At 38.9% G+C, this 259930-nt stretch overlaps 20 protein-coding genes and 1 long non-coding RNA gene across 36 annotated transcripts; 8 read left to right on the plus strand and 13 right to left on the minus strand.

The window, feature by feature from the left end:
• The first annotated feature begins 356 nt into the window (after window positions 1-356).
• Window positions 357-7942, plus strand: LOC121952586 (spermine synthase-like). Its single transcript, XM_042499354.1, has 11 exons — window positions 357-403; window positions 3015-3135; window positions 3829-3916; window positions 4440-4504; window positions 4613-4788; window positions 4966-5120; window positions 5249-5338; window positions 5577-5691; window positions 5808-5887; window positions 6526-6641; window positions 7453-7942. The coding sequence occupies exons 1-11, from the start codon at window positions 358-360 to the stop codon at window positions 7481-7483; spliced, it is 1083 nt and encodes a 360-aa protein (XP_042355288.1). The 5' UTR covers window position 357; the 3' UTR covers window positions 7484-7942.
• A 2344-nt stretch (window positions 7943-10286) lies between these two features.
• On the minus strand, window positions 10287-27633 carry LOC121952091 (adhesion G-protein coupled receptor G2). Of its 3 annotated transcripts, XM_042498570.1 has the most exons (31): window positions 27468-27633; window positions 27294-27386; window positions 25746-25819; window positions 24932-25000; window positions 24249-24316; window positions 23371-24161; window positions 22610-22646; window positions 22487-22524; window positions 22279-22409; window positions 22116-22194; window positions 21890-21948; window positions 21298-21342; window positions 21160-21218; window positions 20996-21036; window positions 20856-20895; window positions 20331-20365; window positions 20104-20231; window positions 19883-20003; window positions 19422-19756; window positions 19131-19332; window positions 17597-17753; window positions 15366-15530; window positions 15002-15124; window positions 14100-14145; window positions 13911-14014; window positions 13681-13805; window positions 12996-13367; window positions 12575-12858; window positions 11486-11587; window positions 11153-11305; window positions 10287-10708 (listed from the first exon to the last, which is right to left on the minus strand). In XM_042498570.1, exons 2-31 carry the CDS (start codon window positions 27365-27367, stop codon window positions 10605-10607), a joined length of 4161 nt encoding a protein of 1386 aa, XP_042354504.1. In that variant the 5' UTR covers window positions 27368-27386; window positions 27468-27633; the 3' UTR covers window positions 10287-10604. The 3 variants fall into 3 exon arrangements, with proteins under 3 accessions (XP_042354504.1, XP_042354503.1, XP_042354505.1); XM_042498569.1 differs by having other exon boundaries at window positions 27294-27633; XM_042498571.1 differs by lacking the exons at window positions 20331-20365; window positions 20856-20895; window positions 20996-21036; window positions 21160-21218; window positions 21298-21342 and having other exon boundaries at window positions 20104-20205; window positions 27294-27632.
• Window positions 27634-30745: 3112 nt separating this feature from the next.
• Window positions 30746-42186, minus strand: gabrr3a (gamma-aminobutyric acid type A receptor subunit rho3a). Its single transcript, XM_042499618.1, has 9 exons — window positions 42050-42186; window positions 41017-41129; window positions 38283-38350; window positions 37962-38185; window positions 36404-36486; window positions 35559-35696; window positions 33165-33317; window positions 31180-31373; window positions 30746-31048 (listed from the first exon to the last, which is right to left on the minus strand). Exons 1-9 carry the CDS (start codon window positions 42184-42186, stop codon window positions 30746-30748), a joined length of 1413 nt encoding a protein of 470 aa, XP_042355552.1.
• Window positions 42187-55225: 13039 nt separating this feature from the next.
• On the plus strand, window positions 55226-76396 carry phldb2a (pleckstrin homology-like domain, family B, member 2a). 2 transcript variants are annotated; one of them, XM_042499802.1, is made up of 17 exons: window positions 55226-55333; window positions 57876-58000; window positions 60359-61305; window positions 61398-61730; window positions 65328-65462; window positions 65730-65867; window positions 68314-68463; window positions 69013-69123; window positions 69201-69290; window positions 69457-69597; window positions 70725-70824; window positions 72194-72392; window positions 73025-73115; window positions 73687-73833; window positions 73939-74158; window positions 74317-74402; window positions 74609-76396. In XM_042499802.1, the coding sequence occupies exons 2-17, from the start codon at window positions 57946-57948 to the stop codon at window positions 74747-74749; spliced, it is 3084 nt and encodes a 1027-aa protein (XP_042355736.1). In that variant the 5' UTR covers window positions 55226-55333; window positions 57876-57945; the 3' UTR covers window positions 74750-76396. The 2 variants fall into 2 exon arrangements, with proteins under 2 accessions (XP_042355736.1, XP_042355737.1); XM_042499803.1 differs by having other exon boundaries at window positions 72197-72392.
• Window positions 76397-79157: 2761 nt separating this feature from the next.
• On the minus strand, window positions 79158-84715 carry si:ch211-244c8.4 (APC membrane recruitment protein 2). 2 transcript variants are annotated; one of them, XM_042499784.1, is made up of 2 exons: window positions 80988-84715; window positions 79158-80825 (listed from the first exon to the last, which is right to left on the minus strand). In XM_042499784.1, exons 1-2 carry the CDS (start codon window positions 83296-83298, stop codon window positions 80113-80115), a joined length of 3024 nt encoding a protein of 1007 aa, XP_042355718.1. In that variant the 5' UTR covers window positions 83299-84715; the 3' UTR covers window positions 79158-80112. The 2 variants fall into 2 exon arrangements, with proteins under 2 accessions (XP_042355718.1, XP_042355717.1); XM_042499783.1 differs by having other exon boundaries at window positions 79162-84712.
• Window positions 84716-93410: 8695 nt separating this feature from the next.
• Window positions 93411-99934, minus strand: LOC121952864 (organic solute transporter subunit alpha-like). Its single transcript, XM_042499720.1, has 8 exons — window positions 99012-99934; window positions 97914-98065; window positions 97698-97771; window positions 96799-96957; window positions 96518-96629; window positions 96298-96444; window positions 94157-94262; window positions 93411-94052 (listed from the first exon to the last, which is right to left on the minus strand). The coding sequence occupies exons 1-8, from the start codon at window positions 99085-99087 to the stop codon at window positions 93892-93894; spliced, it is 987 nt and encodes a 328-aa protein (XP_042355654.1). The 5' UTR covers window positions 99088-99934; the 3' UTR covers window positions 93411-93891.
• A 687-nt stretch (window positions 99935-100621) lies between these two features.
• On the minus strand, window positions 100622-111196 carry LOC121952871 (palmitoyltransferase ZDHHC20-A-like). Its single transcript, XM_042499728.1, has 13 exons — window positions 111043-111196; window positions 109235-109261; window positions 109042-109136; window positions 108789-108909; window positions 107061-107130; window positions 106599-106631; window positions 106330-106450; window positions 105588-105720; window positions 105370-105496; window positions 103168-103254; window positions 102987-103066; window positions 102805-102851; window positions 100622-102718 (listed from the first exon to the last, which is right to left on the minus strand). Exons 1-12 carry the CDS (start codon window positions 111158-111160, stop codon window positions 102808-102810), a joined length of 1056 nt encoding a protein of 351 aa, XP_042355662.1. The 5' UTR covers window positions 111161-111196; the 3' UTR covers window positions 100622-102718; window positions 102805-102807.
• Window positions 111197-112064: 868 nt separating this feature from the next.
• pcyt1bb (phosphate cytidylyltransferase 1B, choline b) lies at window positions 112065-117942 on the minus strand. Its single transcript, XM_042499317.1, has 8 exons — window positions 117591-117942; window positions 116019-116118; window positions 114448-114564; window positions 114152-114303; window positions 113976-114054; window positions 113751-113893; window positions 113439-113627; window positions 112065-112546 (listed from the first exon to the last, which is right to left on the minus strand). Exons 1-8 carry the CDS (start codon window positions 117669-117671, stop codon window positions 112298-112300), a joined length of 1110 nt encoding a protein of 369 aa, XP_042355251.1. The 5' UTR covers window positions 117672-117942; the 3' UTR covers window positions 112065-112297.
• A 1512-nt stretch (window positions 117943-119454) lies between these two features.
• On the plus strand, window positions 119455-128059 carry LOC121952749 (lipase member H-like). 2 transcript variants are annotated; one of them, XM_042499566.1, is made up of 11 exons: window positions 119455-119571; window positions 120112-120195; window positions 121524-121894; window positions 121992-122100; window positions 124494-124595; window positions 124693-124782; window positions 124928-125095; window positions 125246-125335; window positions 126751-126859; window positions 126971-127144; window positions 127236-128059. In XM_042499566.1, exons 2-11 carry the CDS (start codon window positions 120138-120140, stop codon window positions 127318-127320), a joined length of 1356 nt encoding a protein of 451 aa, XP_042355500.1. In that variant the 5' UTR covers window positions 119455-119571; window positions 120112-120137; the 3' UTR covers window positions 127321-128059. The 2 variants fall into 2 exon arrangements, with proteins under 2 accessions (XP_042355500.1, XP_042355501.1); XM_042499567.1 differs by lacking the exon at window positions 124494-124595 and having other exon boundaries at window positions 119456-119571.
• Window positions 127723-131600, minus strand: si:dkey-71d15.2 (SH3 domain-containing kinase-binding protein 1). Of its 3 annotated transcripts, none has more exons than XM_042499570.1 (7): window positions 131359-131600; window positions 130900-130922; window positions 130664-130716; window positions 130113-130223; window positions 129474-129673; window positions 129220-129283; window positions 127723-128780 (listed from the first exon to the last, which is right to left on the minus strand). In XM_042499570.1, the coding sequence occupies exons 1-7, from the start codon at window positions 131418-131420 to the stop codon at window positions 128742-128744; spliced, it is 552 nt and encodes a 183-aa protein (XP_042355504.1). In that variant the 5' UTR covers window positions 131421-131600; the 3' UTR covers window positions 127723-128741. The 3 variants fall into 3 exon arrangements, with proteins under 3 accessions (XP_042355504.1, XP_042355503.1, XP_042355505.1); XM_042499569.1 differs by having other exon boundaries at window positions 130616-130716; XM_042499571.1 differs by having other exon boundaries at window positions 130616-130716; window positions 130900-130999; window positions 131359-131448.
• Window positions 131601-132318: 718 nt separating this feature from the next.
• si:ch211-114c12.2 (uncharacterized protein LOC336578 homolog) lies at window positions 132319-141180 on the minus strand. 3 transcript variants are annotated; one of them, XM_042498949.1, is made up of 10 exons: window positions 141096-141180; window positions 139198-139259; window positions 138400-139086; window positions 137409-138047; window positions 134391-134506; window positions 134150-134261; window positions 133946-134018; window positions 133376-133447; window positions 133096-133246; window positions 132319-132869 (listed from the first exon to the last, which is right to left on the minus strand). In XM_042498949.1, exons 2-9 carry the CDS (start codon window positions 139236-139238, stop codon window positions 133106-133108), a joined length of 1881 nt encoding a protein of 626 aa, XP_042354883.1. In that variant the 5' UTR covers window positions 139239-139259; window positions 141096-141180; the 3' UTR covers window positions 132319-132869; window positions 133096-133105. The 3 variants fall into 3 exon arrangements, with proteins under 3 accessions (XP_042354883.1, XP_042354881.1, XP_042354880.1); XM_042498947.1 differs by having other exon boundaries at window positions 132319-132864; window positions 138370-139086; XM_042498946.1 differs by having other exon boundaries at window positions 138370-139086.
• A 1708-nt stretch (window positions 141181-142888) lies between these two features.
• Window positions 142889-159351, minus strand: map7d2a (MAP7 domain containing 2a). 3 transcript variants are annotated; one of them, XM_042499884.1, is made up of 17 exons: window positions 158922-159351; window positions 156508-156600; window positions 155948-156028; window positions 155769-155846; window positions 154961-155124; window positions 154364-154460; window positions 153235-153324; window positions 150589-150695; window positions 149896-150011; window positions 149371-149753; window positions 149127-149271; window positions 148859-149033; window positions 148649-148753; window positions 148462-148512; window positions 148209-148260; window positions 145816-146491; window positions 142889-144490 (listed from the first exon to the last, which is right to left on the minus strand). In XM_042499884.1, exons 1-17 carry the CDS (start codon window positions 158956-158958, stop codon window positions 144235-144237), a joined length of 2706 nt encoding a protein of 901 aa, XP_042355818.1. In that variant the 5' UTR covers window positions 158959-159351; the 3' UTR covers window positions 142889-144234. The 3 variants fall into 3 exon arrangements, with proteins under 3 accessions (XP_042355818.1, XP_042355817.1, XP_042355819.1); XM_042499883.1 differs by having other exon boundaries at window positions 155939-156028; XM_042499885.1 differs by lacking the exon at window positions 153235-153324 and having other exon boundaries at window positions 155939-156028.
• A 1883-nt stretch (window positions 159352-161234) lies between these two features.
• Window positions 161235-169454, plus strand: pdha1a (pyruvate dehydrogenase E1 subunit alpha 1a). Its single transcript, XM_042499886.1, has 11 exons — window positions 161235-161345; window positions 162612-162680; window positions 162773-162946; window positions 163264-163390; window positions 163469-163560; window positions 164053-164145; window positions 164917-165072; window positions 165458-165529; window positions 165616-165683; window positions 166372-166480; window positions 167412-169454. The coding sequence occupies exons 1-11, from the start codon at window positions 161298-161300 to the stop codon at window positions 167574-167576; spliced, it is 1173 nt and encodes a 390-aa protein (XP_042355820.1). The 5' UTR covers window positions 161235-161297; the 3' UTR covers window positions 167577-169454.
• Window positions 169455-171100: 1646 nt separating this feature from the next.
• On the plus strand, window positions 171101-175884 carry prdx4 (peroxiredoxin 4). Its single transcript, XM_042499888.1, has 7 exons — window positions 171101-171381; window positions 173561-173678; window positions 173771-173887; window positions 174603-174725; window positions 175019-175149; window positions 175262-175296; window positions 175763-175884. The coding sequence occupies exons 1-7, from the start codon at window positions 171171-171173 to the stop codon at window positions 175811-175813; spliced, it is 786 nt and encodes a 261-aa protein (XP_042355822.1). The 5' UTR covers window positions 171101-171170; the 3' UTR covers window positions 175814-175884.
• Window positions 175885-177412: 1528 nt separating this feature from the next.
• Window positions 177413-179279, plus strand: LOC121952372 (diamine acetyltransferase 1-like). Its single transcript, XM_042499004.1, has 6 exons — window positions 177413-177653; window positions 177801-177852; window positions 178131-178211; window positions 178338-178439; window positions 178571-178611; window positions 178715-179279. The coding sequence occupies exons 1-6, from the start codon at window positions 177588-177590 to the stop codon at window positions 178880-178882; spliced, it is 510 nt and encodes a 169-aa protein (XP_042354938.1). The 5' UTR covers window positions 177413-177587; the 3' UTR covers window positions 178883-179279.
• Window positions 179280-180569: 1290 nt separating this feature from the next.
• Window positions 180570-191034, plus strand: LOC121952430 (zinc finger Y-chromosomal protein 1). Of its 3 annotated transcripts, XM_042499104.1 has the most exons (8): window positions 180570-181052; window positions 183324-183420; window positions 183880-184194; window positions 185306-185455; window positions 186323-186451; window positions 186544-186678; window positions 186821-186964; window positions 188075-191034. In XM_042499104.1, the coding sequence occupies exons 2-8, from the start codon at window positions 183354-183356 to the stop codon at window positions 189373-189375; spliced, it is 2241 nt and encodes a 746-aa protein (XP_042355038.1). In that variant the 5' UTR covers window positions 180570-181052; window positions 183324-183353; the 3' UTR covers window positions 189376-191034. The 3 variants fall into 3 exon arrangements, with proteins under 3 accessions (XP_042355038.1, XP_042355040.1, XP_042355039.1); XM_042499106.1 differs by lacking the exon at window positions 186544-186678 and having other exon boundaries at window positions 180572-181052; window positions 186323-186442; XM_042499105.1 differs by lacking the exon at window positions 186544-186678 and having other exon boundaries at window positions 180573-181052.
• Window positions 191035-191859: 825 nt separating this feature from the next.
• On the minus strand, window positions 191860-194719 carry LOC121952434 (lipocalin-like). The gene is made up of 6 exons (XM_042499113.1): window positions 194602-194719; window positions 192826-192965; window positions 192664-192743; window positions 192431-192544; window positions 192243-192344; window positions 191860-192144 (listed from the first exon to the last, which is right to left on the minus strand). Exons 1-6 carry the CDS (start codon window positions 194692-194694, stop codon window positions 192125-192127), a joined length of 549 nt encoding a protein of 182 aa, XP_042355047.1. The 5' UTR covers window positions 194695-194719; the 3' UTR covers window positions 191860-192124.
• A 5547-nt stretch (window positions 194720-200266) lies between these two features.
• Window positions 200267-207496, minus strand: LOC121952433 (palmitoyltransferase ZDHHC23-A-like). 2 transcript variants are annotated; one of them, XM_042499112.1, is made up of 4 exons: window positions 207016-207496; window positions 204452-205084; window positions 201318-201485; window positions 200267-200715 (listed from the first exon to the last, which is right to left on the minus strand). In XM_042499112.1, the coding sequence occupies exons 1-4, from the start codon at window positions 207045-207047 to the stop codon at window positions 200442-200444; spliced, it is 1107 nt and encodes a 368-aa protein (XP_042355046.1). In that variant the 5' UTR covers window positions 207048-207496; the 3' UTR covers window positions 200267-200441. The 2 variants fall into 2 exon arrangements, with proteins under 2 accessions (XP_042355046.1, XP_042355045.1); XM_042499111.1 differs by lacking the exon at window positions 207016-207496 and adding an exon at window positions 205944-206062.
• Window positions 207497-210386: 2890 nt separating this feature from the next.
• On the minus strand, window positions 210387-217105 carry LOC121952431 (V-type proton ATPase catalytic subunit A-like). Its single transcript, XM_042499107.1, has 15 exons — window positions 216955-217105; window positions 216257-216354; window positions 214807-214935; window positions 214471-214685; window positions 214254-214391; window positions 214024-214175; window positions 213712-213874; window positions 213399-213507; window positions 212856-212978; window positions 212657-212771; window positions 212410-212473; window positions 212080-212283; window positions 211850-211944; window positions 211228-211399; window positions 210387-211121 (listed from the first exon to the last, which is right to left on the minus strand). Exons 2-15 carry the CDS (start codon window positions 216336-216338, stop codon window positions 211029-211031), a joined length of 1854 nt encoding a protein of 617 aa, XP_042355041.1. The 5' UTR covers window positions 216339-216354; window positions 216955-217105; the 3' UTR covers window positions 210387-211028.
• Window positions 211914-220803, plus strand: LOC121952435. The gene is made up of 4 exons (XR_006106446.1): window positions 211914-211996; window positions 212701-212751; window positions 215335-215438; window positions 220728-220803. It is a non-coding gene; the product is annotated as an uncharacterized LOC121952435 (long non-coding RNA).
• LOC121952432 (wiskott-Aldrich syndrome protein family member 3-like) lies at window positions 218074-226715 on the minus strand. 2 transcript variants are annotated; one of them, XM_042499109.1, is made up of 9 exons: window positions 226547-226715; window positions 223933-224097; window positions 221491-221625; window positions 221222-221375; window positions 221025-221142; window positions 220743-220927; window positions 219459-219680; window positions 219060-219364; window positions 218074-218924 (listed from the first exon to the last, which is right to left on the minus strand). In XM_042499109.1, the coding sequence occupies exons 2-9, from the start codon at window positions 224063-224065 to the stop codon at window positions 218767-218769; spliced, it is 1410 nt and encodes a 469-aa protein (XP_042355043.1). In that variant the 5' UTR covers window positions 224066-224097; window positions 226547-226715; the 3' UTR covers window positions 218074-218766. The 2 variants fall into 2 exon arrangements, with proteins under 2 accessions (XP_042355043.1, XP_042355042.1); XM_042499108.1 differs by lacking the exon at window positions 226547-226715 and having other exon boundaries at window positions 223933-224220.
• Window positions 226716-259930: the final 33215 nt, after the last annotated feature.

The following is a 259930-nucleotide window of genomic DNA, read 5'->3' on the forward strand; positions in this document are numbered from 1 at the left end:
ATCATTTGAGACAATAAAGCAAATACAGGGGATTTTGGATCAAAATGTTTACATTTCTGCCTCTTCATTACAAAATGAGAAACAATATATCCAATTGTATTTACAGTGATGATACTGTTACTGAACATTTTCCACTGATATTGGATCTAGTTTCCCAATTTAAGATGAATATTGAAAAAATGAAAATAGATGCTCATTTAATTTAATTCTTAAAATCAACAACCACGCCTGTTTGGTGTAGTGGGCAGATCTAGCAGCAGAATCAGGGCCCTCCCTCTGTCTCTGCAGATAAATACTCGCAGCCTGCCTATTCCCAGACATGGATCATCCTTGCTCAGGACTCACACAGACTCAGACATGGCACTGCTGCATTACACTCTCGACTTCAAGCTCTCTGCCGCAGGTAAGACAGTGAATGTTATGTTATTTGAACTCCTAAACTCATCCCTTTTATTTTTTTTTACTTTACCTGTCTATGTACTCAGTTGTTTGGAGCTCAGTGTGTGTTTTTATTTATACTCTCGTTATGCGTAGACATTTTAATACATTCCTGTTGATGTGATGTCTGTTTATTGCAACCACTGACTTTATAGACCTATCACTTTATTTTGAATTTTATTTATTAGTGTGGAGCCTGTTCAAAGCATACCTGTGGTTTTCCCAAGAAACACTGAAACAAGCGACTCCATAGTCAACACTGCTCCTTCCCGAGTCTAATTTGTACAGCAAAGTAATTCACAAAAAGCCTCAAAAGCATGCAACTCAACTCATCACTGTGGCTGACTACATTTACCTGACAAAGACAAGTTACCTTGCAAAGTCAGATTATAGCTCACAAAAAATTATGTAAAAATAAAAATAATATTTTTAATCACACTACATTACATTCTTATTAAAAAACGTCTGTAATCTCAGGCCTCAATAATATGTTCCGAATGTTGCTTTGAAATCGTTCTTCTTTTGCTCTCATGTAACATTGTGGGGACATTTTATAAAAGAACATTCAATGATCTGCCATCTCTCAACATCACCAAAACATCCTCAGAATGTTGCAGTTAAAATGTTATGTCTTAGTCAGCATTTAACCTTATTATTTAAATTGATAAACATCCTTAAAATGTTCTTTGAACATTAGATTAAAATTTTTTCTTCATTGGAACTTGTAGGTAATGTTAGCTAATGTTGTGGTAATGCTCCCTGATAGCTCTACTAAATATTCTGATTTTAATTGTATATGTCTTTTTTTTAAAGTGTGAACAAAAAGCAATAACATTCACGATCAGCCTAATTTAATAGAGCAAGTGACAAGCGTACTAACTGTATAAGAAATGAACACTTCACCTTAAATGGAGGTCAAGTAAATTTAAGTAGGCATTGAGCTGATAAAGCCTCTCTTTTACTTTTCATTTTAAATAAATAAAAAAAATAATAGGGAACTTTTACTGTAAGGTGTTAATAGATTTACTATTTATGGTTAACAGTTAATAGTTTAACTTTCAGAAAAAAAGCTTTGAATTTTGTTTTCTGCAACTGGAAAGCCAACATTCCCAGTTAGAGTGAAAAGTAAAGTAAGACAGAATGTGCTTGGGGCCCCCAAATCGCTACATCCGCCCCTGAAAAGCTCACCATGAAGTGATATGAAGTGGTTCATGGATTTAAATAGTGTAGGTGTCGTTTGTGTTTTGGGGCAATGCAGACATGCTTGACTCTGTCAGCGGTTGTAAAGTAGAGTAGAGTGGTTAAATGACCGATATTTTGCAAACAGAAACACCACATGTTTTTTTGCATCTGTGGCTCCCAGCAGCAGGGGATCTCTCGACGCCCCTCTGCTCTCACGCTGTTTGCCCGCAGGCAGGTGACAGTTTGCCTAATAAAGACCTTATCTGTCCAGCTTAGAGGACAGGGCGTTTTGATGAAATGTAGCTTGTTTCTCAGTTGGAAAGAAGTATTGTTTGTATTTTAACAAAGTTTCTCTTGTAAGTTATTGATGTGTGAAGTTCCGTGGTTAACTTGTCAACTCATCCAGACGCTGTCCCCCGCTCAGTCTGCTCTGTAGCCCCGCCCCCTCCTCTGAACAGAGGCAGAGCTTGCTTTTGTTGTTGTTTATATATATATATATATATATATGTATATATATATATATATATATATATATATATATATATATATATATATATATATATATATATATATATATATATATATATATATATATATATATATATATATATATATATATATATATATATATATATATATATATATAGGCCTGCTTAAATTGCACTGAGGGAGTCTGAGACCCACGTTTTTCAGTGGCAATGATTGCTTTTGTAAATGTACATTCGAAGATAAATGACCTTCAACTTTGTTATTATTATGTGTATTAATATATATATGTGTATTATTATTATTATTATTATTATTATTAGCAATAGTAGTAGTAGGCATATGTATAATAATTTTCTATTTTAAAATTATGAAATTATAAATAATAGACATAAGTAAAAGTAAAAAAAAAAATAAATAAAAAAATACAGTCTACAATTTACAGATATTTAGAGTCTTTAAGGCTTTGTGCTTTATAGAGTGCTGTTAAAATAAGTATTAATAATGAGTAATGATTCTTTAAATAAGAGGGTAAAAAAAAGGTTTTTTATTTTAATATTGTGAATGGGAAAAACCCAATTACTTTTTTTGTTTTGAATTGCAAGGGGGGACTGTTACTATAAATATATTTGGCAAAATCTTTCCAAAAAATAAACAGCCTAAGGACAACACCAAAACAAGAAAGGTTTTATATACTATTAAGTCTACAAAAAGACAGATTTGAATATTATTTCACATTTATTTATTTGTTTTTTAAATGTTACCAACCACAACACTAAAGTACTGCAGAATTTTTACATTTTTACTTTGCTACTTTTCCAAATAATCTGGACACTTCTTTCACAACTGATGCAGGAAATATATAATTGCTGTTAGTTTCTCATCGTCCTCTCTCTCTCTTTTCCCAGTTGACTCTGCATCGGCAGTTCCTGCTCTACTGTCCATATTTCATGAGCAGGAAATGAAAGAGACTGTTCATGAAACAAATGGGCACGGATACCTTGCTACTTTTGTAGGAAAAAAAGGCTGGTAAGCACAAAAACTTTTTGCTTGCCATAATATTTCTTGACAAAAAGCTTTGTTTAGAGCCCTGCAATGTTTCCCTTTGCTTGGTAGTTTGTAGTGTGTCACAAACAGTGACATTTTGCTGCCAGTGCTGTAAAGGGGACCTCACACATTTTACACTTGAGGTCCTAAGATGAAAAAAGGGGTGGGGTTGATTTTATTACAATGATATGCAATAAATATATCCTGAGGGAAATTTGTTAGAAATTTGAGGAAAAAATTTAGGGACAGACTCACATGCCTTTTTTAGGAGTTCTCCTGACTCTACCACTTTCTTCCTTAGGATGTTTTGTGAATTCTGCTCCAGATTGCAGAGACAGAGAACATGTGACTAAATTTAGTTGAAAGCACTTAACCTCTATCCCATATTAGTTTTAACTATCATACAAAGCAACATTTATTGAAAGCAGCAATTTGGGTCAGTTTTGATTCCACAGAAACATGTTACATCACTCTTGCAGTTTGTGGTTTGTCTGAATGCTCAGTATGTTTCAAACAGCTAAATAAAAAATATATTTATGTTTTCCACTGTGAAAACCTTTCACCATTTAAACAGGAAACAACAAACCTTTAAGGGAAACAAGTAAAAAAATAGATTCTGGAATGAGTTTATTGCTTTTATTGCCATCTCATTACCTTTACCTCTTCATTTCTCAGGTTTGCTATTCTGTGTGTGCACGCCCATGGGTTGATCACTGTTGATCTTCGGTGTTATGAAGATGATGACACTGCACAAGTAGACAAGGTAAGTGGTTTTTGAAATATACACTATAGTGACTGTTTCAACCTACCAACCTACCTTCCTAGGCTACTTGTTACTTTCCTCAAGCTCAACATTATCATATCCTCTTTTGTCATGCGCACCATAGCTGTAGTGAATAACTTAGCCTGCATTCTAACAGAAATAATATAATAAGTAATGTAAATATACAATAACTTTAACATAGTATTCTACTATACACTATTCAAAATATACAGAAACTGTTGTAAAAATTAAAATAATATCAAAACCTATATATGTCATATACCAACATTAACATTTTTACTTAGTATAAAATATGAGATTAAATAGCTCTTACATACATATTACTTTGTCTGAACATGACAAAAAAAAAGACAGGAAGACCCATAGTGCAGCATGTCATATGATGTTTACCACCCTTGTGTTACACTGTTCATGTTGCACGATAAAATATCCCATCAGCTGACAAAAACTGTTGTGCATCTCAACATCTGTGATGTTTCAGACTCAATTTGTTTCTCCGCAGCTTTTAAATGTGCTGGAAAAGAAGCTAAAAGAGATCTTAAATGGCAAAATTACAAGGGTTAAGAGGTACGTATCTCGAGGTTCATGACTTTCATGTCGTTGAAAATGATATTTTATGCACCTTGCATGTTGCAGTAGTATTAATTAATTGTGTTGTTCATCATTCACCCCAAGGCTCCCAGCCCTCATAAGAGGAGCCGAAGTTGACAGATACTGGCCCACAACTGATGGCAGAATCGTTGAGTATGATATGGACAAGGTGTTGTACGAAGACGATTCTCCATACCAAAACATAAAGATGCTGCACTCACATCAGTATGGAACTGTCCTAATTCTGGATGATGACTTAAGTAAGTATATACAAGGATACAACACATGTGTGTCTCACCCGAACACTAGATACAGTCATTGATTGTAAATAAATAGTGTTTCCTTAAGTATACTTTCATCATGCAATAATGATTATTGTGTACATTTGTATTATTTATTATAATTTGACAATCATTAATGATACATGTACCTTTCAGACCTGTCCGAGAGTGATTTGGCGTACACCCAAGCCATCATGGGTAACGGAAGAGAGAATTTTGAGGGAAAAGAGGTGCTGATCTTAGGAGGAGGTGATGGAGGCATCCTCTCTGTGATGGTCAAACAAAAGCCAAAGATGATCACCATGGTCGATATATCCTTTCCTGTATTGTGAATTTGTTTTTCCCCCTTAAGACAATGTAGTTTTCTCTCACAGTATTTTACTGATATGAATAATTGTACATCTGCAGCTGATTGATGTTTCCTTAACAAAGTGTGCACATTGACCAGAAGGTGATAGATGCGTGCAAAAAGCACATGAGAGGAACTTGCGGCGACGTGCTCGACAACCTGAAGGGAGACTGTTACCAAGTGAGTGCTGACATGAATATTCAGGTTATATGTCACTGTTATGTAACAGTGCACCTGAATAACCAGTATCATGAAGCTGGTTTTCAACTGGCTCTGTTACCATGCCCTGTGGGGTTTAATATATGGAATCTAATTAATGTGTTGAGTGCAATTCTTTCTTCATAAAACATTTATTATTATTATTATTATGAAAATTGACACTAAATTGTGTGGATTCTTTGTGTCTCCTGCATTACAGGTACTAGTTGAAGACTGTGTCCCTGTGCTGAAGAAATATGTCGAGGAAGGAAAGATGTTTGATTACATAATTAATGACCTGACTGCAATCCCAATTTCCATGGAGCCAGAGCATGGTCTGTGTATTTCTTTTTTTTAATATAGTAAAGCATATTTTATATACCCTGTGGTGTTGTATGAAGATAAGTCATTGTTCATCTTGTGTCTGAATCTGTCAATCTGCTTCTTGTAGAGTCAACATGGGAGTTCCTGCGTCTCATCTTAGATCTGTCAATGAAAATCCTGCATCCCTCTGGAAAATATTTAACACAGGTGAGTTGTTTTTAGTAACTGCAGAGTATATTTAGGGCAAACTGCCAGTGTACTTGGGATGCTCCAGTTTTTCCTCACCAGTTTTTACTGAAAAAACTTGTGCCTGCCTGAGACCAAACTTTAAAACCTCAGGGAAACAGGAGTATTTTGCTGCCTTTATTTCGTGTATGTCCTGTTAAAACAGGATATACAGACAGGATATATTACCAGTTAAACCAGTCAGGCAGAGAATGACAGCTTTACTTGATGGAAGGGATGAAATAATTCTTAGATCTTAACTTTATGGTCCATATATTAATTTGAATGTAGTTTCAAATTGTCAAACAGGTATATTATATATATATTTAACAATCGGTAGAAGTAATTTAACATTTTATTGTGGCTACTGTGGCATCCTAACTTTTACTTAAAGATGTTTCAGACTTGACAAAACATTGTAAATGGGTCCTTTTTTATTTCCTGTTTGAATATTTTGCAGTTGTAATCAGCTCACAGGATGTAAACATGGGTCCATACTGTTGCCTTGCAATGCAGTTCTGTTGTAATAGACTATAATACTTGTTGTAGCTGTAAAAAAAAAAAAAAAAAATTAGCTACAGTATATGTGTCCTGACATTTTCCCTGCTGCTGGTCACCAGGGTAACGCCGAGACTATGACAGAGGCACTGCGCCTGTACGAGGAACAGCTGAGGAAGCTCTCATGTCCCGTGGAGTTTACCAAAGAGGTGGCGTGTGTGCCCTCCTACTTGGAGCAGTATCCTTTCATCAGTTCTAAGGCTTTTGATATGTTATGTTGTAATGTTACCTGACTGGCTCTGTTATTTACCCTTACACTGGTGTGAGTAGTTACAATGGGCCACAGTGCACACGGCAGTCCTTAGTTCATGCTAGTTAATAGTTATACACCTAAAAAAGCTCCCTTTAATTTTTATGGTCTCATCACATGATAAAATAGAGACTTGACACTGGATAACAGCAACATGTTAACTAGAAATCATCAGTGCATGTATGACAAAAATTACCATAGAACATAAGGAATTATTCATTTAAAATAATAGTTTATTAATTGAATTTAATTTAAAAGCTTATTTATTGTTAATGGAAACCATGATGGAGATGGGTTTGCCTTTTCAATTTTTTTCCTAAACACAGGCATAACCTACTTCTAAGGTGGCAATTTTAAGTACTCACGAGGACCTATTTTATGCACAACACATTGTTGCTTTCAATTGGCCCCCACACCCCATAGGGGTAACCACCCTGTCTACACTTTATATATTTATGCCCCTGTTCCGGTTCATAAATGTGTTTTTCACATCTCACTGACTATTTTGATGTGCATAAAATCAAAACGTAACAAGTTAGATCTAAATGTCATGGTTCTAATCACCAAGTTAATTGTTGTGGTTGGTTTTATCATGACTTTCAAATCTACAAAAGTTAGTTAATGAACTAGGATTATCTGTTGTGATCAATACATTCCTGAATACGCACAAAGTCATACTGTGCATTTTTTGCATGCTGTCATATTTTGTTGTGTACAGTCCTTAATTCTGTTGTCTCAGATGGGTTTTCTACTCCGTATGGAAGAAGTAAACACGTCCAGATTGTGTTTGCGTGAATCCCCAGCAGCTGCAATGTGACTGCTCCTCCCATTTCTGCACGCCAGACTGACCATGGCACGAAGATTAGAGGCTCCACAACATTTGGCTATATGAATTATGTAGTCCTTAAAGTAAAATAATAGCTAACTTCAAACTAACTAATTGAAGTTCCACACACTCATTTCTCACACACAGTTGTTTTAGAGCTCCAGCTGATTCACAACAGCTAACATCTGGACAGCAACTGGCTGTTTTTGGTTAATAAGAATGGAGTACAAACACTCCACTGGTTAAGTTTGTGGTGAAAAACAAAATGAAAACTGACTTTGCATTCAGTCTGAGCACATCTCAGTTAATTTTATTTATTTATTGTAATTTTACCAAACGCTGTTCTGTTCCACTTGATATTATTTATGTGAACTCTATAATTAAAATTGTTTTTTGGGGAAAATGTTTGACTTATTCTTTTTTTTTTAACAAAGAAACAAAATTAAGAAAATACAATGTAGATACAGGAATACAATGTAGATACAGCATGAGACATTTATAAAGGTTTGCACAGTTGTGTTAGTGTGCTAGTTGTTCTAATAAGTCAGGCTGAAAGTGGGTGTTATTCCTTTTTGTTCACACTTTGAAAAAAGTAATATACTTTCTTATGGGTCACTTCAGAACACGATGCTGGTATGATGCACGCTGGCTCGCTGTCACACTCTCATGACTTACTCAGATACTTTGATAGAGTACAGCTCTTGTTAAAGTTATTAATAACGTGTAGGGTTGTTCAGAGCCTTTTAACTATTTAATGTTCATGATCTTAGTGTGTTTCTTTGGGGGGACTGCTGCTGGGAGTCTTTAAGAGGTATTTATCAAACAGGAGCGCTCTTTCCACCAATATAACAAACTGTCTCCTGAACAGAGTGTTTTATAATCTATCTTAAAAAAACAATGAGAAGAATTGCAGGATAACTCAAATAGCCTCAGCTTTGTTTGGGTTTTTTACTTCATAGACTAAAAACCTCTCAAATAACCCACGTGAGCCAGCTAAAGTAGACTGTGTTTTCCTGGTTTTTGGGCTTCAGTTAGTGTTTTTTTTTTTGTTCTTGTACTACCTTTCCCTCGTTTACCCAGCTGCACACCTGTCCTTCACCAGCCTCGTTATTCCCTCCCTGCTCCTGAGTTTCTCCCAGCCAATCAGCTCCCTGCCTGCTCTCCTGCCTCATCACCTAATTCCCCTCACCTGAGCTTCTCCGCCTTTTTCACCACCTGCACTTCACCTCCTCGTCAGGCTGGTTTGTATTTAAGTTTGGGTTTTCAGTTCAGTCTTTGTTGGATCCTTCTTTTGTGTATGTGGTCTTTTGTTTGCTGTTTCCCTGCTCTGACCTGGAATAAAGACGTGCTTGAGTTCAAGTTGAGGACCTGCTGTTTCCTGCGTTTGGGTCCACGTGCTCTCAGGGATAGTGCATCCATATAGACAAACTAGGCATTTGCCTCAGGCAGTGCTGGTACTCTAGCAAAGGCAATGAAATGTTTTCCAGCTATTCAGAAGTAAAGTAACCAATAGGAATTACTGCAAACACTTACCACACTAGGCTACACTTGTTGAGATGTGTCAGTCACGCTGCACCTCCCAGCTTTCACAAGTTAATGACAGCCTGGCCGACTGACACAAAGTGTGTCTTTGAAAAAAAAAAACCAACAACAACCCCCCCCCCAATAGCTTACACATGAATGCAAGGATAAGGGAGCAGGTAAACACTGACTTATTGACTGAGAGTTTTGTGTCATAGTTGGATGTTAACAAGAGTCTACAGAGGCCTAGACTCATTTATTCAGCAAGCAAGATGTAATGTTTTGCCTCTGTTGTAAATTTTTTTTAGAAGTGAGAGAAAGTAAGCTCTTGCAAAAGACAGTGTTGAAGACTGCAAAACATGTCAAGAGTCTTTGGCGCCGATAAAAAATCTGCTGAGCGAAGTTTTCATGAATGAAAAGAGTTGGACATGAGCTTGGCCTCATGTGTACTCTTCTGAAAAGTTGAGCTTTATTTGCTTTTTAGTTGTTAAGTTGCAGTCTATGAGTCATAAGTGTTTGATGCACAATTACACAGTTGCACAAATGCATGCCCAGGCGATGCCAGCTTTCCATCTCATGACAGAAGGCCATTTGTTTTGTGGATATTTGATCATGAGCTAAAGTATTGGATTGAATGTCTGTACAAAATCTAATCTTAATCCATCCATTAGTTGTTAAGATATTTCCGTCTGGGCCAAAGCAGGGCGATTAACTGACAGACGGACAACGCCTTTCCTGGAACTCTTGCTTGCACGACTACAATGTAAGTGCAGCGTGGACAGTTATGCAGATTCTATTTAGAGTTTTAGTATCCATGAATGTGAAAGCAATGTATTCATCACATTTCATGCAACGTGCTACCTGACCCTACTGCCCTTTCCCTGGGTGTAAATCAAGTTTTTAGCCATGCTTGCATCCTTCTAGTGGTGTAAATTTAGTTAATGTGAAGTAAAGCACTATATGATTGGATTGATTTTAGGTGGTATCAAAGTCTTCACATTTCCACCACCTAACATCTGGTGGAATACCCCTAGAACTAAGTACTTAATTTGAATAAATTTAAATACTTTAATTTATAATTATTAATTTCAACCTCAGACAAGAGTAATGGTACCACTATAACTTGTTGCTGTAGTAAAATTCTAGTCCATACAAACATAATTTTGTTTAATTTACAATTCCAAAAGTTATTGACAGTCAAAACTGGCTCCAGTCTGGAGGCTTGAGTTGATACTGATTTGTAGACCATGGGTCAATGTTAGTGATGTACCATTGGTATATGACTACTTCTATAAATAACAAGACATGAATACGAGTTGTTCAGATGCCTTGTGCAAAAACAATCAACAAAAAGTATGAATATAAAAAAGTGTGAAAAAAAATCAAATTCAATGTAAAATGTAGGATTTCCATTACACATTACAAGTGATGTGATACACATGACATGCAAATGGTTGGTGCATAAATTACTCTGTGCTAACTTACATTATATACAAGTATTTCAAAATAAGAGCCAGTAGACAGTCTGCTCTGTCCCTTCTGGATCAGTGCACTTGTTGGTTTCTGAACTGCCTGTTGATCTCGTTGAGGACCACGTCGTTACTGGGGTCTTCATCTGCAGTGATTATTCTGTCTTCAAATGGGCTACCTGTAATGCAACAGTACAGCATTATTTCTATTTTTGTACAAGCATTATTACATTTACATCAATCTGAAAACATGTTTAGGGCTCCTTCTGTCCTTTTAGCACAAAATGTGTTTAAACACACATTTAACTTCACTTCTTTAATATATTTTCTGTGTTTTAATATCCCATTTTTAATAAAAACATTTTGTCTATGGTAATCTATTAATACATGAATATTATATCATGATATGATAATATTGCAGGCCACTGTTTGCCTTGTTCGCAATTTTAATCCAGTTGCAGCTCTTCACACATCAGACTGAATGCAATGTAATTAAGGTAAACACTAATATATTCAAAGAGCAGCAACCAGTACAACCGTCAACATTTGTTATGTCTGACTAAGCATTTCACAGTCTTGCAGCTTTCGTCCCACAATCACAATGGCAGATAGCTGTCACTTACCAATACCATTAATGTGCTCTGAAGAGTCGCTGACGAGGAAAGAGGAGGAACTAGAGGAGTTGTTGGACTGGGAGGACCTTGAGGAATGAAATGAAGTTAGTTTGGTCATTGATGACTTCTTCACAGTCTTCTGTGTCATAGTGCGGCTCCATTCTGTGAAAAGAAATCACACAAGACAAAAGGTGAAATGTAAAATAATCACTGATGTGTAATTAATTAGCATGGTGAATCTATTTTAGGGAATCAGAAACCAAAAAGAGGAGTTTATGAGTGTGAAACGTGTTGAGGTTTCCAGCCGGGCTGGTAGCTAAATGTAAAGTAAACTTCTCTGACCTGAGTTCTCTGCTAGTCTCATTTTGCCGCAGCACAGGTACGTCCTCCACTGCCTTCTCACATTTTCTTTCAGTGCACAGTAGAACAGGAATATAAAGAAACCTAAAAAACAGAAACAGCAGTTATATTTAAATTTCATGCATACTTCAAACACTGTCTAAGTTTATGCTGTTAAATACCACATGTTTGGTCTATTTTTCATCACATTTTGTGCGAAAGATGTGCAGTGCAATACTGAAACCTGATTTAAGGAGAATTCAGGTTTATTACAACTTTGGTGTCATAATTGTCGACTTAGTCATTGCCAGGTGTAGGCCTTGAGGGGAGCATGCATTTGTGTGTGTGTGTGTGTGTGTGTGTGTGTGTGTGTGTGTGTGTGTATCTGTCCACCTGCAACTGATAAAGCAAACTACTGGACCAATCAGCCTCACATTTTGTGTACACATGTTTGACTGTATGCTCAGGAGGGACCTCTTGAGGTTGCGGTGAATCACAGTCCTTGAAAAACCTTTTACCACATCAGGAACCTAACAGGAGTGGAGCATTTTGCCTGCCCACTTTTATTGATATTTGTGCTTCGACCCTAAGTAAGTAAGAAAGCAGATACATGGTTTCTTTGTCTATTTTAATTGTGTTTGCTGTTGTTATTAACTCCTTAGTTGTTCTACAACAGAGACAAATTGTTATCATTGTAAGTCCAATAATAAATTGATCAAACAATTGAAGACCAAAGATTTGTGGCTGTGCTTTACATATTAAAAATACATCCATTCTCATTTTTACATAAAGTGCCTGTTAGTAGAAGAAATTGATTTCTTCTATGCAATGTGCTCTAACACCATCAAAAATAAACGAGGCATGCGTTTTTTTAAGCCTCTGGGATGCTTCTAAAATGCGCTGAAGGGTGTCTGCTGGAACAGAATTGTCTAGAATGACTTTTCTAGTTACCCAGTGATTTTTAGTGTATACAAATAAAATACCCAAGTTCTAATACAATGAAATGTTTATATAAACCCTCATAATTGAAAAAAAAAGTTTTCAATGCACCCACTATAATGGGAACAGCCAGACCCAAATGAGCTAGCTCACCTTGCAAGGAGTTAAAGATGGCAAAGAGGTACATGAATGCGAGGTTAACAGGCCCCCAGGCGAAAAAAGCAAAGCCCCAGGTGAGGCCCAGGAGGACAGTTATTCCCGCCACACTGCGCATGTCCTGCAGCGTGGTGCGGTGCTGTGAATTGTGAGGGTTCTGCCTCTTTATCCGACACAGCTGGACCATCACCACCACGAACATGGCGACGTTGAAGAGAAAAATTACGCAGAAATATGCCACCACTGCCACATAGAAGGCAATGTCATTTTTCAGCCAGCAGCTGTGGGAGAGCACATGGATGGAAAGTTATTTTTTTGTTTTGTGCAGGTTTCATTCCATATATATATTCATATTTGTGGAACATTTTTTAGTGTTTGTAGAATGATATTCATGCAAAGCATCTGTCAGTAGACTCACAACTCATCACTAGTGCCATCTGAAAACCTTCCATAGGAGACAAGACCGTAGTTGTCCTTGTCGACCGCAATGACAATAATGACTACAATCATCGGGACACCCCAGCCGACAGCTGAGAACTTCAGCATGAAACGTGATATGTGGCTATTGAAGACTTTCACGAGGGCTTGGTACATGTGAACAGCCTCAAGTCCCATCCAGGTGAAGGTAACCAGCAAGAAGTAATGAAGAAACCAGGCTGTGGAGATGCAGAGGCCCACAGCATCTGGGTAGAGCGCCAGCCACGCATCCACCAGGAAGACCAGGTTCAGCAGCAGCAGAGCCAGGCACAGCTGGATTAGGATTTTGGATGGAATGTCCTTCCGCAACTTCCTGCAGTTTTCAAATGGGTTATAAAACATTAGGCATCTCAGTGGACTCTCCTCTGTGAACAATGCATCTACCATAAAAAATTTGCATAATGATGCCCAAAGAACACTGACGCTTTAAGGCACTTAAAGTCATAAATGAGTAAAAAAAAAGCAAAAACAAACAAAAAAAAAACAAACAGTAATTTTATAATAACAGTTTCCACAACATTTCAACTTTTTAAACTCCTAGTGATAGAATTTTAAAAAAGACACAGTGGCAGACAACAATGCATGCTTCTGCAATGGCAATAATATGTGAGGTTTTCAATACTCGCCCAAAAGACAAGTAGGTGAGGAGGGTGACAGACAGGAAGATGGCAGAGATTCCACAGCCAATATATGTGATAAAGGTAAGGATGGTGGCCTGTACACGGCTGGTCAAAGGCTCTCTGGCGAGGTCCTGTAAAATGAAAAGAAGAAAACATGGAAGTTACAACAGAGTTGAAAACAATTTACCAAACAAAAGAATGCAGGAAATGTAAAAAAAAAAAGATCATCTTCTGACCAGCAGTATGGCAAAACTAGTTAAATGGTTGCAGCCACAAATGGTCTCATTGTCTGTGCTGTTTCGGACAGAACAGCCTCTTGGATTCCAACCACCTGATCCGTCTGCAAGTAGAAAACACAGATGATCCTTTTTTTGCATCTTTTTTTGTATTTACTTATTTTTTCCAGACACAGTTGGAAAACTTACCATTTCGTGTGAAGTCCCAGAAAACACATGTAGCCACAAAATTAGCCTGGAGTTTGGGAAAAGACACAAGAGCTTATATCAGTTTACAATCTTAAACTACACTTCCTGTATTTAAGCTGCAGCTGGTAAAGCATAAAAATGTTTCCTTTGTCTTTTATATGCTTTCTGACATTTTTTAGAAAGAGGGATGTTTAAGATTTAAAACTTAAACTTAACGTCTTGTGTCAATATATAGAGCAACATGAAATAATCTTCTACTAACTTACAGACTACTTGAACAGTTATTAAAATACTTTTAACTTTGAGCAGATACAGGTGTCTGCCAACAATGTATCAAGTTTTTTAGAGATCAAATCCAAAGGTGAAAAGCACAGTTTAATATAATGTATGGAATATGGAAATGGACTGTCTTCTGAGTCCTAATTTCAGTGAAAGCTATTAGCTTAGTGTGGTTATTATTATTATTATTATTATTATTAATTATTATTATTATTATTTATTATTATTATTATTATTTTATGTGTATTGTGCTGTAATTATTGTATGTATTAATAAAAAGAGAGAGAGCTAATGAGAATCAACACAAATAAACTTAACAGATAACTAATTGTTATAAATAACACATTTTATTTTCCTCTTGATTTTGCACTTTGCCCCAGATGGCTTTTGCCTTTTCATTTTCCCTTCCTCTAATGCTCTCTGCAGACTTTCCACTCAACCATTTTCCTTTTGTTGGACCCCTCCCCTCCTGATGGTGCCCCAGGCAGCTGCCTGTATCACCTGCTGCTGGTGCTGGTTTACCTTTGTGTAGTTTAGTGTATTTAAGAATGAAAAGTCAATATATGTATGAAAAATTCAAACAGTCAAGCAAACATCCCATTTTCCTTTTCAAACCAACTTACTGGGATAGGCTCTGTGTTCCTCAGGTGAATTACAACGTCGTCCTGTAGTTCTTTGATTGACAGGTTGGCAACACTCGCTCCCAGGATCCCACTATTGAGTTTGCGTTCTCCCAAAGATCTGTCCTGCATGATAATTTAGAGACAACACAAGCTGTCAGTTTTTTTTAAAGATATTGTTACAACATGCAATTTCAAATGTAGCCCATCAGTTTCCTTAAGAACATCAAATAAGGGATATAAATGTACATACAAAGACAATAAAATAACAAATTTCTGTTTTGTAGTCAAAAACTAAAAAACTCAGAGTTGTCTTTTTTCCTCTGCATTTCACTCTTTGAATGGAACGTTTGTTAAATGTAAAGACCTGGTATACTGTGCTCTCCTGGTAGAAATTGAACTGGACTCTGGAGACCTGCTGCTGTTGCTCGGAGGTCAGGCTCTGTGTGAGAGTAGGGGGCAGCCGGATGGAGCCCTGAGGGACGGTGGAGTCTGTTCTCACACTTCTTTTAAGCCTGGGATCCCCACGCACCTGCAACATACAAATCATGATCATCGTAGACTTTTAATAACATTCTTTTCTCCTTTTTTTATTTGGGACGACTCACATCAATCTGTCAGAGATCACTGTCTGTGATAGCTGAGCTGTAATAGCTCAACCCATTTCTTCTTGTTTGCCACGTGAACAAAAACAAGTGTAATCCGGGGATGTACCCTCAGAAATCATATTAAAAAAGTCGTGTCATTGTGATGAAAGGAAGCAAGCTGACCTAGTTCACCTAATTGAATGTTTCCATGCAGAAACAGGAACAGCTTTGACATTTCTGGAATATACTGAATGTAGAAAACATCCACAGTATGTATTATTGCAAGTACTTTCTCTAGATGAAGGATAATTTTGAGGAATTGTTTAAAATGAAATAGATTAAAATAATTGTTTGCAATGAATTCATTGCAGAGATGATATTGGAAAACTATTTCTATCATTGCAAATGCAGCTGAGTGTTCTGAAACATTTGGGCAGTGGACAATTTTATTAATTTTTCTCTTAGCAGGTCACAGCAGGAACACATGAAAATAACAAGTACGTGCCAGGAATAAATACCAAGGTGCTGGAGCTGGAACACATCAGTGAACAGCAGTTATAAACCACCATTCATACTCTTAATTACATACATGCTTTTCACACTTTGACGTGTTGCAAGTGTGCAAATGTCTCTTTGCTGTGAAACTGCCTTTAGATGCCCGTGGGACTTTTCTTCTACAGTCAAGATTAGACATGTCTTTTCCTCTTTCTTCAATGAATTAACCTCTTTCTGTTTTGTGTCTCCCTCCTTGTTTGCGTGCTGCCTGCTGCTGCCAACTACCCTGCACACCTGCAGCTCATCCACTGATGAAGACTCAGCAGTATATATACCTGCTTCCTAACTCCAGTCTGTTATTTCACCTATGTGGCAACCTTCAGACAAGCCTGTGCTCGCTCAGTGTATTTTTCTAGCTGAATTTTTGATTATCTGCATAATCCTTACTTTCCTGTGCGTCAGGGCCACTATTCATCTGCAGTCCTCATCAGCCTACTTTAACCAGTCTCTTGCCAGCCAGCCTCCTTGCCTGACAATCTTCTGTCTTTGTCATTAAGATCCATTTTACAATTAAACTAAACCTTGATCATGTAGTTTATGTTCTGCTTTTTGGGACCACTACACAACAACTACAAAATTGCTTAAATAAATTACTTTACTTAGTCTTGAGTTGGTCCAGATTTTTTGGCTCTTTACTAACATGGCTGCAGGTGCATACATGTTAGTGAAGGTGTGGTGGAAGAAGAATGCAGATCCTTACAAATGTAACAGTCTAAAAACTCAAGATTTTCAAATTCAAAATCTGCAAAGTGTGCTTAAAATATGAAAATTAACCCCTATGGCTTTTATATTCTCAAATCACATTAGGTTGGTGCTATGAGTTTCTGTTCTGCAGCCCTGCACCCCCTGGTTTCATGCTCATTCATGTTTAGGCTGTATCCTGTTTTATTTTGTTATTTGTTCACTCCTCATGTGTATTATCTGGTTTTACTTTCTGTATTTTTGTGTTTTCTTGCCTCAGTAATTGTGAATCGTGACAATAAGATTGTTAATGCATTAATGTATGGGCAACATTTACCAGTTGAGGAGGAACTGCTTCATTTATAATGAACAATTTGGTCAAGTGTCACTAAATGCATCTGAGTGGTCATGATGATTGATTAAAGAGAGGAAAGAAAAAAGACAGAAGTTCTGTTGCAAAAGGCAATATTCATGTTTTGGTATTTGCCTTCTGAAAAGTTTAGGGAAATGTCTCTGTGGTGAAACTGATAAAACCTCAGAAATTTGAAACATGTGACAAACTAGACACTGCTTTTGTGGAATTTGAAAACCACTGATTTTATCTAATCTAATGAAATGCAGCAGAGTTGTTCAGACTGAAATCTCTACAGTCTAAAGCACCATCTGCTTTAAAATAACATGGTTCCCAAAGGATCACATTTACTTAACAGAATCACAGATATATGCCCATACAGTATTTTATAGTGATAAAAAAACTGGACTGTTCAAGTCATACCTCTACATTACTGGGGTCTGAAATGGTGAAAAATGTTTCCTGAAAGTTGCTGCCATCTGCTGGTTTGACAGACAGAGCCACAGCTGGGGACAAGAGGGTCTGAGGCTCATCACCAATGATCAGCTTCAATCCCACTGTATCAACAATCCCTATAATCCTGGTGGAAAAAAAAAGAAATGAATTGGTACTGTGCAAAATATGAATAATTATATTATTAGTGACAATTCAGTTACTCCACTGGTTCCCAACTCCTGGGTCATGGACCAGAACTAGGCCTTGGGACATTTGCTAGTGGGCCACAGAAGAGATATGATTAGGTGATAAAAGTAGAGTCCTTTATGTCAACATTTTGGCAATAAATAGAACATAAAATATGATCTCATAAAGAGTCTAATAAAGCGGGTCGAACTCAAGCAGTCACCTCTGGAGCTAAAAAATGGAGCCAATGCTGAAGTGCCTTAAACTGCAGTTCCTCTAAAGGTCACATGAGGCTGACTCCAAGACAGAGTAAATCCCCATTAACCCTCTTGTTAAAACTTTACAACAAAAATAAAGATGTTTACAGCATGGTACAAAAAACAAACAAACAAACAAACAAAAAAAAAAAAACAGTTTTGGTTTCTAGCCTATAACTAATTTCTCCATTCATGACAACTGCGCGGGGGGTTGGATTTTCACATAACTCACCTGTTTAAATGTTATTAAGGCTAAAATATATACATAAATAAGGGTGTGGCCTCTCCTAGTGACAAGAGAGCCCCAGGAAAAATGCCCCTTGGAACCAATTGTTCCCAGCAGCCACTTGCGGTATTGCAGTAAAAAAAAATAAAAATAAAAAATCCCTGTGGCTCAAAAAGCATTTTGTCTTTAGGCCAACAGTGTTAAAGACATGTCTGTTAAAATGTTAACAGGACACCTCCAATTGCAAAAAAAAAAGGGTCATTTATGATTTTTCTCACTTTTCCATTTTTGATCCATGGTGGTTTTTATATTTGTAAAACTTTCCTGAAGCTGAGAAAAGTGATTTAAAAATCTGTGACGTTGTAACAATGTAAAGTCTATGAGGCAAGTGAGAACTCATGGGCGGGGCCAGCCAGAGGAACATTACTGCGAATATGCATTGTTTTGCATACTGCGGGAGTAAACCCAGAAGCTAGAAAACTTTCTCAGTATATGTGCCAGGCAAGTTACTCCATTGGAAAGACTAGCCTCTGTCTTGGGTCCGGTATCTGGGTATTGTTAAAATCTATAGTGACACTTTGGTTAGGGATCCTAACCATGAACCCAGATTAATGTTAGCCATAACTGTCATTATTTCAGCGTATTTTAATTTTGTTACAGTTAACTGTAACATTTTTGTTGCTGAGAAAAAGTCTTTTTCAGTTTTTGGTTGTACTAAATAACCCTCTAAGGAGTCGTATGTTTAGTCTTCCTGGTAGATAAAAAAAAAAAAAAGGTCCAGGACCCCTGAGTTATACCTCTTAATTTCTTAAACAGTACATTACAGAGAATGACAGATAGAAAAATCTGTAACCTGTTGGAGGAGTCGGACAACACCTCAGGAGAGGCACCCAGCAGATTACTGACAATGTTAACAGAGGTGTTCCCCAGCGCCAGGCTGACGGTCGGGCCCGCCAAAAGATTTTCCAGCTGGGACACCAGCTGATTCACCTGGCTGGAGTTCAGACTGGACACGTCTCTGGTTAGGTCAAGCAGTGCATTGGCTTGGCCTTCAGCTGTAGTCAACAAAATGTACAGGAAAAACTATGATGATGTTATAATGATGTAGGTGTTACAACAGAGTTGTACACAGTGCAGAACAAACCTGACTCTGTGACGTTAGCAGCCGTGGTGGTGATGGTGGTTGTGGTCAGGGCTGTAGCAGTTGTGTTCGGCAAGGATGAAGTTACATTTACAGAAGGGGTGGTGGTGTCTGGTTGTGTGGTTGCAGTTGTGTTCGGCGAGGATGAAGTTACATTTACAGAAGGGGTGGTGGTGTCTGGTTGTGTGGTTGCAGTTGTGTTCAGTGGGGATGAAGTTACATTTACAGATGGGGTGGTGGTGTTTGGTTGTGCCGTTGTGACATGTGGACTGGGCGTGGTAAGCAACCCCTGATCACACTGCTCATCCATCTGCACAAGCATATTTTTTCCATTTTGACTATAAGAAAAAAGAAAAGTTAAGCTCTCAGGTAAAGGTATGTTCGTCGTCATGACTTACATGTTGATCAATTACAATACAAACAACCCGTTGCTGAAGATAGGGTGGTAAGAAAATCATACAAACCATGTGAGGATGTAAGATTCTTCAAATTCCGGACAAAATGAAGCAGGCTTTAGGTTAACCCTAAACCACGCAAACTTGGATTTTAGTGGGTTGTCGCTGACTTCTGAATCTCCACAAATTGCTGTTTGACATAGAAGACAAAACACAAATGTGGAGTTTTACAGGATTCATCTGCAATTATTTTCTTGACTGCCTTGTTTCGCTGCAGTTATTATACGCACCAGCTCGGATCACTTGTCCATTGTAAATGATTTCCTTTTCAGACTGAAACACATTCATCACGGCCTCTGACACGTTACAGATAGGAACCTCGTGGGAAAAGCCTAAAATCACTTGGCAGCTTAGAAGCCTAGAATTAGAAAAATCACATGTGAACAGATTTCACTCTCAAATATATCAGATATATTTAGAACTGAAAATGGTACTTCAGTGCTTTATGATTACTCACCTTGATTCTGTTAGTCTACATTCCACATTGGCACCCTGAGAAGAAATTTTCAATTTAGTCAAATTATTTCAAAATAAAAAAAAAATACTTCTGTGCATTAAAGATAACAAGGGTCCCCCAAAATGCTGTCTGAGCATGGAATATTATATATACATATAAAGTGTCAATTAAATCCTAAATGCTGTATTCAGGCAGTGCCACAAAGAGAGAAAATGCTAACATGTGCCACACTTCATCTCACCACACTTCATGTATTCACGTATTTCAATAAGAAAATATTTCACTATAAATTTCATTTTCTCTTGTAAATAGCTGGCTCAATTAAAATATAATTAAATCAAATAATTAAAAATTAAAACAAACATTTCAAAACAGCATATTTAACCCTTGTTATTTTTTTAAATGTTGTGGCAAAATGGTTTGAATACACTGCTTAGTTTTGCGTGAGCAAATATTGAAAATAGACAAAGTAAAAAATGTGAAAGTTCAGGCAATATGTAGGATTACCCATTGGTGACAGATTACCTTGTATAGAGCTGCAATTGTGGCCAATGGACATGGAACTCTGCAAAGGATAATTACAAAAATGTATTTTTAATTCGATGAAAGGGTATTTATTTACATTAAACTTTATTTTTATTTGCTTGAAGAATGGTAAAACTCACTCTGCACTTGAAGGGCAGTTTGGTTGTTTTAGTTTAGAAATCTGTCAAGATTCAAGAGAATATAGAGTTTGATGCTTCAATAAATAAGTGATGGAAAATTGTCAATGAAGGACAAATATTACACCATAAACTTGCATGTGCACACATGGAACATGTAAACTCACCAAGGACGTAAGGTTTATGTTGGAATCTTGTATAAAAATATCAAAAGTGTAGTATGCATCTGAAAACAAAGAAACAGCATTGATTTACATCTGTTTAGATTATAATGTGGTGGCTTTGTGAGGTGACCAAACACTCACCAGTCCCACTGCAGTAAGCAGAGCAGCTGCAGGTGTTGTTCTTATCTGAAACAAAGTCAAAGCATTTTGTGTTACTGTATTCAAGCATCAGTGTGAACAGCACCTCAGCAGTTTTTAGCTTCCTCATGCCATATTCTTCCTTGGATAACTTTAGCACGTTTTTGGCAACTGTACCACAATTTCCAACTTAAAATTTAACACAAAGAAATTGAGAAATTATGACAAATTAAGATTTTGCCACTAATCTACACATGAATTTACATGTTTCTAAAAACAAACAAGTAAACAAAAAACAAGGCAAATTGTCTGATTATTTTAATGGCCTGATTTTATATGCCCTCGTGCAATCATTTAGGTACTGAGCTGCTAACTTTGCTCTTGGATGATATTTATGTTATTGTAGGGGACACTGTTTCTTTATTTTTCTTAAAATTGCCTGATTTTGCTAAAAACCCTGTTTTAAATCTTGGATCAACATTGTGAAGCACTGTATAACATAAATAATAACGGTATAAATAAAATTGAGTGTGACAAGTAGTTGATTACTTCCTTTACTTTCAAAGTGTTTAAGGGAAGTTCTCACTTAGCTCACCCGTACTGCAGTGAGTTGAGTTGCTTTGAGGAACCATATATGCAGCCCCAGACTCTTCACTGTTGAATGATAGTTGAAAAATTAGAGCCAGTGTTTCATCCAACAAGCTCATAAAATGTGACAAAAATACAAAGGCAATCCATGACAAACTCAAATCTTAACATATATAATATGTTAGATGTTTTAATATTGTAAAAACATTGTTTAAAAAACCCAAACATCTTACCATAATGTACCTGCTTGTCCAGTATAAATGCATCTGTTTTCCTTTTGTATATTGCTGTTGCACTCATTTTGTAGCGGATCTGTAACAATAACATACAGAATTTATTGTATTATGGGAACTTTTTAGGTAGGTCATTATGTAAGTCTGAGTCTGCAACACTCACTGATTCTATCTGCTGATTTTCCCACCACGTGGATGTCAGAGGAAGCTTTACTGGCCGCACAGAGCGTACGGAGGATACAACACGAGGAGATGCTGCGTCTCAGGTGCAGCGTCACGGAACAGTTGGTTTTTCTAAAGTATGAGGTCGATGTTAACATACAGATAAATTCATTACAATTGTTTAAGTCATTTACATTTTTTTCACTTACCTTATTGCAGTCTTTGCAGCACATAAAACTTCTATTTCCTGTTAGGACATGAATTAATCTTGATTCAGATGATCCCTCTATTTACACACTATAACCCATAGGTACATTCAAATATTAACTTACTTGAAACAGGCCAGTTGGGTTGTCATTGGTGATAGCGCTGAAAAAGAAATTGAGAAAACATTAATGAAAAACAAGGTTGATTTACAGCTTTTTGACATGTTAAAAGATGAAATGTCACATTTTCTCTCTTACAAAGGATAAATAAATTTGTTTGCTGTGATGACATTCTGAAGTCTCATTTGGCAACACGCAAAAGCATCCAAATATACAGTTTGTGTATTTCCTGACATATGTTATGTCGTAGAACAAAAATGTCTTAGAATGTCTTAAGCTTGTGGTAACCAAAAATCTATTCAAATGACCTGCAGAGGGAAACGTCAATGCTAAAATGCTAACTCATTTCTGGGTTTTAGGACTCATTCTTGCAGCACTCTATTTATCTGTGCTATTTATCTGTACTTGCTGTCATTGTGCTGCTCCAACAACAAAAATTCCCAGTTCAGCATCAATAAAAGTTGATTTCCCTTTATCACACAGTACCGTATAGTCTGGTTCCATTGTATTGTATCGTATCGTATCGTATCGTATCGTATCACATCTTATGTCATTGAATTGTATTGAATATTGTGTCATTGTGTTATATTGTACTGTATCTTGTTTCATGGTATCGTATAACATTGCATCACACTGTACCATAATGTACCATAGTTGTGTTTTTAGGGGGGATAATTCTTCTCCCATCCAGAGAAAAGGGATCTTTGTACTAAACTAGATCTCATTCATTCATTCATTCATTTTATAAGAAATCGGTGCAGTGATACCTGTTTTGTGTCACACTGTCTCTAACTTCACGAGCCACACGGCCCTTGTTTGCCTGATCGGGTAATGGTTTCCTTGTCGGTATGTTCTCTCCTTCATTATCAAATGTCTGTGTGATCACAACGGGGACAGGTGACGTAGTTTTCTTGATGCTTTTTAATGCTGTTGTTTTAGGTGCTGTTCTTGTTGCAGGTGAAGTTGTGGTTTTTGTTACTGTTGTTGCTGCAAGTGAAGTTGTCGTGGTGGTTTTTGATGCTTTTGTTGTTGCAGGTGAAGTTGTTGTGGTGGTTTTTGATGCTTTTGTTGCAGGTGAAGTTGTTGTGGTGGTTTTTGATGCTTTTGTTGTTGCAGGTGAAGTTGTTGTGGTGGTTTTTGATGCTTTTGTTGTTGCAGGTGAAGTTGTTGTGGTGGTTTTTGATGCTGTTGTTGTTGCAGGTGAAGTTGTGGTGGTTTTTGATGCTGTTGTTGTCGCAGGTGAAGTTGTGCTGGTGGTTTTTAACACTGTTGTTTCCAGTGTAGCTGTGATGGAGTTTTTTAACCCTGTCGATGTTGCAGCTGTCGTTGTGTGGTTTCTTTTTAATGTTGTTGCTGCAGCTGTAGTTGTGTTGTAGCTCTGTAAGGTTGTGGTTGCTGTAGTTGCAAAGCTTTGCAATGTTGTTGTTGCTGTCGTCATGAGTGTCGTCTCATATGTAGTGCTTGCAGATGAAGTTTGTGGATCGGTAGGTGTGGCAGTTGTTTCTTCATGATTCAAAGATGTGCAGCTCTGTAGGTCATTTCGGAACACCTCTTCAAGCTGAGAAAGGCAACAAGATACTCATTACATTTAATCACATATTATATTAATATTAACAACTAGACCATAACCAGTTCCCCTGCATACCCATGTAATGATTTCTGATTCATCCTTTTCTCCACTGACGTCGACAGTGACGACAACATGATAGGAAACTGTTGTAAGAAGGAAAGACAGAACATTTTTTAGAAGTCAAATTTTAGAGATGGTTAAAATCAGTCTAGCAGAGACGGAGATCTCCTGACAAAATCCAGATAATATCACCCACAGGACCACAGAGGACATTATACAGCTGTTTTCACAGGCTGGGTTGTCTTTCCATAATTACTAAACTGATCTTAAAGGACAATTTCACTTTTTTTCAAGCCTCATGTTAGCTTCAGCTGAACTTCCCAATGCAGTTTGTACATAGACCAGGACTTGTCTCTTACTTTGAAAATGCCCATATGTAAGGACAGGTCCATATGGGCATGTAAGTAAAGGAGTTTCTTATAAATGTTAAAAGTGACACTGTTCCACAATACTATATTCCATTTCAGCCCATAGATGACCCTACAATCCTACAAACTAAACCTCAAAGTTAAATTTTAGTTTGATTTTAGCTTTCAGTAATTTCATTTTAGGCTGCTTTAAACTTAATTAAACAGCTAGTTAGTTACTTTGAGATTAAAACTTGACATCAGAAACATATGATCACCTTAAAGAATATGATAAATCATTACACAATAGATTATTACCCAGCAGTGTTTAAAGTAGTTAAAAATTTTTACCTGAAGTCTGTTCATTTGTTGAAGGAATGGAAAGAGGGGAAGCAGTGGTCTCAGTACAGAGAGCCTGACCTTTTGGGGGTAAAGAAATAATTATTATTTTCAGTCTGAACGGAATGAATAACAGAGGGATAATAATAAAGAAATCAAGCATATAAAATGTACCAAATAATTTAGAAAACGAATAAATACCAATAAAATGTAGGATCATTTCTACATTGGAACTGCAACTTATAATTATTTATATTTATTATTTCTTTTCAATTAAGTTTCTGTAGATCGACTGATCAATTAATAGACTAACTGTTGCAGCTCAGTTCTATTGCGTATTCTTTTTTTGGTCTTGATCTATTCTCTTGCACATGACTATGGTTTGTCAAACTTTGTTCCCTAAAAGCAAAACTTTGTGAAGAAGCTCAGTTATACATGGCAATCGGCCAGTGATGTGTTATGCTCTGATTTTCTCAGTTTCCTCATATTTTTCGCCTTCTCCTAAAAAGAAGTTACAGAATTGTTAAGGAAACAGACCACAGAGTAGAATAACAGGCTACAGTATAGTTTGAAAGGAAATTTAACACATTCCTCTCTCTCTCTCTCTCTCTCTCTCTCTCTGTGTGTGTGTGTGTGTGTGTGTGTGTGTGAGAGAGAGAGAGACTCGACGAATGCTGAATGTCTAGCATGTCAGACTTCTCAGACATTGAGGTTTAAAAATAGAGGTGCAGAGTTGTCAGTCCAGATAGGACTACCAGATGACAGACACTGCCGCTCTATTGTCTGCAAACAATACTAACTTGTCATAGCTGATGTCATACCGTACCTGACAATAGAACAACCAGGAGAGGTATGTGCAACCAGTGTAGATGTTTGATGTGTGAGCCTTGCTTCTTCACTCTGTAACAACAAACACAATCATTTAAATGCTTTTTCAAAAGTTTATATGGAACGAAAACATCTGGTTTAAGCTTCAATGTGGTGCCACTTGTTCCCTCTTGATACCTACTGTTAAACAGCAGTTCAAAAGGGTGAAAACAGTGACTCATACAAAAACCTCTTCCCATCACACCCATGTCAATGAATGCTGAAAGCCTTTCCTGTGAATATGCCTAAAATGTTTTCTCCTCTGCTCTGATAATTCAGTCAATTAGCAATATCTCGCAATGTCCTGAAGATAATAATAACAAATTAAACACTCAAACACAATTATGTTCAGACACACCTTGGAGTGTAATCAGAGTACAGAACAACAGAGCAAACACATTACCTTTTTCACTGCTCTGGGAAAGTGCAAACAGCAAAGAGAATAGTATGCTTTGCACTGTATAGAAAGACGTTTGTTTCCATGAACAAATGCTGGATGTTTGCTTGGGAGAAAGCTTTTCAGACGTGTTTACATGTATTATGAAGCTGTGCTGTTAGCATGCAATGATTTAGAAGTTCTTTGGTAGCAGACGAAGAAGCCCAAAATATGACAGAATGTAATATATGCAATGTAATGAGATGCAGTGACACATATAAGCGGTATAAGTACAGTATAGGTATTCCTAGGCTACATGAGTACCTGCAAGCATATTGTGGTTGTTTTAGTATCAAAGAAAGACCATTCGATCCTTCCTACAGTGAGTTTCACACGCTGTTATCAATATTTTCCCACAAGTGCATCAACAAACATAAGCTTCCAAAAAAATGAAAGATGAGTGGGAGGAGGAGAATGGTGCGACTTTAGGAAGAATAGATTAGATGAGAATAAATCAATTCCTGATAGGCAAGAACAAGATGTGTAAGAACAGTTAATGTGTGGTATCCAAAACTGAGGGAGAGAACAACATTGCCTTCTCAAAAAAAAAAAAAAGATGTGTCGTGTCAGGTTATAGACAATAAAGTTAGATTTCTGCATCAGCACCAAAAATCACAGACACATCTTGCTGAGAAAGTTTTTTTTCAGTCCCTTATATATTCTGAGCATCACTGTACCATCAAGGTGTCACTGGTGTGTAACACATGCATCCTGTTTGTGTTCTTAGAAATAATACCAGTAATTTCACTTAATACTTTAGATTAAAAAGTATGTTCACAAACAAAGCTGAAAAGTTACAGATATGAAAACAAAATCAGATAATATGACAAAAAAGAAACACATAAAATATTTATAAAAAGTGATATAAAAAAGCCCCGTGACCCTTACGAGGACAAGCGATTACAGAAAATGACTGACTGACTGATATAAAAAAGGAGTTCTCTGAATTGACGAGTTTAATAAAATACACCAGATTTAAATCAGAGCCAGCTGTGATTTCAGAGATGAGCTGTAATTTAATTAAGGAGAAGACAAGGAGAAGACACACCACCACGTCCACCACCACTTTACCTGACAAAGGCGATCTGAAGGCATGAAGATCCATTAAAACAAATGCTGGGAGCTTTCATGATTTTTGACTTCATCTTCTTGGAACATAACTTCCTGTGGGCAAAGTCCAATCTTGAATTAAAAGCCAAACCACAAACATCAGATGTGCTTTTTCTTCTCTTAACCGACATTTACTTTCTATGGTTGTTGACAAGCTGCTGCTGTGTGAGTTCACTGGGACTTCTTCGTGTAGGACCAATTGGTGACACATGTGGCACGCCCTTGAAACGTCAAGCTGAACAGGTGAATTACTCCAAGCCAGTGTCGCTCAACAATTGCCCTGAGCAGGGAAGTTTAAAAAAATGTTTTTAATCACATCAGAAAAGGTCCACTGTGCTGCTCTATCATCTAAAATGATTGCTGTGCACCACTAACGTCCCTGTAGGTTTTCTTGAGGAAAGAGATTGATCTTTTTACTATTTTTGTTTGGCAGCAATGGTGCGCCTCAGGGTGTGTCCTAATGCTACAGAGCTAAAAGAACACTGGCGTCGACACATGTACTGTTGCGTCACAAGAAGTCACGCACCAGCATTATTCGTCTGTCATGTTATGCACTTTCTTTTCAGGGAGGGACTTTTCTGTCACTGCAGTGCACCATTAACACACACACACACACCCTGAGGAGTGCATGCACACTTACCTGGGAGATATGTCGTATCTAAGGAACACCAAGAACATGATGATGTTCTAATAACTGTTATAAAAAGCGACAGGTCGAACCTGTTTTAGGTGAAGTACGAAAAAAGATTTTTGTTATAAAAACAGGTCAGAGGTCATAGTGTCAGAGGGAAGGTTCATTAACTAAATAAAATTATAAAGAAAGGATAAAATGACAAACTTTGCTGGCAAAGTTAAATGTTTATTGACACTGAAATAGTAATTAGGAATGGCCCTGATAAAACAGTGTTGATGAACAGATTTTGTGCTTGAAATTCCTGTAAATAAGATAAGCTTAGAGACAGAAAAAATAAAAGGTGTATTTCTCTATCTGTACACAAGGGGGGGCATAAAGATAACCACAAGCAAGGTTTTCATGTCTGTTAGAGGGAAACTCAGTGCGGTCAAAGTACATCCAAATAATGACTGTTTTTGAGTGTCTTATTTTTTGTGTGTTTGAAATGAAATGTAAAAGGCTGTAATAGCTTTACCTGTTTGATGCCTGCTGCTGATCATTGGGATGTTTTGGTGACATGCAGCATTTAGCAGCCGCACCAGAGGACACACTAACACCCTCTACATCATGAGTTGTTTCGATCTAAAATAGTCTGTTATTGTTATGACTTGAATGACAGACTTTTGTACATGTAGACCAGTAGTTCTCAACCTTTTTGAGTCCTGACCCCATAAAATAATTGGTTTGGTGTTTAGGCTCCATTGCTCCATAGCACAGGTTGGAATCTGTGGCTGAGTCTCTCCAGCTGTCCTGAAACAAACAGGAGGGACACTCCCATGAAGGCAGCTGATGACTCAGAAATACACTCAGTATAATCTCTTCTCAGGCACACTGTACCACTGGTACAGGTGATGTAATGTAAAAACATTTCCTGCTGCAAAAATGTTACTTTATTTCTAATGTTATTTTATTTTTTCTCCACAATCATCTCTTAAGCCCTGGAAATGATCTCCTGACAACCTTGAGGGTCAGGACCACTATTTACTGTTACTGGAGCTTTGGCACCACACAGCGGAGGTTGTTTGTAACTTTTAACAGTAGGTATTTTACTACATTTTGTGCAGTTTGGTAGACAATCACATATGAGCCTTAGGTCTGGTTGGTACCCATCTTCTCCTCTAACTCTTGGCAAGGGAGCAAGTCAGTGTATTTCTTTTAAAATATTTTACTTTTCCTGTAAAAACCCTTAAATTTAGGAGAAAATGTAAATGTATTAATGCTTCTGTAAAGAGTAAAACAAACCAGAACACACCTATAATAAACTCAGTCAGCGGTTATGCCTGGAACATAGCAAAGTTAAAGTCTGTTTGATTTAATACCTAATGGTCACTTTTAGCCATATTTTCTTAACCTATGATGCCCCCCATTGAGCCTTGTAAATACATTTCATCACATTATCCATCAATCAGCTTTGATTACTCTGACGTCCTGCTGGCTTTGTTTACCATCGCTCAGTATTATGCAACCACAGTATAACTGACTTTATGGCATGTAATCCCCTCTCTTTATATTCTCTCCTTCTCTCCAATACTCTAATTTCTATTTGACATGTATTAGCATAAAAATTGTCTCTTTTTGTTATTGTTATATAGATCATATGATGTATATAATATGTTATGGCATGTAATCATGCAAGGTTTTAATAATTTTATACATATATTAATATTAATAAAACTGTGTTATACATTTTGCTCTATAAGGGATGTTAGTTTTTCAGCTGTCACACAGACATTTAAAGAAATTTCTTTACTGCATTATAGACCCCAAATGTAGGGTTAAAATGCTGCAACACCAGCAAAAGAAAGCTAGCAACCTGATTTATATGCAGATTCTGTATGATGTGTAATATCACCTACTTGTGTGTCTGCTGTAACTGTTTGATGTCATTGCGTGTGCATAATGTGTCCTCTAGTCTCATCTGCTCTGCTCCTGTGATTGTCCAGGGCTTGCATGTGTCTGTTCCATATACAGCAATAACAAGTTGTAAGTCACTGGCACCACAAGGTCTTGTTCTCTTATTACATGGTCATCACAAGCAGATGGAGGTATGGCTTTGATTCTTTGGTATTTAAATTGTTTCTCATCTGCTGTTTCCAATGTCAATAATGAACTTTAAATCCTTTTTTTAAGCCAACGTGGACGTCGAGTCCTACATATGACTACTTGAATGTGCTAGAAGTTGCTTATATCAGCATCTTCCTGCTCATTGTTTTGGTTTCAATGCTACACATTTACTGCCTTGGTTCACTCTCAGCCGCAGCAGCAAATCATAGATAAAGATAAGCCTTGTAGCTTAATCTTGCACATTTACATCATAAGAACATGTGTAGCATGACACACATTGTTAAGACCCTCCATTTATTTTATAAGACAATGTACAGTAATTATACAGTTTAATGTTTTGTGTCTAATCAAGAAATAAAATATATTTGTTTGAATAAATCTTTTTCTCTTATAAAACAGGCATGCACAAGCAAACATTCATAAACATCCACAAACATCGTAGCCATTCAATGCAACAGCCGATCTCGGAGTTTCTCCAAGTTACAACTGCACACTCCTTGAGTAGAAGACATCGTGGGAGATATCTATGCCCATCAGCAGACATTGTGCAAACTTGAGGTCACAGCTGAATATTGAGTATTGAACATTAGCTTGTTGTAGCCTGTTGGTGTTAAACTGTATAATGGTGAAAACAGTCAAAGAGAAATACTGTTCATTCTACTGCATAGTTGATGCACTATGCATACAAACTCCAGTAGATGATGTTGAAGAGCAGGTAAGCCAGGGGGAATATGACTCTGGAGTAAGAGTCGATCATGTAGCTGTTGCTCATAATGAAGCTGAGGTTTTGTTTTAAAGGGTGCTTGCGGCGTAGCCTGGTGCCCTCTGTGGGTCCAGAGACAGTAGAGTTTCGAGACTGGGTGTTCCTCTCTGTATTTGGGGTGCTGGAGACCTCTGGCAATGAAGCTAGGTCAATCTCATTGTCATGGAAACAGCCATCGAACGCCATAGCCTGGGTGGCGTTGTAGGAGCTGGGGATCTGCAGCGACAGAGGCAGAAGAGGAGAGTTAGGCTGTCCAGATGGTAGAAAATGATTTCCTGCGGGGTCAAACATGTCACATGATGATTTGGGAAGATATTCTAGGCCATGAAAAACTGAATATGAATGACCTTTGCCCTCTTGAGCTTCTTCATTTCCTCCACTGTGGTGAAATAGTTGACAGCAGCGTACTCAATGACGGACAGGAAGACAAATAGGAAGCTTGCCCACAAGTAGATGTCTACGGCTTTGACGTAAGACACCTGTGGCATAGAGGCTGAGACACCAGTGATGATGGTGGACATCGTCAGAACCGTGGTGATGCCTACATATAGAAAACACCAGTACAACACATTATGAGATTTAAAAACACAACCTCACAAATAGCATCCAGTGTTTGAAGGGATTATACTATGTACTACAGTAGTGAATGTAGGAAAGAAAACACCGCCACAGTACTAACCAATTAGGCATCATTAAATACCCAAGTTGCAAGGTATTTCCACATAAGTGCTATGTTTAATGTATTAACAACTTTCAAGTATTTCTATTACTACAGCGATTTAACCTTACTTTAGCCACCTACAGGCTTAAAGGAATAATTTGACATTTTGGGGAAAAAAGTGCTCATTCGCTTTCTTGCTGAGACTTTCATATATAAGAAGCTTGATATCACATTTATGGCTGTGGTATAGTTCTTAATACTGCCTAATTTTCCAAATTCTTAAAGTATTTGATTAAATAAAACAGAAAAACAAAACATTGATAATTTTCAACCCAGTTCATCAAATACCGACACTTTGTCATGCCCTATCATCCCGATTACACCTGGTATCAACATCTCAGGTGACCTGATCAAAACTGAATAGCATTAAATACAGGTGTAAATGGCCACCGAGATGAATTTCTGATCCGATCACTCAAACCACTTGCTGAGGTGGTCTGGGACACATTTGACCACATACGTTTTTAAGTATAAATGCTATCGCCGTCCTGATGCATCTACTACAAGGACTGCGTCATCAGTGTAGGACGCGGTGGTTGTTTTGGCTGACAGTGTGCTAATGCTCTGCATCACACCCATTTTTTTGGAGTTGGATGTAGTGTTGCATGAAAAGAAGACCTGTTGCATTCTGATCTATTTGTACTGACACAACCACTAACATGACTAGCAATCTTAACACAATGGTTCAGCTGTGTCTTGGCTGTCCACTTTCTTTCAAATCACCAAAATGCATGCTAATACCAGGTTTTAACAGGCTCAAAGTCTCACAGTGAGGCAAAGGACACCCTTTAAAGTATCTATGTGATACTATGTGTATGTTTGTTATGATGCTATGTGTCATATGACTGATGTCACTGCACAATGATTGCAGGTAAATTGTGTGATGGCCCTCTGCAGGGTTCCTTTGCTACTGCTGATTGTCAGTCCAGGGCAGCAGTGTTGATGAGCCCAATTAAGTGTCATTGGACACACCTGGTCCCTGTGTGCCCCATGCACATAAGAGCAGCAGCCAGCCTTTGGCTGGCAGACCTCCTCACCACATCTTTGCTCCTGTGTTTTTGCAGCACAACAATCCTACAGCACATTTTCACCCATCCACTCCTCACACTACTGACTCCAAAGATCTCTCTTACCTCATTATCCAAGTTATTTGACTTTTTTTTACTTACTTTAAGTTAATCAATCCTTTTATTGGTTACTTGTACCAGCACGTCTCCCTCTTTTGTACAACCTAAGAGTTGAGTTGTGACAACAGTGTAACTTTTTACTAAAACTTCAGTGACTTTTGGTCTCACACGAGACACAAACTCCACAATAAGAGTCCAGCTTTTGTTTGACCAATCCTCCTTCCCTCTTTCACACCCTGTGCAGACTTTCTGCTTCAAATGTAAAAAAGTATTGCTGTGACAGGCTGAAATTGGATATCAGTAAATGCTCTGTATATCTCATATAGACACCTAAAGGCTGCCTTTGGCATTAATATCACATGTCAGGGGTCATGACAAAGCATCAGAACAGGCTGTATTTTTGGATGGATTTTGGATAAAAATATAAAGGTTTTTTTTGTAATAAATCTGTAAACATGTAAAAGGCTATATTGATATGTGGTACCCAGAGAAACACGGGCAGGTACAGCTCTTCTGTCTATCCAGAAAGATACCCAGGACAGCATCACCATCAGCATGGTGGGGAAGTACGTCTGAAGCATGAAGAAGAAGATATGCCTCCTGAGAATGAAGTTTATGTAGAGCCGATTGTACCAACCTGAAACAGAGATAGGTGGACAGAAAGTGGAGCAGGCAGGGTGGGGAGCAGAGCATACTAACAGTCAGGGGCAGCACAAAACATGACAAGCACTGCAGAAAAAAACATCTGCACAAGATTGAGTAAGTTTTGAATCTAAGAAAGTACAAGATGGACCAACAGGGAGAACCTAGAGCTCAGATTAGGAAGTGATTATACTCTGGGCCAGATCTGTCTAGAGCTGCAGTTATATAACAACCTCTTAGAGCAGATAGGTCCCTACAAGATTATTTCACACTGACAAGAAAATCTCCCTTGCCCCCTTTCTGTCTTTCTTTCTCATACAGCAAAATGTAACAGTAGAAGCAGGCAGGGTTTCAAAAAGTGGGTTTAGCAGTTAGTCATACAACTCTAAAATGCTTAAATAATAAAGCATCTCACAGAGGCAATATTACATAACATTTTATAATACTCTTGATGAAAGGGTACATGATGATATCTTACATGTGATCTTGAAATGGAGAAAACTGTAGCCATATAAATTAAAACAGAGCTTTAAAGGCTGGAACTCTACAAATTGTATTGTTCTAAAAATAGGAAGCTTAGTTTAGCTTGGCACACAGAGTGGAAACAGGGGAAACAACTAGCTTGGCTACATGGGTGTGGGAATGTGGGTGCTGACAGTGCTGCAGCAGCCCTTATTGACATAAGGTAGCAACACAATGTGTCAGTAGTTGGCTATTTCAACAAAATAAATATGCTATCTGAATATTTGTTTGAAAAAAATTGAACAGCATAAGGCACCTGTAAAAAAACAAACAAACAAAAAAACATGAAAAAAAGATCTTTAAAATGTGCAAATCAATTCCTTCAATCTGACGTGACAACGTCATCAGATTATGTCAGAGTGCAAGGGTCGGATAAGCTTGGGAAGAGATTTGCACATTGGTGGGAGCTAATTAATGCTGCAGACAAGCTGAACAGGCTGAAAAAGGTTGCCAGAACAATTCTGGAGCTGCTTTTAAGATCCATAAAATTCACTGGACTCGATGGACTTCCACTGTCTAGGCCTGTGCACATATACACTTACGCAAACCTATTTATACTGTGTAGCACCCCTCAGCAAAAAATAACTTCCCTTGTGCATGTTTTGTCCAATGGTTACAAAATAACATGTTTATTAATTACCATCAAAAGCCTTTCCTTGATTTGATTGCGGCGGGCTAGCTGTTCTCCCCTGCTTCCACTCGTTATGTTAAGCTGAGCTAACCAGCTGCAGACTGTAGTTTCCTTTTGAAAGACATGAGTGTCAGGCAAAAAAGACAGATGAAGAAGTTTAGGCCTACAGTTATACTGGTACTTTATTGGAGAATAGTCAATCAAAGTTGAGTCACTCAGGCGGACACCCGTCACCCATAAACATGTTGGTATTGTATGTTTCTGCAAACCATAGATATGTTTCATTTGAACGGTATTGTGTAGCAGATATGTTACTGTAGTTAATACGGAGTTGTGTTTGGAAAAGATCAATTTTTCAATTATAATGCTGTTTTAGGGGCACAATCTATGCGAGAAAAACAGGAATTTCCAAAAAGTAATAAAAAGCAGTAAAAAATGACCACTTTCAATGCCAATATCCTGGCAGCAAACATAGCAATGTCAATTTAAAAAACCAAATGGTTATTGTGGAACTATCCCAGCCGACAGGTTGCAACAAAACACTCTGGAGCCTAAAAAGTCGATGGAAACTCAGAAATTACTCGCTAAAACAGAACAGGTTCTGCTGGGCTCACACAGTGGTCCGCAGTGGCCTGTAGTTTGGAAGGCGTTGTGCCTCTGTGACACACAATCCACTAAAATCCCCACTTCAAAGTCAGCTCATATACTACAACAGATTAGAAACATTGTTATGAATCGTATGGCACATGCAAATGTAACATATTGGTTGTTTGCAGAACAGACAAATCCAACTCTATTTTTTTTCTGGTGACTGTGCTAGATGTGGAAAAGCTCTGAGGTCTAGTTTTATATATTTATGTTTTTGCACGCATGAATCTACATAAACTACCTCACTTCAACACACTGTTCTCAAAATATAACACAATAGAAAGGTATGAACATTTGAGACAATCATTTTTTTTAGAAGAAGAACAGTAGGGTTTTTTGTTGCATACACAGTATTTATTTAAAATAAGGAGCTCTCTGATTGTTCCCAAACTGGGTCCAACTCAGAGGGGCCCTCATGGCTCTAACCTCACATACCAGTACTGCTGTAGAAGGCAAGCCCAAAGGAAGGCTGGAAGTCTTCAATAAAAAACTGAGAGAGGACGATCTCATCAGTCCTTAATGAATCGTTCCCGTTCTTCCAGTAGAGCATTAGGTCGTTCTCATTGTACGCATCTTCAAGAGAGGAGAGAGGGAGGGAGAGGAGTGGGGGTTGATACTCCTTCACATGTTGTTGCCTCTCTTAGAAGAGTCATGGATGTTTTTCTCAGAGGAGAGGAGAGAGCACACACAAATGGGGCTCCTGACTCTCCTCTGAGATCAGATCCATGCCTTATCAATGTAATAATTCAAGACAGATAAAGAGAGAGATAAAGAGGTCAGAAAGACAAAAGATTCCCCACGTAGCAAATAATCCCACTCTATCGTCAGAAATGACCAAATTTATGTTCAGAGCAGCAGAACAGAATGAAAGAGAGAATCCCTTGCAAATCCTACATCAGAAAAGCAGACATTTATAATGGACAGAGATTGACCTGACTGAGGATTATGACATATTTAGTCTGTGCAAATAGAACATGGCTGTGGTTACTGTGTGTTTATGAAGTATGGTAATGCACTGTGGGCTGTGCAGTGTGTCTGTCCCATTAGCTCAAAGACATCCAATAGTGTTTTTAACTGGCAATAGGGAAACTGTTAAATAATTCAGTGAGCTCAGCAGTATCAGCAGCCAGCAAAACACGTCAAGCAAGCACATTATGTAAAGTAGATTCTGATGAAAATTTCATATAACAAAATAAACACAAATCCTTTGAAAACCAGCTCTGGATGTCCTGTCAGGTATTTGCAAAGAGAAATAATCTTAACTGTGGTTTGATACTCACAGCTCTCCAGCTCCAGAGAGCAATTCTGTGTGTCCAGAGGGAAACTACTGAAGTCCATTGAGCACAGTGCAGTCACAGTGATCCTAAAACACAGCTTACAGTTAAAGAAACACTCACATAAATCAAGCAATTCAGCAGCAGTAAATGTGTTCACAGAAAATGGTGAATTTAGCTGCATGCATTAATGTCAGCCAACCAGCTTAATAAGATATCAAAAGGGTGTAAAATGAAACTATACGACTGATTTTTAACTGCTGAGATGGTGGATGGTGACATGAACTAATCGTTCACTGACTGTGTCTGTGCCTAACAGGCTCTGTGACCGCAGCAAGCTGTTGTGGATGACGCCACATTGTCGACATCTGTGGCTGAAATAGATATGATGACCATCATCTGAAAGCTTCTCATATTCCTGCCGGCTAAACCCCTTATTAATAATCCAGTGGGGTTGTTTTATGTCTTGATTGACATCCTTTTCAAAATGAATATATAAATCATGACTAATTAATTTAGATTTATAAGCACATGTAAGGTTAAAGTGAGACTATATAACTTTTGACAGTAGAAATAACACAACAATATTTTGGTATGACAGGTAGCTTTTGGTGGTGAATGTTTGTGAGTGTCAGCAAACTGTGTGACTGACATTCATGCCTAAATTCACTGATTTTATTGCTCTTCTCTGCTTTTTCTCCTGTTACTCAGCATTGTAAAATGTCAGGGATAAACATGATGTCTTCAAAACAGCTTACTAAACAAAAGATAACATTAGATAAATATTAAGGCAAAGACGCTAAAAACTTGGTATTTCTCACTAATGGGCGTGGTTTTGTGGGATGCAACAGTGCATGCTTCAACAGTCTCCATTATTGTCTCAGCCCTCCGTGATTTGTAAAGTCATAGTAAGCTTGACCTTTCTCCTTTAACCACTCAAATCTAATTAATTCATCTTTGAGTCCAAGTGGATGTTTATGCCAAATTTGAGTGAATTCCCTCAAAGCCTGCTTGAGATATCGTGTTCATGAAAAAGAGACGGTCACAAGGTCACAGTAACCTTAGAAAACCAAAATGTAATCAGTTCATCACTGAGGCCAATTGAACAATAGTGCTAAATCTGAAGAAAGGCTTTCTTGAGATATTGAGTTTACGAGAATGGAAGGTATGGACAACCTGACCACACAATGTCTCCGGCCATGAATAGTGCCAGCACAGAGGCATAGAAATCATCTGTTTGAAATTACAATTAGACGTGAAGTCTCCTGTAGGTTTAGTTTTGGTTCATATTTTTTTTTTTAGGTTATGCTTTGCTATTTTATCCATGAAGTGAGAAGAAGATCCAATGTGAGCCAACGAAAATGCACATAAGGCACACAACACAATATGCAGGGCGTAAGGCACCACCCCAGGGGAAATACAAAGTTTTCAGGGAGTGCTGGAAAGGCAAATTCAGTGTGCCATCATCCTGCTGTTACCTTTTGTGGCCAAAGTGGGCACTGTTTCTGTTCAGCAATTGATGATAATGTCTTAATGTGCAATGTTTAAAAAACAAATCTTTTACCTGACACTGTAGAGGATGTTGCCATCAGGAAAAACCCTCAGCATGATGTTCTCCATGGTTGTATCATGGATAAAAGAACGCTTAGAGTGGACAAAGAACACGTCAGGAACCCAAATCTTCTTCACGAGACGTGCATCAAAGGTACGACTCTTATTGCTGCTAGAGGGGAAGGCCAGACGGTCGTCCTGCCAGTAATGCCTCAAGTATAAAGTCATGGTGAAGTCCTGAAAATGAGAAAGAACAACACTGGTGTTCAAGCCCAGCAGAGAAAAGGAGACACTGTATACTGGTTAGATCTACAAGAATCCAAGAGGAATGTACCATGTTAACTTCAGATATGCTGTCAATACTCTCCACCTGGACGTCAATGCCAACAGGAATAGCCGATCCTGCAGAAGGTCAGATGTTGTAATGGATCAGTGTGAAGCAACAGTTGGATCACATCCTCCATAAATCATCTGTCTGCACATCTGCCAGAGATTATTTATGTGTAAATCCGACTGCTGAGCTACACAACGTAAGCTACATCTTACACACTAAGGACACAAAGGTTGGATGTAAATTATGCCTCCGACATCATGCTGGTTCTGAGCATGACTCAGCTGACAGCTGCATTCATATCATCTTTTAATACCAACTGATAGCTGCAACATCACTTCATCAGTTACACACAACTGACAGATAATGGTTCATACATAACACCTTGGGTGAAGCAGTAATCCTCATCCTAATAGTGAGCTGTCACTCAGGAAGCACAAACAAGATGTTACAAAATACTTCAAGGGTTGACTGATATCTCACAGTTGTAATCAGCTTATCTTTTTCCGGATGAGCCATAAGTAACCAAACAGTATTATGAAATATTTGAATAGGCACAGTAAGTGATTCTATACAAACTCTATGTTTAAAAAGATTATTTCTTTAAATCTACGACTACAGTTGCAATTAAAGCCGCTTAGATGATTATGGCATGGTTTTAAATAGTGTGAACTCTACTCCAGTACAGTATAACATAGTATAAATAGGTTTTAAGATCAGTTATGCTGTTTACGCCAAATTTATACCTTACCTGTGTTATGTAACTTAAAAATAGTAACATCAGACATGTTTTGCCTCTTTTTAGGTGGCAGGAGTGAAAATTTGCACAGGACATGCAAGCGCATGGCAGCACAGCAGTATGCAAACCCAAATGTTTGCTTAAGAGACTAAAATGTTATGATGCTATGTTAAATATCAACATACTGTACTACTGCAAAAATATCCTACGTTGTGCATATTTGGGCCTTATGTCATTCTCTAGTGCCAAAGTATGCCAACCGTATTATGTGAACTGTAAACACTGTGTTCTCTCTGTGCCATTATCTAATGAAGGTAAGCACTCAAAAACATCAGTCTGCAATTAAAGTAGTCAAGTGTGGGGGGGATTATTTTGGGCAGGAGCAGCAGTGTAGTTGAGGGTATACACAGGTATATGTGGCATAGCCACCTCTTTTTTGGCTGTTTACAGGATACTGACCTATCAGACAAAAAGCAGTTGGAATATATAGGAGAGTATACCCACTTCCTCCATAGTCACCTTCCCATGCACGTTGTAATACAGTCACCCCGTCAACAACCACTACACCACTGGGTATGTAGGGTGTTGGAGATAAAGGCCTGCTCATTTTGTGAAATGTTAGGTCACTGAGGTTCTTGAGGTATGGCTGTGGAACTCTCCAAAAAGGAGCAACTACAGTTAAAGGTCAAAGGTACAAGACTGTATATGCACACTTGAGGGACTACAATGGGCAAGACGGTACGACACAATACAACACTTTTTTTCCACTGGTGCTGGAATAATATTCATGATGGATAGAACTGACTCAAAGAGAGTCAGTTAATTGGTTAAGTTAAGTTTTCATTAAGAATCAGAGAAGTCTCACTAGCTAAGAGTTTTTTAAAATCTGTGGAAGTAAGTGTCGGAAATTACTGTCTGAGGTCAACATTTAAAAAAAAAAGTCTGATGTTTGACAAGTGGATTGAAAGGCATTCACCAAGTGAATTACTGACAGCAGATTTATTTACTGATGTGCATCTAAAGCTAGAATGAGAGAAACTTTTAGAGTTCATGACTGCAAAAAGAAAACCATACTGTACACACGCCAGTGCACAAGAAATAAAGGCTTTTTAAAAACAACTCAATCAAACCACCCACACTTTTGCTGATTTTGTAAGACCTTATTGTTTGCAAAGAAAACATAATGACACAAGAGTTGACACAGTGACACCGCCAAACAGGAAGTCTGTTACAGTCCACTTGTCACAGGACAAAAACCATCACAATGTATGTCTGTTTTTGTATGAGAAAGCATATTTGCTTAGGTTTTTTTTTTTCTTTCTTCAATCTGGTCATATGATACATCTGTACAACTGCTCTGACCAACATGTAACTAAATGGCAAGTAAGAGTCACAACTTTGTGAAGGTTTGTACCAAGAAAGGACTTTAATTTGGAGCGTCTGCTGCAGTCACAGTTTGCAGTGTTTTATAAGAATGGTGTAACCTCTGAGAATTAATCTCAAATCTATAGCAAAGACAAAAGAATCCAGACCTGTGCTTTGAGGCACAAAAAAATACAAAGCTTGTTGTATGCATTTGTTTAAGATATTCTACAGTCTCGGATATGGTAATAAAATGGAAACATTTTAGTTTTAGTCTTTTGAACATCCTCTGACAGGACAAAAACCATCACAATGTATGTCTGTTTTTGTATGAGAAAGCATATTTGCTTAGGTTTTTTTTTTTCTTTCTTCAATCTGGTCATATGATACACCCCCCCCCCCCCCACCACCACACACACACAGAATTAGGTACACAGTTCAGATTATCTTCTCTGTACTACTGTCTGCTGCCATTGTCTCACACGGCAGACAATCTAGGTCACTAAGGGTTTTTTTGGGCGTAATACCAAAGACAGCACAGTAACCTACATTAACCTTACTAAGTTGCCAGGAAAGCACATGGTTATTAAACATGATAAAAAATATGCATGGATAGATTGGGGTTTTTTGTCTTACCCCCAAAGCCAGGCCGCATGGCAAAGTCATGGTCTTCAATCCGAAGCAGCTGCTCAGATTTGATTAGCAGAGACTTGGTGCTGTCCAGCTTTTTCATCTTAAGATCCACGCGGCTGAGAACCAAAGAGAGCACATAGCTGCTTAAACTCTTTCTCTGTCTCTCTTTCGAACACAGACGCACACTTTAAGCAGGGCAGACATCTGGTCGAGGGAGTTAGTGATGGTTAATTGGACTTTAACACTCTGATTACAACCATCGGCTTGGTGAAGAGGAAATGAAAGTTCTTTAAGTGATCTAACACAGTTGTAACTGGGTCAAACATATTGTTGGGCTTTTGTGTCTGTGTCATGAATTGACCTTGTACCTGAACTATTTTTTTGGCTTTAAGAGGCCCATCTGTCTATACTAGGGTTAAGGTTAGAGGTATTCATCATGAAGATATTGACCCTTTGAAACCTGGATCAACATTACTTTACTTTTACTGCACTCACACGTCCTTAAAGTATTTAAACATTTGAAACCCTGAATTAATTGTTTGATTTCATTTTCTAAACATTATGAAAAAAACAATCAGCAACTTGCAAGAATTTTGATTAAAAAAAAAGCTAGAAAAAAACGTCCAGATAACTATATTCATTCCTTCATGGTCCATAATCACTTGTCCTGTTAAGGGTTGCGGTGGGGCTGAAGCCTATCCCAGCTGTCATTGAGCTCTGAAGTTCCTAATATGCCCAGGTATCAAAAGTTTAATGTGTACCAAAAATTGGCTTACTCTTGTATTTTCCAATTACTAAAGAGTTTGTAGTTAATTATATGTTAAATAAATTGGAATATTATTTGTCAATTTTATATAATGGGAAGATCTTAGTTCTAGGCCTAATTCTATATTCATAACCTCATTTGTGTTTATATTGTTAAGCATACAAAAAAGACCACATTAAAACCCCCCAAAAAGGTGTCAAGTCAGTAGAAACAGCTTCACAAGTAATAAAGCAAGGAGTATACAGTATGAGAAATCTCTCCCTGGCTCACCCTCCATGCTTCTGTTTGGTGCTCTCTCCGTACTGCTCCTTGTGTCTCCTCTTGTTTGGAAAGTGGCTGCTGTTGTAGGTGAGGGGCCACAACCAGGCCAAGCACATCAGTCTAAAGGCCAGGAGGGCCACTCTCATGGTTAAGCTGGGGCTGGAAAGACGAGAGGAACCCAAACGTTCCTCCCACTGCGTCAGTGTCTCGCCCAGGGAATGCCACAGCGGTCCCCGTCCTCTACTTGCATGTCCATGTCCCAGCAACGCTCATTCTGCCCCGCCACGCACACACCCAGCTACTTCTGCATTATCCTGCTGTTTCATCTTCTCGAACATGGTGAACATCAGTCAGACATCCAGCGTTTAGCTCCAATACACAGGCATCCCCCTGGTTGAGCTTGCTCGCCTCAGTGCCATCCCTCTGCTTACGTCTCCTGACACAACATGTTGCTCTGACTCCTCCACTGTCCCCACCCTCTGATTTAAAACCAAATATCAATTTATTCCTATAATGACAAAGGAATACCATTAATTCCTCTCTAATCTTCTTATCTGTGGTTGGTGAAATCTTTCTGTAACCTACAAACTGGAGGCAGCAGAGGGCGGGCAGAGGGATAATACAACCAGCAGTTTCATCATCATTCTGACCAGATAAAAATAAAAAGCCTGTAGCCTACTTTTATACATTGCAGGATTTTCCCTCGAGTTGCACTCTACTGTGGTGGTGGGAAAAAGGATCCAATCCAGAGGGGACAGATGCAGGCATATGTCTCTGGGACACAACTGCAAACGTTGAACTTATGACTTCATTCACAGGATTCTTTTATTGAGGCTGAGAACTGTTTTTCCTTCATCTAAATATTAAAGAAAAGAAGAAATGCAGCAGTTGTCAGCAAAAATGTTACTGTGATCCCATGTAACACAACATCATCCACAACATGAAGGCAGATCATAAACATAGAGAGATGTCAGGTTAAGGTATTTCAAAAAGTATGTAGACATGTTAGTGAACAAGCACAAATAGTTGCGACCACATGGGCACATGCATCCATTCGTTGCCCTTTTTTTGCCAGTTGGCACAAACGATTAATCAGTTGTCTTTTGGCTCATGAGCAATCTTCCCACAAAATCTTGGGAAAGTCTGAATCCATTTGGAAGTTAAGTGCCTTTTTGTGACAGGCCACTCCCATTGGCCAATCCTCTCTCTCTCTTCACACACACACACACACACACACACACACACACACACATACACAAAACCTCCTTGCCAAATTAAAGCCTCCGAAGGCAAACATTTTGGGTGCCAAACAGAGTGGAAATGTTTGTGGACCAACCGACTGACAGAGTGACCAAAAAAGCTAAATTTCACAAAATTTAAACCTCCTTTGTAATTCAGCGGAGTGGTTCAGATTTTGTTTAAAGCGCACAGGATCCTCTGCATTGTGGATGTAAGTAAAAGTAACACTTTATAACAAATTGCAATTCATTTCAACCACGATTAATCAAAATTATAATCTGGATAAAAATACAGATGAATATGAAAAAGTTATATTCTTAAAAGAAGCATTTGTTACAGAGTTATTTTAATGGGTAATTGTAATGCTTTTTAATGATACTATGTTTATTTGTCATTTATTTATTCACTTGGTTTGTTTGTGCAAAGATTGTCCTTGTGCCCTCTGCCATAGCCTTCCAGCATTTTATATCTGCTTCATGATTTTTGATCTAGATTTCGTCTGCATGAATTCGCCTCATTTCTGCCCTTGTTATTGTGTTAATTACCTGCTTCATTTTGTACCCTTGTATTTTTTTTTATCACTAAAGACTCCTTGCTTAGTTTATCTGCCTTTTGAGTCATGATATTTTTGTTTTCTTTATAAATCTGTGAGCTGTGACAGATAATAGTATTTCTAATTTTTGCCCGTCCTTGAATGTGATGTCCATGTACATTCTTGTCACAGAGGTTTATAATTGTGCTTTTTTTAAAAAACCTTATTCTATATGTCACTTCATCACCTGCCATGAGGCTCATCCAGTCAAACATGGCTGACTATTCTCTACCAATGGACACTGGGCAGCTTCTTATCCGCAGGTGAGAAAGATGAAAGCTTTTCCAGGCTGGGGAATCCAAACCAGTGAACTCCTGATTACAAGTCATTTCTGAAAAGTTTAGCGGCTGCCCTCATACCCATCACACCACAATGACCTATGCAGACTGATGTTTCTTGAAAGACTATATTTGAACAATTTCAGAAATTGAAGTGAAACAAATGTTGATCCCTGTTTCTTTTCCTGACATGTTGGAAGTTGAACTCAATTTCCTGTCTGTAAAGACTGACTAAGATTTTTGCATTGTTATTTTTATATCATGAATATTTTATTTGCACATTAAAGTCACTTTCAAAACTTTTCAATATTTTAAGTTATTTATATTATACAAGCAAAATGGGTTTTATTTTGAAACACTCAAAACATGAGATTTTTTTTTTGTAGGCATTGTCCCAAATGCTGACAAAAGAATGCATGTAACTGCAATTAAACTAGCATGCTGTCCATATATACAATAGATCTGCAGCATGTTGGATATTTGTATGCATTCAATATGACGTATTATTAATGTGCTTGTGGCCATGTGACATATTGCACAATCGACATACAATGAATGAAGGATAAATTAAGTATTACGGGCATGGGTGGAAACTCTTAATAATTAAGTTTCAACAAAAAATTCTAATATTAAAACTTTAGAGAAAAAAAGCATGTTTAATGACACTGCATTAAATCAAGGGAAGAATGAGAACCTGTAACAGGAAAAGAGAAACTTCAGAACTGACGATGAAATCAAAACACAGACGGCTTGACTCCGCTGTGGTGGCATAGTCCCTTTAATCTGGGATTAAAGTTGATTGAGGGCAGACATGAGCAATGCCATCTTAAAGAATCATGCACGTGGACCTTGGCTCCCTTGTACATGTGACCCCACAGCTGCTGGACAGCAGGAGGCCATTCACATGTGGAGGTGACATCTCATCTGTGCTCTCTAGAGGTCATCATCTGTCAAAACATGTTTAGAGATATACAGTGGATTTTTATTCATGAACATATGAATGTATGTAGATGTGCTTATATAAAAAATAACAACATTGTTGAATAGACATATATAAACATTTGTAACTTCAGAATGACACAAGATTTACCATACGCATTACTGAAATTGAAAACACTAATACCATCACATCCATCCACTTTCTATACTCTGTGATGCCTTTCTAGGGTCACGTGGGACTGAAGTCTCATCCAGCTGGCGTTGGGCGAAAAGGAAACATCCATGTATAAAATAAGGTGGGATTCATTCCTGTTTGAGGTTGTTTTAGGATGTTAAACATTAAGATTTTGCATCGGTTTAATAGAATAATTAAAGACTTTTGAAACAGTGTGATATCATTCTAAGAAATATGTGTACGTTTTCACAAAAAACCCTGGTAAAGCCCTGGTATCCTGAAGAAATGCACATATTTGCCATTCATCAGGATACTCAGGATCGTCACATTATTTTAAGTACAAAAGACCGGCCTCATCTATAGATAAAAATGTTGTGTTGTCTTCTTCAACTCTGTGTTCCCCTCTGTGTAGCAAATCCTTATATTTTCTATCAAAATAAAGATATGTGATTTATAGGAGCCTCCCCTTTCAAAATAAAATTACATAACATCTTTATTAGCCCATAGAGATGATATGAATGTGAATAGAAAACAGATCACAGAAGGTGTTACATGTGTATCTGTGAACTATTTCAGTAGAGGTGCTGTGTAGTGAAGCATACACAAGCAGGCTGGTTAAATTTTTACCTGCCTGGTTAATTAGTCAGTGTTTCATTAGTGTTAGGAAGGATGTAAAGTGGAATCACACAGAAACAGTTGAGTGCACACTGATGTGCTTTCACACACATGTGTGCCAAATACTGTTACAAGGACCAACAGCTCAATGCAGGTCGCCTGACATGGCAGAGACACATGGACTCATGATTGTGCTGCTTATATTCTTGGAGAAATCATTACTGACAGCTTCAAAAGGTATTGTAATACTCAATGCTTGTTCCTACTGTTCACAGATAAGAGATTAATTCTCATAAACAGGGAATTAAATAGAAAAGGTGCTTCTGCTGTGCATAGTCTTTATACAGTAGTGAGAAATTGTATACTTTTGGGGTTAATTGCCTGAGTTGTGATTAAGTTTGGTATTGTTATCTGTTCAGATAATGTTAACTTTACAAGAATATAATTGTCATGCAAGGAAACGTTTCCTCACACCTTGTGCAAATACGGCCAATCTTTGCAACACCCTGATGGTGAATAAGGTTTTGTTCCAATGAAAACGCATTTTTTAGGGTAAATAATGGCGGCTATTTTTGCAGACAGTGTACATGTTACCTGATAAGATGATGTTTTTCACTGCAGTAAGCACAAAGCTATAATACCAACCATATACTGATGATTTCACTTTATTCATTTTGCCAGGCAGGCCACAAAAAGAGCACTGTATGGACATACAGTAAATTTAATTAATGTGTAAAAAAAAAAAAAGCCCACAGCTTTTTACAGCTCAGTAGTTCATGCAGTGTAATGTCAGCTGAGTATGCTGAAGAATGACAGAGGTTCAAAAAAAATCCAGCTGTACGGATAACATAAGTTTGTGTTGATATTTCCTCAGCAGCAGTAAACAAAGCTGCACTGTGTCCTCACCACAGCAGTGTTACCCAGCTGTGACAGCTGCACACATCTGGGGGCTAAGCACTCATTTGGGGTGAAGTGTGACTTAGATTTAAAACAAAAACAAAATAATAAAAAAACTCCATTCTAGTTAAACAGCTCAGATGTTTATTAGACAATAAAGTCACAGAGGACAGGAGCTCTTTTGTGCAAATTTTTGCATTTCTCCTCAGCTCAGTTTCATGCTGTTGTGAAATAAGAAAGAAACAATCACATCAGTGAGATCGTGCAGAAGTCGAGAATTCTGATACACTGCAATGTAACTGTAACACAAAATAATGTAGTTTATTGCATTGCATCCGGATAGTAGCCTATGTATTTGCAGAGTTCCAAGTTAATTGTTGTTCTAAACTGATTGTGAAGTCTGTTGACTACAAACTTTTGAAAACCCCAAACATAACACACCACAGATGTGGCTACAAAAGCCTACAAAAATGCCTGCAAGAATGTGAAATTATGACTTAAAATTTGTGAAAAAGTGATTGTTAAAGCTGATATATGTCTTGAAATACAGTAATTACTCACCAAAGATATAAAGAAAATGACATGTTTTACTCTTTTAATCCAGATATTCATAATTTAATTTAACATAAAAATGAATCAAATAATGTACATTACAGGAAAATGACAAACCTTTGACAGACAGTTATAGCAGTACTTTTATTTTGATCATTACGACGAATGAAAAATGTCTAAAACAATGCAGTGTTCTTGACAGTAGCTTTACCATCTTAAAGTCTTACCAGATGCCAACGTCACCTGCATCATCCCCGACGACTGCATCCTGCCCTGCAGCTTCAGACCCACTGGCACTGTGGTGATCCACTGGTACAAGCAGCAAATACCAGTCCACAGCTACTACTACAACAAGGATCAGTTCGGACTCCAGAACAAGCACTTCAGTGGGAGGACTTGCTTATTCAACTCCCACATCCCTCACGGCAATGCCTCCCTGCTCCTCAGGAGGGTCAAAGTTCAAGACAAGGGCAGGTACAAATGTTACACAAGCACACGGAAGGGCAACCAGGAGCTCTTTGTCAACCTGGAGGTGAAAGGTCAGTACAAATTTGACAGCATTACATTCAAAGTGTCACAAGTTTTGCCCATTTTACTCCCCCTATGTTGTTTTTGGCTTTTTCCTCTTTGGTTGAAAAAATGATGAATTTAGCAGTGATGAAGCTTTGAGTGGTTAAGTGTCTACTACCCCTAAGGACGTGACAATGAGGTGGAACATTTTGCACTCTTTTTTTTCCACTACTGCTCTGCGGTAAGGCTCCTGGCTGTGAAGCAGTTTGAAAGCAGACAGCAGCTCTTAATGGTTGATTGTCATGTTATCGTATTGAAGTCTGTCATACACTCATTTTCAGTGGTCAAAACAGTGTTAGAGAGATGGTGAGTAAATGTTATTTTTATTTTGGAGAATGTAATCTGTGGTGCTGATAAATTACAACTTAATGCATGTACATTTTGCTCACTATTTGAATTTTCTGGCACAACAGAGAGAATTGGAAAAGTGCAATTAATGCATTGAAGAAGAGATTTTGAATGAGTTTTTTTTTAGGACTAAAGGGACAGTTGGGTGTTTACATCTCGCACTTTCACATAAAAACGGTGTATAAAAGAGTTTACTTTGTGACCTGGAATCCAGTCTAACAGCCCGGTTTTCATTGTCAAAGTTTATGTCTTGGTCTATTTTGTTTGCTAATAACAAGTGTCTGGATTCAGTCTGCTCTAGCTTATGTCATGTTAGCTTTTTGCCCTACTAACAAGTGGACGGGGAAACACAGCAGAAAAGCACCATCTGCAGGTGATTTGTGTGAAGGAGCAGTTAAAGGCCAGCACTGTAAATGGACTGTGTGTGAGTGAGAGAACAACGTGTACAAATCCTGTTCTACCCAGCTGTTTCTGCCCTGCACACTTCAAAACATGAGAATATGAGTGTCACACAAGCAATGTTGTTCGTGTTTTTTCTGGTTGCCAGCACCACAAAATACTCAAACTGGTGTCTTTTCTGTTTTTCTTGTAGCACTCATCCAGTCAGTGATCATGGAGATGACAGATGAGACGGTCACCTGCTCCTCTCACAACATCTACCCTGTACCTCAGGTGACATGGGCCACAGACCCGCCCTCTGCCCCGGAAGCTCTAGAAAATTCAACCATCAAAACCACAGACCACAGAGGTCTGTTCACTGTGGAAAGCACACTGAGGATTCTGGGTAATCCCTCCAACTATACCTACTTCTGCTCTTTCATAGCGGCTGACAAGACCCAGGTGTGGACTGCCTCACGCAAAAACCAAGGTATGTTTTGGTTACACAGTGATCTAGTTTTCATGAGTCTGGTTTATGACAAATAAAAGCAAGAGCAGATGTGATCCTCAAAAATTTTTAAAGATAGATTTAGAGAAAATGCACATAATTATGGCAACTTTTTAGTTAAATGTGTTGATATTTTTACTCCAGAAGGAAAACACTGTATTATATAAACTTTAAGTTGTTTAGAGACACAGGTTATCTTAAGGATGACATAATTTTTTAAAATTGTATTACATTTGTTTGGTATATATATATAGGAACCAATATAGAATAACAAATACACCCAGTCTGTCTGGGTCTTTTATTTTAATTTAATTTTTTTTTAAGTTTTATGTCAAAAATCATTACTAATTTTTTATTTTTATATGTACTTTTAATGTACCTGCTATTCTGGAGTGGCTCCTACATGTATGTCTGACATCTTTCAGAGGATATAACACAGGAGGAAGGTCATGCACTGTCCATCCCATGCATCGCTCCACACAGTCTCCAGAATTTCTCCCTCACTTGGACTTTCACCTCGTCCACTGAGCCCACAGTTATCTTGAGATGTGACACAAAAACCAGACACATTTTCAACCTGTGGGAGGGTCAAGCTGAACTTGATCAGGACCTGGTTCTACTGGGAGACGGGTCTCTTCTGCTTCACAAGCCAGACATCGAAGAGCACTCTGGGACGTATACCTGTACCCTGTCAGGCCTGCAAAGCAGACACGTCGTTCAAACCCAAGTAAACATCACTGTTGCATCAATAAGTGAGTATCAGAGGGTTCTGTGGGCTTTATAAATCAAGGATGAAAAATAAAAACATTTCACTTAAAGAAATGTTTGCTCTGCAGGTGAGGATGAGCAGTGTGTGCAGAGGTCCTGGTGGAGCACTGCAGCTTCTGCAGCTTTTTTCTTGTTCACAATCACTGTGGCCCTCGTTCAGTGTGTAAGGAAAAAAGGTATGCAAGAGATTTACTCTGGTATTCAAACTTCTGTGATGAAAAGTAAGTGCATGCATCAACTGTAGTTGAGACATAATTCTATTTGGACTCAGCAACACAATAACACTTAACACTGTAACACTGTTACTGCCGAAGCTGCACTAAAATCATGTTTAGCATGTTTAATGGGAGAAAAGTTGTTTAGAAGTTAACAAACTGGATCTGGATCCAATTCCTCATCAAAAAAAAACAAAAACACTGACAGTCATAACAGTCAGTTTAATGAGAGTCAAACTCATGACCATTCAAGCGGATCGTGTTGCTGTATCAGCATTTTTTTTTGGCAGAATAATATCTAATTTTGCAGGGCAGCTAATAATTAGATTTTATTTGCAATTACATAATTACAATGTGCTGCTAAAACACCCCAATCACCAGAACAGATATTGGCACTGTACCCTTCTGCAGACAACAGATATGTTAAATTTATATGTGTCATATGTTGACAACTAAGATTAAGATTTCACTTTACTGTGACAAAAAAAAATCTTAAACATGCTTTACATCCCAGGACATCAACTGTGTGATACTTTAAGTTTCTATCTGTTTCAATTCTCATTTTTTTTGTTGACAACACTGCAGTTTCTGTGTTGTTAGGGTTTTGGCACAAAAACCACTTGGTTATGGTTAGGAAAAGATCGTGTTTTGGCTTAAAATACCAGGTTAGGTAGCCACAAACACAGCTTGAAATGTCCCGATGTCTCATTTTTAATGTTTGTTGGTCTCGAGAAGTGGTCTGCTGCTGTCTGCTGCTTTTACACTGTCTCGCCAAGGTGTCACACCATCCAGCATCCCCTCCTCCTCCTGATGAGAAACTTAGCTCGTATACAAGTAGTGTTAACTTTGTCAGTTAAGAAATGTTAATATAATATGTATGAAACATACATATGTAACATTTCAGTAGTTTGCAGAAATGTATAATGCCAACATTTTATTCTGGCAAATACGCCGTGAAAAGAGTGAAGGTGAAAGTGTAAAAATACACTGTGGGAGAAAATTTATTTAATTTTAAATGGATGTCGCTTACATATTTTGACATATTTTGAAAAGTGTTAGGATCCAGGAAAAAAGATTGTTGCTTTTACGTCTAACCGTGCAGTTAGGAGTAAAAAGGTTATATGTTTTATAAATGCCCATATGGTGACACTGACTGCACTGTCTTGTTTGTTTTCCAAGCTCGTGGTCAAACTATTTCCCAAAAATAAAAAAAAAACTAAGGCAGTATTGAGATGTCCTGCTAATTCACAAATAAACAAATGGGGCCACGCTGGCTGATGCAATGATATTTCAAATTCAGCAGCACAACTTGTATTCAAGAAGTTCAATAACTGAAAAATCAATAAAATTAAGGCCTAATATCATATGCAATATCTTGGTATCTTTCTTCTTTTTGGATTTTCTCTAACTGTTGCAGCAATTGTGACCAGAAGTGCCTCATACAGCTATAACGGAAAAGGTTTTGTCGAAGGTGGGCTTCACAAAGGTGCAAACACCTCAGCTTTATTCGTCATTGGAAATCACGGAGACGAATGCAGCGGAGTACAACTACAGTTTGAAGCACAGGATGAAGTTGCTGGCAGCGAGCCAAACACAGCGGAGGACTGTACTGTGGCTTTACCACCAGGTACTGAAATAGAACAAGAAGAAAAACCAGTAGGACCCCCTGTGGAGGGAAATGATGGGTCGCAGTCCAGTGGTGTAGAGCTAGATGGATTTGGAAACACTGAGCCTGGACTTCATATATCATGAACTTACAATAAATCATCTGCCCATAAAGAAGCAAAACACAGTGGAGGATAATACCTTCAACAAAGAGACCCATTCAGACCAAACACTGGAGTCTGTAAAATTAAATAAGAGCATATGTCTTCATCATCAGTATACAGCCTCATGTACTTTGAAAAATTATTATTAACCCTTTCAAATCTGAGCAAATTGGTTTGATTTCTTTCAAAAACATGGGGAGGAGGCAACAAGGAACTTAACTCGACATGACCCAAGAACTAGCAAAAAAACAAAAAGGTAAAAAAAACAAAACAAAACAATAAGAAAATTGCCGGGAGAATAATGTAAATAGATAAACAAATGAATAAATAAAGAAAAAATTCCATAAAGAACATATAAGAAAATGTTCTAAAAATCCCTTGAAAATATGTTTATTTTTTATATTTTATTATATTTTTTTCTGTAACATAATTTTTAAATATAAATTTGTCAGTATTATAAATGTCTTTTATAATACTTCTGGAACACTCTTCAAATAATCCTCCCCTCTTTTTTTAAAAAGTGATTTTTAGGTAATGTGTTTGTCACCTTTTACTAATTTTTGCAATTTGTGAGACATTTCTTGCCAAATTTGTTATTGCCTTTTTCCCATGATTTCAAAAGAAACCAAAGTATTTTTGTCAGTTTTAAAGTGTCAAATAGCTTGTGAAAGATGTCTGAACTCAGCACAAAGAGAACTGATGTTAATTAAAGATGCCAAAGGTTAACAATGAGTGCATGTTTATTTTCCTGCCTTTAAAATAAAAAGACAGTCACTGCAAGATTTATTTTGTGCTCACATTGCCAATTTATTACACTTCCTTTGTTGTTGCATTATTTATTTATTTCATTTTTTTGCAGAAGCTACAGACTGACTTTCCGCTGTATCACATCTTAATCATTCAAGGTTGAGCTGCTTTATTTCAGAGTGCACAAACATGTCTCTGAGGAGTTCCTCCCACTTCAGCTGTTATCTCCTCCTGGAGGATGAGTGAGGAGGATCCTGTATGAAGACACTCAGCTCTGTGTTGGAATTCATCATAACATAATGAGCAGCAGCGTACAGAAAAGATGCAGCTTACCAGTTCAAGTTCTACACTGCTGCTGCTGATGCACTCTTCATAGTGACTGTTTTGCAAAGACTGAAGCAGCAGCTGGAGGAATTTTCTCGCTGTATGACCCACAAGGAAAACACTAAAGGTCTGTGTGAAGGTCTCACATGATCAAATCATCTGAACAAACACGACACTGTCAAAAGATGTCAGTACCACTGCCTACATTACACTACAGCCATTCAATTACAGGCTTAGTGGCATTCAAACACTCAAACATCTTGTTTTGTGGTTTCAAGTGGCCCTGACGCCAATTTTTCCATTAAACTGGTCATCTAGATAAACCCTGCACATGGCTGTGATGTGGGTTATATTCAATTTAGGAAAACATCCTGCCAATTAAGTAGATGAACTTCTGGGTGACTTTGAGAAATAGCTTTGGGGGTAATTTCCTGATTACTGGTCACAGGAACAGCAAGTCATTCAAATCCAGGTGTGTAAAGGTTGAGGTAAAGGTTAAACTTTTGTATCCAGGTGCAGGTAAGAAACGTGGTGAGGTTAGACTGGACAAAACAAAGTGAAAGACAAACTGACAAGACCAAAGTCCAATTAGAAGAAAACAAACATAACTGATCCACAATCAACAACAAAAAACATTGCCTATTGACTTTGGCCTCTTGTGATTGGGTGAGACACTTGAGTCTTTTCACGCTGTGACTCAGACCTTCCAACATTTACCGAACTTGATCGTACACCCACTCCCACAATCTGACACCAATTTTTTCTTCCATCTTTTTTTTTTCTTCCCTCCTCCCGTTTTTCCACGGTTTGCTGTGACTTACTAGATTCAGTCTACACATGGTTTCAGTCTATAGTTTTTAAAAAATGCACACACACGCTACAGCTTGTAGCAAATAGTGGTGTGGTTGCTTTAAAATCTTTTTTTTTTTTTTTTTAAAGCTTCTTTGGACAGGAAGTGGAGTAACATTCCAGCGCTCTATGACAATTAAATCTTTGTGCTGGCAATAAATTTAAAGTGTCCAACTTTTCATATGAGACCCACCTGGGATTTATATGTGTCACTTTATTTTCCTGAAATTGTAAAGAATGATGGAAAGAGAGAGAGAAAAGCAGACAGACTTGTGAATGTGTGTGTGTGTGTGTGTGTGTGTGTGTGTGTGTGTGTGCGCGCGCGCGCGCACGCACATGTGTGTGTTTTTATGACAAAGACCCCGGCTCTGTGTCTGGAAGTAATCATCTCGTCCAGGCTGCACTCTGCAGCCCCCTCCCTATGATGTAATTGGAGTTTTTTTTTTTTCTCATTTTTTTTGCATGATGGTTTAAGATTTTCTGTGGGATTCAGGGGACTTTTCCAAAGTAACTTTTCATTCATTCGACTCTCCGAACTGTCTTTATCCTCCGCTTTATTCACTTGTTATGCTGTTTGATTAGTTTTGATTAGAAAAAGCTAGATCAAATAAAAGTAAGGGTATTAGATTTACTCAGTGTTGCAGTGTGGTCTAACAACCTCTAACTGTAAGGGGTTTTGACTCTCTGCCTTCACAGTTAAGAGGGGGAGTGAGGTTGGCTGTGTTTCAAACACAGCGATGGGGCCTCCTCCCGCCTCCACATACTGCTGAAACAACAATCTGACAATCTTTTTTTTTTTTTTTTACAACTTTCAGCACTAATGCCCACTTTTGCTTTTTCTCATAAAGAAAACACACATTGTGGGAATACTCCTCTGTGTGAGAACTGTTTAGGTTTTGTTTCTTTTCGTGGCCAAACAGCAAGAAAACTATTTCCATTGTAAATATAATGTGGACTGTAGAGAGCACAGTCTTCTTAAATATTTAAGGAAGAAGTTAGAAATTGGAGATTAGACACTGTCACATGATGAGTTCAGATAACTCAAACACAGTGGCTCCATGCTGGAATATTGATACTGCAATTTATTGATCATTGTGAGGTCAGAGGTCAGAATTAGCTACAGACAGAGAAAAAAAATCGGCACTTTGGGAGATTAAACACTCTGATTTATCTGAAGACTTATAATAATAAGATAACAGGATGATAATGCTTTCTGTGTGTCTTCCTTCTTGCCTTTTTTTTCCTTCTAAACATATAAGCAACCCCCAATCTTACCAGAGAGGGGCAGCAGCGCCTGATGCTGAAAAGTAAACACACATTTTCTCACCCCCTCCTCCCCTTTCCCCCTCTCTCCTGGGTAGGAGCTAAAAGTTGAGGTGGGAGGGGAGAGGGTCTCCTGTCTGATCCTTTGTCATAGGAAGACTTTACTCCGCCGTTTCATACAGAGGAAGAGAGACTGAGAGGACTTCAGCAACTACAGACACGCTGAGAAACTCCGGCGCAACTATGTGATTGGGACAGAAATCAAAGGTTAGTCGCTTTAGTTTTTTACGCACAAGTCGATTCAATCAAATTTCCCGGTCGGTACAAACAGTGATGTATCGTGCGGCTGCATTTTGTCTGATTTCCACCGCTGCGTCGTTTATCTCAGACTGCATGCACAGTTTGTTGACAGCTCTAGTGCTGCGAACATGTGCATCACATTATAAATGAATTAAGCTGTTTTTTTGTAACTCAGGCCCCTTTAAAGTAGTCAAACTGTTATAAAAAAAGAAATGTGCAGTTAGTCATTTGGAGCTGTCACAGTTGTCTGTCTTTGTTGAGAGGCTAAAGGGTGGTGTGGTTAACACTTGATGTTTATGACTAAACAGTTCTTGAAAATGACAACCAATTCAATCAAAAGCGGGTGACAGCCAACAGTGGTTATTAGTAAGTGCTTAAACTGTTGACTGCATCCATGAAGCAAACACTGTGTGTTTGTTTGATGGCTTATTTTGAAAGCATTTAATTGAGTTTAGGGCAGGGTATTGTAAAGTGAGAATTAAGGTTTTCTGATGGCTGGGCTCTCTTAAAGCTCAGACAAATTGGAGCAGGTATTTATTATTTATTATGATAATGATAATCAAGGAAATATCAGAAGACTGGCCTGATTAAGTTAAAAGCTTTTTTCCCCCAAAAAATTCTTTTGCAAGCCTTTGAGATTTCCAACCAGTTTATTATTATTTATTGTATTTATATATTTATTTCAAATTACATTTTGACTTTACATGGTAATAATCATTGTGTTTGTCTGGGAAATGAGTGGCAAAGCAACAGCTTGAGCCTTTTGCAATGTGAAAGTATCCTCACAGTGGTACCACACGCAAGATGAAACACATCTTATCGCGGCCCTTCTTCAAACTGTTTACATCTCTGTGTTTATGATCCGCATCACCCTGATGGCCTCTGGTGGGTGATGCAGTAAAAGCTCCTGAAGTGAGGCTGGGGTTTTTTCCCCCCTCTTTTTTCAGGAGGTCTGGAGAATGAACTCATGCTGATTGATTGTGGGACTGTAAAAGGATACCTTACTTCCTGTAGGCCCTCTCTCCAGACAGCAGGAGCAGAGAGTCTTGGATCAGCCATCTCTGTCTTTCTCTGCGGTGTGTGTGTGTGTGTGTGTGTGTGTGTGTGTGTGTGTGTGTGTGTGTGTGTGTGTGCGTGTGCGCGCTGTCTGTGGATTCAGGAAACAGTCATGTCTGAGTTTTAAAATCCCTCTGTTGTATCATTGAAACCAATGATATCCTCACTCAATCTGATTTTCCTGAGTTATGGCATGAAGTTTTGGGACCTGAAGATGCATTTCTTAGTTTTAATTTATTTCTTCTTTTAGAGGAGAGAGTACGACTTTCTCTTTGCACTGTTGGCTGCTTGTCATCTTCACTGGAATAACTGGGGGTTGGAGGCTGTATTTGGGGCTGTTTTGACCATAATCCTATCCTTTTATTATGTTTATGATGCCCGATTAATCGTTTATTCCCTCAAATGTCAAAAACCTTATCTAAAGTCACCAAAAGCCTAAGATAAAAACATTTAAATGCATTTTTGCTGAGTATGTATCGACATTTTATTTTTGATGATTGCAGATAAAATTTATTGATAAAAAGTGCAAAGAAAATGTCAGCATCGGAGGAACTTACTTTGTAAAACCGCAAGGAGCTATTTTTATTTTAATTTTCACTTTATTCAAAAATTAAAAAAAATGCATATCAGTTCCAAATATCTGTTATTGGTCTCATTAACTACTAGTAATCAGTATTAGCCATGGCGCTGAAAAAACAATACCGGTCGACGTCTAGTGAAAAGGAAGTTACAGTTGAAGCTGTTGAAATAACCTGCAAATATTTAGTATTTTGACTCAATTCATGAGATAAATGTTTAGTTTAGGAAAAAAGTAAAAGCATTTAAAGGTATTCCCAGTCCAGATTGACCCAGGCTGAACCTCTGACTGTTGCTGCTCTCTTAATGAGTCTGAGGCTCAGAGGGAATACTTTCAAGGACAAGTCATGAGCTTTTGGGCAAACAGACAGATGAAGGTACAGAGTGCTGCTTTTCAGACAGACTTTTTATTGGTGACACTGCGCCAGGCATAAAAACTTTCCTCTGGATCTGCTTTCCTACTTAGTCTTTAGGAACTTTTTTTTCCCCTTCCGTTTAAATATGCACATCTGAAATATCTGCTTGAATCGAGGTATTGTTGTGGGGTTGTTAGAGGATACGATTAGAGACCGCAAGGAATGGATTCAACTTCCTGTGATATTCTTTAAATTTTTTATCTATATATAAAATGCTGCTGTATGATGCTGCAAGAATACTAGTGTGTTTTGAGGGAGAGTTGAACTGAAACAATTGATATGTGCAGTATTTATTTGTATTGCAGTACGGAAAAGAAGGATGAATCATTTATAAGAGGGATATCTCTTTGTTGGCAATATTAAGAATACAGGAAGTTACTGTATTGGCTGTGATTTTTTAGGTCTTTTCATGTTGTGTGAGTTTTATATTGATTCTTTCCCTTTTCCTCCTCTCTTCTCAGGGAACAAAGCACGTGGGGCCCAGCTGAATCCTGCATCCTCGGACTGAATCACAGAAAGGAGGTCAGTGTGATGAACAGCATGCTTCCTCAGAGGAGCACTGTCGCCACACTGGGCTACGGCTCAGGTAAGACTGCATTCAAGATACGTTTTTGTTTTTCTTGTTCTATTTTCCTGATACTAATCACAGTGGGTCAAATTGGTAATTGGGTCAAATCATCTTTGAATCTCATAGCAATCTACAGTTATTCATATTACATTTCACATCTAGTATTTGATTGTGTGTCATGTAAGCTTACACTAAATTTGTCCATCACCTGTGCACAAGGAGCAGAGCTAACATCATGTTGTTGCATGCATCTGTAATAGTTGAATGCTCAATGAAGTAGTTATCTCTGGATAACTTTCCAAAAAGGAGTATGTCAATTTCAAAATCCATGTTTTTCTTATGGTCTAAGAGTCCAAAAATATTTGTAAACATGAAAAATTAGGGTTAAAAAAATTTCTAAAACTCAAGTTGGTGATGCCATTGGGTTGAAAGTCTGGAGCGGCTCCACAGACAATAAACTGGGAAAGATGTTTTAGATGATAGTGAGTGCACCCAATGTAATGTTCTTGGTAAATGGGTTCTTTTTCAGCACTGAGAAGACTACAATAGAAAAAAAGCTCATTTGGTTATAAAAAAAGTAAACAAACATAATGTGGGTCCACAAAATCAGGCTCCCATTCATTGTCATTTGAGCTACTCCAAGCTTTATACTTAATGACATCACAGGTTTGAGACTTACTTCTCTGGTTTCTGGCTTTGAGAGAGAGAGAGGGTAGCTCTTGTTCACAAATATTGATAAAACTTTCCTCAGCCATGGAAATAACATATTGAAATTATTAATTTAGGTGGCGTTACCCTTTAAAGTGGAACCTGGAAAGGCTCTGTTTGCATCAGTCCAAGACCTGAAAGGTTCTTTATGAGACATTCAGAGTGTTACTATAACAGCAAATCACTATTTGCTACGTTAAGATGATGTGGAGTAATGGTGCCCTAAGCAGTTAATAAAGTCACGCTCCCTTGTGTGTGTTGTAATCGGAACCTCTCTGTGGTTGATGGTGGCAAGCTGGTCTGGCCACGCATGCATGTCAGCGCTTCGTGTATTCCACTGAATAGCTCATCCCGGCTTTGCACTGCACTCATGCTAGTGTTACTGCTCAGGGCAGCATCGTTGCGGAAGTGTAGCGCCCAACCTGCGATTCCCCTGAGGTTAACACTGTTAGCTCTGTCAGAACTGTTGCTGCTGTTTAGTGCTGTATATGGAGTTAGCACCGTTAGCTTCTAGCCAGAGATAGTCTGACGTGTATGCATGTTAGTGCATGTAAATCCTTGGAAGTCCATGTGTGCATATTCCATTGGATAACTAATTGCCAGGGTTTACACAGCCATGGAAAACCTGGAAAAAAGTCATGGAATTTCACAATCACATTTTCAGGCCATTAAATCATGAATTTGACAAAAAAATTAAATGTTTTGGGAAAGTCATTGAATTTTGTTGAGTGTGATATAATGCACAATAACAACACATTTATTTTCTGTGGCTGTGGATGCAACAAAGCTTTAATATGTGTTGATGTGTGACGTTTGTTTACCATCACGTACATTTCTTCAGTTTCACCCTACGTTCAGTCTCTCCCTTCATATCTGCCAGCTAGCTGTAATTACAATTATGGGCAAGTAGCACAAGGAAAAAAAAGTCATGGAAAAGTTTTGAAATTTTGTCCATGAAAATGTGTGGGAAACCCTGAATTGGGGACGGTCTGCACTGCGCTCATATGGCGGTTGCGGCTAAAAAAGCAGAAACGAATCACGCTGTCATTGTGGAAGAACACAGCTCCTTAAAGTCATGCAAAAGCTATTTTTATGAGCAAAGATAGATACTAGATTTATTTCTTCATGATCTCGGAAAAGAAGTTAAATCAGTTTCACTAATTTAAATGACAGTCAAATTAATAATTTAAGTTTCATTTGAGCAGCAAACCAGAATCACTTCAAAAAACCCAAATGTATGAAGGAGTTTTTGTGACAATGGAGTACAGGAGGAAGTGGACTTTCTTTAAAATCACAACTCTGTAATGACTCAGCGTCCAGCCACCCATGACTAAGGGCAACGTCCTCACTTTGCCTGCGAAGATATTTGGGCTGGGGTGATTTCTCTTGCAGTCCAGACTATGATGCATTCTGGCTTGTCTTGGTCCACCAGCAGCCTTCCATTTTTAGAAGAAGCTTAACCACTGATTGAGCCAGTGTTTGTATTGGGCTCAGAACTGTATGAGTGTACATTCTTCACTGGTTTCCCCCCCCTTACTCAGCACATGTGTGATAGCGCTTCTCTTGGCTGAGCTGGTGCTTATTAAGTGGTTACATTAAACCTGACTCTATTACATAGTCCAAAAAGGGACAGGATTTCATGCTCTGTCAACTCTCTCTTTTCTACAGACTGTGTGAAGATAGATCACAGCAGCAGTGGCTCAGTGGGTGGGACGATGCTGAGGGGCTCTCGCTCTAAGGCAGAGCTGCAGGACCTGATGGAGACACTGCAGCGCAGGAAGAGCGCTCTGGAGGCCAGCTTGAGGGCAGCCGAGTGCAGCCGCAAGTACCTCAGCGTGTCCCCACCTGTTGGATCCCAGTCCAGCAGGCCGCTGTCAATCCTCAGCAACACTGATCGGCCTCCGTCTGCCTCCAGGACTTTTTCCTACATGACCAGCAGCAGCGTGCCTCCATCACCTCGCCAAGGTGAACGCCAGCTGAGCTCTAACGGCTTGCTCCGTCATTCACACTCTCGCCATCAGTCACAAGACAGTCTGCTCCTCTCTAACGCAGCAGAGGGAAGCTCTCTCCTCTCCTCTTATGTACCTCGTTCTCCCAGGGTGAAAAGTGGAGCAGCCAGTGTGCCGTCCAGCCCTCGCATGGGCCGCAGGCTCTACTCTCAGGGCAAAACTGGAGGAGACTCCCGGCAGAGGAAATACTCCACTGGCTCTCTCAACAGCCTGGGGATGCACAGCCGCTCTCTGCCGCGGCTTCACAACGCAGCAGACCCCCCCGCTCTGTCGCTACCGTTGCGACACCCGGTGGGTTCCCACAGAGGAGCGGGATCAGCAGGGCAGCGGCGCAGTCTCTCCTCCCTGGAGCAGCCGCCAGATGTGACAGTACCAGCCAGCATGCCCAGCACTCCCAGAAGGGCCAGCCTGGCCTCTTTAAGCTCTCTGGGTGTAGAGATGGACGATCTAGGGTTCGGAGAAAGAAGATTGTCCTTTGGGAAAGGCGGTCTGAGTCCAGGACAAAGGGTGGGCAGCATCAGTTCTCTGAATGGTAAAGAGGAGCTGAGAGACTATCACCAGCACCAAAGAGATGAACGACTCAGGGAGCAGAAAGTGCAAAGATTGGTGAGTTTGACCGTGTTTGAAAACATAAAATTTTCCCAAAAAATATATCAAATTTTGTCAAAAATAATTAAGCATGGATCACCTGTCCACAGGAGTGCCAGCGTCTAGAGACCATCCTAAACCTGTGCACTGAGTTTGGCCATGTGGAGAGAGAGCCGGCAGGCTCGGCTGTTTCTGACCTGCAGAAGATCAATAAAGAGTTGGAGAAGCTGCAGGTGTCAGACGATGAGTCGGTGTTCTCCGACTCTCCCAGCAGCACTGCTCAGGAGAGCTGCTTCGGTGCCAAAGCCAGAGACTTTCAGCTCGCTGAGGAGCAGCAGGTCAGCCAGCGTCAGCAGAGCAGCTACAGAGAGGCCAGATCCCACTCACCTGCTATCAGCCTGAACAGCAGTGCCCCCTCACCCTCCACCCACCACAGAGTCAAAGTAAGTTTTACCAAATGAATGCCTACTGAAAGGTCCTCATAAATAAATCAGGTCAGGAGTTTGATATAAATGGGTCATTATCTCATGAGAGAAACAAGTCAAGGTGGGTAAATTATATCCATATATTGGCAAGCACAATTTTCCCCTAAAGGAAAAACGACACCATCAACAACAAGTCCCTCCCCATCTTGTCATCCTATTTGTCTCAAATCTTTTTTTTTGCCCTCTTCCAGTTACAATAAGAGTTAAAGGATAGTTTGTTTGAAGTTGGGTTTTATGAGGTAATTATCCAAAGTCAGTGTGTTTTTTACAGTAGATGGTCGACAGTGTGCTCCTAGTTTAGAGAAGCAGGCGGGAGTGTAAACATGTAAGTTCAGCAATGATCGAGGCAGCAGCAAAATGTAAAAAGGCCCACCTAAAAAATCAATAAAAGTTTAAATACATGCTGTATTTAGAATATTTTCAATGCTTTACCTGGCCATCGGACAGCCCTTTCCACCTGGAAACTGAAGCTGTTATATCACACTCTTCAAAGCCACCAGGCTGTGACTTGGTAAATCTGAACAAATTCACACAGTATCGCAAAAACTAACTAACTGATGGAGGCAGGAGCAGACCAGGAGCTGCGTGTTCTGGAAGGTAAAACTACTGTTTTTGTTAGTGGAGTCTGAGAGCATAGATAAGTGTCACTTCCATTTTAGTTTAGTGTTGAAAAGGACTGATTGAGAGCAAGGTAAAGCAGTGAAAATATTCCAAATATAGCGTAGCAAGTGACACTGATGTTTTGTAGGTGGCTAAAATTTGTTTTGCTGTGACCCCTGTTCACAGCAGTACATCGCTTAGTAATACTTACCAACTTTAAGACCACAAAAACTTGGTGGAAAAATTTGAACTTCAGAGACGTTGTGTCATGCATTCTGTTGAGTTTTAGAAAATGAAAAAAAAAAAAAGCCAAAAAATAAAACAACAAGGACATTGCAACATTATTCCTATGCCAGATACTTTTAATTCTCAGGACAGAATAATTCACTCTTCTAGCCTGATCTTGTGTGAGTTATAAGAAATCTGAAATTTGCCCAAATATTTATTTCACTTATTACTCTCCATTTCCCCCTCCATCTGTTACTCACTGGCGAGGACGAGGCTTTAGCAGCTGTACTCTGCATCACATGCATGCCAGGGAACAATATTTTGTGTAGCTTTATTGTTGTCTGGGTGGAAACTGTGGACTTTTGGATGTTAAGGGCTTATGCATGATGTATGGTGCTAGAAGCAGGTTGTGCTAATGAAAAGGAAAACAAGGTGTACATTTTTCATAAATCAGTGGAAATATGGAAGAATTATGACCCAAGAAGAAACAGGAGAGGGATTGAAATATACCTGGGAAAATAGAGAGGGCAAGTATACACTTAGCCTGCGTGCCTGCTTCTTCACTCTGAGGGCGTGCTGATGGTCATCTCCTGAACACTAAGTATGGATAAGTAGCTCATACAACCCCACTTCAGAAGATCTGAAGTATCCTTTTAAGGTGATTGAGGAGAAGACTAAGCAGTAATAAAGACTAACGAGACGCAACCCTCCTGTGGAATGCAGTTTATGTGAGTGCTGATATCTTTTTGATCCTTGTTTGTTTACCTCTTGTAATATTGCAGTAAATGCTTTCCATTTCCTTTTGCGTATTTCCACAGAACATCATTTCAAAATCTAGAGTACATTACAAAGTTTCCATAATTGTATCCATGTTAACTGTGTAGAAAAATGTGTATGTTCAAGACATATACAATCTTTACACTTATATACTAGTTCTACCATTTTATCCATTCATGAAACAACCAGCAGGAAAAAAACAATCAAATCAACATGATTCACAGTGTGACAAATTTGCCTTTATAATTGGTTCAAACAGGATTTATCTGGATGAAAAGTGCAAACATGTGTAGTGTGACGCTGTGGTGCAGGCTCTGAGTCATACGTTGACAGCACATCCACAGCGGTTGAATTTTAAATTGCATCTTTCACAGCATTATTCAACACATAAACTTCTCTTGGTCGACACAGATTCCTCCAAATCATTGAGCTTTCAGTAAGAAGTTGTGTGCAGTCTGCAGTTTGTACATTTCCTGTTTATGTGGGTAGTTCAGACACATAAACATGGAAATCACAGTTAGGCAAGACCTCCTCACAGCTTTGATGTTGCTTCGACTTGACCTTGTCTTTTCTCTCAGCGTTTTTTGAACATTTCACAATGGGAAGCCTCGTTGCACATACTGAGAAACGAGCGAACATGTTTTATTTGCATATATAAATATATCGAAAGTATCACATACCGTGTTTTTAGTTCCCAAAGAGGCCCCCTCCTCCACCATCCCAGTCCTGGTGCCGCTGACTTACTGTCTCTGTTAAGGCAGCCTAATGGTGTGTCTGGTTTTAATGAAGAAGTCCTCGTTTTGTTTCAGCACTCGGCCATTGAAACTCAGGGGGAACAGGAAATGACTTTATCCCACAGAGAATTAGTGTGCCCGTGTGTGTGTGCGCGCATGCACAACTGTGTGCCGCTGGAAGAATGCTAGCGTATAAGTATGGAAAAGTCATGCATTTTTCCAGATGTTTTGAACTGTACTGATGCTGAATAGATGGAAGATCTTGTAAAAATCAGAACACATCCACACAGGTAATTGTGAAGAAGAAGAACTTTATGTGTCATCAGATGAACAAGCATACAACAAAACTTCAACCCCCCCTCCCCCCGTGGTGCAGATTATACATTAATAAATGATTTTTTTTTTTTTAAAGTCACTAAGTAAAGACAAGGCATTAATGGTTAAATAGGCACAATAATAATAAATATTGCAATAATAAGATGGGCAGTGTGGTAGGCAGATTTTTTTTCTTTTTATGTGAAGGACACAACTTTTAAACACACCTGGAGTTTACAGAAACTAGAGACCAGTTTCTGTGGCATGCCAGTTGTGATAGAAGTTTACAGACTCCAAATACCCTCTCCTCCACCATCTGCATTCCTCACAGCAGTTTGTGCAGGAAGAAAGAGCGCTCACAACCAGCCTGGGAAACTATAAATCCTAGAGCTGCTGGCCACATGAGGTTGTGACCAAAAAAACAGATCTCCTGACTCCTAAAAAGAAGAATATCTGATATATAGGATCTTTAAAATGTGCCCACGTATGCATATGAATGAACACTTGTGGGACGTTGGCAGGCAATGAAATGTGTGGGAGTACTTTGGCGTGACTGGCAGTGGAGCGCACTGATAGAGATTTCCATTACAGCAAGTAGAGAAGAATCCTGCCCATACTGTCAGTGATCCAACTTTGGATGAGTTAAAACAGCAGCTGCTGTCGTCTTGATTCTACTGGCTGGCAAATAACATTAACATTGTATTCTATGCGTGGAAAAAATGAGTTTCTCATGGTGCAAAACCTTTCTGCACTGATTATACAATCAAGAGAAGCTACCAGCAGTAAACTTTACAGTAGGGATTTTTATGCACGCTACTATAATGTACAGTATGTATTGGTCAGAGAAGATGAAGTATCCTGTACAGCCAAGTATTTAAATTGTTTCCTGATGTCATTACAGGCCTTGGAGAGCGTGCAGCTGAAACAGGAAGTAACGCACATAGAAGAAGAGAGGATTCAAGTTCTGAACAACATAGAGGAGCTGGAGCAGAAGGTCAAAGACCTGGACAACCAGATGGAGGAGTCTGTCCGAGAGGTAGACAGCACAGCACAGCACAGCACAGTATATGAACTGACCTAAACAGCTTGATAGTTTTTGTTCTTATCTTATGTGAGAAGACGTATTGATGACTTCAGAGCATTGTGCAATAGTTTATCACTTAGGCTTGTCACAAAAAAGTTGATGAAGTGAGTTGCAGAAATCATACATTGTTTAACTTATTCTGTCTTATTATCATTTTTAATTAAGTTGACAATACATTTCTAAGGCAGCTCTTTTACTGTGTACTGCTGTCTTCTGCAGATGGAGGTGGAGTGCGCTCTGCTGGAAGGAGAACAGGAGTCGGAGGTGGCCCAGCTGCAGAGGGAAAAGGAGCTTCTGGAACAACTTAAAGAAAAGATTCATAGTATTGAGAAGACGAGCCACACTGAGAAGTCACAGGTAAAATTTGAAGAGTGCACTCAGTAAAATGCAGATCTCCACCAGGCATCCGTCTCCTGGTAAACACAGCCACTTTAAACACTGCTTGTAATTTTAGCAGAAGCACTGTAGCATGTTAAAGAAGCTAATAAAACTAAATGCCCCATTTAGTTTTGATGCAGCCATGGCGCGTTGCAAAGAGCAAACTGAGTTTTCCAACTGAAAGACACTGTAGGTGAAATACAGATACAATACAATCATGAGGGTGAATGTATTTTAACGACTAAAACACAGCCAAAAATCTTTGACCCAATTCATTCATAACTGGACTTTTAACAATATAAACTACATCTGTGGGTTACAATACAGCTACACTACACACGATTAAAACAGACAAAAAGGGGAAAAAATGAACTCTGTAACCTACTTACTTACTTAGGTTACAAGCACAAATATCAAGGAAAAATGACCAAATCAACAAAGTCTGTAAAATCAGGCAAGCCAAACGCCCCACCTCTGAAATGCTCCTGGTGTAGCATAACACTGTGCTGAGGATGGAAAAAAGCTGTGTTCGAAACGCCCCCTCATTTACTCACTCACTACTCACTATGTAGTGTGTATTAAATAGTGCGCTATATAACCAAACAAGATCTCGAACACTACATTGGAATTTTTTTTCCCCGGAAATACATGTGTGCATTGCATTTTGGTAGATGGGAGTTGAATGTAGTGTATATCGTATGAACACTCAAATTTGCTGTGCATTGTGGGCATTTTATAGTGCACTATATAGTGGATGAAATTAACAGCAGAGAATTCGGATAGTGATAGTGATCCGATAGTGATAGGGGACGATTTCGGACACAGCTAAAAACTTGTTGCAGCTGTGCCAAGTGGAATTGTCCCTCCCGGCTCCCTTACATTTAGGATATTGGTGAAGATTCCAAAAAATGGGGACTAATGTGTCTTTAAACATGCATAACTTTAGTGGATCATAAGATATCGGGTTTAAAATTAATCTGCAGATGCTGTGGCTCAAAATGAGACCAAACTTTTTTTATCGATGTCACTTTTTAAGCCATGACAAAGGCCAAAATGTGGCATGCAACAGACAGTAAGGCATGTTGTTTTTGGCTGAGCTGACTTCTGAAGAACTTGCTGCCCCAACCAGCAAGTTGTAACCAACAGGAGTGAGGAGTCAGCATTTAACGATGGTGTTAAACAGAGAGTACAGCGTGTATTTACATTATAAATCACCTCAACCACAAAAGATCCTGAAGCATACAGTCATTGATGAGCACACAAAATATTAGGCTAATCTTTCCAGTTGTTTTGCAAGATTCTGTGGAGAAACAGATACACAACACTCACACCCGCAAACACACGACCAAATGCATGATCCCCTCCAGGCGATAAATACATTAAATGATCAAACCTTGGTAGATTTTTGGAAGACATAGTGTGTGGACACGGGTTCTTTGACGCTAAAGCCACAGCTCAGGCAGACTCACAGGGATCATTTCAGTTCAACCACAGCTTCCTCTGACACGGATTCAATTACATTTCCTTTTTAAAACCAAACAAACAAATTATGTTTCCAAAAGGAAATGCTTACAACACCAGGTCAAAGAGGTTCATCATAAATGGGATCTGCAAAGCAGCTTGAAAAGTCTTCTGAAAGATCCTCACCTAGAGCTGTCCAAATGTGCAACAGAGAATAAAGAGCTGAAATGTAAAGGCATCCCAGAAACAAAGTTTTATAAAGAAAAGATGTGTTTCTGCATGTCTGACAGTCTCTGCTGCAGTCTTTTTTTGGTAATCCACCAGACAATACATGGCAGTTTTTCCTGCATTCTCCAGAGTTAGCTCACTTTAGCACTGTGCGCCAAAACTCACAGAATAACCAAATACCTCAGTTCTCATTTTTTGCTGTTTTTTTCTCCCTTCTTCTCCATTTGTTTCTCTTTGCAACATATTATCTCTCTTGACCTTGCTCTGTTCAATCCTGGATCCCCTACTTTACTTCCGGTCTCACATTCACAACTTGTGTACTTGCCGTGGTATCTCTTACACCCACATTTGTGAAGGGGCCCAAATAGTTACCATGTGTAAAAAGAAACTGTTAGCACATCTGACTCCAATTAGGTTAAAAACTAAAATCACCTGAAACCTGACATCACTTGCAAGGACATGAAATTTAACACTTATTACATTGTCCAAAATAGCACCCATTATATATCGCCCTGAAGCAGATGTTCCGTTAAATACTTGATCGCAGCACTGCTAAAAACCCAAACTGTCTCCATTCATGAGTTCCCAAAGAGGCATTAACAATCTATCTAAAGTTATTTCTTTCCTTGTACTCCTTGTGCCCAAAGTAGATCCATTTCTTAAAGTTCTTAGCTATTCTGCATTTTTACCTTATAATTGGGGTGTTTTGTGTGCATTTGTCTGTGCTTCTCTTCAGCACGAGGTTGAGGAGCAGACAAAAAGTTTGGAGGATTTGGAGTTTCAGAAGCTGGAGAGAGAAATTAATCAGGATGAGGAAAAAGAGAGTCAGAGCCAGGAGCTGCTGCGAGAGATCGCCGAGTGTCAGCGTCTAACAGTCACACGCAAGGTACAGCGAGTGACAATTTGTGAGTGTGCATGTATTGCATGTTTAACATCACATGAAAAGTAGATCTTCAGTAATAGTTTGGATGTTTATGTGCATGTTCATACTAACACACTCCATTTAGATAGTGTCAGACGTTCTGGCTCTTTTTCTTTCTTTCAGGTTTCAGTAACAGGCTTTTTTCAGTTACTGTTGTCATTAATCTTACCACAGGTTGTGCATGAAAATAAAGCTGCAAAATTGTGACATTTGCAGCACAAAGCATGAACTGAATGAGTGAAATTACAAGAAACAGAAATACCAGCAATGGTAAGCATGAAACACCATTTACATGGTAATAAACACAAAGAGAATTCATAGAATTAAGGCCACAGAGAGAGGGTGCAGACAGGATAGGATACTAAATTGTTTTCAGTCAATGTTATTTCATGGTAACAAAAATCTCTCACCTCAAACGTTTGCTGCTTTATAGTAAAATGCATCTGCTAATGTGGCAGCTTTATGTAGAATTGCAGGATATTGTGTGGTGATATTCTGTGTTTTTTGGTGTAGGAAAGAATCATGACCTTGAAGAAGCAGTCCTCACAGATTACCTTACAGGCTCAGCAAGACAGAGAGAATTTCCAGAGAGAGAAAAACAATTTGCTCATCATGCTTCAAAAGGTAAGAAAATTCTTTACATGCTGATACAGTAAATATTTGATTTCATTTACTTGAAGATCTTATCCTGATGCCTGCAGGAGAGAGAGAAACTGGCGTCTTTGGAGGGAAAGTATGCAGAGTTATCTGAAGGGCAGACCTTCACTAACAACCCTGTAGCCATTAAAGAGGTAGGTATGAATTACAGCTACGATAGCACGGAAGATTTTCACCAGCAGAGTGCTACTCTGTCTTTGTCACACAGTGAAAGTTTCAGTGTTTTTGATGAGAAGTCCTGTTATTTTTTATCTTTCCTTATCCACTGTAATTTCTCTGATGTTTTTGTGATCACTGCAGCACTTGCACTCTCTTAAGGAAAGGAGAAGAAGTGGTGGTAAAGAAAACTCCTCCCACCCAAGTGACAGCCTACCTCATAAGAGAAGCCAGCAGCTCCTCACTTCTTACGGCAGATCGCTGGGACGCACACTTCCTCCCAAGGTCATTAACTTTATGTCATACATATTCTTAGCAGACATTAAACATCCAGTGTGTAGAATGTAGGAATATATATTAGCAGAAGTGGAGTATAATATAAAAAGTATGTGATAATCACCTGAAAATAAATACTCTTGTGATTTTGTTACCTTGGAATGAGCCATTTGTTTCTAAATAAGGAGTGGGTCTTAGTCTGTAAAGATCTCTATATTGCATCACCATTGTTCTACAGTAGCCCAGAACAGACAAACACAACATTGGCTCTAGATAGGGCAATTTGCATTTTCACGTCATCCCCCTGTCGTTCGGAGCCCCTCCACAACAAGGGTGTTGGAAAACAGATATTTTTTTACCTGAAACTGCTTAATGCAGTGTTATTCTCAGATTAAATCACTGGGTCTATTTATTTTGGAGATGAAGAGACCTCTGCAGATTATTTGGCTCTTAGTAAAAACCTCCTGAATGTCTGGATCTTAAGTTACCAAAGAAAAGAGAAGACACATTAACAGGTGGGATAGCGGCTTGTCTGTGACATGCCAAACAGCATAAGGAAAACAAGAATTTGTAATGTGAAACTGCTTTATTCAGTGTATTGAGCTGTTGTAATCTCCTGGTATGTTTGTTTTGGAGAAGAAGAGACCTCTGCGGATAATTCGGCTCCTGGTAAAAACCTCCTGAACAATGAACAATGAGGAAATCCTAACCAGTGGAAGTTTCAGCTGGCTGCAGTCCTCACAGCTACAGTAGATATCACTAAATCCTCCTAAATCTTACACACTGGACCTTCCAATTGTGTGTTTCAAATTTGAAAGAAATCAGTATTTCTGTTAATTAAAGCAACTGTATTCTACAGCTAGAATAACCCAGATTGAAAACTGCTAAAAAATGATGGTGCTCGCTCTGATTCTGGACTGCAGAGGAGGGGATTTCACTGCCCCCATTACTTGTATCCAGAAAGATTTGAACTTCCCTAGAGAATGATCCACCCAAACAGGAATTCACAGTTTCAGTCTGGCTTGCAACACCCATCCAGCTCATGAAGTACTTTGGGAATGAGAAAAGATTTGTAGTTTTGTGAAGGTTTTAGATGGTGATCTTAAACAGCATGCGTGCTGCTGTTTCTTCCTCAGGCCCACTTGCCTCTGTCCCAAAGCTCCAGCTGTGGCAGTGTGATCCCACAAGGCTTCAGCTTCTCCCCCCGGGACCTGAGCACGCGCCGCCTGCCCAAAAGTGAGTCAGTGTACTCGGCTGTCGTATCTTGTCTGCATCAAATCTATACAGTGTGACCAGTTTAAACCTCAGGCGTTAGATATGTAGGGCAGGAAATGCTGAACTGATGTAGTAATCTGTGGCATGGCACAGAGAGAGACACATTTGGTCCAAATCTGATACCAAAGACTACATGGTTGTCTAAACAGAAGTATTATACATTAGACCAGACAGGAATTTTTGATTTTGAGGCAAATTATGCCTTTTCACAGCTCTCTCAAAACAAGTAACACATACAAAGTGTTTTAATTGGTAATGGCAGTATGTGTAAACTGTATTTAATTCAGTAGATACATGTAGGTTTTGAGAATTTATCATTCAAGAAAATCATGATTTTAAGTTCTGTCACATAATAGCCATACAATTCTTTGCACGATTTGGAAGACCGAGAGTGTTTTAATTATATACAGCAATTTATACAACACCTTTTTCACCATGGTGGCTCTATTTAAAGGGACAGTTCACCCCAAAATCAAAATGCATATTTTTTATTCATTAGTCTTGGTCAGTCTAGATGGTCTTGGTGTGAGTTGTTCAGTGAAATTTTGACCGTAGAGATGTCTGCAGTTTCTCAAATATAATTAACTAGAGAGTACTTGACTTGTGGTGCTCAAAGTAGCAAAGTAATATATTTGGAAAATTCAACAGCAAAGTCTCTTACCAGAAATCATGACCTGGTTACTCAAGATAAACCACAGACCTTGTTTCTACATAACTTCACCCGCCAACTGAATCACGGCACAGAAGGAAGTGTGCATTTACTCATGGACGTGTGGCTCATGCTCTTGACAGCCTGAGATGTAAACATTAATTACATCCTCCTCTGCTGGACTCTAACATCAGCTAGCTCAGTGGTGCACAGTGAGCTAGCAGTAGATGCATGCTTCCTCCTGCACGGGCATATGGTTGGTGGGCAGAAAGAAAATAGTTTGTATATGAAACTTCTCACATCAAGTTCTGTGGATTATCTTCAGTAACCACTTCAAGATTTCTGGAAAGAGACATTGCTGTTGAGTTTTAAAACTTGTATTTTTTTAACACTTTGAGCCTAGATTGATAAATAGCACTACTGGTAACTGGAAAAATGTGTATTTTTAATTTTGGGGTGAGTCCCTTTAACAACCTTTCTATTTCTCCTTCTAGTTACATCATTGTTATTTGGCTTGGTTACTGCTGCCAGATTTTTATGAAATTATGATCACAAGATGTGATGCCACAGGGCCAACTAGTTAATGAACAGCAACCCTGTTGTCATAATTTGTGGCTTTAACATTAGATCATGCGCATTCAGACTATTTCCACTTTCTACTGTAATGTTTTCTTCTGTCAGCAGGCAACAGCCATGCACACATGAATGAAGACAGACAGAGAAGGAGTGATTTTTGTAGCAGGATGGTGTCAGAGCCCAGCGTGTTCCTGGACTCCTTCTCCTACCCAGACAACAGCCAGGCCTCAGATACAGTCAGCGTGGACAGTTCTGACAGCCTGGAGACCAGCTTCTCCGCCTGCTCCCCAGACAACATCTCCAGGTTAGAGAAAACGCATGACGGCGTACAGATGAAAGGTTACTTTGAAGAGTTTAGACAGAGCAGATTTGTGTGAATCAGAAGAAACTGAGTGGTATTTTTAGAAAAGTCGGAGCATGAAGGCTTTAGGAAATGATCAGGAGAGATATTAAGGAGAGCAAACAGATGGAGGAAATGCTTATGGTTTTGGAAGAGGCTGTAATGTTCTGTGTTTGTGCCCGATGAGAGACAAGCATATTTATGATATCTAGTTGTCCTTGCACTGCAGCAAATTAGACATGCAAATTCAGTCACAGCCTGTGTAAATGTGTTCATCCCACATTTATATGTTTAAGGAGGAACTCCCTATTACAAGTTGGTTATCAGGGAAGTCCTGCACCATGGTGTTATTAATACCCCCTTTTATTGCAAATTTAAATAAAAACCTGGAAAGTTAGGTATTTTGTACAGTTGAGTTTAGTTTGTGTGTGTGGCTTCATTTTTTTCTTTGTTTGTTACATTATATTTTATAATACAGATTTGTTTCATTGTTTATCTCATGATAAATGTTCCACAAACAGGAGCATCTTTTCACCTTATCAGAGAAATGTGGTTCATCTTGTGTTTGTTGACTCGTGTTTTCCATTTTCCATCAGTGCCAGTACGTCTAATATGGCGAAGATCGAGGAGATGGAGCGTTTACTCCGAGAGGCCCAGGCTGAGAAGCACAGGCTTCTGGAGCATCGGGTAATGTGCCAAACCTAACCAAAACCAACTGTGTCATATGGATGTGTGCATGGACAGATTATGAGACAATGGGCCCCTGGGCACAGACGTGCAAAAGGCCCCACCGCCTCTCCTTCACAGGGGCAAAATACAAAGACTTTGTCATTGTCATGCATCTTTTTTGTGGTCATTTTGTGTAAGTTTGTGTTTGTTTTGTACCTCTTTGAATTAATTTTGTGTCACCTTATGTTTGTTTTATGTCTCTTTCAGGCAATTTTGTGTCTTTTTGGTTTGATTTGTGTCACTTTGAGTTATTTTTTTTGGCTTTTTTGGATGTTTTTTGTCTCTTTGTAGTCATTTTGTGTCTCCTTGTGGTTTTGTGTCTCTTTTAGTTACCTTTGTGTCTTTTTTGGTTGTTTTTGAGTCTCTTCCTTGTCAGTACATGCTAACTTGAGTGACATTTTGCACGTGAAGGCCAGGGGGGGGGCCCTGAAAGTCGGGTCCCCTGAGCCTGTGCCCAGTAGGCCCCTTCAGTAATCCATCCATGGATGCAGTTTATGTATGTGAAATAATTTTTATGTGGCATGTGCAGGAGCGTGAGATGGAGATGCGCAGGCAAGCTCTGGAAGAGGAGCGAAGAAGAAGAGAGGAACTGGAGAAACGACTGCAGGAGGAGACGAGCAGGAGACAGAAACTTGTAGAGCGAGAGGTGAAGCTCAGGGAGAAACAAAGATCACAGGTATTCAGAGCTGTGGTTGAAATGTGTTGGGGTTTTTTTCAACATAAGCTTCATGCAAATACTTTTTGAGCAATCTAATGTTAAATTTCAACACGTTTCCCACAGTCCCGGCTGTTGACTCGCTACCTCCCTGTAAGGAAAGATGACTTTGATCTTCACGGTCATATTGAGGCAGCTGGACACAACCCAGATGCTTGCTTCCATCTGGCCATCACTGATAAAACCTGTCGAGGCTTTCTGGTCAAAATGGGCGGCAAGATCAAGACCTGGAAGAAACGCTGGTTTGTCTTTGACCAGAATCGCAGGACACTCACCTACTATGCAGGTGAGTCACTCTTTGCTTTCAGTCCTCTGATAATGTGCAGTTTAAGATGTGAGACAAAATTACTGCAACAGTGATGTCACTTTTTAAGCTATGCCAGGATACCTGAGGCGGAGCTTTGATCACTGTGCTGTCGGTTGTGTTTATATTCTCCACTGCAGACAAACATGAGACCAAGATGAAAGGAGTCATTTACTTCCAAGCCATAGAGGAGGTGTACTATGACCATTTAAAGAACGCACACAAAGTAAGTCAGTTTGTTTGAAATGTGTGTGTGAGTGTGTGTGTGTTGTTTTCAGTTTTTTCTTTGAATAATACAGGCATTTCCTTATTCTCTGCTTCTCTCCCTTCATTTGTCTTTCTCTTCCACACATGCATCACCTCACCCCTCTCCACTACATTCTCACTCCACTCTTTCTTTTTATCAACACTACACCTACTTCCGCACCCAAGAGCCCCAACCCGTCGCTGACGTTCAGTTTGAAGACGCACGATCGCGTGTACTACATGGTGGCTCCGTCGCCTGAGGCAATGCGTATCTGGATGGATGTTATGGTCACAGGTGCCGAAGGACATATGCATTTCATGGTGTAACTGATCCCATCAGATCAGGGTCCACACCGTAAGGTTTTATTGGTAAACTCTGTGTCACGTGGGAATGTTTGTGTTACTCTGCTTGTATCAGCGTAACAGCAAACACGTCCTGTGCAGCGTAGAGATCGATGTTCATCAGGTCAACAAAAAAACTTGTGTTTACACTTGTATTAATTGTAGCCTATAACTCTTGCTCAGAAGCACACGTTATAATTTAATCATGTATAACAGAGCAAAAGAATTGATATACAGGTTTCATAATTAAGCTATTTAGTTATTTTTTGGTTGTTTATATGCCATGTCACTAAGTCTTGCACAACCTCAGTTACAGTTTCAAACTTTTTCCTTCCTTAAACAAAATCTTTGTTTATCTCATTCTCTCATTGTTATGTATGGCTTTTTTCATCCAAAACTAGATCAGGGAATATTCTTCACCACCAGATATGCAACAACTGCTACTCTTCTAAACTGTGGTACATACTGATGCTGCTTATTTATAACATGCATATCTGCTAAACAGCTAAACTAGTTCAGGGGTCAGCAATCTTTACTATCAAAAGAGCCATTTTTGGCCAAAAAAAGCTACAAAACATTTTTTATACTGCTATTGTGGTTAAGTAAAATTTAAAGGAAAAGATGCCATGCTGTAGATGTCTGACACACATTTTAGTAGACAAAATGTCAATGCATTTCTGTATTTGGTATATAGACTACACATTTTTACAGTTGGGGAATGTAAGAATACAGTAGAAATTAAAAAATTTATTGTTAAAAAAATAATTCATTAATTCCCATATAATTGTTGTTAGAGCCACATGGAGCCACTGTCGAAGGGCTAGAGTGCAATCTGCGGCTCAGCCTTTAGTAATGTACAGATCCAAAATGTTGCAACGGAAGTTTAAGTTAAGTATGTCGTCCTCTGTTACTTTACCGCCTTCTTCTTCCCTCCTCTACTTCTGGTTGGACATCTGGCTGTGACAGTGAGTCATAACGTCTTTGCAATCCCTTTTAACATCATGCAGTCTCTCTTTGTGTTTGCAAGAATGCACATTTTTTTATTTTAACTCAGATTTATTGTTTCTTTATATTATCACTAATATTCAGATGTAAGTAGTGTGTGTATTCACATTTTAAACTCAAGCATTTTATTGCTGCTGCCAGACTACAAGCATAAGCTGGTCTTGTCTGCTTCTTTAAAGCAGGGCTGAATGTTGGCCATTAGTATTACTTTATACCACATACATGTTTCTTTGCATCACTTTCATTCCAATGAAGAAGAGATGATTTCAGGCACTTTTTAGGTTTACTTTTTTTTATAATTAGTAGTAATTGTTGGTTTATATTCCACTCATAAGAGTAGTTAATCTGCCCAAATCACAATGGTACTGTGTCATGCTGACCACTGAGCAGCTAGTTGCCTCTATCAGGCCTCAGGCCTGATGTGTTGAAGCCATGCTGTGCAGCAGTGATGCTGTATGCACTGCGTCACCCGCATGTTACTCTAAAGCATTCTGTTTTTTCACCAGCAGAGGTCCTCGGTGCAGAGTTATTGTGCTGAAATGACGTAATGCCAAATGCCAGCAGGTCCAATCATACATATTTTTTAAAGGCTTATATATCAAATATTTGCATTTATAAGCACATGCATATTACACTAAAGATTTTTTTGAAGCAAAGATTTTTTTTTGAAGCAAAAAGAAATCATAATGTTCAGGATATTGAACACAAAATGATTTTTAAAAATAATATTGTTTTGAATGTTTTTTAAAATCCATATGTTTGAGCTGTGTATTCTTTAACTATTTGCAACAGTCTGAATGATAATCAGATATCTCTTAACAGCTGTTTGTTTAAAGACAGAGTGCAGATGAGGCTGCAGAGCCAACAGTGTTGCAGATGAGTTGTTGCCTTTCCCATATGCTTCTCAGTGAACTGAGGTATCTGTCATGTTGACACCTCATCTGCAAACTGTTGTCCACTATAAGAGACATGGGCCTCGAAACCAAACAAATTACTGCATTTATATATATTCTTGATAAAAAATTTTATTTTGTATGTGAACAATTGTCATTTTAGACTCTACATTTTTTATGATTGGCATTTGTTTCAGTATGAAAAAGAATAAATCATTTTTATTATTAATCATATTTGTGAAATGTTATGGTTACTCTGCCTGTTAAACATGAACTTTATGTTTCATGGGCTGATCATGGTAAACAGTGGGGGTTATGTATGTTAAAATCCCCAGGTGGCAAGATGATGTGTTTTCCCATGGATACTGAGCACCATAGCTTTATTTTTACACTGTTATGTAATGTATCATCATGGGAATCAATTATATAGGGCTGCACAATGCCTCTGGATTGAAGCTTATCTAGAGCTTTAAACCTCTTAAAGGAGTTGACCTTTTATTTATCTTTTAATATAAGATAAGAGCAGATAGCATCATTGCTGTGGCATTTTGTGCTAATTTATCAGCTCCCAGTATATCTCAAAAAACTCAAACATGATTTTCTGGGAGTGTAATATAATCTACAGTGTGGCTCAGATTTTTTTAGAAGAAGCAAAAAACTGTAAATCTCCACATTTTAGGGCTGTGTGACAGCATATTTGTAAGTGTGAAGGATGAGTGTCTCCAGTTTCACTGTATCCACTGAGAAAAATCCAGCATTGTTTGGGTATTTCTCTGCGTAGCTGGTTCAGCTCAGGTCAATGCAAAAACAGTTTGGAAGCAAGCTGATAAAATATGTTTCAAAATGAGAGTGAAGCAGTATTATGATGTTCTGAATTATTATAATCCAATGATTTAATTTAAAATAGTGTGCTGACTTAACTGGTCTTATTAGCATGTATAGTGCAGATATGCTCATTAAGGCACTCATGTTTTTAAACTCCTCCTCTAGACTCTCACAGCCTTTCATTGGTTGACCTAGTGGGGTTGGCATGGAAACACAGAATGAAGCATGCTAAATTAGGTTCTAAAGAGGCACGTCGTCTCTCCAGAGGCAGAAGCAGACACAAACACATGCAGTCCATAGAAAGCCACGGTGACCTCAGTGCATTATGGGTGCTCTAATTTGTGTAACATATTTGGGATGACGGGGCTGGCCTTAAAGATGCACAAACAACCCATAAACAGAGAGATTTTATGCAATATTGCTCAAAAGTTTATCCATGTTCTCCCTGACTTCACTCACGGCAGTTGTTATTTTCACTCATTAGTGTGAAAAAGGCATTGCTGCAAAATCATGTGAATAGATGTTGACAAAAGGCAGCATTCACTGAAATGCCTGTTTCATATTAGTCTTTAAAACTTAAGGATACAGCGGTTTCTTGTGATGGAGAGCATGATATAACTTATCATGCTGTGTCATAATCTGAGCTCTCAAAACCTTATTTCTGCTCTAATAGGCATTATTGTGAATCTACATGCTGTTAAAGACCTTTTTTAAAAATGTTTTAGTCCCACAATCGCAGGTGTGTTACCATGAGGCAACCTGGTGTTGCACCAGAGCCTCAGGGGGAAACTGTTCTTTTCTCAGGCAGGCAGTTTTACCCTCAATATCGACACCTGATGTGGTGAAATCCTCGTGTCTTTCTCAGGCGAAGTGATGAACCTCTTTTCACAGCTTGCAGCCTTTGGCTTCCTCAAGTGCACAGAGGTCTTTTTGTGTCACCACCGCACTGCTTTTTTCTTGTAAGAAATTCACCCTTTGTCCTTTACGCTTTATTCCTAACATCAGACTCCTCTTAACATTACCCCATGACTCAGATCAGCAGCTCATCTTTAACCTGGGGTTTTCTTCTCACCACTTGAGTTGCCCTTCAACATGTTTTTCCACATTTTCAGCCTTTGCGTAACATCAAAACAATCTTTTTTTTTTGTTCACCTCTCAAGTAACTATCTGCATTTTTTCCCTTGCTGCACTGATATCAAACTGATACTAAGCCTCCAAATCAAATAACCCACTCAGGCATTATACAGCACACATTGAGTGCATTTCACACTAAGAATAGCAATGACACACATTCCCTAACCCTTTTCCTGATAATAAGGTATGCATGTTAAGCGTTTTCCCTCGCAGCCGATTGGCCGGGCTGTGCTGACATTCATTTGCTCGCTTTTCAGGTCAGTGAGCTTTGAGTGTGGATGATGTTGGAATGATGTTCCTACAGTATGAGGACACTCTGAGCCCAAGCTTTAGTAAGACGGTGAGTCACTGTGGGGATTTGTCAATGAAAATATGAAATGTTTGTCATATCGCTTTACTGCTGTCCTTAACTATTCCTTTATGCAATTTCTTTCTGCTTAAAGTTCTCTCAAGAGATTATGCATTCAGAGCCAGGAAATAATTTTGCCCACATTTCTACCACGATTCTGAAAACATGCAAGATATAATCACAACTTCAACAGATCTCATCTTGCAAAGTACTTATATTGTTTATTGATTAAATAGGAAACAGAACAACATAGATGAGACTATACACAGATATTGTTCTCATCTGAGTATAAGTGGGTAAGGATAAGGACGTGCCAGTGTGCGAGAGATCTCATCTCAGCATCCTCTCTGTCTTGCTCAAATGTCCACAGTGCCATTCATAATGGCTGCCATCCGTTAGACTGGAAGCAATTATTTCCACTGCTCCCTCAAAACCAGTCTTTCCCATAGTTCACAGTGAGATCTGATCATGTTACATATGAGCAGGCGGACACATAGGCGCTGTACAGTTCAACATCTTGTGCAAAAAAATTAATGGCACGTTTTCTGCTACATACATCCAGAGATAGGTGTGGAATGTAAATTTGGTTGCTGCATTAATTTATAGAGCTCCTGCTGTTTTTCTCCAGACATAAATAAAGGGACTGGTTATTATCAAAGAGACTCGCTGGAAAGAAAGACAAAAAAGAGTTGACGGTTCCTACAAAAATTGGGAGTAACAAAAGTTAAAAGTACTGTAGAAAAGATTAATTCTGAGAGTCTGTTGGAAAAAGCACCCTTCAAAAGGCACTCGCCCGTCTTGTGTGTGTGTGTGAGACTGTGTTCTCAGAAGACCATTTATCTCGCTTATCCTTAGTTACCAATGCTGCTGTGTGTTCAGGTGTGACCCCGAACCTTTCCTGAGTACATGTCCAGTAGGCTCAGCACCAAAAAGCCGGGCTTGTTGCTTCGACTCCTTGTGGAGATGTTTGTGCTTGAGTGCTGTCAGCCTCCTTGACTCTGTTTCTGTAGCTTATGGTGTCGTGAAGCCAAGAATTACAGTATAGAAATGTTAATTAAAAAAGGGTGGTCATGTAGTTATATTGGAGAAAAAGTTGCAGTCAAAGCCATAATCTGTATTGGTGGTTGATTCAGTCCATTGTTTTATTTTCTTATCGGGGTGCTGCCGCCTGCAGCTGCAGGTTTATTACCAACTCTGCGGACAGGAACCTTGGACACGGGAATCTTGGTGCGAGAGGGTTCTTTAGCTTGAGGGATCTGGGAGCCAGTGTGAGACTGTGCGCCATGCTTCACAGGGATCTTTGAGTCACGCGGTAAACTGGTGAGGACTTTCGGCTGTGGAAGCTGCTGACTCTCCTCCTGGGCATGTTTTGAGGTGGGCACATTAGCATCAACATTGCTGATTTTATCTTTGCTCCCCGTGTCATGTGAGTTGAAATGGGGCCGCTCATCTTCTAGCACAGGAGTGGGTGGCTCCCGGCTTGCTTCATCATCATGTTGACTGTCCCGGACAGGTAGCTTGCCTGCTCTGCCCCCTCCAACTACAGGTATTTTGCTAAGTCCTGATGCCTTTACTTGTGGTATCCTACTTTCTTTAGAGGGACCTTGAGTGCTCGCTCGTGACTCATTTTGCAGATCTTCTCTTTTGGATGGCACAGTCTGGGCCCCCTGGGCACCTGTGCTACTTGGACTAGTCAGTTGCCCATCGACTGATGTTTGTCCACTTGCAAATGCTGGGGCCTCACTTGGCAAAGGTACAGGAGGAGAGGAAGGAGAAGGGACAGGGCAAGGGGCAGAAGTTGGTGCAGAAGGGGCTTTCGATTGGGGAATTGGGATCTGAGCAGGAGGGTCTTTAGATACAGAAACAGGGATCTGGGCGGGAGCAGGAGGGGCTCTAGATTGAGAAACTTGAATATGAGCAGGAGCAGGTGGATCCTTAGGTGCAGAAATTGGGATCTGAGCAGGAGCAGGTGGATCTTTAGGTACAGAAAATGGGATCTGAGCAGGAGGGTCTTTAGATACAGAAACAGGGATCTGGGCGGGAGCAGGAGGGGCTCTAGATTGAGAAACTTGAATATGAGCAGGAGCAGGTGGATCCTTAGGTGCAGAAAATGGGATCTGAGCAGGAGGGGCTTTAGTTTGAGGGACTGAGATGGGAACAGAAGCAGGTGGATCTTTCGGTACAGAGATTGGTATCTGGGCAGGAACTGGAGGGGGTTTAGATACAGAAATTGGGATCTGAACAGGAGCAGGAGGAGTTTTAGCTTGAGAAAGTTGCATTTGAGAAGGAGCGGGTGGGTCTTTAGGTACAGAGACTGGCATCTGACCCAAAACAGGAGGTGCAGAAGATGCTGCAGAAATAACAGCATGAGTGGTTGTGGTCGGTATGGGAGCAGGGGGCATCTTATCTATAGAGACTGGTGCAGGACTGGGTTTAGTCATGGGAGGAGTCTTATCTATAGAAGTTGAGGATGGAGTTGGGACAGGTGCAGAGCTGGGTTGGGGTCTAGTTGATGCGGTAGAGGAAGAAACATCTGGAACACTTACAAGAGAAGTAGGGGGCTTACTTAAGTCCATTGGACTAGAGGTAAGTGTTGGTTTGGAGAGGGCCACAGATACCGAGCCTGAGGTCATAGTTAATGTGTTTACTGGTGTCATCTTATAGGGTGGAGGATCCGAGGGGTTCGTTGTAAAAGCACCGGGTGTTACTTGGGCTTTAGATTCACCTGCAGCTGAACTTAGAGCAGGTTTGTAGGAAGTCTGCAGGTTCAAACTAGCTGAATCCAGTTTAGCAGGTGGAAGCTGGGTAAAAGCAGCAGTTGTGGGAGGGCTATGGGTTACTGGTGGAGGTTTAGTTGATGCAGGAGTTGGAGTAGCTACAGGGATAGGTTTACTTACTAGAGCAACAGTTTGAGGAGGTGATGCGATTTCTGAAGCCAGTTTGCTAGCTGTACTGCTAAGAGTTGGACTAGCTGAGGGAGCCTTGATTACAGTGGCTGGGGTGTTAGGAGGAGCTGTTGTAGAAGAAGAGGTGGTGCTCAGTGAGGATTTAATGGTCATTGAAGAGGAAGCCGTTACTGGAGCCAAAAAGCTTGTTAACGTTACAGGTGTAGTTGAGGGTTTTGTTGAAGAAGGCGTAGGAGTCGATTTAATTTTGTCGCTAGCAGAAGGTTCAGAGGCTGGTGTAGACTGAGAGCTCAATTTGACTGAGTTAGTAGTCAATGTGGAAGATTTGGTCAATGTTGTGATGATGGAGCTTGGCTTGGCAATGGGAGATGAGGTTGCAGTTGTCCTTGTCAGAGGAGAAGAGGATGTGGTGGAGGCTGTTGTGGGGACAGCTACAGTAGAGGGTTTTGCCGTAGTAGTTGAGGTCGACGGAGATGAGATGGTGGGTTTGGAGACGGGAGATGAAGGCATGATTTCCGTGACCACAGCACTGACAGGACTGCTGGCTTTCCCCCACTCTGCCTCCACATCAGCCATGATGTCTCCACCTCCTGTGATCGAGTCAAAGGTCAGGAGCGAGGAGATATCTGCCAGCAAGCAGCTCAGGCTGGTGTCTCCGGGTACCAAGGGGGGTTCAGAGGTGGGTAAAGGCGGCACACTCTCATCAGTTCTACTCACATTGCCTGCCCTCATCTGGTGAGTCTCTGATGGGGACGTGGTGGCACTGTCTTGTGTTGCTAAGTTCTTGTCGGGGTCATAGCTCTCAGTCTCTGGGCTGTCCAGAGAGCGAGGATGGGATTTGGGGGTGAGAGGCAGGTCCTCTTTGATAATTTCCACACTGTTGGCGCGAGACGACATGAGAAGTGGGCTCGGAGGGGCTTCCTCCTTCTCCTCTTTATCTTTCGATCGGAACTTAACATTGCCAAAGAGACCTTTCAGCCCACGACGTTGCCGACCAACTGGCTGGGACACGGTGTGGACTCTGCGGTCCCCCACTCCTCTCCGGCCACCCCTGAGCAACGACAGGAAGCTGAGGGACTTGGCTGAGCTGGCTGAAGAAATGGAGGCGCGTGCAGGGGCAGCAGCCAGAACGCCATCTTCACCAAGCGGCTCCTCCTCTGCCTGCTCCCTCTCTCCTTGACCCACCTCCTGTGCCTTTTCCTTCTCTGTCTCCTGCTCTGAATCTGGTGCAGCAGTCTCAGATAATCCATCAATTGTTTTGCTCCTGATAACAGGTGACTTGTTGTTTCCGTCCCCTTTGCCTCGAATAGAAAAGATATTACCTGGCTTGCGTTTGCCAAACAGCTTGAATCCTTTTCTGATTTTTCCACTCGACTGGGATTCACAAGGCGGGGGGTCCGTGTTCTCCGTTTGTACATCCATCTTCTCTCTGCCTCCCCGATCTCTGTATCCTCCAGTCACTTGCTGCAGTTATTATTCCCCAGCTGGTGGAGTGAGCATTTATATCCAGACCTTATCTCTGTCTCCGTCTGTAGCCTTGCTTTACCTCTGTTGCTCTGACTGTGTTTCTTTATCGGATGTCTGTATCCCTCCCTCTGTCTATCTTTCCCATCCAGCCCTTTCTCCTCTATTTCTCCCTTGAAAGCCCCTCCCCTTTGCCTCGTTTTTGTCTGGCTGCTCTCCACGGTTGCCATAGCAACTGAGGAGCTAAGCAGCTTTCGTCAGCAATGCAGAGCCAGGGGCCGTCGTCAGCCCACCCTGAACACAGCTTTCCCTTCCTCTCTGTCTGATGACTCTGTTTACATAACAGCAAAGACAAATACTCCATTAATAGGGCCAAATTTTAAATTCCAAATGATCTGGCTTTATATAAACATCTCATCTGGATTAATTCAAGGTACCTCCATATGCAGCCTTTTAATGTTTTAATGGAGCAGATTTGCTCTTAGTCAAAATAAACTGGTTTTATTTATATGTGTCACAACAGCCTTCAGAAAATCATCGCAGTCTGTTAAAAATGTTAGAAAATCTAATTTTATGGGTAGTTATTGCTGTAAAGTGCAAAAATGTACTGTGTTCAAGATCATAGATAATTAGCATATTGACCTATATGCCTATATGTGCAATATCTGCCTTTTTCAATCTACCATCTATGCTGCGTATACCTCTCAAACCCAAAGTTAAATATCTATTAGAGAACATGTTAAAAAAAAACCCAATTGCAAAGATTCCTTTGAAGTGTAACTGCTGACATTCCTAATTTAAAATCTGATTAAAATTGATCAGTCTTGTCAGAGGGCATGACTTTTAAATAGCCTTAAGAGAGTCAACAGCACTCCTAAAGACAATCAAGGCATTGAGAACAGTTACATAATTAAATATAAAAGGATTCAGAAAAATAATATCTCTCAGGGAAAAGGAAACACTTCCATATTAAGTAAAGAGGCGTTAATATGATCTTTCTTATGATTGGTGTGTTCCTGTGCAGATTTTGGGCTGAGACATGACGACGTGAGGCGACATAGCAGGGGACTTTTGTCACCACTAGATCACCACTACTCAGTTTTTTGAATCTAGGCCTTTAAGTGCAACTACATGACCTGACAACTACATGTGACTTGTAAAGCAATGAAATACCCCCACCTCCAACTCAAATGATGTGTTCTGTATCATTAGCTTTTGCAGTTACAGAGGATAACCTTGTTATCTGTTAGGGGCAGAGTAAAGGCTGACTTGGGGATGGGGTAAACATGACCTGAAACGTTTAATGTTTTAAGCCAGTTCAATGAATAATTCTCTTTGCTTGGCACAAGCATTTATAAATGACTTTAATCATCCCCTTTTAAATTTAGTAACTGTAAAACTTTGTTCAACTTCGCTGTTGTTTTAAAATGTAACGCTTTTGTTCTGGTTAATCTGAAAAAGAATAATAAATATAATTAAAGCCACAAGTGGCATTTATTGGGGTCCAAGCACATTGCAAGTACATGAATGTTTGTTTCTTTTTTAATTGACAAGAATCAAAACTCCTGATGTTCTTTGAATTGAATATTTATTTCCGCTAGATCTGTAATGCATCCCATGTCTATTAATATATATACAAATAATGCTACTCTGTGAAAAGTGTCAAAAGGTATATATTAAAAGGTTAGAATATGCAAAGATTCAAACTACCTGCAGGATGGCATGAGCCATGAGCATGAAAAAAATGCTTTACAAAAAATGCTTTACAAATCAGCTGATAATTGTAGGTCATCACAGCAGAAATCTTCCCAGTCATAGTGTAGCATGTTGAAAGAAAAAGTCGTAGTATACCATGCCGAAAAATCAGAAAAAAGTCATACTTAGTATGTAAAAAACATTAAAAAAAAAAAATATAATATATATATATATATATATATATATATATATTATAGAATGCCTAACAAAATCGAAAAAAAAAGTCAAGTATAGTAAGTGGAAAACAGCTGAAAATAAATGTCATATTATATCTTGTTAAAAAAAAAGTAATTGCATTTAAATGCAACATAGTATAGTAGTTGAAAAACAAGACGTTGTATAGCATGAAAAAAGTTATTATAGTTTGTAAAAAAAAAAAAAAAAAAAAAAAAATTCATAGTATAGTTAGTAGTCAATAAAACACACAATCGGGATCCCAGCAGATTGCAAGAAACTTGCATTTCTTGATGTTTTTTTAAAACTATATGGTGGTCACCACCATATCTGATGCTATGACATGATTACATTTGTATTGCATACCATGTCTTAATTTATACACAAATCATGCTACTATGCGAAAATTTATTGTGGAAAGATTCAGACCACCTACATGATGGCACAAGCAGGATTCAAACTCTTAACCTTTGTATTGAAAGGCAACCACCTTACTATGCGACATGAGACGACAACATGTGACATCTAGTATCCAAACAATTTCTGTGTCTATTTTGGTAGCATTTGAATGAAAACTTGTGGATATATAGATGTTGATTAATTTTGCATATTCTAAAAATATATAAATGAAAGACTTCTGAATTGACCATACATTGCAGAGAGCAAACTTTTGTAAATATTTAGTGGAAGTGCTGCAAAGATTTCAGCTCTGTATGATGTACTAGTGATTTATTTTGAGTTTTAAAAATTTGGTATGCAAAATGTCTACAAATGTAGATTTATTTTAATAGGTCACAACTACTTTATGCCATCATTCCGAAATGTAATGCATCAAATAACTTATGACCTTAGATGATGCAAACAAAGTTTTATACAAATCCTGCCCTCTAGTGAAAATATCCCAAGCTTACCAAAGCAACTGCACATGAGCACCAGGTTTGGTTATAATTGCTTATGTCATTTTTCATTTGTGAAGATTTATGTAAAATTAAACTAAAATGTCTGGAAATGCGTAGCTTTAAAACAGATTTACATAACACACACACACACACACACACACACACATAAATAACGATAGTTTGTGTAGATGATCCCGCCAAATTTTGCGGATGATTGGCCCAACAGTCCCCACTCCCACACACACACACACACACACACAACACACACACACACAAAAGCTAACAACAACACATCAGCAAACTGCAACACAATTAATAATCATATGTGGCCTGACACATACAGTTAGGCCACCCCTCAGGAAGTGAAGTGTCAGAACAGGAAGTTTCAGCAGCACACTGACCCTCCACCTGAACCTCACAGTGGTGTCTTTGCTTAGCACCCCCTCTCCACTGATCCTGATGCCCTGCGATGACCTGATGTTCCTGACCTTCAAATGCATTGGGTACAAGGCCCTGCCACTGGCCTGGCAAAACTGTCCGAAACAAGGAGTGTTAAAGGACAGCAGCCCCCTCTCGTTGTGCCACCCTCCATTTTTTGCTAATACCTGCAGAGCAGCGAACTCCAACACCTCCTCCCCCTGTGGCACCAAAATGGCACAAAAACATCATAGTATAGTATCTTCCAAAATGGCACAAGAATGTCATACTATAGTATGTTGTCCAAAATGGCATGAAAATGTCACAGTAAAGTATGCTGTCCAAAATGGCATGAAAACTTCACAGTATAGTATGTTGTCCAAAATGGCATGTATATCATCATGTATATCAGTCAAAATTCATTAAAAATGTCACTGTATAGCATGTCGTTTAAAATTCATCAAAAACATTGTCGTGTAGCATTTTGCTCAAAAATAATCAAAAACGTCATAGTTTAGCATGTCGCTTATTAATCATCAAAAAACGTCATAGGACAGAATGTCTATCAAACATCATCAAAGACGTCATAGTAAAGCATGCTGCTCAAAAATCATCAAAACGTCATAGTAAAGCATGTTGGTCGAAAATCATCTAAACATCATGGGACAGAATGTCTTTCAAACATCAATAACGTCATAATATGGCATGCTGCTCAAAAATCATCAAAAACGTCATAGTATAACATGTCGCTCAAAATTCATTAAAAACGTTAAAGCATGTCGCTCGAAAATCATTAAAATTGTCATAGTATAGCATGTTAGTCAAAAATCATCAAAAACTTCAATGTATAGCATGCCAGTTGTAAATCATCAAAAACAACAATAATGTTTTTTTTTATAATGCACTTGGCATTTGAAACAAATCTCAAAGTGCTTCATGATGAACTCATATAAACAACCAAAATACTAGATTAAAAAAACAATCAAAAATCAAAATAAAAGCATATTTAATAGTAATAAATAGGAATATAAATGCAAAAAGAGCAACAGCAAGAAGTCAGTTAAAGGGAAAAAGGTCCGCTAAAAAGGAACGTTTTGAGTACACCGTGTCAGTCGAAAATCATCAAAAACATCATAGTATAGCACGTTGCTCAAAAATCATCAAATATTAGACATGCTACTTTATGGTGTTTTTGGCTGTTTTTGCAACATCCTATCCTATCCTAGAATATTTCATGTGATTTTCCGCTGTTCTTTTGCCATTTTATATTTTGACATTTTGGCCATACTATAGTATGGCATTTTCGGTTGTTGTTCGGACAAGGTGTATTATGGTGTTTTTTGCCTTTTTTGTAACAGTCTGTTCTATGGCTTGTATCGGCATGCTATTTTATGTGGTTTTCAGCTATTTTTTTTTAATATTCTGCCATTTTTTGTCATACCATAGTATTGCCTTTTCGGTCGTTTTTTGGACATGCTATTTTATGTTGTTTTTGGCCAGTTTTGCAACATCCTATTCTATGACGTGTCTTGGCATGGTATTTTATGTGGTTTTCAGTTGTTTTTTGGGCATCATATTTTGACATTTTTCGCCATTTTTTCAGATGGCATTTTTGGTCTTTTTTTCCGACTTGCTATATTATGGTGGCACACCCGCCATGGTGTGCATGCCTCGGCCAAGTGTGCACTCCTCGGCCACGTGTAACTTATATATGGTGTTTTTGGCCGTTTTTTTTTGTGACATCCTATGCTATGCCATGTCTTGGCATGCTATTTTTGTGGTTTTCATCTGGTTTTTGTTTTTGGACATTTTTCAGCATGCTATTTAGTGGTGTTTTTGGCCCTTGTTGCAACATACTATGCTATACCGTGTAGCGGCATTTTATATGATCGTCTTTTGACATTTTTGCCATGCTATAACCTTTCATTTTTGGTCATTTTTTCCACATGCCAAATTATGGTGTTTTTGGCCTTTTTGCAACTTTCTATGCTGTGGTGTTTCTTTGAAGGCTGTTTTATGTGATTTTACCTGGTTTTCAGTTGTTTTTGGGACATGTCATATTTTGACATTTTTGCCATACTACAGCCCTGCGCTTTCTGTCATTTTTTCCACATGCCAAATTATGGTCTTTTGGGCCCTTTTGCAACTTTCTATGCTATGGCGTGTCTCTCGGAAGGCTCCAAGGCTATTTAATGTGGTTAAGTGTGGTTTTCAACTGCTTTTTGTACATGTCATGTTTTGTCATTTTTTGCCATACTATAGCCTTGCATTTTCGGTCATTTTTTCCGCATGCTGTGTTATGTGTTTTTGGCCCTTTTTGCAAATTTCTGTGCCATGGCGTTACTCGGCAGGTAATTTTATGGGATTTAATGTGTTATCAGCTGTTTTTTGAACTTGTCATATTTTGACACTTTTGCCGTACTATAATCTTGCTTTTGGGGTCATTTTTTCAACATGCATTATTATAAGATTGTTGGCTGTTTTTGCAACACTCTTTGCTATAACATGTATTGGCACGCTATTTTATGCTTTTTTGAGATTTTTTCAGCCTTGCATACTATAGCCTTGCCTTTTTGATCATATTTTCCACATGGCATATTATGGTGTTTCCTGCCCTTTTTGCAACTTTCTGTGCAACAGCGTGTGTTGGATGAGTATTCTATGCAGTTTAATCTGGTTTTCAACAGCTTTTGGGACATGTCATATTTTGACATTTTTGCCTTGCTTTTTGGGTCATTTTTTCAACATGGATTATTATGATGTTTATGGCTGTTTTTGCAACTTTCTTTGCTATGGCATGTCTTGGCAAATTATTCTATGCTGTTTTTAGGTGTTTTCAGCTGTTTTTGGGACATGTCACATTTTGACATTTTTGCCTTACTATAGCCTTGCTTTTTCGCTCATTTTTTCAACATGCCTCTTGATGGTGTTTTTGACCGTTTTTTTTTTAAAACTTTCTATGCTATGGCATGTCTTGGCATGCTATTTTATGCTGTTTTGAAGTGTTTTCAGCTGCTTTTGGGACATGTCATATTTAGATATTTTTGCCTTACTATAGCCTTGCTTTTTGTGTCAGTTTTTCAACATGCATTATTATGGTGTTTTTGGCTGTTTTTGCAATAGTCTTTGCTTTGACATGTCTTGGCACTGTATTTTATGCTGTTTTGAGGTGTTTTCAGCGTTTTTTGGGACATGTCATATTTTAACATTTTTGCTTTACTATAGCCTTGCTTTTTCGCTCATTTTTTCAACATGCAATATTATGCCGTTTTTGACTGTTTTTGAAACTTTGTATGGAATGGCATGTCTTGGCATGCTATTTTATGCTGTTTTGAAGTATTTTCAGCTGCTTTTGGGACATGTCGTATTTAGATATTTTTGCCTTACTATAGCCTTGCTTTTTGGGTGATTTTTTTCAACATGCATTATGATGGTGTTTATGGCTGTTTTTGCAACTTTTCTTTGCTATGGCATGTCTTGGCAAATTATTCTATGCTGTTTTTAGGTGTTTTCAGCTGTTTTTGGGACATGTCACATTTTGACATTTTTTGCCTTACTATAGCCTTGCCTTTTGGGTGATTTTTTCAGCATGCCTCTTGATAGTGTTTTTGACGGTTTTTCAAACTTTCTATGCTATGGCATGTCTTGGCATTGTATTTAATGCTGTTTTGAGGTGTTTTCAGCGTTTTTTGGGACATGTCATATTTTAACATTTTTGCCTTACTATAGCCTTGCTTTTTCGCTCATTTTTTCAACATGCAATATTATGCCGTTTTTTACTGTTTTTGAAACTTTGTATGCTATGGCATGTCTTGGCACGCTATTTTATGCTGTTTTGAGGTGTTTTCAGCTGTTTTTTGAGGTATGTCATATTTTGACATTTTTGCCTTGCCTTTTGGGTCAATTTTTTCAACATGCATTATTATGGTGTTTTTGGCTGTTTTTGCATCATTCTATGCTATGTCGTATCTTGGCACACTATTTTATGCTGTTTTGAGGTCTTTTCAACCATTTTTGGATGTCATGTCATATCATGTTTTGACATTTTTGCCTTACTATGGCCTTGCTTTTTGGGCCACTTTTTCAACATGCATTCTGATAGTGTTTTTGGCCGTTTTTGTAATTTTCTATGCTATGGCGTGTCTTGGCACGCTATTTTATGCTGTTTTGAGGAGTTTTCAGCTGTTTTTGGACAAGTCATATTTTGACAATTTTGCCTTACTATAGCCTTGCTTTTTGAGTCACTTTTTCAGTATGCATTATTATGGGGTTTTTAACCGTTTTTGCAACTTTCTTTGTTATAGCATGTCTTGGCACGCTATATTATGCTGTTTTGAGGTGCTTTCAGCTGTTTTTGGGACAAGTCATATTTTGACATTTTTGCCTTACTATAGCCTTGCTTTTTGGGTCATTTTTTCAACATGCATTCTTATGGTGTTTTTGGAACCGTTTTTCTAATTTTCTATGCGATGGCGTGTCTTGGCACGCTATTTTATGCTGTTTTGAGGTCTTTTCAGCTGTTTTTGAGACATGTCATATTGTGACGATTTTACCTTACTATAGCCTTGCTTTTTGGGTCACTTTTTCAACATGCATTCTGATGGTGTTTTAACCGTTTTTGCAACTTTCTTTGTTATAGCATGTCTTGGCACGCTATTTTATGCTGTTTTGAGGTGCTTTCAGCTGTTTTTGGGACAAGTCATATTTTGACAATTTTGCCTTACTATAGCCTTGCTTTTTGGGTAATTTTTTCAACATGCATTCTTATGGTGTTTTTGGCTGTTTTTGCAACATTCTATGCTATGGCATGTCTTGGTATGCTATTTTATTCTGTTTTGAGTTGTGTTCAGCTGTTTTTTGGACATGTCATATTTTGACATTTTTGCCTTACTATAGCCTTGCTTTTTGAGTCAGTTTTTCAACATCCATTCTGATAGTGTTTTTAACCATTTTTCTAATTTTCTATGCTATGGCGTGTCTTGGCACACTATTTTATGCTGTTTTGAGGTCTAAATGAGAAGAAGAAGAAATAAGAAAAGTGTGAGGAAAAAGCTTAGGGCTCCAGCTGCATGTGATGCTGCTTGAACCCCTAATTAATTATTGTGAGGTAAGGAGAGATGACATGCTTTGGGATGGAAAAGCACAGCCTCTAGTGTTAGATGACGAAACAACATGTGGCACAATTTGGCTGCAGATGGCTGTTAAGTGCACACACTGAGTCTGAAAATAAAGCTGCTGTCTCATCCGCATGTATTCCCTGTTCCAAATAAGTCTAAGTAAGTGGGTCAGCAATCTTTGAACAAATCTGGCTGTTTTTGTGGGCAGTGTTGAGAAAAAACAGTAGGAGACTTAATGGTAGAGTCATACTGGTACACAGTTGTGGAGGACAAAGACTTAGAATCAAGTTTCCTAATAAAATGTTTCTTTCGTTATTTGTCTCTTCACAGGGGAATAAATTATTGCAGAAGAGATGGACTGTCATGAGACTGAAAGCTTATATTGAATTTAAGTTAAAATGTTACAAAGACTTCCCTATGCACGCTGCTCAGTGAACAACAGTGCTTAGATTCGCAGTAGGACTATAGTGCAACGTGGGCACTGTAATGAGTATATTTGTAACCAAATAAGTACTGTTTAAGCATTACCTGAGTACAAAAACACATTAGATGCACATTGACACTCATTAACACAAATAAATAGGTGTTTTTATTTACTGTTGTTGAGGAAAATGTAAAGATAATGCTCTTATTCAAACAAATATTCATAAACAAACATAATCCAACCCCAAAAGACCACTTTCCCAATTTTCAGCCTTTCGTCCTCTCTGTGATTTATTTCAGTATGACACGTATAAATACACTGTAAAGTATGTTGTCACACTTTTCAGCATTCAGTATTATGTAAAAAAAAGGCACTGCTTCTCTCCTCCAGATGCCAGTTACAGAGACAGACGAACTGTTTTCTCTGTCCCGTCTCTATGCCAAGCTAAGCTCACTGGTAGTAGCTTCATATTTTCTGTACAGACCCGAGATTGGTGTCAACCAAACAGAATAAGCACATCATAAAATGTCAAGTTATTCCTTTAACCCTTTGGTTTCTTTCAAACACATTTGAAGAGGGCGACAAGCAACTTAACAAGAAATGGACCAAAAAAAGTAGTAATTAGTAAAAGGTCAGTAATTAGTAGAAAAGTTAAGTGTTTAAAGAAAAAAGTTTAAAGAAAATAACCTGAAAATTAGCAACAAAAAAGAGAAATTCAAAACAAAAAAATGACTTAAAGAAATCTATCCATCTATCTATCTATCTGTCTGTCTATCTATCTATCTATCTATGTAATTCAAATTCAAATCAGCTTTACTGGCATGAATGTTTTTGTTACATTGTTGCCAAAGCAAAATAATAGATAATTAAATGAATAAATACATTACAGAAATATATTTTAAACACATATTATATATCTACTGTTTTAGTTACATAGAAACATTTAGATCTATCTATCTATCCATTCAATCTGAGAATTATAAATATTGTTTTCAGGACATTTTCCCCCCCATTTATTGATAATATCTTTTGATTGTCTCCAGTTAACTATCACGTTTTACAGTTTTGTGCAGTTTGTAGTACATTTCTTGCCAAGTTGCTCATCATGTTTTTTTCCATTTTTTTCCAAAAGAAATTCAACACATTTTCTCAGGTTTCAGAACTTTAAATGCTCATGAAAGGTGTCTGAATGCAGCATAAGAAAATTGATGCTGATCAAGGTGTTAAAGGGTTAAAGGGTAAGTTCACATAAATCAAAAAAAAAGTAAGAAAAGAAATCCTCCCTATTCTCTACCTACAATTTATCAAACAGTATTGGCTTGTTTTTCAGGTTTTAAGATATCCATTTCTGCCTCCAATCCAGTACAATCAAGGTGTATAAAATACAATTTGGGTGCTCAAAACATTGAAAACACATAAACAATTGACCAGCCAGCATCTCTTCTCATAACCAATGTCCTGGTCACTGTGGATAACCCACACACCTCACTTTGGATACTTTTTTAAAGTGACTACTTCTCACACTGAACAAAGTAATTCAGCAAACCAGCCCTTTCAGTTTTGTCAAGTACAGAATATAAATGAATGTCAGTAAGTGCCGTGTATGGGAAAAGTCAGAAGAAAATAGGGATGAAAGTCACCATAGCAGTGCTGTTTTCTCCCCTTAAATTCCAGTGACAGAATGAGGTAAAATGTTTATAAAATGAAAACCTTTCATCAAACATTTGCAGTGTTGGCTCCCATTCTTCCATCACTGTCTCCTTTTTTAGACGTCATGCTCCACGAGAGCAGCCTGCAGGGTGGCTTTAGCGTTCTGGTCGTTGTCATGTGCCTCAGAGGGAAGTGGGTCATATGTTCGACGGTAGAAATTCCGAGTGACCAGCGTGATAATGAACATCTCCATGATCATCATCTGCTGACTTAGCACTGCAGGACAGGAAGAGAGAGACAGAGAGAACAAATCAGGGTTTCAGATGCATAATTTTACCTAAGTAATATGTGAGCAGCGGACATTCAGAGATGTTTCTTACTGGAGGCACGAGCTTGGGAAGAAAAGGGAGGGGAGCAGGCGATGGTTCCATCCAAGGCCAGGATGTTAATGATTGATGTCTGCAGCTGACTCAGTACAAGTACGAGCTAAAGAGAGAATTAACACTCATCAGTTACACAGTGTACACACAGTGTACATGCAGTTAACATTGCACTGTAAATATCAATATTTTTCAGGGCTTTTAAGGGTCCTGCCCTGAACATATCTGTATGACAATATTCACTAGTCATAATAGCACCACCTTGTGGCAAGAGGAAAAAAAAAATATTTTTATACTTTCACAAACTTGTCCTACACAATGAATCGCATCCAGTTGAAATTCTATCTATATGATCTTAAGACCTTCCTGATTGAAAGTTATCAAAGGTCCGTGCAAAACCTTTACCACTTGTCAGTGGCTTAGCATTGAACGCCAATGTTTCGCTGCGGAGGGGGGGAATATATTATAACTTTACTGCACATGCTTGTATGTCCTCCAAACTTGGCATAGTGGACAACAGTCCAGCCCTGAGTAGGTCCATATGCTAATTTTCTGTCTGTGTGCTAACATGCCTCAGTGGCACCCCCTACAATATTTCAACAAGGTAGCCCTCTCACTGCGTTTCACCTGCATGTATGAAATCTGGTACACGTGTCTATCATGTCAAGACATCACTAGAAATACTGAGCTAACCTATTTGCAGTCAAAAACTTACAAAATTTACCCACTGAGCCAAACCTCCTGACATTATGCATGATTTTGACATTCTGTTGAACATAAACTTGCATTCTCATGGTTTATGAGTAAGTTTATATAACAGACCAAGCCACTTGACACTTCAACTGTGCTTTACCTTGAATATGGCTCTTTGCTTTGGACAACTGAATTCACCTGTCCTGTACTGGGTGAGGTTCGAACTAATGATCTCATAGTCTGCAGGCAAGCCCTCCAACCAACTGAGCTAAACCTTCTGACATTTCAACTGTTTTAAGTTGTGCTTCAGACTCTTCTCTGGGAAGCAGCCTGTAAAACTTACCTGCCCTGGATAAGGTTAAAACTCAACATTCCAAATAGTTTTTTTGTTTAAAATGATAATTAATTAATTAATTAATTTACATGAAATTTTCATGGTTTGGTCTACAAATGATGTACACCAAGATGTGGAATTTATGTGCCCTCCAGTGCCATCTAGTGGGCGCTGGAGGGCACATAAATCTACATCATGTGAAATATTTCATTCCAGGGTCCAAACTCTCTGCATGCATTGTCTGACTTTCACAGAAATGAATGGCTAGATAGATAGATTTAGCTGGATTTCACCAGTACCCCAACATATGCGGTGGTTTGAGGGCCCCTTCATCGCTGCTTGCAGCTTTAATTATATATTGTATTGTATTGCATTACATTATATTACATATTAAAACACATTATATTATATTATTTCTGCTAATATATCCCACTAAATCCTACACACTGGACCTTTATAGGAATACTTCACCCACAAACTAATCATTTGTTAATCAATTTCTTAACCTGTGTTCAATCAAATTTGTGATGAATACTTAGCTTTTCTCCCATGCTACCATGATGAAGATTTCAGTATGTCAAAACAATCATTTACACACTCACACAACTCATGCAGTATAATCAAAGTCTCATTTATCCAGTCGTTTGCTTGTACTTCACAAACAAATCTGTTAACTAAAACGTTACTATTTAAAACACCTTCATATAAACAGTCTCACATCGATGAGCAGTGTGCCTCCACAAGCCTGTGCGCATGAACTCTGCTCAATGGAATGTACGGGTATTAAGAATTTTCTTTGTTTTTGGATCCTTCACTCACCGTGGAGGCGTGCAAAAAACACAAATATTTTTTCACAAATTCAAGGTAACATGGCATGAGTTACTGATAAATATTTTATCATTTTGTGGATGAAGTATTCTATTATAATTCCATGTCACCAGTGGTTATTTGTAGTGCTTGCTTCCCTGAACACTTAACACACAAGCTTTTTTCACCAGACTTTTTTTGCTTTCTTTTTTAATCTGCCATTGTAAGAAACTTGAGAAAAGAGAGAAAAAAAATGCAGCTGATACTGTGACATACATATATTGTATTGGCTGTGCTGATGACTCACCTGGTACATGGCATACTTGGGTACAATTTTGAGGCTGCGTAAAAAGCTGTTAGTGTTCATGAAGATGATGGCAACAGGCCAAAGTGAGGTGAGAGTGAGAACACCGATGAATGGGCCAATCCAAATGGCTGTACCAGTGATCTCTAGCTGAAAAAGAAGCAAAGGTATATAAATTTAATTTTGTCAATCAGATATGTACACAAGCATTTCAAATACTTACATCAGCGGGATCGAAGTTGCCATTTGTCCACAATATTATGGAGAGAACAGAGAGCACCGTCTTTAGGATTGCATACTGAAGAGCACCTATCTTCAGGATGAATAACATTCGCCTGAATGATCCCAGAAAGAGATCCACATTAGAAATGTACAAAATTAGAAGACAATAATCCTGCTCTTATTTATATTTAATAACTGACTGCACATATTACCATAAAAACCTCAATGTATGAACAGTAGACTCAGAACAGTAACACACAGACTGTATAAACAGGTAAATACCGTGACATGGGCACACGGGGTAAACAGATGCAGCAGCAGCAGCAGGGTCCTGTGCGGATCATAAAGGGTTTACCAGAAAACCGCTTCAGAAAAGCAGTGCTGCCCCCAAACTCCTCGACCAACAGAACCAAGACTTTGTACACCACAACTGCAAAATAACTTGAGAAGAAAAAGAAGGGATTCAGGCCTATTTATAGACAGCAGGTATGGAATAATTCCCAAAAATCACTCTGAACCACTGAGCTTTGGTTTCACTATAAGAGGTGCTACATTTATGTTTTTTCATCAAGGGAGCCATACGACAATTTTTTTTTTTTTTTTATTTCTTTATTTCTTTATTTCTAAAATAAAAACCCGCCTTATCTTGGCATTTGAGAACAAATCACTAAAATCCCTTGTTAATGGATTTTGACCCAGCTGTTAAACGTGCTGTAGTAGACATAAATCCCATAAATCACAAAGCACATAAAATGCATCACTGGAGGCGGCAACAGCCTATAAAGATTTCCTGTGTTTTATTGAAGTTGAGTACATGCTGGTTGGAGATGGTTTTTGTGTCCTTTCGTTAATCTGTACAAGAGATCATTTGTCCTGTAAGTCATCATGCCTAATTGATCCACTTGGCACACTTTTCAATCTCCGGTGCAATTCCCTGGCATATAAGGATATTCTGACCATCAGCAAATTAAAGGTTAAAGTCATAACTGACCATTGCACAACCTAAAAATGTTGTTTGTTTCCACTTTAAAGGAAGGAAATGAAGCATGTGCAGATAGGAGAGAACTTCTGAAAATACAGATTCATATCCATTTCAAAATCATATTTCAGCCTTTTGACTGCTACGTGAGAAAATACTTTGTTCTTACCACTAATTTAGCTGGAGTTTAGAGAAAACTCACCAGTTTGATGTCATGTCTGTGAACATGACTGCCCTCGGGATCCACATCCCAAAACAAGACATGACAGAAATGACCTGAAAGAGAGAAATACAAGAATGTGCATACATTGAGATTTCATGTTGTATTCAAAGGGTCTTGTACCCAAGCTCATAACACTCACTTCACAAATAAAGTGGTTTTAAATTTGTTATTGTTATATTATAACATCATGCTTACTGGTGCTGCACCATTTATCCATATTAGGGTTGTCTTCTTGGGGTAGGGCAGGTTCTTATAAATATAGACACACTGCTCCAGGTACAACAGCAGGGAGATGCAGGACATGAGGGTGAGCATGGAGTGCAGGCACCATCCAGATGTATCTAGCTCTGACATAAAACAGAGAGGGAGAGAGAGAGAGGATTGGATTATTTCATAATACAGAACATGAACTATAGGCTTCGTACAGTATGAAACACTTAAAAATCACATGCAAACAGCACAAAACTGATTTTGCTTGTTTTAAAGATGTGTGGGACATTGGATTTTTGAAACAGAGACAAAAAAAAGAAAGTAGAGATACACCACACTAGTCATGATAAAGAGAATATGGATCAGGGCATAAATGGTGGTGGTGGGTTGTTTTGTATTTTAAGATTTTTTTTTTTTTTTTGCCTTTTTGCCTTTATTTACAGATTAAATGTCAAAAGGATAGAGAGGGGATGAAATGCAGCAAAGCCACACAGGCTGGAGTTGAACCCATGGCTGCTGCAGCGAGGACTTAGCCTTTGTAACATAGGGTGCCTGCTCTACCATGTGAGCTACTGGGTACTCCCAGGTGACGTATTTTTGATGCACTGAGCATCTGCCATTGAATAAAGAGCGAAAAAGTCTGAATAGGGCATGCAAAAGGAGAAGTTGATAGGTCAAACAAAGTCCAGACTTTCATCCAGGAGACTCCTGTATGTGTCCTGGGTAAAACTAAAATCCATGTAATTTCAAGACTGTGCTAGTATGAAAAGCACAATACACTAGTAATCTGTCCACATACAGAAAGACAAAAAAACACCTGGCAACCATAACTGCTCCTGTGGTAATTCCCGCCACAACAGGTGCCTCCATGATGACACACACACACACACACACTCATAAGCTGAAAGCAATACCAGCCCGGCTGTCACAGCTGGAAATCAATATCAGATGGTGCATTAAATACTTATAGACACACACAGTGGCGTGTGTGACACAGCTGAGTGCACTGTAATCAAATTAGCTCAGACTGGTTGATAATGAAACATTATCAGCGAGCAGAGTGTGGACATGTAGGTCACTTACGTTTTATCACGTCGATAGCCAGCGGGGGCTCCTGTAAACAAGCTGGATCGATGGTGCTGTTGAGGGCTTCCTCCATGGTGTCCAGAAATTCCTGCTGAGAAATTCACTAAGAAGAGATCGCCTAGACAAATTAGACTTTTCTCCTTGTTGAAATGACTTCAGTGAGACCGGATCGGCAGTAAAATATCAGGGTCTGCTTCAATAATCTCCCTTCACATCAGAGTGTCTGCCGGTGGATTCTGGTAGCAGATTTAACAGCGAGTGTACTTTACCCTTAAGGTGACTTCTAAGGAGTGAAGTTGAGATGACAGCTTAAAAGTTAATGAGAACACCTCAGCAGGTGATATTCATTCACAGACTTAAGTCACAGTAATTAAAAAAACACAAAGTTCAGAGGTGGTGACACAACATAGTGACGGTGAAGGGCCAGATGAACTTTGACAAGGTGTGTTGCTTTCTACTTAGATATACAAGGATATAAAAAGATAAAGGAATTTCCTTCAAATATGAGGAATGTGCATGTTTTATTATTCAGTTTCAGCGCCTTAAGTACACATACAGCATTTCTACACCCAAATCTTCAGAGTGTGACTACTGAATTATGCAGAGTTATTACTAAAACAAATAGGGTATTTGGGGCTTTATGCAGGCTGAGGTTGATATTGTCAGAAAATATGCATGGGTGGTGGGACATAAGAATGTTATATTCAGGTTCAAACAAAAGGAAAATGGAAACCTGTTTATATCAACAAGTGTCCCACTAGTGTTATTTTGCCTTCTCCAGAGAAGGCAAAATGACACTAGTGGGACACTGAATAAATTGATACAAATTTAAAATAAAATGAGATTGATAATTAGGAAACCTAGGACAATCTTTCATGACACTGTAATAGGTTCAAAGGATTTACTCGCTCCAAAGTAAATCTGAGACTCTTACACCTTCACAACTGTTGCACTGTTATTGTGAGGTGAACGGCACTGAGGTTATTCACCTTTTCTCGGTGAGCCGGCCAATCTTGTTCCCCACGCAGTATTATCCCGTGTCGGAAAAAAGTAAATAAGTGACAAACGCCTGCCTGAACATGTCAGCACTGTCTGACTTTAATGTGCGTTCTCATGCTATAACTATCTGTGTCATCATGTCTTCATAAGTATGGTTACACGTGTTTCTCATTTAGTGTCTTTTTTCTTTTTAGAAAATCCACCACTGGATTATTGTTACCACAGCATATATCATTGTTGGCCAAACAGACTGAGGCTCTAGTGACCTTCAAAATTAAGAGGAATTAAGGGTCTACAGCCATGTTAACAGCTCTATTAGACATTACTTGGACACAGCGGTGGTAAATGGACTTGCAATTATATAACGCTTTTCTACTCATTTGACAACTCAAAGCTTTTTCATTACTACAAAATTAGCAATACAAAAAGGCAAGTTATTTTAAACACATCTTGACATAAATGTAGTTTAAGCTGGTTATGACAACCATCTGCAGAGGGCTGACTGTAATCAGGGAGAGTCACAGTCAAACTCTGCAATTATTTGACAGTAAATTCTAAATTCGTCTAATTTCTTACTAGTTTGAAATAAGAAAAATCACACCCTATAGTTTCTTACATGACATTTATTTCTACACAACAATGAGGGTCAACCTGCGTGAATCATTTAGTCTCAATGAAACAGTAGCTACTGGGTGGTGCACTAAGCAGAAATCAGTCTGTGAAGTTAGTTATTAAACTACTGTGAGATAGTGTGAGCACCTGCACATGGGCTGGCACTCACTCAGCAATATATACACGCTATTGTCTGTTGATCATTCAGGAAAACCCCACACTGCTATGCATCAAATACACTACAATTAATGTAATACAATGAAGCAGCTGCCAGAAGCACAGACAGATTTCATGATGCATGACGCTAACCCTCTTTTTCATTACCCGTATATAAAGTCTACCTTATCTATCCTGGTTGAGGATCAAGGACAAAGTGGATCAAACATACCTGACATCTGACAGTGATTTTTAACTGTTTTTGCGGTTTCATTTTGTGCTCTTGCTTTCCAACTCTCAAATAAATCATTAAACTAAAAAAGCAATTAAGACATGTTTATTCACTGGCATTAAAAGGTAACTGGTATCTTCAACTTATTTTCCCACATTTCTGTGTCTAAGTGACAAATGGGAACAACAGTTTTTGAAATTGGTCCAGTAATAAGGGAGCGGTCTGCAACTGGCAGCCACGAAACCAGCTGCTGGGTATTCACTCTGGACATATGCATCTTCACTTTACATCCTCTAAAAGTGCTTGTTTTTTCCACTGACAGGCTCAGATTGTTATTTTAAGTTTCTAACAAAATTATGGAAAGGATGCCTACAGAGATAGACTTTTTAGTTAGAGTCATCCTTTTTGTTTTACTAGAATCAGCCCTGAAATTGCTGTCGCCGAACCTACCAGACTCCATTTGAATTAATAGTAATATTTTCTAAAGTTGATAGAAATACCGTTTTGGTTCGTCTTTCCACTGTTCCACTGTTCATAAACCCACAATTCGCCTAGTTAGATGTGAAAATAACAGGAGAAGAGCAAGAGGTAGGTTGAACATTAGAGAAGCAGCGGGGGAAACGGCGCATACAGCTGACATATTTTCACATCTAACCGGGTGAATAGGATGCGGGTTGAAAAATACCGGTTACCCTTTAAACACTCAAGACTGACTTATAAAAGTGATAATATTCCTGGGTAGAGGACAATGTGCATATAAAAAAAATTAATAATTTATATAAATAAAAACAAAAAAATCCATAAAATCAATTGACAATAACGACGATGCAATTAATTTATAAAAGCTTGAAAACAAAAAAAATCTTTAAAAACTTACAGTGCAACAAAACTATAATCTAATAGAAAATTACACTGATCTATTGGTTACGCTTTATTTGAAATTAAATTAGATTAAATTAAATTATTATAACTCAAGGTGAACTAGATTTGGTCCTCACATTTTAAGCTTTCATCACCTCTGTGTGTGATCATAATAAGAAAATCTGAAATGTAAAAACATAAATATGTGTGTAAAAAGTGTAAACAGAAAGACCTTGAAATATTTTCAGTCATGTAAACTGTGAGCTAAATTAGACCAGCAGATACTGAATACCAGTCTGAATAATTGCACTGTGCTTGATCATTTTTACACTGTTGACAGTGTTGAAATGTCTCACCATTTTGTGACTTATACACATCTTGCTTTAGTGGCTCCTGCTGCTTTATCTTAGTTATTAATTCTTGATTAATACTGATAACAGATGATTCTCTATTAGGAATGTATAATGTGATTAATCCATGTAGCTAAACACAGACACTGCGGACATACAAGGGGGAAAAAGCAGTCCCAGAGTTTTTCAGATGCATAATTACAAAACATTAATTGAATGTCTTTGGCTAAAAACAAAGACGAAACCTGTGAATCACCTCTTGCTTCAGACTGGTGCAGTCTACGAGGTCACTGTACAGTCCCTGTTGACATGATAGCAGTATTGTTGTGGTGCTGGTTTAAAGCACGTTGGATGAAATGTGGTCCATTGAATGTACATACAGAATATGTGGCTTGAGGCTGCACTGTCCACTCAAAACAAGGTTGAGGACGGCTCCTGTGGAGGCGCTGATGCTCCCGCTTTAAGGCATCATAGTTTACTGACGTGCCTGCAACCTGCAGCAACAGCCAACAAAGTAAAAATAAACACAGGGAAAGGATCACACCTACAAAACTACAACATTGACGTTATGCTCATATACCTGCTACGGCTCACTCTCCATTGTAACAGAGACTGTCTGGGCTCCATCTGAAAGGACAACATCAAGGACAAAAAATATGTTCCAGAAACTGTTAAAGGGTCGATTTTTAAGCAGGAAAGTTAATTACACACTTCACATATTAGTCAGAATGCAACAAAATGAAATTGCGAGAAACAACAAACCCATTTTCTCCTTGCTGTCATCAACTGTGTGTTGTATATTGTTACCAAGCACAGAAGGGTTGGTGTCCCCATCAGCAAGGCTGTGGTTAAAGTGGCATTAGAGATTAACAATCAGCTAACAAAACTGAAGGGAAACACATTCAATATTTGTGGGGAACACACGTAAACAAACAATACTAACCTTTTGCCATTCTGCTGGAGGACACTGTTTGCCATCTCAGGATCTATGTGTACCAATCTGGTAACAAAGGAATGACCATCCCCCAGACTGATAAAATAAAGATAAAGACAGCATTAGTAAACATGTTAGCATTGGATGTTATCTGTACTATACTATAGTATAATAGCTTCAATACTTGATGATAGAAATGAAGTTTAAAAGTCAGGTCAAAAGTTTCAAATAATGAGGCAAGCTTATATAAAAGTAATCCCTTTAAGCAAAAACCTCAGACCATTCTGAATACTGTTTCCAGTTTTTTTCTGTACTTTGAAGACATGCGGTCATCAGATCATGATAAATTTCTGTATATGGTCATATGCTCCAGGCACACTGCTGCTCCAAGTGTTTACATTATACTACACTGTTACATGTAGCTACATGCTAACATCAGGAAAATATGTAATCTTGGTTGCTGATTGCTGTTAATTTCTTCCCAGTTTCAGATCAAATTTATTCTGGAACATGTCCAGTTGTAAAGATTTTCATTTAGAAGCTTGCATTGGTAATTTTTCACTGCAGAAAATACCACTATAATCTGTCACGGTCATTCTCCAGAAATGCAGAGATATGGAAGACCGAGAGATGCTGACCACTCAGAGCACGGGCTTTTATAGAGGGGGGTCTTAAAGAGACGGCGGCTAAAGCCTCCTGAAGACTGTGAGAGTTTTGGAATCTTATAATTAGTGCAGCTACACTCTGCAACATGGTTCTCAATAAAGTTGGGTGAGACATCAAGTTTGATGTATGCAAACTGCTACGCACAGTAAACGCCAGACATAGATAGTAGCAGCAGTCATAAAGTGAGATTCTCATCCCAAATTTCTGACACTGTCAGAATTTTATCCCAGTCTGTCTCTGATCGCACAACCATGACGACAGCCATACTTGATCGTCTCTCACTGTGTGACATAAGACCACCATTTCAGAGCCACGACTAAATATATCGCCACGTTTCATGCATGATGGTCATCTATCGTCCGGGACAGCCCAAAAACGCACAGTGTGTACAGGGCTTAAAACAGAGTGTCTCAGAGTGAATGCAGGTGTTCCAGCGCAGACAGTATGGCGAAAATAGTGTTAGTGTGTTTAAATAGTTGTTAAACAGTTTTTGCACATTAAATGTTAACTAGAAATCCAAACTTCCCTGATTGACAGAAGTGTCAACTTGTTACACTAAGTGTCCGTCTGCAGTCTGGCGTTGTGCGATTTTTGAGGGAAAGGGTCGATTCATTCAGTAGCCAATCACTGCCATCACTTCTAAAAACATATTCACATGAATCTAACATCATTTTAAGTCCACACTGATATGCCGTCATGCCTTCATAGCCGTTTTGCCTGGGTTTTAAGAGTGGTGAAATGTAAAACAAACTACAATGACGGGCAATATTCAGAAGACATGTTGATTTAGAGCAGCCTCGACAGCAGCATCTATTCTGTCTGAAGCGCTCGTCATGGTTGTTATTATTCCTCTTGGTTCTGGTTCATCACTTGACAACAGCTTTAGTCCTGCCCATGGTGCTGATTAGCTACTTGAGTCCCACTGTGGCACACATTGGTTATTTTCTTATTTTAACCAAGAAATCGCGTTTTCTTGCCATAATGTGTTATGCTGCTGTATTGTACATAAAACATAAGAAAAACCTGTCCTTTTTCTTTTTGCACCCACCACACTCTACACATGTGGATATGTCTATATGTCCATAACATATGTTTCTATGCAGGTATGTCTATACACCATGTTTATATTTTCTTTCTTTCTATTGCCCGATTATTTAATTTATGTACATATAGTATATTTTTAGCTTTTTTTCTCTTCGTTTTTCTATTCTCTTTTTCTCCTTTTATTATTTGCACCGTGAGCATGGAGAGAAACGCAATTTCAATTCCTGTATCTCTAACAAACCTGTCAGAATTTACAATAAAGATGACTTTGACTTTTTATGACTTTGACAAAGCCAGGTGAATAAGTCAACTTGAACTTATGGGGTGGATGGATTTATGGATACAGGCATACCCAAAATACAAGTAGGCTATAAACCTGAAAATAAGCTTAATAACTCCCCCTTCAAGCACAGCGTAGACACGTTGCTAGCAACAAATTTGCATCATTGTGATGCTAAGGCAACCAATAGCTACAGTTACATCAGGTCAGAGTAGACTCACCTTGAGAAAACAGGAAACAACCAGTACTTTCCTTGGTCTCCAAACACCTCTGCTGCATTTCGGCTAAAGCCCAGAGAAAACCCGTTTTTGTCTGGACCGTTTGTGAAGACAGGAGCCCTAAAAGCCTCTGAGAGCAGATGCAAAAATATAGTCAGTCAGCGATTATTTTTTAAATGAAATAATCAGAAATGGAATTAATTATACAAATTTATAGCTACCTATAGTGGTCCTGTTTTTTCCCACAAGCCACAGATGGTAGCTGAGAAGTGACAGGATGCTGATAAAGAACAGGGCAGCCACGAAAAACAGAAACAAGATGTGGAATTTGGCATGCGTGTCAGGCAGCTGTTTCTTTAGAAGGGAACAAAAAAAGCAAAAGTGTTAGTCTTATCTGTCTGCAAAATATTTCCTGTTCTTGTATCACGTACTCTTGACCCAACGACTAAATGCAGCAAAGTGGAAAATGGAACATTTAATTGTTACTTTGTTGCCTCATTACTTCTCACACAGGACAGTATTGCTGTATTTTTGGCTATAATACAATACACTCCTTCACTGTCGGACCAGAGACAGGGGCCATTGTCTCCTGGTAAGCAGTATGCTGAAGAGGATCTCCTGATAAGTGATCACATGACTCACTTCTGCACCACAGTGACACATTTTTAAACCAATTGGTCAATATCTCACACTACAATCATCCCATGGCTTACCACAGCCTGACTGCACAATTTAATCATTAATAATGTTGTCCATCAGAAGGTGCAACTTATTTTTGTTTTAGTTTTCTTAAGTTTCAAAGAAGATTAATGTTTTTAACCCAAGGCTACTAAATGCAAATCTTATGAGTAAAATGAGACTTAAAAGATCTGATTATCACTTTTGACAAACCACAGCGAGCATTCACAGGCAAGAGCATGCCAATTTTGTTTTATTAAAGTAAGAGGAAGTTACTGTACTCACGGTCCAGAATTTGATGAAATACTGGATGACTGTAGCACAGATGACTGCACAGTAAAGTGAGGCATAGGCCAGGAACAAGACAAAGTACTTGTAGTTTGAGAATCCAACACAGTTATTCACCCTGAAGAGAAAAAAAAGGAAAGTGATGCTTATCTCATGCACTTAAAAAAAACAGATAACTTGCTGACAACAGTGCAACACGCAAACTTCATCGTGATCATGATGGAATAAAAAAATGTTAAACGTATGATTAAATGAGAAAAGCCTACCAGGGGCAATGATGATCCATTTTCAACACACACCTTGAAGAATGAGATGAGGAAAACAAACATCCTATAAGTACAATATAGTGGCTTTTGCTGAAACCCAGAAGCACTGAAAGTGCATAAAAAATAGTGCTCAAAACAAAAATAAAAAGATGTTTTATCTAAAACAAAAGGTTGACAGTTTGGTTTAAAACCAGCTAACATATGCATTCTGTTTTTCTTTTATTTCTTTATTTATTCTTATTATTTCTCAACAGCAACACATTTGCATTTTCTACTCACTTCCTGTTAGCAGAAGCTGCACTTAATGTTTACTTGAAGCCAGAAATAACAACCAATATGTATGTAAACATTAAAATTGTTTGAAAAGTTTAAACATACAGTATCTGCTCCTTCTGGGAAAACAGTATAAAAATGAAAATGGAGAACCTTAATATACAGTGTGTACACTGAGAAAACACTCACATCTCACAGGTGGAGCAGTGATGGCAGCGGTCAGGTTTGATTACCTGGCAGTGGTCACAATAACGGATGGCTATTTAAAGAAAATGAGAGCAGAGTTAGTGCTGTACCACTATTACTCTTACATATAAAACCCTTACATTTAAACAAGATAAGCATCTTAGGGATGTTTTAATGCTTTCACTTCACCTTTGTTTATACATGTCCTGCTCTCTTTAATGTCTAAACCACAAATTGACCATCTCTTATTAATTCTTTTAGTTTAATAAAGGCTGAATATAAATATGAAGCGTCTTTTCTGATGTCCCTGTGAAACAGTATAGGTGAGATCATGACTGTTGACGAGCAGAGGAGGCAGGTGTGGCCTTAGAGATAACAAGGTGTACCTGTTTCCAGTTAATCCTCCTGATACATGCAGCTCCCTAAACACAACAGCGACGAGCCTGACATGCTTTAGCAGGGAGACGTCATAAAGGACTTCCTCTCAGAAAGATAAATAGTGTTGCATTTTTATCTAAAAGGGAAGACACAATGTAGCAACACACTTACGCAATTTGATCTGTGAGGCAATAGTGACAACAATAAAAACTTATTTCAAGGGATACTTTGTCTATTTTCAACTAGCTTTGTGTCATGATGAAGGTAGTATGTGTAAATGAAGTTTGGTAAAATTCCCTTCATTTTGCCAGAGTCCAGGTCTCCTTGCTTGTTTTTCAGCAAAAACCTGCAGTGGACTTTGCTGATTCTTGTCTCTGATTCTTGGCCTGTTGCTAAAACTGCAGATTGTACTTCCTCGATTTTGTCAAGGTCATTGGAGCTTTGTGGTTCGACACGTGCACAGTGTAACTGGAGCTGTGACTTTAGAGAGTTACAGCAGACAGTGCCGAAATAAAGAAACAGTGTCCACTCAGGTGCTCTTTTCAGCCTCTCTGGGGGCTCTCGGCCAGTTTTTGGGTACGTTTAGATGAATTGCAGTCGATTTACAATGGAAAGTTTTCATATAAAAAGAATTTGTTTATTGTCCATTTTTACTCTTATCTTCATTTTGGTGGGAAACAGAATGCGAAGAATACGAGGGGGAGAATCAAAAAGACAAATTCAATATTTCCACGAATATCTTAATCATACTGACCAGTTGTCTTTGTATACTATTTTACATAACGTAAAATACATATATTGTATATTACATACATACAAATAAATGAATCATCCCTTTTTCTATGATAGTGCACCAGCTACTCAGCCTCTAGATCAGATTCAACTGTTCATGTGTTGTACCCCAAGGACATAAAACAATATGACGACATGACTCCTCCTCTGTTTAACCTCCTTGATTTTTATTGCCAACCAGCACCGAAGACACAAAGAGTACAGAAGTGGATCAGAGAGCTGCCTTTCACCCTCTTTTCCAGTTCTGGACACACAAGCTTGCATCACCCACCCGCAGGATTGTTTGGTCCAGTGTGGCACAGTGCACTCTGGTAGTTGTTAGTCATCTACAACTTGGGCAAAAATGAATGCCACAGCCCTTTTTCTCTGTTTTCTCTGGTCATGTAGCACAAATTTTAAAAGTTTTTGTGTCTTTCTACTCCATACACATCCCAGTTTTATCTTTCCAGCAGAGGAAAACTTCTTTAACAGAGATTTCCCTGCTGGTCTGCTAAAGTAGCCATAGGGCATTAAACAGGAAGCAAACCACAGTTAGTTTTGCTCTTGCTGTGAAAGCCTCACCTCCTCCAGCCGTGCGTGTATACACGGGTAAATTCTTCGCCACCTTCTTCAGAATCTCTTGTTGCGTTTCGGCTCGCTCCTCTCTCTCATACAGTTCCTTCTCTGCTCTGGGCAGAGCAAACTGACAAGAGGAGAAGCGACTGGAGTCAGTCACAGTCCAACAAATAACATCTTTAGGACAGTTTTCTATGTATGTGTACACATAAACAATTATATGAAGTGTTCATGGGAATTTTTTTTTTTCCTGGCTTACCGCTTTTGAGGGGCTGGCTGGTTTGGACCCGATAGTTTTCCAATAGGACCATATAAACATGGTGAGGACAATGTGAAATACAACCAAATAACTGACTGTTGAGAGAAGGAAAAAAGTTTGTAGTTACATTATATCTCTGACATAATCTTTGCTATGAATCATTAACATGAGAGGACTTGTACGTATCACTTACTTCGTTCTGCATTACTTGGGATTGTATCTACATAAGGCAGAGAAAAAATATATTAGTGAGCAGTAATGAAAATCCTAAGAATGCATGACTACACATCCCCCACCACACACACACACACACACACACACACACACCACCCCTTTCTCGCACCATGTGGCAGCCGCCTGGCACCGACAGCAGTGACCCACCCATGACAGAGAGCTTTGTTTAAGCAGCAGGGATGTCCCTGTCCTGACCGCTGAGTTACAGACATAACTACAGTACAACGACATACTGATAATGGTATCATCAGTTCCAGGCTGACACGACAGAAAACCTTCTGTGAGTGCAGGGGAGTTGCGTGTCGGGACACGCACAACTGATCAATATCCGTCTGTTCAAACATACCATCAGTTCTCATGTAAGATGAATTGCTGTCAGACCTGCTTGTTTAAGCTCGGATGATCACTTGCTGAATGAGTGTGCTCAGTTGTAAATCTTGTGATGTTATTTCTAATCCCTTCATCAGAAACAATTTGTCCCTTTGATTTGGCTGCACTTACTTCAATTAAAAAAATAAGAGCCACAGCAACGTTTGTTTATTGCAAATGTTTAGGTGTAGGTGGTTTAGTAGTTTGCTCTTAAAGAGTTGAACAGAAGTCCTTTATAACATCTTCCATAGAAAATTAATAACTTTCAATGCATCATGAGCTTCAATTATAGCCATCCCTCTTTACGGTTAAAGTACTAATGCTACCAAGGTTTATCCATTATTGCTCATAACACTCAGCAAACAAAGGTGAAAGACACCAAGCTAAACTTTTGGGAAAGAAAAACAAACTTTTGCCGTTTTGCTGAAGGACACTGTTTGCTTGCTCAGGATCTGTGTACCAACTTGTAATCGCTTAAATAACAAATTCAAAGAAAAAAACAAAAGTACTATCATTGTCATTTGTAAAATGTCAACTTCTCGTCTGAGATTTCTGAGATAAAAGAAGAAGAAGAAGAAGAAGAGGAAGAAGAGGAAGAAGAAGTAAATTCGAGATACATAATTGCAATGTGTCAGAAATAAGAATGCACATTTACAGAAGCATAGAAAACAACAACAGAAATCAACTTGGACCTATTTATAATATACCTACATTTTTAAATCTATTAAAACTATGTGTATGCTTTAAAGAAGCTATTAAATTAGAGAACAACATTGACAATTTATCTACGTCAGGCCACAAATGCATATTTAAACAGTAAAAAAAAAAAAAATCTGATAAAGAACTAAGGATGCATATACAGAAACACAAAAAACAACAACATAAATAAACTCGAACCCCTTTATAATTTACCAACATTTTTAAAAACCATAAAACCAATGTTTAACTGAGCTATTGAATTATAGAGATTAGTTTGCCATTTTTTTATATATAGCGCATATTTAAATAAGAAAAAGAAATCTTTTGCCTCCGTTTGCACCTTCATTTCAGTTAACTGACTGTGATATCAAATGTTACCCGGTGCATTGCAACTATCACGATGAAGTTATCGAGTCTCTCCTCTCCCAATCTTACTGAAAAAGTTGCCTGATTAAATTAGTGTCAGAAAATCCTGACACGAAGAACAACATGCACGCCAATTGTTAAACAATCTGAAACAAACAAATATAATGCAATATCGTCCCGAGGTTGAAACGCTTGTTTACAGTGTGCAGCCTGGGGGTGAATTTAAATCTCACTCCAACTAGCTTATCAAAGTTGGCAGCCCTGAAACTGTCAACACAAGCAGATATCCGCCCCACGACAGCGATGAATACTTCTAAAAGTAAGTGTACTTACAGACACAAAGCTCCACAACATAAGCGTAATAAGACCAACCGACGACGAGGTTTATAAACAGGACAGGTACCCAGTTTAGAGCCCGTTTACAGCACCTCAGTGCATGAGAGGGCGCCATCTTTAATCCAAGTGGGACATTAGGTGGCGGTGACGTCATTTCCATGTTTTTAAATGCCCGGGAGCCAAAGATGATAAAACACCAAGATGGTTAACTGACACCCAGGCGCTCAGGAACACGCGCAGGTGGTTGAGTTGTGGTTCTCCTTCGTCCCGCATTGAATTTTTATCTAACTTCAGCGCTCATTTGACACACTGCACTCATGAGTCTGGTTTATCTTGAGTGAAACCCTGTCATAAGTAATCAACTTAAAACGTACCAACCGATTATTAAAGGACACACAAGTCAGTATCTTGCATCGCGCATCTTTGTTTGCGTTGCAAATAAATTATTTATTTAATCAAAGCCCATTTTATAATTTTATTTTTATTAACTTTTAGTTTTTCAGATAGACATACACACAAACGAGAAGATGGGGCTCTGTTTTCAGTTCACAACTTTTGATAAATTTATTTCAGACCAGCTGACTGAACAACACCTCCTTTCTCTTATAGTCGTACCATTTATCCCAGTGCAGTGCATGTGTCCCTGCTTTAGTCCATAGGTGAAAGGTCATGTTTTCCATCGAGTTTAGTTCTTCTATAATATCAGTTCACTGTCCTGGACTTGGAGGGCTGTGTTTCAGCCAGCTCCTAGTAATGGCCTTTAACATGCCAGTTTAAGGATTTTGAACAAATAAATGTCCTTCTTACTAATGATGTCCTCAGATATAAATCCCAATGAGGCTACATTTCTATAGGGTTTTTATGTTAGGATTAAGAACATAATTGAAGAGCTTAAACAATACAATCTATAATAAGCTTAAAGAAAATGGAGGCTTATTATAAAATCTAAAGTCTAAAGTCTAAAGAATTAAATTTCAGGTTCCCATAAAAGGCTCTGAATGTGTGTGTTCTGTATTTAACTACTAGACATATCAAAGAGTAACACATGACAAAAGACATTCAAGCTAAATTTTAATGCTCCTTTTCAGTTGAGAGATATTATTTACATTATGATATATTGCACTTGAATAAACCAGTAATAAAGTAGGCTACTCGATTTTTATTGGTTAAACCTGATTAAGTGCCTCATTTACCAGATTAATGTCCAATAGCCTGTAAGCAGACCCACGAAAATGACAAAATCATGATGGGTTCATTGTACATGTTTACTGTATGTTGAGGCAGCTTTGAGAGAGGAGCGTGAGGTCTTTTTAGGAGAGGAGGGGGAAGAAGGAGGGGAGAGAGAGGAGGGGGACGCAGAGGCAGAGGCTGATGTGGAGGCAGGGGAGGAGTTGGGAGAAACGGAGCGTCTTCTGGTGGGACTGCTGCTGGGGGAGCCGCGGGGAGAAGAGTAAGGTGACAGGGCCTGGAGCATGCGGCCACTGCGCTCCTGAATTGCATGCTAAACAAGGAGAGAGACAGAAAAAACGTTTTACTGTGTTATAATGTTGTGTTTAGTTGTTGACATGTAATGCTCATTTTTATGGCTTGGGCTGTATCAAGACACAATGGTATACCAGAATATTTAGAAATCTGGACAGTATGATTTTCAATACAATTAAAAAACAGACGCTCATCTCTCTATCAAAATAATATGGAGATGCAGTGCACAACATGTGCCACTAGAGGTCAGTCTCTTCTGGTTGAACCCTGGCTGAGCTGAGAGAGATGGCAACTTAAAGATGTCAGGAGAACGCATGGATGTATTGGGAAAACGTTACAGGACTAGAAACAGCCAGCCAGCCACAGAGATAGTCAGTAGGAAATTATGGTGGCAGAGCCAGCATATTTCTACATCTAACTGGATGTAGAGACAGCTTAAACTCAAATTTATGGTACTAAAGAAAGCGTGTGCGCATGATTATAATGAAATAGGATCTGAAATTGTTAGAGGTCTTTTTGTTTCTATGATTTTAAAATAAATTTATGGGTATATATATCCATGATAGCACTGTCCTGGTACAGTCTAACTTCAGCTGATTTCAGGAGTGTGTTCATCCTGTCCGAGTTCTGATTTGACTGATCTGAATTATGATGCTGATATGAGGCTTTACATGGGAAGTTCCAAGCTATTTTTTTTACACCTTTCTCATGTTGCCCCAAAAAAACGTTGCCTCAGGCAATTATCTATGTTGCCTATGTAAGTGTAAAATTGACTTTATGGAATCTCCAGTAGTTGTCTGGCAACCACACGACAATGACAAGAAACCAAATTATGTCACTTCTATACAATGCTCCATCAAACAACAAAGGTAATGTAATGTTAATGTAGATTAATAAAAAAGTGAACATGCCCAGGCTCCATCAGGTCCAAAAAGCTCCAGGAAGTTGCCAATGAATTCTCGTGACTTCTCCTCCCACTTGAGGATGAGGTCTTGGCTCTTCTCTTCCACTCTGTAGACAAAGTGTTTGGACTTTTCTTCCACCGTACGAACCGTCTCTTTCATCTTGTCCACCTGCTCCTGGAGCCGGTATTTCTTTTCCTGTCAGTAAAAGACATAGGAAGTGACCAACAATTCATATTGATTTTCTTTCTGTATCGTTCCTTTGAGAAATGTCAATATTCTTTGTTTTTTTTAAAATCAATCGAACATAATTTCACAAACTTTAATGAATCCAACATTCAGTTCTCGGGCTGTGTAGCCTCTCTGCAGGTTGCGTCGAACATAAATGTCATAGTCCCGGACTATACGAGTGATCAGATCAGATGTGGAAATGCCTTCTGTCCTCTCAGTGGCCACGAACATCCCTGGCATCAAATCAGAAATTGTTGTCAGTGATGTGAAAGATGACGAAAGCTGAATTCATGATATGAATATTCATGTCTTCACCTGCTTCCTTGATGTGTTTATAAACATCCTGTGATCCGGCAGAGGTGTAAGGGATGTCGTCATGGGCTACAAAGTCGATCTGTGAGAGTAACATTACAGTGTTTAGACTGACTGAACACCAGACATCTTGGTTGTTGTCACTGAGTGACATTGTGAGAAGCTGTGTGACCTTTGACCTTATGTTTTTTGAGGAACTCTGTGGAGAGGGTCCAGGGAGCGTCTCGCACCACCTCGTCAACATAACGGCAGTGCCTCAGGGCTTCATAGCGTTCATCCTCTGTCATCACCGTATAGCCCTTAAACTTGTGGGTGAGCTCGTCACTGCAGACTAGGGACACAGAGACAGAGACTTACGCTTAGTTTTGCAGAAAGCCAAAAGCTTTTGGTCCTTTAGGACCAATTTTGATCAAAGGATTTATATTCAGCTACTTAAGGCCGATTTCGTTCACACACCATCAGATCCATACTTTACCTCCTACTATCAGATATGTGTTGGGAAACACATTTTTGGCCTGCATCAGAGCTCGAGCATGTCCCGAATGGAAAAGATCAAAGATCCCATCAGCGTAGACTCGCACCGGACGATGAGCTACAACATAAGAGACATGGTAAATGCATCTTTAAATACCATCATGACATTACAAAACCTCACTTAATTTGTTCTTTTATTTAAAGGAATTTACTGATGTGGTATTTGGGAGCTGATGTCAACTAAATTAAGTATTCCATTGTTATTTCCATGGCCTAGGAAAGTTCAATCAATATTTGTTAACAGGAGTTACTCTCTGCGAAAGCCAGAGACGAGAGAAGTGAGTCTCAAACTTGTGATGTCATCAAGTATTTATGCAGCGTTTAATTCATAGGTCGGAATTTCCCAATTGAAATTTCTGACTTCCGACTTCCAAGCATTCCAGGTGCACAACAGAAAAAGTAAAGAAAAAACATGACAGACAGTGATGAACTGTTGTTTCTGTGGCTAATCCACTGATGATTGCACCATCAGCAGGGTCGCCTCCTTTTTTAAGTAATATATTAATATTTGATAATAATATTATTATAAATAAATGTTAGTATTATAATACTAAATATTAACATTTTCACATTGATTTACATGTAGAACAGGTGTTACTATATGATAGTGCATGTATTATTTTAATACATGCAAATATACTTCACGTTGCCTTTTAGTTGATTTCTTACCATTTACAATGTACGCCTCGGTGGCCTCCATTGATGCTGCCATTGTTGTGTGAAGTCAGACTTATGAAGTCAGGGTACATGGATTTGCTCTGACTTCACAAGTAGGAACTCCAACTTTGAGTGGCGTTTCATTGTACTTTTTCCTGGTAGGAGGTCAGAATATCTGGACCTCCAACTTTGAATGAAACACAGCAAAAGTCTGGAGCTTCTCCATAAACAATGAACAGGAGACTGATTCTGTGGACCCATCATTTGTTTGTTTCCTGTTTTATACCCAAATGAGCTTTATTGTATCGTTCAAACTTCTGGGACACAGATACGTACCAATATACTTAGACCATTAGCCTGGGTGATCTCAGTGTCATCTATTACATCTTTCACCATTCACTGTCTGTAGAGCACTTCTAGACTTTATACTCCATGACATCACATATTTGAGTTTTAGCACTCTATATTTTGGATTAGAAAGAGAGTTGTTCATGTTTACTAATATTTTTGCAATGTATTACACCCTAGGAATAATGTAGGAATTTTGAAAATGGGCTGAGTTCCCCTTTAATACTTTCAATCTCTTGCTTGGTTGAATGGCGTGACACATTCCTGAAGAAACAGATCATAATAATAACAGCTCTACAATCAGCCAAATGACTAGCAGTAAAACAATATTGTACTGATATTTAAATCCCTTTTTACAGCTGATATCAGCTGATACCAACACACTGAAGCCTCTGGAGTTGGTTATTACCTTATTCCTTGCTGTCACTGACTGGGACTAACAAGGGGTCACTCTACATTGCATGACATTAATTAGCAATGGAAACAGAAACTAAAGAGAAATGTGACCTGGCGTGCCCCTCCGTGCTTGGGCAATGGTGAGCTTTTCATGTGGGACTTCTGATTCACAGCCTGTGGACTTGGCAAAAGCAGCTGGCTCCCGCAAAGCCTGAATACAGAGAAAGCAGAGGAAAACAAAAAGCACATGTTAAATTCAATCTGGTGCTGTAGTTTTCCAATCATCCATCCCCTCAACCACATATCCTTTTCACATGTTTATTTTTTCATTTATAATTTATTTGAACCAAGGGGTTTGCGGGTAAATTCTGAGCATGAAACGCTTTCATGTTTCTATTAGGGGGGACAAATGAACATGTTCTAAATATTGAGGATATGTCCCCTGTACCCCCCCAAAATCTATGACTACCTTAATAGTGATGTCATGTGTATATTTTGAAAAAAAAAAAAAAAAACAACTTTTCAGCATTTTCTCACTTAGATTTTTTTTTTACAGGTATAATTGTAGGCGCTGCTGTTGCTTTCTATTTTTCTTCAATTAGCACAGTTTTACTCTGGTCATTCAGCTGTTGTTACTGTGAAAAACCTACATTGATAGTCTTTAGTAACTTAGGAGTAGTGACTGGTAGCTACCAAGAAAGTCTTTATCATCTTCCTTTTTTGGTTGTACGTTGGTTGACGCACTTCTTTTGTGACGTAATTTGAGGTTCTTTTTCTGGGAGATTGCAGACAGTGTATTCCATTGTGTAATCAACATTTACTTCAGTATGATAAATTGATGCATGAAATTTGTCTATTTCCAGCTTAATAAAACATGACCTATTGTCAATCTCTCTAGAGCTGACGTAGAAAAAGAATATTCTCAAATTCTGTTAAACCATGACAATATCTTGAAGAAAACACACCATATGTCATGGACTTTGTGTTGTGTGCAGATGCATATACACAGCTTTATCTGCTGTGATGTAAGCTATACTTTGAACTCTGATTCTGCCCAAATGTTTAGTGCTTTTTTGTGCTCTAACATATGTTAGTTTACCTGCCTGAATCTTATTTTGAAATGATCAGCGCTTTGTGAATGCTAATGATTTTGGCCATTCATGCCTCTTGTACATAAATATTTTAGCAAAGATTTGGCCACTTTACACCTTTAGGTAAGAGGTCAATATACATACACAATGGAGACACAAATGTCAGATCTTAATGTGAATGTGTATACTTTATGATTCAATTATTTGATACATATACAGCACTGAAAACTAATCACTTATCACTTGAGAATAATCATGTACTGCTGCACTATACTGACGAAATAAACGTGAGTCATGGCTACATCGTACCACCCATATAACAATTATAACTCTCCACTCCCTGATACAAGTCCTTTAACCACAGCGCAATAGTTTACTTCTGTTTTATTCAAAGCCTGTCACATAAAAACATAAGTCTGACTGACACATGCACCTGTACCTGTGTTCTCATTTCCAGTGTCCTCACAAGTAATGTCCAAAATAAACATTAAAACAACCAGAATCTTCTCTTTGAGACTTCAAGTTCAGATTATTATTTGAATGTAAGAATAAACATGGTGGCCACGTTTCATCCTGACAGATCAAGACTCACCCTGCGAGGGCCTCCTCTTTGGTTCCGTGGGGCCTGTTGTTGCTGGACGTCTCTGCCTCGGCCTCGTCTCTTTCCAGCCATCCTGGATGTTCTGCTCTCTTGTCTTCCAACAACGCCACTGCACCCACCTGCTGCTCCTCTCAGCTGGCCTCACCAGTGTGTACGCGGGGAAATTTCTAAGCCTGTGTGTGTTTGTAAGTATACATCCCATTGGCCTGCCTGACCCTGATGACGGGAGAATGTAGTGGCCAAAGTTCAAGCCACTCTGGTAGTAAAAGTAGCCTATTACAGAAATGAAGATTACACTTATCAATACTCGTGAGAACTGTCTATTCCTTCATTTGGTAACACAAAGGCTTGTAGCAATTGATGGTTTACGCAATGTTACACTATAAACTGTATGTAACAGTCACAGCTAGAAGTGAATGTTAAGAATGCTCATGTTTTGAAACATTTCTCACATTTCCTTCCAGGCTGTGACAAGTGGAGAATAGAGGCTGCTAACAGTGTGACATTTCGTGCAGAGGGAAGCTAGATAAGAGTAATTATAAAGGGTGAGTTTGTGCCCAGAGCTTTTTCACCGGCAGCCTTTGGAACCAAACACAGAGGGACAGCATGTCCCAACATTTCACAAAGCTGTCACAAGTTGCCCATAGTGCATTTTATATCATTTCTGTTTTGAATACAGTTTTAGTCACTGGAAATCAATGACATGCTGCTCCGCCTACTTGTAATAGTACATTAATATAGCAAAAAACAAAACAAACTACATGACCATCGCCCTTTTTCTGAAACATGCATAGCTACAGTTGCATTCTGTTTAAGGCCTACATGACACACTCATACAAACCACGTCCACCACTAGTACAGTACAAGACATATTTACCAACACAACAGTTATTTGAACTCTGCTACAATGTGATGATATAGTGAATAAATATGAGGCCAAACGTAGCAATAATCCACCACAATCATTTACTTTATTCACTATACACAAAGATGGGCTTTACCCTAAAGAGACAAGGTATAACCTTTACCATAACCTTAACTTCCTCCCTTTTTACCTTACACTTCATAGCTACCTAAGCACTAATATAGCATTGTCTTCAGAGCTTCACCTCCATACCAAAGAGAAAAAAGGGGACTGACCATGTTGGTATGGTGGGAGAGTCAAGTAGCCCTTGGGCAGGTCACAGAGCTGCTTCAGCAGTAGTTACACCTACCTGTGTTTTGTAGTAGTCACAGAGACACAAAGAATAATGAAAGAAAGAGGGGTTTTACCCTAAAATGAAGGTCATTGGTCACCATCCAACACCTAAAACTATCTTTTTTCAATTAGTTTTTGCACATAAATGCAATTATAAAACATAGAATGCCTAATTAAAGACAGTCATATATATACAGACACACTTTTACCTACATAAGGAAAGATAGGCTAGAAAAAGCTTTCCATCCCATTGTGCAATGTCACTGTAAACTATACTAGAATTTGTTGTGCAACTTCATGAAAAAAGTCAGGGGAGTTTTTACTGACTCCGTGTGCGGAGGGCCTGACTGAATGGTAACTTTGGGGTGAGATTTTCTGCAAAAGTAACAATTCTTAAGAAATGCCTGCATGTTTCACTTTCACTCTGATTTCTTGCACATGAATAACAAAGGGTTCAACAAACAGAGACTGGGCTGTTTTTACAGATTCAAATCAAGTTCAATGGAGACACAAGAAACGTTCTCATAACCGGTTTGAGTACGCGAGAACCAGGAGTGACTTCACTGGAATGTTTCACCTGTGAACACAATGACCTGGGGCAAGGGGTGTGGCTATCCCTGTGAGAGCGTACAGGGCGGGAGTACAGCTGTGTTCCTCCTCTCACTTCCTGAAGTGAACACTGCCCAAATATGTGGAGGCACAAGCAGAGGATGGCATGTAATCTACTGGACCTTTGACACACACCAGACCAGGAAATATTATCCCACGGCGAAGGTAAGATTCTGATAAGGCTGACATGTTATGTTTTCTGATTGCCGGCAACTCTGTTGGAGTCAAAACAAAAGGAGACACTGAACACTCAGTAAACATGAGGCGTCTACTGTAGCTGAAGAACTTAGTCGCAGAAGGATTTCTGTAGATTTCAGTTTCGCTTGTAATCACAGTTTCATTGGTTGAAGTTGATCAAAGTGGGTGGGGCAAGAAAAACAGATTTTTCAACCTGCAAAATACCTAAATGGCAACAATGTAAATGATTTTTTTCACTTATCATGACATTGGACAGTGAGTTGATAAGAAACTGAACTCCTTGCTTCGCTTCGGTCTTGCGAAATTTGCATCCAGAGCAAAAATGGCTAAGAAACACAAAACTAAAGTCTGTGGGGTAAAGTACAAAGTGTCAGAGAAACACTTTAAGAGTTATGTCAATATTATCATTGTGTTGCTTCGCCTTGTTGTGTTAAGATATTCAGTTCTGTTAAGTGCCAATTACAGTCTGACAGGTGTATTTTTATGTAATGGTCTGATTGTCTACAGATTACTTGCACATGCTGATGTGAAGCATGTTCCTGTGGCAATACCTGGCACTGCTCCTGCCAATAACTGTTCAAGTATGCAAAGGTAAAGCTCAAAACATAACACTCTGAAATGTACTCAAACACACACACAGTCAAGTGTATAGCAGCTCTACTCCTGGGAGGACAAAAAAGGACCGTCAATCAACTTTTAAGGAACTGAAATTTCTTGGGAAAACCAGCACACATGAGTAAATGGCGTTTACTGTGGTTTGACCACTGGCACTGTTCATAGGGCTCTCAGCTGATACATATGTAACTATGATTTACCTATATGGAAAGCCACATATTGCATAACAGTTACTGAGAACAAGTCATTTCTTATACATGAAGCTCCTTTTCTATTTCAGCAGAACGTCACATACTGGTTCTTTTGTGTGACATTTTTATGAGGAAATGAAAATTGTGCCTGTGGTACATTTTTACACAATATCAGGTTGATAGTGAGACAAAAATAACTCTAGATTTCACTTTAAGTTCACAAAAAAATCATCTTGCTGTAAACACACCTAAATTGCCAAGCAGACTGTTGGTAAAAACAGGTTCTTTTCTGTCTTAATTGTTATGTTTATGTCTTAATTTCAATTGTTTTATCCAATTATTATGCAGTCTGGTAGGCGGCATTAACAAAATCTTGCTGGATTATCAACTTGTTAAATTCTACTGAATGAAGCAGCACACACCTAACTCCTTATGTACCACTATTTTTTTTCCTCAGAGCTGCTAAATTGTTTGCTTTCCCAGTCAAACATGTTCATGACGTGTTTGTCTGGTGGGCGAAGCTGTGTGTGAAAACACTTTCAACCTAGTGTTACATTGAATACTCTCACACTGACTCATATATGGGACTATGTCACTGATGATGACAGAAACTTTGAATCATAAGTCACCACAGGGTTTCTTGGTAAATGCTTGTTGAAGGGACAGTTCACCCAAAAATCAAAAACACATTTTTTCCACAAGAAAACAGTTTAGCATAAAACTGCTCCAAACAACGTCTGTGGATTAGCTTGAGTAACTGGGTTATCATTTCTGGAATTTCTTATGGGTTTTTTTGGGTTTTTTTTTTTTTTTTGTTATTGCTGTTTTGGTGCTTTGAGCACCACAAGCCGAGTGCTATCTAGTTCTATTATATCGGAGAGATGGCAGAAATCCTTATGGACAATATTTAACACTCTGCAACTCACACCAGAACAATTTAGATTGATAAATAGCACTACAGGTAAGATGAATAATGGGTTGGGGTTTTTTTGCGTTGAACTGTCCCTTTAAGTTCAAAACGCTCACATTGGTCTCATTTTATTTATTTATTTTTTGACATCACCCCCTTCCTAAGTACACCTTTCTGTGTCTACTTTTTTTTTATTCTCCCAGCTCAGAGATGTGAAGACTTTACCGATCTAGATCTCAGCCACGCAATCATTGGAACCAGCCTCAAAATTAGGTTGCTGCTGTACACCAGGGAAAATGATACCTGTGGCACACTCATATCCCACACCAACTTGTCCGCCCATCCCGAGTTTAACTTTTCCACACCAACCACCTTCATCATTCATGGCTATCGGCCTACTGGATCTCCACCGGTGTGGGTGCACACGATCACAGAGATGCTGCTTGAGCGGGAAGACATGAATGTCATAGTGGTGGACTGGAACCACGGAGCTGCTAATGTGAATTATTTCAAAGCAGTGGAAAACACGCACAAGGCAGCTGACAACCTCACCGCTTTCATTAAAATGATGCAGGTACGAGATGTATCTGATGCTACCTGATCATTTCTGTTGTGTCTAAATTAGTAGACTGTGTCATGTGATACAAGACTAATGAGCAATTTTTTTCCAGGAACATGGCGCCTCTCTGAGCTCCATCCACATGATCGGAGTCAGTCTTGGGGCTCACATATCTGGCTTTGTGGGTGCTAACCTGAACGGGTCAATTGGATGGATTACAGGTAAGAGATTTATCTCTCAGACCTATGATTCAAATTATAATCCTCAAAAGAAAAAAACCTCAGATATAGAACAGGAATGTACATACTCATGAGGGGTATGCAATATGGCCAAAGTCTTGTAACAGACTATTTGTAATTTTATATTACAGTCATCACACAGTAATTGTCCTGTCTGGCTGAACTCATAATAATGCCACACTAAGGCAAAAAACGCCCAAGATTGTTTGTATTTCTTTAAACCAATCACAATTTAGTGAGGGTGCCCCTGCAAAATTGTTTTGGGATATAGTGGAAGGAGATGAAATTTTTGTCTGAAATAGGCAGCCAATGGCAGGCTTTTAAGCACAGTGTACTGTACATCCAGTTAGCATGGATAATAACTTCCATATAAACAAAAAATACCTGCCTCATGTTAAACAACACTTGACGAGAATAAAAGAAGAAGAAAAATTCTTTGGAAGAATGGAAACTTAAAGGTTCCTGTGTTAGTGTCACAGGTCTAGTGTGATTTTAAAATTTGATCACATCTGGTAAAGAATATTAGGGGGTTGTGCTGACCGAGAACAGCATGTAGACGGCAGGTATGGTTCACAGAAAATCGATTAATTGACAACAAAAATAGTTTAAGGGAAAAGTTAGAACATTAATATGAGTCCAGTTACTCCGACCACATGAAATGTCCAGCGTTCTCTCAGCAGAGAGCAGTCCTATCAGCCTCTTAGCTGTAGCAGACAGGTGGTTCTCTGTCCCTTGCAGGCACATGGCCTTGTTGCAAATACAGAGTAAAACCCAAATCAGCTGACTCATCTGTCTCTGCCTCCTCTTTACATCAAGAGTTCATCGAGCATGAGGTGTTATAGATTCAACTTTAACTAATAAAGGTGAACCAAAATAATTAAACAAAATTAAAAACAAAACAAATAGGCCTACCCACACCAATAAATCAAATATAATAAAGGGAAATAATTCAGCAGAATGAATCAATTGGGCAAACAAAAACAATCTGGCAGCTGAACACACTGCTACCAAACATATATTGCCATGCCGGTAAATCAATACCAAGTTATCAAGTTAAAGTGAATAAACAAGATGCACCAAAAAGGCTCTTCCCTTATTTAGCAAGTTATATAGTTGTTAACAATCTGTCTGATGCAGCCAGTGTTACTGTCAGGACTCTGGGCCAACTCCCCACATTTAAGCAGTGGACAATTTCAAAATATAAAAAAGAGGGACTTAACTGGAGGAAAGGTGAAGTGTGTCCCTCTCCTTGCAGCATCTTGTTGTTTTCTCCTCCCAGTTTCGTGTGTACAAAGTCTGTGTTGCTCCGCTCTCCCACTATCCTGTGCTCCCTCTCAGCGCACGCACACTGCACACACCTGTGCTGCATCCTCAATAGCTGCACCAATCAGCGCCGGCTGCACCCAGGTGTTCTTCCGGTAACGTGATAAACGCCACTGAAGCACAGAAGTCCCCAAAACCAGACAGCGCCGCCACCAGGACTAAAACACACGCATATCGCTCATGCACACAAATACCCCATCACCTTGTAACATATGTGACAGGATGAGCTGCTGTGAGCTGCTGTGGTATAATAGCTTAAAACAAATAATAATGATAATCATTCAAACTTTAGCTAAAACAATTAAACTGAAATCTTTACAGAACTGTATTTGTGTGAGTAAAAGAAATCCCATCACCAAAAATTATTAACCTTACATAAATTATTTACCTTACATAACCTTTACATAACCTTTGGGCATTCATCATCTGTATCAGGCAATAAACCTTAGCACCGATGCTTATCGAGGACATTTCATTATAACTGTGACACTGCAGTGAACTTTAATTATTAGACTGTTAACATTACAGGCACATAAGAGCTCAGAGTGGCAAAGTCCTTGCTGATAATGAAAGTGTCAGATGTTGCAGATGCAGGATTTTTGTCATGATGAAAAAAATGCCACAGTTTTGATGTTTACCTGAAATCTCTGTGGAGAGATTATCTCCCCCGCAGTGCCTTCTGTGTCAGTGAAGTGCAGAACAGATATCCAGGTCAGCAATGCTGCAAAGGACAATCAGGTATAAAAATGAATTAGAATTGGTGTAGGTATCTGGAGTTCAGCCATATAAAACAGATACATGATGGTGTGTTAGAAAAATAATAAAATTTATTTGGAAAACAGCAATACTGGTTTGTCAGATAGGTCAAAGGTTGGTTCAACAGCCTAAAGCAGCAGTGGATGGAAAAGGAAAAGACAGAAAGATCGAACAGTAAAGGGACTAAATCATTATAATAAGGTGAAAATCTGTCTTGTGCTATTTGTGGATCCCATCAGTTAATGTTGGGTTGGATATTATCTTCAAGCTTTACTGAGATCTCCTGGTGTTTGCAGGTCTGGATCCTGCTGGGCCTCAGTTCACTGGGTATCCTCCAAAGGACCGACTGGACCCCACAGATGCCCAGTTTGTGGACGTCCTGCACACAGACATAGATTGTCAGTTTAACTGAATATCATATATTCTCAATCATTCTCAGTTGTTTCATATGTGTTATACAAGTAAATATGATTATGACTGTCATGTCATCCACAGCTTTGGGCTTCAGAGAACCTCTGGGTCACATTGATTTCTATGCTAATGGTGGAACAGACCAACCCGGCTGCCCGAGGACCATCTTCTCTGGTAAGATCTTCAAATAGTGAAGAAAAGAAAAACACCCTCAAGTTAATGATTGAATGTAAAAAATGTAGGATGTTGGATGATCAGTATTATGAGAAGTGGTGCGACGCAGTGTGGAAACAATCCCCTTTCCTGTTTACCCCTGCAGGAGGAGCCTATTTTAAATGCGACCACCAGAGATCAGTGTTGCTCTATCTTGATTCTGTGAATCGGACCTGTGTCAGCACGGCCTTCCCCTGCAACTCCTACAAAGACTTTCTGGATGGTAACTGCTTGAACTGTGACCGCTTTGGTGCTGCTGGATGTCCTGTGTTTGGTTGGTACTTTTAATATCTCTTAGTAATAAAGAATAAACATTTACACACATTTTTTGTGTGCAAGATAAATGGGTTTCGAGGAGAAAAAAAAACATGAATGGTCTTTTAAAATTGATGTGAGCTGACACAGCTGCTTCTCTCAAATCCAGGTTATGACATCAGAGAGTGGAAAGATGTCCTGCTGAGGCTGCGCGAAACCAAAACTTACTTCACCACAAATGCAGTCACTCCATTCTGCAGTAAGTAACAGAAATCTAATAATCATAATGACCAGACTGAAACACCAGCATGACTCTTTTTGTGAATAATTACTTGACTTCATGTGGTATATCGACATAAAATATTTTAAGTGAGTGTCTTGCCAAACAATGGTTGAAGTTCTGGATGTTGAAGACTTAAGGCCAGGTCAGTAGATATAAAAGAAAAGAAAAAGAAAACTTGCAGCCTAGTTGGCCTTGCGACACAACTCCAAAGGCTTTTGCAGTCTGCTAAAGGAATTGGTCTCTTCCTGGCTTGTACGACATGGGTAAAAGATTAAACCAACAAACTATTCCTGTGCTCACGTAAGTACTGGACTACTGTTTGAAGACGGACTTGAAAAAATGTGAACCTGTCCTTTAAGATGTTGATTCAGCTGGTTTGGCTGTTACCAGGCCATTAAATGCCAGTTATCAGTGGTTATAAGAATCATGGATATGGGTAAGAAGGGGCCTGTCACACTTACTAATAGCTTCAGAAGGCCATTATTGGGCATGAAACGTCCTTTGACGTTTATTGTTGGGCAGTGACCTCTCATGACCGTAATAATTATGATGGAGGAAAAAAGAGGAAGTCAGGACAAACACAGGCCTTTCCCCCAGGAGAAATCAAAAGTCATAGTGACTAATTTTTATGACATATTTTTGTGTGAACCCAATCACATCGTTTTTTCATATAAACCCAAGGAAAGTACATCCTGATGAAATGGTGACTGTTTCACAACCATCTAAATGCAATTGGCCATTTAACGAGCCAGTAACAACATTTAACCCTAAAAGTAGATGTGGCAGGCCCTTTCTAAGGGTAAAGAACGCAAATAATGACCAATTAATGGGCTGATAACATCTGCATTGGATGCATTTTCATTAGAAAGAGTTCATTTCTTAAACATTTATCCCATGTTATACCCACCACTCATACTGCAGGTTGCATTTTCAGTCATCCATCTTACCCCCACTGGAAATGCAGATGTGCCTTGCCATTAGTTCAGAGAAAATATAAATTATTGACTATATCAAAATATTCTGAAAATATCTGAAAAAAATCAGTTGGTTGCAGATCGACACATATAGCATATTCTTTTTTTATTTTCACTGAATGCATCTTTTTCCCACAGTAATGGCATTAAACTATATTTTGAAAGCTGCAGGGCAGTACAATAATGGGATGGACGACTGTAAAAAAAACAAACAAAAAAAGAAACACCTGCATTTGACTGAAATTCTATTTCATCTGGCAATATTTCACTCACAATGATGATTTGAAAAAAGGTCATAACTGGTCTGTTCGTAGACTGTACTTTCATGAGGGATATAAGTACTTAAATTAAACATCATTTAATGTCAAAATGCTGGATGTTTTATTTTTGAATAACAAATCAAATGTCTTGTTTAAGGAACAAACTACAGGATGGAAGTGATGGTGTGGAACAAGGATGTACGCTGGGGCTACATCACTGTTAAACTTCACGGTGATGGTGAAGAAGCAGTTGCAACCATTGATCAGTAAGTCCTCACTTCATTTATCATGAGTTCTGAAGCACATATTCCACCATGACCTCTCTTTGTCACCCCTGTTAATGCTTTCCTTGAGACGTGTCTTTTTTTCCATAACAGTAAAGCATCAGAGTTCAAGAAGTACACAGAAACCAAGTTGTTGGCCCAGTTTGACAAAGACATTCATTCAGTGAGAAAGGTGTCCCTCAAGTTCTCCACTGGGAATGTTTTTAAGCCTAAACATAAGCTTCGTGTTCTCCGAATACGTCTCTCACATCTGGAACGCAAGGAGAGGTATGTCATGTATTGATTTAGAAAATCTGCTGGATTCAACATATCATTTTAGCTGTTTTCACCACAGTCATAATGACTTTGTCTTTCTCAGGCCCCTCTGTCGATATGACTTCCTTCTCGAGGAGAACAAAGAGTTCAGCTTCAAGCCAATTCCCTGTGAAGACTCCAACTTTTGAGACAAAATCCAACACCACATCAAATATTTCAAACATATGCTCGAAGAGATTCAGCCGACTCTTAATTCCCTCCAGGACTGTACAGGAAAACAATAAGGACTGCAAAGATAGCATATCAAAACTGAAAGAAATGTAATATATGATGTATATGTGTTTTTACTGTAAATATACATGTTTGTTTTTCTTGACATATCACCCAAAAAGCATTTCATTTGTAGAGTGAATTAGACTTTTCCTTAACTGTTTAAGAATCAATTCGTCTCAAATGACTTATGACAAGTTATCTCAGTCATTGACTTTGTGACTGAAATAACAAAATCAAGGCTGGTTTTCAAAGTACAGAGATTTTTTTTTTGTCTGCTCTCAGTCCCCAGATTGTCTCTTAAAATCACTCAATGTCAATTTTGTTAAGCTTGTGGTTTATTGAGACTGAGCGAGACAGTTAAACTGATGATTATCAAACATATTCCTGACCAAAACTTATTATTTTGTAGAATCACACATTTCCCATTAAGACTGAAAAAGCAAAAGTATTAACAATTTACCAATTACTGTCATGAAATGAAAAATTTGATCCCTGATTTTTTTTCCCCACACACAAAGTACTGGCCTTATCGTCTAGAAGATATTTCCTTAATTAAATACAGATATTTTGTAACATATGACATCACTTGTAACTATATATATTTATTTGTGTATAAGGATGTATCTGTAATTATTAATAAAAAGTCAATAATGAGCAACATTTTTAATGAATTCAAAATTCTCCTACACATCAACAATTCACTGACAGCTTGGTCAGTCATTTTTTTGAACAATTAAAAGGCAAATTTTTAGCTTTTTTTTTTTTTTTTTTAATTTTGCATATTTGCATATTCATGTTTGTGCCTCAGCATCACATTATTACAAACTTATGAGAGCGGAGGCCACATGCCTGCAGATAAACTGTTGGCTCTCAGTTAATGTCTTCCTCTCAGTTTCACTGTTAAATGTTTTCTACAAGGATGGCTAAAAGAAAGATGATTTTTTTTTTAAAAAAAAATTCAAAAGTGATGATCTTCAACACACTTAAAGACACAAAACATTTCCCCAACACAGGATGCAAAAGTCATTAAGAGTCCGACACTAGAACAAAAACAAACTGAATGTGTAACAGGGATATCTCCTGCTCATTTCTAAATACGAATGGTCAACCAGATGTCTGCTCCCACTGTGCCTCACCTCTGGACTTTTAGCAACTACTTAGTAAAAGCATTCACTTTTGGCCGGCTCACTCACCATTCCAATGAAAAAAGTGTTTTAAAAAACACATTTTTTCATCAAAAAGGAGCAAGGATGATTTTTAAAACTTAGAAAAATATTACTTATCAGGTAAGTGTACAACATGACAACAAGTTTTTGATGATGGTTAAGTTCTCCGTTCATTTAGACATGTGCTTCTTCATACGTTGAATCTCCATCTGAAACAAAACACACACAAAATCAGTTGCAAGAAAAAAAGTCAAATGTTGTCAACATACAGTTATTTTCCATTATTAAAAAGAGCAAACAATGACAAAATAAAATTCCAGGGACCAGTTAATAAATAAACTAAATAAAGAATATTTATGAGGTCAGATGAATAAAAGACTAATCAGGTCGTTGTAGCCCATGCTGATCAGGTGCAGGGGCATTTCTAGGATTTGAGGACATTCGGGGCTTAGGACCCCTTGACAGAGGCCCTCTGGCACCTTATTTATATTAAATATACGAAAAAAATTCCGGCATGCATCAGTTTATTTCGATTGTGAATAAGAAAATCGTCCCTAGGATACCTGGCACACAGTCTTGCTTAAATTGGGTATCACTGCTTTAGCATGTTCTAGCAGCTACACTGTCGGAATTCATTTGTTTCTTCACCTGTAAAGTCAAGCGAATCCTTTTCTCCTCATCAAGCTCGCTCATCAGCAGTTTAATTTCTTTGCTGGAACACAAGATAATGTCGGATTAATGTCGGAAAAAAAAAACTTGAACATAACACTAAAATATGCACAAAACTTTAAACAAACAAAAGGCCCTGGTTCTGATAACAAAGGCAGTGATGTAAATGTTAGACACCAACCAGGGTGAGGTTGGGCAGTAAAAAAAAAAACAAAAATAAAGTATACACATACTTGTGCTGACTCTTCATCAGTTCAAACTGGCCCCTCAGGTCTCTCAGCTCTGTCTGCAGTTGTTCCAGGTTAGCTGGATGTCTGCTCGGCTGGGAGTCAGAGTTAGGGCCTGGGGCCAGTTTCGACTGTAGTACAGCTGAGAGAGCCTTTGGTAACAGGGAGGTGAAAGACTCTTTGGGCACACTTTTGGGTGCTGCTGCCTGTGGAGAATAACCCAAAATTACTTCATGACAATACAACAAATTACCTGGAATATTAAAGGAGCTGTATGCGACATCCACAGCATAAATATAGCAGCAAAATACTATTTGCTCTGTGAAGATACAGTGGAGTAATGGCATCTTAAGCAAAGACTGAAGTCACATGTGTGGCAATCTGAGCTTCTCTGTTCTCATAACGGCGTCCCGACCCAAGGTGGTGTAATGGCGTCATCACAGAAGTAACACCAAACCCCCCATGTCAGCACCTTTAGCTCTGTCAGCACTGTTACCTGCTATCCGCCGACTCAGCCACCTCCATGTTGAGAGCCATGCGCAGACAACCCTGGCTTAAACTTTGAATCATAGATATTCTCTAAATGTTGCATACAGCTCAATACATTTGAATTTAAGTGCATGAAGAATTGACTGTTTTTCTTACAGGGAGAGCAGACCCATTTTGGTTTGTTTCCTGAGAGTTTTCTTGAAGTGTTGAAGAATCCAGCTCTTCACTCTGGTTTTCTTTTCTTTCCTCCTCCATCATAAGTGTTACCTGTAAGTTAAATCTAGTGTGAGACATCTGATAAGTAAAAGACTTTCATCCTAAGAATGAAAGAAAATCAATGAATCAAAGTAAAATTTACATTATTTATATATATATATATATATATATATATATATATATATATATATATATAATATATATAGTTCACATAAATACATAAATAAATACAAGGCAAGTTTCTTTCAACCTTGTTTTGAGTAAAGGAGTTTACTGTAGGTGGCTGTGTGTGTATGAGGCAGCTCAGGAAAGTTAAATTTATCCCAAGGACAGATGGGACATAAACACACCAGAGCACACTATTTTCACACAGTGAGCCATGTTATAACTGTAGTTTTTAAGTCAGTATGACTTCTAAATGATTATCAAAAGTGTATACTTCCCAGAGTCTGAAGCTCAGACTGTAACCTCTCATCTGCAGCATGAGCTACCTGCTCATTCAGCTTCTCCGCCATCGACACAACTGAATCAAACTCTTCAGTGTCTTTGCGAGAAACGGAGAATAAATGTTAAAACACACCTTGCAGAACCCACAAACTAATTCACAATGCAGGGAATTTTCAAATGATGAACCTAAATTCAGCCTGTTTAACGTGCAGCATTCAAGCATGGTAGTGTTTAAAAGTATGTTGCAACAGATAGTAACAATAATAGTTGCGAGGCTTACCAGGAATGAGGGCTGAGCTATAGCTGCCCATCGTGACAGAGAGGAATACAAGTGGAGAGAGTGAAAGACAGAAAAACCTGTAGAGTCTTTAAGTCTACATCTACAAACAACAGATTGGAGCAGAAACCAACAGTCAGTTCAGTGCAGTCACACATCATGCTTTAAGAAAACAAAGTAATTGAGAAATAGTCATTGTATCTGTTTAATAATATGTCCTGCTCGAGACATGAAAGCAACTTTAGTTTGTATATTAAACTGAGATCATTCTTTATCAAAGTCAGGGAAACTAAATTTGGTAAAAGCAGCTGTTTGTCATGCCACAGCAGGGAACAAATGTGCCACACATGCCTGAACAAAGTATGACAGTGACAGATTACACAGTACAATCATTAGTAAACATAGGAAACTAATCACCAGATTATTGTCAGTTACAGTTAAGGATCTGGGCCACACACTCACCTTGTTTGGCCGGCGACACTGGTGAGATACAGCAGCATCTGTGGTAACAGGACACCGTCCATTGTAACCCACCGTGGTCTACACAGTATGTTGTGATGAGGAGTGGTACCGTCAGAGCTATGTTTAGCTCCACTCTGCTGCTCACAAATATCACCAGGGCAGAGCGAAGGGCGTCACGGGGTGAAGGGCGAGGGGTGTGTTCGAAGGAACAAACTGGAACGCAGTTATACAAGAAGTGATGTTCAAACTGGGGAGGAGAGACAAAACAGAAAGGGTGATGATTTGCAGCGACTTTAAAACCTCAGCAAGTGTTTTGATTGGCTTTTCTTAATGCCTCCTTAATTTAAAGGGACAGTCCACTGATTTTACACATGAAGTCCAGCTTTCTCATCACAAGGAGAGAGATTCAGCTGGTGAAAAAAAAAAGGTAAAATGTCTTCTGTGGCTCTGAAGGGAGATGAAGTTTTTCAAGAAATGGTTATTTCAGAGGGAGATGATGAAATTATTTACTAAATTGTATTATGGGAAATGTAGCAACCAGCAACTTTGAGTCCCACACTATTTAAATGTATAGCTTCCTACATTTAGTATATCTGAGCACCTAGTGCTTTATTTTGAACATTCATGTTCCACCTCTGTCCCTTCTGAGTCTCTCATCATAATGGACATGCAAACATAAATTGCTAGAATACAACTTCAAGTATTTTGAAAGGAAATTCTGCAATATCCCAAAATCACGTGCCACAAATCATTTGGAAAGCATGAAGACACATTTTCCTTGAATCAAGGAATAAAGCCGTTTGACCAATTACTTCCAGAAAACAGATCATAAATAAATGACCATATTTAAGATTTTACTACTCAGAGAAGGTTAAGAAACCTGGCATATAGGTTTATCATTGATGAGGTGATTCTGTCCTATGTCTAAATCTGCAAGCAAAAAATAAAAATTCAAAAAGATTTTGTTAAATCGGATTTTATTGCAATTCTTGAACAATAAACTAAACATATGATTATACAACTTTTACAAGCAGTAGCTAAATTTTGTTAGACAAGCTGCTATGTCTTATCAAAACACCCATGACGAATCAAACAGAACATTTCATGTGATAAATCTTTTGAGACAGTCAAGGTAAGATATTAAAGTAAACTCTTCTTGGACTTCACAAACCTGAAACGGATTCTTGCTGGTAAACTAAGAAAATGCTAAAACTATCTTGGTAAAATGAAGACAAGATTACAGGCAGCAACTCCCAACTAAAAATTCACAAAAAAAATAGGTGTATAATGTAATGACATATTTTACAAATACCCTAAAACGGAAGTACTGAAGTACTTCAAAGGTGCAACTGAAACACTTGTACCAAAAAGACAAGCGACACTTCCACAACATAGAGGCAGGTTGGGATTGTAGTAAGAGAGAGGGGGTTTGTGCAGTCCATTTATGGAGATGTCTTGTTGGGATTTTTCTGCCTTTTCCAGTATCTGGTCTGCAGACTTTGGAACCTGTGCTGAGATCAAGAAAAATATAATTTCAGTACAGCGGAATTTATACATTGTTCTGCTGTGATAAATAAAGATTTCTTTACAGTAAAAAAACGACATGCAGCTACACAGATGACCCAAATGAAGTATCAAATAGACCTACTAATGGCCTGCAGATGGGAAATACTACACTGTGTGAGGACACTACATGGTGAATTGAAATTGCTTACACCCACACATAAAAAAACTTACCAGAGGTTTATCACCAGCGCTGTTGGCTGGGCCCTCTGTTGTAAGGAACTCGCTGGCGCATCACTCTCATGGTGCGATATTTGGACATGATGTTTTGACTTTTTCTGAACACTGGCCTCTGATTTGGGAAGGGACGTGGTACAAGGCTCTCCTTATTAAAAAAAAAAAAAAAAAAAAAAAGGAATGAAAAAATATTAGTTATTAGAAAAGCAGATTCTTGAATGAGCCATGTCAACATTTCCCAAAAGAACCAGGTGATCTCTGAAGACGGTCTGCATACCATGAGTGGTCTTCTAAAATTTCCAGACAGTTCAGGGCCCGTCCTCCTTGGACCACCTGTGAACTTTGGTCTCTGTAAAACAAAACAATGAAGTCTGAATACATACAGAATTACCCTCATTTATTCGTTTAACATCTAAAATTTAAGAAATACAGTGCAGATGTAAATGTGTGGCCAAAAAACAAAACCGTGGTTTTATATCTGCGATTATTCACAATGAAAACATCATCTTTAATTTTACAGATTTAATATTTTGGGGCCTATACACATCCAGGAGGCTGAAGAAGCTATTTACAATAACTGAGTCGATCATGTGCCTCCATAGGCTTCATTTTAAAAATCCCATGATTTAGCTGCAAACCTTTATTGACAGCTCACTCTTTCATTTAGTCATATTTGCTTTTCTTTAAGACTTGAATACAATGAAACATTTTTAAAAAAAATGCAATAGAGCACTCAGTTTTAATGTATGTTTTGCTTGTGAGTACATTTACTGCTGTTTTTTTTGTGTGAATTCTCAGAAACAGCAGCACAAGCTCTCAACAGTCTTCAGCAATTAATGTCACTCACCTGCATGGGTCCAGGTCCAGGCCTCCTGAAGGGCCTCCCAAGTCTGTGGCTGTCCTGCATCATATTAAATGGCCTGCAAAGACAAAGGGGAACATCAGAAACACTGAATAACACTTACATTTCACATACAGGAAAATACGGCACAACCTAATGAATCAGAGCTTTATTTGAAACACGTAGATAAGTGGGTACTATGAAACGTACCTAAACACCCTCTTATCCACATAGCCACGTCTTCGGTCTTCAGGTGAAGATCTGGCATCATTTGTCTTTGAGAGTCGGCTGTTTGGTGTGACATCGCGATCTGAACTGCGTTCTACAAAAAAAGTAAAAATAATAAACCCTGTAGGTGTATCTTTAACCAAAATAGTCTTAAACCCTCTGAATTACAAACAAATGTAAAGTGATATGATATCAAAACAGAGAGCGAAAAGAACAAACTTACCACTCTTTGGCTTTGGGCTGCGATCTTTCGTGGGCGAGTCGTCCTTAGAGGAGGAGCTCGGCCCAGGAGGCCAGTGGGACAAAACAACAAGGTCACGTTTCTCTATGGGAGAAGATCTGGGGAGAGATCAGCGGAGGCACATTAATGACATCAGCAGTATGACGTTTATGTCAGTGTACGATCATATTAAATGTGGCCTGGGAACATTAGCATCATGTCACTCGAGTTATCAGTGTTTATAAGGAAAAAAAGTAAAAATTAAATGACCCTGTGAACTCTTGAAAGTAATCAATTATTAACCAGTAATGAACAGCACTGTTTTTGCAGGCAGACAAATGATTATAAAGCCACGCATCACATGGGTACTTACAAAAACCATGGACTGTCCATGCTTCTTTACTCCTATCTTTGTACCCTGAATCAATCTGAGCTCTCTTCATTTACTCAGTGATCATTAGAGCTGGCAATTCTTGGAGACAACTTTTAGATACTGGTTTAGATCAGATCATCATATCTTCTATCGTCCCTCTCTCAGAAGCGCAGGCTTGTTTTCAGCATCAGACTGAACTTCAGAGGGTTTTGACATCAGGGCATTACTAGTTTTTCCTTTGGTTGACTTCAATCACCGTTATCCAAAAGGTTTCACATGTCGTCAGCCTTGGAGACGTCTGTAGTTCTCAAGTGAATGGCTGATCATAATCCAGGCTGATGATTATGTCGGATTAACAGCTTCTTCTCCAGTGCTGTGCAGTGGTGTTAAGAGATGGCCTGGTGTTTGTTTGCTCATGGACAAGTTCTGGTTTCAAGGCAACTGACATAAGGCTTTGCAGAGCCCACAATGAAGAGTCCTGTTCCTCTTGATCTCCACCTCTTCTTATCATCAGGGGCGTTGGGTATGATTCAGACTTAATAAAGATGATGGTGATTCTGAAGTAAGTACAGTCAAGGAGCAAGCACTGCCCTCTTCATGTAGCAGTGCTCTGTTCCAGCGGGAAAAAGTCCAGAGAACTGACTGAGCTTTTGTCCATCACACGAGGCAACGACTTCGCAGGTTGTCATATGCAGGTTTGGGTTAGTGGACTTTGGCGGCATTAGTCTTCTAAAACATCGACTGAATATTATGATTCCCCCCAGGCTGATGATGCCCACCTCTGATTATTACATTTATGTCACATGTCAGATTAGACTTAGGATCTGACCACAGCACATGCTGACCTGTGGGTCCAGCCAAAATGTATGAACATTAAGAATACAACAAGGTGGTATCAAATTGATCTTGCTTCTGTCCCCATGCAGTATCAACTTCTGGACACTCTTTTCATCTTGTTCTCATCAATTTTGAATCCAAGTCTGTCCTGTTTGACCATTTGTGTCTTGTCAGTTTGATGAACAGTCTTCTTATACGTTCTACGCCACTTCATGTATCTTTTTCCGAATGTTTAAAATGACACATCAAGGCCTGTTTCACTGCAGGTGTGTTGATATCAGAACAGAGAAGGCAAAACAGTTGCTTTAAGGTCGCAAACTTCTGCAGAAGTCGCTGGTACATTTCATCATAATATTTCAAGATGTTTCTCCAGCCTTGACCTGGTTAATGCTTGATAGACGTCTGAATGGATTCTTCATGTTCTTACAACTGCAGATAAGCAGAAAATTCAAGTACATGGATGCACTTTTTGAAGGGCAAGCAGCGGTTCAGCTCCTCTTCCTTCTGCTGAATGGGAATAATGGCGGTCCACATTTTAGACTTCAGGTGGAGCAGAATTGTGAATTCTGATGAGTCAGTCCTTTTTGAATTAATCTACTTTGCACACTGCAAGAATAAGATTTCCTCTTCCAAATTTCAGTTCCGTGCAACACACAAATTGAGCATTACTCTGGTCTTTCGTGTATACACACACACACACTCACACGAAGGTACGCATCTGATGAAAGTGTGAAGATAGAAACTCCGGAGTATAGGGATTGACGTACTGTATTAGTCAAAAGATCAACTGTGTGCTGAAATCTTTGTCTTGGCTTTTGACTATTTAAAATGTTGTTTAATGTCTATTGTAACCATTTCGGGAATTTATAAAAAGACATTTTGTAATTGGTTATTTGATGTACACTGGAGTCAGAAATATCAATCACTGTATACGAGTTATGTATTAGGTAACTTATCACTTTAAAAAGGAATGTCAGCGACTCTGATGGTGGTTAGTTGTATCCTTCAATGAAAATTCCTCTTCATGTTCTCTTGCTTTTGTTGTCTCTGTTGTAATCAACAATCAGCGTCATCCATCTTGCCATTGTGATGATATTCAAAGTAAAACAAAGCATCACAGCTCAGACTAGCTCTGTTTTTGGAAATTCCACAATCAAACATGCCACTTGACTTGCAACTTTGCTGTCTCATCATTTAGCGTCGGTCACCGTTATGCTTGACATTTGATTCATCTCTTTTCCCCTGTTCCTTGATGTAAAAAGGTTGCCAATAATTTCAAAGGGGCAGCACAGCAAGTTTCATTTAGGTTCTTGACAGGTGCAGTCTTCTTAATGCAATCATTTTCCATACACAGATATACTGTTTTACACTACGTAAGGGGTTGGTTTTGTTCTCTAATGAGGAGAAACAGGTCTTCACGACATGCTGAAGAGCACTTCTTTCTGAATGTCGACAGACTGAGGAATCCTTTCAGCAGCACAGATCAGCTACATTTCCCACACTCCTCATCAGTGGCATTAAAACATTTGTCAGGTTTTAAACAGGTTGGCTTTATCAATATGGTGCTTAACTTAGCACTTTCTCTTCAGCCCACTTCACAGGAAGATATTTGAAACACAGGCAGCACGCAGACTGGGAGGCATTGCAAAACCTTTGCAGCTTTTCATGAACTGACTCAGTGTTGCACATTTAGCTCATCACGATATCTCCATTTTCCACAGCTGGCACCCCCTTCACACAGAGACATTCTTTCTTGACCTCTTAATCATCATCAAGCCCCTGCGAACAGTGCTAGAAGGAAAATACCGTACCTGTGTGTGTTCATGGACCGGCGAGACTCCACCTGTTCTTTGCCTGTATCAGAGTCTCTTGAAGACTTGCTGGCATTGCTTTCTTCTCTGGGGGGTGACTGTGGTGGTTTTCCCCTCCGCGGTTCCAGCTTTTTCAGGGGAACTGCATTTGACTGGAATCGTTTCTTCCTCATAGCAAGAACAGAGCTGATGTTTCCCCGTGAGGCAGAGTCGCCCAGGCGAGGCCTGGGTTTCACAGATGGAGGTATTCTGAGCCTCATGAGAGACTCTGCTCTGACTTGTTGGCTCTTAACCAGGTAACTTTTATCCCTAAGCGACAAAGGTCGACCTCCGAATGGCCTGGGAATACTAAGCAGCTGAGGCCTTTCTCTCCTGGGTTGTTTTGGATTGCCATGTTCCAGTGCGGGGTCTGAGGAGGGCATGCTGATATCTGATATCCTCCTCTTGCGGGGTCCTGCCATTTGCCTCTCCTGAGGGCTCCTGTGGTAGGAGGAGGATGGTGGTGGACCTCCTTTCCATGAGGGGCATCTGAAAGGGGGCGGGTGAGAAACTTCCTGTGCCCTCTCCCTACTGTGGGATCTGCTGCCCTGCCTCTCCACCGGACCACGCTGCCGCCTGGAGTCTTGCTCAGATGACCACCTGCATATCCATCAAACAATAGAGAAATCATTACAATGATAGATCCACTGCCATGTTAAGTGGAAGGCGGAACTTTTAACTTTTATCTCAATGCAGCCCCTTCATAATGCCATGACAGAATGAAACAGGTAGGTGAAGAATATTTTCAAAGGGCAATTACAGATGCAACCCTCCTCTCAATGGCAGGTGAAACCACATTTACATCAGACCCCCATTATTCCCCTCTAATTATTATGAGTTGGGGCAGAGTAGAGGTAATCATTACGATCCCAATGAGTGGGAGGACTGGGCCAGCTTCAGGCCTCCTCTTTAATAATTTTACCCAGCTGGGGTTGTTGCTTCACTCCTGTACCTCTCTGGACATGAGCCTCTCCCATGCATCTCTCTGGGGCTCCTCTGTGACCCAGAGGGCCCGTGTTCTCCATTGTGTGGATGAGAGAACGCTCCAGCCTCGTTCCAGCGCTTCATGCCATGACCTGCATGCTCATAGGGCCTTTCTCTAGGACTGTAATTCCCACGAGGGTCTCGACTCCTCTGCTCATGATGTTGAAAACCTGACTGCCTTTTAGGGCCCCTGAAAGAGCTCTGGTAGGCTGGTGAAGAGCCGGGCCTCCTGTCGGGTGGGTGGTTGCGAAAATGTCTTGGAGAGGGTGACCTGTGACCTGAGGGGTGGCCATGAAAAGGCGGGCCCCTCTGACTCGGGGATCCTTGTGCAGGACTGCGAGAAGACTGATGCTGGACATTGGGGGACCGGTTTGGCCTAGATGGAGAAGGCCTCCTCTGGCTGTGGTGGGGCTCCATTTTGGGAGGGTATGATTGAAAGGAATCCTGATTCTGGGACCTCCAGTTATTGAAACGTGGTTCCCTTTGCTCTCCCATCAGGGGGACTCTTCTGACAACTGGGGGACGTCCTCTACCTCTGGAATCTCTCCAGTGAAAAGGGGCCTTTGACTGGTAGCCCTGGTCATCTCTTCGACCTTTGGAGTTGGGGCTGTAATGCCCTTCACTAGGTCCAATACCATGACCATCTCCATAGGGTCTGATAGGACACAAGACAAACAGAAATATCTTTACTGTAACACATAATGCCACATTTAAACATAACTCCAAAGTATCTTAGTGCAACTTTAAGAAATTACTATCAAAATACCTGGACTTCAGACGTGGTGGTCCAAAATGTGGTCGAACCATCTTTGGAAGTGAGTGAATAATCTATGAAAAAAAAGAAACAGTGTTCATTTTGGACAGCTTTTTCAGAAAAAAATCACAATCTTTGACCTGCCAAGACTCCATAGTTGAAACAAGCGACACATAGTCTAGAGTTGAGTTAGCTGACCAAGTGTTAATTTCAATTATGTTTCTTTAACTCACCTTCTATTTCTTCATCTCTTTATCTCACTCATATTTTATACCAGCCGGGTAGTCAGTGAGTAGAAGTTTCTCAAACATTTATAATATTGAACAGAATTTCTATGGTTGTAGAAATCTAGTCTAAGAATTACAAAATCTATCATACACTTTGAAAATAATCAACATTTGCACAAACTACATGTGACTTAATTTAAAATAGACTGAAACATGCCTCAAAAAGCCTCATTTAAATCACTATTTGAAAATACTACTAGTTTACAACATGATGTTAAAATGCTATGAAAATTTTGTAAAATTAAAATTTATGTACAATTAATTTCCAATGATTAGTATATAATATGCAATATAGCATCAAGATTTTAAATGGATAATAATATCTAAGATGCATTATAAAACGTGACTAGGCTTAATCAAATGAAAAACACGTAAACAATCCCACCAAAAAAGGTCCAAAGAGCATATTTCTTTAACAGTGAAGGTTTGAAATTACTAAAGCCAACTTGGAGCAATATGTTAACTATTCATCAGAGATAAAAAAAAAAAAAAAAAACAACTCTTGTCTCTTCACTTACTCAACAGCCTTCTTTCACAGATAAAAAACAGATTATACTGTATTTCAGCTGCCTTCCTACTGAGTGAAACTCTTTCACCCTAATGGTTTTCAATAAAACATTAACATATAAAGATATGGACATAAACACTTATAAAGTAGATGTTTAAATAAAAGGTAGATGTTCATGTGTAACCTAAGAAGGCCTCGAATTCTGTTTAGGCCAAACAAGCGCCTTATCACGGACCGTTTCTGTCCTCGGTGTTGGGCAATTCCTACCTAAAAGCTGACACATTAAAAGAACAGATACTACTATATGCTGCAGAACATGTTGTTAGTCTTCTCCTAAATCACCTAATTTTCCAAATAACATGTAACAGCGAAAGGGTGAGCTAAGCACATTTAGCATGAAATATACCCAAAGGGTAAAAACATTTCTAGATTTTGAAGCACCGTGGTCAACTTCTCGTGGTGTATGTGGAGATAAGTCTGTCTCTTAAATGTTTAAACTGTACTCAGATGGGCCTGACGTAACAGTTCACTATCGATCCATCGTTATCGGACGCAAGATCACATACCTGTGGAAACAGCACTACTTCTTCTAATCGTTCACTTTTGTTTAAACGTATCATTTAACATTTCAAACAAGACGACAGAATCCAAATTGTAACCACATAGGACTGCTGTTTTGGGGTGCTTCAGCTTAGGTTAAGAATGGTCGCTGTGGGTCCAGTGTCAGTCCTGATCCCGGTGAGGGAATTGGGCTGTTGGTGCTTCCATTTTTGGACTGGCGACTGGCAGCTGGCTGGAAAATAACACGACGACTCAGACAGCCATTATGTTATTTCTATTGGTGAAAAAACCCACACTGAAGCGGCGAGCACAGCACACGCTAGTAAAGGCTTAAATTTAGCAACAAACGGAGATGCAGGTCGAGTCAACAACCGTATCTCTGCTAAGGCCAGTGAGCTAACGCTAGCCTGGGTGTTCCGCTGGCAGCTCCCGGGAAACGCCATTCACAGTATGAGTCATTTGGACATTTTAGCGACAAGTAAGACAAAAATAAATTACCAAACGTTAACTTAAACTACATATACGTGTTATTCATTACTTTTGCAAACTCTTACCGAAGAAAAACCGTCAAATTGAAGAAGGCTTCGTGCGACACAGTTCAGCTGCTCGTCTTGTTCTTCTTGTGCTTGTTCTTATTCTTCTTCGCCGCACCGCCCTCTGTTTTCACCCACTGCGTGAAACAGCCAAACTGAAGCGTCACCTGCTGCCCTGGAGGGGGCCCTACATGTCTATAGGCACTGCGGAAAGGCCAGCATTGTCTTTTCAGTCCACAAACAAATGATTTTGTCCTGGGCATTAATTTATTAACACCCACAAGTCAGTGTATTTGTTATAATGATTATATATTCTCTCAGAATTCGTCCCTGTCTTTCAGAGCTGGTTTGAAAATAGCATCTTATTAATTAGTTAGCTATTCACACCGAGGGTTTAGAAATTTCTCAGGAAATTTTGTCTTCCCATTATTCCTGATAATCCACATTTTAGGGAGCTAATTGCTCTGGAAGAGCAATGCTTTTGAGATGTGTTTCTCCAATGCTGGTTTCCAACTGACAAACCAATAATGTGTCACAAAAATGTGTTATTCTGTACTTGTACTTTTTAGAAAAGCTCTAAAAAAATATAGGCCAGGCCTATGTGTATGTACTTTAGTGTTTTATGTAACTCATGCCTCTTGATTTATTGTCTCATAGCTTTCTTATATGTGCAACTTCCATGTGCTGTGGCTCTATGTTGGTGTTTACTTAAATGATTGAGCACTTGTATGTTCATGTTCTGGATCACAAATCAAGTCTCTTTAATTTAAACTCAACTCACCCAGTTTAGGTATACCTCGTATATTAGGTACAGTCCTGCATTTAACAATAAAGGTTTTAATGTTCAGTTACTGTTGAATCTGCCTTGGGTCTTCTAACAGTTCAACAGAAACCCTATAAGGGTACTAAAGGATTTATATTCGTATGTATATCAGACAGCACTGGCTTGAGCTAGTTATGTGTGTGTGTTTTACAACAATCTGTGCAATTTCTTTCTTTGTACGTCTCATTCTCTGTCTCTGAAGTCTTCCATCTCTCTCTTCATCTCACTCCATGATATGATCAGCTCCCCCCTGTTAACTGCTTCCTAATAAAAAAAAACACACAAATAAAAACACAGAATTTCCCAGTTTTACATTTTATTGTTTCAGATAACATTGTTATGACCATGCTAACCATGCACAGTGTCTACAGTAAATACATAACTCAGTGTTGAGCTGACTGTGAAAGACCGTTTTGAAATATGGATATGAGCAAACTTGAGTACTATTCAAATTGGTTGAATATACTGTATCATTTCGTACTCATATGCTTTCCCTTGAAATCATCCCCTTTGCAAAAGAAAGTGTGATTTTAGTCAACGTAAAACAGCAGTGTTTGAATATGTAAAATGTACAGCAAATCCTAACTTTTGAATACTGTGTGTAACATCCATATGTGGTAACTTCACTTCAGACAATTTAAGACTGATCAGGCTATGTATTGTTTAAGAAACACAAATCTAAACGTCACTTTATAAGTGGCATAATAATATGTATAAGCTATTGGTTGGCATTATTGTTTTTGCAGCATGGAGGAGATGAAGCATTTCAAACTAAGGTTCAAGTATAACAGGTCACACAGAACAGTCTCAGTGGCTAAACAGAAAGGATAAACACACACAGCCAGGAGACTGCAAAAATGGTTTGCACAGTATTCCAGCAACTAATCAGTTCCTCATAAGGCATCTATACTGTAATACATGTAGACATGACCAAAAAAATGCAATTACTACTAATTTTATGAACGGTTCAATAAGTTAAAGGAGCCAACTAGATTTCCTACAGAACCACACAGTATTGAAGGAGAAGAAACTGTAACAGCATCTTTATAGCTACATGTCGATTGTTGAGTAAACTCTTGCCCCAGTGAACTTCAGTCTAACACATCAACAGCCAGATATCTATTGACTGGAATCTACTGTACGTTACGATGTGTCTAATAGACTAATGCATCCATTTTGCCTTGGAAACCCTTTAAATAGGAAGGTACACCTGCAGAAAACTGTTTAAATGGCACGAGGCGGCTCAGCTTACAATGTTATCATCACTGAAAAGCCATTTATCAACGCAGCCTCTGTAAAAATGGCCACCTTGCCAGTTAAATAAGCTTTTATGAACGCAATACTGTATATTTGCAATAGAATCAAAGTTAGTGATTCACTTTAGTCTGCAACAGACATGTAGTATACTGTATGTATGTATGTGTCATCATTTGTGTTGAAGCCTTGATTTTCTCAGTGTGCGATAACATTCAATTTTACAGCTTTGGAATCATCCTCCTCACTCACGTGCAGTTAGAAAGTCCCAGTTAAATATTTAAAAAAAAGGATAAAGGGAATCGTCTCATTGCCATGACATTAAAAATGTGAACAATCCCATGATCAGATCTTGCAGGGTTAAGAAGAGTGAACGAGTCCTGCTGGAGTTTAGTTTGCTAGATAAATCCATTAAATTCCAGTCCAATCAAACATCAACACATGCATGGATAACATTACCTGGGAAGCACTCTCTTTTTTAAGTATTAAAAAGTAGGCTATTATTAAAATGATATTATCACCATGCCTTTCTCAGCAACACACTGAATTAAGTTTGAAGGCTTTATAGGGCTCGTGGAAAGGCATAGGTATAAATGCAGCCGTCGATGCTCTGAGCAGGCTTGTTACTCCTGTACTGGGACCCAGTGAGGAATCTGTGCAGGGAAAACTAACTCACCATACATTTGCAATTGTGTGTTTTCTAAATTTCTATAGTAGTCAAAACCCTGATATTTGTCTTTTTTTTCGTAATAACTTCATACATCCAGACACACTTTCTCTCCCTGACTCTCTTTCACATGTGCTCATCTTGCACACACACACACACACACACACACGTCCTCAGATCAAACAAAATCTGTGACACAAACTTCAATGGTCAGTTGCTATGTGATTAGAATATAGAATAAATGTTTTTTATATTGCAAGTTTACAGATTTTTTTAAAAGTCAATCTCTATGGCTCTATTCCCATAAACGTAGTGACACGTGGGCACGCACTTCACATGTGACAACATGCGAGTGTTTGTGACAGAGGGATAGAAGACAAGCGAAAAAGGGAGAAAGGGAGAGAGAGATTAATGAACTACTGGATGCTAAGTTTATTTGAGGATGGAGGAGTCACAATGAGCTTCGAGTCTGACATGGGACTAACAACACCCTCAATTAGGTTCTTGTTGCAGTCGCCTATGTTGCCTTCAGAGGACAGTTTGGGGTGGCTGATGCCGCCTGTCAGGTCCATCAGGTCTTCAAGAGCACGGGTGTTGCTCACATTGCTGGGCTGGATTTCGTTAACTGGTGAAAACTCTGGGATTGAAATCAGCTCCTCCTTTGAAACTGGGCTGGAATATAATAGTTTAATAAGCATTATTTTAAATATTGGTGGCCTTAAAGACCAAATGTGTAATGTGGTGAGAACTACCAGAGGTGGGACCACATTACTGTATTGCAAGTATAACAAGTAGTCTCAAGTCTTTGCACATGCCGAGTTAAGACTGTAAAGACCAAAGTCAAGACTGAAAAGTCCCTAGCCCCAATTTTGAGTTTCAAGTCCCAGACAAGTCATATGTTGTTCACCAAATGTAAGTTGTTATGCTTCTGTTTGTAAATTTTGAGCTGCGTCTTTTGCAATTCCTTTTTTGTTGACTACTACTTATTTTTTGTACGCAAATGAAATCATTTTTGCTATCATTTTTCCAACTGGTTTGGTAACATGATCGTTAGTTCTTCATCGTTCTCTCCTGATTCTTTGATTGGATGCTTTGGATTGGTTCAATCCATAGACTGTATAAAATAATAGATGTAGCTACTCTGACATCACTGATTGTGGGCTCGTGATTTGAAGGCTTGAATTTGGCATTTTGTCTGCCGCTGTCTTGGTGGGCTTTTTAACCACAATTGACCATAATTGAACAAGAGGGTGGAGCTGTGGAGGAGCGAAGAGTAGATCTAAACCACAGATAGTAGCAATGCTCCACAAACAGCCTGTCAGTTACGTGGCAACAACCTAAAATATGCATAACTTTTGGCTTAATAAAATTAAAATGGGTGAATAATATAAAACTGCACCTACATGCAATTGCCATGAATCATGAAATTAGCTATAGAGACCCAAACTGTTTGGGGGTTTTGTACTGGGCTGTAAACATGTTTTTTTCTGCTGTGAAGTTAGGCATTTGAACATGGGGGTCTATGGAGACTGACTGTTTTAGAGCCTCACTTAAATGGCCCTTAGAGGAACTGCAGTTTTTGCAACTTCTGCATTGCCTTCACTTTTCAGCCTCCAAGGCTGATGATTGGTTGAAAGAAAGTAGAGCATGTAGGGTATTATGTGCTGGGAATGAACAGCATTACTGTTAGTTGACTCAAGAAATGAAGACAAACTAATTGATCTGTGGCACACTTTTTACATAACGTACTTTTTCACCATTGGACTTGGGGGAAGCGATCAAATATTTTCACGTCAACAGAATAAATGTTAAGTGAAGTCCTGAGTTATTGGTGTGAAAGTCCAAAAATAAATTGGAAGTCCTATTTTAAAATTTTATCAAGTCAAGTCTAGAGTTATCAAATTTGGGACTAAAGTCTTACTCAAGTCCAAGTCAAGTGACTCAAGTCAACACCTCAAAGAGCTATTGTAATAATGCAGGGTTACCTGATGACTCACCTGACCTCCATAGACTGCACCTCATCAGAAGACGCTGTACCCTTCACGTCTAGTGGCTGCAGCTTGATGACTGGTGGTGACAGGTGTACCACTGGCAGTGGTTCCACTGAGGATCTAATGACCTCCATCTGGGAGCCTCCTTTAGCAGCTGTCGACACACTCAGGCTTTGCTGTTTGCTCACTTCAGCAGTCTGATGGCTTCTCATCAAGGCACTTCCTTCACCCTTCACCGCTCCATTCATCATACCGCCCTCCATTTGGTTGACTTTGGCATCTGCTGACTTTGTCGCCTCTTTATTTATTTGGTCTGCGGCTTTAACATGTGCTCTGTGCGGCTTGTTTACATTGGTTTCCACCTCTTTTCCCTGTTGCTTGACAACACAGGCTTTGCCCCCCCTGTTAAGTTGGCCAGCGTGCTCTTCACTGGTTTGTTTGATGTCCGGTCTCTTGTCAGGAACACTTTTTGTTGGTGTCACTTGATGAGTCTTGTTTTTAACTTCCAAATTCTTATGATTGTCCATTTGTACTGCTGCTGCTGCTGCTTCTTTCTTCACCAGGGTACATTCCTTCGTGTTGACCTTGTCTGTGACCTGCTCTTTAACCTGAAACTCAACCTTTTTGATTGCTTGCTCGTTGACCTGAGCATTAGTTTGAACAGTCTTTACTTGTTCTTCACCTGTGGAGAATGAAAAACATCACGGTGGGATACAAACTTAGACTGTCCAGCTAACAACTGAATTTCATTTGAATCGACTTGAGTCCCGTGAACAGTAACCATTGGTGGGATGTCACAAAGGTTACGATATTGTAACCCTACTTCTATTAGCACAGGCGCAACCTTCTATTGGACTCTATTGATAACACTCTCCTTTAATCATGAGCACACAATTGTGTACTAAAATTTGCATAAACATAGCTGGCCAATCAGGGTGTGCCTACACAAATATGCTCGGACACCGTAAGGCAGTAGACAAAGCTGTCTGCTTTCCTGCACCCCCATCAGTGAATGCCATAGAAGCCAGGGCTCCAGCTGTGCTAATATAACTCAGTTAGAATACTGTTACCTTTGTTTAATCTCACACAAGTTCCACCCTCTACTTGACTCTATAGGCACAATGGGTGGAACCAGATGAATAAACGCCCTGTTGCAACATAACATCCACCCAGCCACACTGATCCTGACCAATGGGCAAATCACTGTTCCTGAAGAGAACATGAAGGCTTGGAAGGCAGTCTGTGGTGCTGCCTTATATAAGGTGGGGTCCACACATATTTGGCTTGGCCCATCCTGATTGTGGGCGAATGCATGCTCGTGATTAGTGCATAGCAAAGTCCAACTGAAGGTGGGGCCTGTGTTAAGATAGAAGTATGTACATTTATTTATGTACTTTACTTAAGTGAGAATGTGAGGTTCTTTACTTGAGTATTTTAATCCCATACCATTTTCTGTTTCAACAGTAAAACATTTTGGATGGAAATATTGTAGGCTACTTTTTAACTTGATTTAAAAGTGTCTGCATACTTTTACTTTTAATACTTTAAGTAAATTCTTCTGATTATACTTACATACTTTTACTTAAATAAAATTGTAAATGCTGGTAATACTACCTTTACTTGAATAGAATAGAATAGAATAGAAGAGAAGAGAAGAGAAGAGAAGAGAAGAGAAGAGAAGAGAAGAGAAGAGAAGAGAAGAGAAGAGAAGAGAATACATCGTTGTTGTCCACAAGGTTGGAAATTTGAAGATCTGAACACTCTTCACCACTGGCAGTAACAGGATGTCACATATAACCAGGATTACTGCTGATACTAAATACTGACATTAGCTCAACTGTAAAACTCAAATAAGTTGAGAATTAACACTCACTCTAAATAAAGTTTGAGCTCACACTGCGCAGAGCCAGAGAACTCCCTGAGTACATTTTCCAAGGGCATTTTCAAGAGCAGCTAATTATACAGTCAGCTCCCATGGTACTTCTCTACAGTAAAACCTGCCCTATCAGCACCAAGAGGAGAGTCCTTGGCTGCTGCTCCATATTCCAGAAAATACTGTATAATCTCCACCAAATGGTTTTAAATGCAATTGATAGACAAGGATCATAGCTGTTCATTCTTCTAAACAGCCGTAGCATCAGAATTCCTGTATAACAAGAAATAACAAGAATGCTGGAAAAATATTGGTGCATGTCCCCTATAGAAATTCCACACAAGCCAACTCATAAAAAAGTAGATTACTGCTGCGCATGCTCAAAATAAGCTAATAACTGAATGAAATCATTGACCATGCATGCCCTGTTTGCATTTTTACAGCTGCAAGGCATACAGAGAGAGGGAGGAAGCACGGGCGGCAAGCAAACTGAAGTATTTGCAGGGCGACTGAATAATGTACTAACCTGGTAGTGAGACGGGCTCCGTCTCCACCTGCTCCTCCTTCTGATTCAATGCCTAACAGAGATGATCACGTCAACGTTTGTGGCAATCAGGACACAAAACCAACCAAGTATCACCAACAATAGAATTTAATAAAGATAACAACAACAGAAAAGTCAGAGTTTTAATAAATTAAAGTTGAAAAATCCCATAATGAGCAGGTGCTAAAAGGCAGCGGGACTACTGTACGAGAACGGGGGGCGCCTCTTACAGTACCTTCAAGTCAGCTTCACCCTTCCTCGTTCTCTTCATGATCTCCTCAATTCTCTGCAAAAATATGTCAGCACTTAATCACTGTGTGAACTTCACAGAATTCAGAGTTTAAAACATTTAAAGTGCAACATGCAGTCAGCATGCAATGGATGCTTGAACTGTCGTCGAGGCATTTTGTATTTACAATGACCTTTTTTCTTAGTTGCCTCTCCTCCTCCTCTTGTTGTGTCTGCAGCTCTCTGTCTTGCCGCTGACGCTCGGCATTCTCCTGAGCCTGGACTTTGGCCTTTTCTTTCTGTTAAGACAGAGCGTAGTTTATACAATGTGCCAAAGATTCTCCTGAAATTTACAAAACTCTAACGCAAGAACAACTCCCTGGCACATTTTAATGATCTCTCACCTCTTTGTCCATCTGTAGCTCCTTCTGCTGCTCCTCCTTCTTTTGTTTGCCTTCTTCCTCTTTGAGTCTGTGAAGCTCTTCCTCCTTTTTCTCCTTTTCTTTCACTTGTTGAGTCGTTGCCTCCTGCTGTCGCTGCTCTTGTGCGAGCTGTTTGGTCAGCTGCTCCTCCCGTAGTCTGATTGACATGTGCATACAGTTGTTAAACACATTTAAAGCCTCATGGATTATTCAATACTGTCTTTTATCATGATTTTTTCAATGAACTCACCGTTGTTCTTCCTCCTGTTCCCGTTTTTTCTCTTCCAATTCTTTCTGAGCTCGAGCCTGACGCCTTCGCTCTGCCAGCAACCTGGTAGCCTCCTCTGCATTTGTTGTGCCAGCTGCCACCTTCCCTGTGTTGCACGGTGCTGATTCTGTCAAAGAAAGACTGGTGTAAGATCATCCAAGTGTACTACTTGACTCAATTTAGCATAAAGCTACAAATCCTCGATTGTTCTTTGTATAAAATCCACCTTTTTTCTTGTCTCCATCCTGAGTGTTGCTCTGTGTCTTCTTTTCCAAGGAATCCACTTTGGGAGACATGTGGTCCTTTCTGTCAGGGGACTGATTTTTTTCAGATGTGTCACCTTTGAGATGCTTTTCTAAGACGTCACCTTTAGAGGATCTGGCTTTAGCAATTTCAGCGTTGATGACATTCTTCTCATCTTGTGTAGATGGATTCGTGCTGCTGATGTCTGTATTCTTCTTCACTGCTTTGGATTGTTCGCTGTGTTTCTCCACCTTCTTCTCTTCCACTCTCCTATCATCAGGTGACAGATTTGCACGTTGTCTTGTAGGAGAGTAATGGTACTGATGTGCATTGCTTGGAGACTGGGCTCGCATCTTAGATGCCAGCCTGCACACAGATGGAGATGTTTGGTTTAAGAATTAAGTGTTTAATAACAAGAGAGATATTTTAAAATTGTACTGTCAAAATTAGGTAATGGTCTCTACTGACAGCCATGTTTGTCCACCTTTGACTTAACAAATCATCTTACTTGGAGGTAGTAGGGGAGGCCAAGTGTCTTGTGACACTAGCAGGGGATTCTGATCTTCTCAAAGGGGATCCACAACCTGGGGATTCAGTTCTTCTTTCTCTGCGCAGTCGCTCTTTCTGTAAGCAGAGTGATTTAAGACATAAGATCTTGCAGCTTGCAGGGCTGAACAATACGGAGAAAATCAAATATCCCAAATTTTTTTCACCAAATAACTCAATATCAATATTGCGATCATATTTTAATGTTGACTACTGTTGCCTTTTGTTGGCACAAAGTAGTTACACAATGATGGATATGATGGTGGATATGATGATATGATGACTATGTGGATAAAGGCAATTAATCAAACAGCTAGAAAAGTCTGGGGAGTTCAGAAAATTACATGACTTTACTGTAATGCAGCCTTTAAAACCAGAAAAGTTTATAAAAAAAAATAAAAAACTTGAAAAAAGCTTACAATATTACAACATCCAAAATCTAAGATGATATCCAATCTCATATCACTTTATCAAAATAATATGCAATATAGTGCCCAGCCATAATTCTTACAAAAGTTATGAAAGTATGTCAAAGTACAGCACATCAGTAGATTAGATTGGATTCATTTATTGCCATTTGCATAAGTACAGAACATCAACAGTCAATTTTGGGGGAAAAAAAGGCAATTAAAGGGGCATTAAAGTAAGTTCTGACCTTGGGGGTATTGGGAGTGGACTGTGAGCCTCCCTGAAGTCCAGCTCTGTTGTGATCTGCAGGGTTAAGCGAGCTGCGGAAAGGTGACCTGTGAGGGCTGCAGGGCGCTGCATGATGACAAACACCATGTTCATCAAATCAAATGATGGTAAATCACAAGTGACAGAGGGATGTTAATACAGTAGCCAGGGGAAGGCTTGACTGGACAGTGTGTGCTGCACTCAGCTGAAGCTGACAGACTCATATTTGTATTTTAAAGCCACAAACTTAAAGGGCAACTCTACCTAAATTTAAAATTCAGATATATTATTATTCCCACAGCCTGGGGAAGTTCAATCAATATTTGTGAACATGAGCTACTCTCTCGGAAAGCCAGAAACCAGAGAAGTATGTCTCAAACCTGTGATGTCATCAAGTATAGAGTCTGAAAAAGAAAATGTTCACATACCTGTATACTCAGAACAATGCCCTGGCTGCTCTCAGTGTCATCTAGAAGGTCTTTTTCTTTTTCATTGTCAGTGGACCATTTCCACACTTTATACCCTATGACATCACAAATCTGAGCTTTAGCACTCTAGCTTTAGGATTTTGGAGAGAGTCGTCCCATTTTACCAATATTTTTGGACTGTAGACCATGGGAGTAACGTATGAATTTTGAACATAGGCATAGCTCCCCTTTAAGTTACAAATTATCTTCTTGAAGTTGTGGTTAGTTGTGGTAGTCAGCTTTTGATTTAGGTAGAAAAACTGCATACATACATCTCAAATGTACATTTTTTTCTTAGCATCAGATGCAGGATCAACTTTGTCCAGATCAACTCAAAGTAAGCATGTTTGCCTTATTGAACAAACATGGAGAGAGACATTCTTGATCTGACTATGCCTGGAAAAAGAGGTCATTGATTTCCCAGAATTAAATTAGCCCCAACTGAGGGTAGGACATCGAACACATCGTGTGCCTTTTAACTGCCAGTATGACTGATTCAACCAACAGTCAGACATAATGGGGTGTTAATGCCTCTGTTAGTCATCTTTAGGAATTAATCCTGAGTATGTATGCTCCTGTGCAGTGATGCATGCACACACGTGCCAGCATGGTGGCTGTGAACAATAATACACGGACCTAGTGTGAACACACAACCACAAAAGCAAAGGCCCAACAAGCATCAAACAGCAGAAGCGGTCTTCTTGCCATCTCTTGTAACTTCTCATCCATCTGTCACCATCTGTGAAGAGTAATCTCTAAAGAGTGCAGCACTCTCAGTGGGATGACGTATCTATTTTATTTCTATTCTAGGTCATATGCAGTTAATCTCCAAAACCTTCTGCTCCAGGGAGTCAGCACCACTTAGCTGCTTTCATTTTTAAAAGCCAGGTTATAAAAAAACAAAATGAAACAAATACTTCTAACTCATCTACAAACTGTGACAATAATACCCCTGGTGTTTGAGATCATTAAGGTTTACAAGTCACTCTGATCCAGTGTCCTTTAGCCTGTTTGTGATTACTGAGGTTACTAATCTGGGGAAACTAATCCCAATGTGACTTCTGGGGAAAGTTGAAAGAATTATACATACTGATCATGTGTTTCTACTTAACCCTTCAGAAACCTAGAGTGACATCAATTTTCTTGTGCTGCTGTCAGACGCCTTTCACAAGTATTTAAACCATTGAACACTCAGCAAATTGGTGCGTTTCCTTTCGAAAACATACGAAAAAAGGCAGTAAGCAACTTGGTAAGAAATTTTCCACAAATTGCAAGACATTAGAAGATTTAGAAAATTATCTTTAAAAAGCTGGGGAGAAATGTTTAGGGAAAAAAATAGATTTATAATTATCATAACTGGGTATTTTAAAGTTATGTTACAGAATTATTATATTTTTAAAGCACTAAAGCCCTTTTTTCTTTCTTTTATTTCTTTTTCATTTTTGTTTTTTTAACTAATAGGTAATTTTCTTGTTGGTTTTTTTTTTTACTTTCTTGTTCATTTTTGTCTCTGTTGGCTCATATCCGTCTTTCCGTGTTTCTAAAAGACATCAAGGCATTTTGCACAGGTTTCAAAGGGTTACACCAACATGTTCCATAGGGATACCAGGCTGAAGGTGATGAAGTAACTGAGAAGAACATGTTTGTGCTGTTAAGATTTAGCCTATAAAATAGCAGATGCAGGTGCATTTTCTTATTGTCCTCTTTGTCCTGCATGGTGTCAGGTTGCAGTCATAGAGGAAAACACCAGAGTCCGTCCAGAACATTATAGGAAGGTTGGAAATGTTTCAGCTTGATTCTGCCTAAAAATTAGGTTAGATCATAATAAGACTAAATGCTCCGGCACCGTTTACTTGTCTCCACAGTGCTGCACTTCCACACTGACTTTTGTGGCGTTAACTCAAAGATAGAAGCCACTGCTGCAAAGCACAAACACAGCAAACACACCAAAGCCCAGAAAACACAGATTACTTTGCAGAAGTACATGAAATCTCATTTGCACAAATGTTCCACAACAGAGCAGCGTGCATCACAGGAAGACAACGTTTGCATTTGGTCTAAGTTGCTCGCCAAAGAGGCAAACAAACACACACAAGGTAACTGTTGGATGAACAGGAGGGGTGATACATTTGGGAGGGCAAGGGGGCGCTTAACTTTACCAGATTCGCTGACAGCAGGAAGGGGGGAGGCAATGCCATGGGAAAAGGCGGAGGCAGCAGAGAATGGGAGTGGGGCATTCTCACTGTCACCTATAGGCAGCGGGCGGAGCAGAGCAGACAGAGCGTTATGAACAATTTATCTGAGCAATTCCTCATCCAGCTGTACAGACCTGGATTGGAGTTCACATACCAACAGGGATGTTGTGATGTAATGTCACAGAAACAGCTTTTTTGTTGGTTGTTTCACAGGTTGTGAAAATTTCTGTGATCAGGGGTGGATAATCAGATAATGGGCCCCTGAGCACAGATATGCAAGAGGCCCCCTACTTATCCGACATAGGAGCAAGATGCACAGACTTTATAGTTGTTTCACCTCATTCTGTATCATTGCTTTGCATTTTTTGTGGTCGGAATTTGTATCTTTTTGTGGTTTTCTCTCTTTGAGGTCATTTTGTGTCATTTCTTGGTCATATTGACTCTCTTTGTGATTGATTTGCCACTTATTGTAATCATATGGCATCTCTTTGCAGTTCCTTTGCAGTATCTCTTTGCAGTTCATTTTGAATCTCTTCCTGGTCAGTATGTGTTAATTTTGCAAGTGAGGGTCACGGGACTCCTTTTAACCACTTTGTCCTGTGTCCACAAGGCCTGTTCAGTAATACAAAATGTCATTGTGGTAGAGAGTCCATGGCAGAGAGAGATGTTTGCAGATGATTTATGTGTTATTTTCACATGTATTTCAATCATCCACAGAGTTTAAATGATATAGTTTAGCGCTACATAGACACCAGTGCAGATATGTAACTCCATCCGGTCTCTGTGGGAAACTAGAAAAACATTTCCGCTCATGCGCACTTCAGCAGCCAGGCTGTCAGCAAAATGAATCAGGCCAAGAGGAAGGCTCTCTCTTACACACACACACACACACACACACACACACACACACACACACACACACACATACACACACACACACTGGTGTCTCGCAGAAATACAGCAAAATGCAATCCCTCTGGAAAAAGCAAAACTTTTCTTCCATATCTTGCTTCTTAGTTATATATCATTCACGCTTTGCATCAATGCTTCTTGTATCCAAAAATCTGATTGCAGCTTTAAGATTTGCTCTTACCCGCTCCTGCAGGGCAGCCTCTGCTCCAGCGTTTGGTCCGCTGCTCCAGCTGAAGGCTTCGCTCCAGAGAACGTTTCATTAGGGCCTCCAGTCGCTCCTGAACACAGCATAACAAAGCACAACCTTATCTGAACAATGTCACCACACTATTGACTTTTTTTTTTTTTGTTGTTGTTGTTGTTATTTTTAAAGGCTGACTGGATATTTTATGTATCTTGGATACACACAACCAGGGTTTTGCTTTAACACTGGGGGTAAGCATATGAAACAAGGGGTTTGGCAGTCCTCCACTAGAAATTAAGCACTCCTTGCTTAATTTCCTATATTCTAATGAATTTTACGCTCCACCTTATCTCTTTTCTGCAACAATTAATTGTGTAAATGTATTTAATTTAGTGAAAATAAGTGTCCTTTGCTATTTTCAGGTTTCTATCAGAAATGCACTAAATGTTCTAAATACTGAGGGGGACATGTCTGCTGTATGTTCCCCTGATATCTTCACCTATGCGCACAACCACAAATTAGATATAGGCAATAGTGCATTCTTAGATCAGACAGATCTTGATTATATATATATTTTTTGTTATATCAGCTGACCCGCTCCTCCTCGAGCTGCTGCCTCCTCTTCTCCTCCACTGCAGCTCTGCGGAGCTCCTCTTTCTGCCTCTGCTCCTCCAGCCGCCTCCAGCGTTCCTCCACTGTGCGTTCGTACTGCAGCCGAGCTCTGCGCTCCTTCTCCCGTATCAGCTGCTCCCTGGCCGCTGAAAGAGACAAGACAAATTTGGCTCCAGGTTCCATGGACAAAAAAAACAGAGTTAATGGACCAGAGTTGTTGCCGGTGGCTTTTTTTAATATTTTGCTGGTTGTGCAGAGTTCAGAATATCATCCACAGAAGAGATATGTGGGTTTGTTTGTTTTTTTTTACCATTTTGCAATAAGAAATTGGTAAATTATCTCTTTTCAAAATCTCTTTTATCTCTTTTTTTTAAGAATAATGTATTTTTCATGTAATTCAACCCCCAAATCTTTCAGTACTACGTGAACATCTCTTGGTCAGTCCACACCCGAGACTATCATGAAGATAGAAATCCTTGTCATCATGAGGCCACTGCATGAGCTGCATGATTAACTGACCTACTTCTGTGCACTATTCTGTGTTACTGTCACATTGTCTCAAGTGGCATTTCTCATTATATCACGAATCCAGTGAACTCAACTTCTACTGGCTAGCACAGCCCTTCCATCACCAATTAAACTGTGGAGGAGAAAAAAGTCATGACAAAAACTTTGCAGGGAAACTGCCAAAGAAAATATAACCCCAACAGGAACTTACAGACATCTAGGAGTTCACAAAAGTCACCCTCTTTATTTGGACTTGTGCCAAAAAAAGCAGGTCACCACCTACCCAGGCTTCTCTCCCTCTCTTCACGTCTCTCTTTGGCTAATCGCATCCTGTCGTCTGTCTTCATGTAACCCTCCACAACTGAAAGATGAATCAAAATGTCAGAGGACAACAAAAAGGCAGTGGAAGGAGAGAGAGAAATCCATTTAAAAGAAGCAAACACAGTGACTTACTTTGTTTACCTGCATGGTTGTTATTAGATGCTAAGTGTGAAGGTGATGGGTGTCCATTTATTTGTGGCCTTTTCTCTGTGTTGGATGGAGCTGGGATCACCATGACAGAAAAAGAGAGAGAGTATACTCCGATTTGGCAAAAGTCCAATGACATCAGCATCACATTACTAACCTGCAGTGCTGCTTTAATACCAGCAGAGGGGAATGTGTCTTCAGCTCTGTGTGGGGCTGCTATACTGTGTTAAATGCATTGTGTTGCAAAATGCCAAGCAGCCCGATGCCAAGGGCAAACTGCAGCAGTATGCAGGAGAGAGGAGGAAGCTGCCCTTGATGGCATAGTCACTCCACATATGCTGAATGCCTCTGTTGGTTATTGTTGTTGCCAGATGATGACAGAGCAGCCTTGAAGCACATTTCCCTGTGCATGTATAGGCCTACTGAGTGATATCATGCATCCTTTAATGTTTCTCTGGTAATAATCATTGTGTGGTCACTGATTTTCATCCAGATGAAACCACTTGGAAGGACACAGTGCATCATGTGACAGAAAGACGGAGAGGATTACTCACTAGTTCTTCCAGTTCGGGCTGGAGAGCTGTGACCGTTTGTCGGAGATCTCTTTTCGGGAAGTAGAGTGATGGACGGTGGTGCCATCTTTTCACCTAATACACGAAGGATGAAAGAACACATAGAGCATTGATTTAAGCATATATGCATCAATTCACGATGGTTGTGAATGGTGTAAATGGAGAAGAGGAAAGAAACAAAGTCACAGGGGTATGTAGAGTGATAACACGGGGAAATAGACATGGGCGGATGATGAGACAATGGGCCCCTGGGCACAGATATGCAAAAGGCCCCACCACCTCTCTTAGGTTACATCCACATTACTCTATTTTAAATTTGAGACATTTGAGTCTTAAAACAAAAACAATCCCCAGCCACATGAGCATTTTAATCTCAATCCATACTAACATGCCTTAAAATGCATATCATATGACCATTCATTTACACAGGAAGCATAGCTTTGAGCAGATCGCTCAAAAAATAACTTGCCCCCTGTGCATGTAAGCAGTAGTAGCATGACAAAATGCAGAATTTAACAGCACAACAGCTGCTACCAGAGACAACAAGGTCAGCAACACCTGTGATTCGTTATCCATGTCCAAATAACACCGAGTAGTCGAGTCTCATAGACTCATGTATAGCCTGCTTTCTTCAGGAAAATGTTCACATGACTTGGGTGAGACAAGGAGAAGGACACATCATGGCTTAGAACGCCCAATCAGAAAGCAAATAGGGGTGTCTGCGTCAGCTTTTCCAAACCCCTTCGTTTGAGATGGAGACGCAAAGCCACCAAAAAAGACAAAAAACAACACTTGTCTTTTTGCTGTTTCTTTGCATTTCTTTGAGGTAATTTTTTAAATTGTTTCAGGTCTCTTTGCTGTTTCTTTGCATTTCTTTCATTTAGAGTCTCTTCCTGTTTGACATGTGCCAATCTGAGTTATATTTGGCAATTTTACAGATGATGCTCAGGGGTGCCCCTGATGTTTTTTGGGCACCTGGGCCTGTGCCCAGTAGGCCCGTTAGGTAATCCATCCATGGTAAAACACACTTAAATTGGATTAAATATTCAAAATATATCTTTTTTAGTCTTTCTATGTATATCTATGTAATCTATATACATACCGAGGGGTAATTGTCTTCAAATATCTACATCTAAATCGTAAATGTGCCTCATAAACAGTAGGGGTAAAAAAAAAAAAAAAAGTTTAATTCCACAAATTCACTGAATCAATATGTGCACTGTGAGCTAAACTGCCAGTGAATTAATCTCTTTTTAGCCAGGCCTTTACTGTGCTGAAACCTGGCAGACAAAACTTAGACCCTCTTAAATGTGGCTTATGTTGCACAGGAAAGCTGCTTTGCTTGCTTTACTTAAACTTTCATAAACGTACTGTACACATTCATCATACTCATACATCATACTGGAAACATTATATTGATTTTTTTCAGGGTGGTCTATCTCTAATGAGCTGAGGTGTATTTACTGTAGCATTTATGGTTTTGAGGTGAATACCACACATAAATAGAGCTGTCCAGGCTTACGTCTTAAACATTTAACCTGTAATTTTAAAAATACATGCTGCAAAAACGGTGCTGCCATAGACATAAAAAGTGAAATGAACCCAGTTTTTTCTTAATGAAATGGGCCTAAAAGTACCACGTAAAGTGCCTCCTGTAGTCATCCTGCATCTCTTCCAGTATTTTCTAAATGAAGCAGTGAACAAGCAGAGTCACTCCTACAGTTGAACCAAATGTGATTATTGACCTACAGGGAGATTTCCCTTCTCTCAGGGCGTGGGGGGTAAATAGGCTATAATGTGACCCACTCTTCTACCCACAAAGTCATAACACACTGGTTTGATGCTTATAAAAATTAGACGATATAATCCACGGGTCTGTGTCATAAGCAACAATCCAGTCTTCCTTTCTCAGTCTCCACCCATTTGAACCCTTTTATCCGATTGAGTCGCGTCATCACCAAAAAAAGGCCACAGACATACCCTAATTTTACTTTGAAGTGACGAGACACCTTTTAAATCTGCAAAGCTGATATATGAGCTCTTACGAGCAAAATGGAAAACAATGACAGAAAGGTGAACACACAAAAGAGCCACTCCAGTTCTGTTTTGCACACTTTCATTCATAATAATAATCATTAAGGCCTGTGTATATGGGCTTATTCCAAATAAAAATGTGCATCTTTTAGCCTTGTGATCCATTGAAAACAAGCAGAACAGTGAGCATTGGCGAGTAAACAAAACAGTGGTCATGACTGCACAGCAGGCATCACGCACATAAAGCACTGGAAATGTCAATTGCGTCATTCACGAGTCTGCTTCAAATCGCGGCGCAAACACAACAACAGAGCCCGTTAGCGTGATGATACCAAGCCAAACAAACGTTACATCAAGCTTACCTGTTATTGCATTGGATGGTGCAACTGTTTTCGCCATGGCAGCTTGTCACAGGCACAATGCACCCAAATGTCCGGACGTGCTGCTGTCACCAGAAACACTCTGCAGTGATGCCAATGCAGCACAGGTATCCGCTTTCCTCCACGGCAGCAGCAAAAAGCGCAGCCAGAGCGGACAAAAACAGCCACGCACCATTCAACTGGATGCTCTGAAGGTCATCGTGAAGGCTGGAGATGATGGGCACAGTCTTTTGTGGATGGATGGAGGAGAGAGATGCTGGAGCTGGAGCCGAGAAGATGATGCGCACACAATCGAGTTTACTACCGACCGACCACACCGTGCGTCGCAGCGTAAGCCCGCCCTGATCCAGACTATCAACACATTACCGGTAGATGGGAAAAAAAATTCCTCTCTGCACGCAGCTCAACAAAGTCCAAACCAAATTTAGCTGGTTTTTAATGCAATGACAGGAGGAGGGATGATACGCAGAATCATTGCGTGCTCCCCTATAGGCCGAATTTGCATAATTATGCAGCTATTATAACACGCAAGAGTTTAACCACTATAGATAACTTATTGTCTCACATGGCATCATTTTCGGAGATTGTTTTAGGGTTTTAGGATGTTTGTTTTCTGTAGCACCTCAATTGTTTTGATCTTGAAAAAAATAGAAATCTCAATTATCCCCGCATTGTTGGCCTAAATTCAAGTAATATTAGATTTACATCATTTTGCTGGACATTACATTAAAGATACAGTTACTATGTGGCATTTTTTTTTATTGCGTTTTTTAAATGATCAATAGCCATGCGGTGGCGGCCCCAAGGGGGAGCCAGGGGGGGCCATGGCAAATTTATAATATTAATTAATTGTAAAATAAGATTTAAAAGTATAACAGGGTGCGATTCTTAAACTCCATACAGTTTTCAGCCCTAAGACAAAAATGAGCTGTGGGCCCCAGTATCCTTTCAACTCTGTGCACTGAGTGAATATAACATTGTCTTTGAGTGGCCATCAAGTAGTGTGCATACTGTTGACTACACATGGAAGCCGCAGTCCCAAAACCAAATTTTACCCCGTGTTGAAATACTTCCCATAGGTTTGCTGTGAGTCGGAAAATAAATGTTTTTGGTAATATCAACAAACACAAACTTAGGTAAAGCTTTAAATTGAATTTTACAAATGACTCTTAAAAGAAAGGGCCTCAAGACAAAGCAGTAAAGCAAATATGACCACAAGGCCCTTCTCATTTGTGAATCCCTAATCAGGTCACAGAATCGTATTTGTTAGAGAATATGGTGAATGACCTGTTATGACTAGGTATAGTCATATTTTATCTCTCTTTTTGCAAAATTATCATAATTTGGTAACTCAAATGTTCAGGTTGGGCTCCCTTCAAGATCCTGGGCCCTCTTGAATAGCTTACAAAATATATTCAGCACTGTTTTATCACCATAATGTCCACTGAGCATTACAACTGTTTGAGGTTTCAGAAAGATCAGCTGAAACATAGTTAAATAGCCTACAATTGATTATTGCTCTATACTGTGTCTTTGATTGGTGATGACAGTATTTTTTATGCAGTGCTGCTCTTCACCAAATCCTAAATAAGTCTATTAGACTTGATATTAATGTAGTTTTAAAAGTACATCAGGGAATTACGCCTCTCTGTGCTCCAACTGAACCCAAAAATAAGAACCATGTAGGATAGCTATAACTATTTTGTTTGTTTGGCAAACAAAAGACATTATAGTTTTCCTTATTCGGTGAAATAACAATACTTTATGGTAATTATGGTAATAATTTCTGTATTATATTACCCTCATCAAATGTGTAAAGTTAGACTGTGGAAAAGAGAAGGATTACCATTTCAATACCCGAATAATGGATTTTAATTAAGAAAAAAATAGAAAATATATTTAAATGAAAACGATAGCAAAAGATAACAACTGCTACTTCTACCTCTACTACAACTAATATTAAAAACAACAAAAAACAAAAATGAAATAAATGTACTATTATTATTAAGTATAATTTATTATTACTAGTACAACAACAACTACTAATAATAATAATACTTATATAATAATTATTAACATTATATTATATAATATTTAATTTATTATTATTATTATTATCATTATTATTATTATTATTTATTATTATGTCGTTGTTTGCTTATTGTCTATTTAACAATGATTTATTCCTACATACATGTGTTGTCACATACAGACCAGAGGGGAAGTTGTGGCAGCAGAGTTTTTTCTGCCGTCATTGAAACCAGAGAAGAAGAAGCGTGCGCGGAGCCGGAAGGACAGAGGCTGACAGAAGGACGGGGCCGTGCCGTGTTGGGTTTGTGGTGAGCTAGCTTCTGAAAGATGCTGACCAATATCTCTAACGTGCTGAGGGCTTGCGCTCAGAGAAATGTAAGTATGAAGAATTTAAACTATGAGCGCTTTCAGTCAAATACTCCGTTACAGTCTCCCTCTGAGACCTCCAGAGTTTACCCAAAACAAGACTGGCATCGCTGGCCTGACCTTGTAAGGCCGAGTGATAGCTTGTTTGGCTAACTCAGCTAAAGTCTGCACAAAAAACTATAAACCTTTCAGATAGCGTCTGTATTTTGATTCGAGAAGACCCAGTCATTATTTTGTCCATACATTGCACGTAGTTTAAGTATTTTGTTGTCAATATGAAGTCAGGGGCTGTGACTTTACAGTGTGCTGCTTCATGAAAATTGACAGCTAGCATTGGTAACTTGTTTTTACTGTCAATTATAGTCCATTCTGGTGACTTTTCCTGCTGAATAAAATTAGATATCTTTCCCTGTAAACACTTATATAAATTTGTAATACTTCTAGTCCATTTTGATAGATATTATCAATCTAAAGCAATTAGTTCTGTCAGTTTAAAGCACTTTTATTAGCCTACACATTTTCCAAAGTTGGCAGCTCATATAGCCAGAACAATAGCTGGGAGGTCCTTGAGGATTTCACTACAAACTGTCAAATGGTTGAATACAGTTGCACTTCAATTAACTTTAATATCATTTATCATAATGATGATTATCAGCTGGCATAGGTAGCCCAGTGTTTTAGAGGCACTGAAAGAGAAAAAACCTTCAGGAGATAAGTTTGTTGTTGGAGGCATTTCACACTGTTCTGATTGCTGTTTTTATTTGGGTTAGTGTATTGTGTAATACACCACTGTATGATGTCTAACACTGACAGGAATTGAATATGCATAGGCCTATTAGTTATATGAGACTTTTATTTTTACTTGATTCTTTGCATGTCTATTTCTGCTCTGCTGGTAACCCAAATATTATGTTTCGCTAAACAGTACTAAGTAGGTGACATCAAATGTCTGGTTTTTGATCAAGAATTTTGATCTTGTTCAGTTATATTTGGACATAAGATTCCTGATTTCAATAAGTATTTTGCCAATTTAGTAACTTCCTCAGCCACTTGTGTTTAGACAACATCAAGTAAATGACAATTTATGGCTTATTTTGGTTAAATGGAGAACATGGCCTGTAGGAAAACATGCTTATTATTTTTTAATCTAGAACAGAAGTATTGTTTTGGTTTTAAAACTGAAGCTCAGGTGTCTTATTGACTCTAGTATTGAACATTTTACAGATTATAGCATCTGTAGTTTATATTTTTAAATCATCTTCTCTCCTACGGCAGGGAGCTGCAGCGATCGTGTCAGCACGCACATATGCTGACTTCACAACAGAGGCTAGCTTTGAAATAAAGGTAAGCTTCTAACACTAATTTGCATTTTTCCGTGAAACTGATAAATGCAGATGGCAGTTTGTGAATTTTCATTGGTGTTTTCCCTCTGCTAGAAATGTGACATCCACAAACTGGAAGAGGGCCCAGCTACTCAGGTGGTTATGACTCGTGATGAGGGTCTGCAGTACTACCGCATCATGCAGACCATGAGGCGTATGGAGCTGAAAGCAGATCAGCTGTACAAGCAGAAAATCATCAGAGGATTCTGCCACTTGTATGATGGACAGGTGGAGTGTGCTATAATTATTTCCTAAATTACACAATAAAAATATAGCAAGAGTTTCACTGTAGCGTTAAAGCAATTTGCTGCTGTGAGTAAAAACAAAAAAAAATAGAATGGCATAAAAGTAAAGTCTGTATTGAATTGCAACCAAATATCAAATATCACGTTATAATTTATGCCTTAGTGATAAGTATTGTTTAAAAACTTCCACTGAAGGTGAAATGTTTGCTTGAACCAATATCAATTTTGCTGTGTGGATTTACAACACATCTCCAGACATGTATGCTCGTGTAGACATCATGTCATGCTTTTCTCTTGCAGGAGGCCTGTGCTGTTGGTATCGAAGCAGGAATTAATTTAACAGACCACCTGATCACTGCGTACCGCGCCCACGGCTACACTTACACCAGAGGAGGCACTGTGAAGGAGATCATGGCTGAGCTCACCGGTGTGTTTGCAATGCGAAGACATTGAGAAATTTTCATTTCAAGATCATTTTTTGATTGTTTTTGTTGTTCATTTGCAGGCAGGAGAGGAGGTATTGCAAAGGGCAAAGGAGGCTCTATGCACATGTACTGTAAAAACTTCTATGGAGGAAATGGAATTGTCGGAGCTCAGGTATTTCTCCCAAAGTCTATTCGCAGGCTGTTTTAAAGCAAATTGGTCTATTAATCATTTTGCCTGTGTTTCTTTGTGCTATGTCCTGCCAGTATACTATCAGTTTGATGTAACTGTGATAAGTCTTATAAGGGCTGAATGCAAGTATAACATGCGGGTCTGCTTTGATAGTGTTTTCTGATATTGCAGAAATATTGTGGAGCTAAGGGACGGTGACATAAAAATGCTTATCTGTAGCTGCATATTCCATAACAGCCTGGCTGGTGTCTCAGATTTGCTAGAAATATCACGGCAAGAAACTAGAAGAAGAAAGAATTGTTGATATTATCTGTTTTCTAACAACATAAGTTGCCATGAACTGGAGGCGCCACCCACACAAGAACAAAGGACTCTGTGTTTCATGAAGCAGCTTCTTGTGATGTTGTTGAAATGAGCGCTTTATTAGTTAAGACTGATGTGATGTAACCTGAGACATCTCTGAATTCTCCTCAGGTCCCCCTCGGTGCTGGTGTGGCTCTGGCCTGCAAATATCTGGGCAACAACGAGCTGTGTGTCTGTCTCTATGGTGACGGCGCTGCAAACCAGGTAAGGCACAGAAGTCAGAGCAGAGCTTTATTTAATTACCGGAAGGGGTCGATAGCAGCTTCCCTCAAAATCAGGGGACAGTCTTTCTCCGCTGGTGAATGTTTTATAGCACTCTTGTACTTCAGCAACATCCATTCATTTTTGGTCTAACCTGCCATCTTGTTTAGGATTGCATGAGCCTGTAAACATGAAGATGTTGGATTAGCAACTTTATTGATAAAAACATTACACTGAATTTAAGTTCAACTAGCCATGTACTGTCAATATGTTGAACAGTCTTTCTACTTTTGAATCAGAGCTGCTGCTGATCCCAGGAATTACAGATTTCTCTGTAAGGAGAGAAAATGGCACAACTTTCCCCCAAAAATACACAAACTAAGACACTTCCTTAGCTGTCTATATGAGCGGAATATCTACTTCGCTGCAAACTTCTGAGTGTCATGATACTGGAATTTCTAACTTACATGCGTTGCTTTGAAAAATATCTATTTTTGATACCATTTTTGATACCACAGGAAAAAAAACTGACACTGAGGGCATACAAATTAACATTTTTACGAAATAAAAACATGAGATAAATATGACAAGGCCATAACATGACAGAGACAACTTTTGTTTTCTTGGTTAGTAGCAGGGAACAGCAGAATCACTGTCTTCAACATTAATAATAGGAGAAAGTGAGAAAACACAGCGGGTACTGGTGTATTGATACTGTGTGCAATGAATTTTGAAACGTGCTATGTTGAAATGAATCCTTTTTGTGTTTAACAGGGTCAGATTTTTGAGACCTACAACATGGCCGCACTTTGGAAGCTGCCTGCCATCTTCATCTGTGAGAACAACAGGTACGGCATGGGCACGTCAGTGGAGCGAGCTGCAGCCAGCACAGACTACTACAAGAGAGGAGACTTCATTCCTGGTCTCAGGGTACTGTCCTTACTCGTGTTTTCCCCCCTGATTAAACTGACTTTGATATAATTCATGTTATTTTCATATTTTTGCACAGCTGTGTTTTAATTTGTCGATTTGAGCAAGATATCTGGTGAGGACAACACAGTGACATTGCCTGGAAAATAGTGTCTGCTAAATGAATGTATATACAATACAGTACTCCGTATACACAGTAGCCATAAAGAGCTTATGACTTATTCATTTTGACAACTTGAAACTTGATTTTAAAACGTGTTTGTTAGTGTTGTCCCTTTGCTGGCCGTCTGGTCAGTTTAGTATAAATTACTTTCATGTATTTCCTAAAAGGGCAAAAACATATTGTAATTCAGTGAAATGTAACCACTTGTGTTTTTTTGTTTAGGTGGATGGGATGGACGTTCTGTGTGTTCGGGAAGCGACCAAGTTTGCAGCTGACCACTGCCGATCTGGAAAGGTGAGTTAAAAACGTTTCATTACGTCAAGCAGGAAATGTGGTTGCCGGTTTGTAAGCTAAGTAACTATTGTCCTGCCTTTCATCAGGGTCCCATTCTTATGGAGCTGCAGACCTACCGCTATCATGGACACAGTATGAGCGATCCTGGTGTCAGGTAAAAGATCACAGTCCCTGACCTTTTTAAATTTGAATTACAATTTAAATATTTGCTGTAACTGATTATTGAAAGTCTTTTTATTATCTTTATATCATTTTTTATTAATTAATGTGGTGATTGTGTAACTATTTTATTCGTGCATAAATACTAACCTGACCCACAAATGTTATCCTCACTGTGCCGCTGCTCCTTGCTTTTTCCACCATCCCACAGTAGTCTTCATGTACCCTCCTTCCCGTGGTAGTGGCCTTGCAATGCCCTGGCCAGGGATGGACAAAATACACACTCTACAGTATTGCTGTTTGCCTTTGCAGACGAACGGCCGGCTTAAATAATACAGGAGGAATTTCTCTAAGTTCTGATAAGAAATGTAAACACACCACAAATCAAAGTAATGTTACTAACATTTTGTTCCATTGACACAAAAAATGGGAGATCAATATAATGATATTAAAGGGAGAGTTCAAAAATCAAAAATACATATTTTTCCACTTACCTGCAGCGCTAGCCCTAATCAATTACCAACATATTGATAGTGTTTGCTGAAAGTAATGTATTGCTGGTCAACAAGATCGTCAGACACTTGTATTTAAGGTTGTAGAACTCGGATTTGGTTTCAGCATTAAAGAAATGATTGTATTAGTGCATCCCTACAACATCCCTGCACCAATCTCTCCCCCCTCAGCTACCGCACACGTGAGGAGATCCAGGAGGTCCGCGGAAAGAGTGACCCCATCTCCATGCTGAAGGACCGCATGCTCAGCAACAACATGGCCAGCGTGGAGGAGCTCAAGGTAGCAATATTTTCAGTTTGTGTAATGAAAAAAAAAAATGCCACTACTCCTAGTGGTCTACTAAAAAAATATAACAATACAAATATATATCACGCTTAAGCATTTTAAATTTTCATTTAGATTTTGAAAACTCAGTAATCCAAGAGTCTCACCAAGGGTTTTCAGCAGGATTATTGATTATGATAATTCCAAAAAAGCATTCAGAGGACAAACACAAAGAGAGATAATCATATTTTATTGTGATATTGACACCTTTAAAGGCTGGACTGAAAGTATGTTTGGGTTAATGGAATTGAAACCACACAATAACAAACTAATAAGCCAAACATTCTGAGGAGCTAACCACACTAACGACATCTAAGTAAAAATCATGTACATGTAATACATCTAGAAAACATGAGCAATACAGTATTATAGAAACACATTCTGTTTTACAGCTTGGGTTTTTTTTGGGTGAATCGAGTGCATTTAATATGCTGGTTGTTATTGGGAAATATACATAACCAGTTTTTGACAGAATTTTTCATTTCAAAAATTGACAAGAGCTGGAAAATAGTGATGTTGTTTAAGAGCTCACACACAAAGCTGCAGTACGTTGTTTAAACACAGGAGAGAGCTCCTCTCACTGGTTTGAGCTTCTGTATCGTCATCACCACAGCACAAATAATGTAGATGCCCAGCTGATCCAGGTAAACCCAGATGACTGTGCAGGTTTACGTTATTTATATGCTGCATACTCTGTATACTGTATGACGTCTGCTACACGTGTGTCTGTGATCAAGACCTATTACATGCAATCCTTAACATACGTTTTCTAATTCTAATGTATCAGAATTATATATGCAGTTATACGTCCTTATCTTTTCTAATTATACAGTAGTTCAGTTGCATATGTGCAGTAAATGTCACACTAATAATTTTCTCTCTGTAGGATATTGATGTGGCTGTGAGGAAGGAAATTGAAGACGCTGCTCAGTTTGCCACCACTGATCCTGAACCCCCGCTGGAAGAGTTGTGCAACCACATCTTTTACAACGAACCACCCCTGGAGGTGCGCGGCGTGAACCCGTGGTCCAAGCTGAAGTCTGTCAGCTAAAGTTTTCTCATCGCATCATCCAACCAATAATGAATTAGCCCCCCTGCCCCTCACATATACACACACATCAAACAATGTACCATAAACTAGTGCCTCGGACCCAGAGCTCAAACCATCAGCAAGTAAATTAATGTCAGTGCTGTTACAGTTTAACAGCAGGGACCATATTCACAAAGTTGTTCTGAGAATAAAACTAACAAATATTGACAAGAACACTAAATTTTATCACCTTTAAGTCATTTTAGTGTGCAAAACAACCTGAGGTGCATTTCTTTGTCACAGTGTTACCACATTCTCATGAATTTCTGTGCCATATTTATTTATATATTTTGTAAAAAAAAAAATATTGATTAGCAAACTCAACACATTGTAGATCTTTCACTTTATGTTGTAATTAAACTCTCCTTACGACGGTAGAAAATCTTGACCTCATGTATAAAAAGAAATATAAATGAATACCTGCGATTAAATATTTTTTTATTTTAAAGGGCAGCTCAAGAAATAACTTAATGAATTTAAAGAATATCCGTTTCTCTTAACACAGTCACTAAATCAGAAGGTTTTGTAAATGTGGCCCCAATTGAATTTATTTAGTAGATTCTAAATTTCTTGTTTGGTGATTATCTCTGGTCACTCTTGAGGTGCAATTAATCAAATGTCCACCCATCACTGTTCATCTCATAAAGAGACTGACCTGTAAAAATGGATTTGTACTCTTTATACTGAAGTGTACGTGATAAATCATCCAGTTTGAGGTAAATAGTTCTTGCTTTTTTTTCTTTTTTTTACTGTAACCCCTTGTTACAAAGGCACCATAAAAGGCAGCAGACTAAAGACTGTTGTTACTATCAACATTCTCAACACGTCTCCATATGTTTTTCTTTCAATATGCTGTATGTAGGAGAGGGGGAAGAGTACCAAGGGAAAGGTTTGAAATATTTATCTTGCCAAACCAAACATGTGCCTGGCATGTCCGATGGTTCTTCAAAGGATGAATGTGTCGTTTCATGTTTTTGTCGCACTCCGAGCTGAAACAGCTGATTCTGTGCATCCAAAAAGTCAGCTGGTTGAAGACGCGTTCACCGAGTGTGTTTACATTCATAACGTGTTTATTTTGCAGATACTATGGTGCTCAGGTGCCTTGTTTGAGTTTCAACACAAACATAAACAGCTAATTTTCATGTATTTGGAGAAGCTCTTATTCAGTTTCTGATGTATATGTGTGTGTGTGTGTAAACATTTACACTCAATTAAAGCTGGAACATCTCTTGCCTGCAACAAGGGTGAATGTAAACACGATGACTTTTAGTCAATGCATTCGTCAGCTACGCTTCACTGCTCACGTTAAGTATCTAAATCAAAGAGGGATGTTGGGTTAAGTATGGTTGGCTCGGTAGCTTTATGTGCTACTTGTGTATTGCGTATGTCTTAGAAAGGGTTTTGTGGTATATCATTGGCTCACGTATACAGGAAGATATGGACAATTTGAATTTCACTCTGTTCTTTTCTTCTCAAGTACTGCTGTGAAAAAAACATCTGTACTGACACCTCAGGTAACACAATAAAAACAACCTACATGTCAACATGTAGTCATAACAGCAAGCTGCCATGTCAACTTTCAGTCAAACAGCAACAATGCTTGTAACCCATAAAGGGTAACAGAAGGGAAGTGTATTTACTCTGTACCGTTAAAAATGGTTTAAATTAGAAGGCAGACTAAAATTTAAAATGTCAATACCTGTGTTAATACAACAGAAAATGCCTATGGTGTATTTGTTGTGGTAAACTGTTACATTGAGGGTGGCAGATGACACGGAAACGCTCCATGGAAACATTGGTGTTATGTGTGTGCCACTGTAATAAAAAGACTGTAAGATACTGTATTCGTCTGCTCCTCTTTGAATGTTGGATGAATTGTCCCAAACTTTGACCTTCAGTGAACCACATATTACACTTTCAGCAAAAGAATTATTGGTTTATAAAATTAATAGGGCCTGTCTTTAAATTGAATGCTTTTTAGGATCATAACAGCAGAAGTAGCTACAAAAGTAGATCCCTTACTTGTTTGTTAACACCACAGATGTTGTGTGTGCACCTCTGTGTGCTGTTTTTGTTTCCTGTGTGTGGCTGATATAGAAGATTGATAAGAGCATTATCAAAGATGTTGATGAGGCTGCAAAGTTTGCAGTTACAAAACCTGAAGTGCCACTGGAGGAACTCTGCAACCACATGTTTTACAGTGATCCACCACTAGAGGTGCGCAGTACAAATCCATGGACCAAGCTGAAGTCTGTTAGCTGAATTTTATTAGCGCCTTCCCGCACCCACTAAGCCTCTTCCTGCAAAGCATGCAAATGTTATATACAAATGTATGAAGCAGATAAAGCATCCTAAACAACCCTTACAAACTCATCAATCAGTTTCTGTCAGTGAGTAATGTTAAAGTTACAGTCAAAATGACTAGTATTTTAATTTCATGCAAGTTTTTTACAGCCCATAACACAATCACCCTTACAGACAGAGCTGCTGTTTGTCTATATTTGCAATGTATTATTAAATTATTATTACACTAAAATTTAAGTTTTTTATTTAGGAAAATCCTCATTGGTCTGTACATTCAACAAGATGTGACTTTTCTTGTTTCATGACTGTCTTTATTAATAATCCTTAAAACTTCACAACATATGTGTCTTTATGGGTTACTGGACATAAATTGATGGTGCGCAAATAACCTAAGTGGTTATACTGCAGCCTATTTTGCCGCTGCTTGCTATGGTGCTCTTGCTCAATACTGGACCAGTTTCAAAAATGGTTGTCTCCATTACTCACTTAGATACAAAAGCATGGGTAAATAGGATCCAGGTCGCAATTACCCTTTAACTCTCTGAAACCTGAGCAAAATGCCTTGATTTCTTTTAAAGACGTGGGAAGAGGATAATGAGCAACAAAAAAGAAATTTTACCTGAAAATTAGTCAAATAAAAATAGATAAATAATAAACAGAGAGATGACTTGGAAAACAGTGTTTTAAAAATATTTATAAGAATTCTGTAACACAATTTTGAATTTGTAATCATGATAATTCTAAATATATTTTTTCCAAGCTTTTTTGTATTTATCTAGACATTTTCCCAAGCTTTTTTTTTATTCTACTAATCTTTAGTTTGTGGAACATTCTTTACCAAGTAGCTCAGTGCCTTATTTCCCTTCTTTTTTTTTAAGAAATGGGTTCAGAGGAGAAGACATCTGAAAGCAGCACAAGAAAAGTAATGTAGATCCAGGTTTCAAAGGGTTAAGCCCCCAACATGGAGCTAAGGAATAAATGATTAATTGAATTATGGCAAGGCAATAGTATTTCTTTTTTTTTTTTTTTTTTTTTTTTATTCATGGACTATATTTATTAAAGAGTAAATTATGTGCTGAGGTAAGTAGGCATCAGGAGCTAATTAACTCCAGGAGATGGCAGTAATGCAACAATAAGGACGCCAGCTGCTGCAAAACCAGGATGAAGAAGAAGAGGAGGAGGAGGAAGAAGACCTCTCAAATCCTGCCATAAGGTGCCAGTCAGTGGTTGGGCGCGCTCAAAAGGGACACAATGGAGTTTATCTTGCACACTAATGTAAAGAAGGAGCTTTTCCGTGCGCTGTGCGCCGCTCTCGTCCTCCTCGCCACAGTCACGTCTGCAGAGGAAGGCGCTAATGTGAAAAACTCGCAGTGTCACAACTACGCGGGAGGACACGTCTATCCTGGAGAGGCTTTCCGCGTGCCCGTGTCTGACCATTCCCTGCACCTCAGCAAAGCCAAGAGTGAGTTTCTACCTCAAGTTCATCCTGAGGCGGCTAGTTAGTATTTGCATAATGAGAATGCGCAGGGGTGTTGTCTTTCTTGCATGCAAACACAGCAGCTGCAGCTCCAGTGTGGTGATCCTGCTCTCAGGACAATAAACTAACTGTATAAGCAGTCTGCAGTTTGTGTTCATATCTGACAGTCTGTGTCTTACAGTTTAAGTCTCAGCAGACAGTTTAAGATATTAGTGTCACTCAGACACGAGGCCTAACTTTTAATCAGCTGTTGTTTTTTTTTTTTTTGTGGGACACGTCATTCTATGATATCCATTGGATTGCGCCTCCCTCCGCCCCTCAGACACATGACTGCTCTTATTAACAATATAGGGTTGGACAAAATAACAGAAACACTTACAAACTCTCAGATGCATCCATAAAACTCGCATGATCACCCATGAGTCTTTTTAATATGCAGTCTTGTATGCAAGTGTTTGAATGAGTCATTTTTGGTCATCTCCACCAATACAGTTTTGTCTTTTTTTAATGTGTCGTCATGACTTTTGAGACTTTACCCCCTGCCACAGTACTGACTTGTGCACCGACAGACATGTGATCTGTTCTTGTTCACTTGCAACATGTTGCTCATTGTAATAGAAACAAACGTTCATTTGTAATGCATAGGAAATTAAAGAAGGCTAATCTTAAAAGTAATGCTGGACTATCATGTCAGCTGTAGGAAAACTGCAAATGGCACAGAAGAGGCAGAGTCATAAAGGTTTAAATATGTATCTCTCACATGGTTGGGTGATGTGGAGAAAATTAAATATGATATTTTTGACCAAATACTGCTATTCATGTTGCGGCAGTAATGCAGTGCTAACTACTGGTCTCATAATGTTCACACAATGAGATTTTTGATGAACAAACATCAATAATGTGAATATAATGGCTAAGTGGTTGAAGGCAAATAGTAGAACAGCTACGGTCTGGTAAGTTCAGAAAATGAAATCACTTTACCATAATGTAGCCTTTAACATAATAATAATAATAAACTTTGTTTGTATAGCACCTTTCATACAAGAAATGCAGCCCAACGTGCTATACAACAAAGAAATGACATGCACCAAGTGCTTCACATGAAAAGACATAAAGACATAATATAAACCTGCATGTAAAAATAAGATGAGATCAGAATAAAATACATAGAATGCATCATCACATTGATAAAACCCACATGATAATACTACTAAAAATAAGATAAAAATTAGGTTAAAGACAGAATGCGCAGAATGCATGATATAAGATGGAAAATAAAACCCACTGAGATAATATTAATAAACATAAAGATAAAAATGGTGTATAAAATTAAGGAAAATGCAACATTTTCGGAAGTGCAGCAGTGCGTAAGTGCAAAGCAAAATGCAATGCAGTTTAAGAGTTTAAATAAAATCAGAGTTTAAAACAAGGCAAAGACAACACTCACAATATTATAATATTCAAAATCTAAGACGTTATCAAATCTCTTATTACAATGTTGATACATTATAGTAAAAGCCCAATTTATTACAACCAGAAAGCTTTGTTTCCGTCACCATAGACTGGCATCTATAATAGAAAAGAGAAAAATAGTAATAGACACATTTCATAAAGCATAATTTAGGTAAGAAAATAATAAAAACAAATAGCAAAAGTGTATAGTAAAAGGTAGAGTACAATTTAGTAATTCAGAAGTGTACAAGGAAAACGAGATATGAAATACTGAGCAATGTGAGATATTACAATGCTGTGCAAAGTGTGATATGGACATTGCAAAGAATAAAAATATTGACATACAGGTAAGGTGGAAAAATTAAAAGAAAGCTTATTATAAAATACAAAACCAGTCCAAACAGGTTTTCACTGGTATGATACTTCTGCAAATTACACTGTACATTTGAGTTTAGATGTATATACTAAACACTTTATGGCATCAAAACTTACATTAGAGTGAAATTAGTACCTCTACAAGTGTAAAATATTGGAGATTATGACAGATTTGATAATAATGACTAACAACAACACTTTAATCACTCTTTCTTTTCCATGTGACATTTGGCCATTTGCCACCTAAAAAACACATATCATAGATAGATATAATTTTATGGTTGCAGTCTGAACTCCTGGTTTTATCACTCCATGTATTTTTTTCTCCCGACCTAAGTTTCAAAGCCTGCACCAAACTGGGAGGGAACAGCTGTCATAAACGGTGAATTCAAGGAGCTGAAGCTGTCAGACTACAAAGGCAAATATCTTGTCTTTTTCTTCTATCCTCTGGACTTGTGAGTAATATCTAAGACACACATTACATCATCACTTTTTTTGTTTTGTTGAGTGTGTTTTATGTAAATGTGTTTTTTTTTTTGGTTTTCAGCACATTTGTCTGCCCCACTGAGATCATTGCATTTAGCGATCGCGTGCACGAGTTTCAAGCCATCAACACAGAGGTGGTCGCCTGCTCTGTCGACTCCCAGTTCACCCACCTGTCCTGGTAGGATCGCTGTCCCCATTACACCTAAAAGATGCTCCTCAAACTTTAATGGCTTAACCCTTTAAAACCTGAAAAAAATGTGTACTGTTTCTTTCATGAACGTTAGTAAAGGCATTGAGCGATATAACAAGAAATGGCACAAAAATTAGCAAGAATTTAGTAAAAAGTAAATAAAATAATAAAATAAATCTAAAAAGTAATGTAAAAAAACACAAATAATCAGATAACAATATATATATATATTACAATTTTATAAAATAGATAAAATTAACAAAGATAAACATTTTTATATTTTTTTCTGCAACATTTTTAAAGTTGTTATAATTATTAATATAGCATTTCCCCCTATTTTTAGATAGCTTCTTTTTTTTTTTTTTTTAAACAATTTTTATGTATATTTTTGTCACCTCTCTTGCAGTTTGTGGGATGCTTCTTGCCCAGTTGGCCATTGCTTTTTATCAACATGTTTTAGAAAGAAATCAAACCAACTTGTGCAGGTTTCAAAGAGTTAAGTTAAAAGCTTATAATAACAAGACATCTAAAAATAGACATATTAGCACACAGGGTGAAGTGGAATAATTATCCAAATACTCGATCATTTCTATAAATGAATCTGATGTGTTTGGGCTTTTGTTAATGTCTAAATTATTATTGAATTAATGTACACCCAGAACAGAGCTTTGTTGTTGTTTCTCACCCTTCTTGTTATCAACAGGATCAATAGTCCCAGGAAGCAGGGTGGACTTGGACCAATGAAAATCCCTCTGTTGTCTGACCTCACTCACCAGATTTCAAAAGACTACGGAGTCTACCTGGAGGACCAGGGACACACACTGAGGTACAGTCTCACATTTATGGCCATTATTAAGTTTTATAGGCTATCAGTTTAATAAAACACTGTTATGTAACTCTGAGGTGCTTTAGAGGTAAACAAAAGTTATGGGAGAAGGTGTGAAGCTCTTTTTAAAATGTTCACAAATCTAATTTGATGCGTCTACAGTGTGGACGAATGTGCTTCATAACTTTTCAAGTCATACCTAAGTGTTTATTTTAACATCTGTAGAGGTGTTTTACAGTAAAGAACTAACATAAAGTCATGCTTGAATCTTGTCTCTTGTCTCGCTCTGTCAGGGGACTCTTCATCATCGATGACAAAGGCGTCCTGAGGCAGATCACCATGAACGATCTTCCAGTGGGAAGATCTGTGGATGAGACTCTGCGGCTTGTGCAGGCCTTCCAGTACACTGACAAACACGGAGAAGGTACGAGGAGCACCTTCAAACATACCTAAAATCTAAGAGCTGGTTTTCAGTGAATTCTTGGAGCTGTGTTTCTTGTACTGAATGGAATTGTGTCATTTTTTTTAAATTGCAGTGTGTCCAGCAGGATGGAAGCCAGGCAGTGACACAGTGAGTATTTGATTTGATTTGATTTGATTTGATTTGATTTGATTTGATAGGTAATTATTTTAACATTTAAAAAAACAAACAAAAAAATTAAACAAAATGGCGATAACAGAAATTGATGTTTCCCTTTATACACAAACTCAATGAATAGATTCAAATAAACAACCAAAAATAAATACATAGGCTGTGATTGATTTTGACCCTGGGTCACTAATTAGTCTTCTATGATAATAACAAATAATAAGTTAAGAGAAGTGGAATGCAGGTTTGAGCACTGCCTCACTAGATTTTTTTTTATTGTGAAGTGGCAAACTCAGAAATATTTGGGATAAACACAAAGCAGACAAGTTTGTTGTCAGGGATCTGCAATAATCACAGCCTGGTCATAGCTCGTTATATTGTGTAGTTTATTTCTCATGATCATAAGAAATACTTGTTGTACTCTAATTTAACGTATTCTTTCCCGCAGATCATTCCCGATCCTTCAGGCAAGCTGAAGTATTTTGATAAACTGAACTGATCTGCGTTCCTGTCGTCCCAGTCTGTGAATTCCAGCACTAACTCAAAGTCCAAATAAAAGGTGTTTTCGTACGATGCTTTTTCTCTGCTCTTTCAGATTCACCTGACCACACAACATGGTCATTTAACCTCGGTTGATACCTTTTGTTTCATTTAGTGCAGAACCTTTCAAAGCCTGCATCACTCTGGGAACGAGCAGCTGCCGTCGATGTGAATTCACGGTGTAGCAGCCAGGTGCTTACTAGCAACACCTGATTACAAAGAGTCATCAGACATATTAGCATACTCGCTGTACCAGTTATGGTGTCTGCTTTGAATTTCCTAGCATAGAAATGTGCAGTGACACTTAACACATCCTGCCCTGGAAACTAGCCCCAGGCTGAGACCATAAAGATAATGTTTGCTCAAAGGATTAATACGTGTACATTGGGAGCGGTCTGAGAGCGATAATGTAAAGAAAAGCACATGCACGTGCTGAGCTTTTGCATGTGAGAACGTTATCTATAAGTGTAGCCAGCTAAGGACTGGAAAAGCTTGTGGAGAGAACAGCACTAAGTGGTGTTTTGCGAAGTTAAAGAAAGACTACTGACATTCGGTTTAGGTGCACTGATATTTCGAACAGTGCCAACAAGAAATGGTACTGACTGACTTAGATAAAAATAGAAAAACTTAATTTTCTACTTTTTGCATTCAAAAGGCAGAAATGTGTCTTTGTTTTGCATGTGCAAAATCTATTATAAAGGACACATTAAAACACACTTACATAAAAACAGGAGACACAATAAATGCTAAAAGGGTCGCCAGGTACTTGAAGGTGATGACTAAATCAAGGTTACAATAAAGTGCTGTGTGCTGAGTTAGCTTATAGCACAATATGTACATGTGACTCAACTTTTTGAGAAAAACATGCCTTGTAACTAAAATATGTGCCCAAGCGTAAATATCAGACACTAAATCTACTCAGTGACCCTTAAGATGGGCTTTCACTTGAGTACACAGGCAGAATGTTTATGACTCATCCTAAGATTTATCATCTCGTGGAAAGCTACCAGATTTTCAGGTCTGACTTTGTGTCAATCCAAACAGCATTGTGCGAGGCAGTCCTAAGTATCCACACAAAACTTCAACACATCTAACTTGTCTTCTTGGGTAACTGTCAAACAATACTTACACAGCAACCACACAAAGGGTTAATCGTCACCTCCTCCTTCCTGGCAATTTATTATCTAAAATATCACAGCTGATTTCCCTTTTTATTGGAGGTAACATATTACATAAATGGGGCCATCAATAGATCAATAAAAGTTGTTTTTCTGAACTCAGCAATTCAAGACATTATTTAAGTGTGTCTGGATTGAAGCACAGAAGAAGAATTCTGTTGTTAACTGTGTCAGTGTGTCTCAGCTCTAGAGACATTATGTTCTCTGGCCTTGTTTTTTTGCAGATCTGGTTAATATTTACCTTTTAACAGTATTCAAATGAAGCACAGTGATGTCACAAAAATGAGTTAACAGAGGGGAAAAAAACAGGATGCAAAGGGCTATTTGACCATGTTTGTATAACTGAAAAAGCCCGCCTCCTCCAGAGACATATATATAAGGGAAGTGACCAAAGCTGCTGTATAACTGGTGTGAGACAGCCGATGCAATTCTGCATATGTTCTCTAAATTCTTTGCCCGGGGGTGAACTCCTGAGGAGCGAATGACGAAACAAATTTTGCTTTTGTTCACATTCAGAGGATTAATAAGCAAAGGAAAAAAGGGGAAAAAGAGAAAATGGCCAGTTTTATATTACGGAAAGCTGAACCCAACGACGTCTCTGATATCATGCGACTCATAAAGGTAAGTCAACTGCAACTTTAAAGTCTAAAATTTAAAAAAAAAAACAAGTACATTAGGGCCATTTCATGTGAAATCTGCCTTTCTGACTGTATTTCCATTGGACAGCATAAGTCATGGTTTTCATGTTTCTTTGTTTCTGCCTTTAAGGAACTTGCGAAATTTGAGGAAATGGAGGAGAAGGTCATGCTGACCGAAAAAGGTGCTTAAACCCACTTGTTCAACTATAAATGTGCATTTTTTACATATTTTCAGTGGTGCAGTGGAGGGTATGCGCAGGTATACAAGATATAGCCACCTTGTTTTCTGGCCATTTAAAATATACCGACCTATTAGCCGAAAAGCCATTGGAATGTATGGGAGTGTACAGCCACTTCCTCCTTGGTGACCTACCAGTCTATCTAGTAGTACACCCAACTCATCAACTACCTAAATTTTCAATCTTCGCACATTCTTAAAAAATCAATGTACTTCTTTTAGATCTACTTGAAGATGGCTTTGGAGAGCATCCATTCTACCACTGTTTAGTTGCTGAAGTCCCAAAAGAGCAAAGCCCAGAAGGTAATAAAATCCCTTTACAATTCTCAAAACTCTTTACAACTTGAGTGTTGTTTTTCTTAAAAAAAAAAAAAAAAAAATAGGCCAACCCTTTAAATTCAACTGCTTACTCATGATGTTTTCTCCTAGGATACACTGTGATTGGCTTCGCCATGTATTACTTTACATATGACCCTTGGATTGGAAAGCTGCTGTACTTGGAAGACTTCTATGTCATGGAAGAGTTTCGAGGTAAGATCGTCAACAAGTGCTGTTTTATGATGGTTGTAAAGGTCAATGAGTTACAGAGAAAGTCTTAGGGAGCATTTTTGCAAGCACTCATAATCTATTAACTGTACTCTTTACATTTAATCTTTCACCAGGTTTTGGCATTGGTTCACAAATCCTGAAGGCTCTGAGTGAGGTACGGTAACCAAAGTTAAAGCTTCTTTGGTGACAAATGCAACTTGATTTCAGCTGCATTCAGTACTCAATATGTTATGTTTTGTTTGTTCTTTCCCCTATAGACAGCAGTTAAGACTCGCTGCAGCGGCATGCACTTCATCGTTGCAGAAAACAACACAAAGTCCATTGAGTTCTACAAGCGAAGAGGAGCAGCCGATCTCTCCACTGCCGAGGGCTGGCGTCTTTTTGAGATTGAAAAGGAGGATCTGTTGAAAATGACTGCCAAATAAGCGTTTACTGTTTATTGACTGTTAGTAATGGCATCAATCATGTTTTGTTTGGCCAGTGATTTGGCACAATCTTAATAAATACATTTAAAATTCAACTGTTATCTTTAATCTGAAGTTTAGTCAGACCTGATTAAAGAATCAGCACTGTGATTTTTGTTTCCGAATCTTTAGAGAATTTAACCATTACAGCCCTCAAGCATTAATTTTACCCAAATTTCAAAGAATAATTATGATTTTGTATGTTAGAATTTGTTTTTATTCCTAATTGATCAATCATCTTGAGACATCTGTGTTTCATGTTTCAACCATTTGTTGGAGTGATTATTTGCAGAGGAAGTGTTTTTGTTGTGCATTCATATTTTTTTACTGCATTTGCAATAAATTCATTTTAACTATCTCCTGGTTTAAAGGGCAAAATAATTTTAATCCTCTCTGCAAATTGCCTATGATTAGTAGTTTTGAGATCCTTTAATTGAGTAAAAACACAGATTAAAACATATAAGTACCATTATGTAAAAGTCATGTAATAAAAATGTTGCTTATAGGTTATAATAAAGAAGTATTATCAGTAACACAGATGAGCAATATAGAGAAACTATTTTTGACCAAATATTGCAATATTGATAGCCTATTGCAATGATATTGAAGGGCTGGCTACTAGTGCATTCATGAAACAAGTATTCAATAGCATTTTTGATAAATAATCATGAGTAATGTGGATAAAATGACTAGGTCCAAAGAAAGCAAATAATAGAGCTGACATCACTGTGATGCAGCCTTTAAATCAGGAAAAGAAAAAAAATACAATATCCAAAATCTAGATGATATCAAGTCTCATATCACAATATCCATATAATATTGATATTGCCCAGCCCTGATAAGCTAAAGAATCGTCAGTGTTTTGTCATCAAAGCCTATATTATGATATTGGATTATTACTTGCCAATTAACTAGAACTATTTTTCTTTAACAAGTTTACTGTCATATAAACATATTAGTTTATAAATTAGCTGTCAGATAAATGTAGGTATAATATTTCCCTCTCGGATGTAGAATTGAGATAGGTCTACTTAAGTAAAGTACACCTCCTTTATGTACCTCAGCACATCACTTGAGTAAATTAGCAAACTAGGCTGCCTAAATTGTACTTCCAATACAGTTGATGAAGGTAAATGTGGAAACTTTTCATTTTTCAAAATTTTATTTTAATGTTGTTGATCGTTTTTCAAAAATACAAAGGACACAGTCACAAACACATTACAAATACCTCAGTGGCAATAAAATAAATTAGCATGTAACAATTTACATAAAATGTTACTGATAAAATTAAGTACAACAACACAATAAAATGGGAGAAACGAATATAAGATATAGCATTTACTACAATATATAGTCTATTATGTGGGAACTTTTCTCACCTATTACCTTTGCCTGCGTTTAAAATATCTAATTGTACCTTTATCTGTGCATTTTTCTCTCCAGTTACAAACCCGGCATTTATTTTTAATTTTAAACGTTTTTTAAAGATATTTCTTTTTTTCTAATCAGAAGGATGACGTTTGTGTTAAGAAAGTAAGGTTTGTATCTTCATTGTGAAACTGATACTGTGGCGTTTCACTGGAAACTAGTCAGCGGTTTGTTTAAATGTCGGATGCTCTCCATCTGGAGGTCATAGTTTAATCACTTTTATTGTGCCCCTCTCCGCTGCACACAAGTCTGCTGTTTGGAGAACTGAAGCAGCCTTCGGCACATCAGTAGCCACATCAAGCTCGGGGCATAAACTAATTAAAATTAACACTACAGTGCACGTTTTGACATAACCCGTTTGAGCAGCGGTCCTCAGATTATGGCCTGTTTGGTGCCTGCCGGTGAGATTTCCACCACAACCCTTCCGCATTTTCCTGCTGCTCTCGGGCTGTGACGTGTCGTGCTGACGGCGGCCTCGGAGCTGGAGGAGCGGGGGGCTGTAGCATGACAAGATCTGGCTCCAGACGTCCTGCTTTGCTTTCAGCGGAGCTCCAGAAACAACCCCTAACCCCTCCTTCTCTGCTCCTCTCCGGCCCGCCCAAATAACACAAAATTCCCGACTGAATCCAGCCCGAGTCTGGGGGAACCAGGCGGCCTGGGAAGCCGAGGTGCGGACGGAGGCCATCCCTGCAGCATAAATCTGGTACGCGGGTCGTTTTTCCTCCAGGGGCACCAGTTTTCAGAGCTGTGTTTGAATTTGTGCGTGTCCTTGTGTCTTTGTTTTTGCATGCATGTATTTTTTAAATTTATTTCTTCATTGTCACCGAGAGGCCGCAAAGGGTTGGGCCTTTTCTTCTCGGGCCCGGGCCTCAATAGAGGCCGTAATTGGTAATTCAGGCCTATCCGGTTAGCTAGCAAAGACGAGGGTTTTTGTAGTCACCAGTCGTCGTTGACTAACGTTATTGTGTGTTAAGGTAACAGAGAATGTGCAGTGTAGCCTTCGACAGAAGCGTAATTAACATTTTCTTATCGCCGAGGGATAATTTTAATTAGTGGTAAAATTAGCATTCGTCCAGACACTAAGCTAACAAAATGGCGGACGCTAGTGTGATGAAAATCGGTTGAAGAAAACGAGTGTGTGTGTGTGTGTGTGTGTGTGTGTGTGTTTAGCCCTCCTCCCGCTAGCTGGCTGCTACATAGCCGCATTAGTGTGAAACTAACGCAACCCTCCTTCTTTATTTTGTCGTTTAATGTAACTGCACCCACATCGGAGCAATGCATATGTTCATAAATGTGTGTTTTGGCCGTGAAAGTCGGGACTGTGCGTGTGTAAGCAGTGCTAACGCTGCTCCAGTGGTCAGTTGAAGACATTACCGTTTATCGCCTCATCGGAGTTTACGTTACTGTGTTTAGTCTGGCATGAATGAGAGGCTAAGTAAGTCGGATCCGCCCGGTAGGTTTCACTGTGTTGGTGGCATCTTTGAGCACACTGATGCACTGTGTTGTGCGCCATAAATCCACACACCGTTGTCATCATTTTTCTACCTGGAGGTGGGGGATGGTATATTCACTGGAAATTAAATGGCACCCCGGCTGCATCGTCCACAACACTGTTTACATCTCTGCATCCCCCGTGTGTGTGCATGTGTGACAGCGAGATATTTTTGACGCACATGAGCTCACTTTCATCCCCATGATGAAGGCAACGTTAGTGCCAATTGGAGCTGAAATATCTGTTTAGTTGTGGTAGCAGAGGTAGTGATGCAGTCATGGCAATTATGCCACTGGTCATTCCAGTTGCTGTCCTTTGCCGCAGACGAAAGCTAACACTGCAAAAAAATCTATCTTCTTAATAGTAATCTCATCGATTATTGAGTGTTTTTTTTTCATTAAAATACCCCCAGATTGCCTGTGGGGTTAGACTTCTCTCCAGTGCATCTTGTTGTTTGTGTGTAAATATAAATGAATAAAATCTCAAAACAAATGAAGCCCTACACAGAGGAACTTGTTCACTGCAGCAGCACAGTACAACAAGCCACATATACTGATATAAAACTGAGCAGTTATTGGATTTAAGAATAACATAACTGTCTAATTTATAATATGAACATAATATTTATTCTATGAATACATATGTCTTACTGGAGCAGATGTGTATTTGAAGTGCTACTAGAAGCTGGTTCAATGAAAAAGTACTGTGATGTAAAAAAAACAAAAAACACTTTCAGCTCAGTGACAGTTATCAATACATAGTGCTACATTGTTTGACACTTTTTGGTTGATACTAAATAAGTATTGAGGTTTGAAACCCAGCCCGATTTCTTGTAGAAAATATCACATTAGTATAATGTTTATGTTATAAAGCCAACAGAAACCATTGTGTAATGCATTTACTGCAGAATGACTCCACTTTTTAAAGAATGGATTTGTTTTAGCTGTTGGGGAGATGCTCAAGCCGCAGTAGTTGCTCAACACCAGGCCAGTAGTCTCTCTATCATGTGAATCTCATTAAAATGTCAAATTAACACACACACACTGTTTTTTGTTTTGACAAGCAAAGGATGAAAGGCTCATTTTAGCTTTCCCTGGGCATATCTGGAAATTAAATTTCAGTTTCTGTTTCATATGTTCGAATCGCGTTCAGTGGACTGTATCACCTGTGTCTTTGTTTGTTTTGAAATTCAAATCGTTGTATTAGTCATAATAATGACCATGGACGTACATGAGTTTTGTTTTTGTAGGCTGATTCACAGTATGAGAAAAAACACAACTTTTTAAACATGATTGTCAGCACATCTTATTCTATATTATGCAGTTAGGGTTACCTACAGTGTATTAGTCCAGTCTGCTAGGTTAACATACTGAAAAGAGCTATTGTAAATGCATGAATTATTATGTGAGGTTGTAGTGAGGGGCTGATTTAATTAACTGTTTTAGTCATCACATATCTAAACTTTCTATTGTTTCCTTTCAGCTGTCCAGTAACAAATGCAGTGCGAGGACAATGGATGAGGATGTCACCAGGCTTGCAATACATTCTGAAGAGCCTAAAATAATCCTACACGGATCGGGTAATTAGCCATATTTATGTTGATAGGGATTTTTATTTACACAAAGTATGTTTTTGTGTGTGAGCTTCTGGTAAACATGGTAGTGTTTCAGATGACATGAAATATTTGAATGACTTAAAAGAGTTCATAGTTGATCTGTGATTCAGAGGTGATGTGCACATGGCTCTTAACATGGTGTTGGCTGACCCGCTGCCATTGATGATGACGCTCGGTTACCACTGTATGAGCACAGAGAGTGGCTGTGATTAGCTAGCCTTTGGGATACATGAATTGGACTCACATACTTATTTGCTGCTGCATTATGCGATGAATGCGTAAAGCTCCTTTAACTCAAGTGTTGATTGGAACAAGATGTTATAATTGTATGATGTCATTAAGAAATCGGTAACAGCATTCAATCGCCATTGAAAACATCCACACGCAATGTTCTGATTACTTGGGTGATTCTGTTTCTTCCAGATGAGGGTGGTGCTGGTGGGCAGGAGTTTGTTGTGGAGCTTCAAGAGACTGTGTTGGTGTCAGAAGGCGAGGGAGAAGGCATGGCAGTTCACAGGTTTGCCCCAGATGAGCTAGTCATCCAGGATGCTGTTGAGGATGTGGTGTCTGAGTATGTGCACTGCGATGAGGATGAAGACGTAGCAGTAGAAACCTGCGTGATGGCTCTTGAGGGCGAGGAGGAAGGTGTTGCTATGGGAGACATCCCTGAAGATGGGCTGGACCCAGAGCAGCAGGAGGACGACCAAGATGGCTGTGGAGATTATCTGATGATATCATGTAAGTTTACATCTCTAATGTGCTGGGATTGGATTTAAATGTGCCATTGCTCCTCTGGGTGGGGCTACTTCACACCTGACTTAGGCCTAGAGCCTGTTTACATCTTCTAATAACGTGTTTTGGTGATCCGAACATAAGTGGACAGCCAAACTTTACTGCAAATCTTTGCAAGTGATTTGAGCGATCTGTCTCCAGATGACGAAAGGTGTAAATTCATCTAACTCTCAAATGCTCCTCCACTGGTGTAACCTCGTCTGTTTTTTTTGGCTGTTCATTTCACATACAGGTGCTGATTCATATACGTTTTATCTATTGATTTTATGAAGGGCAACACAAATTAAATAACGTCATTGTAAGAAAAATGTGCCAAATTTAGCCATCTATAGTTCCTTGGCTGGTTATTAAGTATCTAATCATACCTCTGTTCAGTGAAGGAGTGCCTCTGATATTTGTTGGTTTAAATAAGACAAATTTGTGACACTTACTGCCTGAAATATTGACTTTAGTTACCACTTACACTTCTGTGCAGCTGCAGAGTTTGTAAACTATTTTAGACAGAGACAAAGGCCATTTTAAACATGTCTGGTATACAGCCTCAGTGCACAAGCAGCCTGTTTTTCTTTCATTCTGCAGTAATTGTAGTAATTATGCAGTGCTGACTGCCCCAATGTACATTTTCATTGTCTAAAACCCAAAGTGGTACTTTGTTCACAGTGTGAAGATAGGAATGGAGCAGTTATTGCCATTTAGTGCTAGGCTTTAATTTAAATTTAAAGTGTTAGTAGACATGCAGAGAGATGAGATGAGAGAAATAATGAACTTTGAAATCAGTTTAGATTCTCAGTACTATTAATAAACCAGAACAGCTTCTCGACCAACTACTTTGGAGATAATTAATGGTACTATTGACTCATAAGAGTTGTGGAGTTTCAAACATTTTATTGATATACTGAAATGGTGAACTATATTCAGCTCCATCTCAACACTAAACATAAATAGTGATAATAACAGGCATTTATATTGACAGAATTTACGCTGTCGCCAGCAAATGACTGACCGACCCCCCACTGTTGCAGTTCTTGGATAAAATGTGATATGTGTCCCTCACTAGTGGACGAAGCTGGGAAAATGGTATCCGAGGATGGAACAGAGGTGACGGTGGAGGGAGCTGTGGAGGACCAGGAAGTGGAGAAGGATGAGGACGGGCAAGAAGTGATAAAGGTGTACATCTTCAAGGCCGATTCTGGGGAGGATGACATGGGTGAGTGGCAGTTAAGCTTAAACCTCTGTGAGGAGTAAGGAAGGGTCCAATCATAGCCTGAGTATTAGCGATGGGCACAGAATAACACAACAGATGTGGGTCTTGTCCCTGAAAGGGCTCTCAAATGGTCTTTAAAAAATTGTCAAAAAAAGCCCAACAAAGTATCATTTATCTTTTGTTTTATATGTCCAAGAAATCAGTATGACGATGTATAAACTATCTAGTATTTTTACTTAAAAATCCCTGTCTTTTTCTGTATAACTGTTATAAATGTTTGATTAGTCATTCTTCACTCAGGCGTTTACAAAAGTCCATCTAATCAGATGAGACTTTAGGTGAGTAGCTGTCCTCACTGATCATATAACAAACCACTTAATTTGTGGGTTGCGGCAGCTAACAGCACGAAATGGAGAGAGACAGGACGAGATCTGTGTTTGGATTTCAGTGGGCCAAACCTTTTCTTTTCATTTCCAAAATGATGTGTCGGAGGTGTAATTAATTCATCTTTCTCTCTCATCTTCGTCCTGTGCTAATGGTGAGGGAGTTGTGTGTGAAGCCAACAGTCTCCTCAGCAGCAGACTCCACTGCAGCTCCGTATGGTGCAAAAACCCAAGACCGCCCACTTTTTAACAGCCTAGTCAAATGCGCAGGATTCAATTTAAATCCTTCTTGTTACTGAACACCGCTCAAATATGTATTTCATTGGGAAATACATCCCAGCACAAAAGCTAAAGATGCTCTGAACTTCAGTTTCACTGGGACTCGAAAACCTTGGAAAACAGTGGGCTGAGTTTTCTGCGGGTAGTCAAATAATTTGTAGCAGATTTGCCAAAAGTGGAGGATTTAAAAGGTGTTTTAATTCTGCAGGAGAGTCGGTTGACATCAGCGATGGAGACACAGAAAGTGTGGCGTTAACGGAGTCTACAGGCCAAACGCTCCGAGAGAAGATGGTTTACATGTCAGTGGGGGATTCTCATCACAATCAAGGTAACCATGGTGAGTCACTTAGATCCGGCGAGTGGGGATGACTGTCATGAAACTAAACGTCAGTAGTTTTTTGGTTTTGTACATGTTGGGCTCATCTACAGGTGGGTCCAAGGTGACTGATGAGGTTTATATGGAGGTGGTGGTAGGAGGCGAAGAGCCAGTAACTCAAGACCGCTCGTATGACAGCGTGTCTCTGAGCAAGGACTTCATGCCTGTGGCCTGGGCAGCTGCTTATGGTCAGCACCCCTGTCTATTAAATTGCTTTTAAAACAACACTGGAAGCCTGTGCATCAGCCACGTCTCTGAGTGTCTTGGTTTGAGCTTTACAGACGCAGGTTTTGTTAATGGTTGCGTTAAAGACACTTTGCTGTCGCGCAGGTGCCGAAGACAGCGAGAGTTGCGAGAACCGAAATGGTGCAGCCAGCGCACTGCTCCACATCGATGAATCTGACGGGGTGGATGAAATCAACAGACAGCGCAACAAGAGCAAGAGGCGGTCAGAGCCTCGGCAGGTACAGACAGGTAAGAGCAACACAGAGTTTATGGATATGGAAGTCGGCCTCACAGTTTTGCATGTCAATTTTGTGTCTCTCATTGCAACATAAAGAAGCCTTTAAGATCATAACTGAAGCAGTTGTAGCTGTGGAGCTCAGCAGTAACAGAAAAAGGACTCATTAAGGATGCTGCAGCTGCATTACTGCCATCATTCAGTTGCTGATTTTATTTAATTGATCAGCAACACATGCACGTTACATGTGCTCCGAGTCATCCATAGTGGTTTTAAATTTGTTCTCTCCTGCCCTCTCTGTGACTTGCAGCAGCAGTTAAACTGCAGCTATAGCTTTTGTCCTTTGTACAGTTTTATCAGAAGTTTATTCTGCATTTCTTTCCTTTACCTCAGCTTTTGAATGAGTAGTTTTATATAGCTTTATGTTAGCTATATGCAATTTTACTATTTTAGAAAAGCCCACAGATTCAGTTGGTGTTTATGGCACGCCTATAAAAACATCACTTCCTCTTACGCTGAGGGGGACGAAAATGCCGTTGCTACCATGCTGAAGAGTTACTGTGTGCCTTTCTGCATGCCAAGTAATCTGAAAAATCTAGAGTTGGAGGGTATTTTTAACCTGGACCCTATTTCCCCATATTTTTGTGCGTAAGTCATTATTGGGAACAGCATTTATTTAAACTGGTCCAGTATTGAATTAGAGGAGCAGCAGCCGGGCTGGTAGTGCATGTTTGCACTATCGATGTACGTCCACTAAAAGTGCTCTTTTTTTTTGCCACTGACATGTTCAGATTTTAATTCTAAGAGTTTGAAAAACATGAATTACCCTGTGAGATGTAAAAATATGCTGGTTACAGGTTTTGTTTATATATATATAACTGGTGGGTTTGGTGATGGTAACTTCTGGGCTGTCTTTGGCTGTTCTTTTTAATATATTGTTTTGTTTTGTCTCCATACATTATTTTTTCCATGCATTAAATAGTTTTACCTTTTAAAATACTTATTTGTTGTCATTTTAAAAGGATTTAAAAACTAAAATGGAAGGTGACTAAAAAATGTACTCGGCAAACAAGTTACAGGCAATGTTGTAATTTCCGTCTGCCTTTTTTCATTTTCCTCTCCAGCCATCATCATCGGTCCATACGGTCAGCCTCTGACAGTTTACCCCTGCATGCTTTGTGGGAAAAAGTTCAAGTCCCGAGGCTTCCTGAAACGCCACACTAAGAATCACCACCAGGATGTTCTGACAAGGAAAAAGTACCAATGTACAGACTGTGACTTCACCACCAACAAGAAAGCCAGCCTCCACAACCACATGGAGGTGCACGCTCTGAGCAGCAAGGCCCCCTTTGAGTGTGAAATGTGCGGCAAGGAGTTCCACCAGCAGGCAGCGCTGTTCTCCCACAGACTGCAGCACCACCACCGAGAGCCCAAGAGCCAGCCGCCTCCAACACCCACCAAGATGCATAAATGCAAGTTCTGTGACTATGAAACTGCCGAGCAAGGACTGCTCAATCGCCACTTATTGGCAGTTCACAGTAAAAGCTTCCCCCACATCTGCGTGGAATGTGGAAAAGGCTTCCGACATCCTTCAGAATTGAAGAAACACATGCGCACACACACGGGCGAGAAGCCTTACTCCTGCCCCTACTGCGACTACAAGTCGGCCGATTCGTCTAATCTCAAGACACACATCAAGACAAAGCATAGCAAAGAGATGCCATACAAATGTGAGCGCTGTTTCCAGACCTTTGCAGAGGAGGAGGAGTTAATGCAGCACGGACTAACACACGAGGAGAATAAGACCCACCATTGTGCCCACTGTGATCACAAAAGTTCCAACTCCAGTGACCTGAAACGCCATATCATATCTGTTCACACCAAGGACTATCCACACAAATGTGCCATCTGTGGTAAAGGCTTCCACCGGCCGTCTGAACTGAAGAAGCACTCGGTATCCCACCGCACCAAGAAACTTCACCAGTGCCGGCACTGCAACTTCAAAATTGCAGACCCTTTTGTTCTCAGTCGCCATATCTTGTCTGTCCACACAAAGGAGCAACAGGCCTCTCCAGAAAAGAGTGAGTCTAAGAGGACAGAGACGCACACTCCTGTTGTAACACCTAAAAAGTCTGCACCCAGTGGGTCCAGCGGCTCTGGGCCTCCTGGCAGAGTCAGTGCGGCCAGCTTAGCCAGCAGTGTGACTGTAGTTATTGGCAAAGGACAAAAAGAGAGGAGAATTTACCAGTGCCAGTACTGTGACTACAGCACCGGGGACGCTTCGGGTTTCAAGCGACACGTGATTTCCATTCACACAAAAGACTATCCGCACCGCTGCGAGATCTGCTCGAAAGGCTTCCGACGACCCTCGGAGAAGAACCAGCATATCATGCGCCACCACAAGGACGTGGTGCAGGCAGAGTGACTCTGAGCGAGCCAAATACTGTGCCACAGAAAAGAACAATGTCGAAGCAACCATCACACCCCACTCTCTGCACCCTCAGCACGACACCGGTCACATTGAAACAATGTGGCTTGTGTGCGCGCGCTGCACTTAGTCCGTTCTGTTGTTTTGCTCTTTTTTGATCCTCAGCCTAATGTTTGTTCAGAAATGTATCCACGTGTACATAACATTAACGCTCTGTCCGAGTTAGCAACAGAACCCCTCCGTAGACTTGCACTTTTAACTGCATGTCCCTTTGCTGGTGACAGTGTGCATGGCAGATTGTGCAGATGTCTCTTTGTAGATAAACTTTTTTTTTTTTTTTTTTTTTTTTTTTTTTAAATTTTGCAGGCAGCAATCAGTTGTCAATCACAATGGTCCTAATTATTTTGTCTCAGAACTGAAGTGTAATCTGCAAAATGTTTGCGTCATTTTGTTAAAATGTACTAAACACAGCAGTATGGATTAGCAACCTGTTCCCAGTAGCACTTGCCATCTCAGTTAAGAACATGATGAATGCAGTAATCAAGTCATACGTGGTTTGTATTGCATGTATGTGTATGTGTGTGTGTGTGTGAGTGTGAGAGAAAGAGAAAGTATGTGTGTGTGAGAGAGCGAGAGCGAATGACAAACAAAGCATCTGTTGTGCTTCCTGGTGCTCCGACCCCACCACTCTGTAACATATTGCTTTTCGTTGTGTTGTTAAAAACACAAGGCCGGCTGTGTACAGCACTCAGAGAAAAGAAACAATCATTCTTAGCTTTGTACACACAGGGGTCTACGATCATTGAATCAACCCAAAATACACAGTGAAGTAGTGGATGTATCATGGTAGTGAATAAAAAGTGCACAACTGCACCAAAATCACGATGCGATCATTTACCCTGTCTCTTAATTATCTTATACCTGATAAGATATTTCAGTTTCAAGTCAGTAAGTGTACTGCAAGTCCTTAGAGATGCCTAAAGCAGACTGCCCAGACTGACAGTGTTTTTAATCCATCAATGCTACCTGGAGAGTGAAATACCATGAATTTGAAAAAGCTGATTTTTGCGAGGTTTTCAACATTATTGCAGATGACGAGCTGTTGGAGCAGATGGTTTCTTTTGCTATGAACAAACACATGAAATGACATTGGTAAATTGAATAAAATACAAGCATCAGTATGATACCAATATTAGGCTGGGTTAAAAAACAAACAAAAAAAAAGTCAGTGTCCCAGTATAACCGTCTGGCCTGAGTAGGAATCATACAGTGTAACTGGTGCTGCTGTTATGAAACCATGGACTGAACTCTTTGTTTTTCGCCCTCACAGATGTACTTTTGCCAGTAGAAAGGGAAAATGTATATCTTTTTAGATGCAACTTCAGAAGACAGGTGCTGGTGGTGTACTTGTACTATGGCTTTTTACATTTTTGTTATCACCTGTGATTATTTCTGTTTTTATATTTATTTCATTTACAAGTTGTTGTATAGTTACGTGTAACTAGACTTCTATGGGACGTAAATTATTGTTTTGTATACAAATCTGTACAAAGCGTGTAGATGTAAACACTTGATAAAAAGGAAATCTGAACTGTGTTGTTATGGATGTACTTCAGCGTATTTGTTAAAAAAGGTAATAAACGCAAAGTATTTTAACCCCTTTGTCTTGTATTTGCCCACAATGTCAAACCTTCTCCATTAAAAAATATGTTTTGTTTATTAGGTCACATGGGGACTGTTTGACACATTTTACACACTTTTCATTTTCTATTTTTGTATTTTGTTTTTAACCATATTTGGTCTACAAAGAAAATTCATGCTTTTTCCATCTTGATGCACTTTCACAATCAATGTCGCTGCAAAACACTGACAACTCCCAGGCTGTGATGATTTTAAAAAAAGTTCTACTTTAAAGTGTTAACATTCTGAAAATTAATGACTATTTTATATTTATGATTAGGGACTGATGTTGGTTGGTAGAAAAAAACATCAATGTATAATTTTTTTAAAGCTTGATTTTGAAAAGCGATATGACTGTGTGTAATATTAAAGCGGGCCCTAAGGGCTAAAGGTGCCACAGAAAGTTTTCATGTAAACAAACAAAGGTTACGTTTACAGTCAATGTTACTTATCAAATTTGTCGTGTGTCCTTAAGATGCGACAGATTCGTCTACCTTTGCTAGCCGACACCTGTATTTTTTTTTTTTAAACAAAATATGAAAAACTCTAAAGGCTGTGAGAACCACAAACCTTATTTTAGGCCTTTGACCACAACACGAGGGAACTGGAAGTGCAAAAATTGTGACTCATATAATGGTTTTGGGATTCATTCCTGCAACATGCTATATGCACCTTGACTAAAGATGATGTGGAAATTTTTTGAATTTAAAATGAACAATATTTGCATATTTATAGATCTTGGATTTTTCAAGAGAAGCTATAACCCACATTTGTGGAAAAAACATATCAGACACACATTACTATTTAAAGCAGAGCATTTTATGTCTCAAAACATGTCTGAAGGGGATCTTCAAGGACCGTTACTGCTGAGGGCAGATAAAAGCAAAGCATTGTGTATTGAAACCAGGTTTCATATCAAGTCAAGTGGCATGAGGCTCTTAAAACAACATTTGAAAGAGCAGATTAGGTGAACTGAACTGAGTTGATGGTAGTGACCTCGATAGATGTGGAATATTCAATTAGTCTTCAGACAGCTTTGTTGACATGCAATGACCCGGGCAGAAAACTACTCAGCTGGACACTCCGCTGCAGAAAGAGAAAAAAGCAAAGTAACATTAGAAGTAGATCTTATCTTATCTTAGCTTTTTTTTTACATAAAGTCTCTCCGATGATATTTAACGTACCAATGTGGGGAAGGAAAGAAATATTTTCAGGCAGGATGCCAGTCCCCAAGGAGAACTGCCTGAAATTCTCCAGCACTTCAGGGCTGAGAGTCACTCCACGGCCTGTTGGACCACAAGAGATCAATCTGCATGACCGTACTGAAGATTCATAGATCAGCGTGTAGCATTGTGGCTAATAATGACATTACCATATAGTTTGGTGATTATGGTGGGATCAGTCCCCTTGGTCTTAACGGTGTGAGTGAGCGCGTACTCGTCATACTTCACATCCACCATTCTCATGTCAAACTCCTGACCCCAGCCTGAGGAAGGGAGGACGACAAAATGGATCATGTGAAAGCAGAAATGCTGGGTATACTTTAATGTGAATGCATGCCTCTATGTGTTCAGTATTTATATGTGTATGTGTGGGTGCACTTACGCTCACTTGTGTATGTGAACCTTCCCGGTGTTTCAGTCTTCTTGGCCAGGTTGTTTAGTCTCCAACAAGTGTCATCAGACCTGCAAAGAAAGATGATAAAAACGTGTCACCAGTGATCTTTTTATTTGCCTCTTTACTTTCTCTCAGTCTCCTCACACTCACTTGCGACTGGCGTAGGAAATGTCCAGGTCCCCATCAGCAGTTGGGGTCATCATGGCCGTGCCCATCTTCATGGTGGCTTTGTGGTTGACAAACCACTCTGCGTTAGAGGCAAATCCAATCAGGTACCACTTCCCTGCCATCTGTAGGAGAACAAACACCATATAGGGGAGAGCGGGGTTGGTTGGGACAGGGAGACAGCTAAGATCGTGGGTTTTTTGCAATCTGGACAGCAAATGTGCTTTCACCAGTGGTTCCCAACTGGTCCAGTAAGGGGGTCCAGATTAGTTCAAGGTCATAAGATATGTAAGATAAAGTACGACATATTCAGTTTTTTATTTCACACAAAAAAACAGTGCAAGAATAACGTGCAGTTACTTCAAAATTAGTAATTAAATAGCACTGCACTCACCATATTATCACTATTTAGACCAGTGTCGCTGTAAAGGTACAACATTTTAATAGGCCGAGTAATACCAGAGAGAGGGCAATAAAAAAAGCTGCTGTACTGGGAAAAATTGGCTGGTATGATTTTAAAAAAAGGGCCCTTGGCAAACTCTGTAGGTCTGTAATATTGACACATTCACAAGTCACTTGCGGTCCACTAAGAATAGACCTGCAACCCACTTTTAGACCACAACCCACAAGTTAGGAACCACTGCTTTACACCATGCTCATACTCAGCTACACCGTCTTCACTTTAACCATGAAGTGGAGACCATCGGACTATTCCAAAAGTTTTATTCACAGTTTTGACATTTACAGCATCTAAGTAAATTGTTGGCTCTCTTGACATTTTTCTTCTACCATGATTTTAGTTTTGACACGTACACACACACACACACACACAATAATAATAATAATGATATTTGGAAAGTTGATCAGATCAGCCTGGTGTTAGCTGAATTTTTACAACCCTGCCTGAATATATTTTTAATGCGCATATAGTTTAACTATTTATCTTTTATTTAACAATCATGTTGTAGTTATTGATTTTCCTTTTCTTTTTGGCAAATAAAATACACTTAGTAGCCTACATACATGTAGCCAGCCAAATTAAATTTCTCAGTAAATTATATAAATGTAATATTTCTTACAAATGGTTCTTTTCTTCTTTTTCAAAGAAATGTGTATACAAGTGACGTTGTGAATATAAGGTGTTCAAATTTAGACTACATTTTTTCCTTAATTAAAATGATTTTTTTCTTTTTTAAATTTAATTTTTTACTTAGCTCAAAATAAGGTGTCCCTCCTGACCCTAACTCACTGTCCTAACTGTCCTGGGAGGCGACATTTTAGGGAAACTCCTCGGTACTGTTTGTACATTTAGCAAAAAATTACCTTTCATGTTCGAACTGGGCTCTAAAAATACTTGTAAGCAGACAGCTGTATCTATTTGTGTATACTTCAAATGAAACTTGGCAAATAACTTCAGATTGTACACACAATTTTTCATATGTATAAAAGAATGTAATGACACAAAAAAGTTAATTTCTCACTTTTTTCCCCCAAATGCCACTTCAATTATTGCAAAAAAAAGTGGCAAAACAGCTGTTCAAATGAATTCTAAAACATCAGTCAAAGTCAAATACTCAATGTTTTATGTATTTTAGCTGGTTTTATGCATTTCATACAATAATTTATTTTTTACAATGAATCAACCTCTGACACTTCCCTGCAAAATCATCTCTCCTGCCAGATTAGTTAGTTGTGAGGAGGAATTCTTTTTAAAAAAAATATGACAGATTTTTAAAACAAAAATGCAGTTATGTGTCTTACCCCTTGTAAATTAAAGTCTGCCTGTGGTACGACTTCAGAAGAAACCGTCCAGGAGCAGAGCAAAGCTCCCAGCACCACCAGCCGTAAAGTCATAGCTACTGAGGAGCAGGGCCCGTCACAGAAGCGATGGATGAAAGTGCAGATGATCTGATGTTGAAGTTCTGCTCACAACCCTTTATATAGTGGAGACTGAGATTACCTGTTCCCTCCCAGCAGTCACACACACACACACACACACACACACACATACACTCACAAAAACCCTGGAACTGGAATGGGTTCAGACATGTGAAGCTTCAGAAAAACACACAGTACATTCTCATAGCCGCAAAGTAAGCTTTTAGCCCTGCCAGGGCACATTTCAACCAACTGTGTGAGAGGGGAACACACGCAGGAGAAACTACATAACCTGAATAAGAAGTGGGTTGAGATTATATCATAAGTGCAGTTTCATTTGGCAGCCTCCTGTTTGTGAGCATACGCTGTAAAAAAAATTAAAAACAAACTAACACAGTAACCAATGGTGGTAAACAAAGCAGAGGCTGCTCTCCAGTGCTTTCTGTGGCCGAGACCACAGAATCAAATTCATCCGTCAGCAGTTGTGATAGTTAAACACAGAGACAACAGATTGGATTGTGGTGAACTGAACTGCTTTCCAGGGAAACCTTAGTGTCTCTTTTATGGGATTTAAGTCTGTAAAAACTTTACCTTCCTCTATCATCTTGTGAACGACTGACATGACTGAAAATGATTACTTATTGTGTATGCAGCTTGTGCCTCTCTCACAGTAAATACGGTAACTGCACAGTCTGACCTTTAGTAGCTTCTTTGGAGCTTTTGATCATATCACATGATCTTCATCAGCAGATGGAGCTGGAAGAGTTGAGTAAAATGATGTGCAATTTTATTGATAAAGAACATGTGAAAAGCCCCAGAGCAGATATTAAATCGACCTAAAGGTATCAGTCAAGAATAAACTTAGAATTATTAACATGTACATCAGCGTATTACTGCCTTGCCAAAAAAAACAACTAATCAGTATCATATAAAAATGTGAAAAGTTTGTTGTTAAAAAGAGATTTTTTTTAACATTATAACAAGATGTTTTATTTATCATGTTATATTATGAAACATATCACTTTAAAACAAGAGTGATCATAAAACTTCACGAAGCACTATGATTAATAAATACATTATTATGTTTGAACATGAAACGTTTCACATCAAAACAAGATAATTAGTATATTATTTGTCATGATTATAGGTTCTGAGTGATACTGTGGATTTTGTTTTTTGGGTTTTGTTATAAAACAGTTTTTAATATTTCTCCATGTGTCAAAAAGAAACCTACACAAGCCCCCAAATCAGACATCCATCAGCACTGTCCTCATAACAAACAGGGTTATTTACATGGAGATGCCAATACTCATATACTCTTCATTGACAGCCTTTCCGGCACAATTATGTTTGCATGTAATTCTGATCTTCTTATCACTTTCGTGTTTGTGCTCTGGACTCTATGTCAGATCTTTTCTTTTCGCTGCACAGATCAAGATAGATAGATCCAGGAGTGATGATGGGGTGAATTAGGATATTGGGTTGCAGATCAGGCAGATACATGCCACAGTACATATATTCCTTCGACCTACATACCTTGCCAGTTTGAACAGGTGTGCCATTTGCCCTGAAAAAACAAATATTTAATGTAATGTTGTGCCAGACAAGTATTATAAACTTATATGTTATATGAGGACAGACTCATACAAAAAACGGCAGTTGCAGAAATGTACATAGTGCACATTTACCAGCAGTAAAATTGTAAGAACCAGTGCAGCCAGAAATGTACTAAATTCTTTAATATACATCTAGACAATAGGTTGATTTTATTATTTAAGCACCATGCAAATATGGGGTGAAATGAGTTCATACGATGTTGGAAAAATGGGAAAAATTACTTATGCCTATACACATTTCACACATTATTCCAAGATTGTACCTACACTGTGTGCTTATAGTTACACCAAGCATACATATAGGCACTTGTTACATATTTATAACAATTTAGTGAGGCTGATAGTGGAAAATAGCCCCTTCTTGATTGACCTAATAAGCAGAATTAGAGTTGATATTGGATTGTATTTCACTGCCTGCTTTTCTTTGTGAGCAGTTTTTCCTCCAGTTTGACATTATTCCTGTTCTTTTCACCAAGCTGTCAGTCTTTTTTTGTTACTTGTTATTACAGCTTGAATTATATAGTTTGAATGCATCATCTTGAAACCTATAACCTTGGCTCAGCACCCAAAAAAAAGTAAAAACAAATTCATCCACTTAGTTTGACTTTCTATGAAAAGCAATCTTCTCATTTACCTGCTTGGACTGTAAATAAAACTGTAAATCATTGCAGAGTGAACAGCTCATTGCCTGAAGCAGCACAGGATACATTTTTTACTGTGTGCCAAGGAACCCCGTGACAGCAGGCATGCTCACACACTGCACAAGAACACAGTATACAGTACATACTGTACATTCAGTGAGGGCAAAGGGGGGGGAAATGATGTTAATATAATAACAGGAATGAAGTTTGAAATCAGGGCATGGAAAAAATGAAGGTTACAGGGCATGGATTCTTAAAAGTCAAGAGAGGTTGTGGGAGGTTAATGTGCTGGATCTGCTTTTTACATCACAAGATCACTTATGGATTAAGTTGATATATTGGTCTGAGGATGGCGCTATAGAGGAGAGCTGATGGAGTGACCCAAAGTGAAAGAGTTTGCCTTTGGGCTTCGTCTTGAACAGCGTGGGTGTGTTAAGTTTTCATTCACAGGGTAAACCTGAATCTCTGCGAAACTGAAAAAGGGACCAGATCTTATTTATTTACTGCAGGATTTTACTTAGAAACAAGCCATCTTATTACATATTGACTATATTTGACTATTATGTCAAATGTCTTTACACTCCACAGAGAGAGGAAAGTAACGAAAGGTATTACAACTGCTGGAATTTAAATTACGGGAATTCATTATTCACAGAATGATCATTTGGAAATCAATTACTCACCCTGTGTTACATTGAAATTTGTGAAGAAAACTTTTGAGTGTTTTTCTATCTGAGAAGTTCAAAAGCATTCATCCTTGCCTGAGACTGTTTATGAGGAAGTGTTTTGAATAGTAAGGTTTTAGTGAAAATGTGTGTGTTCAGGAAGTACTAACTATACAGCTGGATGAATATGACTTGGATTATACTGCACAAGTTGACCGAGAATTTGAAAATGGAGGTTTTTATGCATTTTTGTTGCTCCTCAAAAAGTTCCCCCCCCCCCCCCGGGGGGGTGATGGTCCAGAAAAACACTTTGTTCTTGTTCAACATAACATGGGGTGATTGATTGGTACACAAATGGTTATTTTGTGGGTGAAGTGTCCCTTTAAATGACCTCTTTGCAGCAGGTGAACATCAATACATCAGATGGACACTAATGCTTATACTACACACCTGAAATCAACAGTGGTGGAGGGAGGCAAGAAGGAGAGAGTTTGCTGAAAGATAATCAGCATTATGTGGTAGAAATGCACAGAAGGTGGCGCCAGAGGGAAGACAACGCTCCGGAGCCACCAGCATGGAGGTGATGGGTTGATAGAGTTGATAGACTGAGTAATTTAAAGGAAGAAATGTATTGATTTAAACAGCTTGATCGATTGCTCCACCCAGGCATTATGAGATAATGGGAAATAATGGAAAGAGTATGGAGTGACAGTCTAGACATTATAGGAGAGTGCGTACACTGTTCAGTTTGCTGTTTATTCTCTACAAGAGTGAAAGCTTTACTGATAGGCCTACACATTAAATGTTGTACATTAAGATGGTGGACAGGACTGTGGCGATCAGATTAATATAAATAATGTAACTGACCATTTACAGAAACAATCCCTGCATGTCTTAAAGGAACAGTTCACCCCAAAATCAAAGATACATATCTTTCAATATCTCAATGTAGGATATTTTGGTGTGAGCTGCTGAGTGTTGACGATATTGGCTGTAAGTCTGCCTTCTCTCAGTTACTCTTCTTGTGGTGCCCCCAAAAAATACATTTGAAAATCTCAACAGCAGTGTCTCTTTCCAGAAATAATGGCCCAGTTACTTAAGATAATCCACACACCTTGATGTCAGCAGTTTCATGTAGGAACTATTTTCTGTCTACAGAGCTACACACGGCAACCGTATCACCGCGCAGTAGGAAGTGTGCCTGTACTTCTAGCTCACCATCACTGACATTACAGCTCAGTTGAGGAGGATGCCATTAATTGAAGTAAATACTTCCTAAATTAAACTGCTCACAACAAGGTCTGTGGACTATCTTGAGTAACGGGGTCATGATTTCTGGAAAGAGGCATTTCTGCTGAGTTTTTTAAAAAATACTTTTCTTTCTTTCACTTTTAGCACCACAAGCCAAGTGCCATCTAGGTCAATTATATTTGAGATAAGGCAGACATCTCTACAACAGATCTCTTCAACACTAGGCATCTCACACCAAAGTGATTTAGAGTGATAAATAGCACTACAGGTAAGATGAAGTATGTACTTTTTTTGTGTGTGGGGGGACTGTCCCTTTAAAAAGTGCAGTTCTGGACAGTGTAAGCACCACTTGCTCTGTAAGACAGCAATAGACAAAAAACACGACGTTAAAAAAATCAATAACACAGAGCACTGCTGAGAAGTATATTGAGTAAATACAGATAGCATCAGTCATAACAGTAAAGATGACTGAAGCTGCTCCAGGAAGTTTATGAGTGTGCACCCACCACTGACTCACAGGGGTCAGATGCAATGCTCGAGTCTGTGTCTGTGCCAGTCTATCGTGTCTGTTTTTTATTCCATCTAATAAAGCTGAATAAAGAGTCTGAAATCAGGTTTTATGAGAAGTGCTGGGATGGGATGTGTTTTGTTCCCCTGGTTTTCTGTGGGATTTCTCCCAGTTTGACTCCACAGGGCGACATCTAAAGGCAGATAATATATTTTACATCCATCTAGCACTTTTGTTTTCTAAGTGTGACTGTTTGCGCCTCGCAGAGAGCTGTTGTTCCTCTTTTACATGAAGCCCACAGAGTCTCTCATTTATTACAAGATTTTTATTGCATTATTATTTTTTAATTGGCATGCAGTCAACAATTCTTTGAGACAGCATACGTGATTTTCACATTCAGCAGGTAGAGAACATACAGTATATACAGTAATATGGCAGTGTTTGCAGCCACATGCCTGTATGTTATTTCCTTGAATAAATAACAATAATCAGTGTGTAGTTTTTTAAGCAGTCAACATTAGCACTTTGATATTCCCCTGTGACTTATTTTACACTTAAAATAGTCTTTAAACCCTTGAAACCTGAGCAAACTGGCATGATTTCTTTCAAAAACATGGAAGGGAGGCAACCCAAAAATGAGCAAGAAACAAGTAAATAAAGTTTAAAAAACATCACCTAAAAGTTACTAAAAAAGGGCAAGTAAAAAAAAAACACAAAATAATGAACTTGGAAGAATTGTTTAAAGTAACAATCTAGAATAATTTTAAATGTATAATTATTACAATTATAATAATCTAGACATTTTTCCCAAGTTTTTAAAAAATAATTTTCTAAATTTAATTATTTCTTGCAGTTTGCAGGGATTTTTGCAGGAATTATGTCTAAGTTGAAGTTTCAAAGGGTTTATGCGTTGTATTAAGAGGCTGGAATGCAACAAACATCTAAAGACATCATCTGATATATCCTAAGAAATACATGAAATGTAATTCTTCACGCATGCTGTTTTAACAGTCTGTTATCATGATATTAGTACAAAGTGAAACTAGACCAAGTCAGTGAGGCTGGAGCGAGAAGACACCGAAGCATCTGCCATGGTGAGGAACTCAACCCAGTTCTGACAGAAGCCACGTGAATACTCTCCTGTGTCAACGACAAGCCCCCACAGGCGTCTCTGTCCTGTTTTGTTCCTCAGAGCCAGCTGAGCCTCCCGCTCTGTCACATTAAAGCTGATGTTCAGTACTTGTACCACCAACAGGTAAAACAGCCCACCTGTGACGATGCTGCTGTACCAGGCACATGTGAAGCAAAGAGCAAGGCTGTAAAGATAACAAAAAAGGAGATGTAACATTATTGAAATATAGTATAATGTTTGATATGTGTTTGGAAGTAAAGCATTATGAACTTTATTTTAACTGGCCAGTTCCATCCTGGCAGCTGATCACTGTATTTAAGTGTTTGTAATACTTCTGCCTCATGACTATAAACCTGTTGTTTCATTTTTGTGAACATGGTTTAAGTTGATCAGCTAATGAGTGTTAACCAAACCTTATTGGTTGTAAATATGACACAATACGAGGCAAAAAAGTGGGAAAATTGTAATGCTTAAAATGTGTATGCATGCATGCATGCACACCTTGCCAGAAGTGTATTTTCTGCTCATTCTAGTTGTCTGGGACAAAATAGACAAAATACTAGTTTTGAGATTTTTTTGTGAAATATTGTCACAAAATTTGAACAACTTCTATAAAAAAGTTGCTGAAAGTAGAAATGACTAGTAAAAAGAGCCAGGAATCAACCAGGAAAGTTTGAATATGAAATACGTTTTGATATTACTTTCAAGAACCTTTAAAATTTTACAATCTTATCTACTCTTACATTTTGTTTTACAGTGACCTGAGACAGATAAGGAGCGTTGTACCTGGTCTGACTGTAGACGCCAGGGCAGTAGAGCAGAGCCGTCATCAGATACTGTCGAGGACAGAGGCTGCAGAGCACCAAACTGATCCCATACAGAGAGGTCGACACGAACACAGCGAGGGTGAAAAGGAAACCACGATGGTTTGCCTGTCCGACACAGCTGTTTATCCTACAACAACTCAACACATTCAGACATAACAGACACACAACACAACAAACCAGTTTAGAGATTAAAGCAGTAAAGTAAAATCATTCAAGACCAAGATTTAAAGTGTTTCAAGCCTACATTAAAATTACTTTTATATTTTTCCTGGCCATATTTAAAAAGCTGTTAAAGCCTGGTTCAGTGATGGCCTTGACCCCCTGGTTGCACTGGTGGTGGTGAGTCCTTGGGTTGCTTGTACCCTGGTATACCTGCTTGTAGGTCTAGTTTAACCCTTTGAAAACTAGAGAAACATCACTTCTTTTGTGACGCTTTCAGATGACTATAGGAAGTATATAAACCCTTGAACCCAAAGCAAATTGATGTTATTTCTTTCAAAAACACTGGGAGAAGGCAGAGAACAACTTGGTTATAAATGTTTCACAAATTGCAAGAAATTAGTAGTTTAAGAAAAAAGCACTTTTAAAGCTGGGAAAAAAGTAACAACAACAACAAAAAGCTATGGGAAAACTATATTTATTATTATCATAATTTCACATTTAAAATTATTTTACAAAATGATTAGAATTTTTTCAGTAGTATTTCAGGTAATATCTGTGTTGATGTTTTACATTTTTAATATTATTAGTTTTAAACTTTTATTAATTATTAATTATTTTATTTATTCACTAATATTCTGGTAGTTTCCTTGTATCTATTCATTTAATGTCTTGCTAATATTTGGGTTGTTTCTTCTTTTATTGCTAATAGCTTTCTTCCCATGCTTTTGAAAGAAGAAAGAAGAAATCTAGCCAATATGTTCATGTTTCAGAGGGTTAAAAGTGCATTTTATTAATGCTCGTTTCCAAATTATATTTTTAAATTGTATCTATTATTTGAAATTTCTTTTTTAGCATTTCTGAATTTTATTTCAACGAATTATTTCTATTTCCGGTTATTTACCTTTTTTTTCGCCTTTTCTGTACCTCCTGAGATGCCATAGCTCCCTCTGTCTGGCCCTCACAGTGCTGTCTTACATTGCTGGGGGTAAGTTGTGTTGAAAATGCTGCTTTTCTGTGAGTAATGAACAATTTACGTTGTAGTCTTTGGTGAATATTGTTTACTGTCCATGTTGTAACGTTAGCCAGCTGTTTTGTGTTGTATTGACCGCTAATAAAAGTTTTGTAGACGTTTTTATTTTACTTTTTTTAGCGCCATTTGTATTACTGCCGGCCTGTGTCATGTCACGTGACCAACTAGCGCCGCAGTTTTTTTTTTAACTCCCACTGCCACTTCGTGGTGTAAAATGCTGTTATTTTGCATGTTTAGGAGCAGAGTCGCGGCTGTAAATGTCCAGGGGGCAAGTCATTTGCCACTTTGTCGCTTCAGGTATGTGTTTTAGCTTGTTAAATGTATAAACATGTAAAAAAATTCCTCTGCTTGCGTCTCTGTTTAGTCTCTACTCCATGCGCACTTGTATACTGTGTCCACTAGGTGTCAGTGTTTTGAATAGTTTTTCTCAGCTTTGAGGACATTAATTGTTTTAACTTTAATTAAATTTTATCCAGTAAATTCCAACAGTTCTTTGCTACTAATGTATAGTGTAATGTAAAATTAATGTAGCTGCATTTGAAGGAGAAAATGTAATCACATAGTGCACATAGTGTAGACATAAGGCAGAAGAGGCAGCTAATGTGCCATATTGTCTTCTTCAGTAGAAAATAAATGCTGGGAAATTATTTATTTTACTGCCCCTATTCATATTCATTACATACGCAATATTCAGACTAGCAGTAAACCACTCTTTGATTTGTGGTGAAGTAATGGTATCCTGAGTAGAGATGCCTCTGCCTCTGTGTGCATTTTAGAGCATTTAAGTCCCTGTATGTGTATCCCACTGGCTAGTAATTGCTGCCGCTCTGAAATCTGTTAATATGGCAGTTTAACACTGTAAGCTCTGTCAGCACTGTTGTCATTGTTAGCACTGTGCATGGTGTTAGCTGCCGGCTTAGCCAACTCCATATTGAGAGCCATGTGCAGACAATCTTTGAGTCATAGATTTTATTTCTGAATGTGGTATAAAGCTCCAAGATGGTTTTGCTGTGAACCGTTTTCTTGTCTTCCCATCTTTGGAAGAAAATAGATTACAATTGTTAGAGTAATGTCTAGTCATACATGCTATACACCTATGGAAAAGTGGGAAAATCATTTGTTGAAATTACCCTTAATTGGCTGATTTATCTTTATTTAATTGAAAAATTGGCTGTTAGTTGACCATTATGAGTGTGTCTGCTTGTAGATGTCAAGTCCCGACAAATTCAGGTAGTTAGGTTTCTACTTGGTATTATAAGTGCGCACTTGACAGAGTGTAACTAAACTGTATAAAGTGCCCCAGGCATGAGGAGTCTGTAGGCCAGCTAGGAAGCTAACTTTGCCATGGTTCCCTTGTCAAAAAGACTATGGGATTTTTCCATTGGATTTTGAATTATTGCAGGAAATAAGCTCTGTGGTGAACAAGGGTTTATAATATTTACACATTATGTTTTGCAAGGTAATCTTTACAAATTCACCACTTTTAGGATTTTTGAAGCCTAAATGCAATCACCAGAAGAAAAAAGCTATTTCTAGACTAAAACAAACTACTCTTTGGTCACCCATTCAAAAAACCCATTGACTTTAAGACAAGGAAACTGGAGGTGCTGCAGCGCTAATTCATATCCGAGTTTTTTGAGTCATTACTGGAGTTCTCTATAGCTGATACTAGTTATTTTAAATCTTTCCTAGTTTCTCTACTGTGTAACAAAACCAGAACAAAATAGGAGATTTTTGGAATCTTTGCTGAAGACTTGACTATTGGTGTAATTACAGAGCAGAAATCTAATCCATCTTCAGATTTGGATTATCTGTTGTTACTGGACAATAACAGAAAGGCATAACTGACTTAGATGTGCATGAAATGCCATACAAGAAATATTATGTTATATTCAACCCACCAGATGCAGTGGTGGTCCAGACGGAGGACACAGGACCCGCAGGTACGACAGTGTCCGGCCCTCGGGGGTCGCATTATTTTGCACACAGGACACCTGCTCCATTTTGCGGTCAGGGCCTCTGTAGTTGTTTGCAGCTCTGCTGCAGTCCCTGAGGAGGATGCTGATTGGATACATCCATTCAGGTGTGTGGAGTCCTTGTTGTTCTCCTGGCTGTGGCTGCGTGCTTCATGTAAGGAGGTGGTCACAAATCCTGGGCCTCTCTTGGTGTGAATAAGAGAGACGATAGTGACAATCACCCCAAACGTCACAGTGAACACCTGCGGCTGGCTGACACCCCCACGAGGAAAAATCTCTGTGATGAAGAGATAATACATGTAGAACAGAGAGAAGAGAGCAAGAGTGAGGAAGAAGAGGGTGCGTCTCTTTTTTCGATGCGTGGCATAGTAGTACCACAGCACCAGGCCGGGCAGAGCTGTCAGGATGGTGATACCCAGCAGGTAGTGCAGCGCTGCAACCCGCAGCAGGACAGGTAGCAGAACCAGGGCCGGGACCATGGAGATCTCCAGTTTGTCTATTATGGCCCCGAGCACAGGAGACTGGCATCCACCTTTACGTGGTCTGTCTTTCAGCCACCTGCAGAGAACAGTGGTCATCAAGTCATGATTACAAACATTTGTAATTATGATGTACTTTACTTTTTCAAATACAAGTTATACAGTATAGGTTACATTAATTCTGTAGTGGCGTAATAAGAAGGATGTTCTTAGGAGGTTCTTGACTTTTTTCAGGTGTCAGACAAGCAGTGAGGGCCCAACTATTTCTGCATCTGTCTGTGTGTATTACTGAGTAACAAGTAATTTCTTAACTTGATAAAGCAAACATTTATTAAGGAATAGGCAACCTGCAAGTGCAACAAAAACTGAAATAATAAGGGCTTGAAATCTAGATTTTACTGTAACTGAGGGCCCCTTTACAAGACAGGGCCTCAAGATTGGTGTCACATTTAATATTAGGGAAAATAGGAAATATTCACTTTTATTCTGACTTTTTGATAAGATTGATACCACTCCAGTGTTTGTCAGTTAGTTATAGTCTGTGTAGTACCTAGTAGTAAGGAGGCCCTGGCCCTGGCTATGGAAGGTAACAAAATGTGCCCACCAGCAAATCTGAGGCTTACTAATAAACACATTATATTTCTTTAATATGTGTAAAAAGGGGTGATTTGCCATTTCACCTGGGGGTTAAAGAGTAGGGCTGTCCCCATTCATCGTGTTGACTGGCTGTAGCTTCATATTTTACTGACAGAGTGCCATCAGTCTTTTTTATCATTAAGAAATTGTTACCTATATTAGAATTTAAAAAGAAGATACTGAGCTTTTCTTACTACAAAGGTGCTACTTCTAGTGAATAATATTCAAATCCTCTAGGCTTATTTTGCTTTCCAGATTTAAGTATTGGTATTCAGTACTGACCCTTTTCCTCAAGCTCATACCTGTTAAAGGTTTCATCCAGATCTTCACAGTCACAGCAACATCCGTACTGGTCGATATCACACTCACAGCAACACATAGGGTCATCTGGCTCTGGAGGCTTTAACTTCTCCCATTTCATAATGGCTGGCTAAAGACGACTTTGAAGTTAATGAGCTGTCATTTCAACACAAAAGGCCATCACTTTAAAACTATGAACTACACAGTAATACCACATTGATGTTGGGGAAATTTAAAAAGTATGTAACTTACTGCTGCATATGGAAAAGTATAAGCTACCACATGCAATAACAAACCTCAAAACAAAATCAGTTTTATTGTATTTTTTAATGGACGGGCAATGTTCTGCAGTAAGTGTCTAAACATGCACTCACTGTATACACATAAACGCACAAATACTTGTTTACATTTGAAATGGAGACCACGTTTTGGACCATCACGTGTAGTTCACGTAGAGTTATTTGTAGTTCCAAAGGTTCCATCACATACACACACATGTATACACACACATACATATAAACACACATCTCACCCTAGTAACTGACAATACAGTATTAGGCCTAAACGTGTTGCTGCAGCTTATACTGACTCGACCTTTACCTTTGACTTACTACAAGACTCTCTATTTGTAATAAAAAATTAATAATTTCCTAAATCAGAGGATTCTCAGTCCCCAAGAGCTTCTAATGTAATTTGTTGAAACAAGGCCACTGTGTCCACAGGGACAAACTATCTGGGCCAGCAAACTCAAGTCCTCAACACTCAGAGATGTACTTGAGTTATTGTCAGTGTGGATTATTATTTTATTTTGTCACATAGTGACGGATCCAGATCTATGCAAACAATAAACAGAAGAAATATTAAACATTGAAGGACAAAATGTGTGTTTTGATCAGCTTTTGATTGTTTTGTCATAGTTTCTTAATTTAGCAGTTTTTAATGACTTTGGATCAGACTGCATTCATGATCACTGTTATTCACCAACAGTTACTTATTTAGCTCTTTAAGTTTTCAAGTTGTGGTAATATTTTATAATACACAAAGCCAAGACAAATTTTTCCTCTCTTCACTTACCGTTTTTGTCCGCAACAAAAATACAAAACCATCAACGCAGGTGGGCCGAATGTCAGATTGACTCTCTCCAGGTAAAGCTTATGTGGTCCTCAGCAAACGATGAAGACAACAATGATTAGAGATGAACACTTGTCAGCAAGCTCCTTCTGTGAATTACTGAGGGCAAAAAAATGAAAACAGCAGCCTACTTTCTCATCAGTCATTTGTGTTGAAAAAAGAAAATTGGCACGTCTCTGCTGTGGCGCTGCTGCGGCGACACCATATCAGTGCAGAGAGATGGTTTTCATTTCTTGGATTCCCACGGTGGAAGTGTCCCAACAGCAGGCAACTTGGATTCCTCCTGACAAGTGGCTTGATATTGTGTTGCATCTGCCAGCTCACTTTTCGCCAGACTCTCCTCCTCGCGTTTCACTAAATAGTTCACTCGTAGTAGTTAACTTGTTCTCTTGCATAGCCTACTTCTTCTGATTTACAGCTTCTCTTGGTTAAACTTTGAACACAGGCATGCTTGGTAAATATAGGTGCTACCTCAGCTGATGAAGGCAGGCAGAGAGCCAGTCTTTTAATGCCTCGCTCCACAGCTGACAGGCTATGTTGAGGTGTTCAAAAGCTGTAACAGCAGCCCTGACAATCCACACTGAGCGGGACGATATGAGAAACATGACAGGCACTCATAGATGAGAGAGTGAGCAATGATCCACAGGGCAGCCCCACCCTCTGAGATCAGTTTCCTCCCATAAGCAACCTGACCTTGCTGCTCGCGCACAGAAAACTCTGGAAGAGCGTGTGTGTGTATGTGTGTGTGTGATCAGAGGGAAAACCAGGGGGACTCCGGCCTTTCAATACATCACACTTTATTTGACATTTGTAACAATACTGAAAAGTGACAGTGTTATTGGTAATCTCTGTAGGGAAGTTTTCTTTTCTCTCACCCCCCTGCAGAGGGTTAGAGCACAGGGTCAAATCCAGACCAGCTCCCCTGCAGGTGGTAGGAATTTAGATTCAGATTCTTGCTTGTGAACACACAGAGTGGCTTGTTTGCCATCACAAGCTTAAATTCTTTCACTATTCCAGTGTTATTCAAAACAAAATGATGCATTTGTTTGCAACAGTCAGCTGATGATAGGAAATTCCAAAAATATGGAAGCTAATTGGAAAAAATGCAGTGGGAAAATGCAGCTTTTAAAAATGGTCCCTCAGAGGCGACAGTTCAGAGAGCTGGGAGAGCACACTGGCGTCTGGAGGATGAGCAGGTTTCAAACACACAGAAGCCGGGGGAATAAGTGAAACACAGCTGCAATAGTTTGATGATATTAAAGACATGACAGTCAACAATTACAAAAAAGTGTACTCTTAGAGTTCACTTAATGCTCTGTCAATGTGTTCTTCACTCATATGTTGCCCATTCGCCATCACAAACCGAAGAATGAGAGAAAGAGAGGGCTTTGTAGTCTACAGGCTGCTCTATAATATCCTGAGATCAAACCTCTTAATGTCCGCACCACTGTGGATGGACTGAATCAATGCAGAGCAAAGATGCTGCTCTTGCTCCTGCGGGTTATGCTTCCATTAGTCTTGATGGAGCCCGGAGCCCGAGATAGCGGCTCTAATCTATTTTGGAGGAGTTAATGCTGCGAGTCAGGCTGAACCAAGAGTACATGCTGAAGATGACATCTCAGCAAACTATGACAGATGCTTTACTCACAACGAACAAAGCATAGCGAGAGGATGTAGCGAACGTGTCATGTTTGATTCCCTCTTCTCTTTCCCGTATGCTTCATATCCGTGCACATGTTTGAGGGACATTGCCTGAGTTCCAGTTTAAAGGCCTTGAAATCTTTTTCATCAATAAGTTTATTAGTGTGAGTAATGGGGTGTAATATGAATATCCAGTGTTCAAACAGTTATGGGTCTTAGTAGATTGTCATATTTCTTGTTTTGTCTGTGTGCTTCTGAACGATTTTAGACGGGCAGGGCTCTCTGAAAATAGCTGATGTCGTGTACGCTTGTGCACAAGCAAAATTTAGCAATATTTGGAAAAAAAAGTACGATGACAGTTGAGGTTTTTTGCTCAGTCAGATCTGATCAAACTACATCCACACAGTCCTGATGAAACAGCTTTTTTAAGGGTTTTGTGTTAAACCCTTAAAACATTTATGAGAATGTTGCTTCCAAAACTTTAACTTTGATTGTTGCACATTTAGTAAACAAAAATTGTAAGATTTGAAAAAATGTTTGCAGAGTTGCTAATTATTTGTGGTCCTCGAGCTGTTAGTTTAGGGATTTCAAAATGACCAGATGTGTCAAGGTAAGTTTTAGGCAATAAACTATAAAATTTTGCACTAAATGTTAAGAATACTGGTATTTGCATTTGACGTAACAGCACAAGCAAAAGAAAACGTGGGTGTTTTGGGCTCAAATATTTCCCTCAGTCCAAAACATGATATACTATAGCTTTAATGAAGTGTAGATACAGGTAGACAGATGCATAATATATTATAGTGTCATACAGTGTTTCTTCTTCAGAGCAGCTTAAAATACATTTATGAGAACATTAAGTTTAAAGAGGTTAGTTAATCTAAAACAGCATTTTCCCAGCAGTCATCCTGCAGCATTTAACATGTGTGCCACCTAGAGGTGAAAGTCTCTCACTGGACATCTGTGCGCTCTCCAGTTACAGCAGTCAAAAGTCGATTCTCACACTCTTGTTCAGCTATTCAGAAGGTAAAAAAGATTAAACAGACTTTATATCAGTCTCCCTTTCCTTTCACTGGAGGGCAAATAAGTTATTTGAAGATCATTATTTGTAATCAATTGTATTTATCCTTTGCTTTAAAGAGGCCTTTCAGAGGAGCAAAATTTACCTTGTAAATTACAATTTGCAACTAGGAAAATCTACATTTTTTAAGTAATTGTTTACTTCCCCCAAACATGATTAATGAAATATTCTTCACACAATGAACAGAAGTCACTTACTGTCAAGGAGTGTTAAACAGTGTCTTTTGTTTGATGTTACTGACATTGAACTTGAAACAAGGTAAAATTAGAATTACCGGCTCGCAGTTGTATGCGTCTGCGAACCAGTCAAGTTGCAGTTACAGTTTACATCCATATCTGTCCAGATTTAGGTGACTAATACTTCAAATATAGATGCTGCTGAAGAAGAAGCACCACCAAATTTAAATCAATAAATTCTTGAGTCAAAGTGGAAGTTTGTGCCAAATTTGAAGTAATTCTCTCAAGGCGTTCTTGAGATATCCTGTTCATGAGAATGGGACTGGCAACCCGAAAACATAATGCCTCTAGCCATGGCTGTCACCACTCTGGAGGTATTAAGAAAAACTAAGAAAAAACAGAACTTTAGTTGTTTCTTTACATTTATTTCAGGAGACAACAACAACCACAAATATAATAGTGAGACAACACAACTCCTAACAGACTCATTCATTCACATTTTTTGCACATAATATCAAGTATATTGTCCACAACATGAGCATCACACATTAGAGGTAAGAGTTGGAAGAATGTCTTTAACCCCCTGATATACAGTAACGCAGTGCTTCTGTCCCTTTGCCCATGTGAGTGTTCCCATTTGATTAATTATCTGTTTTGATCACTGTCACATCTGGGGGAAAGAAACATCTCTTTCCACTCTTTGTTGCAGCTATCGGTTGAGTGCAAGTACAGCACCTGATTGGGGCCCACTGATTTTGACCACAGCATGATGATGTAGTGATTTATAAGTGCTATGCTGAGGGCTGACTGAAGGTGTTGCTACATCTGTTGTACTTTCAGAGTTTTTTAAGGGACTCCAGTATTGTGTTTTTGAAGTAGATGACTCAAAAACCCAACTAAAAGAAATGGAAATTTGTGCAGGAATGTTTAAGGGGACGTAAACACAGAGGAATAAAAGAGACAGAGGCAGACACTCAGGACAAGGGCCATACAATCTGCACTATGTTGCACTGCACTGGGGTTTGAATATTTGGGAGAGGGCCTGAGATGAAGAAAACTCATTCCTCCAGGGTTCGGAAGGAGTTCTGCATGTCCTCCAGCAGCTGGGCGAAGTCTGCTTTAATCTTAGCCTCGCCATCCTTAACAGGGTCCTAAAGAATCCAGAGAATAAGTTATTTATCTTGACTGACACAAACATATAAAGACAAACATACAGGATTATCACCCCCACACACAAAACAAATAACAGTCTTGTACCTTGAACTTCATGGAGCTGATTTTGTACAGGATTTCTCCCATGTGCTCCCTGATCATGGCCCAGGTGATTTTGTTGTCACTCTGTGCTGTGGACTCGACCGCGTGCCGGGCCATGTCGTAAAAAGAGATCATGTTTGAGAGGATGCCAACGGTTTTGTAGAAGGGGCAGAACCTGTGTGCAGGGACAGAACAATGTGTGAAGCTCACCGTTTATGTGACTGACAGCTGCTTTAGAGACTCTTCTGCTCAGATTGTTTTTTCTTCTTTTTTTTTCATTTATGTGCGGTTTATTCTTGCAAATGCCTCGAGAAGCACTTCAAGGATGAGCTGGAATGTAATTTTTTTCACAGATTATCTGTCTCATATAATACTGTGTGGATATAGTGACGGTTTGAAGAAATATGACAAAAACTTACCTTTATAAATTTTACCAACGACAGCATTAAATATGTTAGAATGTGGGATTTTTTAAAAATTATTTTTCAACTATTATGGAGCAAAAACACAAGCTATGTCATTGTTTCAGGATGAAATTTATACACTGAGTATGAAGGTGGGAGAGCCACTTCAGGCCTGAAAGGAAAAGCTGTGTTTTGTCGTTGATGAGATTTTCTGTCTTCACCTGTCGTAGGGGGTGTAACCATTCTGCTGCAGGAAGTCATCCTTAATGAGCTTTGCAACTTCTAGAGTGATCTTATCCGTCTCTGCAAGAGAAGCCTGTGAACCAAACAATATCATTATGGTCTGTCCACTGTTGTTGAATAACAAAGTAAGTGCGCTAACAATTTAAATGATTAACTGTAGCTCAACAGAATCCTCTGTTTTAAAAAATTCCATCCTAACCGGCCTCACCTTGCCTACAAGCTGCACGATTTCAGCCAGGTCCTCCTCCTCCTGTAGGATCTCCTTGGCTTTTGTACGGAGAGGAACAAACTCAGGGAAATGTTTGTCGTAATATTCGTCCAGAGCTCTTGTGTACTTGCTGTAGCTAATCAGCCAGTTCACTGAGGGGAAGTGTTTTCTCTGAGCCAGCTTCTTGTCCAGTCCCCAGAACACCTGAAAAGAATAAAGCAAAAAAGATTGACACACTCAAAGTGTAACGCTCAACATATATTATAGAAATATTGACAGATTGGATTGTCAAATGTTAGGATCAAGGCTTGAAGAGACAATGCTGCTTACCTGAACAATTCCCAATGTGGCTGAAGTGACAGGGTCTGAGAAATCTCCACCAGGGGGAGACACACTGAGAGGAATGCACAGTATTTAAGGAAAAGTCAGTTTTGTTTTTGATTGGTGGAAATTCTAAATCCTTTTAATGCACCTTATGTAAATTGATTTCAGTTTCATGTATGTGCTGCTGTGTTTCAGCAGAAATTGGAAAAAAAGCACGACGTGTTTTTCGCTGCTTCTATGAAAGTTGACTCACGCTCCTACGATGCTGACGCTGCCTTCTCTCTCTGGATTCCCCAGGCACTTCACACGTCCAGCGCGCTCATAGAAGGAGGCGAGCCTGGCGCCCAGGTAAGCAGGATACCCACTGTCTACAGACAACGACATACACAAAATGTCTCACAGTGTCCTCAAATTCATCACAGTGTCCTCAATCAAATCCGTCACAAACTTACCAGCAGGCATCTCAGCTAATCGTCCAGAGATTTCTCTCAGAGCTTCGGCCCATCGAGACGTCGAGTCGGCCATCATGCTCACGTTATAGCCCATATCTCTGAAGTATTCGGACAGTGTGATCCCTGGGGATATAATTTTATTCAATTTACAAAATATGGATAATTTATTTACTAAACAATCCCAAATAAGACCAAAACAAAAGCATTTATTTAATGTTACCTATTACAATGTAATTTCATTTCAGGGTGATTTCTATGTAAGCACAATGCATTCACTTCAGAGGAAATATTGCCCTGTTTTTCTAAATTAACGAGATTATTATCTCAGCGTTAGGAGAGAAGTTTTCATGGTAACAGTTATTTTATTATTGTTTTTTCTTGAGATAATAATCTCATTAATTCTTTTTCCCAAGCCAATGCATTATGCCTTAGTAGGTTTACCATTGCTTATAAAGAAATAAGAAGGAAGAAAATTCACTCAATTATATCATAGCATTTAAAATAAACCTTGAGACTGTTCTCTTTCTAATTAATGGCTGGTACCTGTATAAATTGAGGCCTCTCTGGCAGCCACAGGCATGTTGGATGTATTAGCAACCAGTGCTGTTCTCTTCATGATGCTCTCAGTCTTGCCATCGACCTCCATAGTAAGCTGTTGGGAAAGAGCAGCGTTAACATAATAATACACACAATACAATAACATGAACATTGATGCTGTATTTGAGTTTTTTTTTTTTATATAAACAAATAGTAAAATCATTAATTTTGCTTTATTTGTATATTCTTTTTTAAGCTTAAATATTTGCGAAAATGGACTCAGTAAACAGAAATCACAGATTTTTGTTCTTCCACCCACCTCGGGGAAATCCCGCAGCACTTCAGACATTTCATTTCCACGCTCTCCGCAGCCAACATAGATGATGACGTCACTGTTGGAGTACTTGGACAACGACTGCGAGATCACCGTCTTTCCGCATCCAAAGGCGCCTGGTATAGCTGTAGTACCACCCTGGACACAACTGTACACCACGAAGGTCATGCAGTTAAATTTGCAGCCAGCAGATTTGTTCACAGCATAAAATAAGTGGCTCAACACATGTGAAAACTCACTTTGAGTCTTTATAAATGAGTAAAAGTTAAAATAGAGGCTTAAATCGCATGGACTCACGGGAAAAGTGCGTCCAGAACTCTCTGACCAGTCAGCAGCGGATGATTAGCAGGTAGCTTCTCTGTGACGGGGCGGATTTGTCGTACAGGCCACACCTGCATCATGGTGAACTTCTCCTTCACGCCTTCAAATTCCAGCTCCAGAACCACATCCTGAATGCAACGAGATCAGAAAATCAGTGAATTTTTTTATGCAATAAACGACCACTTTGTTTTTTCACAAACACTCACAGAAATGTCGTAGTTTCCAGGTGGGGCCAGGTAGGTGACGGTGCCTCTGTTGCGAGGTGGGAGCATCAGCTTGTGCTTTATCAAGGAGTTTTCGAAAACCATGCCGTAGATATCGCCACCTGTCACGTGACTGCCGACCTGGAGAGATTATGTCAAAAATAATTCAGAAAAGTTGCAGAGTAAAGACATGTACACCACACTCAGACTGTTTTCTTACCCGAAGACTCTGGCCGGGGGAAAATTCCCATTTGAGGTCTCTATTGAGAGCACCAATGTTTACTCCTCTTGGGATATAGATACTTTGAGTGAGGTCATTGATGTCTTTTAGTGGACGCTGTATACCGTCAAAGATGGAGCCCATGATTCCTGGACCCAGCTCTACAGAGAGGGGCTTCCCCGTCCGCAGGACAGGGTCACCGACAGACACACCAGCTGTAGCAACAAGTTAAGAAAAACAAAACAATCTACTTTGACATCAGTTTGAGAGCTCTAATATGCATGATTTGTTCCACATGTAACGACAGAGGAAGGTCATGTGATGGCAGAAGGATACAAGTCTCCTCGTAGACCTGGATGGTTGCCATGTCTCCCTCTAAACGGATGATTTCTCCCACCAGCTCACTGTGACCTACACGAACCAGCTCGTACATGGCTGCTCCTGACATCGCAGTAGCTGTCACCACTGTTATTTAAAGAATATAGAAATTGACAGAATGAAAGAATGTGTTGGACAAGGAATTAGCTGAAAAACAAACATCCGCAAATTTTTGTTTTTGCAAAACATTGAAGAACAAACTGTATAAATACAGTAATGATCAACGTAATGGCTTAGGAAACATGTAAATGGCCAGGCATATTGTTAAATGTAATTTGCGTTTCAGAAAAAATACACACTACAGTGACATTCTTTACTGAGGCAAATCATTGGATGAACATTTATATCATTTTGATTTGAAGGTCTAATGTGTAGGATTTATTGGCATCTAGCAGCTGAAACTACCCCATGTACTAAGAATGTAAGAAAACTTTGGTGCCCCAATGTGAAAATGCTAAAACCCAGGTCACCCTATCTTTGTTTCAGTGTTTGGTTTGTCCGCTCTGGGCTAAAGTAGAAACATGGTGTCACAACAGGAAGGACTAGAAGAGGAACTGATCCGTATGAAGATATTAACGGCTCATTCTAAGGTAATAAAAACACAATTTTTTATACTAAATGTTTGCCTATATGTCCCCCTAAATCCTACACACTGGACCTTTAAAAAAAATAAGAGTTCTTTTTGTTCATATGCTCTATGGAGCAAATGATGCCTTTGCCATTTTTAGATTTGCCCTATGATTTTTAGGGGTCAACCAATGTTGTGTTTTAAGGGCCACTACTAATTGTTAGTACTTAATGAGACCCATAACCGATATTTAGAAGCCATATGCTTTTTCAATAAGAAAGACAACCTGTCTGTCAGTATTTAGAATTTGGAATATAACAAACTCCAAATAATGTTTAATAAAAACTGAAATGTTCAATATCACATACAGCAAGTTCCCAGCAACTTTTTTTTATAGTCAAGGGAAAAATTAAATTAAAGATGAATAAGTAAAAATAGCTTGCTGAGGTTTTACAAAGTAAAAGTTACTCCCGCTTTCTTTAGGCTTTTTTCATTCATTTTATTGGCGATCATTAAAACAGATAATCAGCAAAATGCCAAATATCGTCCCCAATATTCCGCCGGGCCGATAATCTGTCGACCGCTACTTTCCATGAAAACTATTGATTAAACATAAATTCAGTGCTTTAGAGAACTGACACAGTATCACAAGGACATATAAAATGCCCTAATAATTAGCCAGAACAATAATCTGTTGACCCCTGATGATTTTGGTTGACATGGACACAATGTTTTAGCCTTGCCAATCGTTAAGTAGCTGGAAAAAGTGACTCACAGGTTCAGGATCAGATGCTATACAATGCAAATTAGCCATTAGAAGAAAAGAGGAATAAACCAGACCTGGTCCAGAAACACCATGTACATATCCAAACTTGCTTTCCCGGTCCTCATCCTGGATTTTAGGAAGTTGTGAGGTGTCCATCTTGGTAGTTTCTGTCCTGCAAAAATTGGGGAATAATTATAAGGCACAAATTCTTTAACTAGACAAACATTTAATAGTGTTTAACTTTCATTTTATGCAGTACATCATCTTAACCAATGATGACTGTATGACAGCCGATTTTGTTTACACACTCTGTGCCCGGCACACCACGATGAAATGGAAATGATTATGAGCAGCATGCCACGATACAGAGTATCTGCACAGTGCTCTCTGCATAATAAATTAAGCCTAACAGTGTAAGGTCACAAGCTAACTTAGCTGAGGCTGCAAACCTTTCATGCATTTCCCTTTAACCCCGGGTCAAAGATAAAGCAAGTTATTACAGTTCATCGCCGAGGACATGTTCGTTAGCCAGATGGTAATTTGACATATTGTTACACACCAAAAACGTAACGTTGAGAGCAAAGCTGCTTTGTGCGTGTGCGCGTATAAGTCAGGTTACTAGCTAGCAAACACTAGCTGTCTTCATCATCATCACGTACAGGTTGAGCTAAATCAACGACAATTCACGCAATGTTTGGTCCAAGGCTGGCAGTAAATCTCAAACTATTATAAATACAGACCTATACCTACACCGCTGCTATAGATATTTTACCTTATCTCAATATGCAGTTCTCCAGGTTGTCTGTAACGTAGCAGGCTGAGGAGGAGCTTTACCGTGTTAATCACCTGCGAGGCACCGGACTGTCACGGGAAGAAAACATCTCCATTTTGGCTCAAACAGTTTTCTCTACTCTGGCTTTGTTGGCTATCTGTGGAGCCAACATGGCGTCCGAGGCTCAACAGTTTCCTAGGCGACGATATAGTTCCGCCGCTGTAAACGCTTCCGCCAGGGTCAGTAGTGACCTCTGCTGGATACAAATTAAACTTTCAGCTTAAATTAACTAACTAACAATAAATAGTTTTTTTAAATTAATCAAGTTACAACTGCGTTATCTTTACAGTTTAACTTATATCTAAGCTTTTTGGGTGTTACGTTTTACCTGAGTAACAGCCATACCCTTGAACTACTTCATACAGCCTCCATAAATACCTTGTCACATGAACTAAAGTTATTTATGCATAATTTTATTCAATCACTTAGTGACATCCCTCATGGGACAATAAACAAAAACTTTGATTAATAACTAATTGAAATAAAATAGCTACCAAATAATAACACTGTCAAAGGCTGGTATGAAAAATGCCATGTGCACTCACAATGTAGTGTAGTAAGATTCTGCACATCTGCAAATGAACTAAAATATACACAACATAATAATTTGTTTTTCTTTTGTGGTAATACTACAAATATAGCTCCTATTGAATTATGGTTCCCAGTATCAAAGTATATTTGCTTAAAGATAAAGAGATGCAGAGGAAGAAATAAATAGTTAAGGAAGCAATCACAATATGTTTTATAGCTAATGCTGAAAATAATTTAATAAAATGTCAACATTTTCAAAGACACATCACAACAAATAGTTTAATGGCGGCACAAAATTTGTATTTAGTCTGGTCATGATACCTTTATATATGCACCGTAAGGTAGTGGAATGGTCAAAGATTGAGGTAGAAATTAAAAAATGTTAAATAGAATTACTCATCAAACATTCACGTAACATACAGAGGGGTATATTTATACATAAATATGATCAGGGATGTGTAATTCCATAAAATTATGAAAATAAATACTGAAATCCCCATAAGTTTTAATTTATGTTATTGCACTGGTTCTTAAATAATGGGCCTTTTTCACAAGACATTTTGACATGTCATTACATCAAACCCAGGTACAGGTGTTACTTAAAACTTGAATAACAGTTTTGTTCGATATCAGTGTCCCAGTAAGCCATGCCAGTGTGACAATGAGCTGATATACGCAGGTTTAGGACCCTGAAACTTAAGCCAATCATTGTATTATTTATACCTGTGCTTTTCCTACTGTGACATGTCAGAATGTCTTTAGTGAAAAAGGCCTCACACTGAGACATGCGTTTTAAGGTGTACTACACATTTCATCAGTGGGTATGATTTTTTACAAGGTGTCAGTTTGTTATCACAAGAGAACATTTTTTTTAAAACACACAGATTAGATTGACAGTAAGAAAAACAAATGGCTCACATTATTTCAGCGGTACAAAACTAAACATTTAGTTATAATGCAATTCATCGCTTTTTAAAGTACACAGTTGTTATGCAGCAGATCTGAAAAATCACCTGTTTCAGAGGAAGAACTGATGCAATTTTCCACATGAAAAATTAATGTGGCAGCACATTAATAATACAAGATAAAGTAAAGGTGCTCTTGCAGTGGTGAGATGAGTCCAGTAGGTGGAGCCAAAGAGAGAGTCACAGTTTTTTTTTTTTTTGCACTGAAGATCCAATTAAGCAAAACTTCAGCTATGCACTTCACTTTGTGCTTGGGTCAGTCTGACCACTCGTTTTCATCCAGCTCAGAGTCGTCATCAGAGTCGCTGTACTCCACTGCAATACGTCGAGAAAGGATGGTGGCCACGTCATTCCCCACCGGCTCACGCTTACTCTGCAACTCCTGCTGCTCCTGAACTTTCTTTAGCTGGATGCCTGATAAGGGCACACACACGTATATTAAAGTACAATCATATATTGTACATGTGTCATGCAAAGAACATGCAGCCAGATTATAGTTTTGCTTTTATCTAACAATGCTGAATAAACCGTGGTGGCACCCTGACTCACCCATGCGAATGGCAGAAAGCAGGTCACTTCTTGCATCTCTCACAGGTTTTGTCTCAGCTCTGCCTCCTTCACTGTGTCCTGCCAGGTGTGAGAGTGCAACTGGGGGAGGCAGAGGTGGAGGTGGGGGACCTGGAGGAGGAGGGAACATGTGCGCCCCTGGAGGAGGTACGGGTGGCAGAGGGAAGCCCGGGCCTACGTGCAAAACTCCATTATGTGGTGTTGGAGGTAGCGCACCCAGAGGAAAACCAAAGGCTGTCTGGGCTGATGGGATGGGTGGGCCCGGGGCTGGAGGTGGGGGGAGAGAGCTGGTTGAAAGCGAAAGAAATAGGATTATGTTGCAGTGGGAAAAAAAATATATTAAATGTAATTCTTTCTGTGATTATGCAACAAAAAACACACTTGTAATCTGCAGGTGGACGTATTGAGCCGTTGATTCGGTCTGCAGCGTGCGGCTCGTCTGTGGCGTAGGTTGCCCTCTTGTAGTTGACATCAATGCTGTGGTATTCATGCTCCACAGGTGGCGAGGGGTGTGCGTTCCCCGGCACATAATCATGTGACTTGGCATGATTACAAGCAGCGTGGGCAGGCACTGGAGGGATGGGGTAGTCTGGGAGGTCAGGCCTGGATAAACAATGGAAAACAGACAGCTTCTCATGCAGATGCCTTCACCTATCCAGATGGTGCATTTGTTGTTATAAAATCAAAACTGAAAGCTTTACACAACAGATATATTGCTTTTTGGGCCACCAGGTCCTATTCATGAAAAAGCTCTTCCCCTGCCTACTAAAATACAATTTTATCCCTCCCAATCTTTACCTTTAATTTTTACTAAAATTTCCAGTTGGTTGTGATGATCACATTTCTATGTATGGCAGTTATAACATTTTTTTAAAGGTATAATCTAAGTGAGATAAATGTTGCCTTTCTTAAATATGAAAACTAAAGATTTAGAGGAAACAGGGACAGACAGAAAGAGGACATTTAATGTCATCGGGACAATCTGTACAATCAAGGCTTTGTGCATGACTTTCCAGTGTCTCTAAATCTGGGCCAAAATACTTCGAATGCAGGATCAGAAAGAGCAGATGCAATAACTTACCACTGCAAAAAGGTCTGTGCAAAGCTGTGCAGCTGGACATTTTTAAGGTGCAGTGTGTATGATTTAGGGACATGTTTTGACAGAAATGTTAATATTCACAACTATCTTTTAATTTTTGTATAATTACCTGAAGTTTTTGTTTGGCCATGTTGTTCTACAGTAGCCCAGAGCAAACAAAGTACTAGCTCTAGGCCATTTGCATTTTCCTGTGGGCCACCGTAATTCTCCCACATGGTTGGCACATGGGAGAAGTTTCACTTGCTTGCAATCTGCAACCTCACCACTAGATGCCAGTAAATCCTTGACCTTAAGAAATTGATTTCATTCAAAAACACAAATTCCCCAGTTGCAGGTGACACATAGGCGCAGATTTTAGCAATGCTGTCTCACCGGAAGGGGGTTTTGGGTTTGAACTTGCTGGCCAGCTGAGACCCTCCTGTGTGGAGTTTGCATGTTCTCTCCATGTCGTCAGTTTGGATAGGCTCCAGGCCCCGGCAACCCCGTACCAGGTGAGCAGTTACAGATAACGAACAGATGAATTCACTGGTTGCACCTCTACTTTTTGTCAGGAACTAAGCACCAACCTGCCATCTGGGGACAGCGAGCCCTCAGACGATGCCCCTCGGCGGAGACTCTGCGGATGGCGGTGATCTGGACGGAGCTCCTTATCGAATGCCATCATGTTCCACTCCTGCCTGCGGTTTCGAGCCTTCCTCACCTTCTTCACCTCACGCTGAAGGGTGCTGCTTTCCACACACCGCTTCTGTTCCTGGGGAAGGTGGACAAAGGGACAGAAAAGAAGGTAAAAAACCTATTGGCCGAATAAATACGCAGGAGTAAAGCAGTGGGTAGAGTGTTGCTCTCACCCTCTGCCTCCGCCTTTCTTTCCTCTTCTCCTCTGTGTCCTGAAGCATTTTCTCCTTCCACAAGTCAAAAAAGTATGATGGGTCCGAGTAAAATTTCATGGCATCAGTTGAATCCTCTCTGTATTTAAAAAACAATTTCAAAATGAAATGAGACACCTGAAAATGTAGCTTAGGTATTTAGATGTTGCAGTTTTTACCTGTAGGCAGTGAGGGCACTGAGTGGAGGAGGCCTGTCGCTGCTGTTGTGCATCTCAGCCACTGAGCTCGGGGTGCTGCCTTTGGACAAAACCTGCTGGTTCTGAACAGTAGAGCTTTTGAATGCTTTCCTCATATTAATGTCCTGTAGAGAGACTACAAAATAGTAAGACAGAAGTTTAATGTTTAATGCAAAGCATGTGAGAGTGAGTGACAGAGTATATAAAATAAGATAGTAAATCAACATGCAGATGATTTCCAGTGGACTAACCCTCCTCCACGCTGGAGTCCAGCTGGGTGACCTTAACGGCCAAGCGATCGATGCGGTCCTGGAGTGAGTTGGCACGCACATAAAAGGTGTTGGCCTCGTTGAAAAGCTCCCCGAAAACATTTTCTGCATGTTTACCTGCAGCCAAAGTAAAGAAAATGAAGGGAGAGGAGGGGCTGTTAATACACAGAAAATGTTTCAAACCTCTGAGGTGAAGTGCAGCGTTATGCATAACACAGAAAAATATATATCATCATGTTTCTTAATCCATTATGTTTCTCTGGATTACACATCAGCATTCAGCGTTTTGGTACTTGCCCATAAAAGCATGAATGGCCGACAAACAGCTCGGATCCACTTAATGTGGAAGCTATCATTAGACTGTCCCTGTGTGTGTCTCTCCGCCCACTCACTCTCCGTCTTATCCGCCTGTGATACAAAGCTCTACGGTAAGCTCTAAGCTCCTGTAACTTCACTAAATCCACACACACACTAATCAGAGCATCCTGAGCCAGATGTCCAGGAGTAAATTTGCTTCCCAAAATAGTCTCTGCCTCTCCCTCTTTTCCCCCTGTCTCAGTGCAGTATTACCTTCACAACAACAAACACAGGTATACCGGTGCTTATATTGCCACACATTAATAAAGCACTTAAACCACTCTGCTCCTGTACTGATTGGCTGATTAGAGTGTACAGTAGATAGATGTCAGTGTTGGATAATAATGTACATTTACGCAAACAGGTGATAATTGCTTTAATGTTGCTGTTTTTTTGGTTGTTAAAAGCAAAACAATTGAGTAATACTGGCATATACAGTATGGTCATTGTTTTCCAAGGTTGCAGAAATAAAGCACTATATACAATAATTTAAGCATGCAGTATGTTGAGATGTAACTCAACGTGTAACGTAGGGGTGTAAGAAAATACTGATGTGTATCACGATGGTATGTTTTGTGATACTGTATCAGTTCTCTAAAACACTGTATTGATGTTTAAACAATAGTTTACATGGTAAGTAGTGGTCGACAGATTATCAGCTTGGCTGATTATTGGGGCCGATACTTTTATAGACATTTTGCCAATTATCTGTATCTGCATTTTATTTTAAAATTAATTAATTAATTAAACAAAAAAAGTGTCAGCATGGGAGGAAATTTTACTTTGTAAAATTGTAGGGAGCTATTTTTATTTATAATTTTATTTTGTATTTAAATATTCACTTGACTTTATTTTTAAAAAAAAGTTGCTTGAAATTTGCTGTATGTGATGTTGAATGTTTCAGTTTTGATTAATCATTTGCTGAATGCATTTCAACAGAGTTTTGTATTGGAGTTTTATTCCAAATTCTAAATATTGACAGGAATGTTTTCATTTTTATTGTAAATGCATATCGATTCCAAATACCGGTCATCAGTTTCATGAACTACAAATAATCAGTATTGGCCCTGAAAAACCAATATCGGTCGACCCCTAATGGAAAGAGTTTTGGCAGTGCTTAAATTTGTACCGTGTTTACACCCCTGACAGCTAGATATCAACTAGATAAATACAAATGCATATCCCGCTATTCTGATTGCATTAAAAAAGTAACTTATTGATTCATAAACATATGGCCATATGTTCTTTATATTTTAACAGTTTTCCGAAAATTAGCTTTCAACAAATCCCAATATATCACTTTGCTTAATGTGTATATATATTTAATCGTAACCCCTGTTTAATGATACACATTGTATTGCCATGTTATTGTCAGTACACAGCCATAATGTTACCGTCAGATATTCTTTCCATAAGAAAATATTGATCTGCTGTTGTGTTTACACTGTAATTTCTGAAGGATGTACTGGTTTTTAGCGCTGTCTTTGTCTAAAGGGGATTGAAATATTAATTGGGATGACTTTGAATGTTAAACACATATAACCTCACTTACCTCAACTGTCACCACCCACAATACCTTTACTTTTAATTTACTTGTTTGATGCTCAGGGACTGTACTTTATTTATCAGAGTAGGGGTGGGCTGAGGTGTGACTTTGGGGCTCTTTTTTAATATCCTAACCCCTTTACTAAATGACTAGGGGAAAATGTATGACCTTCCCCTCACCATAAATAACAATACTTCAGTGTCTGGCTATAATTAATGGTGTAATTTGAGAGATATAAAAACAAACAAACAAACATACCTTTCAAACCCACTTGCAGTTTTGGGGATCTTAGGGTAATAAATAGTAAATACAGAATACAAACATTTAAAGCTGAATGTCCCTCTCCCAAGCAAAATAATAAGATTCTTTGAAATGCCTGCACCACCCCGTCCCCTCTCATAAATAACAAACAGTCCCTTAGTTGTGGTGATTTCCCTCACAAGTTGGAACAGGTCATATCGCTTCCTAAGAAGCATCTGAACATGCTTTGACACAAACAGTGTAAACAAATGTGATCTTACTCAGACTGCTGAGCTGGCGGATGATGGCGGACAGCGTGTTGTTGGTCACACATTCCAGCTCGTTGCCAATCCCATCAGGCACTGCAGCGTGGCACAGGTGCCGAGGCTGAATGTTTCTCTTGACCAAAGGCATGACCCCCTTTCACATGCTGGCCACAGCACCTGCTGGAAGGCAGAGGACAACTCTGACGGCTCGTTGGATACCTGCAGGGTAGAACTACAATCACATGAATCCACAAAGCAGCATCAAGCGTAATCAAACTAGGTGTGTAAATGCATGCAGGTTGCACTGACCTATGAGTTCAACTTAATGCACGTAACTGTCATTACTGATTTTCTCACCAATAACTACAAAAATGATTTCCAGTTTTTCTGTACTTACTCACAATTGGTAGGCCTGTTATCCCTTTTTGTTTTGATTATATTCGTTTAGCAAGAGTGGTGAAAAGTGTAATGGACAGCATTAATCAGAGTTAAACCTTTTATGATTTTGATTATGATTTTCTGTGTTTATTATTTGGCCACTTGCTATTGAATGTCACAATTTATCACCTCCTGTCAAAGTGGTGCACCTATTGTATGTTATTGGGGTATTTTTTTTTAAAAAGGATTAATCATGTTCAGCAACAGCTGTTTCATTCAGCAAGTTTATTGTGATAAAAGGTGTGAGCACAACAGATGTGGCTGTTTTTAAGTGAATTTGCAAGTCACTTTACACTCCTTTATTGAATGGACTTGAATGGATTGAGTGATTGCCAGTAATTACAGGAAGCGGTGAGCCAGCATACTGGTAACAATAAGAACACCAAGTTACCATAACGATCCTCATTTTCATATGTGGCAGACAAGTCAGAGAGAACCCCTGAATGTTTGATTACCCTGGGGAGCTATAACACCAAAATGAAGTTCACATTCTAGCAATTTTACCAAAAATGAAGCATGATACAAATCACACATTCGGGGTCAATGCCTCATTTTCCACAGCAGTGTAAGTTATCATTCTTTTGGGTGTCTCTGTACAGCAGCAGACAGTTTTCACCTGTCTATTAATGGAGCCTAGCAAGCAGTTTGTTCCTCATTTTTATATGCAGCATTGAGAGAAATAAGATTTTTTTGTGCTTGAGAGCTATCTACAGCCAAGGTGTGCTCTAGTTAATGTAAGGGTGTTAAATATACAAATTAAAGACTTGTTTTAAGCCATAAGACATAAAAATATTCTTAAATTGATTCTTAATTATTCACACTTGGGTTATTTGCAACAACCTGGACTATTCTCTGGTGGGTATAAGTCTGCTTACAGGTGGCAGATCAACCATCTGGTGACCAGGTGGGGTCAAAATGAATTAGAGCTCGATTTTCTAAATACAGGGGAGATGGTTATGGATTTTTGAAAAAATGCCCTACCAGCCCCCATTCCACAGTTTGACCCAGCAGTCAACACTATGAAGTCCTTCCTAAGCTCCATCATCACCCAGGACCTCATAGGAGAGGATGTATCTCCTGCAGCAGCTTAAGAATTGCAACCTGCTAAAGACAATGATGGTGCATCTCTACACTGCCATCACCGAGTCAATCCTCGCCTCCTCCATCACCATCTGGTACGCTGCTGCCACTGCTAAAGACAAGGGCAGACTGCAGTGTATCATTCACTCTGCTAAGAAGGTGATTGGCCTCGATCTACCGTCCCTCCAGGATACTGTGAGGCGGGCAGGATAGATTGTGGTCCACCCCTCCCACCCTGAACAAAACTTTTTGAGAGACTCCCCTCTGGTAGGAGGCCCAGCTGAACAAGAGACGGAGCAGCGTCCCCCCAGTTCCTATAGTATAAAATTGTATTGCATATTAAACCATGTGGATGGAGGTCGCCAGGCAGAAGGCCATATCAGTGGCAGGTTGCAGTTTTTATGCAACACTCCACTTTCACACTGTTAGTTTATTGCAAAAGGAAAAATGTATACATAGACATATTTTAATGTTTGAAAAGAGAAAAAAGACTTTGGAAAAAATGATCTAATAATAATTTGACTGCTTCTCAGCAGTAACTCTGAGGACCCCTTGCTGTGGACCAAGGCATTAACCTGTGAACTTTTGCACATCCAGGGATACGTTTGTGCATAAATCTGTTTTCTCATTCTTGTATTTCTTATTACAGACCTATATTATTTTTAATATGTGTTGTAATTTTTTCTATTGTATATTTATGTTCTTGTGTCTTGCAATACTTTGCCATTATTTTTATTTTCTCTATATTAATTATATGCACCAAGCACCAAGTAAAATAAATTGTAGTCTAAGTGAAAAAAACTTGGAAACAAACAAACAAAAAAAAAAAAAAAAATTGAAGAAAATTCTGATTTTGAAATTTCCCAGAATTCAGTGCGTGAGCGTAAAAACCCGGTAAAACCGCTCTCTGTTACTTCATGCTAGCAGGACAGTGCTCTCTGTTTTGGGGTGTCTTTTTGGCGGCTGACAACCACAAAAGTTGGTTCTTCATGACAAAAAGTATAAACGTCCGACAGCAGGTAACTTTATTAACACACGCACACGAAACATGGTATATATAATAACGTGTAAGCGGCACTAGACGATGCTAAAAAAACACTGTTTACCCTACCATAGAGTCGCCGTTGGGTTAGCTTGTTAGTTGGTTCAGGTGCGCTGTTTTCACGTTAGCACGCCGGCAGGGAGCAGTTAGAGTCGGGTCCAAGCTGTTTTATCCAAATGAAATAAAGTCTTTGCTGGGCTGCTGCAGTCGTGTGCTGGACACTGACAGTAGTCATCTCTGCAGGGCGGAGTTCACTGTGAAAACAAATCTCTCTGGTCCAAATCACAGCTTGAGCCACGAGGGGATTTGGCCAGCAGATTTACTCCTGTCATCCAATCACAGTCATCATGCCAGCCGTTTGACATCCTCTCTGTTTTATTTTCAGATGTATTAGTCCTATTTTTATGGACTGTAAGTCATTAGCTGCCTTCTATGAACTGGATAATAAAATGCAAATTTCTAAGTATTAATAGTAGCAACTAATCAAATCAAAGCTGCAAGTTATTGAATCTTAATATTTGATTAAAATGTCAATGAGGGCTTTCTTTCCTCCATTAGTTCATTGATTGACATTGATTCTGGTCAAAAAATAGTAAAATGCCAATAGGAATTTTTCCACACCCAAAACAAAGTCTTAAAATAACTCATTTTGTCTGATCAAGAGTCCCAAACCAGAGGAAAGTAAAACACTGAATGTATAACATTTTTGAAAATTTTTGATTAATTTTCTGTCATTTCACTAATTGAACATAGCTTCAGCACCAAAATTAAATGCATATTTATTTTTGAAATACATACCGCATTTACTTTTGAAATGCACACAGCATTTAATTTTTGCAAAATGTTCCTCTAAGCTCCAGAAGTACAGTTTTATAGCCGTTTAGTTTCTCCCATGCACTTTCACAAGCATTCCTCATGTACTGCAGATGATCAATAAGTGTGTTTTTATTTAACCTGCTGAGAACTTATCTCAGTTCTCACTGTTTCCTGTTTCAAACCATCCACTCTGCATAAACAGCAGTACGTCAGTCCCAGTCAGTCTATTACCATCTTAGTGGGCATGACCTGGATTAATAGTGAAAAGAGACACTCAGCATTTGATTTGAAAGCCACACAAATAACACACACACACAGACACACACACACACACACACTGCTCTTTTCTCACAGATGGCATGATCTGGATTGCGGGAGGGGCGAGTGTAACCCAGATATGGGGGCTTAAATCTTAATAATGGCACGCCATGATACCATAACTCATAGATGTTACAGGAGTGCTGCAGAGACATTGATTAATGCCGCTATCTTCATGGAATCTGCATTGTGGATGAGTTTAAAAGTCAAGTAAACTCATTGCATGAATGCTAAACATTAAGCAAGAAAGCAAAAGTTACATAGTATTTTTCAATGCAGAGTTTTTGCATTACAGGAAAAAAGAGGTTCAAGACAGATGGAAGAGGCAATATAGAAAAACAGTTACAGCGTACAAACCACAAAATAAAAGTTATGAAATCAAGAATAAGATACAGATTTGGCTCCTCTAAGACTTTGCTGGAGTCTATTTTGGATTCCAGTCTTAACGCTAAGATATGCTAAGATCTAACCACCCTGAGCTTCAACATTGGTATGTAAATATTAGAATTGTATCCATCCTTTCATCTAATTATTTATTTTTTTTTTCAAAATTACAAAACTATTCCTTTAAGGATCTGGCCATGCAATGCTTTGTGTGTTTGGAGTAAAAATAATGATTAAAAAAAGTTCTAAAAGCAACAGCCACCCATGAAGAGAAGCCTAACCTGGAGTAACAAAAAAGGCTTTTCATGAATTTCTGTTGCCATTTATTGCGTGATTTCAGCCAGGGTGCAGAAAATTAGTTGCATACTTTTCCCATCTTATTAATAACCTTTATATTAATGCAGGTGTGGGCAATTAAATTAATTAAAAGAAAAAGCAGAGCAGCCTTTCACTGGATTATAGCTCCAAAGCTTTATTGATCATATACATATCAGCCAAAGTGAGCCTATTCAGTCTGGATCAGCCCCTGCTGTCTGACTGCACTACAGGTCCTCCATGTTAGTGAATGAACATAGGCCAAACTAAAAACTCAAAGTACACGCCAAATACATTTTTCTGTCACTGAAGGTAGTTCTCATCACCCTGATGTTTGTTCAAGTGTTTGTTTTTATGACAAGTTTGGTTTTAATGAGTTGTTAAATTATACAAAAGGGGGCTTATATACAGTCTATGGTATCAGCACAAAACTGATTTCAATATTTCATGGTCAACCAGTGAAACAAAACCACACTTAACAATATTCTGTAATTCTGCTTTTTGATATGCACTCCTGATGGCATCATTTTGCTGTGAGCAAAGCATTTCGTCTTCCATATTTTAGATGGTGACATAATCTCTTGGCCAGCTCAGAAGTATTAACCCCAATACTGTACTTACCCTCCCCATTATCACCATCATTGACCCTGCTGGTATCACACAATGTCGCCAACCACCAGCTTACCCACTTAGTGCACACCGGCCCAAACACTAACACCTCTATCATCCATTACACACAGACGCCCAGACTGCCTCTCCTCTGATATTTGTCCTCCTATTATGGCTTTCTAGTCCTACTCCATATTGATCACTGCCAATGCCTTGCCAGTTATTACCCAGTGAGCGAGCGCCACACACACACACTTATACACACTGAGCATCATTGTATAAATCCTTAACACTCAGCTTTCCTCTAATTTACATGCTTATATTTAAGGTTAGAATAACAATGTTATTCCACACTGCCTTTAATCAAAAGAAAGCCTTGTTGTGTAGTGTTTTTTTCTTATAACCTTTAAAGAGACACATTGTCCATGCAGTCTGTAGCAAAATGGGAATAATACAGGTGAAGAAGTGATTAAGGATCCCTCTACTTGTGGTTTTCTTGTGTGGCAGAGTCATGTAAAATGAATGATTAATTCATTGTGTTAGGAATTTCAGTCTCTGGAGTTAGTTAAAGTTAGGTCACAGCTTGATTTCTTTCAAAAAATGGGAGGAAGACGACAAGCAACGTAACAAGAAGTGGCCAAAAAATTAACAAGAACTTAGTAAAAAGTTACAAGAAAATGATTTGAATATGAGAAAAAAAATCCCAAAACAAAACAAAAAAATAACCTCAAGAAAGTGCTTGAAAATTAGATTCTTTTTGTCTTTTTTATTGGAATATGTAAGTAAAAGAATTAGAAATATAGTTGTTTTTTTTTCACAGTTTGTGAGTTTATGTTTTTACCTGTGTTTTTGAAATAAATGTAGGGCTGTAGTATTAAGATTGTCTATCTATCATAAATTGCCAAATGTACAGTTTAATGCTCATACACTTCACCTTCACTTTGCTTTTAGTGCCATCTGTTGGTTACTGCTTTTGTACAACTGAATGAGCAGGTTATCTGTGGGTTAAAACTTTGAACGCTAAATACTTGTTTTTTGCTGATATCACTCTGCCGAGATTTTCTGACTCATTTTGGCCAATTGACGATACCGATATATGCACATGTGTTTTTCCACTTAGTTGCAGAGAAAATCAAGTCTCTCCTGCAGTGGAATTAACATATTATGCCTATTGTTATCCTGATGGATGGCAGATGTTGACATAAAATACATTCATTGGGCAAAACAAGAATGCTAATTTAACCTGGATTACATGTAAAACATGCTGTATTTATTCCCATGTAATACATTTTAAACAGAACTGCAAAATGTATCCCGTTCTAACAAGTTTGGATTATTCTCTTCCAAAGACAATCCTGACAATAGCCAAACCCAGGGCAAATTTGACCCGTTTCAAGTAATTAAAGTGTATAATGAAAGCATTGTTTTGTTGGCCTGTCATGTTGGTGGAAAAGTTTGTTTCCAGTCAGTGCTGATGATTTTCATTTTAAAGCTGTTATAATATTATCGTGCATCTCTTGTTAGAATCTATGTCCTTTTAAATGTCACAGTTGTTAGCAGTCCAGTAGGATTCATATCTTAAAGAATATGTATTAAATGTTGACAGGAGTTGCCCTATCTGGTTATGTAATGTGTACATATCATTGACGTGCTATTCTTGTCCAGAGGAATATGTGATATGAGGCTTGCACAAAGATAGATATGTTTAAATGGATATGTTTCTTTATTGAATAGATCCTGCTGCACATCAGCTATTTGAGCAATGAAGAGGAGGTTAAGGAGCAGCACTTGAGTTAGCTGTTGAGTCCTACTCTTCCCCTCAGACAACCAGCGATCCCAGGTAAGAGATCGACCCTTGAAAGAACCACATAATGCTTAGACACGTTCAGAAAGACACATATAAAATATTAAGTGAATATAATTCCATTTAAAATGCATTTTTTTCAGTCTTTCATGATCAGGTGCAGGTTCAGGTTAATTTATTTTTACCTCTATGTAGATTTGGTTTGCAGTCTAGTTGCTAGGCTTCCATGAACATAGTTTAGACACCACAGACGACATACAGGATAAAACATGACAAGAAGATAAAAAGATAAAACAAATGAAAGGATAAAACAATTAAAGTACCCCAATGCTAATCAAAATGTTGAATATGTAGTTAATACCAATAAAAATTCTAAACTACAAAACCAAACCTTAAATAAAAACAATCTGAAAAACCGCAAATGAATAATTCATAAATACAGGCTCCGAAACGATCTTGTGCAATGTGCGATTTTGTGCAATCTTCCTACAGTTTGTTTACCAGTGTGATGGCAGCTGGAACAAAACTGTTTTTATATCGCTTAGTTTTACACCTTGAGACTAAAACCCTCTTTTTAGAGGGGAGAAGCTGACACTCAGTGTGCAAAGGGTGCAGTTCATCAGTGAAAATGGCAGTGGCTATTCGTTGTAACTGTCTGGTGTACAGGGATGCCAGGCTGGGGCTCATCTGTCAGCTTAGTTTGACCATTTCACAATCTGATTTGGAGAATCCCAAACCATAACACCAAGGAAAAAGATGAAACCCATTCAGTAAAAGCACAATAAAATAATATCATCATGGTTTTATCAATATGGAAGTAGAACAGTTTCCTCAGACAGTGGAGTTGCTGGTGCCCCTTTTTAAACAAGAGTCCACGGGTTGCACTAATTGGCCTTTAATGGTTGTGACATGTGGATGTGAGTATGTTTTCTAAAATCAATAATCCCATCCTTTCTTTGATATGACCATAGACTGTGTAAAAGAAGGGGACATGGCCATGGTGATGTCAAGCTTGAGTTGGCATTTTTTGCCATCACCATCTTGGATTTTTGGAGCCAGAAGTGACCGTATTTGGACAAGAGGGTGGAGCTGTGGAGAAGCGAGGGGTGGATTCTACTTGAGTACATCGCCATGGCAGCAACCCGTCGATCACGAGGTAGCCACACTCTACAGCATACCCCGCTTTATCATCTATTCTACTCTAAACAGGACCATAATCTACAAAAAAGACATGTTGTATTGAAGAAGAGTTAACTAGAGACTAAGACCATAAACTCATTCGGGAAATGTTTACTGGAGTAATAAAACAAGTAGGAGGCAGGGTAGTTTTTGTGTAGAGTATCACAGTATCTAAATCCTTTCTGCGACCAGTGGAGTCGCCCCCTGCTGGCCATTAGAAGGAATGTAGGTTTTAGGCACTTCTGTAATGGCTTGAGCTTTCAGCCATTTCACAAAGTCTTCATTGGCAGAAGCAGTTTGTTCTGTCACTTCTTAAATCCTGTTATTATTTCATCTGTAGCACTTTTAGGACTTCTCATCCATGTGGCCTTAAAGCCTTAAAGTTTTTTTACTTGCACGGTTGGGCAAGTGGGTCAGGAATGTACTTGCCTGCAGACAATTCTCACTTGCCCTTTTACAAATAATTTTATTTATTAGTCATCAGATTACACTAGGACAAAATTTAATTGTCATGTTGTGACGTTTGGAAACTTGATATGCCTTTAGAAAACAACACTGTTTTATCTGCCTTACCTGCTCCTAAACTTGTGGCAAACTGTATATAGTAATAATACATAGTCAGAATGCATACTGTATCTCTTGTTTCCAGTATAATTGAAATGTTTGTTTTTTTCTTGTTTTGCTTGTTGCCTCCGCTCATAAAATTAGCCTTTAATGGTTGCCATTAACCATTTAATGGTTCAATTTTTGTTGAGTCCAGTTGATACTATATGCAACTCATAACAGAGATGTGAGGGTTGTGAGATGGTTTATTCCTTAGCTACTTCCATCATCAGCTCCTGAAAAACAATGTGTTCTTTTTTTACCAATTTCTCAATTGTTCATTTTCTAGATTTAATAGCCCGACGTGGCATTTCTCTTGCCTCACGCAAATGATTGTCGTTTGACAGAACAACCCCAACCCCAACTTCCACCTGTCAGTATCTTTTGGGAGCTTTCATATGTATAACATGTATCATTTGGAGAGGGGGTTTAGTTTTTTGTTTATTGCTGAATTTTAAAAAAGAAGAATTTTAAAAGAATTATGACTGCAAAAATAGTTATATGTATCTGATCGTCAAAATATTTTGTATCTAATAATTTAACAGTGCCGCCTCTCTTCTGCATTAACAAATCATTAAAATTCACCATACCTTTTCATTATGAAGCTATCATTGAGCAATTATCCAACTGTTTTCTTCTCATCTTATTTACAATGGGCCTTTACAAAACACAAAACCTGAAATTTTCCCATAGCAGAGCACAGCACATCACACGACAGTGGGAAAAATAATCAGCCGGAGCTTAAGGCCGTATCAAAAGCCTCACAGTTCCTGAGCAGCCGCCTTTAGAGGGGGTGACTCTTAGAATGCCTCAGCTTGTTTGTCTCATGGTTTAAGTGGTGCACATAGCCATGGAAAGATCATTAAATCACTGTTTTACCACTTGGCTTAATCCCCACAACAAAAGGGGAAGATACAAAAAAAGAGAAAATGGAGAGAAAAAAGTGGTGGGCGAGATTAAGTAGAAACTTGATGGATCTAAACTGACGGCTCTGTTTCCCAGCGTTGCTAAGGGGAGTTAAGAATCTTGATTCCACATCTCTCAGGCTGAGGAGTGGCTGCTGGTCGGACGTTCCCTGTTACCCCTGCAGTGGCCAGCCGCGCTTGTAGTGTCCGCCGCTGTGGCCATCTGCCGGATTACCCAGCAGGATATATTTTTATAGAGAGCATCCTATTCATATCCTGCCTGCAAAGGTTTACATTAAGGTTGAACTCGGGTGCACTTACAATGGCAGATGAAGTAAGCTCTATCCTTCTTACAGCACCCCTCCCCATCTTCTCACTGTTTGGGAGACTGATAGCACTGGGTTGAAAGGGGCTGCTTCACCGCGGCATGAAAGAGGATCTCATGCAATGCCACTGTCTGCTGCTGATTTTTTTTCACGGGCGGACAATAAAGTGGTGCCCAGCATGAAAAAAAACATTTGTATGTGCCAAGTGCAATTGTTTCTTCTAATAGGCATCAACAGGCCAACTTCTCTGTGTTACCATACAGGTGAACTCATTCCTGGGAAAATGTTTTTTTCTTTCTCAGCCTTGTAGGCGCGATGGCGTCCCCCTTTTTCCTCGGCCTAACGGGATTAGTCGTGCCAGTGCTACCCCGGCTGTCACGGTACTGTCTACTTCCCATCTCTCTTCTGGGCCTCTAATGTGATTAACCCATTCCCTGTGGTCCAAATGGTTCTGGAGGGTGGGTAGAGGGGGGAGGGGAGGAGGGGGGCACCTCCCTGGCATGTTCCTCCCCATGCCTGACTCGCCATCATTGGCACCTTTGTCAGGCAGGAAGGACAGAGGTTGAAAGATCTGTTAGGGTGTGGAGACGAGCAAGTGTCTGAGGAAAGATTCATAAACTCAGACGCTTACAAGTTAAATGATAAAAGTTACTGTCAAAACATTACAGTAATAGTCATCTTGAAATCTTGAATATGGATTCACAAAGCTGTTTGAACATTTAATGACTCGGCCTCACTTAACCAGCCGGCTGTGATTGAATCTGATCACAATCTATTCAAACACCTCAATCATTAATGAAAATCTGTTCAGGCTCATTTGTATTATGGCTTTTGCTTTCACAGACATCAGCCCTGAATATTTACTGCTTGCTTAAGTGGAGACAATAATGATTGCCTACGCCCATCATCTTGTCAAATGTCAGTGTTGTGGGGGGCTTCGCCTGTTTAACACATGTCACGCTCATTTTCGACTCATCTGTCGCAAGTCTTCTTCGGGGCATCTGCTGCACGCAGAGGACCACATGCCCTTTGCCACCGGCTCAGAGGGAGAAGCCTCTGAACCAAAGGGCTACATACAAAACCCAGAGCTGGAATCACCTTTACAGTGGCAAACACTTGTCACTTCATGTTTTTATGTGTGTGGTGATGTACAGCACACTGTAGCCTCTCAGTATAATGAGAAACATTCATTAACATGTGCATGAAAACTCCTACTCTGACTTTCCTAGACTCTAGAAGTGAAAGATCATGTTTGTTGTGTGAAGAAACACGACAACAAAAAAATAAAAACAATATAAACAACAAAAATAATCATAATTTATTACAAAGGTTTTCTCAATTTCCATATTTTCTTGAAAAGAAAAAAAATAGTTTCAGAAACAGCTCTTGGGATTTAAAGTTTGCATTTAAAGCCAGATATCTGTACAGCCAATAAAATCTTAGCTCAACTAATTGAAACACCGTTTTGTTTTTGGAGATTACGGACAAATGTTCGCTGCTTTGTGAAAGCCAGGAAAACAACAGTCCCTGTCCAACATCATCTACGCTCACGCTGTGTTCAGCAGCGCTTCACGTGAGCGCACAGCCTCGGTCAGGCGACGGCACGGAGAATTAGGAGTCTTAATTAAGATTTTTAACAACTCTGCATGTGCTGTTCATAGGCGAGACAACGGGCTTGAATAGGGTGGGGTGCGGTGGATCCTTAAACAGCTGCCTGCTCTGAAACAAAACCCAAAGTTAACATGAAGCTCAACACAATAAAAGAATGTGCACCACTTTAATTTTACCTTCAGAGATAGTCTGTTAGATTATTTATGTGTCTGTTAAAACTTGCAGTTTGTATATATATATGTATATTAAGTGTAAATATTTATATTTTTAGGCATGAAAGAGCGAAGAGAAAACAATTCAACATTGTGGCTGAAAGACAATACCGTGCATGAGGGGGTAGCGCCCCTTGTGTGGAGATTTGGTGGGTTTCCAATCCTGATATCCAACCCAGCACCATGTAATGGAAGGTGACACTTATTGTATTAGTAGGGGCTAATGAGTGTCTAAAAGCCTGTGTGACTGTGTGCGCAGAGGAATCTCATCGTGTGTGCTGGGTGGTAGGAAGAAAGGACAATATCTCTGCAGAGTAGTCGAGGCCACAAAGTGCAGCCACGCGAGGCCTCTGAGAGTTTCAAGCACTTCAATTCTAATAGAGATATAAAGAGGAGAGAATGAGGAGCCAGCTTCATCTGATGCCCAATCCAGATTTAGGCAGGTAAACTTGAGCTTGAGTATACACACAATCATAAAACAAACAAAACTCTGCTTTAATCCGATCAAAATGTCTTCTTAAGCAATCTGGAACAGCAACCTCATTTTTTCTAGTGGGAAATCCTGAGTTCCCTAAGCCCCAGAGCCAGAACTGTGCCCTAATCTTGTCTCTAAGGACTATTAACCAGTTAAATGCTATTCCCCCGAGAGGCCACAACCAGAGGCTTTTTGCAGCCAAAGACAATAATCACACCATTAAAAGGTGTGTTTTACCTTAATCATTTTAAATGCTAATCAGTGCAAATCAAACTCATAATTGAAACTAAGGAAACATTTCCTTTTAATTTCATCCTGTGTTAACCTTGTTTTTAGTATTTTATGTATCACTTCTCAGTGTATTAGTGTTAATATATATTAACCAAATAACACTCGATGGGACAGAAACTGACATGAAAACAGAGCAGGAGCCACGATATCTATGTATGTCCTTCATTAGCATGTCATCCCTTCTATAGTTTTCATTAATGAGACACTACAGATTTACGATAAAGTCAAATTCTGTTGGCACTGGCAGTTATTTTGCAGCATTGATCTTTTCTGCTCATCTGTGATTGATCATTTGATGCTGATGTGTTGCCCCCAGAGGGAACGCTATGTTCATGTCATTTTATATCTTCCTCATTCATTCGTATTTAGATCCATCAGCTACAAAATATTACAAGGTGGCAGCCACTGGTACAATTATTTTATATTTTGTTCACAAAAACCATTAAGAAGATTTAGTTTACTGAAGTGATGAAGTTATGCAAAACAGATTAGCATACATGACACATACAGCCTCAGAAAAACAGTTATGGTGTAGTACTACTCTCTAACCACAAGGTGGATATCTAACTAAATGAATTGGGCATCATGTTTTGTTGTTATACTGCCTTATTATGTGGCAGATTTTACATAAATGTTCTGTTCAGAAACACTTATATTTAAACTAGAAATCATTCTGCTTACTGGTATGAAACATCCACAACGTGATATTCAGACTCTTGAGATGATCTTTTAGTTAATGTAAACCTCCTCTATCACATAAATATAAATCTCTGCTGTTATTCTGTAGTTTATTTGTTCAGGCATGAAACACCTGGTGAAGAGGTCTTGATTGATATGTAAACCGCAGGGTGTTTTGTCACCAGCTCTAAACTGCTAGTTTGGAGTTTCAGTGAGAGTTTCAGGTGGGATAAAATGTCCGTACATCTCATGGAAGGGATATGAACATTGCCAGCCACTCGACCCCTGTACTGATACAGACTGATACAGTCTCCATTATGCTCTGTGACATTTACATTTTATGTCTGACTGGGTTGCAGTGGCACCAAAATCTGTTTACCATGAGGACAGAGTCAGAGTGTGTGATATGAGTGTGATATACTGTACATACAGGGCATTTGGGCTTCAGGCCTTTCCTTTTCACACTGTGTCCTTTTGCTGTGTCTGTACCTGTGCTTATGACAGGCTACAAGCCTCTGCTCCTTTGATGGAGAGTTTTTGGAACAGTGATGGAATTGCATGATTTTTTTTATTTTTATTTTTTTTTATATAATTCTCTTTTAGTGGTTTATGTGAATATACAAAAACTAAATACATAAGTGAATGAACATGAAGACCTTTCACTCATGTAAAAAGAAAAAGAAAGAAATGAAATAAAAAGTTAAAGGAATAAAACAATAAATAAATAAACAAATATATATGGGATAAAAAGAAGAAAGTGGTGCAATTAAATAAAAACAATAGAATAAAATTCCGGTAGAAAATAAGTGGAGAGGAAAACCAAAAAAATACGTCCTGTATTCAAACATATTAGATCAAAACACATAGACGTAGACAATGGGTAGCTACTAGTTACATTACGATGTGTTTGATGCTTCTTTGCACAAAGTCAGGTCTGATACGTGAAACTTACACTATCCATTTTGTCCAGTTTTTAATAAAGGTATCCTTCTGGTTCTCAAATTAGAAGTCATTGTGCCATAACTTACATATATGATGTTTGTCACTTTAAAAGATAATTTTACGAGTCAAGAATGTCGCAGTATGTCGTAGGTTTGATGCAGTACCATTTAGTTCAGTGAAAAATCACTTAGTGATCTCTTCTCTCACACAATACTATATACGTCACGAGGTTGACTCTTGCAGTCTGCTTATTCAGAGCTGCATATAGTTTCATGGGATTTTATTTTATTTTCAAAAACAATTTTTTTGGCCTGTTGCCTTTATTTGACAGGACAGAATGCAAGTGTGATAGGTGGAGAGAGAGGGGATGACACGCAGGAAGTGAACCCGTGGCCACTGTGGCAAGGACATTACCTTTATACATAGGGCGCCAGCTCTATCCACTGAGCTACTCGGCACCATAGTTTCATGCAATTTTAACTAACGTGTGGACAGTAAGAAGAAACACATTTATTTGTGACACGATATCCTTCACTTCAACACATGCCACCATAACGTCTTACAACATCAGCAAGTTATTCATCTTTGTAACTGAAGCTCCTGCCAAATATTGTAGGCAAGCGGCCCTCGTCTCCTCTGTGGGCCGAGGTAGCAACAGCAGCTGAGAGTATTTGGCATTTTTACACATCACCATTAGAGTAATGAGATGTCAACAGTTTAATTATCACAGACACAACCCCTGTCTGCAAGCCAGTGCTTCCACTATACTTGGTGTCCATCCTTCTGCACGTGTGTCCTTTATTTTTGGTGGTTGGATCCATTTTTGAACAGAAATTGTAATGTAGTTCTCTAAATGAAGAGTATCTCATTACATAATGTTTTGATGAGGTGCAAAATATGTTTATATGATCAGGTGATTGAGCTGATAGGTCTGGATTGAGACAGTTGTTGCAGATCTTGTTTAAACACCAATACTTACCCCAATACAATTATGCCAATATTAAAATGCACCTCACTGCAAGGCTATTTTTTTGGACAAGGACACATATTGTATCAAAAATGCCAAACTGTTTCAAACACAGATGAAAGTCAGTCATGTGCCCTCCACTCAAACAGGCCATTGAAGGTTTTAGTCTGAACACTGAAATTCTTGTCATTGTTCTGCATTCATGAATGGCCTAATTTGTTGCCAGATCACAAATGTGCCATTTCACAAATGCAGCCGATTTAGGGACGCTTTCACCGATGGGTGGCTGTGAAAAAATAATGTCGTCAAACCAGGAGGCTGTCAACTAAAGGCATATGGCCCACTGGAGATATAATGACATCAAGGGAGTGGAATGAAAGCGGGCTTTTTAAACAGGCCGGTGCCGGCTTACACTTGGTACGCAGGTCAGCTTCAGTGCGCTCATCTGAACGTAACTCAGGTTGACACAATTTGACCTCAGACGATACCCCTCTCTGCTGGCCTTTGTTTTCATCTTCTCTCCTGGGAATTGCATTTAATACTATCCCTACAGGTTCTATAAAAAAATTCTAGTCTTCTAAGCTCGCATTTCTCAACATTTGCTTTTCTGTTATTTCTCAGAACTCCTCGTCCTTTCAGAAATGGCCCTTTGTAGGCCTTTGCTGAGGCTGGGGTGCTGACAGAATTGTTTCTCTTGGCCTGGTCTTCAAAGGAAAAGCCCCTTTTTAGAGGCTTGAATGAAGAGGCTATTGTTGTTAGCTTAGCTTAGATGTTTTGAAATACAAACATTAAAAAACTGTATCTTATTAATCATTTAAACTTGATTGTAAAACACAGATGTAATTTTGACACTTTTACCAAACTCCAAATGGGAGTAAACTTTCAATGAGGCGGCTTAAAAGATAACGCCTCAGTCCTTGGTCTTTAGAAACAGTGATTCCAAAGATTTCACAGTCAAATGAACAGCAAAAGATTAATATGTTTAATGCTGCTCGGCACAAAGGTTGTCTAATCTTTGCTTTATTCTGTTGCTTTAACCTCAGCGTCAAGCAGTGGAGTGTCTTAAACACTTGTTTTAAATAAAGGGCCATCACCTGCTCGTCACACAGGTGTCCTCTCCCTTAGTTTCTCCTCATAGTTTCGCTTCATAGTTTGTAAAAAACAAAAGTAGGTTAGAGTTGCAGAAGTTTGGTTTGAGGTTTGATTATTGTAGGTTGCTTTATTGAATTTGTTTCCAACTTCAGATTATCTGTTTTATTAGTTCACTTCTAAACATTTTTCTTTCTTTGGTAACAGGATACTTATATTATATGGTACATGGATTACTTTCAAATGTTTACTTGACTTGACTTTCAGCATAGTGATACAGTGATGCATTCTCAGTTCTATCAAGGTTCCTGCAGATCCTTAAAAGGTCTTAGAAGGCATTGAATCCATTCTTCTAAAAGTAAGGCCTTAATTGATATCAAAATGTCTTAAATTAGTTTTTTGGAAGTTGTAAAAAACATTGCAATCCCAAAATAATTGGTAACATCTAGTTTTCTTAAATAAATTACCAAGTTCCTCTAACTAAAAACACATATTTTGTTTTTGTCCAGGAAGCCAGCAATAACTGTTCCATGGGGAAGTGAAAATTCAATGAAAATTGTCTATTTAACCATGATTTTGACATGGCTGAAACTGGTACAAGGCAATGCACAAGGGGCTCCTATGCATTGCCTTGTTTCTCAAACTGCATAATGAAAATCAAGACCATATACAAAGTGAGAAACATTCAATCATCAAGAAAACTCGCTAACAAATGCCAGGTGTGTCCCACTTTTGTCCTACCACCGTCTCCACCACAAGTACAAAGTCATGTTTTATGTACAGTAAACATTTGGACAAAATTGTCCATAACATGATTTTTTGATATTGGTTCATGTTTGTTTTTTCCTTAAATATTTGTTTTATTTATTATAAAAAAAATCTTAAATTTAATATTGAGTGGCAGAAAAGGGATACTTAGCTTAGATTTTGAACCAGGTTTTTATCACAACAATGGCGTTATATTTGGATAAACTGTGGTAAACCTCCCTTCATCTAACCAGTGCTAGATCTCGCTTGTCCCCCTAACAGAGCACCGCTGAATGCCGCAACTCTCTCCCTCTCTCTCAAACTCAGGACAAATTCAGATCAAATGGTAAATCTAGGCAGTGCTGAATGAATATAAACCAAGATTCTGTCACTGCAATGCTTATTTCTGGCCCTAAATGTTTTCAGAAACATATTTTAGTGCAGTGTTTGACTGGCACCGTACTGTTTACTGCATATTGAAAACAGAGACTGAAAATTTGAGATCAAACAGTAAAACTAAGCAGCACTGATCAAATACAGCCCAATATTATATTACTGAGTTGCCAGTTTCTCACCTCACATGTTTTCAGAAACATGTTAGTTAGTTAACCGTTTGGGTGTAATATGAGATTATTTCTTACCAGCAGGCCGCAATGGTATCAAACGGACAAGTTAATGTTACATCACCAATCAGAGGGAGCGTTTGTTGGTCTGGTGTGGCGCTGTGTCTTCAGGTAGTTGTTTTCTACCTCTTGAGCAAAAGTGAATGCCACAGTCCTTTCCTCTGTTTTCTCTGGTCATGTAGCAACAATTTCATGCAGTATCTATGTCTTTCTACTGCAAAGACAGCCTTGTTTTATTAAAACACCATCTTCCAAACAGTTAAATACTTCTTTAAAAAGTCTTGAATCTAACATGCCTCAGGCTGTAGGAACCCTGTTCTGTATTTGATCCAAATTGTCTAGACTCATTTATATTGTCAGCTCTTAATTTGACCATCAAAGCAACTTTGTAATGAAGAGCATGCACTAAAGCGTTAACACTGCCGAGTTTTTGTTGGCCGCCAAACACAACAATCTAGCACCCCAGTGGCCTGGCATTGGTCTCTGTGTTCTTAGGCACAAAGTGCACATTTTTGAAAACCCATTTGAATTCTTTTAGGAAGAATCTGAAAAAAAAACAAACGTCCATCATTTAGAGTTAGCAGGTGGATGGCTGTACACGGTCGACCGGTCAGATATAAAAAGATGCCCGAAAGAGCATTCAAGATGGGAAAGGCAATGTTCCTCATTTCCCAATTAGCGTTTGGATTCTGCTTCCTTGTGCAGCATCCCACATTGTTGCAACGAACCAACAAAAAAGTTTAGTTAAACCACAAAACCTTCTGTATCTTTTCAGAGGAAACAGGTCTTTATTGGGGGCCAATGCAGCCTGTGTTTATTTTCTAACAGTGAATGGGTGTGAGGTGTGAAGCTATGAATACTGTGAGGTCAACCCGCCATGATGCTGTAAATACTAACAGAGCCAGTTCGTAATGAGCGAGGCCACGGCCCAGTTCTCTATTCAACCATTTAACCACAGAAACAGGGAACAGTGTAGTTCTTGAACAAAGATACTCAGAAAAAGAGATACAATAACAACAGACTAAATGAGAAACTAATTGTCATTGATGCCACATTACTTTTGTCTGTAACTTCAGCTGCAGCTGGCAATTTGCAGGATTCTTTGAGGGGTTTATGATAAAGTGACCATGGCAATCACATAAGTCTGTAAAGAATTTCAATACTTAATCATAATTAACTACATTGCATTTTCTTCTTTACATGTTTTAAATTCCATTATTTTTCATTACAAGCTATGACGTCTGTATTAATGAGATGAAACAATTCTTATCAGAATGTCTGGATTAGGAATCAAATTTAAGCAAAAAGCTGCATGGCACTATCATACAGTGGTAATGTCTGTAAAGGGCCGACTTATGGGTACCCACAGAACCCATTTTCATTCAGATATCTGGAGGTCAGAGGTCAAGGAACCCCTGTAAAATGACCATTCGGTTTTCCATCGCCAATATTTACCTTAACTTTGGGCATCATTCCGCCACCTACCTAGCATATCATGGTTGATACCAGCATTTTTTTTTTTACCATCTCTGTAGCGTTAAAAGTCAACAAGGAACAGTCTCTTAAAGACAGGAATCTCGGCCAGCGATTAACACAATTGAAAAAAACAAAAAAAAACCCAAAACCTTCTGTGCAGACCTTAAACGCACCACAATTCACACATTATGCTGAGAGCCCTGACAAATATAGGTTGTAATATTTGACTTGTTCACAGCTGATGCATCACATTTCAAAAAAGGTTGTGGTTAAAAATAATTCGGTATATTATCACATTTAGAATGTGATGTGAAAAATGTGTCAGTTTTTGACAAGTAATTAGGCATTAAAAGTATTTTTAAAAAATCTGACTTTAACTGACAACACTTGTTTTAAATTTTTAAAGCAAATTTATGATTCCGTTTTTATCTAAGTGTACTGGATAATGCTTTGCTATAGCTATTGCAGGTTTCTGGGACTTAATGTGATTAGTGTCATTAAACTTAAATTTATTGCAACTATAACAAAGTTAAGGCTGATGTGACATTTATGATATTTTAAGTCATCACCTTAAAAGTATACTTTTGATTAAGCTTCAAAGTGACCATTTGACCATTTCAACTCAGAACTGAAGACAGTAAACCATTATAAAGACTTTAAAATGGACATGATGACTGTTTGAAGGAAGTGTAACATGATTTTTCCTTATTTCACAAAAGATGCGTGATCTGTGCTATGTCTCAAAACTGTAAACTATCCATGAAGTATATATAAGAAGACTTCTTAAGATGTAAGATAAAAATGGCTGTCTTGTTTGGTTGAGAAGAAACAGCCCTGATAGGAGCGCTGGAGTTTTCAGTTTGCTGTCTGAAGCCACAGGCATTCAGTGGAGACTGGTGCAGGACTGGTGTTAAATGAAGTGTGAGCATCATTATGTACAGATACCTTTAATATGCTAATGAAGCTTGATTTTATCTGGTTTAAAAAAAACAGCTATACATATTTTGCTGCGGTGTGTGTCATTACAAGGTATTGGAATATATAAAAGTTAGTCGTGTCCCAGCTGAACCTCCCACAGAGTTTAGATAGTCATGTATACAACAAAATTGAGCCAAAAACACATCATCTTATCTTGTTAAAAGTGAGTTTAATGTAGCCAGTAGACATTCAAAGAGGACATTTCTACCACAAAGTGTTAATAACACCAGACTTGTAAATGACCATTGTGGGAAATTTTGCTAGAAATAATCTTTTTTTTTTTTTTTTTTTAAATGCTACAATGTAATAGGTTTGAAAAAAAATCCTTAATAGCTTTTTGTCACACCAACATTGTAATTACAGATTGGAGGTGCAGTCAAAAACACTACGACAGCAGTATTTACAGAATTAAACAGTTTATCTGTAAGGAGTTATTAGGTTTTACAGACTGACGGCACATTCTGCAATCTGGTTTGTCCCAGACTAACTGCAGTTGCAATATTTGCCCATAGGATGTCACTATATAGATGATGATCTTAAAACCCCTCTTGGCATACAGTAACTGTGTCTGGCAAGGTAGTGTAGCGCTGATCAAACTTCATAAATTCTCATTAATTAATTTATTCATCATTAATCCCTTATACAACCAGTGAGAAACTCATTTATATTTATATTTACATTTACAAATGTGAATCTGGTCTCAGCTCAAATTAAATTTAGAAATAAATAGCACTTGAAATAATCAAAATAACCTCCATTACTAAGCACCACATTGTCTTAGTGCCACTTAGTGGCACAGTTAGTGGCAAAATAGTGATGTCCTAAAAACGGTCTCTACACAACAGATCAACATCCATCAAAGCGCAGGGAAAAAAAACAGGGAAAGAGACATTACATAATGGACCATGTAGCTTTGTTACAAGTTCAGGGATATCAAGTTGAATAGACAACAAGTAGTTTCATCCAGTATCACTGTTACAGTTACATCAGTCCATGATAAAACAGTTATTTTTCTTGAAATAAAATTAGTACATAATGAAAACTGCACATTGCAGTTGCCGTCGCCAAAGCCCCCTTTGTTGATTTAGTGAGAAAACAGCGGAGGACATTGACAAATTCCTGTGTGAAAGAAACCTAAACTGAATTATACTGAACACACTTTTTAATGCTTTTCATCAGTGTGTGTGTGTGTGTGTGTGTGTGTGTGTGTGTGTGTGTGTGTGAGATAGATGCCATCATAACAGGAAGTGATTTTATTTGGTCATTCTAAAAAATGGATTGTACTGTAGGTTTGGGCAAATTTCTTCAAGACTATAAAGTGCAGGCTGTTGATTACCAAACTGTGTTAAAAGATGCATCATGCTAGATTAATACTCAGATTGCAATAGTTCAGCTGTGCACCTGCAAGCGTCACTGTTCTATATGCTGCCTACTTTCTGTTGTTATCACTATGTGTCTGAGAAATTAGACTTTCACATGTAATAGTACCATCATTGCAGACTGGAAATTTTAAATATCTCTGCTGAAATCTCACTTTGTCTGCTTCTTGTTATAAAGAAATTTTAATGAAAAGGATAAAAAAAAACGACTTTCTCCTCTGATATTGTTTTAGCAGACACTGTAACCTTTAAATACCTATAGCTGTTTTTAATCCAAATAAAATCAAGGCTAATGCTTCATTACCGGGTATTTTTACAGAATGATCCTCATGCTGCTGCTGTTAATTTTTTTATTAACGCAATTACCGGGCTCTTAGTGGACGGGGTCAGAGAGGTCTAATTACCCTGCGTCATGCTGGTAAATAGTTGGAGGTGTCTCTGAGCAGGTGGCCCTGGAGGTAAGAGGGAGACATGGGGCATACCGAGGCGGGCAATTACTGGATGAATTTCACTTTAATAAATGTTGAGCTACATTTGGAAATTCAGATAACAGAGCTTTCTGCCTAATGGGTGCTGCACTGAGGCCACTTGAGCAAGAAAATGATCTGAAAGAGGGTTTAATTAACACAAGCTACATGATCCAGGGAGCGCGTGACAGAATGTTAAAGTGAGGGGGAGAGCGCACAGCACAGGGATAATATGAAAATTAGTGAGGAGGAGGGTGAGATGGGGAGGGAGGGGGGGGTCGGGGTGCCAACTTTTATCTCACAGGTTTAAAGTCGAGAATTTGCTCCTGTTTTTGCACATTACTACAGATGCGGGAGGGTCTGTGTCACAAACATCATCATGAGGCCGACTGGAACCAGAATGCAGATTGATTTGATTAGAACCAACTGCATATTAATACTGCATATAATATTTGATTATGAAGTAAAATCAAATCAAAATCCCTTTTATTCCCCTTAAAAAGAGCTCAAAAATTCTGAACTAAAGTACAGAATCTCTCTGTTCTATTACATTTGATTACCATTTTTTGATTCACTGATTATTCAGTCAGACTTTATGTTCCTGGTAGATGTATCGATCCCGTAGACGCCATTTCTTGTTAATATGGACACGGCAGCAGTTGCAATAGCAACTCAGCGTTGTTTTTAATTAAATCAAAGAAATATGCATATTTCAGAGTTGTTTCTGTAAGTTATCTCGCAACAATTTGTACAGTTGTTGACAGATTTTTGTGGACAGATTTCTGTTGCATTTGTTTTGGCTCTGGCACAGGAAGATCTCTTTTCTTATGCTGTGTTCCATTTCGAACACAGCATAGTGTGGAAGTCAGAGGTTATAATTATTAGTTGCAGATCCCTCATTTGACTGAGATTACTTAAATTGAGCAGTTCTTTATTTGTTTTTTTCTTTTCAGTGTTCAGTTTAGGCTACTTCTTGGGACATTTTAGTTCCCAGATTTTGCTGTAGAGTGAGCGCTCTTCATTTTCTCGTTGCTCTTTGGTATAGGCAGCTATGGATGCAGAGGCAGAGGAGAGGCTTTAAACTGTTAGGCACTGAAATAACTTTTTTTTCCTTCCTTTTGCTTAGTAGTGGTAAATTTACAACTCACAGATACTTAATACAGTACAGTCTGTTTTTTATTTGATATCTGATGTTTCTGATGTGTCAGCAGCACAGTTAGCTTGTTTACTATATTAACTGCATGTTATTGTCCCGTGAACACTGTTCCAACTCCTAAACAATATATGAAATCATAGAAACGAGTATTGGTATTCAACAGCCAAATCTGACTCGACTGACACAGTTCTGTGTTGGGTACCACTCTAAACAAGACAATCCCAGTTCTAACCAGGTTAGCCATTGTTAGTGGTACGACTTGATAACAACATATTGTTCTGCATTTTCGGTCGGTCAGTGTTGTCCTGTTGCTAAGCGTCTAGTCCTCTTGGTGAGTCCTGCACCATTGGCACTTGTCGGCCCTTGTTGTTTTTTTTCAGCTGATTCAGCATGTTGAATCGCTGTCAGAGAAAGTGGTGAGGTAAGATTCTGTTTTTTAGAAACTGAACTCTACCAGAAAGTGTTGGTAATAGTTTGTGTTATTTTTTGCACAGTAAGCATCCATTGTTCTTTGAACATCGTGTGTGGTTTTTTATGTGCTAACTGACTATCTAGCATCTTGGAATCCATCCAGAGAAAAATAACTATTATTTAGAGTTATTTCCCTTGCATGCAAGTGCAGGACGTACGTGCTGGTTGGCTACTGGTTGTAGTTTTTACAGAGTGTCTAGATCTACTTTTTGGCCAAACACAGACCATAAAGGGTGACAAAACACTCGCCCTTTATAGTTCTTTGATGTGTATTTGGTGTGTCTCAGCCTTAACACATTGGGCTCACGTCTTCGGTAGGTTTTCATTTGGGCTGAAGTGTGCTGACTGTAAAGCTATAGCACACTGAATAGCTATATATATTTGCATCATTTCCCTATTCACCAAACAATTTCCTGACCCCCTGCACCCTTTTGAAAGTGCCTGCATTTATTACGTTTCCTTGCTCATTAATTCAGGCTTTCCCCTAATTTTCCCTCTCTGTGTTTTCTGTGGTTTCTATAAAGTTTTGCAGGTTTGATATAATCACAGGAATCTGTCATAAACTTCTCTGATTTTTTACCTGCAGTTGAAGTTATTGCAAATAGCAAAAACATTGCTGCAACCTGATTATTAAGCTCTGAAATGAGTCTTGTAGTTCCCAGCCTTCCGATGATGCACAGCACTTTTAAGTGGTACCTACTGTTGACCCTCTATACACCAACTGCAACCCGCTACCTCAGCCCACCCCCCCACCCCCCAAACTCAGCAGGATTATACAGTAAGCACTCTCAGCTATTTATAACCACTGGTTACTCAGATGAGATGTTGTTTAAAGGGAAGCCTGGAAGAATGCATATGTACATGAAATAATCACATGTTTGAAAACGTTACAGATAATTCAGTGTTGCACCTGCATTATGTGTCGCTGAAAGGACCGCGTTTTGGCCCGCAGCTCCTGTCACTTTTTACGTTTTTAGTGTTTGTTGCATGAGCTGCACTAAAGCTGCTCCGTATAGGTCTGTGTTATGTGTATAGAGGACGTGGGGTTTTGTTTTTGTTTAAACAGTGTATATGTGTGGTTTTGTGCATGTAAGGTCCTCATGGTTTTACACACCGCGGTCTCCCTCCACTCTCCACTGGAGCTAAAAGCCCCGAAACAGAACGGTAATTGCCCAATTAGGGCCCTCGCTCTGTGGGCCGCAGAGCACTATGCGCCTCCACATGCTCACAGAGTCAGATAATTGAGCTGAAAGCAAATGAACGGATGGCAGACAAACAAGCTACTAGAAAATAATTACTTGGAGTGTTTCTTTTCAGTACCTGTACAGCGAATTTCATTATTGTCAATAGCCTCTAAAGCTGCTCGAAACGGTGGTATTTGTCATTTTCATAGAGACTTGATAATGACATTAATTTGTCTTAATGGGTTGGTTCTATTGTTAAAAATAGTAAAATGAGCAGAAATTGTCTTTCCTCAGCAGGTAGAGAGGACTTCACCACACTCCCGTCAGGCATGAGGAGATAATTTGGTGTGCTTGTCAAATTTCCAATAATTTGTTATATGGAACATGAGTAATGCTAATACCATTAATGTCCATTTTCCTCTAAATTCATTACTGCCCTTTTTCCCTTTTATGTTTTTAATGCCTCTGCCATTTTTCAGTGCTTCAAGAGGTTATACCAGGACTGATTAAAAACATGCACATTTAGACTTTTGCCTTATACACACGCACACATGCATACACACACACAACCACATCCACGTCATTTAGCACATGTTTAAGATATGCCTGCCGTCAGTCATCCCTCTAAACAACTGAAGTGTCTTTTAAACCTGCAATATCGTTTCAGTTGGTTATAAAAAGGTTACATTCAATAATTCAAAATCACAGCTAAATGCCAAAATTGTAAATCTGTAAAAAGTCTGTTTCATTTAACATTAATATAATTGCCACCACATGATGATTTTGTTTTATACACAAATTTGAATTTTTGTTCAATAACAGTAAACCTGAGTAACCGCATACACTCCGTTACCTCCATACTAATATTCCTCTATAACTACAGCTGAATAATAATCAAATAATATTCAGATGATTATAAACCCATTGAATTAATTTTTTTAACGTATAATTTGAAGGTGATTTTTTTTCTTTCTTTCAAATAAATACCCAAAAATACAGGTTTAAATGTTCATAAGCTCTAACCTTGCTGAGATGAAATGAAAGATAGTTTTCAAAAAAATATAGATATTTTTAAAAAACCCAACTATATATAAATGTTATTTTTTATTACAAATTATCAATGGATAAAAATGGCCAACTATGTAAACCAATTTCTCATATTGTTTTTTTTTTTTTTTTTTTGGTGATTTAGTTGGGTTTTTTTATAGACTGGAAAAATTGCGATCACTGGAAATATTAATAGCAGAATAAGAATTAATTGTTCGTTAAGTAATAGCTATTTACATTTTTTTAAAAATATGTATTTTTAAATGAATAATTGTGATAATAATGAAAATAATAATTTTAAATTATTTTTTTCTTTTTATAAACTTGTAAAAACACACAAGCAGCAAAGTGTATTTAGGTGCGATATAGGCTACTGTATTTTAATAAGAATTGTGGTCAGTGTACATTATTAAAATTATTGTGCAGGAAGTCTTTACAAAAAACCAAGTGAAGATTTTAAAACAAATGTAAAAACAGGTCAACAATTCAAAAGCTGTTGAGCGGAGAAACAAATCAAAATTGAAATAGTTTAAGGCAAATGGGTTTGTTCTTTTTCTTTTTTTCTAATATTAAAAAAAAAATTTAAAAAAAAAATGCAGCAATACCTGGTTCCCTTTTTAGACATTCAAAACAATCCTCAAATATTGTCAGAATTTAAATGAAGCAGCAAATGAAAGTACTGAAAGTTTGAGAAATAGCTACCGTTTTAAATGAAGGCAACAGAGGCAGCTGCTGTGAGGCGATACTAAATCTGCCTCTGTTGACGGCTCCCTGCCTCCATGTGACCCTCCGACATCATTGTGACAAAACAACACCAAATATCCTGAACTTGCATGCATACATTCAGCGTCCTCTGCGCCTGAAGCGGAGACGGCAGGATGAGCAATTTCTCACCCCTTTCCTCCATCGTATCTCTAACCGTCAGCAAAGTGTTGTGAAGTGGGAGCACGAGGAGGATGACAGCACAATAAAGACTAAACTAATATGAGTCCATTGTGCAGATATAATTTAATGCTGTGGGGGGCTTTTAACTCCTATAAATGAAAAGACATGGCCTCAACAAAACAGCTACAACTTGAAAAGCTGAACTGTTATTGAGCTTCTATTGACACCAGGACGTAATGCAAAATATAGCAGCTTTTACTCATACAGAGTTTTTTTAATGTTTTTTTTTTTCAAGAAAATAAAATAAGACACAGAAGACAGTTACTAAATAATATAAATCCTGGTATTAATATATTGAGTCTGAGAATGAGAATTGTAGTATAAGAGAGTTCTGATACTAAAACATTTATTTTTACCTCTTAGAAATCATACTCTTATATTGAGGAGCTAAATACATATTATTGTGGCCAATTAAAAATTCTTAGCCTGATCGTCATATTAATTACCCGTCCCTCCACTGCTCTAACATGCTTTTACATATACGGACAAGAATTAAAAAATGTACTTTAAACATTATTTTTTCAGAAAACCTGTAATAAATAGTGGGGAACTCACATTTAATTGTTCTCATGTATTGGAAACACTGCTCAGTGTGGAGTTTTCATGGTTGGGTGGTCTCCCTCTGTGGTTTTAACAGCCTGCAGAGGGCGCTGGTAAAAATACAGTGGGATACTAGGGAAAGTTAGATATTTGAGGTATTGGTCTATAATATGTTGAATGAACAGTAAGGATGTTGTGCTTACTTATTACAAAACGGGCTAAGAAATATATATGTATAGTTTTTTTTGTGTTTAAAATTGACACATTCAACATGTACACAATGGAATTGTGATACTAAAATGTTGAAATACGACATGGTTGTAAAGTGTCTTTCAAGCTTTTTTTTCCCCTCATTCAAATAAAACTAAATAATAGTACACAGGGCATTTTCAGTGCAAAATAAAACAACATTTTGCAAATAAAATAAAATAAAAATTAATCTGATAAATTAGATTTCACTATTGTACAAATTTAAATAAAGCTATTGCTTCAAATGGAATTCTTTCACTTCCTCATAACTTTTCATGAAATAAGTATCTAAATGTAGTACTTGAAACTCAAATAACAATACATTTTCCAATAAGGTTACAGCATAATTACATAAGAAACAAAATGTGAATAAAAAGTGCTTTAAAGTTATCAGCCTGTACATTCACTCACTGCACAATAACCTCAGACTCCACTCCGCTAACAACATTACAGAGAAGCATTAAGGTGATATCTTTATAGTTCTGTTTTTGACCTGCAGTGTGGAACACGTGTGTGTGGTTTATAAGGCAAAATAGGCTTCTCTATCGTTAACCTGTCCTGCTGTTTTCACCTGCAGCAGCTTCTACACATGAAAACTTCAGTTAGAACTACAGGTGTGCTTAAGCTACACTTTTGTACCAAAGGGCTGGAACAATGATCCACATTATGGACATGTGGCTGCTCTATTTCATCCCAACCTGCCAAAAAACTCTGTTTTCAAACTTGTCACAGAAGCAGGGAGACACATTATCGATATGTAAGGCTGCTTTCATCAGCAATGACTGCATGACTGGAGCTTCTTTAAGTATTTGGTTAATATAGTTTGATAGTTAAAATTATTCTCACCAAAGACTGTAAGACTTTAAAGTTTTTCTTTTATTACTGAAATGTGTGCAGTCAAAGTACACCTAGCTTATTATTACCAATAATCCAATCACATTCCCTTTTTTTTCAATTGACCAATTGAAATGAGTCCTGTGCATGGCATGACTTTTTGCCTCTTAAGCTCAGTTGGACTTCACTTGATGTCTCCATTGAATTGTATCAAACTGCATGAGATGTGTCATAATATATATTCCATTTCCAAAGTTTGTGAATGGTGGTAGACGGACATTTTAATACCAATGACTTAAAAAAAAGTACAGAGTTGATTCTCGTGTGCCTAATAAATTGGTCAGTCAGTTCAGTGATTTCATTGCATCTGCTGGAGTGCTGCTGGCTGGTCTCACTGGCCTGTTTAGATGATGGTAGATGGCAGCATTTTAGGAGTGACTTGCCCTTTCAAAGCCAGTCAGCTGGCTGGATTCATCGCTTCAGTGTCCAAAACATTTACAGAAACAAGAGCAGTCAAACAATGTCTTGAGAGGCTCATTATTATTTTATTTTAAGCACAGAGACACAAGAAATGTACTGTTAGTTTCTTTCTGTAATTAAAAAACCTGATTTATTAGGTAAATGATAAGTGATTCTAAAATCACCACATTCTCCAAGATGCATCAATTTTAAGTTCAGTAACAGGATATATGTCAGTGCATACCATAACTGAATTAAAACCTGAGCAGTTTGCTTGTACAGTAACGCCAATGTGTTGCTTACAATTACCGCCATTAGTATTGACATTTCTGTGTGTCCACACATGAAACTAAGAGTAAAATGTGTTAATACTCATCTAAGTGATACTTCTGCCTGTATTTAGGTGTGTATGAGTCTTTTTAGATTGTGTAAAATGTCATAAAGTGCTGTAAGTGGCAGAGGATCGTTGTTTGACATGATGACTGAGCTGATGATTCATTTGCGAGGCCTGACTCCTGTTTGGAGCTTCTTATGTAACACTCTGTTGAATAATACTTTTTAAATAGAGACACTCTCGCTTTGCACAGGGCCACTGACGGGAAATGGTGTCTGAGTGTGAGGTATCTTGGGACGTTTAGCTGTAAATGGGGAAAAAAGAGGAAAATAATGGGTATGAGGGATATAAAATACATAGTAAATGAAATGCACTAAAACATATTGGTATATTGGATACAGGAGTTAAACTATTCAGGTGACTAGTAGTAATTAAATATGCCATTATGAAACAGGATATGCTGTGGCAGGTTGTAATGCATAAATATTAAAATGTTGTGATTCTATTTCAGGATGTGCAATCTAACCAGAAATGTTTAAAAATCCTTTGAGATCTATCTAAAGTGACTGTGTTTGCAGTCCAGGTAATTTGATCTCTCATATGTCTTGTGGATTATAAAAAGATCTACACACTGATTATATACCAAAATAAAAGCATCTCATGATATGCAAAGTGGTGTTTTTAAATAAGCTGTAAAGGGTTTTTAAAGTAATGACAGCCTGGGCTGGACAGCGCTTGAAGGGTTTCTCTTTATATTCTGCTCACAGAGACGCATACAGTAGAAACAAAGTAAAGCTTGCAGTCAACCAGCGCATTCGGACCTGTGGAAAGCACTGGGGTGGCATAAGAGAATAGCTGAAGATAAATCAATGTTTTCATCGATTAATTTTTGGCAGAATTATATCATAATGATTTTAGAAATTTTCTGAGCAATAATATTATTATTGTTTTTACACATTTTTGTCGTCCAAGTCAATTGGACAGCAAGCTTCTTAGCAAGCTGTTGTTGAAATTGTTGCTACGTTTTTAAGTATTTTTTTTTTTACCCTTATTTAAGGGTTGACAACAGACAGGTAATGAGGCAATGATTCATAGTTGGTGCTTAAACCCCCCCCGGCCTCCTGGTTGCCACTATTATCTTTAGTGGTGTCTAGTAATGCATATAAGATGAATATAATTCGGCGCTTTGAAGTTTGATTCTCTTATGTAATTTTGGAGGCATAATATTATGTGATGCCTACCAACATAAAAAAAATATCCACACTGTTATCATAGTGATGATTTAAGGCTTATTGCTGGTCAGCCTCACACGAGGCAAGAATTTAGGATGGTTAACAAAACATCAAATGCTGGAATCCATTAAGTGTGCTCTGTTTGTACAAATGAGCATTGGTGTAAATTTTGCCGGGAAGCACAGGGTATGAGTCCCCGCCATTAATTCGAACTTGCATTTGTCCCTACCAATAAAAAACATACAAACATAAAAGTAGCATATTTTTTGAGGACTTTATTTTGGCAAAATAACACCATAAATTGATGCAGAAAAATTAACCAGAATGCAGAAAATTTACCATTTGATGCTTAAAATTTTCTGTTGGAAACAAAACACACGCCCTTTAAAATAATTCAGATTATACTGAAGACCTTGAGTCTGTAGTCATCCTAAGCATTTAGGATTTTTTATTTTTCTTATTATTCTGATAGTTACAGAAAGGTCGTAAAAGGTTTTAATTTAGGTTAAAAGTAAACAATAGAGCAAAAAACACGTGTTCCAGTGGTTTTCATTTTTTGTTTTCTTTTTCTTTTTTTATTTCTTATTCTTTTCATTATCTTTGTTATTACTATTATCATATATATTTTTTTAGTAATTGCAGTACCAGAAGTATTAGTATTTTTTCTTTTTTTTTAACTACTATTATATAATACGTTCGGGCTAAAACAGTATATCACCCTTGCGCATAAATGGCAACTGAGACCCACTAAACAACATTAACCAAGTATTTAAATTAAATTTAAAGGATATGCCCAGTGTCTCATTTGAATAATTCATTGATGGTGTATCTCCACCTGCTTCTGCCTCTGTGCCAGTGTCTGAATTTGTGTGACGGAGGGGCTGAATGGTGATGTGTGACACACTCCTGATGAAAAATAACAGCGGCCCTCAGATCTGCACAACGGCTGATGAAGAATCACTGACTTTTATTGGTGCCGAATAAAAGGATGTGATGAAAGAGTCAAAGGCTGAGGCAGAGAAAGAGGGATTCAGAGGGAGGGGCAGAGGAGTGCAAAACAAGGCCCCATCCATCACACAAGTTGAGAAGACACATTCCAGTGCCCTTAGCAAGAGGATACATTCACTCAAAGTCACAATAGAGGGGGAATCTAGGAGAAGCTGGGAGGGGCACCCATCAATACACAACCTCACCCTTGGGCTCTCTGTGCGCACAAACTCAATGCCCCTTCCAGTTCAATTCAGTTCCCTCTATAGGCATGACAAATGTACATTTTGCTGCTGATGAATGCGTTCATACTCAAAACAACAAAACAGGCAAAAGAGAAAAAAACAAATCACGGCATGGATGCTAATAGTTAAAATTCTTAATTCCCCTTCTCTTCCTCCCTCCCTTTCCCTCCCTCTTTCTGTCACTCTGTCTCTCTCTCTCTGTCTCTCTCACTAACTGGAGTTGGAGAAATTTGAGCTAGGGTTGAAGGATATCTCTGTCGGGCAGAGTTAGTGGGGATTTTAGGGTGGAGGGAGCAGGTGATGGCTTTCTGGAGAGCACTCATTTACACTCCTCCCTTTCTCTCGCTGAGCAGCGTGAAGAGGTGGGAGAGATGAGGGGCCGCCTCCTCTCACTCCTGTGAGCTGCACCTGCCAGGGGTGAGAGGATCAATTGTGAACTCTGACCTTGTACCTTCCACAATGCCCAATTATTAGCCATACCATGTAATATATACATCATGTGTTAAGGATGGCCGAGGAAATTACGCTTCTGACATTAAAACCACAGAGTTGTGCAGCTGCAGAAGCTATTTTCACTAGTGGAGAGTAGATGGGATGTAAACAAGGAAAGATATTAAATTGACTACAATGGGACAAGATAAAAGCTGATCATGAGCTGTCATTGCTAACCTGTTGCTGGTATTTGAGTTTTTCAGTAGATGTGTACCTTCCACAATACCTAATTATTACTTTTACCATATATACAAAATACATTAAGGATAGAAAGAAAATTACATTTTTGGTATTAAACTCACATAGTTGTGCAGCTGCTGAAACACTTTTCTCAAGTAAAGAACAAGGATGTAAACAAGAACTCCAACTAGCAATAAACTGATCCCAACTACACTTTTTGATCTAGATCTACATTGATCTAGATATTATGGGATAGCTCTGCCTTGTTCTGCCTCTGACTGGATTACTCTGACGTTCCCACCCTAACCTTTGACCAATCCAACTCCTCTTGACTAAACCTTAGCAACCCAAACAATGAAGGCAACAAGTCCTAGCCAGTCAGAGGGATAGTAGAGCGGGTCATGGCCATTGGCCATTCTAGGAAATGCAAATTTGCGTACTGTAAATAAGAAGCAATCACCAGCCGCTGATTAGCTTAGCTTGCACAATGACTGAAAACAGGGAGCAAGACTCTGCGAACTAAGTGGCAGGCTGACTTAACTCCCCATCAAACCAAGACTTGTCGTGTTTGCACCTCAGTTTTTGTAAAATATTAAACAGACAAGATATCGCCTGTAAATTAGCTTTAGCTGCTGGTTAGTGGATCTTATTTCATTTAGACAGAGCCAAGCTAGCTGTTTTCCCAGTTTCTGCTTTTAATGCTAAGCTAAGCCAGCTGCCTGCTGGCTTTAGCTTTTTAAGTACCATGAGAGTGGTATCAAACTTCTCATGTAACCATGTAAGTAAAGCAGTTCTGTACGACTTCGAGAGCATACCCATGAGTCAGAGTTTGAGCTGGAATTGTCTGCACATAGCTCTCAACATGAAGATGGCTGAGCCAGCAGCTAACGGTGCTAACAGCACAAACAGTGCTAATAACAACATCAATGCTGACTTAGTTAACAGTGTTTACCTGGAGGGAATCAGACGGTGGGCGTCTTCAGTGGAAACTGCTGTAAAAGGGCAGTGATTAATGGCAGCAATAAGCTAGCAAGTGGAATACACACATGCACTGACATGCACAGGCAGCCAGACTATCTATGATAACAAAGAACAGAGAAGCTCAGTTTACAACACTCACAGAGAGAGTGTGACTTCATTATCTGCTCAGGATGCCATTACTTCACTATATCTTTACATGGTAAATTTGTTCGGTAGTATATTATTTTTATGTATGTTTGATAGAGCTCATTTGAAGCTGGATTACACACTTACTCAAATTACACACTTCCAGGCAATGCCTAAACACTACACAGCGAGAGAAACAGCATAAATCAACAACCTACACTGCCCTGGGACAAGATAAACATTAATAGATACTGATAACCTGTTGTTTGTATTTCCCATCATAATATACTGCAATACTGCTATAGTTTGTACTTGACTGCTTCACTCCATATCAGTGCCCAAGTGTTTCCCCATCATCATTGTGTTTATTATAAAAAGTGTCCCAAAAAGGAGGCCTCTTTATTTTTTGGTGTCATAGCATTTTGCTGGCAGCTCATTCTGTCATTGAACTGGGTACAAATGGGTATTATTCAGAGCGCTGAGATCCATTTGGGGTTTTGTCAGGACTGAGAGTAGTGTGAAAGTTGGTGTCAGTGGACCCCTGGCCTAGTCCAGCTGAAAGCCAGTGTGTTAGTTTCTATGGTAATGGGGAAATCGTAACTACCTCCCAGCAGCGTCCCACCGCGTGTCGCCTCCTGAATAGAGCGCATCTGCAGAAAACTGGGGGACCCTGTGAGATGGGCAGTGACCCGTCATCACACCAACTCACACATATATAGTCATATATAGACATTGAATTAGCCTAAACCTCTTTTTCACACTGCTTACGTCATAACTCTTGAGAGAAAGTTGAGACCGAGCCATATATTCCCCCGTTTAGTCAAAAGCAGTGTGTGAGACGGAGTAAAAAGCCGTCGCAGAGGTCATAAGGATGAGGGAGGGGGGGAGAGGAGTAAACTGCAACAAGCACAAAGTGTGGGGAAAAAAATCAAACAAAAGCTGACTCCAAATCACAATGCCTGCAATAGAAATTTGAGAAGAAAAGGGGATATTGGGTTATGAAAATCATACAGGGGGTCGGCTCTTACTTATGCAAATGTGCCGAAATTTCTCATTCATTGCCCTGAAAGTGTTCTCACCAAGGAAACAGACTCAACTCGATCCTATAAAGAGAATACAGTTTGATATGTGGAAATTGTAACATTTATAACAAAAACTTCAAAAAATGATTCTTGCAGATTGTTTTTTCTTATCAAAATAAATCCCTTTCATGTGGCTGAAAAGTGGACAGAATGGCATCGGTTTAGCTAAAAAGTCAAAATGTGAGGAAAGTTTGTGTTGACATTCAAACATTTGTATCCTAAAAAATGAAAACAATCCAGAAACAACAGAGACCTCTGAAAGGAGGCTAATGTGAGATGAATGGAGAGGAAATGGGCCAAACCGCAGGAGGTCATTAATGAGAAAACCATAAAGTTAAAGGCATCACAGTGGTCTCAGAGTCCACTTCCTTTAAGACTTTTTCCCAGAAGCTCATTCTCATCCTGTTGTTTAGAGTAACACACTGAGAATGAGGTAATAATGAACTGCTGAGCTGAAAATGAGTAAGTAATGGTTACATGAGTAGTTTTTCTGAGTGTTTATCCCCCTCCTCTTCCCTCCTGCTCTAACTCTCTGACCTCCCTCCTCCCTAACCCTTACCCCCCTTGGTGGTTTCCCATGGGCCTCCAATTGATTCAATTAAGCGAACACACAAATACCATATGCTTAAAGATGTTTTTTCTCAACCAAGCACAAAACAGCCTGGCAGCTGCAGCAATGAAACCCACTCGATGCTGAAACTTTTGCACCAGTTTAAGATTGAAGCTGAAGTAGTAGTAAATTGCGATTTTACTCAAAGTTCTGTGTTCCCTTGTAGTTTTGTTTTCAAATTAAACCTACTGGAAACATCAGAGCCTCAAAAAATGAAAACTCACAGAGAAAGATGTGACAATGAATGAAGGAGAAAGTCAATGAGGGGAGGGAAAGAGGGGAGGATCAGAAAAATAAAGCAGTGAAAAGGAGGGAGGAGTAGCGAGTGACCATCAGAAGTAGTTGTGCGCCGTAATTCGGCTTTGTTTTCCCCACAATAAAGTGTCCAGCGTGTTGGCCTACAGCATAACATTCGGCGGGGAGAAATCGGGCAAAGAGAACATCGCAAAAAGACTCTTTGCATTCTTTCGCTTTTGTACGTGTGGGACTGTTGATGAAAGAGCAACAGACCCAAAATGGGGAACAAAGGGGGGGCAGTGTGGATGAAGGCACTATCACTGACATCCCCAGCACTTTGAACAACTTGTCAGCGTAGACACTGGAGCAACTGCATTCTGTCACATTTGTGTACAAACCCCTTGAAAGGGCTGGCTGACCTGCCCATATCCCTTTATTGGGGTTCAAATGGCAAGAGGCATTCATTGTGTCTGGTAGAGTTCATTAAATTCATTGGTTTGACCTGTTATTTCTAGGCTAAAAGTCTGCTGATTTGGAAAAATGTGAGTCAGCCATACGTAATAGCCTACTGACCTCCGCATGGTAACAGACCCCTTTGAAGAGCATTTCAAGGCTTTTATATGAATAGGGTCAAAGGGGAAGTTTGAGACATATCTATAGCAGAACCAATGGATTTACATCAAAAGGGAATTTGAAATCATCCAAAGATATTTAGGCCTCTGTTGGTTCTGTGGAGTTTTCCTAACAATATTTTGAGCAAAACCCAGTTTTTCGTTATTTTTCCTTCATGAGCAAAGTTTGAGGGTTGCTGATGTTTTCATGTGAGAAGACAAAGTTGGAGAATTCAATACTTAACAAAATGCTTTGT

Source organism: Plectropomus leopardus, chromosome 13 (genome assembly GCF_008729295.1).
Source record: "Plectropomus leopardus isolate mb chromosome 13, YSFRI_Pleo_2.0, whole genome shotgun sequence".
In the NCBI taxonomy this organism is placed as follows: Eukaryota; Metazoa; Chordata; class Actinopteri; order Perciformes; family Serranidae; genus Plectropomus; species Plectropomus leopardus.

Coding starts and splice junctions, on each gene's coding strand:
- gabrr3a (XM_042499618.1), bottom strand. CDS start 42,186: ATGAGAGTGGCCCTCCTGGCCTTTAGACTGATGTGCTTGGCCTGGTTG. Junction 38,186..38,282: donor GCATATCTGAAGTTAACATG/GTACATTCCTCT, acceptor TCTCATTTTCAG/GACTTCACCATGACTTTATA. Junction 35,697..36,403: donor CTCTCTGGAGCTGGAGAGCT/GTGAGTATCAAA, acceptor CCTCTCTTGAAG/ATGCGTACAATGAGAACGAC.
- phldb2a (XM_042499802.1), top strand. CDS start 57,946: ATGAACAGCATGCTTCCTCAGAGGAGCACTGTCGCCACACTGGGCTAC. Junction 61,731..65,327: donor CCACCCACCACAGAGTCAAA/GTAAGTTTTACC, acceptor ATGTCATTACAG/GCCTTGGAGAGCGTGCAGCT. Junction 65,463..65,729: donor TGGAGGAGTCTGTCCGAGAG/GTAGACAGCACA, acceptor TGTCTTCTGCAG/ATGGAGGTGGAGTGCGCTCT.
- LOC121952372 (XM_042499004.1), top strand. CDS start 177,588: ATGGCCAGTTTTATATTACGGAAAGCTGAACCCAACGACGTCTCTGAT. Junction 178,212..178,337: donor AAAAGAGCAAAGCCCAGAAG/GTAATAAAATCC, acceptor GTTTTCTCCTAG/GATACACTGTGATTGGCTTC. Junction 178,612..178,714: donor TCCTGAAGGCTCTGAGTGAG/GTACGGTAACCA, acceptor TTTCCCCTATAG/ACAGCAGTTAAGACTCGCTG.
- LOC121952864 (XM_042499720.1), bottom strand. CDS start 99,087: ATGGAGGAAGCCCTCAACAGCACCATCGATCCAGCTTGTTTACAGGAG. Junction 96,630..96,798: donor CCCCGTGTGCCCATGTCACG/GTATTTACCTGT, acceptor GGGATCATTCAG/GCGAATGTTATTCATCCTGA. Junction 96,445..96,517: donor GCAACTTCGATCCCGCTGAT/GTAAGTATTTGA, acceptor CTTCTTTTTCAG/CTAGAGATCACTGGTACAGC.
- si:ch211-244c8.4 (XM_042499783.1), bottom strand. CDS start 83,298: ATGGATGTACAAACGGAGAACACGGACCCCCCGCCTTGTGAATCCCAG.
- si:ch211-114c12.2 (XM_042498947.1), bottom strand. CDS start 139,238: ATGGTTCGACCACATTTTGGACCACCACGTCTGAAGTCCAG. Junction 134,019..134,149: donor GTGGATAAGAGGGTGTTTAG/GTACGTTTCATA, acceptor TTGTCTTTGCAG/GCCATTTAATATGATGCAGG. Junction 133,247..133,375: donor ATTTTAGAAGACCACTCATG/GTATGCAGACCG, acceptor TTTTTTAATAAG/GAGAGCCTTGTACCACGTCC.
- prdx4 (XM_042499888.1), top strand. CDS start 171,171: ATGGAGTTTATCTTGCACACTAATGTAAAGAAGGAGCTTTTCCGTGCG. Junction 173,679..173,770: donor TTCTTCTATCCTCTGGACTT/GTGAGTAATATC, acceptor TTTGGTTTTCAG/CACATTTGTCTGCCCCACTG. Junction 175,150..175,261: donor CACTGACAAACACGGAGAAG/GTACGAGGAGCA, acceptor TTTAAATTGCAG/TGTGTCCAGCAGGATGGAAG.
- LOC121952434 (XM_042499113.1), bottom strand. CDS start 194,694: ATGACTTTACGGCTGGTGGTGCTGGGAGCTTTGCTCTGCTCCTGGACG. Junction 192,966..194,601: donor CAGACTTTAATTTACAAGGG/GTAAGACACATA, acceptor GTTCTCCTACAG/ATGGCAGGGAAGTGGTACCT. Junction 192,145..192,242: donor TTCTTTCCTTCCCCACATTG/GTACGTTAAATA, acceptor CTCTTTCTGCAG/CGGAGTGTCCAGCTGAGTAG.
- pcyt1bb (XM_042499317.1), bottom strand. CDS start 117,671: ATGGCTGGAAAGAGACGAGGCCGAGGCAGAGACGTCCAGCAACAACAG. Junction 113,628..113,750: donor TGAATGTTGGATTCATTAAA/GTTTGTGAAATT, acceptor TTTTACTGACAG/GAAAAGAAATACCGGCTCCA. Junction 112,547..113,438: donor TTGGACCTGATGGAGCCTGG/GCATGTTCACTT, acceptor CTCCTTGTTTAG/CATGCAATTCAGGAGCGCAG.
- LOC121952749 (XM_042499566.1), top strand. CDS start 120,138: ATGTTCCTGTGGCAATACCTGGCACTGCTCCTGCCAATAACTGTTCAA. Junction 125,096..125,245: donor TGCTGGATGTCCTGTGTTTG/GTTGGTACTTTT, acceptor TCTCAAATCCAG/GTTATGACATCAGAGAGTGG. Junction 125,336..126,750: donor TGCAGTCACTCCATTCTGCA/GTAAGTAACAGA, acceptor GTCTTGTTTAAG/GAACAAACTACAGGATGGAA.
- LOC121952431 (XM_042499107.1), bottom strand. CDS start 216,338: ATGGACACCTCACAACTTCCTAAAATCCAGGATGAGGACCGGGAAAGC. Junction 212,979..213,398: donor AGAGGCCTCAATTTATACAG/GTACCAGCCATT, acceptor TTATATCCCCAG/GGATCACACTGTCCGAATAC. Junction 212,284..212,409: donor CCACATTGGGAATTGTTCAG/GTAAGCAGCATT, acceptor TATTCTTTTCAG/GTGTTCTGGGGACTGGACAA.
- LOC121952586 (XM_042499354.1), top strand. CDS start 358: ATGGCACTGCTGCATTACACTCTCGACTTCAAGCTCTCTGCCGCAG. Junction 4,505..4,612: donor AAAATTACAAGGGTTAAGAG/GTACGTATCTCG, acceptor ATTCACCCCAAG/GCTCCCAGCCCTCATAAGAG. Junction 5,888..6,525: donor CTGGAAAATATTTAACACAG/GTGAGTTGTTTT, acceptor GCTGGTCACCAG/GGTAACGCCGAGACTATGAC.
- LOC121952430 (XM_042499104.1), top strand. CDS start 183,354: ATGGATGAGGATGTCACCAGGCTTGCAATACATTCTGAAGAGCCTAAA. Junction 183,421..183,879: donor AATAATCCTACACGGATCGG/GTAATTAGCCAT, acceptor TGTTTCTTCCAG/ATGAGGGTGGTGCTGGTGGG. Junction 184,195..185,305: donor AGATTATCTGATGATATCAT/GTAAGTTTACAT, acceptor GTCCCTCACTAG/TGGACGAAGCTGGGAAAATG.
- pdha1a (XM_042499886.1), top strand. CDS start 161,298: ATGCTGACCAATATCTCTAACGTGCTGAGGGCTTGCGCTCAGAGAAAT. Junction 163,561..164,052: donor ATGGAATTGTCGGAGCTCAG/GTATTTCTCCCA, acceptor AATTCTCCTCAG/GTCCCCCTCGGTGCTGGTGT. Junction 165,530..165,615: donor ACCACTGCCGATCTGGAAAG/GTGAGTTAAAAA, acceptor GCCTTTCATCAG/GGTCCCATTCTTATGGAGCT.
- LOC121952871 (XM_042499728.1), bottom strand. CDS start 111,160: ATGGCGCCCTCTCATGCACTGAGGTGCTGTAAACGGGCTCTAAACTGG. Junction 106,451..106,598: donor ATGGATCATCATTGCCCCTG/GTAGGCTTTTCT, acceptor TTTTCTCTTCAG/GGTGAATAACTGTGTTGGAT. Junction 103,067..103,167: donor CTCCAGCAGAATGGCAAAAG/GTTAGTATTGTT, acceptor CTTTAACCACAG/CCTTGCTGATGGGGACACCA.
- LOC121952432 (XM_042499109.1), bottom strand. CDS start 224,065: ATGCCTTTGGTCAAGAGAAACATTCAGCCTCGGCACCTGTGCCACGCT. Junction 221,626..223,932: donor CCGCCAGCTCAGCAGTCTGA/GTAAGATCACAT, acceptor CTTTGGCTGCAG/GTAAACATGCAGAAAATGTT. Junction 219,365..219,458: donor CGTCCACCTGCAGATTACAA/GTGTGTTTTTTG, acceptor GCTTTCAACCAG/CTCTCTCCCCCCACCTCCAG.
- LOC121952433 (XM_042499111.1), bottom strand. CDS start 206,062: ATGAAATGGGAGAAGTTAAAGCCTCCAGAGCCAGATGACCCTATGTGT. Junction 205,085..205,943: donor CTGGATGAAACCTTTAACAG/GTATGAGCTTGA, acceptor TGTTCTCTGCAG/GTGGCTGAAAGACAGACCAC. Junction 201,486..204,451: donor CTGGACCACCACTGCATCTG/GTGGGTTGAATA, acceptor GAGTTGTTGTAG/GATAAACAGCTGTGTCGGAC.
- LOC121952091 (XM_042498569.1), bottom strand. CDS start 27,463: ATGTCGGTTAAGAGAAGAAAAAGCACATCTGATGTTTGTGGTTTGGCT. Junction 19,757..19,882: donor GAATCTTACATCCTCACATG/GTTTGTATGATT, acceptor TTTTTCTTATAG/TCAAAATGGAAAAAATATGC. Junction 14,015..14,099: donor CTGGGACTTCACACGAAATG/GTAAGTTTTCCA, acceptor TTCTACTTGCAG/ACGGATCAGGTGGTTGGAAT.
- map7d2a (XM_042499883.1), bottom strand. CDS start 158,958: ATGGCGAAAACAGTTGCACCATCCAATGCAATAACAG. Junction 148,754..148,858: donor AGCTACAGATGGACAAAGAG/GTGAGAGATCAT, acceptor CTGTCTTAACAG/AAAGAAAAGGCCAAAGTCCA. Junction 148,261..148,461: donor AGGGTGAAGCTGACTTGAAG/GTACTGTAAGAG, acceptor CATCTCTGTTAG/GCATTGAATCAGAAGGAGGA.
- si:dkey-71d15.2 (XM_042499569.1), bottom strand. CDS start 131,420: ATGGACGGTGTCCTGTTACCACAGATGCTGCTGTATCTCACCAGTGTC. Junction 130,923..131,358: donor AGTGTCGCCGGCCAAACAAG/GTGAGTGTGTGG, acceptor CACGATGGGCAG/CTATAGCTCAGCCCTCATTC. Junction 129,284..129,473: donor CTGATGAAGAGTCAGCACAA/GTATGTGTATAC, acceptor CTTGTGTTCCAG/CAAAGAAATTAAACTGCTGA.